Source organism: Podarcis filfolensis (genome assembly GCF_964270895.1).
Source record: "Podarcis filfolensis genome assembly, chromosome: 1".
NCBI classification, from domain to species: Eukaryota; Metazoa; Chordata; class Lepidosauria; order Squamata; family Lacertidae; genus Podarcis; species Podarcis filfolensis.
Genome location: NC_139604.1, coordinates 119,479,059 through 119,689,791, shown reverse-complemented (window position 1 = coordinate 119,689,791; position 210,733 = coordinate 119,479,059). Strand labels below are relative to the sequence as shown.

At 44.6% G+C, this 210,733-nt stretch overlaps 4 protein-coding genes and 1 long non-coding RNA gene across 13 annotated transcripts; 2 read left to right on the top strand and 3 right to left on the bottom strand.

The window, feature by feature from the left end:
- Nucleotides 1-19,089: 19,089 nt before the first annotated feature.
- Nucleotides 19,090-130,507, bottom strand: WDR25 (WD repeat domain 25). 4 transcript variants are annotated; one of them, XR_014548824.1, is made up of 8 exons: nt 130,322-130,507; nt 128,325-129,061; nt 69,815-69,962; nt 49,422-49,552; nt 35,970-36,140; nt 28,607-28,747; nt 27,883-28,210; nt 19,090-19,123 (listed from the first exon to the last, which is right to left on the bottom strand). XR_014548824.1 is itself a non-coding variant. In XM_083616552.1 (7 exons), the coding sequence occupies exons 2-7, from the start codon at nt 128,982-128,984 to the stop codon at nt 27,989-27,991; spliced, it is 1,473 nt and encodes a 490-aa protein (XP_083472678.1). In that variant the 5' UTR covers nt 128,985-129,061; nt 130,322-130,507; the 3' UTR covers nt 26,180-27,988. The 4 variants fall into 4 exon arrangements, 2 of the variants coding, with proteins under 2 accessions (XP_083472678.1, XP_083472679.1); XR_014548825.1 differs by lacking the exon at nt 19,090-19,123 and adding an exon at nt 31,087-31,144 and having other exon boundaries at nt 28,072-28,210; XM_083616552.1 differs by lacking the exon at nt 19,090-19,123 and having other exon boundaries at nt 26,180-28,210.
- On the bottom strand, nt 72,250-73,238 carry LOC310766702. The gene is made up of 2 exons (XR_014550372.1): nt 72,563-73,238; nt 72,250-72,528 (listed from the first exon to the last, which is right to left on the bottom strand). It is a non-coding gene; the product is annotated as an uncharacterized lncRNA (long non-coding RNA).
- Nucleotides 130,508-130,571: 64 nt separating the features above from the next.
- Nucleotides 130,572-158,947, top strand: WARS1 (tryptophanyl-tRNA synthetase 1). 3 transcript variants are annotated; one of them, XM_083616969.1, is made up of 12 exons: nt 130,572-130,868; nt 132,176-132,256; nt 140,083-140,289; nt 141,735-141,942; nt 142,990-143,098; nt 143,444-143,563; nt 146,242-146,424; nt 149,296-149,396; nt 149,765-149,877; nt 151,224-151,397; nt 153,152-153,292; nt 154,509-158,947. In XM_083616969.1, exons 3-12 carry the CDS (start codon nt 140,176-140,178, stop codon nt 154,665-154,667), a joined length of 1,422 nt encoding a protein of 473 aa, XP_083473095.1. In that variant the 5' UTR covers nt 130,572-130,868; nt 132,176-132,256; nt 140,083-140,175; the 3' UTR covers nt 154,668-158,947. The 3 variants fall into 3 exon arrangements, with proteins under 3 accessions (XP_083473095.1, XP_083473096.1, XP_083473097.1); XM_083616970.1 differs by lacking the exon at nt 132,176-132,256 and having other exon boundaries at nt 130,765-130,868; XM_083616971.1 differs by lacking the exons at nt 130,572-130,868; nt 132,176-132,256 and adding an exon at nt 134,529-134,599.
- SLC25A47 (solute carrier family 25 member 47) lies at nt 156,487-193,047 on the bottom strand. Of its 4 annotated transcripts, none has more exons than XM_083619693.1 (8): nt 191,591-191,707; nt 181,204-181,447; nt 179,862-180,005; nt 168,922-168,965; nt 167,902-167,973; nt 166,048-166,230; nt 163,066-163,336; nt 156,487-159,701 (listed from the first exon to the last, which is right to left on the bottom strand). In XM_083619693.1, exons 3-8 carry the CDS (start codon nt 179,887-179,889, stop codon nt 159,421-159,423), a joined length of 879 nt encoding a protein of 292 aa, XP_083475819.1. In that variant the 5' UTR covers nt 179,890-180,005; nt 181,204-181,447; nt 191,591-191,707; the 3' UTR covers nt 156,487-159,420. The 4 variants fall into 4 exon arrangements, with proteins under 4 accessions (XP_083475819.1, XP_083475820.1, XP_083475821.1 ...); XM_083619694.1 differs by lacking the exon at nt 191,591-191,707 and adding an exon at nt 191,189-191,218; XM_083619695.1 differs by lacking the exon at nt 191,591-191,707 and adding an exon at nt 188,531-188,547.
- SLC25A29 (solute carrier family 25 member 29) lies at nt 191,796-210,526 on the top strand. Its single transcript, XM_083619462.1, has 4 exons — nt 191,796-192,224; nt 195,849-195,892; nt 199,586-199,669; nt 205,137-210,526. The coding sequence occupies exons 1-4, from the start codon at nt 192,191-192,193 to the stop codon at nt 205,893-205,895; spliced, it is 921 nt and encodes a 306-aa protein (XP_083475588.1). The 5' UTR covers nt 191,796-192,190; the 3' UTR covers nt 205,896-210,526.
- Nucleotides 210,527-210,733: the final 207 nt, after the last annotated feature.

Here is a 210,733-nt window from a genome sequence, read left to right as displayed (position 1 = left end):
TCACTTCTGCTCGCTGCCTGCCCCATACTAGCTTCTGTTGCCAGAAAAATTCATCTTACTCTGCCTAGAGATAGGCCCAGTTCTGGCAGTGTGGAAAGAGTGAAAAAAAGTCTGCCTTTGTCTCCAAATAAAGTGGTACCTCGGGTTACAGACGCTTCAGGTTACAGACTCTGCTAACCCAGAAATAGTACCTCGGGTTAAGAACTTTGCTTCAGGATGAGAACAGAAATCGTGCGGCGGCAGCGGGAGGCCCCATTAGCTAAGGTGGTACCTCAGGTTAAGAACAGTTTCAGGTTAAGAACAGACCTTGGGAACGAATTAAGTTCTTAACCCGAGGTACCACTGTAGAATTCACTGTGCAAGATGGACAGGACAATCCAAAAGGACTGGGGGAGAAAAAATGGAAAGCAGATGAGCATCTACCTTGTATGTACAGTCTCAGGCTGGAAGGACAGACGTGGAAGGCCCCATTTTGCACAACTTTAGGATATATAAAATTTGCTACTCTGAACTTAAAATGTGCTTTGGTTATGTGTCCACATCACCCCGAAGATTCTCCAGCTACAGCTTCTCCTACGGCATCAATCCTGTACCAGCCAAATCCAGGAGCACAGCCTCCTGAGGACAGTTTGACTAGACTTGCAGTTCCATCAAGCCAAGGATTTTATCCAATATTCCCTACGATTCGGTTTGTAACTGCCCTTTTTGCCTTTGAAAGCCTCCTGCTTAAAGAACCTGACAGATTAGAATTAACTTTGAGTTTGTCTAGGTCAACATTTTATTCCCAGATCAATAAATCTTCAGATTGGCTGCAATTCCCAAGCCACCTGCGGGCTCTGAGCAGTCATTCGGCGCAGTAAGTTATTTCATGCCAAAAAACAAGTTTCAAAGAAGTTAAGACTCATCTGATTGGAAGTGGGTGGGGGGAAATGAACTTCTGTGAGATTAATATACTTTTCATGGTCTCCAAAAGGTTAGCTATACATCACCCATACATGCCAAGTTTTCTCTCCAGTTTCCTAGGCCATCTGATCAGCAGCTTCCATAGTGACTCCATCCTCACAAAAAGAAAACCTGCCCATATTGCACACAAGATTACACTTGGAGGATCATTAAGTCTGGGGAAGAGGAAGATTTTCTGACCCATTATCAAGCGTTAAATTCAAGCAAATTAATTCAAATACAGCATGTCACATGCTGTCCCTTTACGTCTGACATTATATATTAAGTTGTATTCCACTAAATCAGAGTAGACCCATTAAAATCAATGACTATGACTAACTATGCCGAGACCACATAACACTGTTCTTGAAAGACCTACATTGGCTCCCAGTACGTTTCCGAGCACAATTCAAAGTTCTGGTGTTGACCTTTAAAGCCCTAAACGGCCTTGGCCCAGTATACCTGAAGGAGCGTCTCCACCCCCATCATTCTGCCCAGACGCTGAGGTCCAGCGCCGAGGGCCTTCTGGCGGTTCCCTCATTGCAAGAAGCAAAGCTACAGGGAACCAGGCAGAGGGCCTTCTCGGTAGTGGCGCCCGCCCTGTGGAACGCCCTTCCAGCAGATGTCAAAGAGATAAACAACTACCTGACATTCAGAAGACATCTTAAGGCAGCCCTGTTCAGGGAAGTTTTTAATGTGTGATATTTTAGTGTATTTTTTGTTTCTGTGGAAGCCGCCCAGAGTGGCTGGGGAAACCCAGCCAGATGGGTGGGGTACAAATAATAAATTATTATTATTATTATTATTATTATTATTATTATTATTATTATTATTATTACTTAGCTGCATTAATTTCAGTGGGTCTTCTCTGGGGGGGGGGGAGTTGAATACTGCCTAATGCCTTGATGTTATTTGATGGTGGATTTCGTCAAAGGCCCATTATGATTTCTGCAACAGGGTTACTTTCTCCATCATCCTACAGCTGCCCAATCAGCATGAAAGGGGGGGGGTTAGCCACTAAAACAGGCTTCCTCAACCTCGGCCCTCCAGATGTTTTTTGGCCTACAACTCGCATGATCCCTAGCTAGCAGGACCAGTGGTCAGGGATGATGGGAATTGTCGTCTCAAAACATCTGGAGGGCCAAGGTTGAGGAAGCCTGCACTAAAAGCCAATCACAGCCAATCAGTCAGTCATGCCACGGCTAAAATGGCCGCTGTTTCTTTAATGCTTAAAAAGTTGGGTCAGCATGAGTCAGCGGTCTGCACCGGGTTGTATATATAGAGAGAGAAATGTTAGTCGGGTTGGTTGGTTGGTTAGTGGAAGCTGGTAGTTGTTGTACGTATAGTTGGTCAGTCGCTTTTGCACAAAGACTTTTAAGCATAAAACTCTGCAAGGACACTTTTCTTGTGGACTCTTTTATGCCGACAAGGGTCCGAGGACCAGGCTGAGGAGACAAAAGGAGGTCAGAACCCTTTCCTTTTTTTTTTTTAACAAACACTGACAAGTCACTGAGGATTGCCTCCTAGGGTAATTCTGGAGAGGTCATCCAGGAAGACCTCCAAGGAGGACATGTTCTGTATGCTCCAAAGCTAAGCATTTAGGAACAGTGAAAACACAAGATGCTTCAGTTTCAAGAGGGTGATGTACAAGTTCTGTTACGTACATTGGGACTTCATGGAAACAACTCTGAAATAAGATATTAGAGCACTCCAAGTCATTTGCCTATGTATGTAACTTTCTGATAGTAAGAGCTGAGCAGACTCACTCGGAAGATGGTGGACTCTCCTTCCTTGGAGGTTTTTGAGCAGAGGATGGATGGCCATCTCTCATGGATGCTTTAATTGGGATTCCTGCATTGCAGGGGGTTGGACTAGATGACCTTCAGGGTCCCCTCCAGCTCTGCAATTATGGGATGCTATGTTTCTATGTGCACAGAAGAGAGTAGATCAAGCTGAAAGGCGACACGAAGTGGGCTGCATTGATGGTTGCAATGCACTCCCAATTCTTACTCTTATGTAATCTTAGATAGTATAAAATCTGAGAAAGGGGCATGGCGGTGACTGTTAAGAAGGGACCCTGCACATCTGAATTTGACCCTACACTACTGCTCATAAGAACTGGTTTCCAAAAAAAACCCGTCCCTGGAAGGAGGTGAGGCATGGTAATTACTTGTACTGAAACAACTTACTAGCATGAGTTTACAAAAGATAGTTAGAGTTTGGGGTATTATCGCTTAATAGAACAGTCAATGTCACAGCTGCGTTGATGCCGGGGAAGATAAAAGCATTTCCACGTACATTTTGCAGGTTGCCTTCAGATGATGACCGTTTGTACATTGCTGCCAGGGGTGGTGAGCAGGACAGATGGATCGCTGTAGGCTTTCCATCATGTCCTCACTTAGTGCGGGCAGAATGCCTTGCGGGTTTTCCCATTTACTTCCTTGGTTTCTACTCAGAAAGCATCCATGCGGTTGACAGGTTTTGCTTGGCAGGCTGGCAACACGGATTGACAACGAGAAGCGGCCTTCTTTTAGAAAGATGAAGGCAGCATGAAAAATTAAAGGAGTGTGATATAGAATGTGGCCTGTCTTTGCACGATGAAAGGCTGCTTCCAAAAGCTTGGCTTTTCAAGATTTCATCTTTTAAACATGGCTAGCGCTGCCAGAGTTTGTTTTGAAATGTTCTTTAAAGGGCTTCTATTTCCCACCGATATCTTATTGAGGGACTTGCAACAAACTGAAATCCTCAGTATTACTATGTACCAGACTCTGAGCTTTCTTTTAAAAATTAGAATAAAAAAAAAATCTCTAGCCCCCCCTAGAATGAAAGCTTTGGAGCAAGCAATCTCTGTGAAATGAGAGTGAGTTTGGTGTGGCCAGTTTGTGTATTTTTCCTGATACTGAGGAATGTTCCCTGTTGCTGTTAGACGTGTGTGTGTGTGTGTGTGTGTGTGTGTGTATGTAAAAATATTGTGCGATCGCCACAGTCAGGAGCAGCAGGACACAGCTAACTTGCAAGACATAAGTATGTCAGAGTGGTAGTCTAATTCTAAATTTGTGTTATGCTGTGCTCCTCTGGCAGCCATTTTGCATTATGCCAACCCCATAGCAGCTACTTTGAGACTGGTGTTCCCAATACTCTCCAAAGTTTTGAAATGTGCCCACTGGTCCAATAAGGTTGGCAACCATTGTGTTAAAATGTGGGGTGCTCCTATTCAGCATTCCTGTCTGACAGCCGTACCGGCTTCCAGGAAACTCCATTCCATTTCCACCTCCCAGTCAACATTCCATGACCGCTGAGCTGAACTGCTTTGGATTCCCTTCTCCCTTTATGGGAGCTTCTTATCTTTTTTTCTTTTTCTTTTTACTTCTGTAAAATCTCAAAGCTTTGCAGTGCCTGATTTGTCTGGATGCTGCTGTTTCGTCTGCATAGGAACCACCACTCGTGCTGGAACATCAGAAATGGTGCCTTTCTATCAGGCCCTTTCCCCAAGGACATGCAGAGAGCGGCCTCATTTTCTATTCACAATAACCCTGGGAGGTAGGCTAGGCTGAAAAATAGTCTGCTGCTCAAGGGAATCGATTGAATAGGAATTTAAACCTGGTTCAAATGAAGGAGGTGGGAATTTTTTTCGCCTGGTAGGCCAGATCCTTATCTCTCCTCATCACCACCACCATTGGCCACATTTGAATGGTGAGTTGGACAACCCACATGTCAAAATGTCATGATAATAACAGGTGACTGACACCTGTCAAAGTCCCTTGTGCAGTACTTCCCCAACCCCCATCAGCCAGCTAGTTGTCAGGTACTTGGGAACTGCCCGATCAGCTAGCTGCTGAGCATCGAGCAATGAGCTTTGCAGACCCTGAGCTCAGCACCTCCCAAGCACCAAGCAAGGGTTAGGGCACAGCACTCTGCACCTGCAAAACCCCTTTCAGCCAATAATAATAATAATAATAATAATAATAATTTATTATTTGTACCCCACCCATCTGGCTGGGTTTCCCCAACCACTCTGGGCAGCTTCCACAGAGACCCAAAATACACTAAAATGCCACACATTAAAAACTTCCCTGAACAGGGCTGCCTTAAGATGTCTTCTGAATGTCAGGTAGTTGTTTATCGCTTTGACATCTGATGGGAGGGCGTTCCACAGGGCGGGCGCCACTACCTGTAGCTTTGCTTCTTGCAATGAGGGAACCGCCAGAAGGCCCTCGGCACTGGATCTCAGCGTCTGGGCAGAATGATGGGGGTGGAGACGCTCCTTCAGGTATAGTGGGCCGAGGCCCTTTAGGGCTTTAAAGGTCAACACCAACACTTTGAATTGTGCTCAGAAACGTATTGGGAGCCAATGTAGGTCTTTCAAGACCGGTGTTATGTGGTCTCGGCGGCCGCCCCCAGTCACCAGTCTAGCTGCCGCATTCTGGATTAGTTGTACTTTCCGGGTCACCTTCAAAGGTAGCCCCACATAGAACGAATTGCAGTAGTCCAAGCGAGAGATAACTAGAGCATGCACCACTCTGGCGAGACAGTCTGCGGGCAGGTAGGGTCTCAGCCTGCGTACCAGATGGAGCTGATAAACAGCTGCCCTGGATACAGAATTGACCTGCGCCCCCATGGACATCTGTGAGTCCAAAATGACTCCCAGGCTGTGCACCTGGTTCTTCAGGGGCAGTTACCCCATTCAGGACCAGGGAGTCCCCCACACCAGCCAAGCCCTGTCTTTACCTGCCCCACATCCAATGTCATATACATGGTCCACCATAGAAAGTATCCTTTCATACTGCATCACAGTGTGGTATGCTGGTTTGACATTTACTGATAGGAAGTGCCTACAGAGGGTGGTGAATACAGCACAAGATATTATGGGCTGTCCCGTGAATCCGCTGGATGACATCGCGGAAGAACATTGCCTCAGGAGAGTGAGGAAAATTCTCAGGGATGATTTACACCATGGCCGGCACTTTCTTGATCTCCTGCCCTCGGGCAGAAGATATAGAAGCATGATTAGTCGCACCAACAGGGTAAAGAACAGCTTCTATCCGTGGGCTGTTAGGCCGCTGAATGAAAAGATAATAACAGGGCAACTGACTTTCGGGTTTGGTGGGTGTGCGTCGGTAAACGAGGGGAATTAAGACTAAGGGAGCTGAGTTGGGGGTGCTCGTGTAATCTCACTGTATACAAGTTGTACAAGTGACAATAAAGTATTTCAGTTTCAGTCAAGATTAGAACAAGTGGGAATGGCTTGCCTAAACCACCCATGTGGGTCAAATGGAGAGGGCTGGTGGGCCAGCCCTACTGTGACTCACTCCAGTGTCATTGGAAGGCTATTTACATCATGTCTAGTTTGGTTTCAGCTTGCAAGTCCACAGTCAGGGACTAAGTTGTTCTTCATTCTTTTCCTACAGTCCCTCCAGATGTTTTGGCCTACAACTCCCATGATCCCTAGCTAACAGGACCAGTGGTCAGGGATGATGGGAATTGTAGTCCAAAACATCTGGAGGGCCAAAGGTTGGGGGTGCCTGCCTTAGGTGCTTTATAAAGGAACAAAATGATAAAGGATGCATTCACATAAGGAGAAACCAGCTTCTATGGACTCGAACTTTGAGCTAAACTGAATTCGGCTTTCAGGTGCTCCGTTTATTTATTTATTTTTATTCAAAACATGTATTTTTTTTAAGTCCAATCATTAAAAAATGCCAAGGCAGCTTACAAGCCGGGTAACATACTTCACTACTACAGTGGTACCTTGGGTTACATACGCTTCAGGTTACATACACTTCAGGTTACAGACTCTGCTAGCCCAGAAATAGTGCTTCAGGTTAATAACCTTGCTTCAGGATGAGAACAGAAATCGTGCAGCGGTGGCACAGCGGCAGCAGGAGGCCCCATTAGCTAAAGTGGTGCTTCAGGTTAAGAACAGTTTCAGGTTAAGTACGGACCTCCGGAATGAATTAAGTACTTAACCCGAGGTACCACTGTATCGACATCACCCTCCAGTGGGGATGGGAAAACCTGCCAATTTTGGTTCTTTCCATTTCTCGATTCCTCCACATTTCCTAAGCGGTATGCAATTAAAACCATCCATGTTCTTAGTGTGGTTTTCTTCCAAGACGCATTTTGTATGCGGTTTTTACAAATGTACACATTTTCGTAAACAAAGCGCCCTAAAGCAATGCACTTTCATCTGTTGTTTTCACTAGGAGTGAGTTCATGCACACAGGTGAGCATCACACCTCACTCTCTAAGGTGGGTAGAAGCTTCCTGGGCTTTGGGAAGGAGGGGCCAGGCCCCTGAAAGGATGCTGCAGCCCTTCTGCCTCCTTCCCAAAGAGGGGAGGGCTTTAGAAAGGTAGCAAGAGAGTTCTTGGACCCATTGGAGCATGGGTAGGCAAACTAAGGTCCAGGGGCCAGATCTGACCCAATCACCTTCTCATTCCAGCCCACGGACGGTCCAGGAATCAGTGTGTTTTTACATGAGTCCTTTTATTTAAAATACATCTCTGGGTTATTTGTGGGGTATAGGAATTCGTTCTCCCCCCCAAAAAAAAAATATAGTCCAGCCCCCGACAAAGTCTGAGGGACAGTGAACTGGCCCCCTGCTGAAAAAGTTTGCTGACCCCCCGCATTGGAGCATTGCACGTCCCTCCCTAAGCCGGGCAAAAGCTTCCTGGGCTTTGGGGGAGAGGTGCCAGGGAACATTTAGGGGAATAGCCTAGTCCCCCTAGACCGCTGACCGCACACCTCTGATTTGTACCTACAGCAGATGTAAATTAGCAACTAAGATGACGGGATGTGTGTGCGCACGCTTGTCGCAAGTAAAGCCTAGCTTAATGCTCACAACAGCTCTGTGGTCTAAAAATAGAAACAGCAGCAGGTCCTCCATTAATTACTCTCCTCGGTTTCCAGCATCAATAGTTGTCTGCATCGTTTTATCTTCCCCACAGGGTGTTTCATAGCAACACAGAAAGCACTCCGCATGGATCCAAAACCCAGAGCAACCGTTTCACGTCTCATGCATGGCTGGAATTTAAAACCCATTGGAGCCACTGACTTGCATGGAATCAGTAAGAGGGCCAACCTGGAGCCAAAGCAGTGAGGAAAACAGGCAAGGATCCAAGGGCCTCTATAATTAAAACCAAGGGTTGCTGCTTGGCCAGTTTGAAACCAGTCTGAAACCTGGTGCATTTTTTTTTAATTGGTTGGCTTCCAAAAAAATGTTCAGAGCTCAAGAGCGAACACTTGGAGACTTGAAAATTCCTCAGCCTTGAATAAATGCATGGAAATGAGCGAAATAGTCCCTAACTCAGTGGTAGAGAGTGTGCTTTGCATGCTTAAAAGTTCCAGAGGGATGGTGTGTGTAACCCCCAATTAATCACAGGCTGCAGGGCTGGGAAAGATCTCTCCCAGGATGCTGGAGAAAGGGAGATAGTCAACAAATAGAAATCCGACTCTCTACAAGGAAGGTTCCTATGTTCATGGCTCGAAGGGACTGATATTTCATAGCAACCTAGGAACTTAGGAAGCTGCCATGTATTCAGCCGGACCACTGGACCATCTAGCTCAAAAGAATCATAGAATCATAGAGCTGGAAGGATCCCCAAAGATCTAGTCGAACCCTATGCCGTGCAAGGATCTCAGCTAAAGCATCCATGACAGGTGGCCATCCAACCTCTGCTTAAAAGCCTCCAGTGAAAGAGAGTCCATCACCTCTTGAGGGAGTCCTTTCCACCCTGAAACAGCTCTTACCATCAGAAAGTTCTTCCTGATGTTAAGACCGAATCTCCTTTCCTGTAACTTGAAGCCATTAGTTCAAGTCCTACTCACTGGAGCAGCAGAAGAGAAGAAAAGCTCCATCTTCCATGCGACAGCCCTTGAGATATTTGAAGGTGGCTATCATAGAATTATGTGATTGGAAGGTACCCCAAGTGTCATCTGGTCCAGCTCCCTGCAATGCAGGAATCTTAACAAAAGCCTCCATAACAGGTGGCCGTCCAAGCTCTGCTTTAAAACCTCCAAGGAAGAAAAGTCCTAGTCTCTATGTAGTCTGAGATCTTCAAGGGAAGGGTGCTATACCAATTTAATAAATAACAATAACAGTAATGAATTGTTTGATATATTGCAATGAACATGTGATGGCCTGGGACTCGGACCCGGGCTCAGAACCAGAGAAGTCTCAGTCTGCACCAGATCCTTTGCCTCAGGCATCATCTGAACCAAGTCTGGGGCCTGATCCTGAAGAGTCCCAGTCTGCACAGGTTCCCCTGCAACAAACACCAGCTGGACCGAGTCAGTGGCCTGAGCCTGCCCTGGCTCCAGATGCGAGGATGACCTCGTTGCCTTCAGCTGGGCCATCACTTACAGCTGCTCCACTACTGGTTGGGTCAGGGGAGGCTGAGGCGGATCACCCCCAGGCCCAGCACAGAACATATGCCAAGTCAGATCACTGGTGCATGCATTGTCTAAACCCGTGGTTCCCAACATGGGACACTCCCCCCCCCCATAGAGGGGCAATTTGATTTTTAAGGGGGGCTATTTCTAAGCTACCATAAAGAAGGCTGATCGCCGAAGAATTGATGCTTTTGAATTATGGTGCTGGAGGAGACTCTTGAGAGTCCCATGGACTGCAAGAAGATCAAACCTATCCATTCTGAAGGAAATCAGCCCTGAGTGCTCACTGGAAGGACAGATCGTGAAGCTGAGGCTCCAATACTTTGGCCACCTCATGAGAAGAGAAGACTCCCTGGAAAAGACCCTGATGTTGGGAAAGATGGTGGGCACAAGGAGAAGGGGACGACAGAGGACGAGATGGTTGGACAGTGTTCTCCAAGCTACCAGCATGAGTTTGACCAAACTGCGGGAGGCAGTGGAAGACAGGAGTGCCTGGCGTGCTCTGGTCCATGGGGTCACGAAGAGTCGGACACGACTAAACGACTAAACAACAACAACAACAATTTCTAAGCTTGTTTAGACCACGTTAATGGCCTTTTAGGCTTCCTCCACATGAATAGGATTTTTTAATAGTAAGAATTATATGTCACTGGGGGGGGGGGGAATCAGGATTTTAGAGATGCTTAGGTGGGGTGTGGCCAAAAAAAGGTTGGGAACCACTGGTCTAAACTGACTAGCAGCAGCTCTTCAGGATTTCAGACAGAGAGTCCTTCCCAGCCCTACCTGGAGATGATGGGGGTTGAACCTGAGACCTTCTGCATGCAAAGCAGGTGCTCTGCCATTGAGCTACAGCCCTTTCAAAGCTGAGACATCCATATTTCAAAAACAACTGGCACCACTAATTTCTGACTCCAGCAGTCACATGGCTCGTGCTGAAAAGCCACTTCCCTGTGTTTGAAGCCGCTTCCCAGGCCACTGGTGTGCAAGGTATCTCTGCAACCCACGCAGTTTATATGTGCATACATATTGATATAGGTTCTGGGTGCCAGAGTATGTTGGTGCAAGTCACCCATAATGCTTGGATTCAGTGAGAGTTAGGAGTAATCAAGGTTTGACTAAACACAGAAATCCCCGAGCTCAGCTGATGCTAAAGAGCCAGGCCAGGTTGGCAGAGCTCACTAGGTGCGGATGAAAGAACATGATGGCTGGTCACTAACCCATCAATGAAAACCATTGACAGGGCAAAAGACTCTCTGCTGGACACAGACGGGAGAAACCCTGTTCTGAGCTTTAGCCAATTAGCAATAAAATAAAATAAAATACCAGAGTTGGGAGGGGGAAGATGTCAGAATTGCAGTGGGCGATGAGGTAAGTGAGCAGGAATAAGTGTCCCTTTTGCAAGCTGGAGGGTGGGGTGAACAAAGTCTGTTTTATGCTGCAGAGAAGGTCAGACATGATGTTTGAGGGCTCCAGGAATCTGAGGCTTCCGCGAGGGCAGGAATAGACCCTCTTGGGATGTGAATGCTCTGCCCTCTCTCCATATAGACTAAGGTTGTATATATGTGTAAATAAAACTATATATCATAAAAACACCACAGTCTCCGCTGTGCCTCCTTTCCAGTCGTAACATGGACCCTGGGTATTCACCCCTGAAATCTCACACTGTGGTGGAGATAGGAGTAGCACGTAACAATATATCACCAATGTGATAAATGTATGACATGCAACCTACTGTACTAAATGAAGATGTATTTGGGGATTTTGTTGCTAGCTACGAGGCACAGGTAAGTGTCAATGAAGCAGAAATCGGAGATTATGGAAGTAAGATGCCGCAACTGCACATACTTGCTTGCTGCTTCTGAGCAAGAAGCTGCATCTATCCAGCCTACACCCCCCATTCACGGGATTATATCTCTCAACTGTCTCCCCCACCTCCTCATAATTACAGCGAACAATTCTGCTGCTGAAATTTCCATGGGAGGGCGGGCAAAAGAATAATCAAACGAAGCAGGAAGCAAATTTGTTTTACAGGACTCAAGAGACCCATGTGGACGAACACACATAGGTCCAGATGATCACATTGAAAGAACTGCAATATCACACTCAGGGTCTCCCTATCCAGCCAGACTGAGATGGGTGGAGAGAGGCATTCCAACATGCAGGGATGCTAACCGGTTTGAAAGGCTCAGAGTTGATGTGAGTTGGCGGTTTCAATCCTTCCCCACTTTTAGAGCTGGCTGGCATCAGAGAAAGAGTTAGATCTCATACTAACTTTTAAGGCACTCTTCCCTTCCAGCATGCTGTACTGGATGTTAGGGACGAGGGTGGAGCTGTGGTCTAAACCACTGAGCCTCTTGGGCTTGCTGATCAGAAGGTCAGTGGTTCGAATCCCCATGATGGGGTGAGCTCCTGTTGCTCAGTCCCAGCTCCTGCCAACCTAGCAGGTTGAAAGCACGCCAGTGGAAGCAGATAAATAAGTGTCGCTGTGGAAGGAAGGTAAACGGCATTTCTGTGTGCTCTGGTTTCCATCATGGTGTTTTGTTGCACCAGAAGTGGTTTAGTCATGACCTGGAAAGCTGTCTGTGGACAAAAGCTGACTCCATCAGCCTGAGAGATGAGCTCTGCACCCCATAGTCGCCTTTGATTGGACTTAACCATCCAGGCATCTTAAAAAGCAGAGACATCACCTTGCCAACAAAGGTCCGTATAGTTAAAGCTATGGTTTTCCCAGTAGTGATGTATGGAAGTGAGAGCTGGACCACAAAGAAGGCTGATCGCTAAAGAATTGATGCTTTTGTACTAACTGATGCAAAAGAAAGAGGGGGGTTTGCCCTGCCGGACTTAAAGTTGTATTATGAATCAGCGGCTTTCTGCTGGCTGAAAAGTTGGCTGCTTCTTGAAAACACAGACATTTTGGATTTGGAAGGGTTCAATAACAGATTTGGCTGGCATGCATATATATGGTATGACAAGGTTAAAATTCATCAAGGTTTCAAAAACCATATTGTTAGGAAAGCATTATATAATGTTTGGATTCGGTATAAAGATTTGTTGGAAAACAAAACCCCCAGGTGGTTGTCACCAATGGAAGCTAAGGAAGTGAAAAAAATTAATATGGAATCCAAATGGCCAAAATATTGGGAAATTATAGAACATGAGGAGGGAAAAGTGAAATTGCAGAGCTATGAGAAATTGAAGTCAAAAGTAAGAGACTGGCTTCATTACTATCAGATAAATGAAGTTTTTAAATTGGACAGGAAAATTGGCTTCCAGGTGGAGAGGTCGAAATTAGAAACAGAGCTTCTGGAACCCAGTACTAAGAATTTGTCAAGAATGTATAACTTGCTGTTGAAATGGAATACACAGGATGAGACGGTTAAATCAGCTATGATTAAATGGGCACAAGACATTGGTCATGACATTATGTTTGCTGACTGGGAACAGTTATGGACCACCGGTATAAAGTTCACGGCATGTAATGCCTTAAGAGAGAACATTATGAAAATGATATATAGGTGGTACATGACCCCAGTCAAGCTGGCAAAAATTTACCATACGCCCAATAACAAATGTTGGAAATGTAAGGAAACTGAAGGTACCTTTTACCACCTTTGGTGGACGTGCCCGAGGATTAAGGTCTTCTGGGAAATGATTTATAATGAAATGAAAAAGGTGCTTAAATGCACTTTCGTGAAGAAACCAGAAGCTTTCCTCCTGGGCATGGTAGGTCAATTGGTGTCAAGGAAAGATAGGACGTTTTTTATGTATGCTACAACAGCAGCAAGAGTACTTTTAGCAAAGTATTGGAAGACACAAGAACTACCCACACTGGAAGAATGGCAGACCAAGGTGATCGACTACATGGGACTGGCGGAGATGACTGGCAGAATCCGTGACCAAGGGAAAGAGACGGTGGAAGAAGACTGGAAGAAATTTAAAGTTTATCTTAAGAATTGTTGTAAAATTAATGAATGTTAAAATGTCTTGGGTAATGCAAAATAGAATTGCAGTGACAAACAATTGGATATGAGAAAAAAGATTTAAAGAAAGTGCTATAAGAAATTGAAATTAGGGGTTGCTGGAATGATTTAAAACAGGGATGCAGAAAGGGGAGGTATGGGGAAGTCGCTGAAAGAAGGTTTTAGGAAAGAAAGGTCAAGAAATTATACGTGTTTATATGTTTGTTTGTTTATGTATTGTGTTGTATTGTCTTTTAATATGTGTTGAAAAACCAATAAAAAATTTATATAAAAAAAAAAAGAATTGATGCTTTTGAATTATGGTCTGGAGGAGACTCTTGAGAGCCCCATGGACTGCAAGAAGATCAAACCTCTCCATTCTGAAGGAAATCAGCCCTGAGTGCTCACTGGAAGGACAGATCGTGAAGCTGAGGCTCCAATCCTTTGGCCACCTCATGAGAAGAGAAGACTCCCTGGAAAAGACCCTGATGTTGGGAAAGATTGAGGGCACAAGGAGAAGGGGACGACAGAGGATGAGATGGTTGGACAGTGTTGTTGAAGCTACCAGCATGAGTTTGACCAAACTGTGGGAGGCAGTGGAAGACAGGAGTGCCTGGCGTGCTCTGGTCCATGGGGTCATGAAGAGTCGGACACGACTAAATGACTAAACAACAACAACAACCACCATCCAGGGGTCCTTTACCTTTATCTTTTACTGGATGGTGCATGCATGCTTTCCGGTAAATAAAAGGGACAAGTGAATGCTCTCACAAGAAGCCTTGCAGCCTTTTAATATATTATCATCATTTCTCTTATGAAGACTTCGCTGCATCAGACCAAAGCTGATCTAGCCCAGTATTCTGTTTGTGCAACAGTCAACCAAATGCCTATATGAAGCACACAAGCAGGACCTGAGTGCAATAAGCATTCCCAGCAACTCATATTCATTAGAGGCATGCTGTCTCCACTACTGGAGAAGGTGCACAGCTATCATGGCCGGTATTAAAACTGGTTTAACCCGGGCTGCAGTGTTGAATCAACTAATCCAAGAATGGGGAAACAGTGCTTTTCACCAGATGTTGTTGAACAGCAACTCAGATCATCGCCGACCATGCTGGTGCAGCTGACGGATTCCGGCAACACCTGGAAGGCTAGGGGGTTCCCATCGCTGGATGAACTAAACCAAGTAATATTTGGGAAATCGTTGAACAAATATTGAACAAAATGTATCCCTGAATAAATGGGCACCACTGAAATCAGTGAGGGTTGGTGTCTTATTCAACATCTTTATCAACGACTTGGATGATGGACTCAAGGGCATCCTGATCAAATTTGCAGATGACACCAAACTGGGAGGGGTGGCTAACACCCCAGAGGACAGGATCACACTTCAAAACGACCTTGACAGATTAGAGAACTGGGCCAAAACAAACAAGATGAATTTTAACAGGGAGAAATGTAAAGTATTGCACTTGGGCAAAAAAAAATGAGAGGCACAAATACAAGATGGGTGACACCTGGCTTGAGAGCAGTACATGTGAAAAGGATCTAGGAGTCTTGGTTGACCACAAACTTGACATGAGCCAACAGTGTGACGCGGCAGCTAAAAAAGCCAATGCAATTCTGGGCTGCATCAATAGGAGTATAGCATCTAGATCAAGGGAAGTAATAGTGCCACTGTATTCTGCTCTGGTCAGACCTCACCTGGAGTACTGTGTCCAGTTCTGGGCACCACAGTTCAAGAAGGACACTGACAAACTGGAACATGTCCAGAGGAGGGCAACCAAAATGGTCAAAGGCCTGGAAACGATGCCTTATGAGGAACAGCTAAGGGAGCTGGGCATGTTTAGCCTGGAGAAGAGGAGGTTAAGGGGTGATATGATAGCCATGTTCAAATATATAAAAGGATTTCACATACAGGAGGGAGAAAGGTTGTTTTCTGCTGCTCCAGAGAAGCGGACACGGAGCAATGGTTCCAAACTACAAGAAAGAAGATTCCACCTAAACATTAGGAAGAACTTCCTGACAGTAAGAGCTGTTCGACAGTGGAATTTGCTGCCAAGGAGTGTGGTGGAGTCTCCTTCTTTGGAGGTCTTTAAGCAGAGGCTTGACAACCATATGTCAGGAGTGCTCTGATGGTGTTTCCTGCTTGGCAGGGGGTTGGACTCGATGGCCCTTGTGGTCTCTTCCAACTCTATGATTCTATGATTCCATGGGTACTTCAGAGCAGCTAAGCATCTTTTTCATCAAAGCTACGGGATGTATGCAAATTTACGCTGATTTAATCCCTAAATTAATTCACCACAATATATATGGAACCAGGTGCCAGCCTTAGTTTTAGCAGACTGTGCTCCATCCCAGCCTAATCCCTCACCATGGTACGCCATAGATTCCTCTTCCGTTTCCCCCTTTAGCTGATCCACTTGCTCTGCTTTGAAGTGTGCATTCGGGGCCAAAAATAATTGCTCCCTTAGCTAAGATCTTGCAAGTTATTGTTCCGAACCTGCCTGATTATGTAGGGTTTTTTAGTGTCTGTTGTTTCCCACTGACATGTTCCAGGGCATGATAATGGGAGCTGGCACACGGCCTCACTGTAAGAAGATGTTCGAGTCAAAACATTTATTATGTTGCCCTGATCTTCAAATCGCGTTCAAGGCATGTCTCTGGGAGAGAAAGCTTTTAGCAACACAAACACCAGTTTGCCTTTGTCTCTTTGTGCAAGCACAAACCTTTGGATGGAGGGAGCAGGGGAAGGAATATCACGGAACAATGCCTTCTCTGAGGACGGCATTTGCCTTTGCTCAAAATGACGTGGTTTGCCATTGGAACTAGAAAAGTAAATTGCCCCAAGACTGAGCTAGGCTAATTGGAAGAATCTCTCTCTGAAGATATGGCTTTCTGCTGGGGGACAAAGCCATAGGTGAAGAAGTGTAATGATCTGAAGTGAAACCATGCATTGCAACAGCTGCTGCTGCCTTCCCCCTGCCCCAGCCACTCAAATTGTAAGCAAAACACACTGAAGCTATGGCTCACGGGCAGCTTCTCCCACTCCAGATTGTGCACTAGAGCCTATGAATTTTTGTAAAGGTCCAAAATAGTTGACTGCTGTAGAAGATTAGGCTTCAGTAACACAGTTCTGGATGTTTATATATACATACAACTTGTAGGCTTTGCGGATACAGATACAGATATATACAAACACAGTATTTCTGTTGCTCCAGCAATTCAAGACGTAGCACAGACTCGGACTCATGGACAGACTCACTGACTAACCAACCAGCTGACATGCCATAGCAATTGGCTTGGCTGACTTTGCACAGTGGATCACCTTAATCAAATATATCTTTGTATACTTCTAAGAGTAGCCCATGACTTTTAAGCACGGGGAAATATCCCAGAGAGATGGAGTCATTTGGCTGTGCTGTGAAAGTTCGATAATTAGGACTACTCACCTGTGCTGGCTTCCTTAGCAGATATGTAGACAGAAGAAGAAGAGGAAGAAATAATAATAATAATAATAATAATAATAATAATAATAATAATAATAATTTATTTGTACCCCACCCATCTGTCTGGGTTGCCAGATGCCACTCATATTGATTCAGAGGTTCAAAAGCCCAAAACCTGTCCCTCCAGTCACTGATGCAAGGTGGCGATTATTACTCCGCATCTCAATATTTGATGACTGACTTATGCTGGTGTAAGTCAGTCATCTGCCCCCGCCCATCTGACTGGGTTGCCCCAGCCACTCTGGGTGGCTTCCAGCATACACATAGTAAAACCTTAAAAAAACTTCCCTATACAGGGTCGTCTTCAGGTGTCTCCTGAAGGTAATATACTGAACTTTTACATCTGAACATGCACACTGCTTCCACTGATGTTGGGTTAGAGTGGGATTCCTGAACCTGCTGCCCTACAGATATTTTGGACTACAGTGCCCATCATCCTTGACCATTGAAATGGGCAGTATTTATATTGGAATGGCTTTAAATGAGGATTAGACCATTCCTGGAGGATGAGGCTATCAACGGCTATTCATCATGATGGCTATGTTCCACCATATGCCTCTGAATTCTGGGAATCACAGGTGGACAGAGGGCTCCAGTCCTGCTTACTGGCTTCCTACAGGCATCTGGTTGGTCACTATGAGAACAGCATACTGGACTACAGGTGTTGCTGTTGTTGTTTAGTCATTTAGTCATGTCCGACTCTTCGTGACCCCATGGACTGGAGCACGCCAGGCCCTCCTGTCTTCCACTGCCTCCCACAGTTTGGTCAAACTCATGCTGGTAGCTTGGAGAACACTATCCAACCATCTCGTCCTCTGTCGTCCCCTTCTCCTTGTGCCCTCCATCTTTCCCAACATCAGGGTCTTCTCCAGGGAGTCTTCTCTTCTCATGAGGTTGCCAAAGTATTGGAGCCTCAGCTTCAGGATCTGTCCTTCCAGTGAGCACTCAGGGCTGACTTCCTTAAGAATGGATAGGTTTGATCGTCTTGCAGTCCATAATTCAAAAGCATCAATTCTTCAGCAATCAGCCTTCTTTATGGTCCAGCTACAGGTAGATGGGCCATTAGCCTGATCAGACAGGGCTCATCTTATTTTCTTATTGGTTAGGATTGACAGACGTTACATCTAAAGCATTTGGAGGGCAGTAGGCTTGGAAGAACTATCTTGGATGGATAACAAGGTGATATCAAAGCCTGGCTGTGTTGTTTGATCTTGATGCTACAGTAGCTGAGTAATGAACATTCATGTGTGCATTCACTCTTGATGCACCCAGACATGGTCTCAGAGACTGAAACCACTGCTGATGAAGACATTCATTGAGTCAATAATCAAGCCTAGAATAGGACATCCTTCGTACCCATGCCACATGCACACCCAAATTGCATTTTATGATTTTTTAAAAAAATAATCTGTGGACACTTTCTTCCTGTTGCATCAGACTGGTGCGCTCAAAGCCAAAGATGACACTTTGGTTGGAGCTGTGTCTAGCACCGATAATTAAAAACTCACGTCCTTGCTTAGGTGCCAGGTTAGCCAATCTGTTTGTTTTCATGCCTGTTTGTCCTTGACGAGACTCTCCTTTTATTAAAGGGAACCCAAAAGCGCTTACTATCTTGAAAGGCTTTGAGGCTGGGGGAAGGGAAGAGAAGGAAAGCTGTATTGCTGCTGCTGCGATGGTGTCATTAACACCTGCTGTTTCAGTAAACAAGGCACACTTCTAGGGCTGCAAGCACTACAAATAGAAAGCAAGTGTTTACCAAAACTTGAACAGATGATTCCAAAAATACATCTTGCGAGAAGATGAGCATTCACTAATAATCCTGAGATCTTCTGCTGCACTCCTTAAGTACCAAGACTGCATTCTAACAAGAGAGTGACTGAAATTTCTAGGTCTCCTACAAACATTGTGAATCTGGACCAGTCCAGTAGCTGGATGAAATAACTGCCTTGCCAACCACGACCAGGGGCTGGGAAAAGGGGCTCAGTTGGGTGCTTTTATCTCAGTAAGAGCTCAGGACAAACTGAGAGGCTCCAATCCTTATTGCTGGTCCTGCCCCTTCCTGGTAGGATGTTAGATCAGGCAAAAGTCAATGTAGTACTTTCCAGGTGTTACTGGGACTACAACTCCCATCAGCCCCAGCCAGCATGGTCTGGGCAGATGAAAGTTGCAGTCCAGGAGTCGCTGGAGGAACAACCCTGGTCTACTGCAGGCATAGGCAAACTCAGCCCTCCAGATGTTTTGGGACTACAACTCCCATCATCCTTAGCTAACAGGACCAGTGGTCAGGGATGATGGGAACTGTAGTCTCAAAACATCTGGAGGGCTGAGTTTGCCTATGCCTGGTCTACTGTATCAAACCCAAGGCTCATTTAGGGGAGCATCCTGCTTTCCCAGTGGTCAACCAGAAGCCCATGAAAAGCCCATAAGCAGATGTGAGTGTGGCAGCACCTGCCCCAGCTGCGTATCCCCGAAACTGGTGTTCAAAGTCATGCCATCTCTGAGACTGGAGGTAGCACATAGCCATCATAGCCAGTAGCCATGGAGGATAAGCCATGCAGGTGAGTCACATTTGCCACTTCCTGCGGCAGCCGATTCCAGTTTAACTGCATGTTGTCTGAATATATACTGTCTTTTGCCTGTTCTGAACCTTCCAACATTAACCTTCCAACATATAGGAGTATAGCATCTAGATCAAGGGAAGTAATAGTGCCACTGTATTCTGCTCTGGTCAGACCTCACCTGGAGTACTGTGTCCAGTTCTGGGCACCACAGTTCAAGAAGGACACTGACAAACTGGAACGTGTCCAGAGGAGGGCAACCAAGATGGTCAAAGGCCTGGAAACGATGCCTTATGAGGAACGGCTAAGGGAGCTGGGCATGTTTAGCCTGGAGAAGAGGACGTTAAGGGGTGATATGATAGCCATGTTCAAATATATAAAAGGATGTCACATACAGGAGGGAGAAAGGTTGTTTTCTGCTGCTCCAGAGAAGTGGACACGGAGCAATGGTTCCAAACTACAAGAAAGAAGATTCCACCTAAACATTAGGAAGAACTTCCTGACAGTAAGAGCTGTTCGACAGTGGAATTTGCTGCCAAGGAGTGTGGTGGAGTCTCCTTCTTTGGAGGTCTTTAAGCAGAGGCTTGACAACCATATGTCAGGAGTGCTCTGATGGTGTTTCCTGCTTGGCAGGGGGTTGGACTCGATGGCCCTTGTGGTCTCTTCCAACTCTATGGTTCTATGATTCTAAGCTGTCGTGAATAGCTTCAGGTTCTGTGGCTGTCGATGTTGCCAAGAATGTTGCAATGGTAAATAAGCTATTGCCTGGGGAACATTATTATTATTATTGTATAATATTTTTATTAATTTTCACAAAAACAAAAACATTTCATTAAAAAAATCCTTAAAACATTTAGAACTATATACAAAATCAGTATCGAATCCACAGTATGGGATTACTTGAATCCCCTGGCTTCCCTCCTCCCCCCCCCCGCCTCTCCTGGTTCCTTTATAATATTTTCATTCATGCATGTCAATAAAGTCTTTATCTCTGATTGCTTACAATTTTTGTACACTGTCTATAATATTACAAGTTTGTTGTTTTTTTTAAAAAACCTGCTAATGTATTAACTTGTGTACATTGCTCTTGTTAATGTGCAATAAACATTTCCCATTCTTTTATATATTTGTTGTCATCTTGATTTCTACGTTTCCCAGTTAATTTAGCCATTTCAGCATACTCCATTAGCTTAGTTTGCCAATCTCCTTTGGTGGGGACTTCTTCTTCTTTCCAATGTTGGGCTAACAATATCCAGGCGGCCATTGTCACATACAGTGCATTTCCGAGCACAATTCAAAGTGTTGGTGCTGACCTTTAAAGCCCTAAATGGCTTCAGCCATGTACATTTGAAGGAGCATCTTCACCTCCAATGTCCAGCCCAGATACTGAGGCCCTGCTCCGAGGGCCTTCTGGCAGTTCCCTCACTGTGAGATGTAAAGCTACAGCGAACCAGGCAGAGGATCTTCAGTAGTGGTGCCCACCCTGTGGAACACCCTCCCATCAGATGTCAAACAGATAAACTACTATTTGACTTTTAGAAGACATCTGAAGGCAGCCCTGTTCAGGAAAGTTTTTAATGGTTGATGCCTTATTGTGTTTTTAATATTTTGTTGGGAACTGACAAGAGTGACTAGGACAACCCAGTCAGGTGGGCAGCAAACGGTCATACCTCATGTTACATCCGTTTCATGTTACATTCTTTCAGGATACGTCCCGCGGCGACCTGGAAGTACCAGAAAGGGTTACTTCCGGGTTTCGCCGCTCGCGCATGCGCAGATGCGCAAAATGATGTCACACACATGCACAGAAGCGGCAAATCACAACCTGCGTGTGCACAGACACGCCTCTGCGGGTTGCGTTCTTTTCATGTTGCGAACGGGCCTCCAGAACGGATCCCGTTCACAACCAGAGGTACCACTGTATAAATAAAATCATCATCATCTCTTTCCCAACCCCAAGTATCTCTCTCTGTATCAAAGTGTCTATCGAAGTATTTCTCATCTCTCTATTTATATTCTGGCCTCTCACAAAGCATCAGGGCAGTGTACAGCAGCACACAAAAAATGTAAAAGCAATACGGGAAAATAATGAAAGTCGCCACCTATTCAAGAAACTTTTATAATGAAAGAAAAAAGAAAAAAACTCAAGTGAGAGGCTTGAATAGCAAGGTATTTTTATACATACGTTGGCCTTCTCCAATTCAACATGGAAGGAAACACTTCCTTAAACAATGTGTAAGCTATACTGTGGAAATTGTGACCACAAGAAGTGTGGATGGTCACCTAATTGGACAACTTTTAAAAGGAACTAGACACAAAAAAACAGAGAGGCTAAGGCTATCGAAGACTCTTAGTCATGATGTCTATTATGTGAAGCTCCAGTGTAATCATTGCTTTCAATTCCTCTATAACTCCAGGCATTGGGTATTAGTGGTGCTTCAATGGTGAGAGTCATCTACAGGCTGCCATTAAAATATCCCGTTTTGTAATTTAAGTACCTAGCAATTATTTCAATTTTCAAGGACATTGTACTGTAGCCGGGGTTTTTTAATAATAAAAAAAACCTGAGCTATTGAAAGGTCAAAATGTGAACTCTATTAAGTATTTGAATCCCGAGAAAGTAGTCAATTATTGCTTCATAAGATGAATTAATAAATAATGATACTTTGTTGCCTTCCAGTAGACGCTCTCACAATGCTTCGCAAACACTAGTGATTGAAATCCCACAACATGCTCCTCTCAAGAGAATGTTGCAGCAGAAATGAAAATGGTGCCCACAGGAGAGAAGCAACATGTTCCAGTAGAACAGCACTGCAAGCTCATTCTGCTTCATGTGACTCAAAAAGACCAGTTTTTGATTTCACAGAAAGCGAGGGATCTTGGGTTGTATTCAGCGTAGCATTGAGATCATTCCATTAGCATGAGGATTGCTTCTTGCACAATGGAGCAATCTTCCCCGTCGTGTCTCTGGAGGGTCCCCTCAACCCCCTGGAGATTTGGGGATGGGGGCATACACAGGGGGAGATACACCATTCATTTGAGCAATGCCCCTTGGGCTACTGGTGGAGTCCACATGTGATCTCAGGTTCCGTTCTGGTATAAAGCCACAACCAACAATGGGACGCCTATCCATTTTTGAAACACTGAACATTTCACTATTTTGCAAAAGGACTGCATTCATGGGCCACAGGAAAGGTCTGTCAGGCGTCAGAGGATCCAGCCCGCCATGGTAGGTTGCCAGGAACAGATAAGACAAGGAAAGTTCTTACCAATGCTTTTTATTCAATATTCACAGAGAGAGGCTTAGAAATGCAGCCTCTGGGAGTAATGGTGTTGCTCCAAGTGAGTCTTCATCCCCTCCTATTATGTGTCATCACTACAGGTGCTGAGATGTGTCCTCGGCCTCTGAGGTCTCTGCTCTCCTACTTTCAATGCTCATTGGGTTATTGGAGGGGGGTCTGGAATGCTTTCTAAAGACACTGAGTCCGTCAGTTGTCCGCCCTCTGGTGCTTCTTCTTCCTTCTCTCCCATTATTTCCCAGCTTTCCCCCTCATCTGCCTCTGAGCTGTGATCTCCCTCAAATCCCTGTTGTAATTCTGAATTGTCTTCTTCTTCTCTGGAAGGGTCAGGCTGGGGAGGAGGTCTCCACCATTCCTCCTCTGCCCAGTCCCTGACAACTGCCGATAACCACTCACTCTTAAAAGAGATGAGAGAGATGTGATAGCCATCTTATATGTAAAGGGCTGTCACATGCAAGATGGAGAAAGCTACTCTTCTACTGCTGCAGAGGGTAGGACTTGAACCAAGTTAAAGGAAAGGATACTCCGACTAAACATCAGGAAGAACTTTCTGGTGGTAAGAGCTGTTCCGATGGTGGAACGGATTCCCTCAGGAGGTGGTGGACTGTCCTTCATTGGGGGTTTTGAAGCAGAGGTTGGATGGACAGCTGTCATGGAGGCTTCAGTTGAAATTCCTGCATTGCAGGGGGTTGGACTAGATGGCCCTTGGGCTCGCTTCCAACTCTATAATTCTGTATTTGCTGATAATGGGAAGAATGACACAGAGGGTGTCCATGGCTGAAACAACGTAGGAGGGACCAGATAAACGATAACTTCATTAAGAAAATTAATATTGCTTACTACGGCATTCCTCAGCCTTGGTTCCAAAGATGCTGTTGGACCACAGATCCCATCAACCTTTGCTATTGGCTAAGCTAGCTGGGGATGGAGAGCTATTGGGGACTCAAGGCTGAAGAAGGTTGGCTAAGAGAAAATTGACAGGGATGAGTACAGAAAGGGAGGCGTAAATCCTCAGGAATTCTTACCTCCCGCCTCAAGCCCAACTGTTAGATCCCCCTAACTTCAAGTCCTATTATGAGACGTAAGTGGCATGGTCTGTCTTGCTCACCAGGCCCACACTCCTAGCTCAGCAGCAGACCTATTCAGAAAATGAGGCTTTAAAATGAAGATTGTACCTACACTGCCACTCTGCAAACCCGCAGGTGGGCCAAAATAGCTACTCGTGTGCTTTTCAAACTTCGCCAACCTGAAAACGCTCAAATACAAAAGGTACCAAATTAATTCAAAGCCTCGCAGTGGAGAAACAAGAGTCTCTGAGACAAAACTGAACAGGAGGAAGACCTGGGAGGAAAGCTTAGGCGCTCGGTTCTCGTCAGTGAAATACCCAACGGATCAGATCGATTTCTTTCTGAAATCGTCCCTTCTGTTTCCCGCTGACGGATCTGAAGGAAGGGAGGTGGGGAGACAAGCCAGGGACAGCAGACTGGACTCATTCTGTGTCTAAGAAACGCCCCAATCAGACTGAAGAGTCAAAGCAGTGCCAGACTATAATCTACTGATTCCCGATGATTTGTTGTAACAACGTCTTAAGAAGTTGTAGTACCTCCTCTGACCATTTGCAAGGGTGGTGCTGTAGTACAGCATAGAGCAGGCCAGCAGGTCTCTTCTCCAGCAATCTGCCATGATGGTACAGATATTAAAGTTGCTGGGTCCTGCTGCAGGGAAATACCAGGAGAGGTGGTCCCGTAAGTACAAGGGTCCTAGACCGCATAGGGCTTTAAAGGTCAAAACCAGCATGGAACTGACTCCACAAAAGTTTTTCAGTGGCCAACCAGATGAAGAAGAAGAGGAGTTTGGATTTGATATCCTGCATTATCACTACCCTAAGGAGTCTCAAGGGACACGGGTGGCGCTGTGGGTTAAACCACAGAGCCTAGGACTTGCCGAGCAGAAGGTCGGTGGTTCGAATCCCCACAACGGGGTGAGCTCCTGTTGCTCGGGCCCTGCTCCTGCCAACCTAGCAGTTCGAAAGCACGTCAAAGTGAAGTAGATAAATAGGTACCGCTCCGGCGGGAAGGTAAATGGTGTTTCCGTGTGCTGCTCTGGTTCGCCAGAAGCAGCTTAGTCATGCTGGCCACATGACCCGGAAGCTGTACGCTGGCTCCCTCGGCCAATAAAGCGAGATGAGCGCCGCAACCCCAGAGTCGGTCATGACTGGACCTAATGGTCAGGGGTCCCTTTACCTTTAAGGAGTCTCAAAGCAGCTAACAATCTCCTTTCCCTTCCTCCCCCACAACAAACACTCTGTGAGGTGAGTGGGGCTGAGAGACTTCAGAGAAGTGTGACTAGCCCAAGGTCACCCAGCAGCTGTATGTGGAGGAGTGGAGACGCGAACCCGGTTCCCCCGATTACGAGTCTACCGCTCTAAACCACTACACCACACTGGCTCTCCACAGATGGGAAGCTTGCAAGCAGGACCTGAGCCCCAACTGCAAAATCCAGCAACTGATATTCAGAAGCATTCTGCCTTGGACAGTGGAGGCACAGGATATGTATCATGTCTGGTAGCCACTGAAAGTCTTATCCTCATTCATTTGCCTACTCCTGTTTTAAGCAGAATTCCCTCTGTAGAGCTACTTGTCAGGTTATTTCTATTCTAATATTTAGGAAAACTGCAAGGGTTTTCCTTACCTGTTTCAGAAAACTTTTTTGTAGGTGGGCAGAGAAGGTAGTACTTGCTTTTTAATTGTGTTGGTTGTTTCTCTTAAGTTGCTTCTCTACTGTTTTAGACTTGTACTGTTTTAGACTTGGGTTCTGTTGCGCTTTACTTATTGCTTTTATACGTTTTATCGCTGCTAAGTGTTTTTACAATATACTGTAAGCGGCTCCGAGAGCTTTTTGGAAGCGTGTGACAGGAAAATAACATAACATCAAAGAAAGAAAGAAAGAAAGAAAGAAAGAAAGAAAGAAAGAAAGAAAGAAAGAAAGAAAGACACACCCCGAGTCAGCCATGTCCTTAACGTAACCTCTGTTCAATGGAAGTCCATGTCCTACAAAATGTAAAGAACTAAAATGCTATTGTGTCAATAACTTTCATCACAGCTGTGCCCAGAAAAAAACCTGATCAATAAACACACCCAGTCAATGCAAAAAAACAAAAAAAGAGTAAATTGGTTTGCCAATGAATATGAGCACAGGAAACAAACAAGGAAGCAAGGATTGCCCTAGCTTACCTTCTTTGCCATTTTCTTTTAAAAAAGGTTTTTATTTGACATTTTATAGTATCTTCATCGATTCCTTTATACATTTCAACATTTAACAATTTTCACCTCAGCACAGCATCAGTGGCGTAGCGTGGGGGGTGCAGGGGGGGCGGGCCGCACCGGGCGCAACATCTGGGGTTAGGGCAAATCCATGGGTTAGGGGGCGCAAATCCACGGGTTAGGGGGCGCAAATCCACGGGTTAGGGGGCGCAAATTACTTGCCTTGCCCCGGGTGCTGACAACCCACGCTACGCCACTGCACAGCATAAAACTATGCACTCTTATTTACACAGAATAAATGTATACAAGCGCTTTTTGTCTGGCATGAAAGGTGTGTGCTACAAATGGCTGAGTTCTTACCCGCCATCTATGGCAGATCAATGAAAGTTCCGCTGGTTCTCATGCAAATCACTCTACACAAAAGCTGACCTCTGACATCTCTCAGTGATGGCTCACATCAGAGTGGCTGGGGAAACCCAGGCAGATGGTGGGAGGGGAATAATAATAATAATAATAATAATAATAATAATAATAATAATAATATAAAGCCATGTCTCGACCCTGGAGAAATGCCACAGCTGAAGACACATTTTCCACAATGCACAGAACACTGATGCTCAGCACACAGAATGAAAACATACTGGCTGAGACTTGTTAAATACATAAACATAACTGCATTTTAGGGCAAGAAGCCTATCCAGTATTGAACATCAGTGGCATGGAAACAGGGATCACGAACTTAAAATACTGATTCCATTTTCCTTTCTACTGCCAGCTCTGCTATGACAATCTCTGTCTTATATGAAAGCTACAGTCTTAAAGGTGCAGCTCCTCTGTAGAAACTTCTGCTCATATGGAAGCGACTCGCATCCAAATCATACAGGCCCCAAACGCAATTTGTAAGTAGAACTCCCCACAACATCCTTAATGACCGTAACCTGTGCCAGAAAAGTCTCTGTGGTTGCATCGGCCACAGCGCTGAGCCCGTTAGCATGACTTAGCCAAGGACTCAAAACAGGGAAACTCCTGCAAGGCCAAATCATGTACTGGTAAAGGGCTAGAACTGTTTTAAAGAGAAAAGGGCTGAAGTTCAGCTTTAGCTAAGCAGGAGAAAGAAAGAAAATCAACTCTAGTCTCTAGGACAGAAAAGGTTTAAAGGCTAAAGTGTAGATTCAACCAAGTTTAAAGAGGGTCACATTTTGATGCTCCCAGTGGGACCTAACCTTGACTCTGAACCTTTCTTAATCACTTCTAGTCACAGGTTTTGTGCATTCTGTAGTGAGTCACGGCAGCTAGACTGTATAGACTTAGGACTGCAGGCTAGTCACTCATTCACTTTGGAAGCTCTTTCCCTCATTAACTATAGCAGCAAGAGGTGGAAACTAGTCACAGGTACAGATTTAGGAGTATTCTGCAAAGAAACCACAGCTCAGTGAGCATCAAGACGCTGTAGAGCAATGGTTCCAAATGTGGATGTTAAGAGGCAAGAGGCTAGCGGGGAGAGGGGGTGCTGGAGGTGTCAGTTACTATCAGACTTTGAAAAGCTGGCGCCATTAGATCCAAGTTCACCAATTTTGTTGAATTAAATCGATTTAATAGGGTTTTGAATAAACATGCAATTCATTGCTCCTGCTTCAAATTTCATTGTGTTAATATCTCCCTTAACAGGTCATGCAAACCACTATTCTGAACAATGCACTTTGTAGCGTAGGGTAGAGGGCATTGGGGATGAGTTTATGGAACCAGAGAGGCTGTGCTCCACTGCCCTAAAGTATCAAAGCTCCAGGCAAAGTAAGAAAAAAACCAAGCTAAGCAAGTTGGGCACCTGTATGGTTGAGCCAGCAGCATTCTAGAGTAGGGTTTCGCAAACTTGGGTCGCTAGCTGTTTTGGGACTACAACTCCCATGATCCCTAGCTATCAGGACCAGTGATGGGAATTGTAGTCCAAAAACAGCTAGAAACCCAGGTTTGGGAAACCCTGCTCTAGAGTAAATTTGGAAGCAAACTTCAAAACACAGGACATATATATATATATATATATAGTTGATTTTTAAGATCACTGATATTATCATTGCCAGATCTTGATGACTCCGTCCCAGCCACATGTAGCAAGGAGTGACGGAAGGACTGGATGGAAAGTTGCACACACGCAGGCCTGGCTTTGCGCGGACAGCGTGCGAATGATCCGAGCCGTGCGATAGTTGTAGAAAAACACTTTGCCCTCCGAACTCCCGGTGACGAGCAGCATTCCGTCGGGGGAAAATTCGCAGCCTATCGCAAATCCTTCAACCTGCAAGAATCCGGAATTGAAAGAGGTTAAATAAATCAAGATGTTAATTAAGGAAATGGGATATGATCTATAACCTCCCGAAATTTCATAGTGTAATAAACATGTCAGTTTTTACCATAATGGCCTAATTGCTTCCCTAGGTGTTTATTAAGACAGCCCCATTAAGGACTTTACATTGTTAGCGCCAGCCGGTTTATACGTGACAAGGCTATTAGCAACTAATAACACTTGCAGGTATTTTAAGCTCTACTCGCTCCTCAGTTTAGTTCTAAATTAACTAAAATATAGAGAACAGGGTTGAAGTCGATTAATTTTTATCCCCGCTGTAAATCAGAAGCATAAGCAGGCATTTAAAAGGGCAAGATCTATTACGAGTTTGCAGAGAGGGGAGGATACCTTGTGCCCTTCGTATATCTTCTTTTTGTTCATTCTGTAGGGCCGCAGGCTAGAGAACAAGGCCAGGTAGTTGCCATTTGTCTGAGCAACGAAGGCAGGCTCCTTAGGATGCGGTGCAAAACTGGGGCAGGTGTAACGTTCCTGTGTGGAGAATTGGGAAGAATGGCGGAAGGATAAAGCCTTGGCTCCAAGTTCTAGTCCCAACATTGTACCAGGCCTATAATCAAGCCTGAGCAGAACAAACCACATAATCATAGAATCGTGATATTGCAGAGTTGGAAGGGATCCCGAGGGTCATCTAGTCCAACCCACAGCAATGCAGGAATCTTCTCCAGCCCTTCTTCTGTTTCACCTGCATCTAATTTTCTATTGTAAGCTCCTCAGGGCACGGGCCTGTCTTCTGTGGAATGCTTTGCATGGCGACGGCTACTATATAAACGTGAGCAGAGCTAAATGGAAAAAGGAAACCTGAAAATGATTTTCTAACAAACTCTCTGAGGGTTTTCTTTTCTGCCCTTTCCCCCAGCTGAGCTGTTGGAGAAATGCACCTTCTACCCGACAACACAGTGGAAAACCTGGGTGCAAATGTGGATCCAACCCAATTTACATATTGTTGACAGTAGTATCTGTGCCCTACTCCTCCCCACTGCTTCCTTCATCTACCTGTATGAACAAGCAATAGAATTTTGAACAGAAAATAAGAAGACAAATTTCTGGGTATTTGCTGGAGCAAAATCCTCCGACCCCTGATTTCACCACCTACAAACTGAGTCGAGGAATTTGATCCAACCCTACAACAAGTAATAAATTTACGTTAGAAATGAACCGCGCAGTATTTATTTAGTTGATGCTACGAAAACGCACAAAGAAATCCCACATGTGTCGGAACAATCAGAAATCATTTCTATAATATGATTTAGCAGCAGCAGCAGCAGCAAAAATCAACCCTGCATACAATTTGCTCTGCTCGCTTTGCTGCACAGCCGTATCGGAGTAATTTGGACGACTGGCGGCCGTGTTGCTTCAGGGAGACAGGACACGTGTTGCAAATTATTCCCTTTTAACAACGAAAGCAGCAAATGTTGAGGGAGGAAATAAGAAGTGCTTCTTAAAAGAAAGTTGCGCTCCTGCAAAACAGGACTCAAGCAGCCCTTTCAGGACATCCCAGCGCCAGCCTCGTTTCCTTTGACCACTTGCTCACGCCGGAACGTGACATAAACTTTTGTGACCATCTTTCCCAATTTCTCCACGGGATAGTGCGTAAAGACAAAATGCGGATCTTTCCAGGTGCTAATCTGGTGGAAATTGTTCTGCATTTATCCAACAGGAGTGTGGAGGAAGGAAATCCATATGACCATGGAGGGCCATGGGCGTGGACAGGATTTGTTTTGGGGGGCAGGCAACTGCTGGGGGGGCAGAACCTCAATTGAGTACAGTGGTACCTTGGGTTAAGTACTTAATTCGTTCCAGAGGTCTGTACTTAACCTGAAACTGTTCTTAACCTGAAGCACCACTTTAGCTAATGGGGCCTGCTGCTGCTGCCGCGCCGCTAGAGCACGATTTCTGTTCTCATCCTGAAGCAAAGTTCTTAACCTGAAGCAATATTTCTGGGTTAGTGGAGTCTGTAACCTGAAGCATATGTAACCTGAAGCGTATGTAACCCAAGGTACCACTGTACTTTCAATGCTTTTCAATATATTTTGCAGATCTTCCATGACCTCCTCATTAATTTTCACTCCTTCTCATTGTGATGCTCAGGCTGTGACTGATGATCAGCCCCCATACACATGAGCAGGGGTGTCAACTTGAATTAAATATTAGGGGAGGGGCAGGTAAGCCCCCCCAGCATAATCAATCACATTATGTGGCACATGCACACCATTTGAATGGCAATGCCCATCAACTTCCTCAAATATTTTATGGGTGGGGTTGGCTCCTAGGAGTTGACTCCTATGCACAAGAGGGAGGTATCAGCAACCTAGAAGTAATGTGACATTTGCAGAAGTCTAAGGAGTAACTTCTTCGCACAGCACATAGTTAAAATATGGCCACCAACATGAGCATCGCTTATTTCCCACAGATTCCTCCCTGGAGCCAGTTTTTAGGAAGCCGCAACAGTGAAAGAGATTCACCACTTTTAATCTAAGCCATTCCTTCCATATTTATTAGCTGAACTGTTTTTGTCTGAGGTTTTTACCATACCAGCTCTTAAAACGGTCTTAACCCAGACATCTAGTGTTTCAATTGAATTAACCACTTCTTCTGGTGTATTAATAAAATAATCCATAAATAATCCATATATATCATCTATCTATCTAGGCATCATGGCTGATAGCCTTATCCTATATAAAGGATGGATCAGGTCATTTGTTCCAGTGTAGAATGGACAAGAGGCTCAGAAGCAAAAGTCAGCTGTTTTAGAAAAGTGAGAAAGAAAGGCAAACTATGGAAGCTGTTTTGGCTCAATGAATGGTGTTTACCCTCGATGAAAGTGGAAATTGACTTTTCAGTGTACTGGGAGTGCACGCAGCCTTCCATCTGAAAGATTAGAGATGGAAATTTATGAAACTAAAGGCATTTTTTTGGGGTAATTGTTTACCAAAAAAAAAAAACCCCAAACCAACCCTCAATTTCACGCTAGCTCTAGAGAGCGCAGTAAACTGCCCCATTCAATAACACTCTCCTTTTTAACTCCCAAGGAAATCATTTTGTTTAAGCTTCTGAATACATCAGAACTGAGTGCTCTGCAGTTTCTTATTCACTGAAGCGCGTTGCTTTTGAAGTGCAAATGACTAACCTACTATCACAATTTATGCACTGGATTGTGCATCTGCAAATCCAGACAAAGGCAATCACGGAAAGTTGGGAATGGGCAAGTTCTATTAAATCATCCACTCCATCTCTCCGCGAGGACAGAATTGTTCTTTTCAGAGATAAATGGATGCAAACTGACCCTGATTCTTTATGTTTTCAAAAGAGACTTGAGTTTCCGCAGACTTCCTGCTATATGTGAAACGGATGGATTTATGTAGGAAACGCCTTTTAAAAATGGTGCAAAATCATTACACCGCACAAGATGGCGGTTCTAAAAGCAGCCAGCTTCATTCTTCAGGAAGTTGCAAGAAACTCACAACAGGGAGGTGTCTAACAACTTCCTGTTCCTAAAAAAACAGGTGTAAGGAATCTGTTTTTCTTGTCAAGAGCCTCATTTCCACAGAACAATCTGTTAGGGCAGGCTTCCTCAAACTCAGCCCTCCAGATGTTTTTGGCCTACAACTCCCATGATCCCTAGCTAGTCTCAAAACATCTGGAGGGCTGAGTTTGAGGAAGCCTGTGTTAGGGGCACCTGGGAATAGTGGGTGGGGTCACAGCCAGCAGTTGCCAGAGCAACACCAAAGTGGGAGGAGCCAGCTTAAATGCTTGGAATTTGATACTAGGCTAATGGCCACAGCTTCTCTAGCTGTGCCAAAAGCCCAAGACTGAAATCTGAGAGAAGTTTCACGTTTCATCCCACAGATGTGCACAGGAATGACCCCCGAGCTACCGCAGAGGGCAGGATTCAGCCAGGGGCGCCAACTTGAATAAACTCCATTCCGCATAATCGATCACAAGACACACACACCATTTGAATGGCAATGCCCATCAATTTTGAGAGGGCACTGCCTCCTCAAATATTTTATGGGGGAAGTGAAGGGACCTTGAACCCTTGAACCCAAGGTTCCTGTGGATTCAGCTAATGATTCCCATCTGTAGAAGCCTAACTTCCACCTTTGCAACAGGAAGCTTTCCCCCTTTTGTCCCCACGTGCACCCCCCCAAAAAAAAATAGCCCTGCGGAGATCGGGAGAACCCCCCAGAACAGGACATGGGGAGAGGAGAGGGGCGATCATTCTGCCTGGCAAGCAGAAATGTCTGCCCTGAGGGAACAACAGACATAACACAACACTCCCAGGGTACATATGGCTACACAACACCTATGATCCTTGTCCTCTCATTTTTAGTGGAGGTGCCTGAGTCCCTTATTCACAGGTGAATTTTAAACGCAATAGCGATAGCCATGCAAGCCTGAAGCTTGCTCCTGTGTCCCACTGTGTGTAGACCCTACACACCAAAGGAAAGTTATGAATCGGCTTTAGAGATATTTAGTATAAGGAGAATTTCTTCCTAGGAGGAACATAGGGACCTACCTTTTATCAGACTATTATGCTGTGAACTGCCCGGAGATCTACAGGTATAGGGAGGTATACAAATTTGATAAATAAATATTTGTCCAAAAAACTTCATCAAAGACTGGGAGAAATTTGTGGATTATCTGAAATGTTACCGTACAGTGGTACCTCAGGTTAAGAATTTAATTCGTTCTGGAGGTCTGTTCTTAACCTGAAACTGTTCTTAACCTGAAGCACCACTTTAGCTAATGGGGCCTCCCGCTGCTGCACAAATTTTGTTCTCATCCTGAAGCAAAGTTCTTAACCTGAGATACTATTTCTGGGTTAGCAGAGTCTGTAACCTGAAGCATATGTAACCTGAAGTGTATGTAACCCGAGGTAGCACTGTACACATATAAGTTCGTTAGCAGGCTTAACTTAAACCAGACAGTTAAAATTAATGCTAAAGGAAAACTAGGGAGTAATTAATAATTGGAATAATGAAGGAAATGCAATGTTACAAATTTAAAAAATATAAGAAACCACAAAAGGAGTGGGGGGGGGGAGAGTCAAAATAAACATATTTTTTGGGAAATATTGGATCTGTATTTTTGTCAAAATATTTTTGAAAAACTGAAAAATTATAATTTATTTATTATAAATAAATAAATATTTGCCCAACCAGCCCAGTACAGCAGCCCAGTCCAGACTACTCTAAATGGAAAGAGCACTACAGAGTCTCCGTTAGAAGTATTTCCTGCCACCTGCTACCTAATTCCCTTTAACATGCCTTGCCAGTGACTGAACCTAGGACCATCTACCAGCAAATCACGTGCTCTAACACTGACTCACAGCTCCTCCTGCCTGTGAATAGAAGACTGAACTTCTGCATCCTCTCCCCAAAACTGAGCAGTGTGATGAATAATATGTTTCATGATTTGACAGCTACAAGGAATCCGGTTGGAACCCAAGAATGTGCTAGAGAACCAATGGGGACTTGAGGACAGAGTGATGTGTCTGATGTTCCCGAGTTCCAATCCTACCTCAACCATAAAATAATGGCTGCGGCCAGGCAGAGAGCTGTCTGGTTCCAAGCCCACGGAGTGAGAGGAATCAAGGACTAAATAATCAAGAGATTAGCATGCATGCGTGAATCAGCTCTTTGCTACCTCACTACTCAGCCCAGGTTGACATTTCTAACGGTGCGCCACCATGCATATTTACTTCAGAAGCAAGTCCCACTGTGTTCAATGGGGGTTCACTCCCTGATGAGCATGCATAGTAAATGAAATATAAATATACTTGAAACAAATGCATGAATAGTTCTCTGGATCGTTTGACATTTATAATCAAAGAGTAAATTAAGGGCTGTTAAAGAAGCATAATTATTGTCTAAAATGTGCTTCGTACAAAAATAAAACAAAACAATGTAGAAAACGGCTTGAGTACAGAAATGCTGGGCTGTAGTGTCAGTCGCAACCTTCCATCGTAAAGCAAATGTGATCAGTGCGTAGCAAAATGGAACCAAAAACTCTTTAGACCAGGTCTGCACAGACGGACTTAATTAACTTAATAAGGCTCCAAGATGCTGTTGAGAAACTGGGCTCTTTCCAGGCTGACAAGAGTTGGGAAGTTTACATGGCACTGTGGAATGTGGGAAGGTGATTATTGTTATCATCGCTAAGACCTGGACCTAACAATCTGAAGCTAGCAAGATACACAAACAATAGTTTGGAGTCACAATCCTCCGCCATAGTGGACTCCCGGGCAAGGTGCCATTTTTCAGGCAGCTTGCTGATCCAGAACTCAAGATGTAAAGCTATCAATTCAAGGATAACAACACCTTGGAGAAATTAATATTGTAGTGCTCTGACAAGAACTTGGGAGCAAATCCCACTGAACTTAATGAGGCCTACTTCCAACTATCCATGCAAAATAACGAAGGGTGCCCTGCTGTTTCTCCTGAGCCCTGCACCTACAGATTGCAGCACAATGCAACAAAGTCCTGTTGCATGAAGGACGAAATAGTAATAATGCCAATACAGTGGTACCTCGGGTTAAGTACTTAATTCGTTCCGGAGGTCCGTTCTTAACCTGAAACTATACTTAACCTGAAGCACCACTTTAGCTAATGGGGCCTCCCGCTGCTGCCGTGCCACCGGAGCACAAATTCTGCCCTCATCCTGAAGCAAAGTTCTTAACCTGAGGTAATATTTCTGGGTTAGCGGAGTCTGTAACCTGAAGCGTATGTAACTTGAAGCGTATGTAACCTGAAGTGTATGTAACCCGAGGTACCACTGTACTAATAACAATTATTCGATTTCTTGCCTGTCCTTTCCCATAAGGTCCCAGAGTACAGTATTAAAAACAGTTTAAAATATTACAACCTCAAGAATAGGATCAAAAATATTACAACCGCAAGAATAGGATCAATCCTAATATTTATATATCTCTCACAAGGGTCAAAGGCCAGGGTAAAGAAATGCACCTTCAGCATACAAAGGAAACTTCACAATGAAAGTACCAGATGCATTTCTGTGGAGAAGGAATTCTACAACTTTGGGGCTGCCACAGAAAAGGCCCTGTCCTGGGGCACCCATCCTCTCTGTAAAAACACTCACAATACCTGAGAGCGGTGAAACTACTAAGAGCCGCCGCCCCCTCTGCTGATCTTAACATCCAAGGAGGTCTGTAGTGAAGGAGGGAGTCTTTCATATTGTTGGGCCTGAGTCATTTAGGGTTTTGAACGCTAATGGGAGCACCTTGAATTGGGCTCAGAAACGAACAGGCAACCAGTGCAGCTGTTTTAAAAAATTCTGGACCAGTTTCTGAGTTGCCTTCCAAGGGCGGCCCCACAGAGAGTTCAAGGCGTACAGTGGCCAAGCGATCTCTGTCCAACTTTGGCAAACCAGCCGTAGTTGGCAATTGGTTCTTCTAGCCACCAAGGTCACCTGAACCTTCAGCGACAACACTGGGATCCAAGACTACCCTCAAGCTATGGACCTGCTCCTTCCAAGGGACTGCAATCCCATCCAAAACAGTCCATCTTCCCACCTCCTAGCTCTGAGGAGGAATCTTCAGCATCCTTTTGACTGGCGGGAAGCAGATTTGTTTCAGCGGTTTCCAGAGAAAAACTACTGTGGGCTTTTTTCTTTTTTAACGGAATAGTGATTGAGCCATCGTAGAAGTAAATAAAAAAGTAAATAAAAGTCTCACATGGTAGATTTGATTGGAGATCTTTGCAGCTGTGTGGAAATCCCAGGCAATGATGGTCCGGTCAGCTGAATCTTGGCTTACTGCATCAGTGCTGGTAAGAAATTCTTTCCCTTCAGGGAGGAACATGATATCTAAGGTTTGCTGTACTGCAGCTTTGTAAACTTTTATTACCTGTGGTTAAAAAAAAAGAAAGATTAAAAACCATAAAACAACCGTTGTTCCGGTGGCTTCTCAAGGCATATTGCCTTTGCAAGCAGAAGAAGGCTATTTTAATGCAAAACTTTAGTGGGTCGCAAGAAGAGGAGGGAGAATGTCCATTCAAGTTCAGGGGAAGAACTCAAGATGGAGATAGGACTACATTGGCTTTTACATTTTTAGCATGCTCTCTAATCTCTGCACACATACCAAAACACTGTCATCTCTCACAGTTAAGGCTGCAAATATGCTATACATTTAAAGCACATGACTTTGCCCCAATGATTCCTACAATGCCCAACAGCCTTAAGTAACTACAGTTCCCATGATTCTTTGAGGGAAGTCATAGGCTCTAAATGCATAGTCACCTTTTTGGGTGAAAGCTGAGAAAACTATGCTGCTTTTGGAAGAGATATAGTTGGTGTAACCCACAGTTACGGTACTAGAACAATACTGGTTCTCAATCAGGATACTATTAAAATGAGACAACTGCATTCCACCACAACTTCAAAGGGATCACGCATGGCATGCAAAGCAATTAAAACTTCTTCTTTTTCAGTATCTGCATGCTAATAGTAAATTGATTTTTATTTCTGCAAAGAAATGATCACACATGGGTAACTCCCTGGGAAAGTCAAGGAGCATTACCAGAAGAGAACTTGTAAGCTACTGGCTGGGAAAATGACTGTCAAAATAAATAACAGTTTACATATTTTAAAAAAGGTCTCCACCACTAGCAGCAACTGCCCGGAGAATGAAAATTTTGGTTAGGGGTGGCCGGCAGGGAGGGAGGGAAGAGCTTGCAATCGGAAAATCTGCAGCAACATTTCTGAATTATTTAAAGTTGCACAAGGAACGCGTGGGCTTCTAGTGGGAGAGGGAGGGGCGCTCCGACGAGCGCGCAGTACAGGAAACGGTTGCCTGGCAACAAGACCCTTTGGAAGGGAAAGGAGTTAATATTGACAGTTGGAAAGATCAGAAGGGAGGAAAGCACAAAAGTGCAGAGAGCGCTAGACAGGCAGGCAGAGGGACAGAAGCTAATTAGCTGCAGACGGGGGACATGAAAGCAAAGGGAGAAGAAGCGAGAAAACAGTGGCTGGGAGTCTCAGAATAAGCATTTGTATTTTAATCTCTGATTAAGATGCTCCAAAACCGAAACGAAACAAAATACGTAATTAGGGCACTCAGAAACCCAGTGTTTACTTGAAAGCCCTGCAGAATGTGCCTCCGGATGTAAATATGTTGTACTTGCACCCAAGGAATGCCGCATGGATCTTTCCCCCTCTTGTTTCGAAGATGCTTAACACTGCATCATCAAGACAAAAGAGCTGTGAAAAATAAAATAAACATAGAGAGGTAGGAAGAAACTAGACAGCAAGCTGCCTTTCTATTTGTGCTCACTTGATTTTTGGTCACCTCTTGGTTGAATTTTGGCCCCATTGGGGAGGTGGAACCTGATCATAGGAATGTATGAAACCACTTTTCTATCAAAGGGATGAGGAGTATGCTGCCCTCCAGATATGGTTGGACTCCAGCCCCCTTCAGCCTCAACCAGCAGGGATGATGGGAGTTGTAGTCCAGCAAAATCTGGAAGGCCACAGGTAACCCACCCCTGTTATCCCTGAGCCATTCCATTAGTCCAGTGTTTCTCATCAATCTTGGGCCCCTATAGCTGTTGTTGGACTACAACTCCCATCATCCCCTGCTTGCAGGACCAGTGGTCAGGGATGATGTGAGTTGTAGTCCAACCACAGCTGGGAAAGACTGATGAGAAACGCTGCAGCAGTTGTCTAGCCCAGTAGTGTCTATTCCCCGATTGGGAATGGCTTTTAGATGGTCTTTCCTAGACCTGCCTGGAGATTCCAGGGATTAGACCTGAATGCAAACCATGTGCTCTGCACTAGTGACCTCCAGCTCTTTCCCAAGGAACCTTAAACATCTTCAAATGGTTTGTAATCCACCTACCTACCTCTGTGTCATGATTCAGACATGGGACAAAACCACCTAAACAAGATGGGAACTGCATGGGAACACATTGTTCTCACCTAAACTGGGCCACGTTATACTTGCAGTACAGAACACACCAACTTCAAAAACAAATAATATCCATTTCAGGAATTAGCCACTTGCAACGTGATCTGGGCTCACAATTCTGCAAAAGGCTGTACTCAGAACCCACCGAGATGCATGCCAAAGCCTGCTGGAACGACGACAATGCCTCAGTCATCTTGGCAGTAGAATCAAAGCTGAGGAGAGTCAAGAGGAAGAACAAAATGGCAGGGAAGTGTGGATCCGTCACCACAGCAACAGAGGCACTTCCTCTCCTTCCAGGAAGCCTGGATGTGTGCGAGGAGATCCAGGGCTTCCTCAGGCCTGTAGTTGGCTGTTCATATCTCCAAATCTAAACCTTGAAAACAAGGCTACCAGGCTACCAGGCCTACAAGAAGCAGCAATGTTGGAAAACATTGCTTTAGTGCTAAGATACTTCACCAAATTTGTGCTCTGGTAGGTTTCTGAAAGAAAATACGGTTATTTAAACTCTGCACTTTTAAAATCCTGGCATACTTCAGTAAGCTCATCCATTTGGTAGAAGAGGAAAATGTGTTGTTGGTGGGGTTTTTTGCTTCTTTATATGAGCAGGTTTTCGAAAGCCTGCTTACTGAAGCTCAATATTCCTGGACAAGCACAAAAAAAAACCAACAACCCAGTATTATGCTGGATTTTTTTCTTACTTAAAGAGAGTTCGAAGCTGAAGGCTTACTTCAAGGAAGATCATTTGGCCACACAAGAGACTCGTCCACTTTTAATACTGTGAAAAGCATACATTGAGCTGGAGTCAAAAGCCGTTTCTGCACTGATGCACTGCCTCCTTCGATTTGCAGTTGTGAACTCCAGAAATGAGTGCAACAAATCTGGACTTCACATTTTTGCAGCTCTGGACTCACTGCATGAGCAAGGAGTAGCCGGACTATAAAGCATCAAGCCTGACCACACAGCAGTTTGAAGTTGCCCCACAGGCTTTCATAGGGAAATGCAGAGCACTTCAATTCTGTTCATTCTCTCTCTCTCACCCATATTTATGTTCTTGTTTGTAATATTTATTCGCTGCCCTTCAGCCAAAGGTCTCAGCAAGGCTTACAAATTAACTGATAGAAAGAATATAACAGTAAATATAGAAAAGTAGGTTCAGAGCAGAGCGCAGCAGAACAAAACACCAGCGTAAAAATAAGTCACACAAGCTGAAAGGCCTGGGCAAAGAACAAGGCTTTCCACTGGGAGATGAAAAGAAAACAAAGATCATGCCAGGTGATCTCTGGGGAGGGAATTTGAGAAGTGGGTGCCACAGCTGAAAAGGCCCTGTCTCCAAACACCATCCCCCTTACCACAGATGGCAGAGGGACCGAGAGCAAGGCCTCGGTGGCTGATCTCAAAATTACAGGTTAATGGAGGTCTAAAGCCAATCCTCTGGTCCCATGTTATATAGGGCTCTTTAAGTCAAAACCAGTCCCTTGAATTTTGCTTGGAAATGGGCTGGAAGCCTATGTGTAGTTACAAGACCTGATGGGACATGTTCTCCATGTCTGGTCTCTGTTAATAAGCGTGCAGCTCTAATTGGCAATCCTCAAAGGCAGCCCCACATAGCGGGTATTGCAGTAATGTGAACCAAATATACTGATAACTGCTACAAGGGTAGCTCTGTCCAGGAGGGGTCACAGCAATAGTCAAGTGGATATGGGGCAAGAAACTGAAACAGAATCTTGACAAGGTGGCGGCTCTGTTGATCAGCTGTCCAGGGAGGCTGTTTCAATCAGCTCCGGAAGGGACTCTACTTTCCATGCAAGATAAGGTGCACAGTTGGGGAGTGGTGTTGCACTTGTCTTTGTCTCTTGAGTTTCGAAAGGCATAAAGGACCTTCTATCCGTAGAGGTTTATCCACCGACTGCACCCCTAGACAGCGACAGTCTAGCCACAGTTATCCATGCCTTAGTAACTTAAAGGCTCCATGGACTACCACAAAGAGCGTAAGATGGGGATGCCTTTGGAGACAGTTTGGAAGATAGTCCAGGGGTTATACAAAGATCCTCCGGCACCTTCATTGTACAGCTTCCAGAAAATGCTGAAGATGCACCTCTTTACCCTGGCTTTTGGCACTTGAGGTGCATGTTTTTAGGGCCTGCCTGTTTCTGTGGTTGTAAGCTGTTTTTAATTCTTTTAATATTGTGTTTTAATGTTGTGACCCGCCCTGTGACCTTAGGGCGATTTGCAGGCAATAAATAAATAGTATTGACTATCAGTCTTGGTGGGACGCGGGTGGCGCTGTGGGTTAAACCACAGAGCCTATGACTTGCCAATCAGAAGGTTGGCGGTTCGAATCCCCACAATGGGGTGAGCTCCCGTTGCTCAGTCCCTGCTCCTGCCAACCTAGCAGTTTGAAAGCACGTCAAAGTGCAAGTAGATAAATAGGTACCGCTGCGGCGGGAAGGTAAACGGCGTTTCCGTGCGCTGCTCTGGTTCGCCAGAAGCGGCTTAGTCATGCTAGCCACATGACCCGGAAGCTGTACACCGGCTCCCTCGGCCAGTAAAGCGAGATGAGCGCCGCAACCCCAGAGTCGGTCACGACTGGACCTAATGGTCAGGGGTCCCTTTACCTTTACCAGTCTTGGTATTCCCTACCCCATTCCTACGCATGTAATTCTACACACACACACACTGCCAGTAGTCTACCTTCAGACTGTACTTCTCTCTCATCTCTTCATTGAGTTAAGCTGCCATGCACATTGTTGCGCTGTGTAAAATACATTAATCAGCACCAGCATTTCACACTCCCACCTACTGATCCAATAGAGCACATATACTCTTTCCAGTAGCCAGGCTGGCTCTTAAAATGCTCTGCAGGTAGGAAAGACAGGTGTGTCCAGCGCCATAAGCCACATCGCTCTGAAAGGCAGGAATGCCTCTTCCATCTGAAGCAACAATAGTCTCTGGTGCAGTTTCATCCACATCCTTGTGCATAATTTCACCAGGTATGTTTTAAGAATCCCCAAGTAGATTTAATACAGATTTCAGCTGTGATAAAGCCCACTCTGATAAACTGAAACGGTTCTTGGTGATGAGCCAAAAAATAAATAAAAAGGCATTCAAATGTTTAACTCTCTTTTTTTCAAAAAGATAAGTACACCCTCAAGAAGCTTTGCTGTAGAAAAGAAAGCAATGAAAGTGTTCTTTATCTGCCACCATCTCTTATACAGGCAGAAGAATCTCTCGGTTGGTTTTCATAGCTGCTGAATTATCCTATGAATGGCAAGCTTGGTATGCAGAGAACTCAATTTACATGCATTTCATATAGAACCATTTTCCAGAGTTTCAACAGGGTTAAATTTCTGGCAATGGGTATATCAAGCCGTAAAAAGAGAATCCCCAAGACTTCTCCAATATCTGTGATCTTGGTATTTTTAGCTGGCACAATACAACTCTGGAATGCTTCGGAAGTTCACTGTGAAAACATGGTTCACCACCAGCAAACTGAGGGAAGGGAGGGGGAAGTATGGTTTAAAAGGTGACCTGCCACAAAGATAGGGAGCCTCAGGCCCAGGGGGCAAATTCCAGGAGCCAGGCTCCTGGGACCCTCCATAGGTTATGCCTCTACCTTGGTCATACCCCTGCTCTAAATCCTCCTTGAGTGTTTTTTGTCTGGATGGAATGTGTCCTTGAATTATGGTATTACTGTTTGCTTTCCTGCATGGAGGATACATTTACTTCCGCTAAATTAAGTCAGCATAGCCACTGGAGGGACATGGAAAATTGTGCCCTGAGCTTTTTAGACTCATCAGCCCATGTACTATCGAAACCCAAGGGGCATTATTTTCAGCTCTCCAACCCCACTAGGCTAACTCAACCACCCTGTGGCTCCCTGATGTTGGGAAAGATGGAGGGCACAAGGAGAAGGGGACGACAGAGGACGAGAGGGTTAGACAGTGTTCTCGAAGCTACCAGCATGAGTTTGACCAAACTGCGGGAGGCAGTGGAAGACAGGAGTGCCTGGCGTGCTCTGGTCCATGGGCTCACGAAGAGTCGGACACGACTAAACGACTAAACAACAACAAGATTAAAGATGCAGCAAGTATATAAGAGGGAATAAATGCCATGGATCTTAAGAATGAACTGAGAAGAAAGCACTGTCTAAAATACATGCGCTGTACGGATAGGCAGTTTGCATGCATCACAATGACAAGGCAACTGGGAAATGAGTCCCTAGCTCACTCTTTCCAACTTAAGGATAAATTGAGCACACTGGAGACAAAATTATGATACGCCAGACAGAACATCTCCCCTCCTTATCTCATATGTGACCATAAGGATACAAGAATGGAAAAAGAGGAAATTGTGCTTGCCGCTTTGCACAAACAATCTTGATATAAAGATGGAAAGTGGAAGAAAATAGATCCATACTGAACTACTCTAAGCTGGAAATTACTCCCCAATGATTTATGACCAGTCAAATACACTAAAGGTAAACTGGTGTAAAAAGTTGGTTGGATTCTTTAACAGGAACTTTCCTACAACTTTTCTTATATATAAAAGTGCTATTAGGCCAAAATGGAGGCTTGCAGCCAACCAGTGAAGAGAGCAGCACACACACAAAAAAAAACCTGTAGGGGAAAAAAGAGATGAATCTCAAAACTGTACCAATGAATACAATGGATTTAATAATAAAGTGTCAACAACTCTTAATCTGCTAGAGCAGCCTTCATGAACCTGGTGCCCTACAGAGTACAACTCCAATCAGCCCCAGCCAATAATACCTACAAATGCACACAGCGATGACGGAAAAGTTCGATTTTGTCTGCATTTTAATGAGGAACAACCCAATTTGCACTTCTCAAACTAATGCACTAACCAAAACACATCCTTCAAAATTCACACTATCCAACCAAACAACATTTACCAATCTTGGAGTAAGTGTGCATATATTGGTGAAAATAAAATACAAAACGCATTACACTGGGGCAAATGGCATGTGTAACATCTGTGGATTAGTCAAAACTGCAGGCAAAAGCAATGTGCTTTATTAGGTGAAATTCACACTAAAATGTTGGTGATTTTTCATGCTATAAAATAAAACAGCAAATTGCTGCAGAAATGTGGAAAACCAGATTTAAGACTGGGAAAACGAGGAACGTAATATAACTGAAATGGACAAATTCGTTGATCCCTACACACGGATGCTTTTTTTTTTGCTGAACCACCAGTGGAGTCTCGTCTATTAGGGCGAGTGGGCACTGAACCGCCAATCTCAGGCAGCCCCTTGGTCAGCCTCCACTTGGCTGCCTTCTTAACTTGTAAACCAACCCAGGGGTGACCCTGGCTATCAGCTTCCTTCACCTTCCTTCTCAGTGTGGTCAAAGAATCACAGAATTGTCGAGTTGGAAGAGACACCCTGTAATACAGGAATCATAGATCTGTCGGTGATTAGCTCTAGTTCCACTTATCATTGGCTCTGACTGACATTGGCTCTGTCTCCATCTGCTTTCCCCCTCCCTTCCAAGTCCCAGTGTAGTGCCGGATTACCAAATACGAACAGTAGGCACCAGTCTATGGGACCCACGTCTTTTAGGGGCCCCATGACAATGGATCAAAATAATATTGCTTTGATCTTGGAACAAAACTACAACCTAGCTTTCTTAGTTCAATGCTATTCCACTAGAGTCCATGCATAAAAAACCTCCAGATATGTATTTTACTACTTTACTACTTTATTTTAATACTTTGTTGGAAGCTGCCCGGAGTGGCTGGGGAAACCCAGCCAGATGGGCAGAGTATAAATAATAAATTATTATTATTATTATTATTATTATTATTATTATTATTATTATTATTATTTGTAATGGTTATATGGGGTTGCTCGTGCGTAAGTTGCTGCCACTCCTGGCTAGGTTGCCTGGTTAAACCTTTTTCTGGCTGGACAGCCCTTCACTTCGTGGCTGTTTCAGTCGCTAGCAGTATCCGTCAGTGGGCGTTTCTTGAACTTCTTCCAGCAAAGAAGTTCTTTGACGCCAAGTCTACGCCTACTTTCCCTGCACGGAAGTCTTCTGCACAGGGTGGGTGTGGGTAGCGGAGGACCCGTGCTCTCCCCGCTGGTCTCCGGCGAGGAGTCCTGGAGCCCCCTCGCCGATTCCCCCATCTGCCCCCCTTTATCCCTGGTGTTACGCTGATTTCCTTCCCCAGCCGATGAGCTCCCTCTCTCCCTGCTGGGCCCTTATCCAGCATCACTTGGGAGCCTTGCCTCCACCTCTGGCTCTGATGTCAGTTCCCTGACATTATTATTATTATGAAGCTTTGTTAGTGTGTCACGAGTTCCCTCCAGATCCTAGAATATTTACGAGTAGCCATGTAGAAGCGTAAAATCAAAGGCATATTAGGAGATAATCTATGAGAGCCCCATTGCCCCAAATATTTCAACTGCCTAGGGGCCTCCACTAGGTTTAATCCAGCACTGTCCCAATGGAGGTCAACTACCACGGTCAAACCCACTCTGATATGACTGGCTTAGGAGAAGAGGGACTGAAAAGAGGGACTATGGGTTGATAAACGACAGGCAAAGGGAGTGGGTGAAATCTGTGCTCCTCATCCACACACCTATTTTGCTGTTGAAAGCTAAGCTTAATCACCGGTGCCTCACTTTTCCCATATTCGTCCTTAAATGCATGAACTTTCTGACGTCACATTTACTTTGGCCTCAAGGGTGGCAGGAGATCACAAAGCATTCCAGCTTTAAATGGATCTTTGTGCAGAAGGTGGAAGCCAAGATAAAATTAATGCAGATAGTTGGATGCAAGAGGGCTTAATAAAAAATACCATTAAGACCACTGAATGAAAAGGCTTTGAACAAAAGGGTTTTAAAGTCAGTAAAGAACTATACTGATAATACAGAAGAAACTCTGAAGTTGTATGAGAATGGTTTTGAGACTTCCAAGGAGAAGATATACAGCAGGTCCAAGAGACGCAGCATTGTGGATTTACGCAGGGCTGACTGAAATTTCAGAATATTTTATTAAGGATTTTCTTGTTTTACAGAAGTAAGTGTAATGCCTCGTATTTTTCCCCCATGTAACATTTTTACAAATCCGTTTCATTTGTTGAGACATTAGGGGGAGAAGGGGAAAAAAGGGGGTAAAGAAAGGGGGGTGGAGGGAGGGAAGATGGATGGGGGTGGGGTCGGGTGGCGATGTTTCTATTATGCTTAATGTATGTAGAGTTTGGTGTCAGTGTTGCTTGTGTTGTTCACTTGTGTTCCTTTGGTGGTGAGAGAGGTTGGGGTTGGCCTAGGGCAGGGGTCTGTAACCTTTAAGACAAAAAGAGCCACTTGGACCCGTTTCCGAAGAAAAAAAAACTGGGAGCCGCAAAACTCGTCATTATAAAAATAACTTTTTTGTCACTTTTTATTATTTCTTTGTTTGACCCCTCAGAATTACTCCTCCTCATAGAAATAAACGTTAAATTAACAAGTTACCTTTTTGTGTGTGTGTGTTCTTCACTCCCCTTCAAAACAGTGACCAGCGTACATGCCCCCTTTCAATGCAGTGACCAGCGTACATGCCCCTTACAATGTAGCGGGCGGGCGGGAAGGTGACGTCGGGACGGTGCGTGACTAATGCACGCACCACCCCCATGCGACGTCACAGCCAGTACAGCACCCGCCACAGTGGGGAGTGTCGGGGTGCACAATGCGCCTCCTCCCCTCGCTAGTATCCGCCCCGGAGCCGCGGCAAAGGTGTAAAAGAGCCACATGCGGCTCCGGAGCCGCGGGTTGCAGACCCCTGGCCTAGGGTGTGGTTGTTTGTTTGTGATTGGCTGTGGTGATCTTTGTTTTCGTGTGTGAGTGGGGTGGGTGGGTGTTTTGGATCAGGTTAGCCATATTGATTTGTATGCTGTTGGTGGATTATTGTCATTGTCTTGTTGGGGTGCGCATGTGATAAAATTTCAGAATATGAAGACAAGCTTTCAGTTTTTTCACAGTCTGTCTATGGATAGAAAAGCACAAGAGACCTTACATTACTTAATCAATTGCCTCTGCCATAACAAACCAACAGTCTTGGTCTGCAATCCTGGGAATTTGATTGCTGCCTTGCACCACAATGAGATATTACCATTATTTCTTAATTAAGTCAGTTTTTAAAAAATGCAGTCGGCTATATTTATCATACAACTCAATTTGCGAAGTTAATAATTAATTAGCCTCGTCTCTCTCAGAAGCACAATTCCTGTATTTCCTGATATTTGTGCATTATATATTCCATGACTGAGCAGAAATTTGAGCCACATCCTAATAGTGCAATCCTATGCACATTTACTTGTAACATAGCTATCAACTTTTCCCTTTTCTTGCGAGAAATCCTATTCAGAATAAGGGAATTTCCCTTTTTAAAAAGGGGAAAGTTGACAGCTATGACTTGTAAGTAAGTCCCATTGTGTTCAAGGAAGTCTGCTCCTAGGCAAGCAGAATCCTAGCAGAACAATCCTATGCATACCTACTCACAAGTAAGCTCCAATAGGTTTAATAGAATTTGCTCCCAGGGAAGCTTGCATAGGGAGCCCAAGTGGTGGTTTAATACAAAATTGCCTGCTGTCAGATCCAGACATAGTTATTAGTAGAGTAGAGCTTATAAAATGAAATTCTTACAAGTGAACAGACAAAACAGAGATAGTTTTGAAAACCTCACAGTTGATTATTATAGCAGTCAAGTGCTTACTTACAAACTGATGTCTCCTAGTGAATATGTATTCTTTAATAGCAGACAACTCCTGGACTTACCAGAGAGGTGAAATGATATTTAAAACTAAATGTAAAATAAACTTTTTAGAAGTGTTCATATTTTCTTTATTCTTTTTGTTTTACAGGAAAAGCACATCAAAGATTGCATTTGACTGTTTACTTTCTTGAGAGACAGCAAGAACGATGAAATTGTGTTCCCGGACTTCCGGGTTAGCGCCATCGGCGAAATGGCGGAGTTCCTCCAACCAGAGGAACTGTCTCCATGGAAACTGGGTCTACCCGCCGCGGCGAAGGTGGGGACCCGCTAGAAATCCCAGGTGGAAGAAGCCTGGGAACGTGGGGTTCGGCAGAGCACCAGGAGCGCCTCCCCTATTCGCGGGGAACCCCATTTTGGGGCTCCGGAGCGAAGGAGGGTGATTGGTGCGGTGCTGCGAACTGACTGCTATTTTCACGGAGGGAAGCCGCATTGCCATTGCCGGAGAGCGCTGACTTTTTCCTGTTGACAATTGGATTCTAAACAAGTACCCGTGAGTAGAAACGGAAAATTAGATCAAGAAATATTTTAATTTGGCACCAAAGCGGGAAGGTTCAAAACAGGAAGTCCGCCTTCCGCTTTCTGTAAATAGACTGAAGCAAAAATCTTGTAAGCTAATAGCCTGGAAAGTCGCTTTACAAAGGTTGAAATTTCCTTCATTTATAACCATTAAAACCCCCTTGGAAGCAAGAGAAAAGGGTGGGAAATTAAACTGTTCAAGCCTGCTGGAGAGGGAGTAAAGGAAAATAAGTTTCCACTGTCTCAAACCTGGGAACGGGGTGCCAGAGACAGAAATTATCGGAGACGTTCATTGACTGTGAATGGAACATTTTGACAGATAGCAAGAAAAAAGAGAAACAAATTGATTCCACTGCTGCCTGTTGCATTCTAAAGAAACAAAATATTTGAAAACTGAAAGTAACTTTCTTTTGTTGGACATGATTTAAAAAGATGGACACAAATAGAAATTGTATCCTCTAGAGGGAGCTTGTCAAATTGTTGCTGCAGTTTACTTGGGGATTTCACAGCTGCGAGATTAACATCGTGGGACCAGACTGTGACCTTGAATAAAAATGTGTTTGGAAGAAGTCCTGGTGCTTGCTTTTTGCAAGACAAGTGCTTTGCTGGAGCAGTTGCATGAGAAGGTGGATTTGATGAATGAGAAGTTGGATTTGATGACTGTTGCAACTAGTGAATGTGGACAAATAGGGAATATTGACATAGAAATTATACAGGGACCAATCCAGGAAACTGGTTCGACTGGGCAAATGCAAGGGCAGATAATAATGGAGGAAGCTACAGTGCTACCTCAAGCAACACAAATGGTGAGACCCGAGGCCCTGCAGGAGTATAAGCCGCTGTTTTGGAAGAATGAACCTGAATTAGGCCTGAAGGAATCTGGAGCTGAGGAGGATCTCAACTTTGGAGAGATTTTGAAATATGCTGTTAAAGATCTTTTGGATTATATTGATGACTGTGGGGAGTGGGACTGTGGGGAATGGGCTGGTTTGATGTGGGGAGATGGACATGAGTATGGATGGAAATTCCCCGGAGACCTACTCCCTAAGGAGAAAGGAAAGAAACTAAGAAAGAGACCAACAAAAGATAAGGAAAAGTGCAAGCATAAACAAGAAGAAAAAGATCTGCAGAAGGGGCATGGAAGAGACTTAAGAGCCTCGGATATCAGACTACCAGGTTGATGGACTAGACGGAATTGGATAATAAGGACTGACACAACCCGAGACCAGGAAGAAGGGACGTTGGATGAAAACTGGAAGAGTCTATAAAGAAAAATTTTTATTTTGGGAATTAGTGTAAAATTAATGAATATTAGGGAGAATGTTGGAATGAAATTGTCTGGCTTTAGCAGAAATGATATAAGGATAAATAAGTATTAAGTTTTTAAGTTTTAAGGTATTTTACGGTATTTTATGCTAAGATAAGGTTAAGGTATTTTATGGTAAGATAAGGTTAAATAAAGTAAGGTAAATTGAACATCAGAATATGGTGAAAGATGGATAGTATGTATAGAGTTAATTAATTGGTTCTAAGATAAAATATAGAAAGGATTTGCTGAAACAATGACTGAATCAGGATACAAAAAAAGGGAGGTGTGAGGAAGTCAGGGAAATAGGCAGATGAAAGATAGGATATGGAATGACTGATTTGTTTTTAACTATTTTTATTTTTCTGTATTTTGTATCTTTTTGTCTTCTTTTTTTCTTCTTTTTTTTCTTTTTTTAAATATTTTTGTATTTCCTCTGAAATTTTAATAAATATTATTATAAAAAAATTAAAAAAAATAAAATTGTGTTCCCATGCTGCTTCAACGGAAAATGACAATTATCCATTCCAGAACAGCATCATTACCTATCCACATGCATCTTCCCTTCCTAGGATGCTTATCAAAAGCAAATACAAGCAATTTTTTACTTAATTTTATTTTTACCTTGGAAGACCTGATATCCCAGGCCTTAACCTCTGGACTGAATCCTCCACAGATACAAACATTCGGATCAAGAGGGTGAAACTTCAAGGTGCTAATTCGAAAGTCAGTCCTACTGCTAAGAGTCTGTGCTCCTAAAATAGTGACAGAAAAGAAGAATGAAGGTTACTTTTTTTGGAAGTAAGGATTTACAGTTTCACAATTTTATTTCAGAACTATATGTGGTAGTAATGCTCAATGAAAATTCTTTGACTTTTTCCTGAATGCCATCAGAAAGTTGGCATTGTCTATATAGCACCATGTTGGGGGGGGGAGGGTTGGGATAAATGCACTGCAGAAGCTGAGTCAAGTGTTTAAGACAGTTGTCTTTACTAGGCCAACACCAACATACACTACTATACATACTATCTACACACTATCTAGATGTTAGGATATTTCCGTTCCACCTTAAAAGGGAGCAGGATGTTTGTATAACACCCTGCGTAAGTTCCTGTCTCACAGGATGTTTATGCTATATGTTCCTTTCGATTTTGTCTGTCTTGCCTGAGCAGTCGGAGGAGACGGTCATGATTTCTTTGTTCTGACCAATGCCTAATAAACTGTAAATATGCAGTTCTGCTCTCATGCTGTGCAACTTCAGTTGTGTGAATTCTGCTGAAAGAGTGTGCTCTAAGCCAGAGGCTTAGTGTCGCTGAATTGCTGATATTGCCTGACTACGGGAGGTCGATGGATCGTCCGGCATCCGAGCTTGGGGCTCAGATGGACTCTATCTCCCTGGCAGTATCCCAACAACTGGTTTCGGGCCCAGATTCACGGCACTTACAGGAGAGTAAGACAGCGACAGACTGCTGAAAGGTATGTGTGGGAAAAGCGAAAGCAGAGGCTTTTCTGTTGCCGCGGCAGCCTCTTTGATGTCCGGCTAAACTAATTGGCCTGGGAGCCGAGCCAGAGGCATCGTGATTTATGAGCTGCCGAGATAAGACGTCTTAAAAGGCTCACGGCTGAAGCAAATAGCTGAGATGGATCTTTTACAATCCTCTGAAGCTGCTCCGTGTCCACTAAAGCTAAATGGCCACAACTATCAGACCTGGGCAAGTTGCAAAAGCCCACGCCAGTGGAAAACAAGGCTTTGTTTGCTGGCACAGCTTCACCAAAGGCTAAAGGCAAGTCTGATGGCCAGGAGCAGGGGGGCAAGCTGCAAAAGCCCACGCTGGTGGAAAACAAGGTTTTGTTTGCCAGCAAATCTGCTTCGAAGGGGAAGGCCAGGTTTATTGTTGACTCAGGTTGCACGCGCCATCTCACCAAAGACCGCCATCTGTTTGTCTCCTTCACACCTCAAGATGGAGAGGTCCAGCTGGCTGATGGAAGGACTTTGCAAGCTACAGGAGTTGGGACTGTGAAACTTGCAAGTTTGCATACTACCATCAGAGATGTACTTTTTGTTCCAGGAGCTGCGGACAATTTGCTTAGTGTCCCACAGCTCAATGGGCGTGGTTTTGAAATTACCTTCAAGAGGACTGTCTGTGTCATCAGAAAAGGCAAAGAGGACATTTTGCATGCAAAGTTGTTGGATGGTTTGTTCTGTCTAACTTATGATGATGTTCCTGTTATATCTAATGCTGATACTTGTTGTGTTGCACAAACTAACAAGGTTCTTCATGCAGGTTGCATTCATGATGCACATCGAAGATTTTGTCACCTCTCTTGGCAAGCGCTAGCCAAGATGCCTGAGTTGGTTGAAGGTTTGGACATCAAACCTTGTAAATTTCACATGAAGTGTGTATCTTGTGCAGAGAACAAGGTGAAGGTTGCTCCAAAAGGCAAGGAGTCTAGCAGGCAGGCTTCCAAACCCTACCAGCTAGTTCACGCAGACCTGGTAGGCCCTCTAGCGCCCTCTTTGGGAGGAGCAAGGTACTTCATGGTTCTAATTGATTCTTTTTCCAGGTACATTCATGTGTTTATGCTCGAGCAGAAATCGCAAGCATTTCCTAAGTTCAAGGCATTCTGTGCTTGGTTGGAGAATGCTCATGGTAAACGTATTGGCTGTCTGTTTACTGATCGGGGCGGGGAGTTCACTTCTCAGCAGTTTGAAGCTTTCCTGACTGAGAAGGGAATCCAGCATGACTTGTCAACGCCTAGATCGCCATGGATGAATGGGCTTGCGGAGAGAGCAAATCAAACGTTGCTGCAAGGAATAAAAACCTTGTTGCATGATGCCAACCTCCCTGAGAAGTTTTGGGCGGAAGCTCTCTCGAATTTTGTTTATACTGTTAACCGCAGACTGTCATCACCTATTGGCTGCACTCCCTATGAGAAAATGTTTGGTAAGCAGCCTAATGTCAAACACATGAGAATCTTTGGTTCTGACATGTGGGTACACACCCCACAAAGCAACAAGCTTGGGAAGCGTGGGGCACATGGTTTGTTCATGGGGTACGAAAAAGGTGCATACAGAGTATGGATGACTAACTCTAAATCCATAAAGTTCACAAGGAGTGTTGAGTACAATCCTAAGTGGGGGGGAAATGTGGGAATTTTCCAGAGTTACCCAGAGGAGGATGAAGGTGATGTGAAGAAAGCAGATCATGCTGAGAAAGCTGAGGAAACTGAGGATGGTGATGATGATGATGATGATGATCAGAGTTCGGATTCCAGTTCAGTGGGCGGCGCTGCTGCTGCTGTCAGTGACAGTGATGACACAGCAGACTACAAGAGCGCAAAGGCCTCAGTCAGACCATCTGATGCGTCTGACAATGAACTGGAAGAACCACTGTTCACCATTGGTCACTTTTCTCCTAAGAAGGAGGAGATGAGTCCAGAAGACTTGCGTCTGGTTCGCAGGTCTGAAAGGGCGACCAAAGGCAAACCTCCAAAGAGATTTGCTGATGAGTTTGCTAAGACAGCAACTGCTGTTCTTAGTAGCTCAGAGAAGGTGTGGGAACCTTCAAGCTTCAAAGAGGTCCAGGAGTTAACCTCTAAAGATGCTGAGCCTTGGCTAAATGCCATGAAGGCTGAAGTTGATTCCTTGAACAGGAACCAAACTTGGGAGCTGGTACCGGTAGTCCCAGGGATGAGACTGGTTGGCAGCAAATGGGTCTTCAAGGCCAAGACAGACCAGAATGGCAAGGTTGTCAGACATAAAGCCAGATTGGTTGCCAGAGGTTTTTCACAGGTACCAGGGCAGGATTACCACGAGACCTACTCACCCACGGTCAAATATGAGAGCATTCGACTGATGCTCAAGATCGCTGCGGAGGAGAAACTGCATGTTTCCCATCATGACATTAATACAGCTTTTTTGTACGGGATTTTGAACGAGCAGCTGTACATGCTTCCACCTGATGGGATGCAGATACAGAAGGGAATGGTCTGTAAACTGCGGAAATCCTTGTATGGTCTCAAGCAGAGTGCCAGGTGTTGGAACACAAAACTCACTGAAACGTTGCTTTCTCTAGGTTTTCACCAGGGCAAAGCTGATCCGTGTGTGTTTGTCAAGGAGGAGGGGCAAAACAAACTGTATTGTTTATGTTTTGTTGATGATCTTCTGATGTTTTGGAAGAATCAGGCTTTCTACCAAAGCACCCTAGCTCAGCTGAAGGAGCACTTTGACATGAAGGATCTTGGTGAGGTATCCAACTATCTTTCTCTGCAGGTGGAGAGGGACCAAGCAGGTAATTTTCTGGTACACCAAACACAGAAAATTGCTGATGTATTAACCAGGTTGAATTTGGTTGATGCAAACCCAGCAGACACACCGATGGTGACAGGTTACCAGGTAGACAGTACTGCTGAAGCGTTTTCTGACACAACGCTGTACAGATGCATTCTAGGCAAGTTGAATTTCATTGCTAGATGTTCAAGACCTGATATTGCTGTAAGCACTAACCTGCTTAGCAGACATGCTAACAATCCTACTGTTCAGGATTGGAAAGCTCTGAAGCGCATAGCCCGGTATTTGAAAGGGACTATGCACTACAGGCTGAGGTTCACCAGTCAGAAGACTGGAGGTCTTGAAATCTTTGCAGATGCAAGTTTTGGAAGTGACACCACGGATGGTACAAGCACTTCTGGAGTATGCTACATGTACAACCACTGCCTGTTTGACTGGTTGTGCAAAAAGCAGACGACAGTTAGCCTAAGTTCCTGTGAAGCAGAACTCAATGCTCTGTCATTTTCACTCATGGATTGTGAATGGTTGATGCAACTGTTTAAGGACATTGGGGTTTCTGTGAAATGTCCTATACAAGTGTATCAAGACAATAGATCTTGTTTGGCTTTGCTGAACTCGGAGAGTTGCAAGCAAAGGACCAAGTACTTGCAGATTAAGCTACATCGTGCAAGAGAGTGTATTCAGAAAGGACTTATTCAGGTGTCCTACATGCCAGGAAATGAAATTCCTGCTGATCTGTTGTCTAAGGTTGTTAACAGAGAACAACTTAAGGTTTACGTACAAAGGTTGCAATTGGGTTGAACCACAGGTACTACAGGTTACACGGAAAGGGGGAGGATGTTAGGATATTTCCGTTCCACCTTAAAAGGGAGCAGGATGTTTGTATAACACCCTGCGTAAGTTCCTGTCTCACAGGATGTTTATGCTATATGTTCCTTTCGATTTTGTCTGTCTTGCCTGAGCAGTCGGAGGAGACGGTCATGATTTCTTTGTTCTGACCAATGCCTAATAAACTGTAAATATGCAGTTCTGCTCTCATGCTGTGCAACTTCAGTTGTGTGAATTCTGCTGAAAGAGTGTGCTCTAAGCCAGAGGCTTAGTGTCGCTGAATTGCTGATATTGCCTGACTACGGGAGGTCGATGGATCGTCCGGCATCCGAGCTTGGGGCTCAGATGGACTCTATCTCCCTGGCAGTATCCCAACACTACACATGTTACAAGTAGTCTTCTTTCTCTGAACCCATAGAGGGTTCTTTGCTTCAAAGTCCTTGCTCTGTTAAAGTCCATAACCAAATCCTTAGTTCAGTTGCTTGCAAAGTCCTGCAACTGATAGAGTTCTCTGAGTTCTTTCTTTCTTCTTTCACAAACCATATTTTCAAAAAGTCTTCGCTTGAATCCAGAATTCCAACACATAGCCTGCAACATTTCCTGCAATCTCCTACCTCACAATATTCCTCACAATATGCTGTAACTTGAGCCCTTTTATACAGTTACTTGCCAAATCTGCCCAATAACACAGATAAGAGAGCCCTAAGAGAGCAGATGCATTGTGGGGAATGAGTCGTCTCAGCTGACTCATGGAGAATTAACCCATTAACTGCATTAACCATTGGGATGCATGCAGTTTTAGAGAATACGAGACAAGTCCCTGTCCCAAGGAGCTTACAATCTGAAATTCAAGGGAAACAGAGGAATATGAGGGAAATGGAGGGAAGATATATGTGGTTGTTTTCGACTGCATGTATGTTGAACTTGGGGCTGACTTTGTCTGGGATGTACAGATGGTTCAAAATACAACAGCTGGGATAATGACTGGCCCCAGACAATAGAACAAATGGGTCCATTTGTAAACCCACTTGATCTTAAAACAGAAGGCCCTTAAAAAGTTGGGGTCCAGGTTCTCAAGGACTACCTTTCCCTGCGCAAACCTGCTGGCACATCAAGACCATCTTCAAACGCCCTTCTCTGGGTCACAACTACCACTAGAACTGAGGCAGGGGGTAACAGGATGGGGTCTTCTCAGCTATGATACTCTGGTCCTGGAATTCTCTCCCCAATTAGGCTCGCCTGGAACCAAACTTAGAGCTTGTTTCCAGTCATTTTAGCTCTGAATTTTGCTTATTTGTTTTGAACATTTATATCCTCATTTTCTTCACAAAACAGACTCTGTTAACTTTATGCTGTTCTGTTGCTCTGTTACATGAAATCTATTAGAAATTGCTGCAGTAATCCTTTTTAAACTGAAGAACAAGACAACGAATGCTTATAAACCATACAGCTAGACACATTTTGAGGTTAGTCTATTTGACAAATTATCAATTTGTCCCTTGACACGGGGACATTCCCAGGGGAACTGAAGGAAGCAGTGGTGTGTCCACTCTTAAAGAAAACTTCATTATCAATTTGTCCCTTGACACGGGGACATTCCCAGGGGAACTGAAGGAAGCAGTGGTGTGTCCACTCTTAAAGAAAACTTCATTAGATCCCTTAGACCTATCCAATTACCGCCCAGTTTCAAATCTTCCATACCTGGGTAAGGTAATTGAGAGAGCGGTTGCTGAACAGCTTGGTAGGTTTCTGGAGGAAACATCGGCATTAGATCCATTTCAGTCCGGTTTCCGTCCTGGTTTTGGGACAGAGATGGCTCTGGTTGCCCTAACAGATGATCTCCGTAGACAACTGGATCGAGGCGGGTCAGGACTGCTGATCCTTTTAGATTTGTCAGCAGCCTTTGACATGGTCGATCATGATCTTCTGGACCACCGCCTCGCAGACGTGGGGATACAGGGCATAGCCCGTAACTGGCTGTGCTCTTTTATCTCTGGTCGGGGACAGAGGGTGGCACTAGGGAGGGAAATGTCGTCGCGCCACTCCTTGGTGTGTGGAGTGCCGCAGGGCGCAATTCTCTCCCCGATGCTTTTTAACATCTTTATGCGCCCCCTTGCCCAGATTATCCGGAGCTTTGGGCTGGGCTGTCACCAATATGCTGATGACACTCAGCTCTATCTGCTGATGGATGGCCACACCGACTCGGCCCCGAACACACTGACCAGATGCTTGAAAGCTGTGGCTGGATGGTTTCGTGGGAGCCGATAAAAACTAAATCCTTCGAAGACAGAGGTCCTATGGCTAGGTCGGGATGGCATGGGGATGAGGGACCAACTCCCTTCTCTTGCGGGGGCCCAATTAGTGCCATTGCCTTCCGTTAAGAGTTTGGGTGTAATCCTTGACGCCTCCCTTTCCATGGAGGCGCAAGTTACAGCAACAGCCAAGGTGACATTTTTCCACCTTCGCCGCATCAAGCAGTTGGTCCCTTACCTTTCCCGCCCCGACCTGGCCACAGTGATCCATGCAACGGTCATCTCCAGGCTTGACTACTGTAATTCGCTCTACGCGGGGCTGCCCTTGAAGCTGTCCCAGAAACTCCGGCGGGTACAGAATGCTGCAGCGAGGCTCCTCACGGGGTCTCTGCCATGGGAGCATATTCACCCAGTGCTTTTCAAGCTGCACTGGCTCCCGGTGGAGTACAGGGTCAGATTTAAGGTGCTGCTTTTGACCTTTAAAGCCCTTCACGGCCTAGGACCCTCGTACCTATGGGACCGCCTCTCCTGGTATGCCCCACGGAGAGCCTCAAGGTCCATAAATAACAACACTCTAGTGGTCCCAGGCCCTAAGGAAGTTAGATTGGCCTCAACCAGAGCCAGGGCCTTTTCAACTCTGGCTCCGGCCTGGTGGAACGCCCTGCCTCATGAGACCAGGGCCCTGCAGGATCTGATTTCTTTCCGCAGGGCCTGTAAGACAGAGTTGTTCCGCCTGGCCTTTGGCTTGGAGCCAATTTGATTCCCTCCCTCCCTCTCTTTCTTTTTTCTTTTCCTTCTCCTCCTGCGATGAGGCTACATTTTAATATTTTAATGTTCCATTATTTTAATGTTGTATTTTATTTTTGTTTTTAAGTTGTAATCATTCATCTTGTTTTTTATTATTGCTTGTAAGCCGCTCTGAGCCCGGCCTTGGCTGGGGAGGGCGGGGTATAAATAAAAAAATATTATTATTATTATTATTAAGCAATCATCGTTTTGCCCTTAAAGGAAATTATTATGGCCAGTGGGCAGTATGGGAAAATAGAAAATTGCTTCATGCTGAGTCAGATCACTGGCCCTTCTAGAACTCAGAATTGTCTACACTGACTGCCAGCAGCTGTCCAGGATTTTAATTAAGGGTCTTCTCCAAGCTTTGTCTGGAACTGAACCTGAGACTTTCAGTATGGGAAGCAGATGCTCTACCATGGAGTTGTGGCTCAATTACTGGAGATTTTTTTAAATAAAGAAACAATTTGAAAAATTAAAAATTAAATTCAGAAATTAGCAGAGGTATAGGGTGAGAAAATGTATCCCTTTCCCTTGATGATATCACAGCCACCATCCAATGAGCAGTCGTGGCACTTGCATCTGCATTGCATCCAAAACTGCAGTTATGAGGCTACTTTGGTAGGGTGGGTGGGATCATTTCCCTAGCAGCAACAACAACAAAAATGCAGTTTAATATGAAAATGAGATAATCTGTAATGGGACACCCTGGAGAATTTATCTCTCAAAAAAAGTCATTAGCCTGGAAGAACTGAGTGGGGAGGGAGAGGAAGTAGGAAAGCAGCAGAACTTAGTTCTGTTCCTTCATGTAGAAGAATTCTCAAACTGGAAGAGATTTGGCAGCTAGAGAGGCAGCATGCGTGGCAAAAGATACTGCAGAAAAAAGCATGCAAAGTAAAGGGGAGCAGAACAGAGCAGCGCCGCTCAGCAGAGATAAAGGAGAATGAGCATGGAAAAAACAGGAGCTTTATGTTTGATGGGAGTTGGGAATAAGTCAGCCTTTGCTAACTGGGGCTGACCAGAGCTGTAGTTCAAAGCAACTACAGGGCATCAGGTCATAGCTGTCGAGCGTCCCTTATTTGGCGGGACAGTCCCTTATCTCAGCGCCATGTCCCACTGCTGTCCCTTATTGATGATGTCCCTTAAATAAGCTACTGAAGGTAATGGGGCCCTTTCTATGTCCAGCTGTCCTTTGTCAACAACAAATTGTTGCTGTTTTTTTGTGTTGAATATATGCTATATGGTAATTTATGGACCTAATAGGTATCTAAAGCCATTTGCACGCAACAAAATATGTATTTTATCAAAGTAATTGTTGATCCCTTATTTTGGCTGCTGAGCCCTTATTTTCGAGGCTGCTGGCCCCTTATTTTCAAATCTGTAAGTTGACAGCTATGCATCAGGTTGGCCGAGGCTGCATTAGACAAATGATCAGCTCTGAATTTCTACTTGTCCTTTCACCAGAACGCATTCAAATGAAACAAAGGAAGTGTAACATAGACGGTGGTTTAGCAGTTCATGTTGCCCTTGGGCAATACTTTAGTCCAGTTTGCCAAACTTGCTGTTTTTGGACTATGATTCCCATCATCCCTAGCTAGCAGGACCAGAGGTCAGGGATCGTGGGAATTGTAGTCCAGAAACAGCTGGAAACCCAAGTTTGGAAATTATTGGTTTAAGTCTGCCATCCATTGTGTTAATGCAGTTCAGGAAAATGCTGCCCAGCTGGAATGATTAAATTGGGTGAATTATACAAATGATCATGAAGCAAACCACTGAACGCATCTCAGCAATGTCTCCCATAAGAGTCAGAAAGCCCTCTCGTTAGAATGAATGCCCCGGTCGCCTTTTCTCCAACTGTTAGGGCTTTGAGAAAACAGCACAACACGCAATACATTTTGTTGGCGAAACCTCAATAGATTAAAATATATTTTGTTGCTGATTTTGGATAGGGGAGGGAGACAGAATTTTACTCTCAAAGCAAATAAGGATTTGCATATCCTCTCAAGTAAGGCACTGGCTGTTCCCATGGAGACACTCTTTTCTAAATTTAATTGTATGTGGTAATCTTCACAGAATCCTGTGGCTTAATACCAATCGTCTTTGTAAACAACCTTTCCAGGGCCGTAAATTAATGCCACAGGAAATTCAGCTACAAGGATTTGAATTTTATCTCCTGTTCATTGCCATTATACTTATCAAATTAATGATGTTAATAAACAGTTCACTCCAAGGTGTGAAACCAAATGCATTTTCACAATTTCCATTCCCTTTTATATCCTGATGAACAACACACACGGGGTTGCGTTATGCATAAGAAAACCTTGTTTTTCTATAAATCTATGCCTGTGGAGGGGAGGGGGGATGTAAGAAGCGTTTCCCAACTTATGGCAACGAGCTAACGCTTCCCAAAAATACTCTTCCCTGTCTTTTCTTAACATGCCTGGGGATTCCTTGGGTAGTTAAGGAAGCACCCATACAATCACACCTTTTTATTCTGCAGTAATTACATCTCGAACAACCACCGAACCTCAATATTCCACCAAAACAGACTAGAATCTCCAAGAAAAAACTTATTGGAAAAGCAGTTCTGAAATCGCAACCTGGTGCAGCTCCCAAAACAGCCACGCTGTGGTCCATCAATGGTGAAAGTTGAGCAGACCCAGAGTCTCTGCCTTGCTTCTCTTTTTACTCCTCCCAATCTTATTTGACACACCTGAGCTTGCTCCAGCTGAGCAGCTGTGTCTCTCTCCCACATGAAGCATTTGACCCAAGGAGTCCCTTGATCTTCAGCTGCTCAGCTAGTCAGCTGGGCTGTGTTGTCTCACCTGTCTCAGTCTCATAAGAGCACTTCTCACTGTTCACAGAGCCTCAGAGTCTGTCATGTTCACGGAGAGCGGGTACCTCTGGTTCTGGAGATGTGTCCCCCGGCTCTCATGAATTGTCAGCTGCCCCTTCAACATCCTCTGATACCTGCTAAGTACCTACTAAGTCATGGGTAGGCAAACTAAGGCCAGGGGGCCGGATCCAGCCCAATCGCCTTCTCAGTCTGACCCACAGACAGTCCGGGAATCAGCGTGTTTTTACATGAGTAGAATGTGTTGTTTTATTTAAAAAGCATCTCTGGGTTATTTGTGGGGCCTGCCTGGTGTTTTTACATGAGTAGAATGTGTGCTTTTATTTAAAATGCATCTCTGGGTTATTTGTGGGGCCTGCCTGGTGTTTTTACATGAGTAGAATGTGTCCTTTTATTTAAAAAGCATATCTGGGTTATTTGTGTGGCATAGGAATTTGTTCATTTTTTTTCCAAAATATTGTCTGGCCCCCCAAATGGTCTGAGGGACAGTGGACTGGCCCCCTGCTGAAAAAGTTTGCTGGCCCCTGTCCTAAGTCCCCACCTCCCCTTCCCCAGCTTCAGCTGTCCTGGTGTATACCAATCATGGCTACACCCCTTTCTGGGATCCTCTTCCCCTTCCTCAGAGCACTGCCCTTTCACGACAGTTTCCCCAGCCCTACTCTTAGTAAAATTACTTAGTACAAAGTCAGGTCCTGGTCTCATTTATATGTTGGCAACTCCACAGCAGATCTGTCTACATTATTAAAAACTGTTTAAACTTTTAACGTGCACCTAATGTTCTAGTTGATGATTTATAGCTTTTCTCCAGATGCGGGCTGCTTGAGTAACTACCATCACATTTCTTCACATTTTACACAATAAAAATCCCTTTTCTTCCCAAAGGTATAGTTCTTCCCAGAATTACAGAAGCAATGGAACACGACCGATTTCCAATGTAGGCTAAGCAGTGTTTCCTGTGATGTGCAGTGACAGAAAGTATTTTAATAATAATAGAGGCCACCTTGCAAATTCTTATTACTGCCTTGTCCAAACAGTATCATCCGTGCACAAGAGGCAGGTCTGTTGGTGGACGTGCCCAAAGGTTAAGGCTTACTGGGAAATGATCTATAATGAACTGAAGAAGGTATTTAAATTTACCTTTCCTAAGAAACCAGAGGCCTTCCTTTTGGGCATAGTCGGCCAATTGGTGCCAAAGAAATACAGAACATTTTTTTATGTACGCAACAACAGCAGCAAGAATACTTCTCGCTAAATATTGGAAGACACAAGATTTGCCCACCGTGGAAGAATGGCAGATGCAAGTGATAGACTATATGGAGATGGCAGAAATGACCGGCAGAATCCGAGACCTGGGAGAAGAGTTGATGGAAGAGGACTGGAAAAAGTTCAAGGATTATCTACAGAAACACTGTAAATTGTTTGAATGTTAAAATGATGTGGGATCTAAAGGTAACATGGCATTTGGGACATGGTTAAAAGAGGTATGAAAAAAAAGGGTCTAAAAAGAGGGGAAATTAGAGATATAACAAGTGGGAGTACACAATTATAAATGAGATGTGAAAGAGGGTTAGAATTTGCTGAATTTGACGGAATAAAGAGGAACACAAAAAAGGGAGATGTGAGGAGGTCAGGAAAGAGGGATATAGAACCTTGAAATTTAAAAGTGGATTCTTTTTCTTTTTCTTGTTTTTTATTAAGTGTGTATTTTTTTGTGTGTTGATATGTTTTTGTTTGATTTTTATGTGTTGTAAAATCTTAATAAACATTTATTAAAAAAACAAAACAAGAGGCAGGTCTGGGGGGGACTTGAAAATTTGCAGAAATACAAACGTATTAAAAAACAATAACCCAGCAGGAGGGGAAGAAGCCCAAAACAGCCGAAGTGAGGACCTGAGCATGCTTAGCTTCCACAGAATGCTGACTGTTTTGAGGGGAGGGGAGAAACAGGGTGGAGGAAATGGAACAGATAGGTTGAAATCCTGAACAGTGGCATTACAAACTGCAAAAGTTTGCTGTAGTCCCCATTTGTTAATGTTATGTACTGAAGTTATCACCCTGGGCCAGCAGGGGGATACTGTAGATAGTTTTCACTCAGGTCCACATATGCAAATAAGGAATTGAAAGTGACGTTCAGTGATTGGATAGTTACAGAAAGTTGTTACTGTTGCTTTGTAGTTGTGCTCTATATAAGCAGGTTGGCTGAACCCTTCAGCCCAGTTCTATTCTGGGCCTGTGAATAAACAAGAGCTGTTTGAAGAATCGCTGTGTCGTCTGATATGTTCACCCACAACTTAACAGTTAACACATTAAAATCATCATTTAAATTATAGTGAGCAGCCATAACTCAATAGTTTAGCACGCATTTTGCATGCAGCAGCTCCAGAAGTTTTAATACAATCTTTTTTTTTTTAAAAAAAATGAAGTGGCTGAACAGAATTCGCTAGGGAAACCACAGAGAAGGTTCTGCTGCCCTGTGCCTTAATGAAGGGTGGGGAACCCATGCCTCTCCATATCTTGTTGAACTACAACTCCCATCAGCCCCAGGGATAATGGGATAATGGTCAGGGATAATGGGAACTTTAGTCCAACAACATCTGGAGGGCCACAAGTTCCCTGCCCCTGGCCACTAAAGGAAAAGAAGTAAGGCTTTGCCCTCTAGAAATGGAAGGGATGTGGATGGCTCCACTTTTAATCCTAATTATTGGACACATAAGGAAAATCTCTGTCTGCACCTTGAACACCATTAAAACTACAAGGCTTCTTCAGATTCTGGACTAATTTACTTATCTGGGCATTCTCTGTTTTAAAGCAGCACTTGAAGTGGGATACAAATGGGGAGAAACGAAGCAAAGTCATAAGGCAAGCTCTAAGTAACCTAGTAAGTAAGCGGGTGGCACTGTGGTCTAAACCACTGAGCCTAGGGCTTGCCGATCAGAAGGTCAGCGGTTCGAATCCCCACGACAGGGTGAGCGCCTGTAGCTCGGTCCCTGCTCCTGCCAACCTAGCAGTTCGAAAGCACGTCAAAGTGCAAGTAGATAAATAGGTACCGCTCCAGCGGGAAGGTAAACAGCGTTTCCATGCGCTGCTCTGGTTTCGCGGCTTAGTCATGCTGGCCACATGACCCGGAAAAACTGTTTGCGGACAAACGCAGGCTCCCTCGGCCAGTAAAGCGAGACCCCAGAGTCATCCGCGACTGGACTTAACTGTCAGGGGTCCTTTACCTTTACCTTTAAGTAACCTACATTTCCCTCTTAAATCTAGACCCAACAAATCTATGACGGGCATGCATTTATATTTAATTCATGAACTCTAATGTAATGTAATGTTAGGCAATCTGCAGTGCACCAAAGAAAGTGCTTTTAAATCATCCCAGAGTGGCAGTTCAGTTGCAATAATCAGAACACTGCATTAATGGCAGGCAAATGGCCATCTGTCATGGTTGGGTGGACAGATGTCATGGATGCGCGAGTTGAGATTCCTGCATTGCAGGGGGTTGGGCTACATGACCCAAAGGATCCCTTCCAACTCTACAAGTCTTTGATTCCAAATAACAAGATTCCCCCCGCCCCAGCAAACTGCAGGTGCAGTGGCATTGTTTCCTTTGTGACAAAGAGACGGCAGTTTAATTAAAAATGTTCGCTGTTATGCAAATGCCACAACATATAAACATAAATTTCAAAACTACATTAGCATCCCGGGTTTCGCTGAGCTTCAGTGACCAGCAGGAGTTACCAACATGCTCAAAAATGACTAAAATAATAATATATAAAATTACATGCTGGGACAGCAGAACCTAGGCTTCATGCAAAAGATTGCTTTGAATATCTAAAAGGGTGTCACGTGGAGGATGGAGCTAGCTTGTTTTCTCCTGATCTGGAGGGCAGGATCTGAACCAATGGCTTCAAGTTACAGGACAGGAGTTTCCGACTAAAAACCAGGAGGAACTTTCTGACAGTGAGAGCTGTTCAACAGTGGAATGGGTTCCCTGGGAAGCTGGTGGATTCTACAGTCATACCTCTTGTTGCGTTTGTTTCACGTTGCGGCTTCTGAGGTTGCGAATGCGGCAAACCCGGAAGTGTATACTTTCGGGTTTCGCTGTGTGCGCACGCGCAGAATGCTTCTGCACGCTTTGCAAATGCGCAGAAACGCTCTATTGCGCTCCGCACTTGCACAGAAGCGCCGCGCTAGTTGCGGACTTTTCGGGGTGTGAAAGGCACCCCAGAACGGATCAGGTCCGCAACTAGAGGTACCACTGTACTTCACTGGAAGTTTTTAAGCAGAGGTTGGATGCCCATCTGTCATCAGAGGCAGTTTTAGGGGAGTAGGACTACTCTGGTCGCATTGGGCCTGGAGCTGCAGGGTCACCGCAGGGGATGCCGCAACTATCGTTTAGAATGGAGCAAGAGAGGCAGAGGGATGCCGGATTTTGGTGTCACACAGGGCAATGCTGAAGTTTGAGGCCCGCAATGTCCGCCACTGCTTCCATGGGTGCATTAGCTGAGATTCCTGCACTGCAAGGGGTTGGACTAAATAACAACAATAATAATTTAATTTATATCCCACCCATCAGGCTGAGTTTCCCCAGCCAGTCTGGGTGGCTTACATAATATAAAACACAACAAATCATCAAACATTTAAAAACAAGATATCCTATACAAGCAACAAACCAACCAACCAATAAATCAATAAAAACCAACGACAACAATAATAACAATAATAATACAGTTTACAGTTATACCCAAATTAAAGTAACTTCCAACCCCAACCAAACATTTAACCAACACCAACCCAACAAAAATGAAACAGAGGAACCAAAATTAGAACCGTTTACGACATTTTAGCCAGTTGCCCCAACTGGGGAACGGTTGGGTGTGTTTGAGCCTGGAAAAGAGGAGACTGCAACGAAATACGATAGCAAACTTCCAATATATAAAGGGTTGTCAGTGGAAGATGGAACAAGCTTGTTTTCTTCTGCTCTGGAGGGTGGAGGACACTTGGGGCCCCTTCCAACTCTATTAAATAAATAAATAATCAATCAATCACCACTTGCTTGCTTGCCAGGCAGGGAACCAATAGGCAAGCAGGCAATGGCATCGCCTCCTCCACCTCCTTCCCACCATCAAGCAGGTTGCAAGGGTGAAAAGGAAGAAGAAGAAGAAGAGAAGGAAATGGTGGAAGAGGAAATGGTTCAGAGGGTTCTTGTCAGTGCTCCCACCACACCACAAGGCATGGCCCTCAGCAGATGCCCAACCACGCCCTTGTGGCCCTTGATGCCAGCCCTGTACGGTAGGACCTTACTTGTCCCCAGAAAGCACAGAAGGGTTCCAAGCAAAGAAGGCACTTCAACCTTCTCCACACAAGTGGCAGAAGAGGGAGAAGGACTCCGTCAGTCCACGGGCCTGAAGTGCTGTGGAGGCCTGAGCAAGGAACAATTCCTCCAAGCCTGCGTGAAAAAAGTAATTAAGAGAGGAAAGTTTGCTCATGACGCCGTGGATGGAAGACATCTAAGCGAAGTTAATCAAACGCTGAAATAAGCTCCACACTGGTGAAGAGCGATGGAGAGAGGTGAATGAACGGTTCAGTGAAATAAGGCTGCTCTAATCTGTACAGCTGGCTTCATGTTTTTCAAGTGAGAATGCACCCAATTTGGATTCCAGTAACAAGCTGGGTTGTTTTTGTTCCAATTTTTTCTTTTACTGAAAGCGCTACTGACGTATCGGTGAAAAATGCAGAGTAACAATAAACAAGAAAGGAAAAAGGGAGGTGTTCGGAGTAAACTGTCTGTGTTGTTTGAACCTGCTTCTCTCTGTGTGTGTCTTTCTCTCTTACACATAACAGATGCATGACAATACACTGAAAAATTCCCAAGATATATAAAACAGAAGCATCTTGTAAAATTCAGTCAAAAGCCAATGAATTGAAATGCCTGTTTAAATATAAACATTTTAATATGATGTTGAAAGCTGCATCTTCAGGCAGGGTTGATTCCGAGCACCACTTATTCTCACCTGTCTATCTTACAGAACCTCGGCGCAGTCTTACTTACCCAATGATTTAGAAAGCTGCCCTGGACCAAATCAGTCAGTTGGGCTACCTAGTTCAGTATTGTCAACACTGACTGGCAGCAACTCTTCCAAGGTTTCAGGCAGAAGTCATTCCCAGCTTTATCTGGAGTTGCCTGGGATTGAACCCGGGGCATTTTGCATGCAGTGCATGTGATCTGTTGTCGTTTAGCTGTTTAGTCGTGTCCGACTCTTCGTGACCCCATGGACCAGAGCACGCCAGGCACTCCTGTCTTCCACTGCCTCCCGCAGTTTGGTCAAACTCATATTATTAGCTTCAAGAACACTGTCCAACCATCTCGTCCTCTGTCGTCCCCTTCTCCTTGTGCCCTCCATCTTTCCCAACATCAGGGTCTTTTCCAGGGAGTCTTCTCTTCTCCTGGGGTGGCCAAAGTATTGGAGCTTCAGCTTCAGGATCTGTCCTTCCAGTGAGCACTCAGGGCTGATTTCCTCCAGAATGGATAGGTTTGATCTTCTTGCAGTCCATGGGACTCTCAAGAGTCTCCTCCAGCACCATAATTCAAAAGCATCAATTCTTCGGCGATCAGCCTTCTTTATGGTGCATCTACTTTATGTGATTTACCACTGTGCTATAGTTGTCCCTTTCCGGGCAGGATGATAATAGTTTGATAGAGTCTTGTAGGCAAGCTTGTCCAACTTCCTCTTCTGTGCATAAAATCCAAACCTAGAGCAGCCCCATGAGATGGCTGCCCAGCCTCTGCTTCAAGACTTCCCCGGCCACCACCCCAAGTTATTGCTTCCATTGACAAACTGCTTTTACCATTAACAAGTGTCTCCTAATGTTCAACTGAAATCTGCCATCCTGTAACTTGAACCCATTAGATCTAATCCCACCCTTTAGGGCAGCAGCAAAGAAGTCTTTATTCTCTTTCGTCAGACGGGATAGCTCAGTTGATTAGAGCATGGTGCTGATAGCACCAAGGTTGCAGGTTTGATCCCCGTATGGGACAGCTGCATATTCCAGCACTGCAGGGGGTTCGACTAGATAATCCTCAGGGTCCCTTCCAGCACTACAATTCAATGATTCTATTATTATTCTTGGCCTATCTTTCCAACCTTTAGATAGGAATACCCATGCACACATCTCATCTGTCCTGTATCTGAGCCCGGCTTCGGCTGGGGAGGGCGGGATATAAATAAAATGTTATTATTATTGTTATCAGGAAGTATCAGTCCTGTATCAGGAAGCTTTTAATGCTTAATATTTTATTATGTTTTTGTATATGCTGGAAACCACTCAAGAGTGTCTGCGGCAACCCAGTCAGATGGGTGGGGTGCAAATAATAATAATAATAATGATGATGATGATGATGATGATGGCTCAAAAATCTGCCTAGAGCCCACCCAAGGAACTAATTCTCCACATGTGCCAATTTGCTTGTTAATTCACGTAACAACAGCCTTAAAATGACTTCATATCTTACATAATAAAGTGCACTGTGCTTCCTGAAGGGCATGTACAACAACAAATTTGTATGACACTTGATGCTTTACACGCAGATAAAGGCCATACAGCTTAGAAAAGCAGCTGCCAATTTTTTACTTTTGTCTCCAGCATCCACTAACAACAGAAGCCACCGGGTACGCTGCTCCGAGCACGGGGAACTCAGTCCATTAGCTTCAGTTACAATTGGCGTTGCGCTATAATGACGGCGAGAAAGAAAATACCAGAGAAATGCGGTTGCGAGAAGGAAAATGACCCAAAGACACAATGCAGAAATGGGCTTGTCTGAAAAGAAAGTTTCAGTACATTACTCGCTCTCCCACTGAACTACAAGCAAAGCGGATCCATAAAACTCGTAAGTGGTAATATGAAAGCTTGATTAACCCAGAAATGTGAATACTCCAACGTAAGTTTTAATGGATTTTATATTCGGAGTATGGTATGCCCTTGGAGCCGCAAGTATTAAAAACACATGCCATAACAAAACTGAAAGAATTGATTATCACTGCATACGCTGAAAAATTATGTTCAGGCAATCTTCATTTTTGCTCGTTCATGGCTGGTTTCTAAAAGAAATCAAGAGAAATTCCTACCCTTTTTAAAATTCAAACACCTACACACAGCCGTGTAATATAAAGGTACTACGAGGGGGGCATATAATATTAACATGGATTACTAGCCATCCTTTAGTTTGAATTGCCACCATGCCCCTGCACTTCAGCATTGAAAAGGTACAGGACCCCTGGATGGTTAAGTCCAGTCAAAGGTGACTATGAGGTGCGGCGCTCATCTCACTTTCAGGCCGAGGGAGCCGCCGTTTGTCCACAGACAGCTTTCCAGGTCATGTGGCCAGCATGACTAAACCACTTATGGTGCAATGGGAACACCGTGACGGAAACCTGAGCGCACGGAAACGCCGTTTACCTTTCCGCCGCAGCAGTACCTATTTATCTACTTGCGCACAGGCGTGCTTTCGAACTGCTAGGAGTTGGGACAGAGCATGGACTACATGGAACTGGTGGAAATGACTGGCAGAATCCAAGACCAGGGAGAAGAGTTGGTGGAAGAAGATTGGAAGAAATTTAAAGCTTATTTACAGAAACATTGTAAAATTAAGGAATGTTAGAAGGATGTTGGAATTAAGTTATGTGGTTTTAGCAGAAATCTTATAAAGGATTAAGTAAAAATAGACTGTTAATTGGTGAAAGGAGGGAAAGTAAAGTTACATTATATTAAGATAAATTATAGGACAAAAACTGGGAAAGATGGAAAGGATTTGCTGAAATAGCTAACCAAACTAGAATACAAAAAAGGGAGGTGTGAGGAGGTCAAGGAAACAAGCAAATGAAAGATAAGTTATGGGAAGTTTCGCTGTGTTTTTTAATTGTTTCTATTTTTCTGTTTTTTCTTTCTTTTTCTTTTTTCCTTTTTTCTTATTGTGACGTGTTGTCTTGTTTTTGCTTAATTTGGTGTTTTCTCTTTTTTCTTTTTGTAACCTTTAAAACTTTAATAAATATTACTTAAAAAAAAAAAGGAGTTGGGACAGAGCAACTCCAGCATTAATGTAACAGTCAAGATTGCATGGGAGGAATTAGTTTAGAAACCACTGGAAGTAACTAAACAAACAAACAACGGAAAGTTAGAAAAGGCCTCCTAGAAAAACAGATTGATGAAGTAATTAAACGCTTAAATGGCCGTCCTTAACAGTCTTGTTTGGAAGCAAGACCTATTGATTTCAGTACAACTTAGGGCCAAACTAGACACAGCAGTAAATGTGTCTTAGCATCCAATATGGGGGGGGGGTTAGGGAAAAAAATGCAGATTGCAGCAGCTGAGGTGGGATGGGGGCCTGATAATTAAAAGAATCAAAGCATGTGGAGAGGGAATTTAACTCTTTCCTCTCTTGCTAATGTCTCAAAGAAAATTTGTCTTCTGAAGCTGGAATTTGCTCTGAAGGCAGAGGACACTCACTAGTGCTTAAGGGAGATTACCTCCCAATGCAGCTAGCTTCAGAAGAGGGAATTTCTTTGGAACCAAGCACTGTAGAAAATTGTGAAATCTCCCTTCCATAACTGTTCTGATCCAGTTAATTAACATTTCACCTTCCCCCCCACCCAGCCAATAAAAAGCTGATTCAATTTGCATTTTTTAAAAGCTGCACCTTAGATGCAAATAGGCATTTACTACTGCCATGTGTAGTTTGGCCCTTTTTCCCGTGTTTTACTTATTCATTCATAAAATTTATTCACCACTTGATTTTAAAAAACCTGAAAGCAGTTTATCAAAGATAAAACAGTAAAATCAAGAAAGGTTTGCGACCCTACTTTAAAACATACGAAATTTAAAATACTAAAACTGACTAAAATTAACTAAACTTTCTAAGGACCTGAATAGCTTTTAAAATAACATTTTAAGCCCCACAATGTTCCATGTAGTATGAAAATAGTATTTCACATGCAAGCCAAATATTAATATTTACCTGTTTCAATATCGGTTAAATGAAGCATAGAATCAAACCCTCCGCTGAGAACACCTCTCCCACAGGGGGTCCACTGGGCAGCTCGAACGGCACAGGTGTGGCAAAGGTATGTTTTCAAGCAACGGCCCCGATCCACAGCATCCCAAACCTAAAAGGAAAATATAATGAACTTTAAAAAAGATGAGCCGACCAACTGCAGCTAGGGCCAACAGGGAATAGCAGTAGCTTCTGATCGGTCACTTTAAGAACTCTTTGAGAGTATCATTAGGAAGCAACACTTTTGCATCTTGGAATAAAAACGCCTAAAATGAAGAAACTGCTCGGAAGTGAAGCTGTGTTTATAACGGGAAGTAGGAAATGGCCTCCACACACCATTCAAGATGGAACGTTATTCAGAGCCATAGAATATCTGGCAACCAGGAGGGCACGGGGCTATTCTGCAGAGGGAAGTCTATCAACAACAGTAGCAACAGAATCATAGATTTGGAAGGGACAGCAAGGGCCATCTGGTCCAACCCCCTGCAATGCAGGAATGAAGGTGCCAGATGAGTCTCTGTGAGGAGGAAATTCTATACAGAGAAAATCCTCTCCTGGACTACAACTGCACAAAACATATGAGGATGACAAAGCTAGATGTAGTTCCTGTCTGGGGGACATACATAAAAGGAGTAGATGACCACATTCAATTAGCACTAGAAACAGGTCTTAGAGTCATCTCATCCAACCCCCTGCAATACAGAAATCTCAGCTAAAGCATCCATGACATATGGCCTTCCAGCCTCTGCTTAGAAACCTCCAAGGAAAGAGCGTCCACAACCTCCCGAGGGAGACCACTCCACTGTCAAACAGCTCTTACTGTCAGAAAGCTTTTCCTGGTGTTATACATATTCAGTTTTGAATTATGGTGCTGGAGGAGACTCTTGAGAGTCCCATGGACTGCAAGAAGATCAAACCTATCCATTCTGAAGGAAATCAGCCCTGAGTGCTCACTGGAAGGACAGATCCTGAAGCTGAGGTTCCAATACTTTGGCCAGCACATGAGAAGAGAAGCCTCCCTGGAAAAGACCCTGATGTTGGGAAAGATCGAGGGCACAAGCAGAAGGGGACGACAGAGGACGAGATGGTTGGACAGTGTTCTCGAAGCTACCAGCATGAGTTTGACCAAACTGCGGGAAGCAGTGGAAGACAGGAGTGCCTGGCGTGCTCTGGTCCATGGGGTCATGAAAAGTCGGACACGACTAAACAACAACAATATACATATTCAGCAGTATTCATGAAAGAGCCTTTTGTGCAGCCCTGTGTTTGCCTGCACCCAAACACAAGGGAGCGCAAGTGGGGTGCAGTGGTTCGAGTGCTGGGCTAAGACCCGAAGGGACCAGGGTTCCAATCCCCGCTCAGCAACAAAGCTCACTGGGTGACCCTGGACCACTCGCTGTCTCTTAGCCGAACCTACTTCACTGGGTTGTTGTGAGGATAAAATGGGGAGGAGAACTATGTACGCCACCTTGGCCTCCTTGTTGCAATGGTGGCATATAAATATAAAAAGAAATACACACTGTGTCACACAGATGCACATTTTGACAGAACTATGGCTTAGATCCTAACTAAGGTTCCACTAGTGGCTGCATCCCATGGATGTAATTCCATAAACCAGACCAGCAGAAGGGGGGGCATTTTTCACCCCTCTCCCCTTCCCCCTTTGCCCCCTTGAAATCTGTTCCAGGGTCTTGAGGATACTGAGGGGCAATGTGGGGGTCTGCATGGGGAAGGGTGGGTCAGTGAAAAGTGCCTCCACTGGACTCCAGGTTCCTTCGTGTACAAAACAAGTCCTTCATCCATGGAGCACTAGTTAGGATCCCAGGTAGTATATTATTAGTGGCGTCCCCATTTCCCATCAATCCCACACAGTTCAGAAGGATTAGGTGGCAAAGCATGTCAAATGCTGAGATTGAAAAGATTGCACACGGTTACATGCCCTCTGTCCATCTCTAGATGCAGATCGCCAAAGAGGTAAAGCAATGCTGTCTCTGTACTGACACCTTCCCTAAAGCCCAGCTGGCATGTTCCAGGAAGTCTCACACTGGAATTCATTAAGCAGTCACACCACAGCCAACTTATTCACCTTACTTTAAAAAAAAAAAAAATTAAAGAGGGAGTGGTTAATTTGAGACCAACCTGCAATTATTCAAATATTTCAGAATATGTATGAAATAACATTTCCTTCCGCACTTCAGGAAGAAGCCCATCATCCAGAACCAGTGCAGAGCAGGGTTCACCAATATGGTGTTGACACAACTCCATTTAAGGTCAATACATTCCAATACATTGTAAAGCTCAGAGTGCTGGTCAGCCGAGGTCAGGGGGCACCCTGCAGTATTACAAGCCTCTGCCATGGCTTTATGACTCCCACATGCCCTCTTTCTTTATTTTATTAATCAGAGTCATATATGTCAGTACCAATACGGTTATATCGAGCGCGATAAGCGACTCTTTGTGAGACCGGAAGCGGGCCGCGGACTGGAGAACCATGCAGTACATACAGAGATTAAAGAAGGAATACATTGTATACAGCAACACAAAATAACGCAAATAACTACTATAAGGATCACTAAAATCAATAAATGTCGAAGCCAACTTCCATCCGGAAGCCAAGAAAATAAGAATTCTGATTCCAAGCTGCATGGTAGGCTTCCTTTCTAGTTTTTAGCCATGCACTGGTATCGCTCCTATAGCACTGAGATTGGTCACTGTATGTTCCTGTAAGAGAACAAGAGCTATTAAAAGTGAAATTCAATGTATATTGACAGTTTGGATATATGCCCCATGATTCTTTCCCCTCTTTAATTTGAAAACAAATGGGGGCAGGCATACACAACCAACATTTAGAAGCATGCAATAAACTGGCAAACATAATCATATCTTGTACAAAAATATTATCCCTCCATATCTTATGATAATTCTCTCCCCTAAAAGTCTTATTCAACAACACTGTTCTTCTAGTTCGAGAGTGGCTGAGCCGTGGATGCTGCCAGCCAGAGTAGGATTCTGATGACAACGGCTTGCCAGCTGATAAGGTGAAATATGGTGGTTTCAACTGGACTGGGTCGTCTGCTTCTCTTCCTTGTATAACAGTGCAGCAAAGGATGGCAAGGCAGATGGTGAGGAAGGCAAACACTGCCAGATGCAGCTCGTGTGCAGCACCTCTAGGTGGCGCATGCGGAAAGGTTTCAATGCTTCATCCACAAAATGTTGACAAAGTGTAGGGGAGTTCCTCATGCTCTGAGGCAGGACAACCCACTGATATCGCTGGGTGGGCTGCAAATTGTTATATACTGGCAATGTAAAAGCAAACCGTTCCCTGTCTGCTGGAGCCAGTGGGATGAAGATGGTTCAATGTGGCCGAAAGTCAATTGTTCAGAAATAAGCTGTTGCCGCTGCTGCGGATTTTTCTTTTGGTAGAGGCCACTGTCCTACCCACACTGGGGTATCAGTGATCCTGGTTTGTCACACTGGAAACATGTTGTATCGGTGGCTACAGGCTGGTTTTTATTTAACGCTGCCGCCAACAAATGAGCTTTGTGGGAGGCTGTACCAACAGACTGACAGGTGCGAAGCATAGCTGCTGTGTCTGTGGTAGGATTGTGTATTATCGGGCGCAATGCAAGTTTACAATCCTCATTGGCATTTTCAAAGGCCAATTGTTTGATAATTATTTGTTTGGCTTCAGGATTTTCAATTTAGCGACTCACTGCTGTAAGCAGCCTGTCCATGAAGGAGGAATATGATTCTCTTGCCTCTTGCCTGATTGACCCCTACCTCGATTGAACACTGGTGGGCTCTGGGATTTTTCTCATTGCTTGTTTAGCAGCAAGAGCGGTGTCCCTCAATAAGATTTGCAGCAGTGTGGCTTGTACTGAAGCCTGAAGAAAGGGACCACGCCCCATCATGGCGTCTAGGACGTCTGCGAGGGTAATATTTGGATTATTTCCTCTGAGTTGTTGTAACAAAGCCGGGGCATAAACACGGCAGGCAGTTTCCCATTCGTGGGCAAACAATACACCTGCTGATGGGGGTAACACTGTACGTGCCAAAAGCTTGATGTCATCTGGAACCAAAAGCTGGGCTAATGTGGCTTCCAAAAGAGCCTGTGTAAATGGGGCTTGAAGTCCATTTGTCCTTACTGACAATTGCAGCTCTTTCAAGATTTTAAAGTCAAAAGGTTGGTGCTGGGCTTGAGTTCCTGCTGGAGCACCAGCAGGGGGCACAATAATGGGAAATGCCACAGTATCCTGAATTAAGGAACAGGCAAGTACTGCACGTTGAAAAGGGGTGGCTGGTTCTGTCGATGAGAGAGTAGGATGATTGCCAGCCAGACCACGGTATTTTTGCAGGATTGGGTCCTCTGGTGAGGAACTGTAGTCCGGAAGCTTGGGGTCTGGGGGTGCTGGCAAGGCGAGTGCTGGAACAGGCAGCACCACAGCAGGCTGGACTAAAGAAGCCGGGGGTGATGTTGGCAATACAGCCATGGAGATATTTTTTGGAGATAAAGAGCCCATGGCGTAACGAACCTTGCACCATGCATTTAGAATCCGAACACCAATGCTGGGGTGTCCATGAAAATGTGTTCCAATCTTATCCCAATGTTTTAATTCCCAAGTTCCATCTGCAGGAAACCAGGGGCAATGCTCATCGATGGCCAGAATGAGCTGTATCAAATCACCCTCAGGAACTTCCAATTTGTTGGAGGAGAGGAGAAATTTTAAGTCTTTTAAAAATTTCTGTTGGGGAATAGACATTTTTCTAAAATCAAGATAAAAGGGATCGACTCACCGGGATCCTAAGATGCTTCAGCGCTTGCAACCCTTGCCGGGTGTAGTGAGTCGATGATTGCCGTTGTGTGAATCGAAGAACCTCACACGGTTTTCTTTTAAAATCCTCTTAGTCTGCCTCAGACTGTTTTCTTTTAGTTTTCCTCAGAGAGGGCACCACTTGACGGAAATCCAGCCGTCATGAGTTGGCTTAGCATAGAAAAATGACACAGGGAGCCAGCTATATTTTCATGATGGATAAGAGCAGCTCCTTTCTCTGCCCTCCTCCGATTTAGTCTCCTTTGTTCTCCCCAGCCGCATGGCCGTTTGCCAATGTCTCACGTTACCTCATCCGGTCAAGGCTTTTATTACACCCATCACCATATAGGGTCATCACTGCCCAGAGGAAACACAACTCCATTTAAGGTCAATACATTCCAATACATTGTAAAGCTCGGAGTGCTGGTCAGCCGAGGTCAGGGGGCACCTTGCAATATTACAAGCCTCTGCCATGGCTTTATGACTCCCACATGGTGCCCTCCATATAAGTTCTGAAGAGCGTAAGGGGCAAGAGTCAAAGGAATCCAAATAATTGGCCTCGGGCCTCCAAGCTCCTTGTCTTCTTCCTTGGGAAACAGCAGTTTAAACTTGTATTTCACATTTGGACAGGCTAAGTGCTCCAAACATCTCATCCAGACTAGCTTGCAAGACTGGATTTAAAGTAAAAAGAAGAGAACCTTGAATTCTGAAACTATATTAAAGGCAATAAATTAGTGTGTGGCAGGCACAATTTCCTGAAAATTTCCTGAAAACGCTGGAACTGATCATGAAAGATTTCTGTTGCCACATTTATCATCCTTGGCTAGTTCAAGAAACAATCTTATCACCTATCAGCCATCTATACTTTATATTTCATCTCCACAAAAGCAATGCAGCTTTAGTAGTTGCCTGATGCCCTTCCTATTAAATAACTTTGCTATGGAATTATGACGGTGACTCTGTGGAGTGAAATTGGAAGTAAGATTCTACATATTCACACATTTGGATCCCTTCCAGTCGGGATTCAGGCCTCATCATGGGACTGAAACTGCCTTGGTCGCACTGGTTGATGATCTCCGGAGGGCTAGGGACAAAGGTGAGAGCTGTTTCCTAGTTCTGCTGGATCTCTCAGCGGCGTTTGATACCATCGACCATAACATCCTTCTGGACCGTCTTGAGGGGCTGGGAGCTGGGGGCACTGTCATACAGTGGTTCCGCTCCTTCCTCCTGGGCCGTGTTCAGAAAGTGGTGGTGGGGGATGAGTGTTCAGACCCCTGGGCTCTCACTTGTGGGGTGCCTCAGGGTTCTGTCCTCTCCCCCATGCTTTTCAACATTTACATGCAGCCACTGGGAGAGATCATCAGGAGGTTTGGGCTGGGTGTTCATCAATATGCGGATGATACCCAGCTCTACCTCTCTTTTAAATCAGAACCAGTGAAGGCGGTGAAGGTCCTGTGTGAGTGTCTGGAAGTGGTTGGAGGATGGATGGCGGCTAACAGATTGAGGTTGAATCCTGACAATACAGAAGTACTGTTTTTGGGGGACAGGAGGCGGGCAGGTGTGGAGGATTCCCTGGTCCTGAATGGGGTAACTGTGCCCCTGAAGGACCAGGTGCGCAGCCTCGGAGTCATTTTGGACTCACAGCTGTCCATGGAGGCACAGGTCAAATCTGTATCCAGGGCAGCTGTTTACCAGCTCCATCTGGTACGTAGGCTGAGACCCTATCTGCCTGCAGACTGTCTCGCCAGAGTGGTACATGCTCTGGTTATCTCCCGCTTGGAGTACTGCAATGCGCTCTACGTGGGGCTACCTTTGAAGGTGACCCGGAAACTACAACTAATCCAGAATGCGGCAGCTAGACTGGTGACTGGGAGCGGCCGCCGAGACCATATAACACCGGTCTTGAAAGACCTACATTGGCTCCCAGTACATTTCCGAGCACAATTCAAAGTGTTGGTGCTGACCTTTAAAGCCCTAAAAGGCCTCGGTCCAGTATATCTGAAGGAGCGTCTCCTCCCCCATCATTCTGCTCGGACACTGAGGTCCAGCTCCAAGGGCCTTCTGGTGGTTCCCTCACTGCGAGAGGCCAAGTTACAGGGAACCAGGCAGAAGGCCTTCTCGGTAGTGGCGCCCGCCCTGTGGAACGCCCTCCTATCAGATGTCAAAGCGATAAACATCTACCTGACATTCAGAAGACATCTGAAGGCAGCCTTGTTCAGGGAAGTTTTTAATATGTGACATTTTAGTGTATCTTTCATCTTTGTTGGAAGCCGCCCAGAGTGGCTGGGGAAACCCAGCCAGATGGGCGGGGTACAAATAATAAATAATAATAATAATAATAATTATTATTATTATTATTATTATTATTACATAGCAAGGCATTAGTTTTACATACTGTATATATGGCTATCGGTGAACCCAGCAGAGTTTTTAGAGGACATCTTTTATTTACAGGGTGCCCCTTGCCCCTTGATATGATAGCCATGATCAAATATATAAAAGGATGTCACATAGAGGAGGGAGAAAGGTTGTTTTCTGCTGCTCCAGAGAAGTGGACACGGAGCAATGGTTCCAAACTACAAGAAAGAAGATTCCACCTAAACATTAGGAAGAACTTCCTGACAGTAAGAGCTGTTCAACAGTGGAATTTGCTGCCAAGGAGTGTGGTGGAGTCTCCTTCTTTGGAGGTCTTTAAGCAGAGGCTTGACAACCATATGTCAGGAGTGCTCTGATGGTGTTTCCTGCTTGGCAGGGGGTTGGACTCGATGGCCCTTGTGGTCTCTTCCAACTCTATGATTCTATGATTCTATGATTCTAAACCATGTATCTGTTTGGTTTAAATCTCAGCCTAGCTTTACTTTAGTGAAAATCAGATGGTCACAATCAGTCTGTGTAGGTCTGAATCCAAGTGATGGTTTGCAAACCACAGTGTTCAAGAGTCAAGACAGGCTCCCATGAAGTGAATTGCTATCGGAAGCATATAGGAAGGCTGGAGGAAACAGACCTTTGCAAACTTCAGTAAGAACTGACTTGATCTGCACATTTCACAATGGTGCACAGATCACAACAGTGCTGCCCATCGGATATCGCACTTCAGCAAATGTTGCAGTGTAGTTCTCAGCTCAACAAAAAGCAGGAATATGTTTTAAAATGCATACTTTGAGATAAAATACATTTAGAAATGCTTGCTTCGATAAAATACATTTAGAAATGCCTATTTTAATTTTGATAAGAAATACTTTGAAAACCTTCATACATATTTTTTATAAACTGCAAATGAATGTGGAAAGGGTATGGAAGAGAATTACAAATCAACACATGCAAAAGTGACACAGAGCACAAATAGACTGATCCATCCCTCCTTTGTTGTTGTTGTTGTTTAGTCGTTTAGTCGTGTCCGACTCTTCGTGACCCCATGGACCAGAGCACGCCAGGCACTTCTGTCTTCCACTGCCTCCCGCAGTTTAGTCAGACTCATGTTTGTAGCTTCGAAGACACTATCCAACCATCTCGTCCTCTGTCGTCCCCTTCTCCTTGTGCCCTCCATCTTTCCCAACATCAGGGTCTTTTCCAGGGAGTCTTCTCTTCTCATGAGGTGGCCAAAGTATTGGAGCCTCAGCTTCACGATCTGTCCTTCCAGTGAGCACTCAGGGCTGATTTCCTTAAGAATGGATAGGTTTGATCTTCTTGCAGTCCATGGGACTCTCAAGAGTCTCCTCCAGCACCATAATTCAAAAGCATCAATTCTTCGACGATCAGCCTTCTTTATGGTCCAGCTCTCACTTCCATACATCACTACTGGGAAAACCATAGCTTTTACTATACGGACCTTTGTTGGCAAGGTGATGTCTCTACTTTTTAAGATGCTGTCTGGGTTGGTCATTGCTTTCCTCCCAAGAAGCAGACGTCTCTTAATTTCGTGGCTGCTGTCACCATCTGCAGTGATCATGGAACCCAAGAAAGTAAAATCTCTCACTGCCTCCATTTCTTCCCCTTCTATTTGCCAGGAGGTGATGGGACCAGTGGCCATGATCTTCGTTTTTTTGATGTTGAGCTTCAGACCATATTTTGCGCTCTCCTCTTTTACCCTCAATAAAAGGTTCTTTAATTCCTCCTCACTTTCTGCCATCAAGGTTGTGTCATCTGCATATCTGAGGTTGTTGATATTTCTTCCAGCAATCTTAATTCCGGCTAGGGATTCATCCAGCCCAGCCTTTCGCATGATGAATTCTGCATATAAATTAAATAACCAGGGAGACAATATACAGCCTTGTCGTACTCCTTTCCCAATTTTGAACCAATCAGTTGTTCCATATCCAGTTCTAACTGTAGCTTCTTGTCCCACATAGAGATTTCTCAGGAGACAGATGAGGTATGGAAAGTCCATTGACCATTGGCCATTTTGGCTGTGGTTGATGGGAAAATCTGTAGAGCCACAGGTTCCCCCACTCTGGCTAGTTCATATAAGACAACAATAACAAATCATTGTAATAAAGGTTGGAAATAATAAGACATTTAATTTCCACAACATTTGAAAGACGGTGGGAATTACAACTTGTAATTATACTTTGGGTTTCAGGATAATCAAGATATCCCATTAATCAAAAGTTATCAGCTTTATAGTCATTATTTTTAGCACATTTTAATAACAAATATATCTTTAAAGTTTATCAGAACAGTAACACCCAGCTAACATGCTAATGGGTCTCTTTACGAGACATTATGTTGATTTACTGTTTTGTATTAAGAGCGTAATGCTAATATCTCATGGCAATAAAAATGTTGGATTAACATGCAGGATTACTATCTTCTACTTGGTTTTTGATCACTTTTTGGCTATTTAGCTTTCAAGCTGCGTAGTACAATTAGTTTTTCAGGTCACCTTAAACTTACTATCAGAGTTAGCATACCTAATAAATTAGTGTTCAAATTCCTGAATTGGGGAGAACCAGTCTACACCAGCTTGCTGGCTGGGATGGTGGGAGTTGTAGTCTAAAACATCTGAAAGGAATGGGGCGTTAAGAAAAGTATAACTACAGGTGCCTTGTGACTGTCTTATCTGAGTTGCTGGGCAAACTAGCATGTAGCATTGGGTAGACAAGGCTCAAGTTACAGCATCCATTGTTGGGAAGTACAGGAGAATCTTTTGGAGATGTGGAGATTGTTGGAACAATCTTGTGAAAGTGTGGAAGACTTTGAGAAGAGCTTATCTGAGAAAAGTTGTACAACCTGCAAGATTTCTGGATTGAGAGAATTTTAGCAGTTGCAGGGCTTTGTTAGCAACTGGGTTTTGTGCTTGCTGTGTAGACTTTGTCCCAGCAAGAATTTTATAAGCTGGAACCCTCTCTGGGCTCAGAGAGTGAAGACTTCTTGCAGCAACTGTAGTGTGCGTCTATAGTGTGTGTGTATGCTAAGTAAAAGCTATCTCTGCTACACAGTTGTTTCCTGTGGTGAACTTAAGCGCTTGACTGAACTTCTGTGGCACATACACAACACTCAGCATAGGGTTGGGAGAGGCTGTCATGGACAAACATATCATATAATCCAAACACCAAAGTGTATTGGCCAAGAGTAATTTTCTGTGATCCAGTAGCTTGGGGGGTTGGCAGATAACCATAGAAGTTAGTCCCCATCAAATCTCTGAATGTCTGAATCATGCCTTATTTTTTATCACACATGCACATCTCTGGGGAATGCTAAGAGGGTATGTGCTGAGCAGGAAACTCCATGAACCAGACCCTGACTGCATGCTGTCTCAATGAATCAACACAACTTCAATTTGGGCTCCCCATGGTGCAACTTAATTCTTTCTTAGGACACAAAAATCATTCTTTGACATGGCAACTGATGGGCCTTTGCTCTATTTCTGTGCCTTCAAAAAGATGCTATATTGAGCAATCAGGTATTGCAAAGTCTTTGAGAATAGATTCAAGGCAAGTCACGCTGTCAATATAGTTTATTTTGCCCTATTTGCGGAGAAGTGTTAAAAAATGCTGTTGGAAATAACTCTTCAGAAAGACTTGATGATCCTGTCACATTTTACTAGACTAATAAAGAGTAAATCATACCCAGGTGGAATCTGGAAAAGGGGAGTTTTTGAGAGAGCTGACAGTTGAGTAAAGTTGAAAAGACAGGCTGTAAATTACTTAGAAGATATTTGGTGTACTTAAACGATTAACTATAAAAAGGCAATTTTCGCAAGAAGTGTATTTGTGTGTGTGTGTGTAAGAGAGGGGGGAGGCTGTGCTGCACACTATTCTCTGTTCTTTCAAAGTAGACAAACAAATATCCCATTAAAGACTGACCATATAAGAAAGTCACAAAGTTCAGTATTTTACACCCAGCACCCCAACTTGTAAGCAGGTGTTTTTTCTAATGAGATACCAAGACTGCATGAGATATTCTCTACAGAGCGCACAAGATTTGTTCAGACCATGCTCATTTTCTCCCTCCTCATCGCTTCTCCTCTGCCAAGGGATGGGCTCCACTACCTCTCAGAAGGCCCAATCCTGCTTATGCACCATCTGCCTGCTCTGATAGCTGCAGACAGGATAGACGAAGCAGGAACCAGGAACTTGTAGTTAGGTGTCTACTATATACAGTGGACTATTTACAGGAACAGAACACAGGTCTTTAGCTAGCTCTCTCATACACGACTCACAACTCCTACACTGACACAGAACAACTGAACTACTGAACTCTGAACTACAAACCAACACATTCCAGTTAGTAGGCCATTAATTATCACTCCCTTGAGAGAGCTTGACCAATCAGGGAGCTGTCTCCATGTCTCTGTTATCACCAGGAAGACATGACCTTGTGGATGTCTGCAAAACCTTAATTGACTTGTGTGAGTAGCTGCACGTACACAGTTTCCCAACAGTTACCTTATACAGAGTCAGGCCACTGGTACAACTAGCTCGGTACTGTCTGCACTGACTGGCAGTGGCTCCCCAGGGTTTCTGGCTCTACTTGGAGATGCCGAGGACTGAACCTTCTGCATGCAGAGCAGATGCTGGTTGAGCTGGCTGGCTTTCACAGCACTGTTTGTCTCTGGGCCCCAATAGACAAGGCTTTAAACTGCCCACCCACAACCTGGTGCCCTCCAGATATTGTTAGACTACAACTCCCATCACCCCTGAATGTTGGCCAAGCTGGCTGGGGCATCTGGAGGGCCCCAGGTTGCAGAAGTCTCATTTACCGTAATTGGTCTGACACCAGTATATTTACTCCATACTCTTAAAAGAGCTTGCCCTGTGTTGGCCTCAGAGGCAGCTGAGCAATAAAAGGCAAGTTCTCTTTTTCTTCAGACTTAAAGGTAATCAATGGCGTTTGCGATTGTCAAAGAGATTAGATGAAACAGACCCTTCAGAAGCCAATTATAATGATAAAGGGTATGTAGCAAAAGATACACAGAAGGGTAATCTGCTGATCGTCAAGGGGACGCCAAGAGGCCAGCGCAGTGCTCAGGGTCAGAGTCTAAACAAGATTCACACTTGCCAAGAAACCACACCAGAGGTTCCTGTGCTAAACAGGAGTCGGATAATGACTGGCACAGGCTGAAACACATGCAAGACTGTATCTTGATATGAAACTGGTGCAGTAGTTATGGCATCAGCAATACGAATGGGAAGACCTGGATTCAAAATCTTATTCAGACATGAAGCTCACTGAACTACCTTGGGCTCTTGTAACCTTGTACTGCCATTCTTCTATTATGGTTATGGAGTATGCAGAAATAGCCAAATTAACAGCAAAAATTTGACACCAGGGGGATGAAACATATCAAAAAGAATGGGGAAAATTTATGTTATATATAGAAAAGATGATGTGAAATAAGGAAACCAGTAGAATTAAAATAATATCTCATAACGGGAAAATACAAGAAATTTACTGGATAATAATATCAAAATGAATTAAAAATGTATATTAGGATTATTATTGAACAATATTTGTAAATGAATATAGACAGACAGCAAGAATTTGTATATATAGAAAGATTTATTTGTTTACGGACATTTAATGGAAAAAATAAAGAAGAACAATCTTGCGGGAAATGGACAAAGACAATGCGAAAAGTTAAAGAGGACACAAAAAAGCCAGAAGAAGGAAGGAGGGAAGTCAGCTCAGGAGAGCAAGAACAAATGTGAAATATAATGTATGTGTATGTACAGTATGTAACTAAAAGTTCAATAAAGATCATCGGGGGGGGGGGGCGGGGAGAACTACCTTGGGCTCCGCACAGCCTACCACAGAAGGCTGCAGTGAGGATAAAATGTGAGAGAACCATGTACTCTCCTTGGAGAGCTCCTTGGAGTAAAGGCAGGATATAAAGGCAATTAATGAATGTCTTCTAGTCTGTTGAGACAGATCAGAGATTGCCATCACTTGTCCCTCCCCCCCCCCCACCCAGCCCTGCTGCTTTCCATTTGTATTTCCAGCACCTGCAAGCTCATATTCTATTTAAAACCAAAGGGTGCCTGATGTAGCGGATCCAACCACCTATCACCAATTAATAATGCGGCAGATTTCCCCCGCTAACTGCCCCCTATTAAATACAGCGCACAATCCTCATTGTCCACCAATTAATAGGAAGTTTTGCAAATTTACCACGGGATGTCTGGGGGGGGGGCGGGACTTGTGTGAGGGAAAATTGAATGATTTAGAGTCCCAGGCAGGAGTTGATCAAACAAACAAGAAAAGTGTGTTCAACAAAGAGAAGTTAGCTTATTACTAGAAGTGGGCAAAAAAGATGTCACAGGCTTAAATACACTAGTATAGGCACAGCTCTTCTTAAACTCCAGTCGCTATTAATCAGTTGGTAAGATGCTTAAAACAGTTTCTGTTACTTAGCTATGACAGGTGGTTCCGTTAAATATCTTTATTGCAGCACAGCTTCCTTCACAGATTTATTACCCTGGTTCAGGAGCGAGGGGCACTTTTCCCCAGTTACCCACTCACTTAACAATCTCACTCCTGAGGTATTCCAAAATTGCATAACAGACCCAGGGGATGCTCCTGTCTGTCTACGTTTCCCAGACCCTCAACCCGGTCTCCCTATCTAAGCTGTGAGTCTCTGTCCTCTCGCTATGAATATTCTCCTCAGTGTGGATGTTTAACTGAACTCAGAACCAGTTCTCCCTCAGTCAGAGCCTATCCTACTCCCTACCTCACTCCTTAACCCCCATCTCAAAACAAGCCCTATCCATCTTCTCAAATCCAACCTCATCTCTCCTCTTAAATCAAGCCCTATCTCATAACCTGAACCTTAGCCCTCTCTAACTCTCTCCCTCAGAAACGGCTCCTTTTATTCTCCCTCCCAAGGTGCTGCTCCTCCCCCTTCTGTGACGAGCTGACTTTGTAGCCAATCAGAGAGAGGCCCGGGCACTCTGGTGGAATTTCAGGAGGAACTGCATCACCGGACTCTGGTCTGGCTCAACTGTCCGTCATGCCTGACTTTCTGTGAGCTAATTCAAAGAAACCTCAATTCCTTCCACATATCAGCTGTAAACCAACAAATGTGTCTGATCACAAGGAAAGCATTTTAAAGTCTTTTTCTTTTTTTTAATTCCTGATGGGGCTTTTTGATGCCGCTGATCAAATCATGTTAGTTGCCGTTTTGAATTTTTTATTGTTTCTAGATTTGTAGTTTTAATAATAGTGGTAGCCACCTTGCGGAACTGGAATGCAGGATGCGAGCGCTTTAATAACTGTCAGCAACAAAAAATTATCTGTGGCTGCTGAGTGAGGCACATGCAACAAATCTCAGTGAAATCTACCACCTGGGGACAGGTTTTAAGTGCAGTGCCTTAGCAAAAACTTTTGTGATAGCCAGCTCGTGGCAGGCAAAGGGTAGGGAACCTCATGCCTGAATTCAAACATGACCATCCGGCTCCCACTCTCCGGCCCTCACTCCCCAGGCCACTGGGCTCTGCGTCATGCCCTTTTTCCTGGCTGGAAATCCTGAAAATGCATCTCGCTCGCCTGGAAGGAGAAGCGTGAGGGAAATCTGTAGACTTTTGTGTGGCTGCAGGTCTGACAAATATACATGATAAGGAAGGAGACAGAAAGCCTAGGATAGGATAGGATTCATTATATACTCTACTGCAGGCATGTCCAACCAGTCGACAGCAATCAACAGGTAGATCGCTGGGTGATCTTGGTCGATCGCGGTCGTCTGTCGGCAAGTAATGTCGCTGCCCCCTAGTTTCTTCCGCCGGCTGTGAAGTAGCATTGAGTGCAGGTCAAGGTGGCAAGCGGAAGCAATGTTGGCTTTAGCGCTGTGTGCCATTGTGAGCGCTGTACTTTCAGGAGATTGTTTTATTGTCATCCCCCCTCCATAAAAGCTCATCAACTTAAGGATTTCCACTCCCCAAAAGCTCAAAAACTCAGGGTACTCCCCACTAAAAACCTCCCCCCCCAAAAAAATGCACGCTCCTCCTCCCTCCAATGACATTGACAATGACAATGGTAGATCACTGCCATTTCTTTTTATACTAGGAGCAGATCACATTGTCTTGTGAGTTGGAAGTGCCTGCTCTACTGCAGTACTTGCATACATACACTGTTTTCATCTACACAATGTCCTTGTTCACAAGTAACACTTAGCCAGCCCATGGCACAGTGGCAAAGAGCAAATGTTTGAGCTCCTGGAGAGATAAGAGGCATCTTCTGTCACTTTATTGCTGCACTGAGCTAAGCCATGTGTGTAGACTTTGTGTGTAGTCCAGACCAGGGGTTGTGTTTTAGCTCTCCCCGACAAACTATGAGCTACTAACCATAGAACAAACCTTGTCATATCATACAATACGTCCTAGAATTCCAAAGTTGCGTAAAAAAACATTTCAAGACTAGTTTTTTGCTAGTTTAAAAAACACCTTGGCTTGCCTTTTTATTCTCTGAAAAACCAGATTGGATAAAGTTAACAGCTTAAAATATATGCATTTCAAGCTGCCAATTGAATGATCATTTTTAGAGGAAAAGAAACAGTTAACATTTGCAATTGCAAACAGTTGCTTAATTTTTCAATAGTTCTTTTTTTTAAGGCAACAATAATGCAAAATGGCACTGTTGCTTCCCACACAGTGTGCTGCAAAAGGCTAAGAGAGTTAAAAAAAGAAAAAGGAAAAACCTCCATGTACTCTATTTTATCCATGCAGTGAAGAACATTAAATGGGTCAAATCAGTTAAAAGCAAAGCACATACAGGATATTATAGTGGGATAATTCAATGGCCCGGAGACAAAAAAAAATTTAGTGGGATATTTCTATGATCAAAACTGAATATACTAAAATGTTAGCGAATAAAGAAACTCCAACAGAGCAGTTTAAAGGAAATATTGAAGGTGCTCATTCTTGAGATGGGAATGTATGACTTTTGTAACTAGAACTTTGAAGCAAAAACTTCTGAACGAGTGAAATTTAGGAAAGCAACCTTGCAGAGATTAGAAATCTCAGATTCATATTGCCAACCTTTTGGGACCTGTGAGCATATTTGAAAAGCTGAGAAACTGAGAAACTGTTGTGAACACCACAACTTTCCCATCCCCAACTGTAGCTTGCCCAAAATAGTCTCCTACATCACAAGTAGGCTTGGGGGAAAGTCTATTGGCTAAAGATGGCCTCCTTCAGCGGAGGGAAGGGGGGAGCAACTCTGAGAGTTTGTGTGCACCTGTAGGCACCACGTTGGCGATCTATGTAAAATCATCTGCATGTTTGCACACAAACACTAGGGCACCGTGCAGCCTTCCATCTCATGCCCTACAAACTACTGTAAACATACTGTACGGCAATATATTTAACCCCAAACAACAAACATTCTCTTATACTCTAAATTGTTATAGGATAGGCTAAATGATATGGAAGTGAGACCATAAAGAAGGCTGATTGCCGAAGAATTGATGCTTTTGAATTATGGTGCAGTCCCATGGACTGCAAGAAGATCAAACGTATCCATTCTGAAGGAAATCAGCCCTGAGTGCTCACTGGAAGGACAGATCCTGAAGCTGAGACTCCAATACTTTGGCCACCTCATGAGAAGAGAAGACTCCCTGGAAAAGACCCTGATGTTGGGAAAGATGGAGGGCACAAGGAGAAGGGGACGACAGAGGATGAGATGGTTGGACAGTGTTCTCGAAGCTACCAGCATGAGTTTGACCAAACTGCGGGAGGCAGTGGAAGACAGGAGTGCCTGGCGTGCTCTGGTCCATGGGTCACAAAGAGTCGGACACGACTAAACGACTAAACAACAACAACAACAAAGGCTAAATGATATTTAGGCAAGATAAACAAATGCATGTGGGCAGTGGGAGCGCAAGGAGAGAAACCTTCTGGAATGTGCAGTAGCAAGGTAGAGAACAAGCTCAGGTGCTTTCCCTTGCTGTGAGGATTGGGGTGTTACAAGCATCTCCCTATTTTCCCAGCACTGGAGAGTGTGAGGCTGCCGCGGAAGCAAGCATACAGAAAAGAGAGTAGTAGTCGTTTTTAATGAAGTGCTCACAATACAATCTTGTGGTGTTTATTTTCTGCATAGTTTTTTGCTCAGCCGAACCAATTTCGGCTTAATGGATAAGTCACCCCTAAATGTAGTCCAGGGGTCACCAAGGCGGTGCCCGTGAGTGCAATGGTGCCCCTGAGGTCTTCCCCTGGTGCCCACAAAGACTTCAAGCTCTCTCCACTCCCTGCCCCCTTGGCCATGAAAAGTACATGAAGCTGAAGGAGAAAGTTAGAAGTGTAACACTCTTTTCCACTTCCTCTTTCAGCTTTTCAAGGCTCAAGTTAATTCTACTGGATCTGACTTTTACCTTGATCTCTTGGTAAAGCTTCCCATCTATCTATCTGTCTGTCTATCAATCTCTAATCTGTTTATGTGTTTAGTTATCTATCCGTCTGTCTGTCTATCTATCCACGCAGACCTACGGAGGGACATGATCTAGATAAACACAGACAGTCCAACCCCCCACAACAGCTATTAGGTTAACCCTTCCCTCTCCAAATGTAATTATCCCCTCTGCCCAACACATCCCAGGCTACCTTCAGGCTTCAGAAAAGCCTTCACTTACCTCAAACAGAATGCTTTCCCCCCGAAGCCGAGCTGCAGTAGAGGAAGGGTGGGATGTGGAGGGGGAGGGGGTGCCCTTGGGGTGCATGCATCCCAAAGTACAGCAGCTCCCCCACCTTTGGTTTTACACCAAAAAGATTTGCAGGCTCTAGGCTTGCTTAATTTAAGCTTTTCACAATTCCCAACACTTTTGTTTTGGCAAAACTTCAAGATCGCTGGTGTTGGATTGAAAAGTAAACCCTGTGGAAAGAAAATGTGGGAACTACATCAAACAATAAAGCATGGATATCAGGGGTTTAATATTAGAATTCCTGCTCCGTGATTGCAGTCATGGGATTGTTGTCTTTCACATGACGGTATATGTTTTGACTCCACAGAGTGGGAAGTGACGGAGACAGGATGTTTGTGTTACTGTGTTCCGTGAAGTGGGGCTATTGTCCTTTGTTTTCTCTCTTTGCTGTCTGATGCTAGAGAGAGAGGGAGCCATGTTGCAGTGCTCCGTGTGTGTTTATATGTAAATAAAGTAGATTAGCCAAAATGCTGAGTTGCTGAGGTCTGTTACGCAAGCTGCGAAGACTGCGGATCCCTGAGTGTGCCAATGTCTGTTGGCATCGGTCGCTGCGATGTTTGGGCAGAAGAAAGCTTTTGAAGCTCCCAAATGATCGACCAGGAGGGAAGGAACATGCCAGTCGGGCATGTGTCTCTGCCAGGGTCCTACTCGAGAGTAGGACAAGCTCCTGACATTTAATACATAATAACAGAAGGAGACAAGGGAAAATCCTAGGTTTTTTCCTTTTCTTTTCTCTTGCTTTGTAAGCTGGCACATCAGGAAGTAAAATCTTCAAATTTTATTTGGGTGTAAACAGACTAAGGAATGGGTGGTTGGGGCTGCACCCACTGACCCCATCCCCAACCTCCAAGTGTTCAAGGATCACCCAGGTCTCTAAGTGGCTTACTGATTAAATAACTCTGAGCCACACTTGTTCGGAAGCCCAATTTAATTCAGCAGAATAAAGCTGTTTTCCAAATCCCGAAATGGAGCTGTGTTGCTCTTTAAAGGGAAGGAATTCATTCATATAAAACTTCACGAGCAAAAAGGCTCCACATCTTTAAGTCAAAATACCAAACAAACAAGGATTTCATAAGGATCTCCAGTACAGGACAAACCATACTTCCTGATTCATGTGACAACCACAGCGTTCGTAGTGAAGCTTTAATTAATATAACTATTAAACTTAAAATGCTTGCTGTTGGCCATCTGTTCGGGGAAACTAAAGTATCTAATAATTCATCAGTCTTAACCTAACCTGAAACTCAACAAAGAGAAAAATCTCTCAGCAAACTTAAATTGAAAGCACAAATCAACTTCAAATGTACAGAGCCAGCAGTCTTTCTGCCACTAAAAATCATTACCACATCATAATGCATCAGTGGCACCACATACACACACATATATATAACATTTGTTTGTCTCAGCTGAAGCACAGAACATTCAGCTTCAGTGATTCCCCCCCCCCCCCCAATTTCAGACATCTAGGCAGTGGGCAACATTACAGAGAAATGACTGAAATCTTATATAGAGATTTCTAATATAGATTAGGTTTCAGCTGGTACATATAAGTATTTGTTAAGTTTGGCCTTCCTCAAACTGAAAGCTGTGTTACCTGTTAACAAAGCGCAATGGATTGCTTTCAGAAGAAATACCAAGGTAATTCCAAACACAATAAATCTACTCTGCAGGTATGGCTTTGTCCAGAATCATTTTGCGGTGGGAGCGTTTTTGAAAAAAGGATATTGCAGCCAAAGAATTCCAAGTGCTCCAAGCACACTACTTATTATTATTATCATCATCATCATCATCATCATCATTATTATATTTTTATACCACCCCTTCATCAGAGGTTCACAGGGTGGTTTACAATATAAAAACAAAAAAATGCATAACACAGTAACAAACAAAACAATACCAACACCCACCAACACCTATGAAAACATCTGCAATTTATGTACTTAATTGGAAGGGTACCCTTAGCTTAACAATGTGCTGATTGTCCTAATTATTCATTTTCAGCCTTGTACTTCTTCTGAAAGTCACACATGTTCTGACTTGGTTGGAAATCAAGGGGAAGCACCCTAGCCAATCTTAAAGACTGTATAAGGATTGAGGCCGTCTCTTAGGGATGCCGGGCGTTATTATCACAAATCTGAAATGAGCCCAGAAGGCAATCGCCATGGATACTGGAAGGGGAGGGATGAGCAGCCTTGTCTTGTATAGCATGACTAAACAGCAAGTTTAGGCTAGCAAAGTTTGAGCTTTGACACCAGGTCGGAAAGTTCCCAACCTAACCTAAATTGGATGCATTGGTGCGTAACAGAATTTATAACTGAGCCTTCTTTAAAGCTTAGTGCTGCTACTTCAAAATCTTGTCCACTGGTACAGGTTAGCATTGGTGCAAATTGTCACACAAAAGGCCATTCGGTAAAGCACCATTTGTCTGCATGAACCAATTGATTTGGTAACAGGTAAGGTAAAAGGTGAATGAGGGTGAAAGAGGAAAGCACAAAATATGGTATGAAGCTCAACATCAAAAAAACTAAGATCATGGCCACTGGTCCCATCACCTCCTGGCAAATAGAAGGGGAAGAAATGGAGGCAGTGAGAGATTTTACTTTCTTGGGCTCCATGATCACTGCAGATGGTGACAGCAGTCACGAAATTAAAAGACGCCTGCTTCTTGGGAGAAAAGCAATGACAAACCTAGACAGCATCTTAAAAAGCAGAGACATCACCTTGCCAACAAAGGTCCTTATAGTTAAAGCTATGGTTTTCCCAGTAGTGACGTATGGAAGTGAGAGCTGGACCATAAAGAAGGCTGATTGCCAAAGAATTTATGCTTTTGAATTATGGTGCTGGAGGAGACTCAAGAGTCCCACGGACTGCAAGAAGATCAAACTTATCAATTCTTAAGGAAATCAGCCCTGAGTGCTCACTGGAAGGACAGATCCTGAAGCTCCAATACTTTGGCCACCCCAGGAGAAGAGAAGACTCCCTGGAAAAGACCCTGATGTTGGGAAAGATGGAGGGCACAAGGAGAAGGGGACGACAGAGGATGAGATGGTTGGATAGTGTTCACGAAGCTACCAGCATGAGTTTGACCAAACTGCGGGAGGCAGTGGAAGACAGGAGTGCCTGAGGTGCTCTGGTCCATGGGGGCACAAAGAGTCGGACACGGCTAAATGACTAAACAACAACAACAAAGGTAAAAGGACCCTTTTACCCTTTCCTGGTGACTGTTTCAGTCTTTTTCGTAAAAAAACCCCCAAAAAACACCAGTCACCACTCCCCCTGAACCAAAGTTATGTTACATTTGCCAATTGACGCGGGTGGCGCTGTGGTCTAAACCACAAAGCCTCTTGGGCTTACCGATCAGAAGGTCAGTGGTTCGAATCCCCGCGACGGGGTGAGCTCCCATTGCTCAGTCCCAGCTCCTACCAACCTAGCAGTTCAAAAGCACGTCAAAGTGCAAGTAGATAAATAGGTACCACTCCAGCAGGAAGGTAAACGGAGTTTCTGTGTGCTGCTCTGGTCCACATGACCCGGAAGCTGTACGCCGGCTCCCTCGGCAAATAAAGCGAGATGAGCGCTGCAACCCCAGAGTCAGTCACGACTGGACCTAAAAGTCAGGCGTCGCTTTACCTTTACGTAAATCACCTGAGCCCCACATTACCTGCTCCTCTAGTGCCCATTATTTGCCCACGTACTCTGAACCCTACACTTACCACACTACCCTGTCTTGCCCATATCTTAAATGTTAAGTTTTCTAAGTAGAGCCCATGTCACTTCTGAAAAATGCTAATTCAGAAAATGTGATCACTCTGTTATCAGTGATAATTCAGAAAAGGCTTCTCTGGTTTCCATGAGTTCTCTTCCTTTTCATAATGTTACCATTTATGTACTGGTGGTACTAAAACGTTGCAATGGAATTTAGGGGTTAACGCTGAGGAACATCCGAGCATGCATTTGGAAGGAAGCTGACTTTGGGCACGTAGTCTACTGAATGCAGATCGTGCAAGCTCAAAATAATTAATAGTGAAATAGTGTCATCTATATCGGGATATAAGGTCCAAGAACTAATGGATGGGTGAGGAAAGCCAAGGAAAGTTTTGAAGTTAAAGACAAGAAGCTTCTGCAGGATCCAAGAGTGGACAGAAAGCAGTGCAGGGATTTAAGGAGGGGGTGCCACAAGGTCAGAGCAAAGAATCAGGTGAATAATTTTGACAGCACAGCACAAGATGGACATGAGCGGTGAGACATTAGGAGACCAGAGAGAAGAAGACTGCATTGGTCAAAATGAAAAATAACCAGGCAGGGGTTCTGTACAGGGAACAGAAAATAAGAGTCATGTTTTTGCAATGTTATTGAAGTAAAAATAATCTCATTTACCATTCTGAGCAGGAGAAGCACTTCGGGGAAATGGAACTCAAACGGTAATAAAGTTGAGCATTACAAGCTGGAGAAAACTGTGCACTAAACAGAGATTTCAACAACAACACTATAGCGGTAGTTATAGCAGGAGTCATGCAGGATCTGGTGGAATACGGGGCGTGGGAACTCTGGTAGAATGAAGCTCACAAAAATTGGAAATGGCAAAGCCGGCTCCGCTTCCTTTTCTCAAGCTGCGGCCCTACAGCTAAGGGCACCAAAACAAATTGCTGTGCTGTCCCCCTGCTCCACAGCACCATTTTCATTGCTGGAACAACAAGCCCAGGGACTAAATAAAATGAAGCTGCTATTCTAGAAACAAGCAAGAAATTGGTACTTGTTGCTGCGTCACAAGAATGGGACAGTAGTGACTAACTGAAGCTGCAGCCAAACCCCTGCAAGAAGCTGGTGAACTTTGAAAAAGCCAACGTTGTAATTCCAGTGGCGAAAGGTACCTCACTACAAGATGAACAACCCCTTTTAATGAAATTCTATGGAAGCTTGACCCAATGCACGTTTACTCAGAATTAAATTTCACCGGGTTCTGTGGGGCTTACACCCAACGACACACTAACTTGGCAAAGCAAGTGCTTTGAAATCCCTCTTTCAAACCTGGGGCAGAGAGGGCAATTGCCTGGAGAAACTAGAAATGCACTCCTATGAAAACAGTCCACAGGTCTGTCTCCCTTCTGCTGAGCTTATCATCCCCACAGTTGTGCTATACCTGCAGATTAACAGCAACAGAACTTATGGAATGACCAGTCTCCAGCTCCCGAGCTCAGGAAAAAGGCTTGGTTTCGGCTGGTCTCACCGCGTTTCCAAGGCACTTGGAAAACATAGGGAGGACAATACAGTGGTACCTCTGGTTACGAACTTAATTCATTCAGGAGCTCAGTTCTTAACCTGAAACTGTTCTTAACCTGAAGCACCACTTTAGCTAATGGGGCCTCCCGCCGCTGCGCAATTTCTGTTCTCATCCTGAAGCAAAGTTCTTAACCCGAGGTACTATTTCTGGGTTGGCGGAGTCTGTAACCTGAAGCGTATGTAACCTGAGGTACCACTGTACAGCTGCAAGGATGAGAATCTTCCCTCTCTCTAGCTCCATGAATGAGAGGAAGGCGGTGGCTCCTCCCACGACCTGCCAGTGGAGAGTGATTAACTCTCACCATGATAAGCACAGCTAGTGGATTTGTGGACCCTTGCCCCATATCCCCCTTCCTTCCTTCCTTCCAATAAATAGCTTGCCACTCAAACAAAAGTCATTACAGTAATCATTCTGGGCTGCTAAAAGAGCAAACCGAACTACTAATACAATCCTTAAAATAGGAAGCTTATACACAGACTGTTAAGACAGCAAATCCTCTTGGCAGTTCACCACATTTGCTTGCAGAAAATGCGCAATTCAGCTTTTTTCTGCAGCAACTGCAGACTGAGCCATCTCAGGAGGTTCTATATATTTATCATGACTGCTTAACATAAATTGACATTCATTTTACATTCAATACCCCAGCCATCATATCTGCCAAGAATATTCCTCTGAAAGATGCATGCATTGGACAATGGGGGCGGGGGAGGCAGGAACCTACCACTTAGGAAGCAAGTCTATGTAACTGGTGATTTATTGATGACTTAGCAGGGCAGAGAAGTGAAGGCCTGATACAAGGTGCCATATGTCAAATCATGAAAATAATAATTATTTTACATGGTGGTAGACTGGGGGAAATGCCATTCACAGTTATGGAATAAATTGTTCTACATCTTTTGAAAAGCTGTTTGTTCACTATGCATTCAGACACTTCTTGCCACAAACTAATGTTGGCATGATGGTTCCTAAGATCAAGGAGCAGGTTTTCCTCTGCATAAACAGTAGTTTCAGTCCCTCCTAAAGGTAAAGGTAAAGGACCCCTGACAGTTAAGTCCAGTCGCAGACAACTCTGGGCTTGCGGTACTCATCTCACTTTACAGGCCAAGGGAGCCGGCGTTTGTCCGTAGACAGTTTTTCCAGGTCATGTGGCCAGCATGACTAAGCCACTGCTGGTGCAACAGAACACTGAGACCAGTGCAGTGCACGGCAACGCCTTTTTACCTTCCCACTGGAGCGGTACCTATTTATCTACTTGCACTTTTTTGGCGTGCTTTCGAACTGCTAGGTTGGCAGGAGCTGGGACTGAGCAACGGGAGCTCACCCCGTCACAGGGATTCGAACCACCGACCTTCTGATCGGCAATACCAAGAGGCTCAGTGGTTTAGACCACAGCGCCACCTGCGTCCCCTTACTCTGTCCCTCCTAGCTCCCAGTATAAAAGGCTCAAGTAGCAGGTTATAGGAGACCTTGGAGAGCTCAGAATACATAATAGTCTGACCTCGTGGAAGGCAAATTTCTATGAAGCTTTGAGAGGTTCTAGAGCACAGCATCCAACAGAATGCCTTCCAGATGTGGCTGGACTCCAGCTCCCATCAACCACAGCTAAAATGGCAAATAGTCAGGGATGATGTGAGCTGTAGTCCAACAATTATCTAGAAGGTACCACACTGGCTACCCCTGCTCTAGAGTGTCAAGATGGGCAAGACCTTTGAGTCTCACAGAAACAGCTGGAATGGCTTATTGGTTTAAACCAGTGTTTCCCAAACTTGGGTCTCCAGCTGTTTTTGGACTACAACTCCCATTATCCCTAGCTAGCAAGACCAGTGGTCAGGGATGCTGGGGACTGTAGTCCAAAAACAGCTGGAGACCCAAGTTTGGGAAACACTGGTTTAAACGATTTATGAAGTATAAGAAGATCATACCTATAAAATGTGTGTTTTTTTAATCTTGCATGCATGTTTTTAGGTAAATTGTTTGCATTCGGGGTACAGATAACCTTGGTGTAGCTTTTCCATGTTCTCTTTCCTTAAAAAATACATTGAAAAATATGGGGTTGTCATATGCAATTCTTCCCAATTTTCTTTGCTTGCTATAGCACTTCTGTAAATCCTTTTTCCAGAAGATAACAATTGCTTCAGAACCACAAAATAATTAACTTTAATTCTGCTAAGTTTATGATGAGCTAACATTTCCGCAAGCATGCTTGGAAGCTGCGTAAGCCCAGCAAAACAATATTAGTCAGTGTGTCCCCCAACACTGCCTTAAGAGAAATGTCAGGAAAGGCTGGCCCATGTGTTTTCAGCAGATTAAAAAAAGAAGAAGAAAAGCCAGCTCTGGCAAGTTCATTTAAACTTAAATAAGGAAGCTGAACCATATCTAACTTGCTTTCCTTTTCCCCCAAACAATGAGCAAATCTGACAATTCAGTGAAGAAGTACAGCATATCCTCTTAACTATAATAGAGGATGCAAGACAAGAGGCATAAGCATCAACTGGGGGTGTGGGGAGAGAGAGAAAACGAAAGAAAGAAAATTAAAAACCAAGGTCACTAAAGCAAAACCCGGGACTCTGTGTGCAATGAAGGAAGTTCTGCACTGAATTTAAATGCTCTATTTCATTATGCTGCAAGTGGCTACAAACTATTCCATCCCTAAGTAATTCAAGCCTTAGGGAATAGCTGCTAATACATAAAATGAACAAGGCGCTTTAATAAATAATCCCTCTGCTGCTCTTATTCAGTTTATATTACTTTTAATTTGATTTAAAAGTAAAGCTAATAATGGAGGGTTTCAAACCCCCACCACCACCACCATTTAAAGACTGGAATGGAAACTGCCTGCAATTAATAGGGTACTTATATTTCTGTCTCTAATGTTCGTAGGAAAAAGTTCCTAGGGTGATTAAATAGTTTAAACAATTGCTAATTTGGGGTCTCATAGATACACTATATCCTACTAATGCTAAAATTGTGAGCAGCTTAATGGAGAAAGAGAAAGAGATAATCACCCTTTCTCCTCATCACCCAATATCACTCATCAGATCACCTAGAATTGCAATTGTTGTCACACTGGCAGAAGGTGAAGCAGTCGCCCCCTCAAATGGCCCTTTGCCCAGCTGAAAATAGCCTTTAGCAGCCAGGGAATGCTCCATCCCTGCCTTCTCAGTAAGGCATCACTATCTTAAGGGAAATGCCAGAAGGTGAGATTCTCCTAGTTCTTAGCTTGGGGAAAAATGTAGAGAAATTGCATATGAAGAGTCAGAGACCAATCCAGTTCAACAACCCTCATTAGAATGGAATAACCCATCAGTCCCAAAATCACAACAGATCAAGCCACAGAATCTGACTCTCTAACAGGAAGAGATTGTGGCACTGCAGAAGCTTTCAGATTCCATTCTGTTGATGGGTCCTGATCTTGATAATAGGGATCTTCAGATATCAGAACCTAATGGCAGTGCAAGCACCAAGGGGGCAGAGTCCCACCGCTGTATTTATTAGCCCCTATTAAACCGAGTGCTAAGTTGTCACTCTGGTTTTGATTGCAGTGTACTTAGAAGTTTCTTCACAGAGATGTAAAGGGATGAAATGGACACCACCACCATAATAATAATAATTTATTATTTATACCCCCCTCCCAATCTGGCTGGGTGTCCCCAGCCACTCTGGGAGGCTCCCAACAGAATATTAAAAACACAATAAAACATCAAACATTAAAAACTTCCCTAAACAGGGCTGCCTTCAGATGTCTTCTAAAAGTCAAATAGTTGTTTATTTCCTTGACATCTGATGGGAAGGCATTCCACAGGGAGGGTGCCACTACCGAGAAGGCCCTCTACCTGGTTCCCTGTAGCTTCATTTTTTGCGGTGAGGTGAACTGCCAGAAGGCCCTCGGCGGTGGACCTCAGTGTCCGAGCTGAATGATGGGGGTGGAGACGCTCCTTCAGGTATACTGGGCCAAGGCCATTTAGGGCTTTAAAGGTCAGCACCAACACTTTGAATTGTGCTCGGAAACGTGCTGGGAGCCAATGTAGGTCTTTCAAGACTGGTGTTATATGGTCTCGGCGGCCACTCCCAGTCACCAGTCTAGCTGCCACATTCTGGATTAATTGCAGTTTCTGGGTCACCTTCAAAGGTAGCCCCACGTAGAGCACATTGCAGTAGTCCAAGCGGGAGATAACTAGAGCATGCACCACTCTGGCAAGACAGTCTGTGGGCAGGTAGGGTCTCAGCCTGCGTACCAGATGGAACTGTAGAGAATTGTGGCTTCCTTTTTGTTACTGGAACTTCCAACTGTGTACACAACCCCAGATTTTCTCTCTTTACAGTGAACACACGCAATCGGAACAAAGCAAACTGGGAGGCATACTATCACAATGGTCTCTCCAAAGGAGGTAGCAAGGGGACAGGCTTTTTTCTCTCTGTTGAGTTTCTTGCGAAGGTTGCCATTGTTAGAAGAGGCATTCAAGCCCCACCCACTCTGCAAACCATAGCTTAGTAGCAGAGCAGTACATTTTTTGCATGCACAAGGTTTCATTGCAAGTTAAATTGCCCTTTTCAGACCAGGGACCCACCTTTAACTATAGGCTGCAACATGAGACCCATCTCTCTCTCTCTCTCCCTCTCCCCCCCTCTCTCTCTCTCTGCAACTATGCAAGTCCATCTCCCTGCTTCTTTCTCAAAGGGACCAAATATAAGGTGGGGAGGGGGAGTAAGACTCCTACGCCTTTAATAGCTACATGTCAGATAGAATTTTGGTAGATCTCGCTTGTCATGCAGTGAGGTGAGAAAAGCTTTGCTTGCTGAAATTCCCTCTTCTACCCAAATATTTAAAAGTACAGGAGGACTTCTGTCTTTGGACTCCAACAACCACCACTTCATATTTCTCTTTAAAAACAAAACCAAAGAACAAACTGTTGTCGTTTCGTGGCTGTGATCCACATTAGGTCATGATGCAACCCACTTGAAGCAGGGACACATGAAGAATCTTTGTTTATGCCAATATGAACTGACCTGATCTCCACCTCCCAGGCGAATGTAGAGACCAGAACCTAGTGGTTCCCCAGCTTTCACACTTCCCAATGTTCCAAATAGAGTGCTTAGTTCAAAAAAAATGTGTCAAAATGGGTTTAGAAACCTGGAGTTTGGGAGATTTTTTTTAAATAAAAAAATGATATTTAGATGCAGTTTTTTGTGTAGACTTAAGAGAGGGGGTGGCGCTGTGGCTTAAACCACAGAGACTACGACTTGCCGATCAGAAGGTCTGCGGTTCAAATGGGTGAGCTCCCGTTGCTTGGTCCCTGCTCCTGCCAACCTAGCAGTTCGAAAGCATGTCAAAGTCCAAGTAGATAAATAGGTAGCGCTCCGACGGGAAGGTAAACGGCATTTCCGTGTGCTGCTCTGGTTCGCCAGAAGCGGCTTAGTCATGCTGGCCACATGACCCGGAAGCTGTACGCCGGCTCCCTCGGCCAGTAAGTGAGATGAGTGCCACAACCCCAGAGTTGGTCACGACTGGACCTAATGGTCAGGGGTCCCTTTACCTTTAGCTTTAAGAGAGGGGGAGAGATTTGCAGATTAATGGAGAAATGGGATAGAATGTGTTATGTACTGAAGTTCTCACCCTGGGCCAGCAGGGGGATACTGTAGATAGTTTTCACTCAGGTCCACGTCAGTTATTTTAGGCGGGAAACCCTGGGTTGTTGTTGCTACAATGTTGACAGCCGGCTGCCTATAAAAGCAGGCCGGCTGAGCTGTTTGCTGTTCAGTTCTGTCCAGCTTACAAGTAAAGAGCTGCTCTGGAGAAATCGCTGTGTCGTCTGCTATGTTCGCCCACAACTTAACAGAATGGTCTTATGGGTGACCACATGTGAAAGTGACAGAATATAATGGTTTGATTCATCCATCTCTAACTTGAAGGCCAACAAGTTAAATGATCTGAGATAGCAGGGCTGCCAAAGATCCTTGCCTGGATCCTTGGAGAGCGCCTGTCTGTCAGGGTAGATGGGTTTTCCCAGGAAAAGCAGTCGGAGAGAGAGAGAGAGAGAGAGAGAGAGAGAGAGAGAGAGAAAGAAAGAAAGAAAGAAAGAAAGAAAGAAAGAAAGAAAGAAAGAAAGCGCTCAGACACAGACCTAGAAATCCCTGTGTTTAGAAAGTGTGACACAAAGGAAGTGGGGATGAGCCTTAAGTCATATTCAGAGCAGAGCCAATGAAATCAATGAACTTGTTAGGTATGACTAACCTAAGTCTGTTGGATACAGCCCTCTGTTCTAAATGCTTCTGTTGATTGCCAGTATTCACCTCTTTACCTAAGCTACTTTTAATTCAAAGCTTTCAGCACAACCCAAAGATACTGGATGGCTGCTGCTTCACCCAAACGACATTCATTTCCAAGTACCTTAAAATTATCTCAGTTGTTTCTTCTGGAGGGATTTCTTTAACGTGGAAGATTGTTCTCAAAAATAGCTACTTTACATATTCAAAGGTCATTGTATTTTTCCACTTAAGATAAGGCAGCTCTCTACATATTAAACACAGCTGATTATAAAACGACTTTCACGCCTAGCACGTCTAGTTGCATTAGGGCTAAAGGTACTCTGACTTCCAGCCTCTCGCTTTCCACTAAAAACGTCCTCCGTATTCTTTGTGGTAAGGAGTGCAGGAGGATTTTGACATTTCCTTTTTTAATAGGAATACATTAGAGCTTTCGCCGGGGAAAGGCGTAAGGTGGGACATAATTGCACCTAGCACTGCAGTGGCAAAATCTCTTTTCAGATTTCTGCGCAAAGTCATTTAACTGCAATGTTCCTTTTAAAATTTAAGAATGCATGCATGCATGCTTAAACACACACACACCATGATTCTCACACAGTGTACAACTTTCAAGCTTGCCTTGAAAATGAAAGGCGCAGGCAATTGCCGGGTGATAGAGCACATATCCTTCCTGAACTCCCCTCTCCTCCTAGACTCCTTTCCTCTTCACAGCTTTTTCTTTTTAAACCGTCTATTAATCGAGATAGGAAGCAGAGTGCCAGACGGTGCGTTTCTCAGCTGCCTTATTTTAACTCAAATGTGCTCCTTGCTAGAAGTTTTTTATTCCTCCATGCCCTTCAGCTCAATCACTCCAGAAAACTTCAGTTCACTTATAGATTCAGCATTAGCCTATGCCTCCCAAGGCGAGTGGTTATAGCAGCCAGCCCCATTGATTGCTTCCAGCTCTGCTTAAGAGGAGCGTGAATGTGGTTGGTTTTAAAGATTTTTTTTGAAATGGCTAGGGATTATTATTATTATTTGTATCTTTTAGACTTGAGTTTGCGTGTTGCATCCTTTGTCAGCCTTTTTTTTTTTTTTTTTTTGGTACAAAGGCAGCATATAAATAAACATAAACCATAAGAGCCAGTGTGGTGTAGTGGTTAAGAGCGGTAGACTTGTAATCTGGTGAACCGGGTTCACGTCTCCGCTCCTCCACATGCAGCTGCTGGGTGACCTTGGGCTAGTCACACTTCTCTGAAGTGTCTCAGCCTCACTCACCTCGCAGAGTGTTTGTTGTGGGGGAGGAAGGGAAAGGAGAATGTTAGCCACTTTGAGACTCCTTAGGGTAGTGATAAAGCGGGATATCATATCCAAACTCTTATAACGACCTTAGATCATAAGAAGGACCTGATGGATCATGCCAATGGCCCATCTAGCCCAGTATCCTGTTCTCACAGTGGCCAACCAGATGCTGGTGGGAAGCCCAAAAGCAGAACCTGAGCACAACAGCACTCGACCCACTTGCGAAGTCTCTATGCAGAGGCTTACTGCATTACCTGTTTGTTTTGAAGAGTCAATGAGTTCAAGAGGAAGCCTGTTTGGGGGTTCTTCTTTTTTAAATTGGTGGGGAGGGAGATAATTAAGGGATTGAGACATGATCAAGGTTTATAAACCTACGCATCATGTGCAGAAAGGGTAGGTTTCTTCCTCCTTCCCCCATAATACTAGAATGTGGGAGTCAACCAAATGGAATTGATTGGGGTAGATAATAGATTGGAGATGGACCAAGCAAAGTACTCTTCATGCAGCCGACTGGGTTGTATCTGGGGCCCTCTCACTCGTGGAAGGGCTTTTGATCCCATGGGGAAAGCACTTTTTTTTTTACAATGTCCCTCTCTCATTGTATCCCCTGCCACACACACACACACCAAAAAAAATCTGTTTTAGGAGCTGGGGGGGGGGTCCTCCACAGCAGGGTGAAAGGTGGTGGCATTTAGCAGGAGGAAGGGCAAATTGGCAAAAATCATACAAACCCCTGGCACAAAAGCACAAGAAATGCCAACTGGATTCCACCCCTACTGAATGCTGCCACAAGATGTGGTGATAGCCAGTAGCTTATATGGCTGAGAACTGGACAAATTCCCGCCAAAGCTCCTCTCAGAGCTGTTGGAGGAACTGAACATGAAGGAAGGGGTTGATTTTTTTTCATGGGCACAAATCACCCCATGTATGAGATAAGCTGCAGGTGCAAGGTTAGCTAAGGTAATAATGGCTGACTATATGCTGAGTATATAAGTGATTAAGGTATGTCAGCTTGATAGTCAGTCTGTCTGTCTGTCTGTCCGTGAGTCAAAGTCTGTGTTATGTTTTGAAATGCTGGAGCAACAGAAATACTTTCTGAGTATCTGTATCTGTAAAGCCTACAAGCTATATGTATATATCAACGTCCAGAACTGTATTACTGAAGCCTAACATTCTGCAGCAGTAAACTATTTTGGACCTTAAACTCCCTGTGTGTTGTGACTGGAACTAGGGGCAACTTCCACTGTGTGGTCATCTCACCTCTGATTCCCAAGAAAAGCATTATCCTGTTCAATGCTTTGCCTAGGGATTTGCAGGCACCACCAACCATCTGATCAGTGGTGCCTGCAAACCCCCTTTTGGCCCAGTCAGGTTTTTACCTGACCTGCACCTGAGGTCATACATGAAATGGCCTCGCAGGCAAAATGGGAAGGCCTGGTATGCCTAATAAACCACACAAGCTGGAGATCCACCACCCCTGAACTGGAGCTTTACCCTGACCCAGCAAAATTCTGAGGATGTTTATTGCAGCTTTGGCGGGCCGTGATTAAACTGACACTGTGGACGTTGCACAGGGAGTCTGGCAGTCTGGAAGAACAGGCAGCCAAGGAACAAGAATGGAAGGGAGACAGGAGTCACTGCTTCAGAATAGTCATTAAGAGAGCTTGCCTCTGGCAACAAGAAGATGGGGAGAAAGAAAAGAATAGGAGAATAAAAGGCCTGACCTATGCTTTGGAAAGGGAGCCCAGGCTGCTATCAAGAGGAGATGGAATAAACAAAGAAAAATAAAGTACCCGGGTGTTTAATATAATAATATTTCTGGGAATCTCTATGAATTTTTGCAGGACCGCAGCCTAAGGGTTATGGTAGCTATTAGACTCGGGGGTTAAATAGAATATATTCATGTTCCCCTGCCTGTTATGAAACTTCTTCCTGAGCTACTTTCATAGCAAAGCAGACTGGGTGATAAAATGCCTTTACTGCTCCTTCCTTCCTAAGTCTTTTAGCAGCAATTCCCCCAGCAGTACACTTATTTATCAAACATAAGATCGGGATTTAGTGAACCTGCAAACACATTTTCCAAGCAAGGTTTCCAGAAATAACACAGAAAACAACTTCTCAAAATCAAAGACGAAAGACAAGTAAATGGATATTATTCTATCAAACGTATGAAAGCAGGACAGGTAGCACAGACCTGTCTGTGGGGAGCTGGCAGGTGTATTCTGAAACTTGTCACTGATGCAAAAATAGTGCATTAGTGGTGGGTTTAAACTGGACCATCTCTATTCCGCTTTATTAGTTGTTCTGTGATGCTTCTCTGGTGTTATTTCATTAGTGCCATTTGAAGGGGCACTTTTGTACTACAGAACAACAAAGTGGGACACACACACACACACACACACACACACAATGGAACATTTGTGGTATAAAAAAAATACAGGATTTGAGCAGGAAGTTACAGGGCACACAAGCACTGATTGGAAATGAAGCAGTATGGCCACTCCAAAACTTTTGCAGGCACAAATAGTATTGACAGTAGGATTGTGTTTAACTACCCTAATATAATCATGAACACAAATCACCATGAATGCATAAATAAGGATGTATGGAGGGGACCCTGCCCTATTTGCACATTTGATGAGTATGTTCCAGTCTCTTACCAAGGGATTGCATGCCCTGTCTACTTATAATTGTTACTTCCTTCTGGCTGAACATGATACATTGCTGTGGGTGATATCCAGCTAAGTCGGAATATGACTAATGTTTGATGTCTCCCCATGCATCCATCTTTGAATGCAACCTTCTACAAGTTAGTTAGTTACATACCCACTTCTTCTTTTCTTTTTCTCCCAAATGCCTTTATGAGAATGTCATTATGAAGGTAAAAAGGGAAACATGAAAACACCAAGATGGAACCAGTGCCCCTGTTTTCTCATCACAGACATGTGAGATATTGGGGGGGGACATCATCCTGCTGCATTTATTTTGCATGCGGAATCAGGCTGGGCGATATCTGGTTCCAACACTGTGATACATCACCCCCAGCTAAACATCACGATATACTGATATATCATGACATCTGAAATAAGGATGGTTCACAGTTTTTCCTGCATCATGATTTTTGCCAGTGCCCGCTCTTGTGATTTGCTGCCGCCTGCAGGAGGCAGGGGATTGCTGAACCAGCAGAGTTAACAGGGACTGCAAGAATCAAGAGAAGCATTGACTGGCTTCACAGTTTTTCCCACATTCTGATTTTTGCAAAACACACCCACCCACACATCATGATATGCAATACATAACCAGGTCAAAAATTATGAAGCTGGTATCACAATATGGACTTCAAACCTGTTTTGGACGATATATCAATTATGTCAAGCCTGCACACAACACGAGACCCGCCAAGCCCAAGGTAACCCAACAGATTGTGACTGCCAATCACCTGGGGACGTCTTCAATCCAAAGTCCCCTGTGATCTCAGACTTCTCAGCTGACATCCATCCTAGAGGAGCTGTGAGAGTCCAGCAGGCATGACCCCACCCCTTCAGTGGTCAACCTTTTTAGCTGGCTTTGGTACCTAGCTAAAACTTGTGCTCAGCACTAAACCTGCCCCCCGGGGAGGGGCAAGGGCTTGATGAGATTACACATGGAACACGGATAGTTTTCTGATCACCTCCGAGGCCCAGCAGCACTAAGGAGACAAGTCGCAAGGGGCATCTCCAGAGGTGCTCAGAAATGGAGAATCATTAGTTGCAAAATGTGCCTGGCACCCTACGGATTTTGAACCCTGATTACTATGTGATTATTGTGTTCGACTGATTTTGTTTTAGGCTTCTAAATGATTTGCTGGTTTTGAAACGCACGTAAATTATATTGATCTGATGTTATCTGATTGACTTTACTGACCTCATACATACCGTATTTTTCGCTCGATAACACGCACCTGACCATAACACGCACATCGTTTTTAGAGGAGGAAAACAAGGGAAAAAACATTCTGAATGAAACAGTGGATGTATCATTTTTGTGCTTCATGCTGTGGCCACAGACATGTGATCTGATGGTGAATTTGGCGTGACCCAATGCAAAAATCCTGAGAATCCCTGTGGATCCATGCTTTGTAACCACGTTTTTGCACCATTGCAGCCCCAGGCAACAGTGGGTGTGTGATTTGGGGGGGGCAGGCTGTAGCCATGGACATGCTATGTGATCTGATGGTGAATTTGGGGTGACCCAATGCAAAGATCCTGAGAATCCCTGTGGATCCATGCTTTGTAACCACGTTTTTGCACCATTGCAGCCCCAGGCAACAGTGGGTGCGTGATTTGGGGGGGGCAGGCTGTAGCCATGGACATGCTATGTGATCTGATGGTGAATTTGGGGTGACCCAATGCAAAGATCCTGAGGATCCATGTGGATCCATGCTTTTTAACCACATTTTTGCACCATTGCAGCCCCAGGCAACAGTGCGTGTGTGATTTTTGGGGGGCAGGCTGTAGCCATGGACATGCTATGTGATCTGATGGTGAATTTGGGGTGACCCAATGCAAAGATCCTGAGGATCCATGTGGATCCATGCTTTTTAACCACATTTTAAGTGGGGAAGGAAGGAAAAATACAGAATGGACAAGGAGCACGAGAGGGGTGTGCAGAGAAGCAGCTGGCTAAGAATGCAGGAGAGGGGTATAACGGGAGGGAGGAAAGGAAGGCAAAAGTTTTCCCTCACCTACCCACCCAAGCCAGCCAGCGCGCTCTCTCTCTCTCTCTCTCTCTCTCTCTCTCTCTCCCTCCTGCATGTTTTCAGCAGCACCGGAGCACAGAGACGACACTCTGCTTGCCTGGAGGGGAGGGGCTTTCCCTGCTCTTTGTTCCGTTTGAGCAAACACAGGAAGGAAACAGAGGAGGGTGGGCAGTAAGACCCTGAGGCAGAATGCAGGAAAGCAGCCACTTCCTCTTTTCAGGTTTCCCTTCTCCGAGACGCGCGATTTGATTTTTGCCTGATTTTTTTTGCCATTTGGCTCCAGGGACCACACATTCGCTCAATAACACGCACAGACATTTCCCCTTCCTTTTTAGGAGAAAAAATCTGCGTGTTATAGAGGGAAAAATACGGTAGTTGTACCTTGTTTACCAGATTGCTATTATTCAGTGTTCCAGTGTTTATATATATACTTGGTTTATTAATTTGTTTGGTGGAATGTTCCATACATACTGTGGATTTATTAATTTTCTTGTTGATGTTTGTATTGTTGCTACATATCTGTCAGGCTTGATATAAACTGCCTTGGGCATCATATATATTGAAAAATGGTGCATAAATAAAACGGATATTGACTCAGCTCTTCATACTGACCCATCTCTTCTATGCAGAAAATTCTCTTTACCTATCACAAGCTTTGCGCATTTTTGCCACCAAACAAATAGTCCCGGCCAATGGAACCACAGCAATTGTGAGAAAGGGTTAAACTTAAACACACACACACACACATTTGCTGAAACCCAGTAGGTAAGAAACATCAAAAACGTAAGTACAGTCTTCAGTAATTACTGTTAATTAACTAGCAATATGGCAGCATTTCCAAATGTGACATTTAAAGCACATTAATGTGATCGTGAACAGTCACAGGGATAATTCAGCTCATCTGCTGTAAGACCTTGATTCCTGAACATCTGAAAACACTACTTAAGCTATCATTAAAGCTGTAATCAAGTATTTTCTTGCTCTAGAAAATTAGGCATGCTTGCTTACCTGAAAAAACCAACAAAAAAACAGGAATGTGAGCTCAAATTTTCAGTGAGGCTCCAGATAGCCAACCTCTTTGAAAGCTAAATGTGTGACGAAACGGCTACTCACCCAAGGCTTACTCGAATGAACAGTGTACCAAAGTTCATTGATTCCAAGCTTTTGTTCAGAAAAAAAAAGCTTTTTTGACACAAGCAGGGAATCTCAGTCCGCTTTAGCTCCACTTACGACATTCCTGCAAAAGGACTGAAGTATTTTGAGATGATACATCTTTTTCATTACACCATCAAAATCTGTAGAAAGCCGGGATTTTGGTAAGGAGAATTTGGTGTAATTTTTACATGAGTATCTGGAGGGTTATCGATCACCAGCTTGTTACTATGAATGATTTTCAAAAGAATGGTAGTTTCTCCATCACTGAGCATTACACGAATACAAGAAAACGAATTTGCTAACAGCCTGACCAGTTATATAAGAGCACGTGCGAAGGATATGGGGGTACTCTGAAAATTTTTACATATCACTTGGGAAGACAGGCAAACTAAGGTCAGTGTACTAGAAGAAGCAAAGATCACCAGTGTCAAAGCAATGATTCTTCAACATCAACTTCGCTGGACTGGCCATGTTGCTCAGATGCCTGATTATCGTCTTCCAAAGGAACTACTGTATTCCCAACTTAAGAATGGAAAGCACAATGCTGGTGGGACAACAAAAGAGGTTTAAAGACGCTATCAAGGCAAATCTTTAAAAATGTTGTATAAACAACGACAACTGGGAAACACTGGCCTGCGAGCACTTCAAAGGCATCATGGACTTGGAAGAAGCACGAACTCAGGACGAAAGGGAGAAATGTGCTAAGAGGAAGGCACGTTTGGCAAACCCTCACCGTGATCAACTCCCACCCGGAAACTGATGTCCCCACTGTGGAAGGATGTGAGAATCCAGAATTGGCCTCCACAGTCACCTACAGACACACCATTAAGACCGTGTTCGTGGAAGACAATCTTACTCAGCTACAAGTTATGATCCAAGATCATAATGTGCACCTCATATTTGAAGCAAGCCTTAAAAGCCTCCCAAGGACTCCCAAGCCCAAAGATACAAGTCTCAGCACCAGTTATTATCCAATTTGACTGCTAAAGCTTTAGCAGAAACATTAATATATGACCTGCCAGGAAGGTACAGAGTACAAACAAACAAACAGCTTGGAGCCTTGGGAGCTTTTTTGGGGCTGCCTGCTTATTATTCAATGAAAGTATAACAGAGAAAATTATGAACAAATGTTGGCAACCCAGCGACCACATGGGAACGCTGCACATACACACAAACAACAGCAAGCTGTGCTTGCTTGCCATGTATTTAGTCGTCATCAGCTCTAGTACAGTAACTCACTGGGCAGCATTTTTACACAATACACTAAGTCAACCAAGTGGCAATTAACCTTCCAATTTTCAATCAAACCCACTTGCTGAAAGAGGAAGCAGTTATGGCCACGCGCACAAAATGGACCTGGCTTTGGCATCACACCCAACTGGCAACAACAGCACCAGCAGGCTCCATCCCGCGCATACAATTGTGGCACAATGTCATTCGAAGGAACACTTAAAAGCAGAGGAACTGACTTCACCTACCAATTATTGCTAGAAACCTAGACTTTGCTTCCGACGGCTATTCAGCTCACACAATTATGCAATTTCAGGGCACGAAAATTGTTATTCATTGGCAGGAAACGATGAGAAAGGTAGGATTCTTTGGGGACAAACATTCCAACAGGGGCAATCTGTTTTGATGGTTGTTTATCTATCTCTCCGGCAAAGTAGGGTCATTTCGGCACTGTGCAAACATAGCGATGCCACTGCATCCCTACCCAAAAAAGAAATTGAACCAGTGCTCCAGTGGCAGAGGAGCCAGAAAGAGAGCTGGCCCATTAACTACTGCTTTACATTCCACCCCCTTATAATGGGGTGACAGGGGGAGCAGGGCTTGTTTCATTCAAACCCACCACCACCTTTCCCACCATAATTTCAGCAGAGATCTACAGATTTCTTGCATCCATGTGTTCACTGAAATTGACAGGAGTGAGCTAGCAGTAAATCACACAGAGAAAGTGAAGTTAACTCTTTATTAGAAAAACAGGATCTGCACAGGAATGCCAGGCCTAATGAGCACAGCAACTCTTCTTCAGTAGGTCTTGCCCCTATGAAGCAGTTGCGGAGACTGAAGGTTCCCACCTTCCACAGCTGCCTACATCCCTCCCCAGGGTTTCCCCCCCAGCAATCTGAGGCTGTGCCTGAGTGCCTGCCTTTGCTCCTCCTGTTTCATGCCTCCCCTGGTCTTGAGAAACCAGTGAGGAGGGGACCTTTTCGCAGCAGGAAGGAGTGCCTCTTTATCAGGCTGACTCTTCTCTGCCTCTTGACCTCCCTCTCCTGCTGAAGCTTCTAGTTCTGATTCTGGATTGGTCTCTGCCATGGACTCTTCCGGCTCATTAAGCCCTGTTCCCTCTTCAGCTTCCAATACCTCCTCTTCCTATTCTTCTCCCTTGGACCACTCATCATCATCCTACCACCAATCCCCTGGCTATGAGCCTTCTTCCCTTGGTGGTTCCCCAGCTGGTTCCTCAGACCCCCGGCTGCTTCCTCTACATCCAACCAGTCCATGACAGAAATTGGGCAAATCTCACCTCTTGCACTGCCTAGTAAAGCGACACAGGGGCTCTTGAGAGGAGAGGAGGCAGCGATATTCTGAAGCTGGAAAAAACCATAATATGCTCACGCCTTCACCTGCTCACTCCTTGTGCTATTATTCTTAAAAGATGTCAAAGTTACCCAATGGCATTTCTCGCATTGCTTGTAAGACAGGGACTGGAATGCTGGGCTTTAATGTTGGGATACTCATTTAATCATGTGCCCTGTACATGTCAGTCCTATCCTGCACACCTTAGTCACATCAGTTCAGTTTGGCTGCCACTGGAATCAATGGGACTTCAGTGATCACTAACTTCAGTGGAACTAAGGTCAACTAACTTAGACTGGATCCAACATTTTATGTGCTTATTTTAAATTTCTATCAAAGCATATTTTGTTTTATTCATATTCGACACTGTGGAATAATTGTAAGCACATTGGACAGCTTGTATTTAGAGTGGAGTTAAGTGTTTTGCACTTATTCCCCTCCCCACCAAGTATCTTTAAGCTTTCCCACCCCTCCAGCACAAAATGTTTTGACTCCAAGCCCAAACTACCATTTACAACAGAGCTGCCGTGTGTGTGTGTGTGTGTGTGTGTGTGTGTGTGTGCAGCTAACGCCAAACAAAACATTAATTAGGAAGATGAATTTATTTTCAATAACAGAAACTACCGAAATCCAGGAAGGCCTGCTTGCTTGGCTAAACATCAAGGTGAGCTAGAGAATACCCGAAAAAGGAGAGCAAAGCTTCTCAAAGATTCAGATTGCCTTGACAACGGCAGTGACAGATCACAAAAGGTAAAAGAATGTCAGCCTTTTAAGTAAAGAAAAAAAATACTGGTGGGTTTTGTAGATGCTTTTCTATACTAGCTTCATTTACGTCAGCACCATCTGGCATTTGTATACCATTTTGCCTGTGCAGAATGCATTATTATATCTGCTGCACGTCTTCCTAAGCACGGAAAAGAAAGCTGCTATCTTAAACCCCCCACCCCATTCTGAACACTTGCACACTGGAGAATTGGACTGACTTTGCCTTGCCACAAGGGTTCGTACACCATATAAATTTCCACCATGCTTGGAAAACCTAAGACTATACAACATGTGGCCTATAACAAAATGTTGCAGCGTGAAGAGCTCCTGTTCATAGTTCCAGCCAGTCTTGTCCCCCTCCAGGGAACTCCATTCCATACTCCCTTCCTTCCCCACAATAGTCCGTCAACGTTTAATGTCCACTGAGCATGCTCAGTCTTCACTGGGCTGTATTTGGGTTCCCAACTTACCAGATTTATTTTTTTCCTAACAAGTTCTTCTACCTCTTTGGGTTTCCCAAAGCATGCGGATTCCTCCCTCTTGTGCATGGATGGTGCTGTTCTGGATATGGAAGGACTGACACACAGACAATCGGATTCGCTATAAGGGTACATGACACAATTTTATCCTCTGCATTATTATTATTATTTTGAAAAATCCTTTAAAAGAAAAGCAGCGGCCCATTATCATGCGGCAAGATCATCAAGAGAAACAAGAATCCTGTTTCAATGCATCAAGGCAAGCTTCAAAAATCCTATTATTATTTATTAGCCATGTTCTTTACAAGGCAGTAGCCCTTTAGTGCTTTCTCTAGACAAGCAACCCAATTCAGAAATCACTATGTGCACTGACCTCTTGCCCACTTGGGGAGATCCTCATTCATTTTAATGGTGGAAAGAATGCAATGTTACGCCACAGGGATTGTTCCGGCAGGGCAGGCGTTTTGGCTTACCAGACAGAACAATTCCCTGCTCTCCTCACCCTGCATGCTGTTCCAAGGGTTGCCCTGATCCCCTCTCCAGACCCGTTTTGGGGGATATGCAGAGAGGAGGGAGAAAAACTTTAAATCTAATTATAGCTGTCAACTTACAGATTTGAAAATAAGGGACCTGCAGCCTCACCTGTTCCAGGCACTCCAGTCTTCCTATCCTCCTGCAGTCTGGTCAAACTCATGCTGGTCAAACACTGTCCAACCAACTTTGTAACCAGAGGTTCAACTGAATAGAATCTGAATCACATGCACCACAAGGCCTATGCAGCCTCAACTTAAGATGGCTCCCCGGCCTGGATTTGCACTGCAAAGTTTGCAGCAGCACGTGCAACAACATGACGTCCAGCATTCAAAACCCCTCTCAGCTTGCATTAACTAGCCACACACAAGGCATGCAAGCTCCGCCCCCCAGTCGTTCTTAAGACTCCTTATTGGGTGAGCAACACAGCCAAGCAACACAGTTGGAGCCTCCCTCCTCCCTGGCCGGCAGGGAGGGAGGGAGAGGAGCTGCTTCCTTTGAAATTTAAGGGACATTTAAGGGACATCCATCAATAAGGGACAGCAGCGGGACATGGCGCTGGAATAAGGGACTGTCCCTTCAAATAAGGGACACTTGACAGCTATGAATCTAATGCATGCATTTTTGCACAAATCTGGTAAATGTTTGAGCCACAAACCATATCACAAAATTCAGAAAAGCAAAACCAAATGAAAAACAAATGAAGCGTTCTGATCTGCATATTAGTCCACAGACAAATAAAATTCTTGACTACCCTTGCTGAACTTAGTTCAAAATAGTCCTACTGAAATGTGACTGAGCCTATGTTAATGGTATCATCTATAATTTATATGATGCTTTTTAAGAGCTTAAAATACTTCACTTAAATTCCCAGGGCTAGTTTAAAACCTATGATCAATTTTGACTAGGACGTTCATGATGTAGCTAAGCGCCCCCCCCCCAAAAAAAAATATCAGTGAAAGCCCTTCCTATTTGTATTTTTCTTTCCTCTGTCTCCCCCCCCCATCTAAAATGAAATTCAGTGGTTGTCGTAATAGGTTTGTGATAGACAGACAAATGAATTGACCCCCTGATTAATGGGGAGGAAAAGATTTAGCGCAGGTTATTTAAAAGCTTGTTCCTGTTTCTCTTAAGAGCTGTTTAACTTTAACAGAATTTTATGGACACGCAGCTAAAGGAGGAGAAATACTGTCTCTACTAAACATTCAACCCTAGTAGCTGCCCAGTCAGACTGTATACCTGAAGGAGTGTCTCCACCACCAGCCCGAACCCTGAGATCCAGCTCAGGGGGCCTTCTGGGGGTTCCCTCATTGTGACAAGTGAGGCTACAGGGAACCAGGCAGAGGGCCTTCTTGGTGGTGGCGCCCACCTTGCAGAACGCCCTCCCATCAGATGTCAAGGAAATAAAACAACTATAGGACTTTCAGAAGACATCTGAAGGCAGCCCTGTACAGTGGTACCTCGGGTTAAGTACTTAATTCGTTCCGGAGGTCTGTTCTTAACCTGAAACTGTTCTTAACCTGAAGCACCACTTTAGCTAATGGGGCCTCCTGCTGCTGCCGTGCCGCGGGAGCCCGATTTCTGTTCTTATCCTGAAGCAAAGTATTTAACCTGAAGCAGTATTTCTGGGTTAGCGGAGTGTGTAACCTGAAGCGTATGTAACCCGAGGTACCACTGTATCAGGTTCTTCAGCAAGGGGAAATCAAGTTGAGATACCACTGGTTAGCTGAAATGAAATTGGCCATGTTTGCATGTATGCAAGCCAAAGATAACGTTGATCGTTAGGCTTATGAACTAGAAAGTTGACAGCTTGCTTCTCATGATTCGGATTCTCAACTTATTCGTTTTATAATACGAATATAGTAACACACACACCCCCGTACAAAAGCAGCCAACCTTGTAAGACTAGACTAGAACCATCTCACACAAAAAAAGTGTTATGTACTGAAGTTCTCACCCTGGGCCAGCAGGAGGATATTGTAGATAGTTATGCAAATGAAGGATTGAAAAGTGACGTTCAGTGATTGGATAGTTTGTATGCAAATGAAGGATCGAAAAGTGATGTTCAGTGATTGGATAGTTTTAGAAAATGGCAACAGTTACATTGTTCTGGAGCTCTATATAAGCAGGCTGACTGAGCTCCTCAGCTTAGTTCTGCTCCAGCTTACAAATAAAGAGCTGCTTTGGAAGAATCACTGTGTCGTCTGATATGTTCGCCCACAACTTATCACTGGCGACGAGGATGGGATCGATGGACATCAGAGCACAGCCCGATGCGGCCATCCTCTGAACTGAGCTGAATCACTGAGTGAAATCACTGGACAGAACCAATTCAGAGCTGACTGTTCTGGCTAGAGCACTGTGTTCCATCTATCGCCCTCCACGCCGGCATCAGAATCATGGCTTCACATGGCCCTTTCACGGCCGGACCTTTATGGTAGTGGTGGACGCCTATTCCAAATGGCTGGAGGTGGTCCTGATGCCCTCCACCACTACCGAGGCCGTCATCCGGGTGCTGCGAGGCCTGTTTGCGACGCATGGGTGTCCTGATGTCCTTGTCTCCGACAACGGACCGCAGTTCACGTCAGGCACTTTTGAGCGGTATCTTTTGGGACTGGGCATCCGCCATGCCCTAACGGCACCATTTCATCCATCCAGCAACGGGCAAGCGGAGAGAATGGTGCGCTCGGCAAAAGAGGCACTGGCACACCTGGACCGGGGAGACTGGCCTGAGCGGGTTGCCGAATACTTGTTCGTGCAACACATCACCCCTCATGCGGCCACAGGGCGGAGTCCTGCTGAACTGCTTATGGGCCGCCGCCTCAGGTCACCGCTCAACCGGCTGTACCCGGACTTTGCCGTGGCCGAACCCCCAGGCTGTGCCAACGCGCCACGGTCATTTGTTCCAGGAAACCAGGTCTTTGCCCGGAACTATGTGGGGGACATTCCTTGGGTGCCAGCCACAGTAGTGGGAGTCACTGGACCTCGCTCGTACCAGGTGGCACTCGAAGACGGACGCTTGTGGTGCCGGCACATAGACCAGCTTAGGCGCAGGGTTGGGGACTTGGACACTACCGTGGTGCCCCCAACTGCGCTTGTGGCTCCGGAAGAGACACTTACGGATGGCGAGGCTCCACCTACACCTCCCTCGCAAACTGCCAGCGTGGAGCCGAACCAAGCCGCTTCAGAGGGTCTGCCAGACTTACCACAGGCTCAGACCACTCCACTTGCGGAGGCTCTACCCACAGCAGCGGATCCAGGGGATTTGGTTTCAACGCCACCTAGGGTTGCACCACAGCCTTAGCAAGAACTATGTGGCCCCCCGGACTTGGCTACCAGTCCCCGGCGGTCTGGCAGAGTTTCCAAGCGCCCAACTTATTTAAAGGACCATGTTGTTGGACATGTATCACTGTTGGTCTAAGTATGGGAAATGTAACCGATATGCTTTTGTGCCTAATTGAACCATTACGTGTAGTGATGTATATAAGGAAACCATTACGATTGTAACTAACGCCTTATCTCGGTGGGGAGGGGTGTTATGTACTGAAGTTCTCACCCTGGGCCAGCAGGGGGATACTGTAGATAGTTATGCAAATGAAGGATCGAAAAGTGACGTTCAGTGATTGGATAGTTTTAGAAAATGGCAATAGTTACATTGTTCTGGAGCTCTATATAAGCAGGCTGACTGAGCTCCTCAACTTACTTCTGCTCCAGCTTACAAATAAAGAGCTGCTTTGGAAGAATCACTGTGTCGTCTGATATGTTCGCCCCAACTTAACAAAAAGCCAGATCATGCAGAAAAGAAACTAAGTAATACAATCAAGTCACCTAATTAACAAACAAAAAAAAAACTCTGCCAATGAAGTACGTTGGGAAATGGCTGTTCCAACCTCACATGATACTTGATACCTTTTTTCCTGCTACGTTTCTTAAAATTAGGCTCTACTTTATGCCAAGATTCAGAGACGGAATGAAAGCAACTTCCCCATGGGAACCACTTAATGTGCACAGTGTCTGGCTCATGGCACACATCTCTTGTTCAACGCGAAGAGCCTCTGCATTGCCACCAGGGACAAATGTTTCCACCAGCCTTTACTTTGCTGGCATAATGCGCTGGCCGACCCTCAATTTTGTTGTCAGGAAACAAAAGTGCAATAAGGAAAATGCTTCTTTGAAACATATGTTTATACAGTGTTTGGTGTTAGCATTTATTTATTTGGCGGGGGGTGGTATACTAGGATGTATTAATACAATTGTGGGGAAAGAATTAAAAATTTCAGAAGATAACATCATTTTCAACTACATACCTAATTTATGGGGCTTGAAAATCGGTCAACGTAAATGGATTCTCCTGGCCTTACCATCTGCAAGAATATTGATATTGACACATTGGAAGGATAAAAATAAATGGCCCCCTTTGATCAATGGACAGACAACGTGACGACGCTTGCAACCTTTGAATGGATCGCTTTCAGACCAAGATTATGTATGGACCAATTTAATCATATTTGGAAAGTATTTAACGAAACCATAGTGAATAGTGAACTGACGCTCACTACAAGTGAACTACAAGTGAACTGACGTTCACTACAAGTAAACTACAAGTGAACTGACGTTCACTACAAGTGAACTGATGTTCACTACAAGAAAGAAGATTCTACCTAAACATTAGGAAGAACTTCCTGACAGTAAGAGCTGTTCGACAGTGGAATTTGCTGCCAAGGAGTGTGGTGGAGTCTCCTTCTTTGGAGGTCTTTAAGCAGAGGCTTGACAACCATATGTCAGGAGTGCTCTGATGGTGTTTCCTGCTTGGCAGGGGGTTGGACTCGATGGTCCTTGTGGTCTCATCCAACTCTATGATTCTATGATTTTATGATTCTATGATTCTATGACGTATACATGAGGGAGATAAGTCGTCTGTTTACATATATATAACATAGCCCTAGGTACATTTTAATGTTACTCTGTTATTGCTGTAATCCTGTTTTCTTTTGTTTCTCCCCCCCCCTTCCTTTTGATTTTTTTCTTTTTGCTTTAATTCACTGTAAAACTTTCAATTAGAGAGAGAGAGAGAGAGAGAGAGAGAGAGAGAGAGAGAGATACAGTGGTACCTCAGGTTACATACGCTTCAGGTTACAGACTCCGCTAACGCAGAAATAATACCTCGGGTTAAGAACTTTGCTTCAGGATGAGAACAGAAATCATGCGGTGGCGGCGCGGCAGCAGCGGGAGACCCCATTAGCTAAAGTGGTGCTTCAGGTTAAGAACAGTTTTAGGTTAAGAACGGACCTCTGGAACGAATTAAGTACGTAACCAGAGGTACCACTATAATGTGCAAAGGCTTTCTAAATTTCTGTGTAATAAACTTTCAGTGCTTTGCATAAGAAGGGGGAGCCCCATTGGACTATAGTGCCAAAAACTCAGGTAGAGCTGAAAGAATACAGGTCATGGTTTAAAAAGTCCGAAATGAAGGGATTGTTCCTTTGAGCATAACACAAAGGTCTTTTCGCTTAGGCCGAAAACAGCTACCTGTGTTGGGCTGTTACAGGGCTGCCCTGATCCACACAACTAAAAAACGTGTTGTCCATTCCAATGAGTGTCTTGCAAGACCCAACTCTCAAACAGCACATTAGCAAGCTACTAGCACAGCTTAAGCACATAGTTACAAAGCATCTTTTCTCACTGGGACCTAAGACTTTGCCCCAGAATCCTCAGTGGGAAACTGATACTATGCATGCTATTTCTGGCCAGAACACCCTCCATGAAATGATGTCTCAAAACTAATTAAAATATCGTAGCGCAAATAAGACAGGCATAGATATGCCAAGGACTGAATCTATGTTCTGTACAGTATAACATGGGTGTGGGAACCTCTTTCAACTGGCCGCTGATCTTCTGGGTAACAATCAGATGGTGCTAGATATTATGCAAGCTTACAAGCTTTTTTTTGGTAAGGAAAAAAAATTAAGGGAAGATCATTAATACCCAGTACTACGATAAATACTGTTACAAAAAAAATCTGTTCCACCGAGGGACACTAAAAAATATAGAACTACACTTTGCAAGGACTACTTTCAGTTTCCTTGGAAACAGCATGCCTGGAAACAAAATGTTTAAAACACTTCATAAGAAATACGACCGAGAGTTGCTTCTACATCACTCCTATTGATTTCAATGGTACCTCCATGGGGAAAAAAATTTGTTCGGCTGATTGTTTTCAACACAACATTGCCTCCCAAGCTTCTAACTGTCAATTCTGAAAATACCTACAAAATATGTGCACCAAAGGAACATCTTAAGCAGCCTGAAATCTACTTAGTGCCAAAGATTATGCAAGAAAAATAAATCTGGAAAAATAATACTACATGTGTATCCTCACAGGGCAATTTGGTAAATCTAAATTCAGCTACATCTTCTCCAAGTGGGATGATGCACAAGCTTTAGGCAAATAAAACAGCAGCTTAACAACACAATCTTATATGCGTCTGCTCAGGAGTTCAATGGGAACATGACTGCAGCCCAAGGCATCTGGTTTCAGAAACGACACTTCGCTGGGTGATTATAGCTATGTAACAGTCCATATTGGGCTAGCAATATCCTAGCAGGCTCTTCTTGTGTTCTTACATTCTTAATTACCTGGATAAGAACAAGGCATGTAATATCCTCTGGTTGCCGCCTCCAGCTTCTCTCTTGCCCCAATATGACCAGTTTACTACATTTATATACTGTCTTTCTGGCACAGTGCTCAAGGCGGTTCACAGCTTAAAATGACCAACAGTATGATGGAGATGCAACAAAAGCAAAGGGGGACAGGGAGAGGAAAGGAAAGCAAAAAGATCTGAGTACCAGAGCTGCTATATAAGAGAGTTCAGGAAAGGAAGGACCCAAATTGCAGTTGCTTCAAGTCAAACCTTTGGTTGACAAACTATTTCAAAATACAGTGGTACCTCGGGTTACAGACGCTTCAGGTTACAGACGCTTCAGGTTACACACTACGCGAACCCAGAAATAGTGCTTCAGGCTAAGAACTTTGCTTCAGGATGGGAACAGAAATCGTGCTCCAGTGGCGCGGCGGCAGCAGGAGGTCCCATTAGCTAAAGTGGTGCTTCAGGTTAAGTACAGTTTCAGGTTAAGAACGGACCTCCGGAATGAATTAAGTACTTAACCTGAGGTAGCACTGTACTGGGTATTGGGGCAGGAGGGCATAATTCCTATGCCCTGTTATTTACGCCGTGTCATTGCCGCATAATAACTTGCTCAGCTCTTGCCAGCAGCACTAAATGATGGAAAGCTGTGAGGAACTCTCAATGGGAGGATATCAGCACAGGACAAGGGATAGGTGCTCACAAAGTATCCATGGGGGGTGGGATTTGCTGAAAGTAACCCCTTTCCTCCTGTGGGGGATGTTCTCCAGCCTTAGTCCTCCTTCAAACCTGGAAGGTAGATGAAGACAGGGAAGAGCACCAGCTTCCATACCAGAGGGTATTGCTTTGACACACTCAGAAGATGCCGTTTCAGTGCAGCCATAGGAGCCAATGACTACAGAACCAGACAGCAGTTTTTTCACAGCACCTACAGCTTCGCATCCTGTCAGACTTCGTGAGGCCTCTGCATTCTGCTTAGACAACACCTCTCCTCCTGAGAGCATCTTCCACAGTGTGCTATCCGGGGTTCTGAAAGCACTTCTCTTCCCTCTCAAGGCCCTATCTTATTGGATGTGGCTCTGCCTCTGTTCAGTATGCTTATGCCCGGAGGCACAGTCTGTAATTGGTTGTGACAGGGATATCCCATAGTTGGAATTCTGCCTATTGGGCAGATTGGATTCAACCCATAGAGGTGGTTTTTTTTGTTTTTTCAAGACTGAATGGGCATTTACTTATGAAACCCTCGTTTACAGCGAGTCAGGATCTTTTAAAATACCAATTTCAATATCTTGGCTGCTTGTTTACTATCTTGTACAGAAGACGGCTGAAAGACATAGAACTGGAAACATGTTAGCATTTGGTACATCCAAACCAAAATATCTCTGTTGTAAAAAAGCATGTGCATGATAACTTCAGCTTTGAAATATTACCTCCAAAAGATAGCCTTGTCCGGCACAAAAGTGGTAGTCGTGACACTGCTTCTGGGCAGTAGATGTTACACAACAGTAACATTCTATTTTTGCCTCCGGAATGAGCAATATTTTAAAACCTGATTGCATTTCATATAGCAAGGTTTTCGTTTTTATAAACTGATGATCAACTTTTCACTTAATCATCCAAGAAAAAGCAGTTTCCACTTTTCTTCTGTTCCACATACTTGATTGAACTGAGTTTGTTTATTCTTGGTCTGTGATCATTTGGATCTCTTCTGAAAGTAATCTCAAGTTGAGATGATAGCTTATTCATGCCAGTCAAAAGAGTTTGAGGATCATTCGCCAATGTGCACTTGGATGGATTGCCATCAAAGACAATGAAACATTCTGCAAGGTAGGTACCCATGATGAAGTCATGCTCTAACACAAAGGCAGGGGTTTTTTTTAGCATAGAGAATGACAGCTCTGGCCGCCATAAGAAGTTGTTCTGAATCTAGGTATGCAACCCATAGTTTTAGCTGTGTTTGTTTCTGTTTGCCTTAATATCTTGCTGCCTTTTAGCTTTTCTATTTTCAGGGCGCTTTGAGTTTGCATAATTGTGCTTTAAAAATTATGTTCTGCAGTTTATTTTTATGTAAACCAACCTTGGTTTGTTGGTTTGTTTTTTGACAGACAATATATAAAAAAAACTTGTAATATATACAATAAATAATATTCTATATATCACTGCACTCAAGAGCTGCACAACTAGGATAAAATGTACCTATTTGAAAGGGAAGGGCATGGGAATAGTTCCCCAAGATGTTCAGAAGCTAATCTGCAAAAATATTCAGTTTTCTCTGGTTCTCTGACTCCTGCATTCCAATTTGTCTTGTTCCTCTTAGTTTTTCTTTGCTGCTAAAAGCCCCATTACATTTCTGCGCACTCTGTGACTGCTAGAACAGCACGGAATATTCATTCTGAAAATGATAACTAAAAGAAAGGAAAGCCCATTGCTGAGGAGTACTTAAAAGGTACTTGCAAGGCTATTAGACAACCCTATTAGACAACCCTAGGAGTTTCCCAAGGGTATCATTCTATCAGGACTAACAGTGTTGCTACAGAAGGCAATGGGAGGAAATCTTCCTTGCCTCAGCCACTGGGCATGCTTCCGTTGCTTGCACACAACAGGGGCTTAGTAAAAGCAGAGACAAGAAAGGACCAGGGAAAAGAGAGAAAACACTGACCAGAACTCAAGAAATGTTTGAAATAGGTGTGCCAGTCCATGCAGACCTCCTAAAAACCCCTAGAAGAGCAGCAGGTGTGAGCTTGTGGTCCCAAGAAGAGAATGGTTGACAAGTGCAGGCAAAGGGAAGGAATGAAGCAGGGGGCGTGTAGAAATTTTGATGCAGCTCAGTAAGCCACAGGATGCTGAGATGTAGGCAAGAAGACCCTGCAAGAATCTGGAAAGCAGTACCGTTTCAGAGTGTCAAAGGCTGGTCCTTTTCATTATGTACAGATTTGAAACAATTTCTCCTCTGTGATGTTCCTCCCATCACATCCTCGTAAGCCTATTATTTTTCCCTGAAGGCTTTTCTGAGCCATGCTTCACCATTTGATTGCACACAGCGTTTTTAAAAATGGAGAGTGTTTCTTTTCTTCACCATAAAATGGACCAACTGTTGTATGCCTTCTTTTAAGAGACGAGAGATTCTTCATAGTCGACTCTCCGAGGTGCTGAAGAGACTCACCTCCTGGTGGAGAAGGTGGATGGCAAAACAAAGAACTGCAACCCTGGAGCTATCCATGCATTATTCATCCCTTTCCTAGCACTTTTTTGGTGTGCAAAGTGTTTTATAGTAAGTAGCTCATTCATAAATCATGGCTTACTACTAGATTTCAATCACACATGTACTTTCTCCTCAGACTGGCTAACACAGAACAAGAAAACCTAGGGATTTCTAAGGGAATGTGCTCTGAAAAAGCGTCAGGCCAACTCTTTTCTAATGAAAAAAGAAATATTGGGAACAATGTGGTGGCGATGCAGGGGATGTGCTATAAAGCAGGAACAGAATTGATTAGTAACAGAGTGTACTTTTTCACCATGAGGCTCAATTTAATTTCTTAGAGTGGAGACGGGAGGGAGGTCTTCTTCGAAAAAGCTCCCATTTGGAGGACAGTTATTCAGTCAATTTATTTTATGCAGAGGAGGGTGTGTGGTCCCCCCTCCCCCCGCACACAATCCTTCCAAACAGAGCCTGCATACTCCTTGACAGCCCAGGTTCCATTTCCAAAAAATGCAAATGAAAGCCAGAAACTTATATAGAAATGCTCTTTTTCCGTGTCTTTAAACGGTGCTCCAGCAGAAGAAATAATCGCCAAAGCCAAAGATAGTAGTATTAAATAGTAACAATAGTTTTTATTTTAAATCTAGTCTTATTTCATTTCGTTTTTAATTTTCTTTATTATATTTTTTTATCTCATTCTTCCAAAGAGTCTAGTGCGGCATAAATGGCCTTTTATCATCAAAATGACCCTTCAAAGAAAGGTTAGTCTGAAAGATAGCAAATGTGTCATGTGTGACAGCCTTATTGTTTTCATGGGGTTCTCTGATATTTTCTCAACCACCTTGGAATCCATCAATGAGAGAAATGAAAATATTTAAATTGTAAGTCGAAGATGATGATAATCATTATTATTTTATTTATACCCTGCCCATCTGGCTGGGTTTCCCCAGCCACTCTGGGAGGCTTACAACATATCATACAACTGAGGTCCAGTGCCGAGGGCCTTCTGGCGGTTCCCTCACTGCGAGAAGCAAAGTTACAGGGAACCAGGCAGAGGGCCTTCTCAGTGGTGGCGCCCACCCTGTGGAACATGCTCCCTTCAGATGTCAAAGGAATAAACTATCTGACGTTTAGAAGACATCTGAAGGCAGCCCTGTTTAAGGAAGTTTTTAATGACTGATGTTTTAATGTATTTTTAATTTCTTGTTGGAAGCTGCCCAGAATGGCTGAGGAAATCCAGCCAGATAGGCAGGGTATAAGTAATAAATTATTATAATTATTATTGTCATCGTCATCATCATCATCAAACATAATAAATACATCCTTTAAAACTTCCCTAAACAGGGCTGCCTTCAGATATCTTCTAAAAGTCAGATAGTTTTTTTATTTCCTTGGCATCTAAAGGGAGCATGTTCCAAAGGGAGGGAGCCACTACCGAGAAGGCCCTCTGCCTGGTTCCCTGCAACTTCGCTTCTTGCAGTGAGGGAACCAGCAGAAGACCCTCAGTGTCTGGGCTGAGTGATGGGGGTGGAGATTTTCTTTTGCCATGTTGCAAAGAGGCAGATTGAAGGTGCTGTCCAAAGTGGTAGGAAAGTAACGGCCCGCTTTGGATGCACCACTAAGTTTGTTTATTGTAAGTATTTTTATACTACTCTTCAATCATATTCCCAAGGAGGTATAATATGATCTAGCATTAGATGAACAAGAACAGGAGAGCCTTGGGCTCCTTGGCCCTCCCTTGTCTTGTCTCTGGTGCAGCAGCAAGGAGGAGGTTGGAAGTATCTGCATCAATACTGGGGAACCTGTAGCTGTTTTAAACTATGGTTAGTGAACAAGTCAGGACTGAATTCTTGGAAGATGAAGGCTTTGTGGATAGGTGGTTCCTGTGTCCATAAAACAAGCCAACTGCCTGTTCTGGAGGGAGTTGGATTCCCTCTGAAGAAGCAGGCACGTAGCTTGGAGGTACTCCTGGATAAGCAAGTGACCTCTGTGGCTAGTAGTGCCTTCTACCAGCTCCATCTGGTATGCCAGCTATGGCTGTATCTGGATCAGGAAAGCCTGGGCACTGTGGTCCATGCAGTAGTGATATCAAGGATGGACTACTGCGATGTTTGCTATGCGGTGCCCATGGACCTGACCTGGAAGCTCCAACCAGTGCAGAATGCAGCACCCAGACTGCTGATGAAGGCAGATGGGTGACAGCATCAGGTTCAAGGTTCTTGCATTAATATACAAGGCCCTGAGCAACTTGGGTCCCAGACAACGCAAGGACCACCTGGGCCCTTCTATTCCAGCTCAATCACTGAGATCCTCTGGAAGAGCACTGCTCATTGTTCCCTGGGTATCAGAAGCCCAACTAGCTTTAACTAGAGGTTGGGCACTTAGTGTTACTGGTCCCATACTGTGGAATACTCTCCCAGCAGAGATAAGGCATGCATCCTTGCTCCTTGGAGGAATTCAGCAGCACACTAATATCGCAGATACTTATTGAGGGGTTTTTAAGGCCAACAGGCCTATTCAGCTGTTTAAACTATTTAGATTAGCCAGTCATTTTTATGATTCTTCCGTGTGCTTTCTGTGGATCTTGACGTACAGTACCCTGGTGTTCTGTATGAGGGGCAGTCTATAAATGCTTTTCTAAGTATAAATAAGTAAAATGAAGCACAGTTTAATATTGGGAGCGGGTTTAACATTGGGAGCACCATCCCCGCCCCCAGAAGAGGTTAGAGGTAATTATAAACTCTGCCTTAAGCTGTTTGCTAGTATCTGTATTGCAAAGCATCCTTTCTGCAATGAATGACCAAACAGAGAAGTTAACTGCAGTTGGTATCCCACCCTTGCAGTGTTCATCTTTAATCTAACTGTGCCCTCTACTGGCCTGAAAAGAACTCCAAAGAGGGCAGAAACTAACAGCTAAAAAGAAAAATACGTGTGATTATTCCTCCAAACAGTGAAATAGCTCTCAAGGACTGTTTAGCATACAATAGGACTCAGAGCTCTACTGATTTTTAAAACTCTACAATACCATAAACACTGGTTGCCACTCGAGCTTATTCGTTTTAGCCAATAATTCCCATTCTCTGCCTCCTCAGCAGGAGATTAATTGTGAGTGCCGGCCTCTCCTTGGAACACACTAAAATAAAATGAATGTTCTCTTCATCTGAACTTACCAATCTGCATTTTGAAAGAGGAGGCTGAGGACCAGTTCAAGAGAGCACTTTAGTGCAGCTTTGAAATGAAACAGTGTCGCTGCAAATCATTGCCTGGTACGTTTGACAAATTATTAAGCTCTTTCTTGTCTAGAAATTGCACTTTGGGGCAATTGTGATTAGGATGTTTGTAGCCCACAGGCTGTGATGCAAGAAGTGGCCACACCCTTGATACACTGAGAATGACTTTGACGCCGCTGACTTTGCGCTTCCGATTTCAGAGAGGGGCTGGACAGCCAAGGATGTGCTGCCTAACTGCTATGAGGAAACTGTAGAGACCACGGTGAATAACTTTGCCAAATCAAAACTATATTGCCAACAAACCACCGGCTTTTAAAGGACAACTGGAGCAAATCACCTGAATGGACTCCAGAACCTTAATACGATTCTTCTTCCCTTGCATGCCTTGTCTTTTTAGCTTGCAAGCCTGACTGCAGAACCTGTCTCTCTCTGTCACTGATGGGAGCCAACTCAGGGGACAATAACTCAGAAGAGTGGCATAAAAACTCAGCAAATGAATTTAAACATTCATAAGCGCATACACACACACAAGGAGGGGACGCGGGTGGCATTGTGGTCTAAACCACTGAGCCTAGGGCTTGCCGATCAGAAGGTCGGCAGTTCAAATCCCCGCGACGGGGTGAGCTCCCGTTGCTCAGTCCCTGCTCCTGGCTACCTAGCAGTTTGAAAGCACGTCAAGTGCAAGTAGATAAATAGGTACCCTCTGGTGGGAAGGTAAACGATGTTTCCGTGCACTGCTCTGGTTCGCAAGAAGCGGCTTAGTCATGCTGGCCACATTACCCAGAAGCTGACTGCAGACAAACGCCAGCTCCCTCGGCCTATAGAGCGAGATGAGCGCCACAACCCCAAAGTCGTTCACGACTGGACCTGATGGTCAGGGGTACCTTTACCTTTAACACACACACAAAGTAGAACATCGACCCTCAGAAGACCCTGCCACAACAGCCAATTAGTCGGAACAAAAAAGTATTTACCTACTGACAAAAAGTATAGCTGAGAGGAGGCCAGCTTAGCCTCCCACTGGAATGAGTTCCACAATCTGGCAGCAGCCACCAAGAATTCCCTGTCTTGCCTCCTGACCAAATGTGCTTGTGAGGTGGTAAGCCAAGAGAAAGGTCTCCCCAGAAGATCTCAAAGCCCAGGCAGGCTCACAGATAAGAGAAGAAGAGAAGAAGAGTTTGGATTTGATATCCCGCTTTATCACTACCCTAAGGAGTCTCAAAGCGGCTAACAATCTCCTTTCCCTTCCTCCCCCACAAGAAACACTCTGTGAGGTGAGTGAGGCTGAGAGACTTCAGAGAAGTGTGACTAGCCCAAGGTCACCCAGCAGCTGCATGTGGAGGAGCAGGGAATCGAACCCGGTTCACCAGATTACGAGTCCACTGCTCTTAACCACTACACCACACTGGCACAGTCCTTCAGGTAGCCTGGACCCAATCCATACAATAAAATAAATGCTTCTGTGTTTATACCAAGTAGATGGTGTTCATGGTTTCTAGTCTCACTATTATCTCCTCCAGTTAATTGAAAAGCAGTGCAAGAAAGCAAAGACTTACGTCAGTCAAAGAAAAAGTGGTGCGTATATATATCCCTTTGTGACAACCTAAGTACTTTTGGCAAAAGCTAGAAATGAGGCATTAAGGACAGCAAAACACAGATTATTCACCCGCTGATGTAAAGAACTAGAATTAGCAGCAGGAGGACACCACATAAGCTTTCCACTAAAACCTTATAATGTAAAGCAAGCGTCATTACAGCAAACCTAAGAAACGTCTAAGAACTTTAATTATAAGGCTGACATGAGTAGTCATTTGTATCCATTCAAAGAAAGGAGTTTTTAGGAAAATTATAAGTCTCGGAATAAGTCTCAGAAAATCAGAGGCAAATTAGAAATTTTGTATGACACAGGGGGGCTCACCTCTTCTTCTTTAATGATTCGTTTTGTTCTAGGATTTGAGGCTCAGTTGTTTCAACACAAAAGTGGACGGAGGAGTTGTTACAGCTGGCTATGCTTACTTCTATGGGTACAGTGCAGGGATATGGAGTCTGGAAAAAGCCACTGAAATAGCAAATGGAACGCTGGCTGCAGGTGGGGGCAATGAACAACAACTGTTCTAGCCAACTTTGTATAGTGAGATCTGTGGAAAGGGAACAGTTATGGGGAGCAATTCAGGATAGCCTCTCAGGATGGTTTGCATGCAGCATGTTAAGGACCAAACCAGCACATTTATAATTAAAGGATCTCAGATATCAGGGATGGAACAGATGAACCGTATGAAAAAGATGTCAACTTAAGACCTTGGAGAGTTGCTGCCAAATCAGAGCAGACATTACTGGGCTGGATGTCTGACAGTAGGCATGACAGCTACAGCGCTTGGGAATCATGTCCCTACAAATTCAAATTCAGACCAGGCAAAAGGAAGAGCTTCTTCACACAGTGCATAGTTAAATTGTGGAATTTGCTATCACAAGATGTAGTAATGGCCACCAACTTGCGAGGCTTAAAAAGAGGACTAGACAAATACATGGAATCATGTTATCAACAGCCACTTGCCTTGATAGCCATACAGTACATTACCTGCAGCATCAAAGATAGTATGCCTATGAATACCAACTGCTAGGAGTCATAAGTGGGAAGTGTAATATTGCACTCATGTCCTGCCTGTGGGCGTCTGGTTGTTATCTGTGAGTACTGAATGTTTTGAATTATGGTGCTGGAGGAGACTCTTGAGGGTCCCATGGACTGCAAGAAGATCAAACCTATCCATTCTTAAGAAAATCAGCCCTGAGTGCTCACTGGAAGGACAGATCCTGAAGCTGAGACTCCAATACTTTGGCCACCTCATGAGAAGAGAAGACTCCCTGGAAAAGACCCTGATGTTGGGAAAGACGGAGGGCACAAGGAGAAGGGGACAACAGAGGACGAGATGGTTGGATAGTGTTCTCGAAGCTACCAGGATGAGTTTGACCAAACTGCGGGAGGCAGTGGAAGACAGGAGTGCCTGGCGTGCTCTGGTCCATGGGGTCATGAAGAGTTGGACACGGCTAAACGACTAAACAACAACAACAACAATTGAATGTTTAATTAGAGGTCTTTGGCCTAATACAGCAGGCTCTTTACGTAAAATCATATCCTATGCCTGTGCTATGATCCCACGTTTTCTTGTATTAATCAGTAGTGATAAACCTAAACTCCAGCGAAGCCTCAAGATCCCATCACTGGCTCTACTCCACTTGCCTAAACATATATATTGCAGTCTTAGCTATTTCAGCTTATGCCCTCTCTTGCATCAGGTTGCCAGACAAGGTAATTTAAGCCACAAAATCGACTACATGGAAAATCTGTAATGGAAAATTCCTAAAATTATCACCTGTTGATTTCTCCTTATAGGACTTCCTTCATTTCTCCTTTTGTTTCCCTGCAGCACATATAAAAATGTTACTGGGAGAGCTGAGGTTATCCTTCATTTTTTCATTCCTCAGTCCTTTCCTAGCAGTAAACAGTGCAATTACAGCAAGTGGCTCCAATTTACTTGGGAGAACCAGGACAGGGACATAGAAAGCCTTGCCTCTTCAACCTACTATTTCCTTGCAGGTGGCAGTAAGAAACACATGCACCTGGATTCCCCCTGTCTCAAAGAGCAAATGACAGCTTTGGATTTATTTTTTTATTTTTTGCAAGCAATGGGGGACCGTCTACTACACACACAAGCTGGCTCCTCTTGTGTGGGTGTTCCGGTCTACCATTACCACCTGCCAATTAGCCACTACCATACCTGGGGAAATAAGTGTTTGAAGGCGCCCTCATATAGCTAACCAGAGGCCAGATCAGAGGACAAGGAGGGACTTTAGTGTGCCATGTTGCGCCTGCTGACATCAGCAGCATCACAGGTGCTATATTTAGATTCCTTTGAATCTAAATATAGATCTCCTTGGTCTCCTGCAAGAGCACTGAGAATTCTGCTGCTCTCATTTCCCCACAACTAAGAAGGTAGAAAGGGGGGGGGGAATCCTCTAGTTTTTTAAAGGAACAATGCACCAGCTCCATCTACAGTTTCTCTCTGACTTACTAGAACTAGTGTCAGAGTTCAGCAAAGTCTGCACTTTTTCCCAGCCCCTTAACTTGCAGAAATCCAATTTCACAGACAGTACAGAAGTCCATGATTTCCACGAGTACATAACCTCTGTCAGAGTAAATGCAGACTGCACTGCATCACAGACAGGTGCCTACACAATTCAACATGAATCTGCCAGTTCCGCAGAAAAAAGGCTCACAGGGACACACTAGAGACTTTTGAAATTGATTAGATTCCCACCTCTTTTCCTATGGGGAATAAATGCTAATTTTCCATCAAAAAGACACAAACACATTCACTCTGCAACATATTACCTTGACAGTTTTATCCATAGATGCAGAGAGCAACATATGGCTCCACTTCTGCACAGGGCACCACTGGACCACGTTAACTGGACCGCTGTGATCAGACATCTGAAATACCAGGTTCCTAGGAATTTCAGTTATCCCATATTTAGAACCTATGTATGGCATAATATATTGGGAAGTATTAAAGGACATCTGTTCTCCTGCTGTATCAAGTTTAGCTGCACAACTTGTGCTCTGGCCACTGTCTTCAGCTTCACAAAGAAGTGGATTTTTTTCCTGCCGCAGTCTTTTAGGGATATATGGTCTCAGCCCTTGTATAGTAACTTCGCTGTAATCACAGGGCCTCTTCTGAGAGTAACTCTCATTTGCAGAAAATAGTCTAGGTGTTTCAGGCTGTAATTTCTTAACAAATGTGGTTGCCATATAGTTTCTATTAGGTTTTAGGTGCTGGAGAAGAGTATCTTCATGAAACATGTTACTCCTAGAACTGCCAATGTATTCCACAGGTTGGAATGTGCTATCAGAAAATTTGACTGTCCCATCACAAGGCTGAGCAGCAGTCATAGCAGAATTTGTAACATTTATTCCACTGGCAGGGGCATCTTCAGATTTCCCATCCTCTGTCTCAGAGTCTGAATCTTCGTAAGCAACAAGTGAGGGATTCATCAAGTCGGCTGCAACAGAATTCTCTAAATTTTCCCTTTAGATCTTCATAAACAGTGAAAAGCTTCTGCGATGAAAATCTACAAATTTAAGGAAATTCACTTTAAAGAACTCATTTTTCAGTCAAAGAAACATAGCATACTTTCATACTTACAAACATTACACCAGGGTGGTTTGTGAGCCTCCACAGAGTAACCATTACTATGTTCATAATTAAATATTTAATTAAGTTAACACATTCCAGTTTACATTAACAGCCAGAAAATAACCTGGAATGCCATGGCCTTCCAAAGACAATTCCAGTAATTTGACAATTTTTACTCAAAAGAAAACTGCAAACATTTACTGAGAAAGTACTGAATCAGAGAGCCAGCTAGCTTTAGTGTTCAAAAGGCTTGTCTCAGCAGCAAACCTGTATCATAACAAGCAAGGGAATGTATTGTGTGCTCCCCACAACATTTGGTTTTCTGAAAAAGCAAGTGCAGGGACCAACCATCATTGGAAAATAATAAAACAATGGATAAATAAAAAAATTAATAAAACAGATGCATTTAATTGTCTCTTTGCTTAATGAATTGGCAGTGGGCTCAAGCCTAAAACAATGGATAAATAAAAAAATTAATAAAACAGATGCATTTAATTGTCTCTTTGCTTAATGAATTGGCAGTGGGCTCAAGCCTATGTGTGACCATTTGTTTTTTAGCTTATCATTAATAATGTATCAATTATGAACAGATAAGTGAATGGAGAATGTGCTGCTGCTAAAATTAGTGCAGCACCCTGCTGCAGCACGTTATTATTTTTTACAGCTGAACCTTTCAAGGGCAGCTCTTAACAATTCCATACATAAACACTAAATGAAACTGAATTATGACAATAAATATGTATCTGTTGGAAGCCACGGACACTTTTAAAAAAAACACCTGCAAAACAGCAGCATCCAAGGGTTAAAAAACCACTTCTGCGGAACTGGCACATTCTCTAAAATGTTGTGGAAAGCTTAGCTTTCAAAGCGCACATTTTCCTGTTACCTAAGCGACTGTAGATAATTCTGTTATCAATATGCCACCACCATGAAGAAGGAAAACTCGAGTGTGGCATGCAAATACCTTTCCCCTACCCCATCCCGGAATGTATAAAACTAGCAGAATTGTTAGATCTATATCAAAACCTGTGTTTGCCAACAGACCCCCCAAAACACAAATAAACATACATACACTTTGGGGGAGGGGATTGTGCGCCTGTATTACAAGGTAGCCACACAGCAAGGCTTTCTACAACTATATTAAGCTTAGCTACAATAACAAGAGTTGTGAAACAGGGGCGCTTTGAGCACGTACTTTGCATAAAAAACCTCCTTTCCCCCGCTTCAAAGCGGCCCGAGTGCCACGCGAAGCAGCTCCGCCTGTACTGCCTGCAGCCAACGTCTGCCAAGAAGGGACCAGGACCGGTTTCCATGCACGGGGGGACCCTTTTCACGGCAACACCGCCCTCACGCAGCCTCCCTCCACGCTGCTTGCCGCTCGGCTTCGCAGCGTGGGCAGGTGCCTTCCGCTGAAACGGTTCCCCCCAGGAAACTCGACCCGGCATCGAACGGTCCGGGCCCCCTCCGGTACCCCCTTCACCGGCGTCCTTCGTTCTGTGTTTTTGTTTGTTCGCTCGCCCCCTTCGGCTTACGGCGCGGCTCTCACCGAAGACCTCGCCTCCTCCCTTCCGCAGTTCTGGGCATGGGCCTAGCTGTCCTCTCTCGCTCCTCTTCACCGGTGGTTCCGGGCTCAGGTGCGTGTTTCCCGCCCGGACGGCGATGAGCGACGCACTTGGCTGATGCAAAGGGGAGTCGCGGCTTCTTCCAGAGGCGGTGAGAGAAGCGGCTGTCTCCTGAGGCAGGTGAGGAGCCGGGGGGGGGGGGAGAGGCGAGTAGTCGGGGGAGAGGCGCCCCTGCAGCCCACCCTTTGAGTGGGAGGTCTTGCGCTGGGGAAGAAGACCGTGGGGGTCCGACCCGTCGCCCAACTGACCCATTATTCGCCTCATGTAGTTCCCCCCCAAAAAAGACAGGGCCGACCCAAAATATATATTCCAAAATATAAGATTATAAAATAAAATAAAACCTACATGCAGCAATAGTGATTTGTGTTGTGTACATAGCTGTCAACGTTTCCCCTTTTTTAAGGGAAATTCCCTTATTCCGAATAGGTTTCCTCGCAAGAAAAGGGAAAAGTGGACAGCTATGGTTGTGTAGGCTCCTACAGTGGTACCTCAGGTTACATACGCTTCAGGTTACAGACCCCGCTAACCCAGAAATAGTGCTTCAGGTTAAGAACTTTGCTTCAGGATGAGAACAGAAATCGTGCTCCGGCGGCGCGGCAGCAGCAGGAGGCCCCATTGGCTAAAGTGGTGCTTCAGGTTAAGAACAGTTTCAGGTTAAGTATGGACCTCTGGAACGAATTAAGTACTTAACCCGAGGTAGCACTGTATTTGTTATGTGCAAATGGTTTTAGATACCTATTAGGTCCAACAGCTGGGCATATAAAAGGTCCTATCAAACCTAGGGCCGCATCAAACCTAAACCCGGCCCTGCCTGAGGCAGACCGCCCTCCCCAAATGCTGACACACAAACGCCTCCCCACCAGGGAAGAAGGGGTGAGGGAAGAACTACATCAGGAGCAAGCGGGGGGGGAGATCTACATCTGGATCTGCTCCCCCTGTGGATCCTGCGGCCTGAGGCAGTTGCCTCACCTTGTCTCCTTTTTTAATTTTTTTATTTGCATTTTTAATACAGAGACAGAAAAGAAAAACAGCACATCCCCTTCCCTCCACCCCCACCCCCCAGTTGTACAACTTTCATACCAATCTGGACTTACAGCTGTATACCTGGTGACTTCCCTTCCACCCTTTTCCTGGTTTCTTTATTTTTCCTATTAAATCACGTATTCTACATTTCTAATCTTCTAATTCCTTCCTCTGTTGATTTGTATTAGCTCCTATTCTGCGGGATTTACTGAAGACCTGCTAGGTTATTTACTTGTTTATACCGTATCCTAAAATATTCAATAAACATTTTCCAATCCTCCTTATCATCCTTTTCTCTTATCCTATTCGTTATACGTGCCAATTCAGCATATTCAAGCATTTTAAACTGCCGCTCTTCCTTAGTGGGTACCATACTTGTTCATCACTAATTACTTTTTTTCCAGCTGGAACTCACCAGAACTAAGTTCTGGCACCTCTCAGGTGGGCGCCATTGCTGTTATAAGAGAACAAGGGAGGCGTTTGTGGTGAGTTCCAGCGTCTCTTTTTTCTAGAAAAGTAGGACTGGCTATATCTTGTAGGAACAAATGCCATAGTTCAGCAGTGTTCCCTGTGTGGGAAAGGTACTATAAAGCCTTTAACATCTTGGGATCTGTTTAGCTGACTACGAAATCTCCTCACCCCATATGTGCCCACTCAACCACTTCTATCAGCAGAATTGGCACTTTTACAGGTGCCACATAATACCTGGACTGCATCTGTAAGAACTCTGTCATTTAGTGTGGCGGCACCAACATCTTTGAACTCCCTGCCTTTTGATATCAGGCAGGTGTCTTCATTATATTATTTTCAGTGCCTGCTGAAGATGTTTCTTATTTAGGCAAGCCTAGTCAGATGTTTGGAACGCAGGTGGCGCTGTGGTCTAAATCACTGAGCCTCTTGGGCTTGCCGATCAGAAGGTTGGCGGTTCAAATCCCCGCGACGGGGTGAGCTCCCATTGCTTGGTCCCAGCTCCTGCCAACCTAGCAGTTTGAAAGTGCAAGTAGATAAAAGTGCAAGTAGATAAATAGGTACCGCTCCAGTGGGAAGATAAATGGCGTTTCCGTGCACTGCTCTGGTTCACCAGAAGTGGCTTAGTCATGCTGGCCACATGACCCGGAAGCTGTCTGCGGACAAACGCCGGCTCCCTCCGCCTATATAGCGAGATGAGCGTACAACCCCAGAGTCGTCCATGACTGGACCTAACAGTCGGGATACCTTTACCTTTACTCAGATGTTTAGAAAGTTTTTAGGAGTTTTAATTTGTTTTGGTCTATTCTATTGTGGTTTTAATTTCCTTGGTGTTTTAAATTATGGTTGTAAATCTTTAGTGAAAATTTTATTTCTTGTTTTTCTTGTACAAACTACTCTGAGGTTTTTTCTACAATCAAGCAGTATATAATTTTTATGAAAAAAAATAATTTTTGATTGTCCTGAATCTTCCAACATTCACTGAGTGGCCTCAGATTCTGCTGTTATGAGAGACAGAGAGAAATCAACCAATCAATCAGTCTCCCTATCCACTTCCTCTGCACCATGTGTAATATTATATACCTCTAACATGCCCCAAATGTAGCATTTCCTCATAGGGGAATTGCTTGGTTGGAGTCCCTTTCTGAAGGAAAGAAGACTGGTGTGTCTGGACCATCTTGAGGAGGCATGATCTCTGCTTCCACTCCCACTGTCACCACTTTCTTTGCCTAATGGCAAACATTGTATGTGACCTCTTTGTCCACCCTGAGACTGGGCACTGAGTTTATTAGATCAGCGTAACCAAAATATGATGATACTTAGCATTTGTATCGCCCTTGCCAGTGTTTTAAAAACACTTTACATGCTTGAAGTTCACATGTACTACCGTATTTTTCGCACCATAGGACGCACCGGACAATAGGACGCACCTTGTTTTAGAGGGGGGAGATCAAGGGGAAAAAATTCTTCCGCTCTCTGCCCAGTGCCCCTTCAGCGAAGCGGCAGGAGGCGCTGCACAGAGAGTGGGAGAATTTTCCCCCTCTTGTTTTCCCTCTCTAAAACAAGGTTCCGTTTAAGGTGCATTCAGGCGGCTACCTTGGAAGGTTCCTTTCGACCTGCTCTTTGGGGCTGGCGGGGGGGGGGGGGAGCCCACCACCAGCCCCAAAGAGCAGGTCAGGGAGCAGCGGAAAGGTGCAGCGGAGAGGCTGCTGCCATAGTCACGCGTCACTTCTCCAGCTGGGAGAGGGTCGCGGGGCTATGGCTTCTTTAGCCCCGCGCGCGCTGTCCCGGCTGGAGAGGTGACGCGCGGCTATGGAGGCTCCTGCCATAGCCACGCGTCACCTCTCCAGCCGGGAGAGGGTCGCGGGGGGCTGCTTTAGCCCCGCGCGCACTCTCCCGGCTGGAGAGGTGACCCGCGGCTATGGCAGGAGCCTCCTGCCATAGCCGCGCGTCACCTCTCCAGCCGGGAGAGGGTCGCGGGGCTATGGCGTCTTCGCTCCATAGGACGCACACAGATTTCCCCTTCATTTTTGAAGGGGAAAAGGTGCGTCCTGTAGAGCGAAAAATACGGTATATATCACATGTGCTATCATCCTTATACCAACGCTGAAGGTAAGTCATCATTATTATACCTCTGCTACAGCAGAGGGGGAACTGAGACAGAGGTAAGAGTGGCTTGCCTAAGGTCACCTGGTGAGTTCTTGGCAGAGGCAAATTTCATACCAGAGGCTTCACAATTCATAACCATTATTCCACGTTTGGATTTGGTCTCTCCTTACATCTTTTAAGAAAGGCTTTTAAGAGGAGGCAGAAGGAGTTGCAGGTGGATTTGGAAAACATAGGAAGCTTCCTTACACAAGGTCAGACTTTTGTTCATCTAGCTCAGCAGTTTCCCAGGGTCTTTAGCAAAGATCTTTCCTGTCAGCTGCTATTTGATCCCTCTTTTAAAGGTAATGTGGAGTATTGAAACTGGGGCTTTCTGCCTGCATAGCATGCCCTGGATTCATGAGCTACAGTCTCTCTCCATGCTCCCTAGTGGTCACATCTCCTGTAGTCACGCTAGCAAAGAGACTTCTTTCTGAGATCCTGGAAAGCTGCTGCAATTCAGAGGAAACCAGTGAATCACTGGTCTGTCATGGCATCTCATGGCGGTTGTCTCTCCTGGCCCTATTCCAAAAAGTGGGGTAATCTGATTGAGAAATAGCTTTGCTTACAAGGCTGATTCTGAACTTGTGAGTTGAGCAGGCGGAGAGTCATCAGCATTGTCCCAATTAGGGTTCGCAGCATTCCATGCACAGGTCTTTTTAAGGCGTGTTTATGTCATGCAGACTTTCCATGATTATTGAAGGAAATAATAACATGCACCTAGCAATCATGTCTGTCAAAAAGAGTGTTGAGCTGCCTTTGGAGACTAAGCTGTCAACCCCAAAATCTTGGCTTCACAGTTTGCCTCTTCCACAGAATATGTTAATATTGATCTACTGAGATAACGTAAGATACGTGCTTTGAACACTTAAAGTACTGAGTGCTAATAGTACTTAAATACTAAGTATTATTATAACTTCTATTCCCTACTTCCAACCCTTTCTTACTATTCACCAGACAGTGGTACAAGCTATTTAAAAAAAAAATACTACTATTTATTGCTCTATTTATATAGCTACCCATCAGCACATGTTCCCGGTACCATTTACAGGGCACAGAGTAAACTGCAATATTAAAACACAAGATAATAATTTAAAGCATTAATAAAATGTAACAGAAAACGTTCATTTTTTTGGCAGAGACCTCCTGCCAAAATACAGTCAGTTAGCAGACCAATAAGATAAAACACAGAGTGTACAATAAGAGCCCAAATTGAGAGCTGTGTATACTTAAACACTTGGAAGAAGGCTGAATTGCTTGCTACTTTCTGACAGAACATTGTTAGTGATTGAAGTTGCCTCCCAGTCACCTCTCAGCTTCCCCCTGCCCGCCAAACAAACATTTGAAGGGGCACTGTGGCTGACCATCCGCATGAGTATGTTACTGCTCTGGTTTTCACATTTTCTACCTTCTGGGAGGCCTTTCAACAACTATTTCCCTGATAAGGAATATTGTACACAACTTGCATATTTGCCATGGAACCTCTGTGTCTTGCAGAGGGTTTAGGGAGTTATCTTAGCGTTAACATATAAGAGCTGGGCTTATGGACTCGCACAAACTGAGAATATTCCCTAGAATACTCCCAGTATGCACTTTATTGCACATTCCAGGTGGTGGAAACGGGGAGGGAAGCTGCCTTGCAGAAAAGCTTGACAACCATTATGATTTTCAGATTGAGGAGGCTCTGGTAAGCTTCCAAGGAATTCTAGGGCTCCTTCGTACATTTCCTGAAAATCTGTACTCTTTTGCTTCATTCTGAAGTATTGGGGAATTTTTGCTTATGCTAGTGATTTAACAATACACTGTTAATCATACACTTTGACACGTTAATATTTATTGGTTTTGTAATGGAGTGAGCAAAGAACATTAATGTAAATCTTACTATATATTATAACAGAGGTTGTCAAACTAAGGCCCGCGGGCCGGATACGGCCCACCAAGCTCGTTAATCTGGCCTGCGAACCTTGCGGACCCTGCCACCCACTCGGTCAATCACTGCGCTAAACAGGTGCGGCACAGAGGCCTCGCCGCACGGAGACTGACTTCCGCGGCACGGCTTCTGATTGGCTGCAGGAAGCTCCTGCAGCCAATCAGAAGTCATGGGCGCCTCTGGGCACTGTCCCTTCCTTCCTGCTGAGGTGTCTGAACAGGAGGAAGTGGCCGAGCGGGAAGGAAGCAGCAGCAGCACGGAGGCTGCCTCCGCCACCCAGGCCAGCGGCATCTGAGTATCGCCTCTTCCTTCCCGCTAAGGTGGCCAAGCAGGAGGAAGCGGCTAAGCGGGAAGGAAGTGGCAGTGGCATGGAGGCTGCCTCCGCTGCCCAGGTCAGCGGCATGGGCTCTGTGCCCCACCGAGACAGAGGACGCCAATGCTGCCAAAGACAAGGCAGCATTGGTGGCTGTGGTGTGAGTGGCATAGGCAGGGGGGCCTTTTGGGAGGGGAGGTGCTTTCAGGAGGCGGTGGGTCCAGCCCCCCACAAAGTCTGAGGGACAGTGGATTGGCCCCCTCCTGGAAAAGTTTGCCAACCCCTGTATTATAACCTTAAAAGGGCAATTAAAATGCAATGTTCCCTTGTGCTATACAGAGAAGGCAGGGATACTGTCCTGTTTAAGCAGGAGTCAGGGAAAGTGAGCACCTGTGGGGTTTTAATACTTCCTTAACTGATAGGCTTTCTGCCTTCTGGGGTCTAAAGTTTGCATTTGTGTGAGCAGTTCAGGATTGGAACAACCTGCCTGGGGAGAGTAAAGAACCACCGTTCTTGTACGCTTCTTAAGGAATGATTGACTAAGTATTGTCTAATGATGTTTCAAATTTAGTTTTGTGCTCTATCTTGCCATTCGGTGGGCTACAGCTCTTGAAAATCTGTCTTCAGTTGGCCGGGGTTGTGATCCATAATTGAGGCACGCTCAGGGTGGGGGCGATAAATAAGCAAACATTTACCCGGTGTTACAGAACAGCATTTACAAAGTAAATCCGGGTTTGGTTCTTTTTAGGACTGTGACCATTGTAATTTCCATAAGGCTATAGTCAACATTGTATTAAGGTGAATGTTCTGAGGGTTCTCCCAATCCTCTGGAGCATGGCATCACGCAGGATGTGCATAGGGTGTCCAGAAACTGATGGCATTTTGTCTGTGTTTTTGCAAATGATAGTGATAGAGCTTACCAGAGTTTGCATTAGTTTTTGGGAGCTCATCTGAAAAACAAACTGAAGGTTGAAAATTGTAAATATACCCTGTCTTTTCCTCATTTCAAAAGCAGACATTGTATAAGTAAGTTTGCCATTTCACTTATTTGTTGAATAAGTAAAATGCATTAAAAATGATTGGCAGAAAATTTCTATGAAAAATTGAGACTAAAATTAGATCCCATGGGAATAGATTTTTTGAGTGGAGAAGTGGAGATGGAAGAGTTATTACATGTAATTTTTTGCTTAAGCGTAATTGACTAAGGCAAAGCATTTGGCATCGTAATAATGGCATGTAGATGAGTGGAATAGAATTCTCAAAGCATACTATGAAACCCTGTTTTTTAAGTGTTGAGGAAAAAGTAGCAATGATATACCTAGCCACAGAGCTAGGCAGAAGTGTAATTAATATATCTAAAGCAAATATTCATTTCCCAAGTCAAGTTCCAGGAATAACAGTTTACTCAGCAAGTTAAAACAGTGATTGGCTTTAGTTTGATGCATTGTATGGTGTATTTGTTCCAGAAGTGATATTTGAGATGCAATCAAGCAAATGGAGGAGTATTGCAGTGAAAAGGGATATTGCTGTATTGGGATTAAAGGAAATTGGAGAATTGTGGAGAAATTGCTGAAAATTCAAGGCTGTGAAAGGATATGCTTACACACTGGGACTTGTGGCTTCCTTTTGAAGGCTACAACAGCACTTTGGAACTAAGCCCCATGAATATTGCGGGACTTAACTTCCAAGTCTATTCCATTCTGGTTTCATGCCTGACCATGGCACTGAAACCACCTTGGTTGAAGACATTTGTCAGGAGAGAGATAGAGGAGTATGAACCTGCTCATTCTCCTTGATCCCTTGCAGCTTTTAATATTGTTGATCATGGTGTCCTTCTGGAGCATCTCTAGGATATGGAGATTGGGGGCACTGTGGTTCAACAGTTCCTCTTTCCTCTTTCTGTTTCCAGAAAGTAGCTTGGGAAGCTACTGTTCAGCACCGTGAGAGTTGTTCTGTGGGGTCCCGCAGGGTTCCACCTTGTTCCCCATGCTGTTTAACATCTATAGGAAGCCTTTGGGAGCTGCCATTGGAATGAAGTGTCATCGATATTTGGATGACACCCAACTCTTATCTCTCTGTTCTAGTGGGGTGTAGTGGTTAAGAGCGATAGACTCGTAATCTGGGGAACCGGGTTCGCGTCTGTGCTCCTCCACATGCAGCTGCTGGGTGACCTTGGGCCAGTCACACTTCTCTGAAGTCTCTCAGCCTCACTCACCTCACAGAGTGTTTGTTGTGGGGGAGGAAGGGAAAGGAGAATGTTAGCCGCTTGGAGACTCCTTAGGGTAGTGATAAAGCGGGATATCAAATCCAAACTCTTCTTCTCTTCTTCTGAATCTGGAGAGGCAGATGCAATGTTCGAGTGGTGCTTGCAAGCAGTAGTGTGCTGGATAGGGGCCAAGAAATTGAAGCTGAATCCTGAAAAGACAGAGATGATATGTGTCCCCAGTTTTCATGTACAGGAGGTGGGGAGACAACCTTCCTGGATGGCATTGCACTCTCCTGGAAGGAGCAGGTCCACACCTTGGGGTGCTGTCACTGGAGGCTCAGGTGGCCTCGGTGGCTAGGCATGTCTTTTCCCAGCTACAGCACCTGTTGAGGGCATTCATTCCCAGCTACAGCACCAAGGAGAGGCCATTCATTCTCTATGGCAGGCATAGACAACCTTCGGCCCTCCAGATGTTTTGGCCTACAACTCCCATGATCCCTAGCCAACAGGAACAGTGGTCAGGGATGATGGGAATTGTAGTCCAAAACATCTGGAGGGCCGAAGATTGCCTATGCCTGCTCTATGGCAGCTCCTAAATTGCAAAACTTCCTCCCCACAGAGGAGAGCCTGGCAATTTTATTAAACAGCTTTGAGCGAATGCTGAAAGCACACCTCTTTACCCTGGCCTTTGACACCTGAGATGTATCTTTTCAAAACCCACCCTTTTTGTGAGTACATATATTAATTTTAAGTTTTAAAACTGTTTTTAATGTACTTTAAATTGTTGTGGCCCACTCTGGGACCATAGGGTGAAGAGCAGCAGAATGATAATGCACATATAGGAGTGAGCTGTTTAAGTGCTAAATGATGCCCAGAGTAGCATCAGATCAAAAAGATGGGAGGAAGGCTAAGGAACCTTTGCCCTTGATGACAAACACGTTTGTAAACTGACTTGGCCTGAGCAAGCTTCTCTGTAAATGCCATGCCTAATTGCTTCAGGAAAGCCTCTGACTTTGATTTTGGAATGAGGTTTGTTTTCCGGTAATAAAGCTCTGTTGGGCCTACCAGGTGGATGCTAAATATTAAATTGATGTATTCATGTACAGTATTCTTAGATTTAAAAATAAATGTGTTTGAAAAACTTGAATCCTATTTTGTGTGTTTGTACATAAAAATAATGCTTGACCTATGCAACATTTATAAAACTAGCTACCAAAGATTAAAGCATACATTGTCTTTTATCTTCTAGACTCCTCCAGGCTGTTTTGAAGTTTCTGGATAAAAAGAAGCTGCAAGTTGCACTTTAAACTATAAACAGAAAAGATCCTTCACACTCCTGAAAATGGCAGACCTTCAGAATTGTGACTTTTGCTCTCTTAATCCTCTTGAACTGTTTGAACAAGTGACTGCACAAGGAGAAAAAGTCAGATCGCTAAAAGCTGAGAAAGCACCAAAGGTAAAATTGTATTTCATTAACTGAACTCTTAGCAATATTAGTTTTCCAGTTAGAATTTTATTTTAGTAGAATCTAGTTATGCAACTTTCTCAGATAGATAGATAGATAGATAGATAGATAGATAGATAGATAGCATTTTAATAAAACTGAATTTCTGCATCTACAAGCTCCTTTAAAAAGGGGAGGTGTTTGTTTTTTTAAAAAGGTAGCTATCTCACAAAAACAGTAATTTCTAAGTTCCTTGGTTGGCAATTTTAATATATAAGGGATTGATCTAGAATGTCCCTTCCAGAAGCAGAAGAGCTCCTTCTGGTTGGTGTAAGGATTGAGATCCAGTGGGCATACCTACTGGAGGAAAAGGGGGAGAGGCTTTTTGCCTCAGTTTCCCCCTTCTGCCTCCTGCATTACCCCCATGCTGTTCTAGGGGGTCCTTCAACCCTCTGGAACACTCTTCAGACTGCAAGGGGAAGGTGGGCTTGGCAAAAATATATTCTCTTCCCACCTACTCTTTTCGGCAGCGGGAGTGTCCTGTGTCTGAGTCCAAAATCATTTAAAATTGCCTTCTGAATCCAACAAAGGGTCTCTCTAGTCCAGGATCATATTTTCTATGGTGCTTATCCAGATATATTGGGATACAGTGCAGTAGTCCTGCCATGCTGTTTCCACCCCAGCCCTACATGTCCAGCAGTAAGAGCTCTGAATCAGGATGTTTCATTTGACTCCTCATGGCTAATGTCCATTAATAAGCCCACCTTCTATGAACGTGCCTGGTGTGTGTTTTTATAAAACTTGTTGTTTGTGGCCCATGTTTTAGTAATGTATTTGATAGGCTAATTAGTTACCTGGTTGTATTTTCAGGGCATTTTAGATTAGCGATAGGTTAGAGACGTGGGTAAGAATGCAGTTGAGTGTTGAACAAAGGGCTAAGCCAATGGGAAACAGTGGAAAAGTTGAGTTTTCAGGTGGGATTTGATAGCAGCAAATAGGGGTGGTTAGGGTAAGTCTGTAAAGGAAATATTAGCTTCTCTGCACATTTAAGAACTCTTTCAAGTCCTACAGAGCCCCTACAAGGTAAGTAAATATTTGTATTAGTTTTGCAAGTGGAAAAGTGAAATGGAGACCTTGAGTGACGTGCTCAAGGTTATACAAGCAGGTCATCTGGTTTGTTTACGTAGAGTTTGGAGAGCCAGCTGCTTCATCTCTCTGCCCCATCCACTTTCGTCTTCAACCTGTTATTCATTCTCTCATTCATATGTATGTATGTATGTATGTATGTATGCATGCATGTATATATATACACACGCAAAAAAACACACACAAACACACATATGACTTCATGCATATAGAACATTTCCTATTCTGTATAATGTAGCTGCAAGGCCACAGCTTTCTGCATTTTATTAACCTGAACACTGCCTTGTGTGTGTTTTCTTCTTTCACCCCAGGATGAAATTGATACAGCAGTTAAGTTGTTACTGTCATTAAAACTGAGCTATAAAACAGCGACAGGTGAGGAATATAAAGCAGGTTCCCCTCCCACAGACTTCACTCCGGTCAGTAATGGTCCAGGAGACACAGAAGATAATGATTTTGTAGACCCTTGGACAGTACAGACATCCAATGCAAAAGGAGTGGATTATGATAAACTTATAGGTACGTGGTGTTCTATCCATTTTTAAAAGATTTTAAAAATCTATAATATAACATGCTCTGTCTGCTGCATTTTTGTCATGAAGTGCTCAGATTAACCAAGTTTTCCATTGTGCTTAAGCAGCCCTTTCCATTTCCAGTTTTCAAGAGGCAGTTTTGCCTACCACCATTTGTCTTCAAACCCTTCTTGTGGGTTTCCTGGAGGTTTCTCACAAGCCACGGTCGGAAGCAGATATTCCCCAGACTTGATCTATCTAGTCTTACGTTCAGCATTGCCTTAAAAGTCTGTCTTAAGGAAGGAATGGCATAATGAGAAATTTCAGAAGGTGATTTGTGCTTCTAGGGCAGCAGTCAAAAGCACACTAGGGAATATGAACCATTGAATCTGGTGGGACTTACCTCTGAATAAACTTTCTAAAGGTTGCACTATAACTCTGATGGCTTACTGAGAATGAAGTAGCTCAGTTTGAAAAGGGGATCAGGGAATCTGATTTAAAGAAGAGTGTAGATGTAGTTTTGTACATTTTTGTAGACATTTAAGGGTAATGGTAAGCCAAAATATTTAACAATTCCCCTGTTTTTATTTGGAGTGGTGGGATCACCTTGCTATGCTGTATTGCTAATTCAGTGGTGATTTAGATAGCAGTATATCACTGCTGAATGCGTCTATAATATTATATTGTATTTTTACCTATACAGTGTACGCTCGGGTTGCAAACGTGATCCATGTGGGAGGCACGTTCGCAACCCGCAGCGTTCGCAACCTGCAGCACCACGTCTGCGCACGTGTGGGTTGCGATTCTGCGCATGCGCAAAGTGCTGAAACCCGGAAGTAACCTATTCTAGTACTTCCAGGTTCGGCATGGTGTGCAGCCCGAAAACACACAACCCGAAGCGTCTGTAACCCTAGGTATGACTGTACTGTAGTATGTGAATATGCTCTAAGTCACTTGAAGACCTTTTTGTGTAACAAGCAACTAAATAATAATAATAATAATAATAATAATAATAATAATAATAATAGTTATTGCCCATTTTGGTTGTCTTCAGTTCGATTTGGCAGCAGCAAAATTGATAAAGACCTCATCAACCGGATAGAAAGAGTTACTGGGCATAAACCACACCACTTCCTACGCAGAGGAATCTTCTTTTCTCATAGGTAAGTAGGTTTAATTGATGGTTTGTCAGCTTCTTTCACACTTTGTACAGTTGTACCATGTACTATTTCACATACATCTCTGCCAGAGAAAGCAAAAGCCAACTTTCTTGTGGGGTGAATGGTAAAGGAGTCTTGCATAATTCTTTAAATTGCATAGCTGGGGTGTCAGGTTTTTCCACTGCATGCAAGCCCCAGTTGCACTATTTAAATTACAATATTTTCCTTAAAACACAAATTGCAGTCACAAAAATGACATGTTGCCTTCTTTGGAACTTCTCGTGCTTTTTTCATTTTGTCAAGCTCTTCTTTAAAAAAGTCAAACTCTGTATCTTTACTTTTCTCCAGAGATATGAACCAAATTCTTGATGCCTATGAAAATAAGAAGCCATTCTACCTATACACCGGCAGAGGTCCCTCAGCCGAGGCAATGCATGTTGGTCACCTTATCCCATTTACTTTCACAAAGTAAGTAACTCTAGAAGTATATAACATTTCATATTATATATTTGCTACTCGTTTAAGACAATGTACACAGCGCTAGACAATCAGAACCTGTGATTCAGAGAATTGGGGCTCAGATCCATGAATGGAAGGAAATTTATGGATGAGTTCTTCTTACCCCTTTTACCTCTTCAAATGGACCTGGTGATTGGGGGGGGTCCCTCTTGAAGACCATGGAATGAGGCACGGGGGCGGGCATTGAGGGGGAGTTTGCAAAACACACACACACAACCTGGCAGAGGCACCTTTTGTAAGCAGAAATAGGGCTGCAATTGCTACTGTAACTCATGAATGGGCTGGGCAATGAAACAGCTGCCAAATGTGAATCCCTTCCTTTCTCTCTGATTCTCAACTTTGACACCTCTGTTTTCTTCACTCCAGCCCCCACTTGCCCTATGCAGCATGGCTAATGGCCAGGGATTATGTGAGATGCAGTCCAGCAATGCCGGGTGGACCACACCTGTGCTCTACTCTATGCCTTCCCCAAAAAAGCACACCCCTTTAGGACCCTGGGCAACTTTGGGCAGATTCCATTATCCTATTATTTGAGTTCATAACTATGGCTGTGGCTTCTGTGTACATGGGAAACAAGTTACCTCTGCTCAGCTAGGAGAGATCATTCTCTACGACAGCATTGGATAACGTCTGGCCCGTGGTCCCTGAGGCTGTTTTGGCCAAGCCACACCCACCTGCCCTACAACCGATGCCATATATGATGTCAGGTGTGAGGCTGGGAAAGATGTGGTTGAGCAAAAGGGTATTGGCAGGCCCCACTGATCCGTAGCGCCTGCAAAGTCCTTTGCACGGTACTTTGCAAGCACTGACAACCAGTTGATCATCAAGGCACGCAAACCACATGGGGAAACATTTGATACCATTGTTATGTCAGGTAATTGGCATGTGGGTGCACCCACCTGTCAGGCTTGCCCTTCCAGGGATAGGGATGTTAAAAATCTGACCTCCTGGCCAGATCCATCTCCCCACCCCTGTCTGTACCATTGTTCTCTGTCTTATCTGCCACAAAGATAAGCAGCTTGAACCAGGTGACAGACGTCACCGTAATAAATGTACAAATGTGGATGAGCAGAAGAACCAAGGTAACAACACAGAGAAATGTAAATGTTTCTGCACTTCCACTCTGCAGCAGCCGAAAGAACAAAGGGCTGCCCAGGGAATTCTGCTTCTGCTTCTTGATTGTAAGTTGAGAGGAAAAGAGGGAGTTTGAAGACTTTTTTAACATACACAAAACAGAAACTGGATTCTCCTGCTGGTACAAGAAAATGACAGAAAACACATAATGGGACATTAATCTTTGATACGATTCAATGGCCAGCAAAATTTTACACGGATAAAAAAACTGACTGACATCAAAGATGGGCTCATGCAAGTGGCTTGCAGTAGCTCAATGGAGTTTTTTATTTTATTTTGTGCAGGACTCTGTCATTACAGTGCCTTTTATGTGGGGCTACTGTTGGGCCTGGTCTGGTGCAAAATGCTATGGCTAGACTATTGATGGAGGGGCAGATTATGGCCAGCACGTAACTCTGGGTGCTCAAATGCTTGCACTGGCTGCCAGGTTCAAGGTTATTTTTATTCATTTACAGCACCCTTAAAAACTTGGATAAGGGATACCTCAGGGACTGCCTGATCCCTTATTTCACCACTCGATCAATAAGGTTGTTGGGGGAGTCTCTGTTAGTGGTCCCCCATGACTCAGATACGTAGCTTGTACCACAAGGAGCTTAGTATTGTGGTCCCAGTTTTGTGAAACATCCTGTAGAACTTTCAGCACTTACTAAAGACATTTTTAATTCTAGGACACTTATTAATTTTACAGCATCAACACATGGTTAGTTTTATTGTATTGGGTCTCCCATACACCACTGTGATTAAGCAGCGTACAAATGGCTGAAGTAAAATGAACAAATGTTCCTGTCCCTCATGCCATATCATGATCTGCTTTTGAAATCTCTTTGTTTCCCAAGCAGTTTGCTAGAAAGCACCACTCTGAAGTCCCCTTCTGCTTGTGGAACTAACTGCATGTTTCTTTGAATTCTTTCGATTTTTCTAAGTAAATATAAGTTACAATAAGTTAAAATATTTTTCTTGCTGTTTGCACAGCCAAGATTTGGCAAAGTAGCAGTGAAAGGAAATGTGCTTTACCTATTTCTGTGATTACATGACACAATTGCAGCATTTAGTATCCAGATAATTTGGCAGGCCTGATCCAGTCTGGAGGGGCTGCTCTGCCTGCAAATTTCATCCACTTCTGTCAAATGGGGGGAAATTATAGCTGTTTTCCAACAGGGAATAGAAACAAAGCCGCTTTTCCCCAGCATGGATTTGATCTCTTCTGAAGCACTTCAGATTGAGGCTGGTTGTTTTCCAAAGTGCCAAATTGAGGTCCAAATCAAATGTTGTGGACAATGCATACCCATAGTGTGCATAACCACATCTTTAAAATAAATCAATTTAGGAGAGTCTTTGCAGCTGAGAAAACGATTCTGTAAAGTCTGTCAGAGGAATCTGTGAATAATTTAATTTCAACCCAGATTGCACTATTGTATAAAGATTACCATGTTGGCTAATGATTTAACTAGAACCCACCCTAAAGCTAAATCTGTTTCATTTTTTTTAACCAGGTGGTTACAGGAAGTATTTAATGTTCCCCTAGTCATACAGATAACTGATGATGAGAAGTACCTGTGGAAGGATATGACACTTGAGAAGGCTTATCAGTGTGCTATAGAAAACATCAAGGACATTATAGCCTGCGGATTTGACATAAATAAAACCTTCATCTTTTCTGATCTGGAATATTTGGGGTACATTTCTAAGTATTCTTTGAAACTTTGCACGATCAAAAGTCTTCTGTTGTTTTCTGTGATCTCAAACTTTCTATCAAATTTAGCTGGGGTGGCAGGGGGAGATGAACCATTTTGCCCAAGATAACAAGATGCAGTACATGGCAAGGCTTGACTAATAATAATAATAATATTTGTACCCTACCCATCTGTCTGGGTTGCCCCAGCCACTCTGGGCGGCTTCCAACATATATGAAAGCATAATAAAGCATTAAACATTTAAAAACTTCCCTATACAGGGCTGCCTTCAGATGTAAAATAAGCTTTGTTCAGTAAGAAGAAAGGGAATATTACTGAAAAGTAATGCTCCTATTAAAGAAGGAAATAGCAATGCCTATTTGATCACTTCTATCTGCGGAACTTGCACTTTTAGAAATGACGTATAATGTTCAATTTGCAAGGAGTCTGTCTCGACGTGGCAGCACCTGTGCTTGGGAACTCCCTGCATGTAGACCTTGGTATATTCTCATACGCACCTGCCGAAAACCTATTTCAGCAAGCCTTCCTAGAAACATAATTAAACCGCCTACATTCATTTTAAACATCTTACTGATTTTATTTGTGTTTTTACTAATTATTATTATGCAATAACAACAACAACAACAACAATAATAATAATAAATTTATTATTTATACCCCACCCATCTGGCTGGGCTTCCCCAGCCACTCTGGGCGGCTTCCAAAAAAATATTAAAATACTGTAATACATCAAACATTAAAAGCTTCCCTAAACAGGGCTGCCTTCAGATGTAGTAGTAGTAGTAGAGGGAGATTTGATTAAGCGGTTTTAAAAATTTCAATAAGTAAATGCATTTTTCTTTGGGTTCCATTACACCAGTTAACCCAGTGTGTCTTTATCACGCCCTCGAGCCTTAAGAAAGAATCCCAGCGTGTTAGGTCATGCATATGGTTATCATATTAAGTGCCAGTAGGGGGCGCAGTGCTTCTGCAACCCCTCGAGGTCATTTCAGCTTCAGAGGAAATAGGAATTTATCAAAAGGAAACCAGATCTTGAACTGAGTTGCGCTTGATTGTTTGGCGGGCCAGCAAGGAAGCTGCCTGTAGTTTTCCGTAGAGTTTTAATATTCCAGGGATTGCAGACCTGAGGACTGTAAAATGTAAAACTTTTGAGTCAATCTGGCTCCACTCCTTTTTTTTTTTTTCCTTTTCTTTTTAAGTACACTAGTCTGGTTGGAGAGCATAATCACCGCAGTCACTGCCTTTTCTTGGTCTCATCTTAATTATAGCCAGGGAGAGGGACTGAAAATGAAAAATTCTTTATTTACAGAGGCCCACTGTAAAACAGCACCTGAGATATGAGAAGGGCCATAGGTCAGTGGTAAAGCAGCACTAAATCCCCAGCGTTTCCAGGTAGGGCAGGGGAAGACTGCTGCCTGAAATCCCGTAGAACATGGGTAGGCAAACTAAGGTCCACGGGCCGGATCAGGCCCAATTGCCTTTTGGATCTGGCCCGCAGACAGTCCAGGAATCGTCGAATGGATCACCAGCGCACACGTTCTTTCCCTCCCTCCCTCACACGGCGGCGGCGGCACCTCCTCCCTCCCTCCTCCTGGCTTCTCCCCGCCCTGCCTAGAGGAGGAAGGGGGCTGGGCTTTGTTGGTGACAGCAGCAGTAGCACTTGAGCGGCCGCCATTTTAAGCAGCCCCTTTCCGGAGCCCTTTCTCATGCCGCTCATCGTCCCGCCGCCACCAGGTAAGCAGCCACTGGGGCTCGTGATGCTCTTGCATCACTTTCCCCCCCAAAATATAATCCGGCCCCCCACAAGGTCTGAGGGACAGTGGACCGGCCCCCTGCTGAAAAAGCTTGCCGACCCCTACTGTAGAGCTACTGCCAGAGACAAGGCTAAGCAAGACGGGCCAGTCGTCTCCATCATCCTCGGGCAGCTCCCTGGGTTCCTATCATAGAAGCAGATGGCATTGCACAAATAAGCTTTACGTGTACTGCATGTGTTGTCTCTCTCTTGGCTTGGAAGCACATTGACTGCAAAAGTTGGTCCCTATCATTTACAAATACTCCTTTTAGGCAGCAGTTCAAAGTGACCTTGAATATTTTTCCATACGTTTTTGGTCAGAGAAACATGGTATACTTTCTTACATACAAACATCTTAACCGGGAGGAGTTAGCCTATGGCCCTCCATAGGGTGACCATTGCTGTGTTTATAATTAAATCTTTTAATTATGTTCTGTTCGTTACTTGGTTTACAGTGACAAGCCTACAAATAGCCTGGTCTGAAAGGGGCATCCCAAGACAATTGCAGTAATTATGCATTATTTTTACTTGGAGGGAAAACAAAAGACTGCTGAGAAAGTACTGAATCGGAGCAAAGATAACTTACTATAGTTGTACCTTGGTTTTCGAACAGCTTAGTTCCTGAACGTTTTAGCTCCCGAACGCCGCAAACCCGGAAGTGACTGTTCTGGTTTGCGAACTATTTTTGGAAGCCGAACGTCTAGCGGGGCTTCCGCAACTTTCGATTGGCTGCAGGAGCTTCTTGCTACCAATCAGAAGCCGTGCTTTGGTTTTCAAACGATTTGAAAGTTGAACGGACTTCTGGAATGGTTTCTGTTCGACTTGCAAGATACGACTGTACTATCTTAGTGTTATAGTGATCTTTGTCAACACCTTTTTTGGGGCAGGGGAATAATAAAAATATTCCTTTGTAAATGTTCTTTAAGTATAAATAATTTGTATCTGTAGTTCTGTAAATAAATAAAAAGTAGAATAGATTGTGGTGCTGGCCTGTGAATATTCTCCAGAAGACGTTATTTTCCTTGTCTAAATTTTTAGTTTTGACTCCCCTTCTTTCTCAGGATGAGCCCAGGATTCTATAGGAACATTGTTAAAATCCAAAAGCATGTGACATTCAACCAAGTGAAAGGAATCTTCGGTTTTACAGACAGTGACTGTATAGGTGAGTTCCCGATAGGTTGCTAGCAATTCATGAATAGAAGCAAAAATCCAGTGGGAGTTGTGCAGCAACTATTATCAAAGAATCAGGGTCACTCTCAGCCTAACCAAGGTTGTTGTGATAAAATGGAGGGTGGGAAACCTTGTCAATCACCCTGAACCCCTTGAAGGAAGCACAAGATTAAAATTCCATCAGTAAACATACTGGAAAAATTTTTGTCCTTGTTAAATTGTGGAATAGCTGGTGCTGGCACTCCAGTCCTAGGTGCGCTTTTGTCAGCTGCCTCAGAGCGGCTCACAAAATGAAGTCTAAAGCCATTAGCTTGCTGCTGAAAGCAAACTCACAAATGTGTGTGATTTGTTCCCTTCCAGGGAAAATCAGTTTTCCTGCTATTCAAGCAGCTCCATCCTTCAGCTCATCATTTCCACAGATCTTCAACAATAAGAGCAACATTCCGTGTCTGATCCCATGCGCAATTGACCAGGTAGGAAACTCTTCTTTTTAAAATCTTTTAAAACACTTCCATTAAATCTATTGCCGCTGGCCAAAAAGCTGTATAATTACCGGAGCTCGATGAGTTCTGCATATCTCTTAATTGCATCCTATAATTATATAGCATTGGATCGTAAGATAACTTAAAGTCCATGGAACGAATGCTTCCCTTTCCTCTTGCAAGGTTCAGTAATGCTTAAAAAAAGCACTTCTTCACACAACACATAGTTAAACTGTGACAGTTGCTCCCACAGGCGGTCATGAGGACCACCAATTGGGATGGCTTCAAAAGAGGATTATACAAATTCATGGAGAATAGGGTTACTGATGGCTACTAGCCATGATGGCTGTGCTCTGCTGCCTCTGTTGGACACAGCAATGCTTCTGAGCACAATTCAAAGTGTTGGTGCTGACCTTTAAAGCCCTAAATAGCCTCGGTCCAGTATACCTGAAGGAGCGTCTCCACCCCCATCATTCTGCGCAGACACTGAGGTCCAGCTTTGAGGGCCTTCTGGCAGTTCCCTCGCTGCAAGAAGCCAAGTTACAAGGAACCAGGCAGAGGGCCTTCTTGGTAGTGGCACCCGCCCTGTGGAACGCCCTCCCATCAGATGTCAAAGAGAGAAAAAACTACCAGACTTTTAGAAGACATCTGAAGGCAGCCCTGTTTAGGGAAGCTTTTAATATTTAATAGACTACAGTGGTACCTCGGGTTACATACGCTTCAGGTTACAGACTCCGCTAACCCAGAAATAGTACCTTGGGTTAAGAACTTTGCTTCAGGATGAGAACAGAAATCGTGCTCCGGTGGTGTGGCAGCAGCAGGAGGCCCCATTAGCTAAAGTGGTGCTTCAGGTTAAGAACAGTTTCAGGTTAAGTACGGACCTCCGGAACGAATTAAGTACTTAACCTGAGGTACCACTGTATTGTATTTTAATATTCTGTTGGAAGCCACCCAGAGTGGCTGGGGAAACCCAGCCAGATGGGCGGGGTATAAATAATAAATTGTTGTTGTTATTTATTATATCAGTTGGTGGAAACCATTGGAGGGGAGAATGTTCTTGTGCTCAAACCCTGCTTGCTGGTTTCCCACAGGCAAACCGTTCAGCCACTGTGAAAACAGGATTTAACAAATAACAAGACGTCGTTCTGTGTTCCCAACAGCAAATCATCAATTCAGAGCTTCGCCAGGTTCAGCTTATCTATTGTGCCTTAGATCCTGAAAGAGGCTTTCTCTTTGCTATGTAGTATTTTGCATCACTTGAACTCACACAGCAAACAACTGTGAATCACTGGTTTTCCGCTTCGCACACAAGCCTGTTCCTGCTTGTTGTTTTCCAGGATCCCTACTTCAGAATGACGAGAGACGTGGCCCCTCGGCTCGGCTTTTCCAAGCCAGCGTTGCTGCATTCTGTCTTCTTTCCAGCCTTGCAAGGTGCACAAACAAAAATGAGCTCTAGTGACCCCAACTCCTCTATTTTTCTCACTGACACACCCAAGCAAATAAAAACAAAGGTAAGAAAACAAAAGTCGGCAGTGTATACAATTATTTTTCATCACACCTGGGTTCCAGTGCACCATCTTACTTTTACAAACCACTTACCAAATTTCTTTGTTTCCTTGCACAGTTTGTACCATAACAAATATCTGAAGCTAATCAATATTCTGAAGCTGGCTGGATCACACACACAGTGAGCTCCTTGCACTCTCAGATAAACTAGATGTAATATTTAATGTACTAAACATCCTGTTTGCTCATCTGGCACAGGCCTGGGGCTGACGTCAATGTTCACCTGATGGTGTCACTATTTTTTTAAAAAAATACATGCTTTTAAAAGATTGACACCTTGTGATGTAAATCAAGCTACCAGAACTCGTTTTGTCCTAGGCACCAGAAATCACTTGCTACAAGGTGGCTGTTGCTAGGCAAGCCAAGCTTAATGCATCAATCTGTGTTGAAGCTGCTGTGGTTTGTAATCTCAGACCACCTGGCTCTGAATGGACAAGTCAACTCTCCTCTTGAAACATGGTTCATTTAGTGTGTTCCAACGTGAAGTCTGCAGACCCCTGAAGGCGATCCGGCATGACTCTTTGCCAGGGAAGTGCACTGGGTGTGTTGTAGTGTGGTATGTAGATAAAGAATTAAGCACAAAACAAAGGTTTAACAGGACAAAACATGATTTCTTGGCTTTTTTCTGAAATACCTTCAGGTTACTTCACATGCTGTTGCCCAAATGCCAGATATATCCTCCCAGAGAATTTAAGAGCAAACTTGCCAGTCAGTTTCAGATTGCCATCTCATAACAAATAATTTTTTTATCATTCAGCTGTTTAATAACGGATAGAGGTAGGAGTTTTGCTTTGGCATTAGGTAGGGCTTCCCTTATTTTGTGACATGAGAATCCAGTGTGTTGCATGAATCTCTTATGCAGAGTTCCAGTACTTATGAGGCTCGTGTGTGTGTGTGTGTGTGTGTGTGTGTGTGTGCGCGCGCGTATACACATACCCTTTGGCATAATGCCATATGCTTACTCATTTTACTGTATTGTATTAATTTATTCCCCAGCTTTCATTACACCCTGCAAAAAGTTTATATTCAACAAATTGAAAAAATTAATCTCAAAATAAAAGCCCCCTAAAAACCATTATATAAACCCGTGTGTGTGTGTGTGTGTGTGTGTGTGTGTACACACACACACACACACACACACACACACACACATACTTTTAGTCATTCTGGCCTGCCACTTAACCATAAGTTGTCCCACAGATGATCAAAAAACCATGTCTTGTTTCTCGAATGTTTAGCTTGTTTTCCAGCTGATTGTCCTTTGTAGTTTGGTGAGCATCTAGGGTAGAGTGCTCAAATAAACCATAGTTAAGGAAGGGTACTGAGATCACAGTTAAATCCTAGTTAAAACACAGCAAGGCTTGTAAAGCAAAAAAAAATTTCACATCAAGATTTGTTGGTGCTAAGCAAACCATGCTTAAGCTTCTGAGCAGGAGTAACACATAACAGCCATGGTATAATAAACTAGGCCATGGTGGTATACTGTGTCCTGGATTATTTGAGTGAGCTGAAGAATGATGTGTTGACAACCTCTACATGGACTTGATGACCTCTGGACTTTTCAAGCATTATGATTCTTGGAGTTGCTCCATGACAATCCCTTCTGACTGGATTTGCAAAATTTCTTTATGTATAGTTAAAAGTAGCTCAGATTGTAGACCAGAGCTAGCCTGCTGAAGTCCTTGGATCTCTGTTCCAGATCAATAAACATGCCTTCTCTGGTGGCAAAGACACAGTGGAAGAGCACCGGAAATATGGGGGTAACTGTGATGTGGATGTGTCCTACATGTACCTCACCTTCTTCCTCGAAGATGATGACAAATTAGAACAAATCAAGCAGGTAATTCTTATCTCTCTCCTCTCCCCCCCAGTGAGATGCCTCACTACCCAGATAAAAGCACATAGGCAATCACGATTTTGCAATAGCAGCTCAACAGATTTTATCCCCCCTTCCTGGCACTCCTTTATAGCTTCCTCTCCTGGGTCCAAATTGACTGGCAAGTTCTGGGTGCGGGCTTCGTTGTGTGTGGAGCTTGGTTGAAAGAATGGAAGCCACATAAGCACTCTAAAAACAATGGTAGCAGAGGCAGTAGCTATCATCTGTCTCAAAGAATGTCTATTATTCCTACACAGTGGGAGAGAGCCTGTGTTAGTCATACTCAGGCTAGACTTCACATCTTCACCCAGCTTTGATGGCAGACTGCACTCGCTGCAGTTGCCAGGCAAAGGCTGAGCATCAGGAAGACCCAATTATGTTCTGCTCTTATTTGATCCTGTTTGTGCATGCAGTTGAAACATTTTTAGGGCCTCCCTTTAGCTGTGTCGGCAGCGAGTTGACGCTTCCTTCTATGCTCTGTAAATTTCCCATGAAAGAAGAATGTACAATCAGTATACAAATCACCCAGGGAAAAAATTGCAGGCTTTTCATCATGGCGGATTGTTGAGGCATCAGAACCCATCCTTCACGCCTGCATTAAAAGGGTAGGAAAGTCTACAAAAGGTATGCAACGTTTGTACTAGTGCAAGAATTAGCCCTAGTGCAAATGGATACCCCTCCCTCCCTCCATGCACACCATCACCAAATCTGCTCCAGATGGTTGGGGAGAAACCTGGAAGAGATTTGGGGCATGCATGGGGGGCGGAGAGGAGAACTTTCCATCACGCACAAAGAAATCCTCACACTGACACAGTATTCACCTTTGTGCTACATTGAATGTAACCCCATCCTTCTTCCTCTATGCTCTGAACACAACGCAGTGGCTTAAAGTAAGAGGCAGCTAATCTCTGCAAAGTGTTCCTCAGTAAGTGCCCTTAGGAGTAATAATAAAAAAGTCCTCACTGAGTCATCAGCTCAAACCTCTAGGCCTTAAACCAGGATCCTCTGTGCCTAAAAATTTCCCTTTCTATGGCAGCTCGAGAGATACGTCAGAGGGAATGATGTATGTAATTAAGACAAACAGATTGCTTTGCTTGCCAGCAGCTGTTCCTTCCAGGAGACTTGCAGGAGGGTTCTTTCCCAGATGTTACCAGATATGACCCTGGCATTCTCTTGGCAGGCCTATACAAGTGGAGCACTGCTGACAGGAGAACTCAAGAAGGCGTTGATTGAAACACTGCAGCCCTTGATCGCTGCTCACCAGCAAAGGCGAAAGCAGATCACCGATGAAATAGTGAAGGAATTTATGACTCCGCGGAAGCTGGCGTTTGATTACTAATTACAGAAGTGCATGTTGATTTATCAGTACACATAGAGCACACTTGATTGGTGTTGCCCTAGCCTCTCGTCTGCCGCCTCTCCCTAACAACGTACCTCTCTGCTTCTAGCAAGTTACTTTCAAAGTTGCCCTCCGTTGTCACCAGTGACTTTGGGAATATGTAGTTTGTGTTTGGAAAAAACAGACCTTGGCCTAGGACTTCATTTGACTAATTACGGGTTAGCAAGATAACCCGATTACCTAGAAAAGAGTTGCTTTGTCAACAAGAGGACCCTATTTCACGGAACGCAATATTAAGAAAAACGCTGATTACAAAGGTGGTGCAATGCCAGATTCTGCTACCGTGGGAGCTGTGTTGGGCATGTTTTTACATCTAGGAGCTGTGCCTGTTTCAAAGATAAACTAAACTCTTCCATCCAGAATATACATTTGTCTTTGTTTTTTCCTTTTTCGGTTGTTTAGTTACAGTGGACATGATTGCAATTTGGCCTTATCAAAAGTGCTGTCCACTTGTTACAAGCTGGTTGAGAGGGAGCTTGGGACCATCTCATCCAAGTCAAGCTGCTCCTTCTGCCTTCACCATTCTGACCAGCGTGATCTCTGCAGCAGGAACCTCTTTCCTGTGAGTGGAGGCTCCCGGTGCAACTTGGAGTCATGGTTGCAAATTGCACAGGCAGCCTCACCCCTTCAGACATTCTACTGCACACAATCAGCGGTGATGGTGGAAGCAGGAGGAAGAAACTTTTATTTCATAGCTAAAGGTGCAGCCCTGAGCCCCTTTTCAACATGCTTGTCCTCCACAAGTGAGTAGTGTGTGAACTAAAGACCTTCTGTGTTTCTAACAGCCTGGCAAGTTTCATTTGGGCAGTCACTTATATTTCAGTGGTTCTAAGAACATATGATAGTTGGTTGATGAGTCTTTCTGCAAATGATACCTGGCTAGTATCTATAAGTTGTCTATACTGGACTTTTGGGGGTTTTGTCAAGCCCAGCAAGCAAATTGTTGCTCGTTTTTGCCCTGCAAAGCAAGGGAAACGAATAATAATAGCTATTATTTCTCAGGGGCAGCATGGACTGCTAAGAGATTATCACAGTAGAGACAGTGTATACAACGGGCAAAAAAACCAAACCTTTCTGATAACTGGGAAGTTAAAAATCGCCAAGCGATGCTGTGACATCAGCAATGTGGCTGCAAGACAAAGGACATCTTTGTTTCTGTGTTTATATTGTTGAGATTAAGAGCTGGTTATCTCTCTCTCTCTGTCTCTCTCTTTGTGTGTGTCTCTCTTTCTGTTGTTCATATTATCTTTCAGCATGAATTAGTCCACAAACTATAACCCTCATTGAGTATTTCCTACACAACAGGTTCTCAGGTTTGTGATGCAAGCAGAAACAAAGCTTCTTGTTTCCATTTTTGTCTTCTTTAAGTAGTGAGCATTAAATACGGCATGAATCCACAGTTCATTGAAACTCTGCATCAGTAGAGATCTGCTGTGTGGGTTATATGCATCGGACCTGTATACCATGCACTGAAAGCACACTGCGCCAACCTAGTATGTCTTTGCTAGTTACAATCAAACTAGTTGAAGGCTGAGGTGCCACAACAGGTGAGTGTGGATGAGAAATTGCAACTGGAGCATTGTGACCTGCCATACGTTCATACAGATCATGTTGGTGTGTCTGGTTCATGAGCTTTTGTCTTTTGTTTCGTTTTTGTTAACAATGGTGCAGCTAATCAAAGTTTGTTTTTGAAAAGCGCTAAGAAGGGCGACGGTAAATCCAGCCCTGCTCAGACATCTTGCACAGCAGCTTACGAATGCTGGTGTAAAGAGAATTGTTTATTAATCATGCATAGCAACTGTACAAACTGAAACCATACGCAATAAAAACAGGGAGATCTTTCAGAACAAAGGCTGTTTTTGCCATTATTACCTGGTGTATAGACTTGTGCATTTTTGTGTGTGAACACTCAGAAGATGCAACTATTATCAGATGTTGCACATAAATATAGGCTAGTGGAAATCACTTTAAATTTGCTTAGGGGACACTTATAATACGATAATACGATACGATAATCTTTATTGTCATTGTCCCATACAGAACAACAAAACTTGTAGTGAGCTGTTTGTGGAGCAGACGCTATATGCAGCAATATTTGCTAGCTCTTGCAATAGTCCCAGGTCACCGCAAACTCATGGGCCAGATAGACTTGCATGTTCTTGTTAAGGACTGTACACTTTCTAATTGTATAGTACAGCGGTTCATTAAACTGCTGGAAACACTTTCCAATGAGCTACCCGTTCAAGGGTGCGTCCTCAGTTCACGTGGGGGGCACAATTGGGCTACATCTTTGCCCACTGTGAACTGAGAGCATGACCTCAAACAACCTTAGGTCCCCAGGTCATTGGCCAGGCTAGCTGGGGGTATATGGGGTCTGAGCCCAGCAAGGTCTGGGGCCCCAAAGCTGGAGCAGTGCATATCAGGGAAGCTCGGTAGCGGTCCCCTGCTGTCTTTTTCAGGAAACCTATTTGCTGTTATTCATCAAAAAACTTTTCATGACCTTCTGAGTAGCTCCAGGAATTCCCAGTGCACAGCCTGAAAGCCATTGCTGCACAGGAAAGGAATCTCAACAGGAAATGAGCAGTGAAACCAGATCACATGGCTGAATCAAGAAATTCAGTTCTATCACCTGTGTACTGAAAGAAAATAATGGGTTTTTACCCTAAATTTTGGGTTAGTTTCCCAGTGTTGTTCTCAGCACTCCTTTAAGAATTGTCATTGTAAGATTTTAATACATTTGAGCTTTAACAAAATAAAATTACACTCTAAATTCACTGTTTACAATCTCTCTCTCTCTCTCTCTCTCTCTCTCTCACACACACACACACACACACACACACAAAACTATGTATATCTACCTCCCAACTTAAGATAACACTTCCTATATCTGAAGATACAGGACTCTAGTCCACGAAAGCTCATGCCTGCAGCAGACAAATACAGCTTCCCTAATGAAAATTGGGGAGAGCAGGGTAGAGAACGACAGTTTCACATAATTTAATGTGAACCACCTAGCACGGTTTTTGCAAAGGTTTGCCTAAGGGTAGTTCCAATTGCCTGAGCATGCCATGATGCTCTAATCCAGCATTCCAAATTCCCTTAGTGCTCACACAAGCCAGTTCCCCTTGCAAAGCTTGTAAAAAAGCACTTGTCTGGGAATGAATGAGATTGCAATGGCATAAATGGGAGAGCAGAATTAAAAGTGCCGACTTTTCCTTGTCAAGCAAAGCATGTTGTAAATGGAAGGCCATTAGTAGCCTTTCATGCAACATGTGCCTTCACACTGCAAGCTGCAGTTTTCCAGCAAAGCAATTCTTGGACATGGAATGTTACATGTGGTGTCTTGTTTCTGCCGGTGGCCTTGAGCTTTTCGTGCATCTCTGGTGAACTGCTCTATTGTTTGTTCAGTAACGAGTAATTTGGGGTCAGTGAAATGTTTAGAACATCAAACTCTTCCATTGCCCATCACTGGCAAATCCAGATCTCTGTATGTGTTCATTTTTCCTTCTGTCTTTACACTTGCAAATTTTCAGCTTTAAGCAACTTCAGACAGCAATACTCATGTGCATCTGTTTCTAAAGTGAAGCATCCATGTCTGGATATGAAAAACAGATGAACCCAGAATTAAATCAGGGATGGAGAACCTTTTTTCAGCGGGAGGACAACATTCCTTTCTGAGCAACCTTGTAAGGGCCAGCAGCCAGTGATGGGTGGGGTCAGAAGCAAAGGTGAGCAGAGCAGCATATGTGTGCAATGAATATTAAGTTATTATTAAATTTATATATCGCCCTTCATCAAGGGACCACAGGGCAGCTTACCTGGGCCCTCAGGTCTTCATCTGGGGCCCTCAGGGTGCCCCTCCAAAGAACGTTCAGCAAGTGACAACAAGGGCAGGGCCTTTTCAGTTGTGGCTTCCTATCTGTGGAATGCCTTCCCAAGCCTGTCGCCAACATCCTTTCCACACCAGATGAAAGGTAAAATCTCTCTTCTCCCAGGCATCTGAAGGATTGTCGTGTTGCTCGATGATACGTCTTGCTTCTGACTTTATTTTTGCTGCTGCTCTTTTGCTGGGTCTGTTCCATGGGTCTTTGTATTGTTTTTATTGCAATGTGATGTTCTTTTTTTCAGAGAATATGTCATGCTTTATGTAAGTTGCTTAGGGACTCTCTATGTAGCAAGTGCAATGACAATCGAATAAATAATAATAATTTCTCAATGCACAGACGGCTTTCTCGAAAGAAATTTGGTTGAGCATTCCGAAAGGAAAAGACCGCTTTGGAGAGAATGATATTGCAGTGAAGCAGCCTTCGGCAACTGGTGTCCTCCAGGTGCAGGGATGGGGGAGCCTCTGGCACAGGGGGCAACTGTGGCCCTCCAGACCTCTCTGTTTGGCCCTTGAGACTTTCTAGACCACACCCCTCTTTGGTCACATCCCCTCTCCCTAGGCCACACCCCTCACTGGTCCTTGAGTGTTTTTGCCTGGCTGGAATGTGTCCTTCAATTATAATAATGCCCCTTGAATGCCTGGATGGAAGATAGAGAGGGGTGCACAACTGTGTGTAGAAACTACCCTACTGTACAAAGATATTTAGCTTTTGTTGTCCCACCCCTGTTTGTACGTGGCCCTCTGATGGCAAAGGTTCCCCGGCCCAGCTCTCGAGGATGCCAGCTAGTGAAGGCTGCAATGCGCCCTTTATTTCATCCAGCGTTCGCCTAGCCTAAGCACACCTTCGTAAGTAAAGAACACCATCATATTTGCAGGGAAAGCGCGGATGGAGTTTAGTCCGAGGCCTTTGAAGAGGACTCTCACCCCCTCTTCTCTTACGCTGTCCCTCACGCAGTGTACTAATCCAGAGTATCTGCGCAGGCCCTCGCCATCCACCTGCATCCGGGATTTGATGACGTCCATCGGGGTGGCCGTGCCCCAGGCCAGGACTCCAGCGCAGCCTCCAGAAAGAAGCACAGCCCATAAGTCTGCAAAATGTAATTATAAGCATTAAACTGACAGTGAGATAGGTTTGCAGAGGAGAAATGGGCATTGCTCATTAATTAGAATGCAGAATGTTGACACACATTTTGATTTAGTATTTTTCTGGACATTTGAAATAGTTGTTTTTTATTATTATCACTTATTAAATTTCTTAGCCGCTTTATCTTGCCTGTGGCAACCCAAAGTGACTTACAAACAAAAAAACCCCAATAGGTACATTCAAACTAATTGTGGGTAGGAGAAACTCCCTGGCTTGCCCTTGGGACTGCAGCTGCTAATAGACATGCTAATTTCAATGGGTCTACTCTTGAGTATAACTTAGCTAGCTATGCCCTCTTAAGTAGTGGTATTATTATTGTCTTCCAGATCAGCAGTGGGCAGACTTAAGTCTTGTGAGGTCTACTCTTTTCAACCCCCAGAATCTCAAGGTCTACCAGCTTGAACCAGATGCTAAATAGTGGCTAATCCACTTTCTGCTGCCCCTGGCCAAGTTCCTTATCCTGACTCAAGTCCTGCCTAAGGCTAGTTCCCACAAGCAGCAGATAAGATGATAAGGCACTACTGTGGGGTAATAGGCAGAGAGGTTGATGACCATGAGAGGCCTAATTTATGCAGGGCAGTCGCTTCCAATCAGCTCTGAACTATGGAAGGAAGACTGTAAGAAGATACTTTGCAAGTATCTCATATTGGGATTAAGCACAGAGAGAAATCTGCTAATGAGCTTCGAGAGCAGATATCCCCTGTTGGAATTATATGTCTTGCTGCCTCTTTGACCTGCACTCCGTAGTCCATGCACAAGATTCTTGACATACCTTCTGTGAAACATCAGGCAGGCCTTTCTTAAGAGGCTCTGCTTTCTGAAGCTTCCCCTTTCTCCGGCATCCAGGACAAGTGGATTTCCTTTCTTTCCAAATCATAATTAAATTTGATTGAGCGGTCATCTAGCTGGCCGCTGAAAGGTTCCAAATACGTTTACATCATTTCAGCTTTCCCACATCGAAGGCTGACTACACTCCATATATTTAAAGCACATGGCTTCTCCCAGAGCTTCCTGGAAACTGTAGTTTACCCCTCACAGAGCTACCATTCCCACCACCCTTTACAAACTGCATTGCTTTAAATGTATAGTGTGTACACAGCCTTGGTCTCTACGGCTTGGTTAAACCAGGTTGCATGATTAAATCAGCCAGTTGTGCAATCCATACACAACATTTACGGGAATCTCCATGTGAGAGCCAGACTCAAAATCAAGTCCCATTGATTAAAGTGAGTGGGACGCGGGTGGCACTGTGGGTTAAACCACAGAGCCTAGGGCTTGCCGATCAGAAAGTTGGCGGTTTGAATCCCTGCGACGGGGTGAGCTCCCGTTGCTCAGTCCCTGCTCTTGCCAACCTAGCAGTTCAAAAGCACATCAAAGTGCAAGTAGATAAATAGGTACCGCTCCGGCAGGAAGGTAAACGGCGTTTCCGTGCGCTGCTCTGGTTCGCCAGAAGCGGCTTAGTCATGCTGGCCACGTGACCCGGAAGCTGTACGCCGGCTCCCTTGGCCAATAAAGCGAGATGAGCGCTGCAACCCCAGAGTCAGTCACGATTGGACCTAATGGTCAGGGGTCCCTTTACCTTTACCTAAAGCAATCTATGGCCTTTTAAACTGGGGCAGTGGGGTTATTATTTTGTTTGTTATTACCGGTGCTTTTTCTGGGGGTACTCAAGGATACACAGAACTGGCACCTTTTCTTTCTAGAAGAAAAGCCCTGGTTTAAAGTGCGGCACTTGGCATGAAGTTGTTACAGTGAGAACCAGAACCATTTTTCCTAGAAGCATCAGCTGCCACTGCTTCCCAATGAGGCAGGAAATTTGGGTGGGACACAGTGAATCCGCAGTGACTTTCCCTTGCACAATGGGGCTTGCCACTCCTTCCTCACACCCTGCCTCCCCCGCAAAAAATCACAAAAACTTGTTCTGGAGATCCCCCAAACTAGCACACAGGGAGAGGGGAGATTGTTCCACCAAGCAAGCATAAACTGATCATTTGTAGCAGTGCAACCTTGAATTCCTCCCTATGTTTGTAGCTGTGCACTCTTCCTGTTTCATGTGTCAGCACAAATATTCTACCTTTATATTATAAAATAAAAACCCATATGCATGAACAGGCTATCCTATTTCCTCAGGCTAACCTCCTAGATAGACTGTATAAATTGCGGGAGGAACACAGAGAGAATGGAACTCCCCACCCCCACCCCACAGGGATTATTTGTGTGGGGAGGGATGCTGACTGATGTTCTGAACATGTTCTGTATTTTTGCTTTGAACAATTGCTAATTCTTCAGTTTCTTTTTCCTAAAGTCAGGTCCACCTGTGATTGTGATACAACTCATTGCAGCAATATTGACTGAGATCGCTTACAGCTTTATTATTTCCCCATTTAATAAGATGTAAAAATGTGCCTGAAATACTTGAGACATTTGTCATGCTCTGGCCCCCCACCCCGGCCCAGGCACCTGTGAAAACGCTTCCAGGGTCGCTGGCCTCGCCTCTCCCTTCCTCCTTCCCTACACGTTGCATGAGATGGGCTATCATGCCTCTGGGATTAGTGAAGAGCTAAAAATAAAATCCATTTCATCATTTAGAAGGTGCCCCTACACCCGAGCTGTATAGGCTTTAGCGATGCATTTAAAAGGTGCAGTTAGCCGGCATGACTGCAGTTAATAAGCATTCGAGGGGGAAGTTGGAGAGGAAGAGTTCTTCGATGACATCAGAGGATGCGGCCTCTGAGTTAACCAGTTACACAAGAGAAGCTCAAATAGAATTTCATAAGAGGCGCTCCGAGCATATTACACAACTGGAGCAAATTGTGCCAATGATAATACTCTGTTCTAATCATTCCCATCTATTTTCCGGTTTGAGTGCCGCTGCTTACGTAGCCAAAACAGCAGCAGCAGCACCTATGTGCAAGAGGGAGGTGTCAACATCCAGCTTCCCCTGTTTGCTGTAGGCATGCAAACCCCAAGGGGTTACAGAACTGTAGAGAGAGGACTTGACACTAGAACTTGGGGACATCTAAAGAAGCTGTAGGCTGGGAGATTCAGGGTAGACAAAATAAAGCGCTTTCTCCCACAGCACAGAGTTAAACTATGGAACTTTATCCCACAGAATGTCCACCAACCAATTTGCATTGGGCAAATTTACGGAGCAGGCAGCTATCAATGGCTGCTAGCCATGATAACTTAGTGCCGGGAACAAACACTCTATACGAAAGTTGCAGAATTGTGGTGACTCAAATGCAGAAGCTATGAAGACAGGTTTTTCAAAACTCCTGAAATAAACCCTTCTCATTTAATGCACACACCTGCTCTGTCTTTTCCCGCTGGAGTAAGCCAGTCGCACAGAACGTTGTAGGTGAGGAAATAGACGACAGATGAGCAGCAGTCTCTCCACATCAGAGCCAAAGACCCCTTGTATAGACCCCTGAAACCTTCCTCCTTCACGACGGTCCGCAGGCAGTGCACAGCTCCTTGGTACTTGGGCTTGGAGATCAGGACGTGGGGCGGAATAGCCAAGGGATCTTTCTGGATCTGTAGTCTCACTTTGGCCAACTCTGCAGGTGACATTAGCACAACCTGAGGGGTGTAATTAGGAATTAGTGGTCTAGAAAGAGGCCTTTTGAGATGTTTCCTGTAGAAGCTCATCACCCACACATCCCCAGACCAGACCATGAAGATACAAAGCCTGGGGTCCAAACTCATGTATTATGGGGTGCCCAAACTTTTTTCAAAGAGGGCCAGATTTGCATGAGGGCCACCCAAAGTTGTTGAGCTTTTTTAAGGACTTAACCCCAAAGCTGCCAGGCAGGCTGGATTAAATTGACCGGCGGGCCATATTAGGCCCTGAAACGGACTTTGGACATGCCTGCCTTAGTGTATCTACCATATTTTTTGCTCTATAAGACTCACTTTTCCCCTCCCAAAAAGTAAGAGGAAATGTATATGTGTCTTATGGAGCAAATGCAGGCTGCGCAGCTATCGCAGAAGCCAGAACAGCAAGAGGGATCGCCGCGCAGCAATCCCTCTTGCTGTTCTAGCTTCGGGCTTAGCTGTGCGAAGCCTCTTCAGGGCAGCGGGATGAAGACTGTTCTGGCTTCTGGGATTCAGAATATTATTTTTTCTTGTTTTCCTCCTTCAAAAACTAGGTGCGTCTTGTGGTCTGGTGCATCTTATAGAGCGAAAAATATGGTAGATCAGACATTTTGCTGCAAGAGCCTAACATGCATAGTCTTCTGGAAACTAATTACACGAGTAATACTATCTTGTTGCCCTTCTTGTTGTTATTATTTATAAAATTTATATGCCACCCTTCATCCAAAGATCACAGGACGGTTTGCAACATTAAAATACACAATGAAAACACAAAAGTACATAACAACAACAAAGTGATGAGGGACAGATGATATAACACAGATGTTTTCCACAGGGATCACTTTCGATAATCAAGAAACTTCAGTGCTTTAAGTATAACACGTTACATAAACACCATTACTGGTCTGTACCAGGAGAAGCCAAATCTAGTTGTCAGGGAACTGCCATCAGCTCAGAGGTGAGGGGTGGAAGGGCAGTTGCGTGAGAAGCAGCTCTTCTTCCGGGGAGGAAGGAAGCCACGCCTCCAGTGGGGAAGGGATGCAGGGCTCGGAGGATGCAAGGGAGAGCCTGAGCAAAGCGATGGGGGAGGCAGGTCCCCCTTTGCCCATGCCCTCTCTGCACAGATTCTGCCAGTGACTGAGCAGACATGGAAGTGAGTCATTCTGCACTGTGAATGTTTTTGCACCGATAATAAAGCCTTGAAAAGACCAGTGGGGGTCTTGACTGTTCACTCTCGAGCAACCACGTCGGAACACTAGTGCTCTTCAAATGTTGTTGGACTACAATTCCCCTCAGCTGTGAGCACTGGCCATACTGGTTGGTGCTCAATAACCAGAAGGCACCACTTTAGCTACTTCTACATAGCAGAATCTACAGCAAAACATGCTCTCCCATATCTGTCTCTACAGCCACACCAATGGTTTGACTTCATCCCCAAAGGCGCACTCCTCCATTGTCTCCCAGGACAGATAGGTGCCAACCTTATTCCACTTTAACCTTTATGATTTCCTCCCAAACAATCCTGGGAACTGTAGTTTGTTAAGGGTCTCCTAACAACTCCCAGCAGCCACAACAAGCTACAATTCCCAGGATTCTTTGGGAGAAGGCATGACTGTTAAAGTGGAATAAGAGTGCTTTACCAGGACACCCCGAAGGCCAAAAACACCAAAATTAATTGACTGACTTGCCTTTTTCTTAAATTGATTGTATTGCACATATACATAAATCAAAATGCACAAACTTTAAAAAAAAATACAAAAAGCTTATGTAGAGAGAGCAAAAAAGAAAAGAATAAAAGCAGAAACTCCAGAAAGGAAGAAAGAAGTAAGGGATATAAATATATGCCTTTTGTAAGTACATTTAAATCTTAAAAAGAAAAAGAAAGAAAAGAAAAAGAAAAAAGGGAGCATACATAAAACAACATTGGTTCATTCTTCAATAAACTCAGACATTTCAAAAAAAGAAACACACTTATTGTGGACTTCCACCAACTTCACAACAGTTCATTATTTCTAATTAAAGTCTACCTGTCTGTATTTCAATAAATCCCTCATCCCATTCAATAAATCCCCGAAGAAAAACACCAAAATTAATCGATTGACTTGCCTAAGATCTAGGATGTGGGTAGGCAAACTAAGGCCCGGGGGCCGGATCTAGCCCAATCGCCTTCTAAATCCAGCCCGCGGATGGTCTGGGAATCAGCATGTTTTTACATGAATAGAATGTGCCCTTTTATTTAAAATGCACCTCTGGGTTATTTGTGGGGCCTGCCTGGTGTTTTTTACATGAGTGGAATGTGTCCTTTTATTTGAAATGCATCTCTGGGTTATTTGTGGGGCCTGCCTGGTGTTTTTTACATGAGTGGAATGTGTGCTTTTATTTAAAATGCATCTCTGGGTTATTTCTGGGACTATATCTTCCCCCCAAATATAGTCTGGCCCCCCACAAGGTCTGAGATACAGTGGACCAGCCCCCTGCTGCAAAAGTTTGCTGACCCCTGATCTAGGACAAAGCACTGCCTTTGACGTTTCCGCCGGACGTCAATTCTGCCTTTGAAATCTCAATAATGTATGGCAGCCCTAGCTTTACGTGTATAGTGTGGCTTTGGCCTTCTCCCAACCAGATTGGATTTGTGCATAAACTTTCATTCCTTGCAGTTAAAAACAAAACAAAACATTATTTTACTCGTAACCTACCCGGATTGCGCCAGTAGCAGCTGCCGCAAAAGACACGTCTGCCTTTGACGGCTTTCTGTCTGCAGAGCCATATCGAAATCTGCAGATGTTATAAAGGATGTTTTTGTAGATGCCAAAAGAGAACGATGTAATAAACGATGCAGTTATGACAGTCATCGACACCCCTCGGTAGAAACCCAGCACCTGGTTTGCATAGAAAAGTGAGAAGAAAGTGTTAGCCAAGCTAATCTTACCTAACCTTCACAAGTCTCCATAATATGAAAGTCACAGCAGCTGGTTTTTTCCTTTGGCTTTCTAGTAATAAGGAAATTAATTATAATAGAATAAAGGACACCTCACAGTTTGTCTTCAGGTTTGGTACTAATCGAGGAAAAGGAGAAGGTGATAGCTGTTGGTAGAGAATTAGTCTCTTAATCTGAGAGTTAGGGTTCAAGCCGCACGTTGGATGAAAGATTCCTGCATTGTTGGACTAGATCAGAGTTTCCCAAACTTGGGTCTCCAGCTGTTTTTTGGACTACAACTCCATCCCTAGCTAGCAGGACCAGTGATCAGGGATGATGATGATTTTATTTGTTTGTTTGTTTGTTTGTTTGTTTGTTTGTTTGTTTGTTCGTTCGTTCGTTCGTTCGTTCCCCGCCCATCTGGCTGGGTTTCCCCAGCCACTCTGGATGGCTTCCAACAAAACACTAAAATACAATAACCTATTAAACATTAAAAGCTTCCCTAAACAGGGCTGCCTTCAGATGTCTTCTAAAAGTTTGGTAGTTATTTTTCTCTTTGACATCTGGTGGGAGGGCGTTCCACAGGGCAGGTGACACTACTGAGAAGGCCCTCTGCCTGGTTCCCTGTAACTTGGCTTCTCATAGCGAGGGAACCGCCAGAAGGCCCTCGGCGCTGGACCTCAGTGCAGAATGATGGGCAGAATGAAGGGAACTGTAGTCCAAAATCAACTGGAGACCCAAGTTTGGGAAACACTGGATTAGATCTTCATGGTCCCTTCCAACTCTACAATTCTATGGAACCTCTAGGTCAGGGATGTGTAACCTGTGGCCCTTCAGATATTGCTGGACTCCAAATCCCATCAGTTTCAGCCATGATGGGAGTGGTAGTGTAGCAACATCTGGAGGATACCAGGATTCCCAGCCCTGTTCTAGGTGCTTACGAGGCCCAATGCACCCAGAATCAGGTTCTTGTTCACAGGTATTCTTAAACACAACCAACCTTAGCCTTAGGGCCAAACCCTAACCCTCGATGCAGTTAGCAATTGCACAAAGGGGTTTTTAGAATTCAGGATTAGGGACCAAATCCAGATTGAAACATTGGTGTGGGAAACAGATTTTTAACCTCTTGACCTCCCCCCACGCTACATCCCTGAATTGGACTGAAAGTCTCTTATTTGCATTGGTGGCAGGTGGAAAGCTCTCATTTGCTGAAATTGATGTGTGGGGAGCAATCTGCTTCAGGACTGCTGTAGAAAGCAAAGTGTTAAAAATCCCTCCCCTCATTTTCCACCCAACCCATGTCTGCAATTAACTGTTATTCAGCCATTCACACAACTGTGTGAAATATGCCGTGTTAGGCCACAATAGCTCTGTCCCAGAGTCATTGTAATAAAGCCATTCCTTAATGTTGGACAGACACTGGGTTTTTCTCTTAAGAACTGTAGTTTGCCACATCAAACTAGAATTCCCAGCACCCTTAACAAACCACAGCTCCCAGGTTTCTTTGGAGGAAGTCATTTGCTTTAAATGCGCTTTAAATATGTTTTAAATGTATGGTGTGGATCCGCCCCAAGTCAAGCAGACATGATGAAGCAAATCTACCCTTCATCAACAGGAATTTTACCATACGTACTTTTTCAGTTCTGTATGTGTCTCTAATACAGTGCCATATTCCACGATAACTTGTCTGAGTCTGAATCCTCACCTGTTAAATGGGACAATCCGTCATTCATTTCATCTTGGGGGAAAGAAACATTTCATTGGTAATTTTGCAAGTGGGTAAGGCATCAAATTAGCATGAAAAGTGAATTTATTGCATTAGGGTGACAGAATGCTTTAATCCATTGCACAAAGCTGAATGTCAAGGAACTGCCATCGGCTCAGGGGCGAGAGGGGAAAAGCCGAATGGATTACAGAGAGCCCCCAAAGATTGTGGGAATCAGCACTTCCTCAGCGGAGGAAGGTAGCCACGCCTCTAGTGGAGAGGAGATGCAGGGCTCGGAGGAGGTGAGGCGATGCCAGGACACCTTGCCTGAGCAAAGCGGGGAGGAGGGAGGTCCCCCGTTACCCACGCCTTCCTTGCGCAGTAGGCTTCTGCACAGAGAGGGGAGGCGCAGACTGGGTGTCAAGAAACTACTCTGCTGGGGAAGGTTTAAGGACCGCCCACTCTCAGATTCTGCCAGTGAATGAGCAAGACACGGAATAGAGGTGCTCTGCTTTCCGAAGGTTTTTATCACCGATAAGAAAGCTTTAAAACAGACTATTGCAGCATATTGCCTGATTGCTCTCGAGCAACCAACCTATACCTCTAACACTGAATTTATAGTATGCGCTTGAATCTCTCCCACAAAAGAGGGACAAGATTGGAGGCACCTACAGATCTCACAATGTAATTTCTAGTTTGGTCCTGAGAGTATGGTGAAAGGATTGGGAGAAGCTGGGGAAGCAGAATATGGAGGAGCCCTGGAATTCCTCCTGGCAAACCATAGTTTATTAGCTGCTGGGTAGCGAAACCACTGCAGTGGTGAGAACCGCCCCACACACTCATCCTAGCTGCTTTCAGCTGTGAAACGGGGTGGAGAAGAGTTCTCTCCATTTTACCTTGTGACTTGGGAGATTTGATTGTAGTTAAGAAAACTAAACTTTGAAATACCTTGATTGTGTCCAGTGGATATCCGACTGCAGCACTAACACCACCTGAAACAGTTAAATTGTAAATTAAATTTAAAAAATTTAAAAAGTGCACCTTAGAGACCAACTGAGCTTATTCTGGGTATAAGCTTTTGTGTGCATGCATACTTCTTCAGATACACTGAAACAGAAGTCACCAGACCCTTATATATAGTGGGAGGGTGGGGTGGGGTTTTTCTCAGAAGGGTAGTAGGAGATGGGTGATTGACTCAATGGATATGGTAAACTTGTTGACGACTGTTAACAACTGCAATTAGTCCCACAGGAAAAAGCAAGGGATAGCATGCAGATGACCAAAAATAGCTTTAGCATATGTAATGAGACAAGAATCCAATGTCTCTATTCAGACCAGGTCTCTCCATAGTAATAAGTTATTTAGTAATAAGTTGTAATTCAGCAACTTCTCTTTCAAGTCTATTTCTGAAATTCTTTTGTAATAAGACAGCTGCTTTGAGATCCTGTACTGAATGTCCTGGGAGACTGAAGTGTTCTCCTACTGGCTTGTCTGTCTTGTGATTCCTGATATCGGATTTATGTCCATTTATCCTTCGGCGTAGGGTTTGGCCTGTTTGGCCAATATAGCGAGCTGAAGGGCACTACCCTTTATTTCAACTGCGTCAGACCAACATGGCTACCTACCTGAGTCTGTAAGTTTAATTGTTTCGGAAGCAATACATTCACCTCACAGAGAACCAACTTCAGTAAGACCCGAAAACTTAAGCCACATTCGCTTTGCACTTAAGCCAGGTGTGTACATTTGAGACAGCCGTTGCACGTGCGCAAAATGAGCACATATGCACAGATGGCAACATCATGAACAGGAGTTCTGGCAGGGCTGAAGGAGGCGAACCAAAAAGTGCATTGGGTGAAGACATCTCCACTCCCTCTCTGATGGGACCATGCAGATGTGACTTAAAACACAATGGGGGAGATAACCTCATGGCATTTTAAGCTGCTAATGTGAACATATCCTTACTTGCAAGTAGCGCCTTGCAAAGTATAGAATTGCTCCATTAATTAAGGTTACCAGGCATCCCTGTTTCCCAGGGACAGTCCCCGGATTTACAAATCAGTCCCCATACAAAATCCATTGAAGTTGAAAAGCATCCCCGGATTCATTGAAAAAAAATCTGGTAACCTTACCATTAACCTTGTCAAACAATTCCGCACATGGTCCACCCTTGTAATTCTACCCCACCTTCAAAACAAAACAAAAAATATACTCCGAAATTGGGAGTTGTAGGTCAGCATCCCTGATCACTGGCCATGCTGGCTGGGACTGGTGGGAATTATCGTACAAAACATCTGGGGGTGCCGGGTTGGGGAAGGCTGCTGAATGAGGGCCTGGGCATTCAGATCTCTCCACCACACCACAATATGCATGGTTCATGTTGTACAACAAACACCGCAAGTACAATAAAGGGTGTGTTGGTGTGCAGTCTTTCAACCCATAAACTGGTATAACCTGGTTTTGAGAATTATGTCTACTAAGCTCATAGCTTATAGCATTGAAATGGGTCAGGGAGGGGATAAGGTTGATTGGCACAAATAAAGAATGGTAACAGTACACATTCTTTGCACTTCCTTAGCAACAAATGCTATCGCTATATATATTTACAAGAATACAAAGGTGTTTATGTGGTTGTTTGGTGGGAAATTGCCTTTCCACGTAGAATATTCAAAGATTCAAATACATACCAATTTAAAGAGAACTATACATAAATAAAGGGAGGGGGATGTGAAATATTATATATGTTTACTTGGAGGAGGAGGGAACCAAACCGATCATTGTACAAAAGAGGAATATTATGGGTGGTATCCAGTGATGGTCTACCCAATTGCGCAACTGAAATCCATTCACTTGCACAATTCGACTTCCAGTCAGGGCTGGCCCAAGACATTTTTACACCTGAGGCGAACCACAAAATGGCACCTGCCTCCCCGCCAGGGAAGGAGTGAGTGAAGATCTACATCAGGGACAAGGGGGGGGGGGGAGAATAAAGATCTACATTGGGATCTGCTGCCTCTGTGGGTCCTGCCACCTAAGGTGGTTGCCTCACCTTGCCTCATGCGTGGGCCAGCCATGTTTCTCATTTATCTTCTCTCCACACACACACACACACACACACACACACACACACCCAGCAAAATTTGTTCCAGGTGAGTCTCCCAACCTTCCAGAGCAGATTGAGGGAGCTTTAGGGAAAGAGCTGCAGGAAAGAGGAGAGGAAAGAGAAGCCTAGTTTTGCAACTTCTGGATCAGGCAGGTCTAGTCAAGCATCCCATTCTCACAGTGGCCAACCTATATGAAGCCTACAAACAGGACCTGACCACAATAACACTCTCTCTATGTGTGATTCCCAGCAATTCAGGAGCATACTGTCTCTGACAGGTGAGGCAGAGCATAGCAATTGTGGCTAGTATTTATTGATTTCTCCCTGTACATTTTGCTGCATATTATAGCCTTCTGATATAGTGATGACTACAGCATTGACAAGGCAAAAAACGCTGGACAAAAATACAACAGCTTTCCTAATAGGCTTGTTTATGTGGAAAGCAGCAAAGTTAATAAACTGACTACTGCTCTTACAGAGAAGAGAATATTGCTGTACCACAATCTGAGAAAATTATGAAGGACCATAGGGGTAATTATAATGTAAATACAAACCTCAGGTGTGGTTATGCTTCTCATGTGGTTAGGTTTTTGCAAGCTGCTTTTCATCCAGACATCTGTACCCACATTTTACTCTACAACCGGTTTATTGTTATGAGTTTGTGGGTGTCGGCCTCCCCTAAATTCCTGGGTCGAGTAGGTGTTAGTATTTAATCAAGGCTTGGGGAGTTAACCTGGATGCCAGACTTCTAATTCCTGGACCCAGCTTCCCATGTTCAGGAGATCACCTGGGAGATGGGCCATTGAGAGAACAAAGGAAAGGTAATAGGCCATTAAGAAAGCGAAGGAGAGGAGGCAAATGGGTGGGGCCCCTACTTCAGCTCTAAGACAGAAGACAAAGACAAAGCTTGAGGTAGAGCTTAAGAGTAAAGACAGCATGCTGAAGACAAGATTAGAGCACGATGGGTTATTTCTGTCTGAATCTAAAGCTGTAGCTATGGGAGAATCAAAACTCTCTTGGGGTGTTAATGCTGTGAACCCCTGCACTGTAGGCTCAGGTTGTATCTATAAACCATATATCATAAAGACACCACAGTCTCCACTGTGCCTCATTTCCAAAAAGAAAAACGAACCCAAGGTGAACACCAGGAACCCCTGGAATCTCCCACCACTCGGAGATTGGGGCGACATGCAACACAGTGCTTGCAGTTCACATTAACCAGCACTTCCAAATGCACAGTCCGCACTCATGTGCTTCGTGGTACTTTGCATACATTCTTGGGTCACCAAAGGTAGGTGCCTGAAGCTGTTCAGGGCTCTACCCAGTCCACGGGCCAGAACTATAAGGTACTAGGATCTTGCTAAAGTAATGCAATGCCTGCTTCCACCCTAGTTGTTCCTAGGTGACCACCAAACATGCTCAATCCTCATTGGGCTGTTTGTGGGGTGGAGTTGTCCCCTTGGCTGCTCCCCACCTACTTCTGCATATCTTGGGATTCATCCAAATGTGTTGATACTTACCTCTCTCTTCCCTTAACAGTGGCCTTCTTTCGGGTCCAGCCCTGTCGACGCAGCAGCAGCACTGAGTTTGCTCTTAGAGGGACAGAGAGAACACAGTCCCAGTGTGACACTGTTGATGCTGAGGAATAATCTGCCAAGCCAGACTCATCAACAGAGCTCTTCTGGACACCAACTGACCTTTGCGAGTGCTCCAAGAGCAGCAGTAAAAACATGGATTTAGCATTCTCCAGGGATTTCCACACTCCAGATATAGCAACCCATAGACGCGTCTAGGGCCTAAAATAGTCTTGGGGAGATGGAAGTTCAAAGCTGCTGCCACAGCTGGAGAAGCAAAACAAACAGGCACAATGGGAGGCTGGCAGGCCTTCCTCAGCCCCAATGAATGAAACTTCTCCACTGCTCAGAAGGAATTCTATTTACAGCATGAACCTAAGCGTGTTTACTCTGAAGCAAGTCTTGCATGGGGCCCTTCCGGACGTCCTGTTCATTGTGCATTCATATGATTGTTTCACTAAGACAAAGAACTTGCAGGCTTTAGATTAGAACTAAGATCTTTATTGAGTTCTGTGTGGGCTCACATGTCAGTCTGCTCTGGGTAAGCTGTAGGGAGAGCACAGGCGTGGTCCTCTCCCTCATTTCCTGTCCCGGTCTCTCCACTTGGCTCTATTACTCATGGTGCCATGATGATTTGAACTCAAGGTGATATTGGGGCAGAGGTCTCAAGCTTCAAGAAGCAGGACAGTCACCAATGCTATTTGCACCACCTGCAAAAGTTTCAGGGTAGACATACTGCTTTGTTTCCAATCAGTGCCAGCCCCGTAACTTCCTGCTAAAATCCTGCAACTTGTTCCGGGGTATTTTATTTTATTGCCCCACGTCTGTTGTGCTACAGTGCAAGAATGTCCCTCCTGACGGCAATAACGCCGCAACACTGGGGAAGCGCCACACAACAGCTAATAAAGGGGAATAATGCGTCTAAACCACTGAGCCTCTTGGGCCTGCCGATCAGAAGGTCGGTGGTTTAAATCCTCGGGACAGGGTGAGCTCCCATTGCTCTGTCCTAGCTTCTGCCAACCTAGCAGTTTGAAAGCATGCCAGTGCAAGTAGAAAAATAGATACCGCTGTGGTGGGAAGGTAAACAGCGTTTCCGTGCGTTCTGGCTTCTGTCACAGTGTCCCGTTGCACCAGAGGTGGTTTAGTCAATATGGCCACATGACCTGGAAAGCTGTCTGTGGACAAACGCTGGCTCCCTTGGCCTGAAAGCGAGATGAGCGCTGCACCCCATGGTCACCTTTGACTGGACATAACCATACAGGGGTCCTTTACCTTTACCTTACCTAAATCCACCACTATCTCCCTATTATTGCATCTATGTCATATCACAGAACACACTGCATTATTGGGAAAGGAGAATAAATAATGGCACTCTATTCTACCCAGGAGGGGAGAGGAACACAATTTTCAAAACTGCAACACACAATCAAGTGTGTGTCCCTGATCCCCTTCTTTGACATGAGTCGGATGCAGCTTGGCCAATGAGGGATGGAGGTGCAGTGCTAAGTTCTCAGCAGCAGTGTCGTTGGTGCTCACCAAGAGAGGTGAGGTAATGGGGAGGCCAGCACAGTGTGGCTGCAGTGGCAGGACTCCACCAGCGCACCTGAACTGCGCCAACCTCCCCCCTCCGCTGTGCTCCTCCTCCCCTCCAAAGTGAGTCTCTGGATACCCACACAGTCTGTAAGCAGAGCTGAGACAGCAACTGCTTGAGCCAGTCTCTTGTGCTGTTTGGACAGCCCAACCTACACAAGCAAAATACTGAATACACCACACAGAGAAGGGAGAATCTACAGAAAGGCATCATTCAGGCATGCAGCTCTTGGCTGCCATCGATAGAAGCTAACGGTTAGGTCAAATTAAGAGCTTGGGATGGTTTTCCAAGGTTCCTTTGGTCTGTTCTCAGCTGTTCTTGGTGTTAGGAGAATTTTAAGGTCTAAGATATAAAATAAATGTTCATAAATGTCCCAGGCAAACACATACATAAATATATAAACCACATGTCTGAAACAGTACAGGAAAACAGTCCTAAAGCCATTTTGACAATTTCAGTGACCTCGAATATTCCTCTGCAGTTTGGATGGAAATGGGAAAAGCCTCCCCATTGTCTCTGTGCTCACAAATCTTGCCTTAAGGGCACATTTGTGTATGAATAGGGTGAGCCTGTGACCTAGACTCAGGAATTAAGTATTTATCATCACAAAAGAATGGTCAGGCTCTCCAGGTAAACCCATCAACAGGTTTCCTGCCAGACAGGATTCTGCTGTAGACCACCCCTTCTGTGATGTATGTATGATGTATTGGGGGGTGGTCTTGAGCTATAGGGTAGCAATTTCAAAAGTCTATATAAGGGCTTGCACACCACTGTTGTGGGTTTCTCCTCCCTTCAGTGTGTGGGGGTGAGCACCCTGTTGCAACAGTTTAATAAAGATTGGGCTTAGCAGTTGCTTTGCTTCTCAATATTCTCTGGTTGGCCTCTTTTTATTTTCTCCTACCAATCGCCGAAGAATTGATGCTTTTGAATTATGGTGTTGGAGGAGACTCTTGAGAGTCCCATGGACTGCAAGAAGATAAAACCTCTCCATTCTTAAGGAAATCAGCCCTGAGTGCTCACTGGAAGGACAGATCCTGAAGCTGAGGCTCCAATACTTTGGCCACCTCATGAGAAGAGAAGACTCCCTGGAGAAGACCCTGATGTTGGGAAAGATTGAGGGCACAAGGAGAAGGGGACGACAGAGGACGAGATGGCTGGACAGTGTTCTCGAAGCTACCAGCATGCGTTTGACCAAACTGCGGGAGGCAGTGGAAGACAGGAGTGCCTGGCGTGCTCTGGTCCATGGGGTCACGAAGAGTCGGACACGACTGAACGACTAAACAACAACAATAGAGAACCTACATAAGGACTCTATACGGGCTCTTGGGTGCCCTATAAGAGAAAAGGAGCAGTTTTTTCCTATAACATTGACCAACAGCTTATCAGGCAGCACCAGATTCTCACTAGTTTATACTGCTCCCCAATGTACAAGAAACATTTTATCTATAATAAATCACAACGTTAAGCAAAAAATGTGTCTGGTTTAGGGTGGAGTCATGTAATCACCCCTACCCTGCCTGTTGTGCAGTCAAAGTTATTTGCTATTAGGGTAATTTTATTTTGACTGTGTACACACTCCTATTTACAGTATTCTGTATCTAGTGAGTTGCCACATAATTTTAGACAAAGTCTGATGTCTGCTCTGCATGTATCTTGCACTTTTTTTTTTAAATGAAGCACCACATTTTGATGTGTTTTCCGCAAAACCAGCTTCCACCCAAGTTGCTGGTTTAAACCGCAGCTAGGTTGTTCTTTTTTCTCAATTTGGATGGAAGCCTGCAGGTGCATTAATCATTACACAAAGTAAGTTACAGAGGAGGTTCTCACACTCATTGAGCCTCCTCCCATTCTTTAAACTATGTTCAGTGTCCCAACAAGGAAGAGCATGTTCATGCATATTGCTTCTCTAATTACTTAAGACTGGCTTTACACCTTCATCAAAAGCTCGGGATGTATTATAATTCATATCCTAATCTCATTATTATCACAACATCCCTGCGAGTTGGGCTGCGGAGGCATGCGTCTAGTCCTAGGATCTGGGAGCTTAGGGATATCAGCTTGTATACCAGGTCTGGAAACAGGAAAGAATAAGAATAAAAACTATCCAGATCTTCAAGTGCTTCCTGAATACAAGAGAATCAAAGAATTGTAGAAAGCTACCAGCATGAGTTTGACCAAACTGCGGGAGGCAGTGGAAGACAGGAGTGCCTGGCGTGCTCTGGTCCAGGGGGTCACGAAGAGTCAGACACGACTAAACAACAACAGAGTTGGAAGGAACCCCAAGGATCATCTAGTCGAGCCCCCTGCAATGCAGGAAACTCAGCTAAAGCATCCATGACAGGTAACCATCCAAAGGTTGTATAGTTGCTTATCCCCTTGGCTCGGAGGTTGCATAACTTACGCATACCCTCCAACATTTCTCTGATGAAAATAGGGATGACCTAAAGCAGGGTCAGCAAACTTTTCCAGTAGGGGGCCAGTCCACTGTTCCTCAGACCTTGTGGGGGGCCGGACTATATTTTTGGGGGGAAATGAACCAATTCCTATGCCCCACAAATAACCCAGAGATGCATTTTAAATAAAAGGACACACTCTACTCATGTAAAAACACGCTGATTCTTGGACCATCCGTGGGCCGGATTTAGAAGGCAACTGGGCCGGATCCAGCCCCCGGGCCTTAGTTTGCCTACTCATGACCTAAAGAAAAGTGGGACATTCCAGGATCAAATCAGAAACCAGGACAGCTTGTGTGAAGCCGGGACTGTCCCTGGAAAACAGGGACACTTGGAGGGTCTGTTGATTTTGTTTTCTCTCTCCTTCTCAGTCTCTTCCAATCTTAACTTCAGTTTGCCAGATTTCTGCTTTAATTCCCTTTAAAAAAAATTGCTATCCTTGCTATCTAAATGCAGAACTGTTAGGCTATTTTCAGACTTAGAATTAGGTTGGGGTTTTTATTTTTACTGCTGGGGGTTTTTTAAGGCAGCTCTGTATTCAACTGCATTGTAAAAGATACAGTATTCTGTACTAACATAAACAGAACAAGAGAGTCCTGAAGGCAATTTAGGGTTTCCCTAAGGTATCCTTCTCAAACCTGCTGCATGCCAGAAGGTTTGGATTGCAGCTCCCATCACCCTTGAATTTTGGTCAGGCTGGCTGGGAATGATGGGTGTTGTAGTCTGAAATGTTTGGAGGGCACTGGGCCAGGGAATGCCATGTCATGCAAATAGGTGCCCTTAATTCCCTTCCTGTATTCTGAATGGCACCATCCCAGGAGCACCGCCCTGTGTGATCCTTCAGGACATGGGTGTCAATCAACTCTAAATCCATAATCTCTCAATGGACAGAAATAACCACCTGGAGCAAATAGCTAAGGGCAGCTGCCAAAATTTAGATCAGGAACTGACACAGGTAAATCAATAACGCACTCAGTCTGCAGCCATATGCCTTGCTCATCTAACCCTCTCTAGTAAAGATGACGCACGCACATTTCACTAGTTCTTCAGAATCACAGTCACCGAACACTTTCTTTTTTTGCCTTGTGCAATCTTACAAGTAACAAGATCAGGCCTTGGCCTCTTGCCAAACTGCTTATATCAGAGCCAGACTTTACCAGGACAAGCCAGAACAAATCTCAGCAATGTGTGTTTGTTGAATGCACATCTGTGTGGCATTACTAAACATAGTAAAACCTGGCGTGTAGCAAATATCTACAGGTTTCCTTCTTCGGAATGGCGTGCCCCATTTCAGAGTGCACATGCCAGACCTGACCAGATGGCCTTTGCCTTTTGCCAAGGGTGCGCGGAAATTATGGGGTTTCGGTTGTTGCCTGGGCCCTCCTTTGGAGCTGATGTTAAAGTTGGGGTGGGAGGAGATAAAACAAGAAACTAATGGGCAACATGCCTTAGGGAACCCCGGGATGTTCTCATTGCATGATGTTTTGGCACTGTGGATCCCTGCAACTTGCATGCATGGGACATCTATTATAAGGTTACCAGATGTTTTTCAATGAATCCGGGGACACTTTTCAACTTCCATGGATTTTGTATGGGGACTGGTTTGTAAATCCAGGGACTTTCCCAGGGACGACTGGTAACCTTAATCTATTATGAGATGGTCCATCTGTGAAGAGTTGTAGCTCACTGGTATAAAAGGTAAAGGGTAAAGGGACCCCTGACTATTAGGTCCAGTCGTGGCCGACTCTGGGGTCGCGCGCTCATCTTGCTTTATTGGCCGAGGGAGCTGGGGTACAGCTTCTGGGTCATGTGGCCAGCATGACTAAGCTGCTTCTGGCGAACCAGAGCAGCACATGGAAACGCCGTTTACCTTCCCGCCAGAGCGGTACCTATTTATCTATTTGCACTTTGATGTGCTTTCGAACTGCTAGGTTGGCAGGAGCAGGGACCGAGCAATGGGAGCTCACCCCATTGCGGGGATTCAAACCGCCGACCTTCTGATCAGCAAGTCCTAGGCTCTGTGGTTTAACCCACAGCGCCACCCGCGTCCCAGCTCACTGGTATAGCATCAAGCAAAAAGTCCCTGGTTCAGTTCCCAGCATCTCCAGGTGGATGTGGGAATAAATCCAGCCCGAAATCCTGGACAGCTGCTGTTCGCCAGTGTAGACTAATCTCATTCCTCATCTTTGACCCACCATCACCAGCTCCCTTCCTTCCCTTCTCCTTTTCTCTCTGGAATTGCCTCTCCTTCATCCCCCTGGTCCATATGTCCCAGGGCACATTTGGAAACCTAAGAAACTGGCATGGGCACCACAAAACACCCATTGCACAGAAGGAATCTGGAGTTGCTGAGAAAATACCCCCCCAAAAAAAACCCCCACCAAATTGCAAAACACCTATAAACACCCCCAAAAAAAACAACACACAAAACAGGCATTCCCCACAACTAAACAACCCTCCCAAAAGACAAAAACAGGGGGGAAATATCTGGAGGGGCAGCAACCTTGGTGGGCATCAAAGAGACTATCAGAGAGTGCCATGGTGCCCATGGGCACTATGTTGGGGATCCCAATCCTACTCCACATCCTTCATCCTGCCTTAGTACATGTATTTGAAATAACCAGGTCGTCTCCCCTGCCCTAGTTCCTTGCTCCCATCTCCCACCTCCTTTGTTGTTTCCTTGTGTATCTCATTTAGATTGTAAGCCCCTAGGGGCAGGGACCTGTCATACAGGTTCTGCACAAGCGGCCTCATGCATAAGATGGCACTCTAGACATTAACACAGGCATACGCTTAAGTTCCTGCCCCTTTGAGATTCTGCTTCAATTCCCCCATCAGTCTCTTTCGATTCACACCTGCGGCTGCGGCTGATCCCTCCTTGTCTTCGCCTTTCTCTATGGGCTCACCTTCAGTACCACGTATATGCAATCGCACGGAAAGAATATCCAATTTGCAATGGTTCCTGGAATTAATGACACCGCCAGCTTTGAGTTCCACTAAGTGCCCCTACGCACGCTGAACTCGCGCCCACTAAAACCTCCACCTTGGGGGCTCTAAAGGTCATTCGCCCTCTCCCTCTGGCGTGGGGGACCTGCCTGAAAGTTAACAGCAAGGAAACACAGCTGTCTCTCTTCATCAGCGGGCTGCTGGGTGGCTTATTTATTTATTACCTCCAATGGCTCCGGCGATGAAATCCATCTGCGCGGAGGGGAGCCAGCTGCCTTTGCTTGTCCCGATTAAAAATGCCTCAGCCTTGGTGCAGGAAAGCAGACAGGCTCCGTCTTTCCAGGAACGAGAGGCCCTTCTGGATGGATCTATAGTGGGGATGAGCAATAGGCTGAAGTTAGGAGCACCGGCTTCCCAGGATACACTTCAAGGCATACATAACCGAGAGCCGGCAGGAGGAGGCTGGGACTTTGAATCAGCCTCGGGAGTCCTGTCGATGCTGCAGAACTCCACAAGGCATGGCTGAACCACTGCCGGGACAAGGCCCTCCCTCCTTCTGCCTTTTGCTCTCCAAATCACCAAGGGCAAAAGAGCGTTGCAGCTCAACTGGACCGGGGTCAATTTGCACTCGGGACATTGGGGTGTTAAAGTTCCTCTCTCTTGGCTCGGCAAGGAGCGACGATGCCCACCAAGCCTTGCTTCTCACGCCAAGTGGTCATAGGCAATCAGGCCCTCCTCATCCAGGAACACATCATGAGAGCTGAGCAGTACAGCAAATGGTTTGAATGCATGAGGTTCCAAGGTCAGTGCCTGAGACCTATAGTTTGAAGGATTTAGCGACGCCTGGAAAGAACTTTGCCTAAGACATCAAAATGTGGTTGCCAGTCAGAGCAAAGAGTATTGGGTAAAATCAGCCCATGGTCTGACTCTATAGGCAGGTTGAGAAGGTGCCTTTACTTTTGTATGTTCTAAACATGCACCCGAGGCCTGAAGCACGAGACCTTTTGACTGCTCCTTCCACCACTCAAAAAAGGGGTTGTCACTGGAAATTAGAATATTTAGGACAAGGGTTCATAGACACACATTTCCATAAGCATTAAATATATGCTATATGCATATATTTGTACACAGGATTTAAATGTCGTAGAATGCAAGCCAAGTGATTTTCCTATCCAAGCCACCATAGATAAACAGTTTAGGTTAGCTTATTCATTAAGAATATGTCATAATACTCAATAAACAATCAATAATCCCAGATTAGTCCAAATCCTCTTCCATTTACCACCCATTAATTTTCCCAACAGCTCGTTCTTCAAACCAATTAAATTCTCCTTCGATTATCCCCATTTGTTACCTCCCATATAATCTATGGGTAATCTTAAATTAATTTTCCCCTCCACAAATGAATAGCTTATCATTGCTGTTTGGCGGCAGCGATGATTGCTGTTATAAGAAGGGCTTCTGGCATGCCTGCTTTATAAACATAGGAAGCCAACTTTCACTGATGTGGACCTTAAATGGCTCAGAACCACAATAGAAGCACCACCTCTTTCCATATGAACCTACCTGGACCCTGAGATCATCTTCTGAGGCCCTTCTTTGTGTGCCTCCATGAGGGGTCTGGAGGGTGGCAACAGGTCTTTTCTGTAGTGGCTCCCCACTTGTGGAATGATCTCCCCAGGAAGCCTCACCCGACACCTTTTGGGACCAGGCAAAAACGCTCCTCTTCAACCCGGCCTTTGGCTGATGGACACCCAATGCCCACTTACTGTACACGTCAGCCTCGAAATCTTACTGACTTGGAGAGGATCTGCAAAGAGGAGTGGGACAAAATACCTCCTGAGATGTGTGCGAACCTGGTGGCCACCTACAAGAAACGTCTGGCCTCTGTAATTGCCAACAAGGGTTTTGCTACCAAGTACTAAGTCATCTTTTGCATCTTTTACTTATTTCACTCATTATAATGCACATCAATCTCTGACTTTTGTCTTCTGGGTTTCTGGGGGGTTTTCCTGTTGTTATTCTGTCTCATACAGCTACAATAAACCTACCATTAAAATTATGTACTGGTCCTTTCTTCATCAGAGGGCAAATGGGCAAATTTAGCAGGGGATCAAATACGGTGAGGGGAGAGACTCCATCAGGCAAGGCCTCCTTCCACCTGCCTTACCCCACCCTCCAGTCTCTGCTTCTCATTTTGTTTTGTATTATGTTGTGCACTGTGGTTTGCTGTTGTTTTATTGATTGGAGTTTAGAAATTACTTATTGTAACTGTTGAGTGGATTTCTGTTTAATTTTGAAATGCTGATATTAAATATTATTCTATATTGTTTTAACGAATGTTCAATGTTATTTTATTTGCATATTGTATATTATATGATGCATATTGTCTTATTTATATGATGTTAGCCGCTCTGAGCCCGGCTTTGGCTGGGGAGAGCGGGATACAAATAAAATTTATTTATTTATTTATTTCCCCCGCCCCCTCACTGTAAATGTGTTGTGGAAGGTGGGGGGATTGTTGATTTGTTGTTGTTCTTATTTTTACTATGTATTTTTGTGGTTTTTATATTGCAGTTTTATGATGTGAACTGCCCTGAGACCTGCAAAAGAAGGGCAGCACACATATTTAATAAATAAAAATAAAAATAATTGGTCTAACTGGTTCAGTTAAACACCATTTAAAATAATCAATAAAAATAATTGGTCTAACTGGTTCAGTTAAACACCATTTCAACAGTAAAATCAACAGCAAAAGTTATTAAAGCTTGTCAACATCCACAGCTTGGAAGCACATGGCTTCCCTCCCCCAAGAATCCTGGGAACTATAGCTTAAGGCTCCTGGAAAGTAAAGCGCCATGGGGGGGGTAAACTACAGTTCCCAGAAATTGTGCAGGGAAGTCTTGTGCTTTAAAGGTATGGTGTGGAAAGAGTTTATTCCGTAGTTTTCCCAGGTTAACACTTAACGATTGTGTGTCGCTTATTAACAAGAGTGCTTCTCCCTTTGTCCCTGTGATGCTGCAGAGGTTGCCAAGTCTGGCTGAAGGTGCCTCCTGAGATGCTTTCCTTTGAAAATTCTTCTGCCTGAAGATGTCTGTCCTGACCAAAGAGCCATCTGGGGGCACAGTGTATCATAAAGGCACCTCTGGCCTAGTGTACCTTGCTTGTTCCTGTTCTCCACCTGTGACCCACTGAATAGCCTTGATCACTCTGGCTCATATTGTGTGGGGAGAACACTTGATTTAGCTCGATATCCCGTGTGGGATAATTAATAAAAGAACAGGCTGGATCCCTATATCCAAAACATGGGGCTAAACACACTCTCCTGCAAGAGAGAGCCCTCAGCAGAGTTCAAAATCACAGAATCATGCAGCACAGTGAAGTGTGAGGAACACAGGCTGCTAGACCTTTTAAATATCCCGTTTAATTCGCTTACAATGCTTCAACTCTCTACGCCTCTCACAATGAACAGACCACACCATTAACAAGTTTAAATGTTTTACTTACAAACCCCAAAGGTCAGATACATGTGTTATTCCATGCAGCAGCAATAAGAACACAGGTAAAAATCTTGTGTTTACAAAATATAGAAAAATATTTCTGAGCACATGGTCTGGGCTTGAAGCAGTCAATCAGAAATCCTTGCACTGATGGAATGAGGGAGCTGGATACCACCCAGCAGTGCGACCTGGATGCTCAGCTATTTCTCATGTCTCGGACTCTCGCAGCAATGCCCATGATGATCATCCTTCCCCCTGTAGCAAAACACTGTTGTGGGCAGTGGCTGTCTGCTCCATCCCATGCACCCGGGCTCTGATCCCTCAAGACAAAAGTGCTCATGAGTGCTGGTCCAGCAGTGGTTGGGAGTGCCTGGACTGGAACGTGTCCAGAGGAGGGCAACCAAAATGGTCAAAGGCCTGGAAACGATGCCTTATGAGGAACGGCTAAGGGAGCTGGGCATGTTTAGCCTGGAGAAGAGGAGGTTAAGGGGTGATATGATAGCCATGTTCAAATATATAAAAGGATGTCACATAGAGGAGGGAGAAAGGTTGTTTTCTGCTGCTCCAGAGAAGCGGACACGGAGCAATGGATCCAAACTACAAGAAAGAAGATTCCACCTAAACATTAGGAAGAACTTCCTGACAGTAAGAGCTGTTCGACAGTGGAATTTGCTGCCAAGGAGTGTGGTGGAGTCTCCTTCTTTGGAGGTCTTTAAGCAGAGGCTTGACAAGCATATGTCAGGAGTGCTCTGATGGTGTTTCCTGCTTGGCAGGGGGTTGGACTCGATGGCCCTTGTGGTCTCTTCCAACTCTATGATTCTATGATTCTATGACTTTGCCTGTGTCCCAGACATTCAATACCCACAGCCCCTCGTGCACTTGGAACTATGCTTCTAAACCAGGGGGAGGTGGGTGCGGGTTCCCACTTTGCACATTCCACAGGAAGCATGTACAGTGGTACCTCAGGTTACATACGCTGCAGGTTACATACGCTTCAGGTTACGGACTCCGCTAACCCAGAAATAGTGCTTCAGGTTAAGAACTTTGCTTCAGGATAAGAACAGAAATCGGGCTGCAGTGGCGCGGCGGCAGCAGGAGGCCCCATTAGCTAAAGTGGTGCTTCAGGTTAAGAACAGTTGCAGGTTAACTACGGACCTCCGGAACGAATTAAGTACTTAACCTGAGGTACCACTGTACGAGGAACCAGCTTGCATGACTCAGGCTTCCTCGGTTACTGCTTCTTCGCTGTATCCAAAAGCATTAATAAGTAAAGTTGTTGAATAGGCTCTGAAGGATCTTGCCACAACGCAGCCAAAGATTAGGTTTCTTTTCTCTTCTTGAATGGAATGTGGCAGAGGCCACGCAGATCTTCTCAGTATCAATGGCTAAATGAAACCTTCATGTATATAGCGTTACCAAAGCTGCTAAGCAGGCAAATATTAGGCGCTCTTCTGCATTTACCTATGTATTTCCACTGATACATGCAAGCTCTGTGCATTTGGAATTAGACATGTGCTTCTTCTATGTATTCCTCTCCCAGAGCCAGTTTGTCCTGTTCTGGGCATTAAGCTGTACTCTGTTTCAAGTGTCATGATCCTGAAACAAAATATATCCTGACCAACCTATAGCCACTTGCAGAATCAGTTCTGAAAGGCTGCAGAATTCTGAAATGTTGCAGAATCCAATCTGAAAGCGTTGAATGAAAATTATTGCACCCTCAACTTCATTTGGGTTTCTAGCTGCATTAGTTAGAAGAAGAGGAAGAAGAAGAAGAAGAAGAAGAAGAAGAAGAAGAAGAAGAAGAAGAAGAAGAAGAAGAAGAATTTGGATTTGATATCCCGCTTTATCACTACCCTAAGGAGTTTCAAAGCGGCCAATAATCTCCTTTCCCCGCCTCCCCCACAACAAACACTCTGGGAGGTGAGTGGGGCTGAGAGACTTCAGAGAAGTGTGACTAGCCCAAGGTCACCCAGAAGCTGCATGTGGAGGAGCGGGGACGCGAACCCAGTTCACCAGATTACGAGTCTACCGCTCTTAACCGCTACACCACACTGGCTCTAGTTAGGGCCTGAGTCACAATTTATATAAGGACAGAGTGTGCTCAGTTTCCATACTTAACCGCCCAGACCCTATTAAAACACCTTACTCTTTTTGCATGGAACAACCTCTTCTTCTCATTCGTCCTTCGGCAGGTAATGCTTCATTGCATCCTTGTAAATACGTTCAACGTACTCCTAGTTTTGCACCTGCTCGTTCCTGAACTAAGGAAAGTTCCCAAACGATTTGCCACTGCATAGTGAATAAGAACCACTGATTCCCGTGCAGAAAATGCCACTGCTACAGGGTAAAAAGCAAGGGGCAAAGAACATTTTGTGTTCATAAGGAGCTACCTTATACTGAATCAGACTGTGGGGGTCCACCTAGCTCCATGCTGTCTACACTGGCTGGCAGCAGCTCTCCAGGGTTTCAGAAAGGGAGTCTCTCTCAGCCCTGCCTGCTTGGTTTCGGTGTTACTTTTAGTGTGAGCTGGTTGACAGGAAATTTGTGCCTTTGGAAAAACCCTGCTCTGACGGATTTCCCTCTCTCCTTCCAGCTTCAGTCCCAGCTGGTCGGTGCAAGGAATGAGAGTTGAGAATGTGGCATTAACACCACTGCTCTGTCACACCCAGCTGTTGCCCTATCTAGCTGTGAACTCACCTGTCCATTGTCATCCTTTTAAGAACTTTGTTCTTTTGAGGAAACATAACGAAACAACCCAAATTTTTGCTTCTCCCACTATTATCTCATCGGGTGATTTTGATTGCTAGGCAGACACAACCCCTTGGCGTTCTGTCCAAATCATTGCACTCAGGCTACCTTGACGAGGAGAGCCAGCTCAAACAAAATCTCTGATGCCGTGTCACGGTTTTGTTTGCCCATTGCGGCATTAAAATGTCTGTGTCAAACTGGCAGGGCTTGAACTTGGCACGCGTCAAGGTGGGTGGTTAAGGGGGTGGAACCACCTGGCTAGGCATGCAAGGGACAGGGTATCGTCACCAAACAATGTGCGTGCTGGGGCTACTGTAAGAAAAAAATTCAAAGCAGCGCACTGCTCTATGTGTCTACTCAGAATAATAATAATAATAATAATAATAATAATAATAATAATAATAATATTTATACCCTGCCCATCTGGCTGGGTTTCCCCAGCCACTCTGGGTGGCTTCCAACAGAATATTAAAATACAATAACCTATTAAACATTAAAAGCTTCCCTAAACAGGGCTGCCTTCAGATGTCTTCTGAAAGTCTGGTAGTTGTTTTTCTCTTTGACAACTGGTGGGAGGGCGTTCCACAGGGAGGGCGCCACTACTGAGAAGGCCCTCTACCTGGTTCCCTGTAACTTGGCTTCTCGCAGCGAGGGAACCGCCAGAAGGCCCTTGGCACTGGACCTCAGTGTCCGGGCAGAACGATGGGGGTGGAGATGCCCCTTCAGGTATACTGGACCAAGGCCGTTTAGGGCTTTAAAGGTCAGCACCAACACTTTGAATTGTGCTCGGAAACGTACTGGGAGCCCATGTAGGTTTTTCAGGACCAGTGTTATATGGTCTCGGCGGCCGCTCCCAGTCACCAGTCTAGCTGCCACATTCTGGATTAGTTGTAGTTTTCAGGTCACCTTAAAAGGTAGCCCCACATAGAGTGCATTGCAGTAGTCCAAGCGAGAGATAACTAGAGCATGCACCACTCTGGCAAGAGTGTCTGTGGGCAGGTAGGGTCTCAGCCTGAGTACCAGATGGAGTTGGTAGACAGCTGCCCTGGACACAGAATTGACCTGGGCCTCCATGGACAGCTGTGAGTCCAGAATGACTCCCAGGCTGCGCACCTGGTCCTTCAGGTTACCCCATTCAGGGTGGGTGTGGAAGACTCCCTGGTCCTGAATGGGGTAACCTGAAGGACCAGGTGCGCAGCCTGGGAGTACAGTACTTCTGTCTTGTCAGGATTCAACCTCAATCTGTCAGTCCCGTTGAGTTCCACGGGGTTCGCTCTCAGGTAAAAGATTATCGCCTAGGCCAAAGAGTTATCCTAATAGCATCAAGAGCATGAGGCTTTCCTGAATACCAAAAATAATTAGGGGATTATACTAAATTCTCTTGCATAATTTTTTTTGAAGCAAACAAGTGGCGCAATCCCACAGCCCTGTGCTTCATCTTTCTGTAGATGGGAGCATTAAATATTGACCTAAGGGGCAATCCTATGCACAAACTGGTGTTAGGCTAAGCTGGTGTAAAGTTACACCAGATCCAAACCCACCAGGTAATTTAGGAGGCTAGGATTGACTCTAAGGTCACCAGTGAGCTTCATGACCGAGTGGGGATTTGAACCCTGATATCCCAGGTCCTAGTCTAGTCACATTCTAATCACTACATCACACTGGCTTCCTAGAGTATTTCTGCTATTGGGCAGCTATATAAATTAAGTAGGTCAATAAATATGGGGAAAGCAGAATGTCCCTATGAAAAGGATCTGAAATATTTTCCTTCAAGCTTGAATTTGTTTTGTTGTTGTTTCATTTGATGCTTTAACTTGTAAACAGCTTTGATTCTTTTTTCTTTAAAATATAAAGTGGTATAGAAATGAAAAGCTGGGAAAAGAGGAGACTGAGAGGAGATATGATAGTCATCTTCAAATATCCCAGGGGCTGTCACGTAGAAGATGGAGCAAGCTTGTTTTCTCCTGCTCTAGAGGGTAGGACTCCAACCAATGGCTTCAAGTTACAAGAAAGGAGATTCTGACTAAATATTTGGAAAAAACTTTCTGACAGTAAGAGCTGTTCGGCAGTGGAATGGTCTCCCTCAGGAGGTTTGGAAGAAGAGTTTGGATTTGATATCCCGCTTTATCACTACCCTAAGGAGTCTCAAAGCGGCTAACATTCTCCTTTCCCTTCCCCTCCCACAACAAACACTCTGTGAGGTGAGTGGGGCTGAGAGACTTCAGAGAAGTGTGACTAGCCCAAGGTCACCCAGCAGCCGCATGTGGAGGAGCGGGGAAGCGAATCCAGTTCACCAGAATACGAGTCCACTGCTCTTAACCACTACACCACACTGGTGGTGGGCTCTCCTTCCTTGGAGGTTTTTAAGCAGAGTTTGGATGGCCATCTGTCATGGATGCTTTAGCTGAGATTCCTGCATTGCAGGGGGTTGGACTAGATGATTCTATTATTATTATTCTACTAATAATAACAATAATTTTTATTGGGGGAAAGGCGCCTAGACATTCTGTTGTGGCGACCCTAACCTATTTTAAGGTGCCATTTGCCGATTTAGCTTATATATCTGAATTTCTAACATTGAGTTACAAGCATTGTGAAAGATATATGTATCTGAAATTGGGAGACAGGGGCTGGATTCAACTAACCTGCCTGGCCAGGACAACAGGGCTCCCCCTATCCCAACCCGCAAAATAAGATAAAGGTTCAATAAACAGGTCATTTAGAAGCAACCAGAGTGTAATGAGGAAAATCCTTTTTTAAAAAACCCCAAAGTCTAATAATAAATGGTTGCCTCCAGGAAGAATGTAAGCACTTAATGGTCGCAAAGTATACAGAAGTTGTAGATCAAAGGGAGAACCAAGCTAGTCATCAGTTTTTAGCACAGGTGGCAACGTACGACTGACATGTCATCATCTCTAACTTCAATAACTGGCACCACATATGTGGGAACGGGTCACAAAGTTAATGGATAATAAGGACCAATCCTTTGTCAATAAGTGAGCACACACAGTAGGAAGTGAAGTCTTTAGCAATAAGAATCCCACTTTAAGGTTTGCCAGAGGGGGAAAAAACGCCCAAAGTTCTGTGTGAAAGCAAAGGATATTACTGAAGTTTAGAAGTTACTGGAAGATTTGGGGAATGCTAAAAATGTTTGCAAGGGTTTTGGGGTTTTTTTAAGTGTGTGTTTTTCAACAGATACTAAAGATTAGATACCTTCATAATAATAATAAAAGATGGGTGCATGTGTGTTCTGTTCCCTGAGCCCACAAGCTTAAAACATTCCAGTGGTTCAAAATATGGAAGCCAGCGAAAATGCCTTTCAGATGTACAGGATTCCTTTGGGTTGTTGTTTTCTTCTAAGACGACGGAAGATGACGAATGGTTTTTGGAATGCTCAGTCTTGGCCAAAGGAGCAGAGCCATAAAAACTCAAGAGCAGCCATTGATTTGCCTTAAAGCAAGGCGGCCAGGATGCCAGTAGTCCAATCCAGGGAGGACATTGTAAATCACGGGTGGTTCAACAGAAGAAGATAGGCCAGATCAAGCCCCAGAAGCCCTACCAAATTTTAAGGCATGGCAAATCATCTGGTTGCATTTTAATCAAGGGATGGAAAGTCACTGGTAAGGAAAAGTGAATGCAGGGAAAAATAAATATGCCTCCTTACATAATCACCTGATTTCTGGGACAGTCAATTGTTTTAAGCTGTTTTTAATACTATCTTTTAATGTTGTAACCCACCTTAGGATAAAGGGTGGGTAAACATCAACAACAGCAACAGCAACAACATCACATTTTGCTTTCAGGTGTATGCGTGCATCATTTGGGACCTGAGTCTCTGCCTCCTGAGGGTGAAGTCTTCACTTTGAAATGGTGGCAATTTTCTTATGCCCCTGACCCAACTTGTGCAGCAAATAAACTGAGCCCTGGACCACTGTTTGGAGAACAGAATAGATGTAAGAGTACAGAAATTGGCTGTTCCTGCCTATAGAACAGGGTTTCCCAAACTTGGGTCTCCAGCTGTTTTGGGACTACAATTCCCATCATCCCTAACCACTGGTCTTGCTAGCTAGGGATGATGGGAGTTCTAGTCCAAAAACAGCTAGAGACCCAAGTTTGGGAAACCCTCATATAGGGGAAGGAGCTCAGGCTTATGAAAAGCAAAGCAGTTTTGCTTTGCTGCTGTTGCTTAGCTAGCTGCTAACCTGTCCTCCATTTGTTACACAAGGCATAGCTAAGAGATACTCCTTGATGGTGATGGGAAGGGCACACTTGGAAAATGTGTGTTAACTTGCCATGGCGAATCCAGGAGTTGCCCCTCTGTGGCCAAACCATAGTTTTTGTGTTCTGTGCAGCACCTAACATTCTGCTGAGGCTAAGTAAATGCCGAATAGGCACAAAAAGTCTGGAAAGAAAATCCCAAGTCAAAATTAATCATTACCTGACACACTCTACACTGTAGAGTTCCCTCAGAAGCACTCCAGTTAATATAGTAAGGCTCCAGCCAGTATCTTAAACCCCTGTTGTGGTTTAACTGAGTACCCTACTGATGGGGGGGGGGGAGCCTGCCTTTCTCCCAGAAAACAGAAAAACAATGCCCAAGTTCATGGAAGCAGATGCGAGTCATAGCCCGATGGCACCTCACTCCAATAGGAATGCAAGATCAGCCCTGCTAGTCTAGCATCCTGTTCTCACAGTAGCCCAACAGATGCCTTTAGCAAGCAGGTGTTCAGTGCAACCATTAAGATATGAAGAACCTTTTCACACACTCTCAACAGTTCTCTTAAGCCACCCTCTTGGCAGCAGCATCCAAGTCACAAGGATGGGGAAACTGGTGCCCTCCAGATGATGCTGAACTCCATCTCCCATCATTCCCAGCCAGAATTGGCCAACGGTCGGGGATGATGGGTCTTGTAGTCCAACAAAATCCTGAAGGGCCACATAAATTATAATAATATAGGTATTCTATTAGATGTCTTTTAAAAATAAAATAGCAATTATATTCAAGGATCATGATTTTATTATTCTTATCATTTTCAGAATTTAGGTTATGTAAATATGCAATTATATGTGGGGAGAGGGGGAAGCACAAAAGAAACAGCATGGCTGATGGGTCCATAATGAGGACCCCCCCATAAGAAAATTCGCCTTAATCCCGGGGCCCTTGTGTTCTTGATGCAGCAGTATTTGCCAACCTGGTGCCATCCGTAAGCTTCGGACTACAACTCCCATCACCCCCAGAAAGGCAGCTGGAGTCGGAAACTGCTGGAGGGCACCAGGTTGCTACAGGCCGAGAAACAGTATACCTCTGGAGAGTAACAGAGAGACGGGGGTGGGACGCGCTTGCCCAGAAGCTTGCGCGCTTGCCCAGAAGCATCCCCATCGGCTGGCTTGTCGCGCAGCCCGTAATCTTTGGCATCCGATCCTCGGAACCAAGGGAGATGCCAAGGAGTTCAGTGGGGCTTCCCGCTACCCAACAGGCAGCTCCTTCTTCCGTCCTCTTCAGTCTCTGGCCTCTGGCCAACCCCCCCCCCCGCACCCCCTCGACGGCAAGGCAAGCGCCTTCCTTGCTCCCACTTCTCCCCTGGGCGCGAGATCCACCCAGCTGCTGCTCCAGGGCCTGCGCAACCGTCTCCCGCTTTCCCTCCCCGCGCCGCCACATCGCCAAAGGCGCCGTCACCGCGCCAGCCTCGCGCGCAAAAACGCACCGACACAAAGCCACCGCTTGTGCTCTTCCTGCGTCTGGCGGGCGGAGCTCCAGCTGCCTTGGCCCGCGTCCTCCGGCCCGCCCTCGCCGCGCTGCTTTCCTAACCACTGGCTTCCCATCCCCGGCAGCCTCCCTCGCCGCGCAGCCAATGAGAGGCCCGGGCGGAGGGCCGACCTGAAAGGGTGTTGCCTGGCCAGGCGCGTCTCATTGGCGGCGCCCGCTTCCCCAAAAGGCTCCGTCTCCCCCTCCTCTCTCTGGCGTCAGAAATAGAAGCGACCAGATCGGATTTGGCAACGGGTGAGGGTGGATCGTGCCGGCTCGGAAGGCGCACCGGGCGGGTTGCTGGCTTGCTGCGCGCACAAGCGAGGCGACGACGAAGGGAAAACGAATTAAGCAACAACCGCTACCTGACATTAGATCTCAGATCGCCCCCCCCCCTACTTACTGGATCCGAGGGAGCCGATCCCGCCGCCCCCCTCCTCGAGCTGCCCCAAAGGAATTCGTAATAATTACGCACGGAGCCGGGAGGTGCAATAGAAACCAGAGGAGCGGGACGAGGCGCACGAAAGGGGTTTGAAGGCGCGCTTTGGAGACCGCGATCATGGCGCTGGATTTCCTCGCAGGCTGCGTAGGAGGTAAGCGCTGGCGGGTGATTCCGCGCTGCCAGGAGAAGCGGAGCTGCTCTATTGTTATCTATCTTTGCGCGATCCAGTTATGTAAGGAAGCCGGGGCGGGGGCGAGAGAGAGACACAGCAGCTGGGCTGCCCGTGTCTGCGCCTTTGGAGAGCCTTGTGTGTGCGCGCGTTGCTTGGCGCACTGCAGCGGGGATGTGCTGCCTACCCGTCCGCCTGCCTCCGAGAGAGGGTGGGGGCACACTGCACGCTTGGAAGGGAAGAAAGAGGCACCGCGGGAAGCCTTGGCGCGATGGGTGCCTCCTTACCTTTTCTTGCACCCCTGTCTCCCTCCTCAAATTCGTGACTTGCTTCGGTGCCTTGGCGCGCCGGCGCCAGCTCTCTCCCGGCTGCCCGCATTGTCCCTGAGGCCCGAGGGGGCCATTGTCCCTCGCGGCGCCGACACTGCACCGGTGCCCATAAAGGCAGAGCCGGTGAGTCAGCGCTCGGCAATCGGCTTCCCTTTTCCCTCCTGCCAGAAACTCTCCGAGGGGGTCTGCCTGCCACCTCCTCGAACCGGGCTGGAACTGCGCGAAATCGAAGCGGGCGTTGTGCGCTCAGACGCCCAGCCTCCCTTGTTTCCTTGGGCTTCGCCTATAGAAACTTTCCCTTCCGAGCCAGGGATTGATTTGGGCCGGGTCTTGGATCTCTACTGTTGTCGAAGTGATCCTTGTTGAAGTAGCGGGTGTCTCTCTGAGCACGCGCAGAGTTCAATTCTCCCTTCCCACTGAGCGCACACCATCAATCTTCCCTGTGAGATGTGAGCTTTGTGAGGCCGAGGGAGTGGTCTCGCGCAAGGTCCTTTCCCTTAACTGGGCGAAGGTATTTCTGCGCGCCCCCGCGGCTCATAGCTGACCCCTCCCCCTAACTCCTCTAACCCTTATTATAGGGCTGTCTTTTGTAGGAAGGTGGGGCTGCGCACCAATTTCCCGAAGTGTCTTGTGCTGGAAGAACAAGCAAGAACCTCCTTCTTCTTGGGTGGGGACAGAGTAAAAAGGAAACAAATGGACTTCTGCCAAGGGATGCTGCCCACCTCCCTGCTAGCATATTGGGGGGGGGCATGGGCGTAGCCAGGATCTATGTTGAGGACAGGACACCCACCTGTCATCACCCTCAGTCTGGCAGACTCGGAATGAAATGCCTCAACAACAGTTGTTTTCAATTCCTTTCTTTTGACCTCAAGTGCTCAGAAAAATCTTCCAGGATCTTTGCTAGAACGCACCACAACACCATCCAAGTGACCTCAAATATTCTGGTTATTACTACTTTTAGTCAAGAATTTTTATTTATTTAGGGGGCAGCTGCCCCCCTGGCTACACCCATAGAGGATGGCGCTGTTTTTTGTAGTGTGGGGCTTCGAGTCTTATTATTTCTGCCCCTTTGAAATGCTTGAGGTGTCCTTATTTTGTGCATTGCTGGAGTGGTGACAGCCACTTTACCCAATCTGTCCTCCCCAATAATAATAATAATAATAATAATAATAATACAAGTTTGTATCCAATATAAACCCATTCAGGATAATGAATATGGCTTCTCTGACTTGCTTGGATATAGCCTACAGTTTCAAAGTGTCACCCTAAATTAGCTCCCTCATAGTGCTGGATGGGTTTCACCCCTTTTTTATTTTAGCTGCGTTAGGATCTTGCAGCAAGAATAATAAAGATCATGGTGCCTTAAAGACTAGCATCTTTATTATGGCATAACCATTTGTGGGCTAAAACACAATTTGGCAGGTGCTCATGTCCCTAGATTGTATGTTTTGAGGGGCAAAAGAGAGAGAAAGAAGAAACAAAGTGTGTGTCTCCTTGCCTTGATTTTGATGAAGCAATGCAGGTCTGACTCTGGAGATGTCATCTTCCTCCAGTGAAAGTTACAACAGCGAGTAGCTGGCTGGTTTCAGCCTATTGAGGCTTTCCTTCTCCCTTCTGTTGCTGACTTCCCTCTTCTCTCTCCCCCACTCTGCAGGCACAGTTCGGGGTTATGTAGAACACTCTGTACTTAATATCTTCATCTGCTGCAGTTTTAAGTATGCCGCTTTGCGTGTGATTTTTAAGTCCTTGCCAAATCGGTTTTAATAAGATTAACACAGCGGCACTCAATTGGATCCTTAAAGGAAGAAATTAACAGGAGCCTGTTGACATTTTAACCCTGCTTTATTTTTGAAAGTGCCTGGCGTGCTCTGGTCCATGGGGTCACGAAGAGTCGGACATGACTAAACGACTAAACAACAACATGCAGAAAATATTTAAAAATATGTAGGCTGAAAAACATCAATCCCCCTAGCCATACTTGTTCAAATACTTGCTTTAAAAATGTGGGTTGTTGTTTTTTTAAGTACTTGCATCACTTCCTACAGCAATTTTGCATGCTCACCACAATCTTACTAGAGCACTAGCACTTGGTCTCAGATGCAGTGGCTAACCTGTGTTTCCCTTTAGATATTGTGGGACTGTCATTCCCATTAACCTTGGTCATCTGCTATGCTGGCTGGGGCTGATGGGAGCTGAAGTCTAGGAATTGCATCCAGTGAAGTTCTTCTGTTTTGTGCAAGGACCTCTGCTTGTGTAATGTAACTTCCCATACCCTTTCCCCATAATTTCTACTGGGGGTGGTCAGAAGAGGTGCACAAGCAGAGGTCTTTGGGTGAATAGGATGAGTTGATTGGATACAATCTTAAGATGAGCTTGGAGTTTCCTTCCCCATCTCCCCATGTGTTAAGATGCACCTTGAAGGCTCTGCTCATTTGACTGCCTACAACATCCGTCAGGTTGGCAGCCACGAAAGACGGAGCCTTCTCAGTGGTGTCCCCACCCTCAGTTAGAGAACTCCCTTCTAACAAGATTGTGGTTGTCACCCCTACAAATCAGACCTTCGGACTGGTCTTGAGAACTCATCTGTTCTGGGTATTCTTCTCCAGGGTTTTTGGTTTAGCAATCAGTCCTGCTTCCCAGGGAACTCTGGGATTGTAGCTCTGTTAGGGAGGAATAGGAGTCTCCAAACAACCTTTAGCACCCTTAATAAATTAAATTTCCCAGGATTCTTTGAGGGAAGCCACAAATATGGTCGGGCTGAGTCCTATAAAGGTAAAGAACCCCTGGACAGTTAAGTCCAGTCAAAGGCAACTATGGAATGCGGCGCTCATCTCACTTTCAGGCCGAGGGAGCCGGCATTTGTCCACAGACAGCTTTCCGGGTCATGTGGCCAGCATGACTAAACCACTTCTGGTGCAACGGAACACCGTGACAGAAACCAGAGTGTACGGAAACGCCGTTTACCTTCCCACCACAGTGGTACCTATTTATCTACTTGCACTGGCGTGCTTTCAAACTGCTAGGTTGGCAGGAGCTGGGACCGAGCAACAGGAGCTCACTTTGTCGTGCGGATTCGAACCGCCAACCTTCTGATCAGCAAGCCCAGGAGGCTCAGTGGTTTAGACCACAGCGCCACCCGCATCCCTCCTACCTGAGTCCTATAGACAGCAACCGTGTGACTTCTGTAGTCTTCTGTGCTTTGCAAATAGTTGCTTCTGTGGTGGGTTATAGTGGTAGAATGCCAGATTGTCTCATAATGCCGCCTTCTTCATTTCAGGTGCTGCCGGCGTGTTGGTAGGACATCCATTCGATACTGTTAAGGTGGGTTGATTTTCCACAGGCTTACTTAATCATAAACATTTAGGCCGAAGATAGCACTAGCCCTTATGAGTAGAAAGCGTTTGTTTTTTAGAATTCAGATATTTTGGACCCATTAAGTAAACATCCTCATAGGCCAATTCCTGGTATGGAGATCTTGAACTAGATTTTCAGACATACTGAAGCATTGAAACATCCCACAGTGAAGCCAAATTAGCAGCAGATTAAAAAGTTCCAAATTGATAGTCCCTCTTGATTTAAGTGCTCTGATTATTGGGTCTTCAGACCCCCTTTTTTTTTAAACTCAGCAATCCAGCAGCATCTAGCAAAAATGCTTATGGAAGATACAGATTTTTAGGACTAATGCAAAAAGCGGGGGGGAGGGGTTGCACTGCACTTAAAGGTGCACTATTGCTGTTTGCTACATTATTTGTTTTCCTACTCGCTTTGGGGAAACATAAATTTGTTAATTATATTTCCCGGATGACAGTTTGCAACATGATGAAACAGTCTTGCTAATTAACATGCTTCCTCCCACCCTTGGGAAAATATTGTGAGCTCACAAAGGAATACTTTTCTTCTTCTTTTTCTCCCCCCCCCCCCCCCCCGGTCTGGGAAGCTGACATTTAATTGGTTGAACTCAAAACAGAAGTGGCCGATTGCAGGCGGGAAATGAGATCCAATTAGGCATATCACGTAAAATCTGTGCCTGCACAGCAGTCAAATAGCGTCTCAAAACAGGACTGGCCTGGCCCATGGATTGGAATGCATGAGTCTAAGCTGGGCTTTAGTCATTTGCACACTTGCTTGAGAGCAAGCCTCATTGAACGCTATAGGGCTTACTTCTGAGTACCCATGCACAGGATCAAGTAAATCCAATAATTTCAGCTTGAGTGTGGGTTGGAGCAAGGGTTTAAGGATCTTCTGGCTGAGGAAATGTGCCGATTAACATTCATAACCTTAAAACATCCCATACTTAATAGGTGCAACAATTATGGATGAAATGTGAAGTCTGTTGGCTTGTAGCTGTAAAATTCAGTCATTTCATGCAATGGTGTATCCTTTGCTTGAGAAACCGTTTCCATTAGATTCCGTTGAATTTCCGTTGAATCCCATTTTGTCCCATAGGGGATGATACTATGATCCTTCATTTTATGGACATGTTTGCAGAACCAAAACTCTGACTGTCTGGTTTTCTTAATCTTCTTCACTTCTTCTTTTTTAAACTTAATGGAATTGGTCTTAACTGAGAGGGTGAAGGCATAGTCTGGCACCCTGAACTGAAACCTATTTTTTATTTTTATTTTAGTATATTTCTATCCCACCTTTCTTCCATCATGGAACTCAAGGTGGTGTCCATGGGATTCCTAGGCAGTCTCCCATCCAGGCACTGACCAGACTCATATCTGCTTAGCTTCAGAGTGGTGCCTGCAGCATGTGCCCTCGGACCACATCTTGGGACCAGGAAATGCATTTACTTGGAAGCACATTCCATTGAGCATACTTGCAAAGCCAATGTATTCAGGGATGGGGTATTAGTTAATTATGATGGCAATATACAAATCCCTCAGTTAACTTGCTACCATGTTGTTGAAAGTACAATGACATTACTAACAATGCAAAGAGGGGGATTCTCTTTTAAGGTTGCAATCCTATACACACTTATCATGGGAGAAAGTGAACTTAACAGGACTTATTTCTGAGTGGACAATTAGAGAGAATCGTGCTGTCAGTTACCAGTTGCATATTATGGTCTTGCACGACAATCCTGTCCATGTTTATTGGAAGTCAGTCCCATCGGGAGACTTGTTCCCAAGAAAGTCTGCATGGGATTGCTGTATTAGACTAACTTACTTTAATCTGCTAGGTAATAATAACCTGGTCTTGTACAAAGGCAGTTTATGCAGATCTAAATCTCGTGTCGCTGCATTAAGCCCTATAACTCTTTCCTTGTGAGTCCTGGATGGCTAAACATTTCTTAGCTTTCATTTTATTTTTTAAATTTATCTTTTAAAGCAAATTTTCATTTTGAGACCATAAATACATCTTGGGGAGGGATCCAAAGCAAAGCTTAATTTCCTCTCTGAAGCTTGTTTTTTCCACTAGTTCCACAGATAAAGCAATGTCTGGGTTTTGTGGGAACCTGGTGGGGGAGATGCAAAAAACATCAGAGATGCTGAACTGAACCTGAACCAGGTCTTCTTCGAGTGGCAAATCCTTTACTACTCCTCCTCCTCCTCCTCCCCCCCAGTTTGTTGATGTAATGTGTACAATTGCTTTGTTGCTTAACTGCCTTTACTTTCTGAGCTAGGGGCTGTCTTCATTAACAGCAAAAGTGTTACTTTGTTGTAGATGACAGATAAGCCTCATCACGGGAGAGTTACCTAGTAAGTATAGACCAGGTGAACCTTCTGTTTCTCTCGGTCTTAATTTTTTCCAACATGTATGATTAGTTCAAGTTTTATAAAGACAACAAAAATAATAATAAAAAATACCAGGAAACCATATGTAGTTTATTCCCTTCCTCTTTCTTTTTTTTCTCCTTTTTAAGTTTAAAAATGTTTCTCCTGCTCTGAAGTGGAGGGGGTGGGGATTTGCAATATGCAAGGTTTATTTTGAATACGAGCTTTTAAAAGAAAACCTGACTTTGTTTTGCATTCGTTTTCCTAGAGTGCACTAAAAAGATTTTATATGCTTTTTTACGTGCTTAAAAAAGATTTTATATATGTACTTTGTGGAACAAAACTTGTGAATTCTGTTTTCAGCCACTCCTTAAATTGAGGTTCCCACTTTTAATATATATATATTTATTTATTTATTCCCCCCTGCCACACACAAATGTTATAACCATATCTGTATTGATGCATTTTTAGGTATTGGTACTTGGTTGGTCTGTGGGGTTCACTCTCAGTGTGTGTTTTCAATTCAAAATTTAAGTGTTTTTAGATGCCAGGGTTCAGCTTCAGCAGTATTGAAAGAAGGAAACTGGCATAATGTAATGGGAATGGTATAGAAAATTGCATTATGGCAAAAATGTAAGAACCTTAGAGCATCTGCGTGGTAATGTTTTAACAGGCCGCAAAGAGAGACTGCCCCACAATGCTTAAAAAAGCATTATTGGTTAAAAAAAACTGTAGGTCCCTCAAAGCAGGATTTTCTGACTATTGACTAAAATACAGGCAGCTTCTTTAAGATTTAGGGTTCATGAAAAGTGGATATATTTCACATATCTGTTAGTTAGCTGCGGTCTAAAAGGAAAAACTATGAACTCCATTCGTGATCACCTGTAGAATATTCTTGTTCATCTTAGGCAACCAGACAAGTAGCTGTTTATGGACCTCAGCTAACATCCTTTAAACTTGGCCATTCATGACCACTGAGTAGATCCTCACTGGCCTTATTTCATAGCTGAGAATAATGACGTGTGCTAATGAAACCTCAGATAGCTTGAAGTAAGAGGGACAAGCACCATCCCCTATTAATCATTCCCATCTCATACAGACTTGAGCACTAAACTGAGTGACTCCCAAAATACCGACCATTTTTTAAATTGCCTGCTATGGCACTGTGGTGTCAGGACTGGGTGCACATCGATGCACCTTATGTGTGCCCAGTCAAAGGTGCTGTCATACTTCTGCCTGCTGATTTTCATTTATTTTGTTTGCCATGTCAACGAATTGTCACTACGTTTTGTAGGTACGCCTTCAAGTTCAAAATGTGGAGAAGCCACTTTACCGGGGGACCTTGCACTGTTTTCAGTCCATCATAAAGCAAGAGACGGTGAGTAGCTTGTTCAGTGGTTGTGCTCTTCACTCGTGGTTTGCACTGTATTCAAGGGAGAAGGAGTCTTTCATGAATAAAGCCTAGGAGCTCCTTTTCACCATGGGTGTCATGGGAGCTGCTTCAGCAGCAGCAAGGCTCTTTTCCTGTCACCTTTCATGTCACTTCAGAATTCGCCAGGCCACTTTGGATTCCTAGACCAGAATACCAGTTTCTGGAAACCACAGGTGCGGGAGAGTGTCCTTGTGCTCGTGTCCTGCCTGAAGCTTTCACACAGGCATCTGGTTGGACACTGTGAGAACAGGATGCTGGACTAGATGGGCCATTGGCCTGATCCAGCAGGCTGTTCTTATTGTTCCTATGGGAGGAGTTTGCAATGCGGCTGTGCAGAGGAGCTCCAACTGGATCCTCTCACACAATCTGTGGTTGACATCCTGCATTAACTAGCCCGTTACAGCTCTCACACTACAAATTTTAATTAGAGATCTGACCCTTGGCTTCCCATTTCACTTGGACGCCAAAAGTGCCTTCAGCCAACTTCATCTGCTATGCCAAATAGACTCTTTTTCTTGGAGGAATCAGATCAGCCTGAGGTCTTTCCTGATCTCTTCACCTCCAGGTTAGATTATTGCAATGTGCTGTCCTTGAAGACGATTCAGAAATTTCGGATAGACTGTAGTTGTCATGGGTTATGACCCGAGTTGCTCCAACAGCTCTTGTTAGCTGGTCTTCTTCTAGGGCGCTGGTCACTATATGGCTTCCAGGCTCCATTCAAGGTGCTGTTCTTTGTTCTTTAAAGTTCTAAACTATCAAAGAATATCTCAAGGATCACCTCCCCCACATGACTTGGCTCAAGAACTCCATTCTAGACCCAAGCCACTCTTTCAGGTTCCCTCACCATCAAGAGTGTCCTTGTGGAGGTCCTTCTCAGTAGTGGAACAGCCTCCCAGGGTGGGGTCTGGTCATATCACTGATTGGACAATGATGACTATTTTATTTCAGTGCATCTCGTGAGAATTTTAATGTTCCATTAGGATTTAATTGCCTCTGTTGCTGATGCCATTTGCTTTAAAGTCTGCTGTTTTTAAAAAACCTTTTTTGTGGTTTTTAACTAGTAGATGCTTATTGTGCCATCTCTTTCATTATTTTGTTTCTATACCGTGATTTTATTGTTTTTACGACTGTACAAAAAGTGCCTTATAGAAAGGCGGACAGTTGTTCGATCGCTACGGTTAAAATGAAGTTCGCCTAAATGGATTCCAGTGGAAACTAGTTAGCTCAATGTTTCGGCTTATAAAAGTAAAGTACAGGCACATTAACTGGTTTTTAGCCATCTCACACACACCGTAACTGGCATATTTTCTGCTCTCACTGGAGTAAATTATTAGAGCCGTTGCCCCGAGAATGAGTCTTAGACTCTTCCACTTTGGAATGGGGAACAGAGAAGACTTGCATATGTTTGAGCAGACCCCCATGAGAAAAAAACCCAAAAGTAACTCTTAAGAAACAAAGGGACAAATTAGGGGAAAAAGGATAAATGCAACACCAAACTATAGAAATTAAACTACAAATAGCACCTGATTAGGGGCCCTAATCAACATTGGCACCTCAAACTAGTGGTGAGGATTGTGGGCAATTTTTTATCAGGACCACAATACATGGGTGGTTTTCTTAAAAGCAGAGATCTTAGGCCCAGGTACCATATATGGCCCTCCAGACCTCTTTCTGTGGCCCTCAGCACTCTCCCCAGGCTACACCCCCTCCCCAGCCCTCCACCCGCTTTTGTCTCTTCCCCCGCCCCCACGATAGGCATGTGGACCTAGAATGTAGCCCAGCAGGGCTTTGTGGCCCTTGGGTTGAGAGATTCCCCTCTACCCCTGTTTTTAAAGCAGGGGCAGTTCCTCACAACACCCGTAACAGTTGCCTTGGAATTTGGCTCCCTGCAGATCAGAGAGAGGTTTAGCTTAGTCATGTTCCTGGTGTGCCAGTTTTCCCTACAAAGGGGCTCGTGATACGCGAAGATACGACTTAATCTTGCTTCGCTCCTGCCCAGATGTAACTAGCAGCTGATAACTGAATGGGAAGTGAAACCAAAGTTAAGCAACTTCCCTAAGGGACGTGTCAAAATAGCTCTACAGGTCAGTAAGGGAAGATCCCCAATTGGCCACAATAAATACTCCTCATGCCGCAATGCTGGACTTTTCTTCCAAAGGCTAATGGAAGCGTGATCAGAAGACGGGCTTCCCCATCCCCAGCTAGCCGTTAATCATGTGACTGCTCCTTGGTTGTGCAAAGAGCCACGTGGGGAGCTATGTGACACTTCCTTAGTCATGACGTGACATATAATAATAATAATAATAATTTATTATTTATACCCCACCCATCTGGCTGGGTTTCCCCAGCCACTCTGGGTGGCTTCCAACCAAATATTAAAAACAATACCGCATCAAACATTAAAAACTTTTCTAAACTGGGCCGCCTTCAGTTGTCTTTTAAAAGTAAAATAGTTGCTTATTGCCTTGACGTCTGCTGGGAAGGCGTTCCACAGGGCAGGCGCCACAACCGAGAAGGCCCCCTGCCTGGTTCCCTGTAACCTCACTTCTTGCAGCGAGGAAACCGCCAGAAGGCCCTCAGTGCTGGACCTCAGTGTCCGGGCAGAACGATGGGGGTGGAGACATGGCCAGCTGCTACTGTTGTCAACTTTCTGCCTCCTCCGTAGCTGTACACACACCAATAAATATTTATAAGTACTCAACCAGTTGCCGCAGTTGTATGATTCTGTATGGTTTTTGAGCACTTTATGATAGATGGAAGACAAATACATTGGTACCTTGGGTTACAGACGCTTCAGGTTACAGACTCCGCTAACCCAGAAATAGTACCTTGGGTTAAGAACTTTGCTTCAAGATGAGAACAGAAAGCGTGCGGCGGCGGTGCAGCAGCAGACCCCATTAGCTTAAGTGGTACCTCAGGTTAAGAACAGTTTCAGGTTAAGTATGGACCTCTAGAACGAATTACGTTCTTAACCCGAGGTACCACTGTAGCCCAGAAAAACTCTTTGAGATATAGTTACCAGGTACTGATTTGAAATGCAACTATTTCCGAAAGAGTATTTAGGAAAAGTGAACCTAATTCAGCGGGGCAGAAGGAGCTTTCTAATGTTTTTCATCTAAGTACAGTGCCCCATTTCAACAAATTTGCCTCTGTGCCATGTGAAATGGGGCCATGAAGTTTGGTTTCCATAAAAAAAACCCACCAAACTTTACAGCTCCTTTTAAGATGTGAGCATCCTTAGGATGTGGGGTTTTGTTTCAAGATAGCATTCAAGTGTGCCGTTCCTTTGAAGGCTGGGATTTCTCCTCACATTAAGGGGAAAGATAACTAACAGAGGCTGGGCATGGTCTTGGGAACATAGAAAGCACCTATATAACGAGTTAGACCATTGGTCCATCTAGTTTAGAATGGTCTACAGCGACTGGCAGTAGCTCTCCAGGGTTTGGGAGAGGGGTCTCTTGCAGCTCTGCCAGAGGATGCTGAGGACTGAACCTGAGGCCTTCTGCATGCAAAGCAGATGCTCCAACACTGTTGACAGTTGCATCACCTTCCACCCTGTTTTGGAGGTCCCCCAACTCTCAAGCTGGTTTGTGGTGGCTGAGGGCTGAAGACAGGTGGGGATTCTTCAAAAAAATTGCATCCTCTTTTTCATTAGCAGACTGCTTTTTAAAAGCCCTTCTATGAGCCCAGTGGGACATTGTGACCCCCCACCCTATGAGTTATTGTGGGTTCAGACAAGTTTGTGGCAATTTTGCCTGTCTCCATCCCTTGCTCAGAAGGGTTCACTGTCTAAAGTCTTTAAAGCTGGGATCACAAAATTGTAGAGTTGGAAGGGATCCTGAGGATCATCTAATCTGATCCCTTGCAATGTGGGAATATGCAGCTGTTCCATATGGGGATCGAACCTGCAGCCATGGCATTAACAGCACCATGCTCTAGCTGACTGAGCTACTGAAGAGCGTGGATGCCCTAAGGAAGTAAAGGAGGGCAACCAAATGTCTATTTCCAACTCAAAGCTTTCTTGTTGTAGCTGCTATCCATAACTAACTACATTGTCATGACACAGGGAGAAATAACTTGAGGGAAGGCGTGTAGCACAAAAGGACTGTGATTCCTGAATTCTTACTGGCCCTGCATACAGAAGTTCCCAGGTTCAGTCTCCAGGTAGGGCTGGGAAATGCTCCTGTCTGATACCTCTGCCAGACAGTGTAGACGCGGGTGTCTGAGCCTCTTGGGCTTGCCGATCAGAAGGTCAGCAGTTTGAATCCCCGTGATGGGGTGACCTCCCGTTGCTCTGTCCCAGCTCCAGCGGGAGGTAAACGGCGTTTCCGTGTGCTCTGGCTTCCATCACGATGTTCTGTTGCACCAGACACAGTTTAGTCATGCTGACTACATGACCTGGAAAGCTGTCTGTGGACAAACGCTGGCTCCCTCAGCCTGAAAGCAAGATGAACGTCGCAACCCCGTAGTCGCCTTTGACTGAACTTAACCGTCCAGGGGTCCTTTACCTTTGCCTTTTTGCAACACTGAACTAGATAGATGAATGGTCTCACGTGGGATAAGACAACTTCCTATGAGTGGGATGATGCTAGCCTAACCTATTGCTTAACCAGCAGAGAAGGTTGCAGGAACCTTCAGGTGAAAACACTTTGAAGGCTGTGAAGATTATTATACGTTTAATGGAATCACAGGCAGGATTAAATTTTGAGCAGTAGATGTAAAATAAAATATAACAGTAATGAAAGTATTGTGGAATAAATATGTGTAATGCAACCCGGAAGGGTGGGTCGTCGACTTTGGAATTATGTATTAAAATTGATGTTGTTAAAAAGAACTGAATAAAAATGACTTGGCTGATAATAATAATAATAATAATAATAATAATAATAATAATAATAATAGTTTATTTATTTATTTATACCCTGCCCATCTGGCTGGGTTCCCCCAGCCACCCTGGACGGCTCCTAACAGAATACCAACAACAACGATAAAGTGATAAAATATTATCACCAATTATTTCTTGGTCAACAATATTATCAACAATAAAATATTATCAATAGTAAAGTGATAAAACATTAAAAACTTCCCTAAACTGGGCTGCCTTCAGATGTCTTCTAAAAGTCAGATAGCTGTTTATCTCCTTGACATCTGGTGGGAGGGCGTTCCACAGGGCGGGCGTCACTACCGAGAAGGCCCTCTGCCTGGTTCCCTGTAACCTTCTTGCAGTGAGGGAACTGCCAGAAGGCCCTTGGACCTGGACCTCAGTGTCCGGGCAGTATGATGGGAGTGGAGACGCTCCTTCAGGTATACTGGGGCGAGGCCGTTTAGGGCTTTAAAGGTCAGCACCAACACTTTGAATTGTGAAGATGGTTCTCCAAATGCCAATTTCTCCCTTCTGTTTTCTCTCTCCTAGACCCTTGGACTTTACAAAGGCATTGGGTCACCTATGATGGGACTTACCTTCATCAACGCCCTCGTGTTTGGCGTTCAAGGGAACACACTCCGTGCTCTCGGAAAGGACACTCCAATGAACCAGTTCCTTGCCGGTTCCGCGGCCGGCGCCATCCAGTGCGTCATCTGCTGCCCCATGGAGCTGGCCAAGACGCGGATGCAGCTGCAAGGGACGGGCGAATATAAGCTGAAGTCCAAGAACTACAAAAACTCCCTGGACTGCTTGGTCAAGATCTACCGGAAGGAAGGGCTGAAAGGCATCAACCGGGGGATGGTCTCCACGTTCATGAGGGAGACGCCCAGCTTTGGCTTCTACTTCCTGACATACGACTGCCTCACCAGGTACTTGGGATGTGAGGCGGAGGACAGTTACATCATCCCCAAACTGCTCTTGGCGGGAGGCATGTCTGGGATTGTCTCCTGGCTCTCCACGTACCCCGTAGACGTGATCAAGTCTCGCCTCCAAGCAGATGGGGTCGGCGGGATTGTGCGCTACCACGGCATTCTGGACTGCGTCAGAAAAAGCTACCACGCCGAAGGCTTGAGGGTCTTCACAAGAGGCCTCACCTCCACGCTGCTTCGAGCTTTCCCCGTGAATGCTGCTACTTTCGCCACAGTCACTGTCTTCCTCATGTACATGAGGTCGGAAGAGAACCAGATCCGAGGCGATCTAAGTGGATGTGAGGCTGGCCCGGCGATCCAGCAGCCTTCAAGCTTTTAGATTCCTGAACGGAAGCAAGTGATCTTCTTTTTATTTTATTTTTTTCCTTTCTTTTTTTTAACAAAAAATCTGGATGTAGAAACTGTAAATTTCTGTCTGTATAAAGCATCCTTTTATCGTGACTTAGGATTTCACCTCCTTTATGAAAGCAGCAGATCTGTTCTAGAAATCCAGGTAATAAGAGGACTTGCTTTATTATATATAAACATTGTCTTAAAAAAAAATAATAGACCTCATCCTACCTTCCAGCAGTTCATTATTTGGCACATGGCCTAGCTGCTGCTACAAACCTCATAAAAGACCCCCAACCCTACCCTATTCCCATTCAGTATTGATATAAGCCCCTATGCAAACATTCTCCATGCATAAATGGTGGAGAAGGGGCAGGGAACAGCACTGGGGTCCTGATTCTGTGCAGCACGTTATGCTTGCACAGTTGAATGTTGGTAGGTTCCCTTTGCAGACAATGGCGCCATGAATGTTGGGATGGCAAGGCAACTGGCGCACATTCTAGCAGGATGGGTTTTCTTTGCCTTACGTGTTTGTGCTTGAATAGAGATGTGAGCCTTATTCAGGCATTTGCCTGAAAGCGTGTGGGATAAAACGGTGGGGGGGGGTGAGCACACAAAACTCCCTCCCTGAATGTCTGACTGCACTGGCTCATTTCTGACCTTCCCGTTTTGAGAGGGAAAATGTAGAGAGGAATTGCTAAGTGCATTAGGAAACCTCCCCAAGATCAGGACATGTTGCCATATTTCAAAAGCTGAAAGTCCAGCTTTTTTTTAGTTTTGCCCAAAGTTGTTGACTTTTTTGAGCTATTTTTAAGGAAAATCTGCAAAAAAAAAACTTGACACTGCCGGCATGGGTTGCCATACGTCCAGATTTTCCTGGACATTTTAGCTGATTTCCACCTGGACACTGCTTCTGATTCCAGCTATGTCTGGGAAATTCCGGACCTATGCCGACCCTAATGTTCACCCAAGCAGTTTTAATCCCCTGCCATCACAGCAGGAAAAGAGAGAGGAATCCAGATATGCTGGAAGACCTGGCTTCAGGTGGCGCTAAAGCCATTGCCTAATCACCGCTTTGTTAGGCAAAATCCCACCAGCAATGCTCAGTGACTGGGAATCAGGGAACCTGTGTCCCTACACCAGTGGTTTTCAACCAGTGTGCCGTGGCACCCTGGGGTGCCTTGAATGAAAGTCAAGGGGTGCCATGGGCAACACTGGCCTCTGGCTCTCTTTCCTTCTATTCCTCCTCCCTTGCCCTCTCACGTCTCTGCCTCCCAAAGGCTTGCACAGCTGTTCGTTGCAGCAGCCCTGGCTGTAAGCTCCCCAAGCGAATGGTGCCTCTGGGGCAGGCCACAGAATGCTTCCCAGCCCCCTGTGGGGCAGTGTGAGGAGGCACCTCTCTTTGGGGCGGTGGGGGGAAGCTCAGAGACTAGGGGTAGCAGCAGTGGCTGCCCAGAGGACTTCCAAGGGGAGAGGAGAGGAGGCTGAGGGAACACTCCACAAGGGAGGGTGTTTGAAAAGGAACAAGAGGCTGCCAGCTCTGCAGCCAAGGGGGTGATGTAACTGGGCTCCTGAGTCCCACAGGGGTGCCCCAGAAAAAAATGTAGTTGGTCAAGGGAGCAGTGGAATCAAAAAGCTTGAAAACCTCTGGCCTACACTATTTGAAGGCCTGCAGGTCCCTGTCCCTGACTCTTCTTGCCATGAGAAATTCCGTAAATGGTACATGCTTGAGCATTTACTGTTCTTGCTATCAAGGCTGATGCATTAGTCATTGGAAATCCCACATACTGTGAACCTTTCAGTAAAGCATATCAACATCCTTCTTTTTCTCTTGGTTGTGAAGTTTCTTAGCTGGGTTCCTGCTGGGTTCTCCCACTTCCCCCGTTTTGTTGTACTTTTGACAGGAAGCGCCTGACTCCTCTGTGAGTGTGTGCATGTATATGCACTTAGACAAGCAACGAAGGATGCAATTTGCCTTTTCCTAATGTACTGCAGGTTGCACTAAAAATCATTCAGGAACGCAGGAAAGTCCTATGCACTTCTGATAAAGCTTACCTACCTTGCTAGTTGCTGCATAATGCAAGGCATCCCTATCCAGAAAGCTTAACAGCGCTGATTGTTGTGAGGAAAGTGAGCTGCAGAGCTGAAAGCTGTCATTCCTGAGACTGGGATGTGTGTCAGCACAGCATTGAATGATACCTAACTATAATGAGAGGGAGCAAAGCAGGGCTTCATTAACCTCAGCCAGCGTGAGCAAGGGCCATGGGACTTTTACATGAGCAACATCTATAAGGCTGCAGCTTCCCAGTGCAGGTGTGAAAGATGCAGGTGCATATTGACAATATAGCACCTTTGTAGCTCCTCATCTCTCTCTTGTTACAGTGCAGTTTGGAAGGCAAGCTTATCAAGAGAGCCTCTGGCAACTTTTTGGCCTATTCCGCAGGGCTATGCCCAACAACGTTGTCCCGTTTGCACCACAGCTTCTGCTTGGGCCATAGAACTACTCCCCTCGCAGGGCTCCCAAGTTTGTTCTGGGGTTTCCCCCACCCTGTGGAATGGTTGTGGAGGAGAAGTTCTGTCGTGCAGGAACAAACAGGACATTTGTCATACGGTTCAACACTGGCATGTATGTTGTTCTAGCTCTGTTGACCTCAAACGTTCGTTAGAATCCGTGCAAGTTAGCTGGATGGTCAGTGAGAGTGAGATTTACTTTTCTTTAGAGACAAGAGGCTTAGGCTGCAGTCTTATCTCCTCTTAGCTAGCTATGAGTCTCGCTGAACTCCAAATACTTTTGAAGAGGTATGCATGGAGTCGTGCTTTGGAGCCATCGCTGTTGGCCAGTCACCAGTATTAAGAGCCTACCAAGAGCTGTAAACCTGTCTTCTTTTACCCTGCCAAGTGAAGGAGAATTTTACCATACTTCATTGAGGCCAGATATGAACGTTACAGGTCCTATTGCTCTGTTAGGGGCATAATGTTGCCACCTGTGGAGGTGGTTTTAGACAAGCCCTGCATAACCCATGGCATGTCCCCAAGCCTTCCTCCTAGTCCTCAAAGGTGTTCTTAATTCTGGTGTAGAAACATCCTACTGACAGAGGTAAAATTGAAATGGAAGCATAGCCCTTGACTAATTTCCACACATTTGAAGCTAGGAAACGAAAGCTAGGAATACTCCCTTGGAATAATTACAGGCAACTTCCTCTTTCCAAGTTGTGTTCTCTATGAACCTTTTATTATTATTATTATTAAGTTTATTTATTATTTTCAACAAAATAATAACAATAAAAATGTGCACCCCACCCCCAAGAACATTCTATTGTAACTATCCAACCTCCCAAAATTTCAACACCTCTTGCAATGGTTTGACCCCTTTTGTGAACCTTACTTTCAGTGCTTCCCATGTGAGCAGGACAATGTGCAATGTAAGGTCAAAAGCAAGAGGAATTCCAAGCTCCACAAGGCAAATAACTTCTAGATCTGACCCAATTAGAAAAACTGGGGGAGCAGGAGGTATATTCGCGTCACTATTTAGCAAAGGGCAACACAGAGAACCTATTGGCAAACAGTTCTTAGTCAAGAGTCACTTGTGTTAACCATGGTTTATTGAAAAGGGGGTCTTCCTCAAAACCCTTCATATCCAAAGCACGACTGGGAAGCTGTATTATGTCGAGTCGGATGATTGCTCCATCTAGCTCAGTACTGACATCTCCACGGTTTCAGACAAGAGTCTTCTTCCCAGCCCTGCCTGGCAGTGTTGGGGATTGACGAACCAAACGCTGTGCCACTCAGCCATGGCTCTTCCCCAACCATGGTTCTCTTAACCCTGGGGTCCCCAGCTGCTTTTGGACTACAACTCCCATCCATAGCCACAAGGACCAGTGGTCAGGGATGATGGGAATTGTGGTCCAAAAACAACCGGAGACCCAACTTTGGGAAACTGTGTCTTTGCCATACCCTGCAATGTGAGACCTATTCCTTTTCTTTTTAAGTCTTTCCTCCTTGATATGCTCACCCTTCTCCTTGTTATGTTTCTGCTGCTCTTCTCTCAAGAACGTGCAAGCCCAGAAGAAAATGGCGGTGTTGCTGCTACTACTGTGAATGACTTTAGAGCAAGGCCTAACCCAGCTGAGGGTCTCAATGTATTTGCTGAAGGCCAATGCTCTATAAAGTGCTAAAAAGTTTAGATTTAGAGAAGGGAATTTTGGGCAGGGGGTGGTGGTGGGAGCAACCTTTAAGCAAGGGATATAAAACAACACAACTGATAATAAAGAACTTCCCACAAGCTGATGGCCATGGTGGGTATTTTACCCTTTTTATTGGGGACAGAGGTGCAATAGGGTTGGCTGGTCTTTTAATGAAATACCTACCTAGATAACAGCATTTTTAAACCAATGTTACGCTGGAGAAACCTGTAAAACTGGTTCATCGCTTCTATACCTTGGAGGTATACCGAATGTTTCGCTGCCTGTTTTGGCAAGGACACTCAAATTGAATGTGAAACCTATCCGAGCTGTTTATGCACAACAATTCAAAGCAATGACAACTATCTTTTTTTGTACAGTATTCTGTAACTGTTGTACATAAAGGCAGAATGAATGAATAAACCTTTTTTTAAAATAATATTGTAGTTTCATCAAAAGGTGCATCTGTATTTCACTCCCACGTGATAATGCAACACAATCACCTAATGATTGTATGTTTTATGGGACAACCTCAGTGCAAAGCAGGCAACAGATCTGTTGATGGTTCTTGCAGAGCTCCCAATTTTTGCAAACCAGCCACAGGTTGCAAGACATTTCTTGCTGACAAAAGGTCTTCGGAACCTGC

Coding starts and splice junctions, on each gene's coding strand:
- WDR25 (XM_083616552.1), bottom strand. CDS start 128,984: ATGAATCCCTCACTTGTTGCTTACGAAGATTCAGACTCTGAGACAGAG. Junction 49,553..69,814: donor TTTAACCGATATTGAAACAG/GTAAATATTAAT, acceptor TCACTATTTTAG/GAGCACAGACTCTTAGCAGT. Junction 28,748..35,969: donor TCTCCAATCAAATCTACCAT/GTGAGACTTTTA, acceptor TTCTCCACACAG/GAACGTTACACCTGCCCCAG.
- WARS1 (XM_083616969.1), top strand. CDS start 140,176: ATGGCAGACCTTCAGAATTGTGACTTTTGCTCTCTTAATCCTCTTGAA. Junction 141,943..142,989: donor GGATTATGATAAACTTATAG/GTACGTGGTGTT, acceptor GGTTGTCTTCAG/TTCGATTTGGCAGCAGCAAA. Junction 149,878..151,223: donor TCCCATGCGCAATTGACCAG/GTAGGAAACTCT, acceptor GTTGTTTTCCAG/GATCCCTACTTCAGAATGAC.
- SLC25A29 (XM_083619462.1), top strand. CDS start 192,191: ATGGCGCTGGATTTCCTCGCAGGCTGCGTAGGAG. Junction 192,225..195,848: donor CCTCGCAGGCTGCGTAGGAG/GTAAGCGCTGGC, acceptor TCTTCATTTCAG/GTGCTGCCGGCGTGTTGGTA. Junction 195,893..199,585: donor ATCCATTCGATACTGTTAAG/GTGGGTTGATTT, acceptor TACGTTTTGTAG/GTACGCCTTCAAGTTCAAAA.
- SLC25A47 (XM_083619696.1), bottom strand. CDS start 192,620: ATGCGGGCAGCCGGGAGAGAGCTGGCGCCGGCGCGCCAAGGCACCGAA. Junction 167,974..168,921: donor ATCCACTGGACACAATCAAG/GTATTTCAAAGT, acceptor CCCATTTAACAG/GTGAGGATTCAGACTCAGAC. Junction 163,337..166,047: donor CTGCTACTGGCGCAATCCGG/GTAGGTTACGAG, acceptor TACACCCCTCAG/GTTGTGCTAATGTCACCTGC.